At 41.7% G+C, this 248,688-nt stretch overlaps 1 protein-coding gene across 4 annotated transcripts; it reads left to right on the top strand.

Moving 5' to 3' along the window:
• The first annotated feature begins 18,940 nt into the window (after positions 1–18,940).
• adarb1b (adenosine deaminase RNA specific B1b) lies at positions 18,941–213,582 on the top strand. Of its 4 annotated transcripts, none has more exons than XM_078403583.1 (12): positions 18,941–19,053; positions 100,642–100,686; positions 141,968–141,994; positions 158,381–158,464; positions 166,211–167,151; positions 178,292–178,406; positions 184,715–184,883; positions 187,411–187,562; positions 191,065–191,233; positions 198,767–198,948; positions 203,450–203,628; positions 205,262–213,582. In XM_078403583.1, exons 1-12 carry the CDS (start codon positions 18,996–18,998, stop codon positions 205,436–205,438), a joined length of 2,298 nt encoding a protein of 765 aa, XP_078259709.1. In that variant the 5' UTR covers positions 18,941–18,995; the 3' UTR covers positions 205,439–213,582. The 4 variants fall into 4 exon arrangements, with proteins under 4 accessions (XP_078259709.1, XP_078259708.1, XP_078259710.1 ...); XM_078403582.1 differs by having other exon boundaries at positions 191,062–191,233; XM_078403585.1 differs by lacking the exon at positions 18,941–19,053 and adding an exon at positions 19,064–19,262 and having other exon boundaries at positions 191,062–191,233.
• The last annotated feature ends 35,106 nt before the right edge of the window (positions 213,583–248,688 follow it).

Below are 248,688 nucleotides of genomic sequence, written 5' to 3'. Positions count from 1 at the left end.
ATGTATATGTGATGTAAATGCCAGTGCCCCCTTGAGGCCAAGAGCAGAAGCTGGCCAATGGGCTTGTGCCTTGTGACTGAGGTCAGATGACCTTCTAGGGCCAATGGGCTTGTACCTTGTGACTGAGGTCAGGAGACCTTCTAGAAGTTTCTTGGTGAAGGATCAGTAATAAAATCTTCTTACAAGATGTCGGGCGTATATTCATTGTGCTAGCCACAACAGGGTCTTACAGAGGACATTACATGGTGTCAGAAGTAAAAGCAATTGAAGAAAAGAATGTCTGGACTCAAGCCACCGGGACCACTCTCCCTGCAAGGGAACTTGGCCAAGAATTATAAGGACTGGATAAGGGCATTCCAGCTGTACGAGACGGCGACAGAGTCAGAGACAGAGACAGAGACAGAGTCAGAGACAGAGTCCGAGTGTCGGGTCCCTGCCGGCAGGGCGACTGCGGGGATGAGTTCCAGGAAGAACCTGAGCCGTTTCTGGGAGTGGGAGAGAAAGATCGTGTGCTGGCCAATGGGCTTGTGCCTTGTGACTGAGGTCAGATGACCTAGGGCCAATGGGCTTGTGCCTTGTGACTGAGGTCAGGAGACCTAGAAGTTTCCTGGTGAAGGATCAGTAATAAAATCTTACAAGATGTCAGGCGTATATTCATTGTGCTAGCCACAACAGGGTCTTCCAGAGGACATTACATAACTATCATGGGACTTCTGAATGAGTCACGGTTCATCTCTGAGGCTAGAATATTTGTCGAGGTTAAAGTTTGATGCAAGTAAAGGACAGCGTTTTCCATTTCAACCTGTTTCAGTGCTGCACCAAACATGTTCTCTTACCCGATCACAGACATGCTCGCTGCCTTTTGTCTAAAATATTGAAATTAACGAAAATGTTGCTGTTAATTCACACTTCAGAATTAAGTTGGGGAACGGGGCGCCGGAGGGGCAAGGAAATCCAGCAAAATTTTCGGACCCACAAACTCAGTGACATCAGTCTGAGCCGCCCACCCCTTTAACACACTCTCTGACACAATGTTCACATCTGCACATTCACAACTCAAACTGTTGGCCCGATGCACAGTTCCCAGGGTAGGTTTTCCTCTTCACTCGATCTTTACTGCGGATTCTCGAGGTGGACGTGTAGTTTCCTAGCTCAGTAACTGTTAAGCTCTGAGGCCGCTGCTCCTCAAAGTCTCTGATCCCTGGATTCGGATTTGTCTCATCTTTGTTCTTACATGACCCTGTCATTTTAAACAGTCTAACACCTGACACAGAATCTAGTTGTGTAGGACGGAACTGCAGATGTCGGTTTAAACCGAAGATAAACACAACGAGCTGAAGTAACTCAGAGGTTCGGTCAGACAACATCTCTGAAGAAAAGGAATAGGTGACGTGTCGGCTCGAGACCCGTTTCCAGACTCTAGTTGTGGTATCAACAACTTACAGCGTGTCTAAAATAGAATTTATTTTTAATAAACAAGTAAATAAATTATATTTCAATGATGAAACGGAGGTGAGGAGAGAATTGGTGCAGGGACTGCAAAAGATTTTCTCCTCATTCCAAATCCTATGAATTCTTAATGGCATCACGGCCAAGGAATCCTCTTCACAGCCACCTGCTATCCTCCCTTGCCTGATCAATCAGTTCATCATGTTGAACAAGCTTGGAAAAAGCAGTGGGAGTTGTTAAGGCACAAAATGTATCTGCAATACAATGGAGCAAAATATGATTGAATGTGACCTTTAAAGACCAGTCTTCCCTGGAGGGCGAATACAACTCATTATATCTCATTCAGCTGTTAAGTAATTAGTGAAAACTTAAAGTTGTCTAATACTATCAATTTATTTCTCAATTATTTGTGTGTGAATTAGAAACGACAGCATTTATCTATTTGTAAGGAAATTGTAAACTGATATTTCACACTGGTTTCTTAAATACCCTCAGCTTTTTTTTCCAATTTGTGTGTGGCTGATGTGTTCTTTTTGGAATGGAATAATTCTTGCTCTTTGCCGTACTATGTTATTAACTGGAGGAAGTAAAATGTGGAAATATTCACTGATTCTGATATAATGAAAGCAGGATGTCACCCCACAGTTCTCTCTCCTGTGACATTGTTGTGCACCTGGTGAATTTTTCTTTTTAAAACAAGTTCAGATGTTGTCTTTTCTGAAATGTTCATCCAGTCTTATCGTGTCAGTCTTTAGAATTTACCCAATAGATTCCAATTGAGTATTTATTTTGTGTCTGTTGTACTGAGAATTATTCTTATTGTAGGATGTCTGCAAAGAGTGTTACCTATTGTTTCCTCGTGTTTGCCATGACTAGACATATCACAATGCATTCAATATTAATTAATAAAGTGCAGCTTAAATCCTATATGGCACTTGAATGATGGTTTGTCTTGGGTACTTGGGAAGGGAAAAAGACCATTAGGTTTGCAAAACATTTTGCTGAACTCAAGGTAGTTTGTAGTTTGATGTTTCATTGGTACTTGTGATGTTCAATTGCCTGATATTGATGAGATGAAGCTGTTCCTGAACCTGGAGGTCACGGTGTTCAGACATCTGTATCATCTTCCTGATGGCAAGTGTGATATCAGAACGTGGCCAGGATGGTGTGCGTCCTTGATGCTGGCTGCCTTTTTGAAGTAGAACCGCCGATAGATTCCTTCAATGGAGGGGAGGTCAGTACCCATGATGGACTTGGCAGTGTCCACTATTTTTTGTGATCTACATTCCTGGATGTTTGAGTCGCAGAACCAGACCATAATGCAACCAGTCAATATGCTCTCCCCTGTACACCTGTGGAAATTCAAGAGTATTCCACGACATACTGAATCTCCACAATCTTCTAAGGAAGGGTAGAGGCATTAATGGGCTTTAGAAACAGAAACATAGAAAATAGGTGCAGGAGTAGGCCATTCGGCCTTTCGAGCCTGCACCGCCATTCAATATGATCATGGCTGATCATCCAACTCAGTATCCTGTACCTGCCCTCTCCATACCCCCTGGTCCCTTTAGCCACAAGGGCCCCATCTAACTCCCTCTTAAATATAGCCAATGAACTGGCCTCAACTACCCTCTGGCAGAGAATTCCACAGATTCACCACTCTGTGTGAAAAAAAACGTTCTCATTTCGGTCCTAAAAGACTTCCCCCTTATCCTTAAACTGTGACCCCTTGTTCTGAACTTCCCCAACATCGGGAACAATCTTTCTGCATCTAGCCTGTCCAAACCCTTAAGAATTTTGTAAGTTTCTATAAAATCCCCCCTCAATCTTCTAAATTCCAGCGAGTACAAGCCGAGTCTATCCAGTCTTTCTTCATATGAAAGTCCTGCCATCCCAGGAATCAATCTGGTGAACCTTCTCTGTACTCCCTCGATGGCAAGAATGTCTTTCCTCAGATTAGGAGACCAAAACTATACGCAATACTCCAGGTGTGGTCTCACCAATGCCCTGTACAACTGCAGCAGAACCTCCCTGCTCCTATACTCAAATCCCCTCGCTATGAATGCCAACATACCATTCGCTTTCTTCACTGCCTGCTGCACCTGCATGCCTACTTTCAATGACTGGTGTACCACGACACCCAGGTCTCGTTGCATCTCCCCTTTTCCTAATCGGCCACCATTCAGATAATAGTCTGCTTTCCTGTTCCTGCCACCAAAGTGGATAACCTCACATTTATCCACATTATGCTGCGTCTGCCATGTATTTGCCCATTCACCTAACCTATCCAAGTCACCTTGCAGCCTCCTAGCATCCTCCTTTCTCTATGATTGCACCAGATTTGGATACAGGACAGAAATAAACACACCAAGGAACTTGTTGACATTATCCACCACCAACCTGTTGATGAAGACAGGTTTGTGGATCCTCTGGTTTTCTCTTCTAAAGTCAACAATTAGTTTCATGCTCTTATGGATGTTGAGAAAAAGGTTGTTCTGGCACCATTCAAGCATACAATCTTATCTCCTTTTTATACTCTGACATCATTATCCATGTATTGCCCAATACTAGTGGTGTCGTCAGCGAATGTATCCAGCTATAGTCGAGAATAGCCTGAGTAGAACAGGCAACTGAGCACTCAGCCTTGAGGTGCCCTTATGCTGATGGTTATTGACGAGCAAAGGTTGGTGCCAATTTGTACTGATTGTGGAGCAGAGCCAGGTAGTCAGATTTCCCAAAGTGAGGGCAACGGATGGAGCAATAGGCATCTTTAATGGGGGAATAATAATGGCCAAGCGTGTCTGATCCTCTGGTGCTGCTGGGCACGTGGTGGTGGTAGGTTGAAAGTAACTGGCCATTTTTGGAAAGGTTTGGTGGTATGCTATCTGGTGTTTCTTGATCACGGCGTGCAGCTCCTCCTGTACAAGGCGAACATCTGCCTAGTGGAATGTAGACCGTGGTCATGATGAGAGAGGTGAATTTCCTCAGGAGGTAGATGTGAAGGCACTTCACTGTTCCAGGTGCGGAGAGCAGCAGTTGGACAGGAATGCTACGTCTGAGCATCACAAAGAGTTTATCATGAGGCAGACACCTCTGCCTCTCCTTTTCCCCAATGTCTCCATTCAGTTTAAGCAATGAATGGAGAAAGCTTTCGACACATGGCATTCCTTCATCTCTTTTTGATAAATCAATAATTTTAATGAGGGAACCTTGTGCAATATGTGCGGGTTTACTGATGCTACAGTGGCAGTTAGGAAAAGGATGCAGCGATTCTACAAGACATGTTATATGAAAGAGCAAGGACATGACTGTTATAATGTGGAAAATGTGAGGTCATCCAATTTGGTAAAAAAATTAGAAAGATGGAGTATTTTTTTAAATGTGAGAGATTGAAAAGAGTTGGTGTTCTAAGTGACTCAGGTAATCTTATAAATGAAATGCAGGCCTGGCAACCAAATGAGAAGGCAAACGGTATGCAGCCCTTCATTGTAAGATGACTTAAGTGCGTGGGAAGACATCTTATCAAAATTATGTAGGTCCTGTAATAAGCACACCTGATCTCCCTTCCAAAGGAAAGCATAGACTGACAATAGAGGAAATGCACCAAAGGTTCCCCAAGGGATTGTTCATGAGGTTACAGACTTGATGTAAACTGTGAGGTAATCACATTGAAACATAATTGTTTTTAAGGCTGAACATGGTGGATGTAGGGATGTTGTTTAGCCTAGCTGGAGTGTCTGAAACCATCGGTCAAAGAACCTCAAAACAAGGAATTGTCCATTTGGGATGGAGGTAGGAAGATGCGTAAGAAGGAACTGCAGATGCTGGTTCAAGCCAAAGATAGACATAAAAAGCTGGAGTAACTCAGCGGGCCAGGCAGCATCTCTGGAGAGAAGGAATGGGTGACATTTCGGGTCGAGATCTTTCTGTTTGTTCACCCAGAGGAAAGTTGATCTTTAGAATTCATTAACCCGAGAGGGCTTTTGAAGCTCAGTCACTGAGTATACCTCAATGGACATTCATGGATTTGCAGATATTAAAGAATTTTGACAATATGCAGTTGGTGTAGGAAAGTGACATTGAGGCATAAGATCAGCCATCGTCTTAGAATGGTGGAGGAGACTCAAGGGGTTGAATGGCCTCCAATTCCAGTTTTTTTTATGTTTGCATCTCTCCAGTTCCTTAAATATGCCTCTGGTGACCAAAAGGCGCTATCTCTGTCTTTTGGACTTTAAGGCTTAAAATTGATTTTGCTTTCTTTTAATGTGTCAAATGTTAAACTGTTCATGTAAATCCAAATGCTTACATCAAACATTAATGTAAGGGAATTCCCTTTCACGGCAGATGCTGCTGAGTGTTTCCAGCATTTTCTATTTTTACCATGGACAATCCCACTACTTGTATGTTAAAAATCCCCTTAATCATTATAGAAACCTGAGCCTGGTATCCTTTAAGTTAACACATTCATTAGATTCAAACCTGAGCAAGAGGTGATGGGAAGGACAAAATTGTCTGCTGGAGAATGACTCCAATTGACCTAAGCGAGAGTTGCATTTTGCTTTGTGTCTTTTTATTATTACAGATCAACGATATTTCATGCATTCTTGATTACCATAGGATTAGTGTCTTGTCTTGGTTTCAATGTATTTGTATTTTTTTAATGAAATTCCCAGACCTTTACTGTGACTCTTTTTCATTTTCCTCAGTTTTAAGAAGATTCCTTAATCTTGTACAGTGACTTGGATTCAACTTCCAGAGGCAAGGACAACGGTTTCACACAGGTTTTAAGATGTGCTTCTACTTTAATTAAAACAGTTCACATAGTTGATTTCTTGCATAACATTCCATAAAAGTGTGATCAAAATGGTCTGTGCATTTAGAAGGTACACACAACACTTAGTCAGATTGTGATTTAATTGCAATAAAGCATTGAATTTGTTTTCTAAGAGGGATGATTTTACATAGGCAGATAAACCTGTAGCCAATATATGGAATAATGCCATTCATGAAACACTTCCTTTAAAATATATGCTTGTATTGAGTGAATTTAGAAACAAACTATTTACAAGTTTATTGACATCCTCAAAGAATGCTTATCAAAATAACCTGTAAAATGGCAAAATCAAATTCTGGTTATTAGCATTTTGTCTCCTTTGAACTAATGGAAATACACCATTAGACGTATCATCTTAGAAAATGCAATGATGTAGCATACATTAAGTAAAGGTACTACAGGCCAAGGATTGACTGGTTAACCACCTCAAAAGAATCTTTGTGATCAGCTGATCCAGGAGTTGCAGAACATGGGGCTAACACTTAAATTCAAGTGTTGGTGGTCCCAGACTTTTAATGGTTTTCACTAGACAGGTACGCAGCAGGAAATGAACAAGAAAGGACATTAAATACAGTATTGGAGGAACTCAGCGATTCAGGCAGCACCCGTGCAGGAAAATGAGCTATTGCTGTTTTGAGTTTAGACGTTTTGAACTGAGAGTCGAGGGGAGGTAGACAGTATAATGAGGTGTGTTGGGTGGAGCAAGAGCTAGCACGTGGACAGGTGGATCAAGGGGAGGAGGGGGAGATTGGTGGATGGGATCAAGTGGGTGAGAGACAGGTGGAGATAACTCGGGTAGGGATATGATAGGGAGAGATAACCAGGGGTTGTAGATGATGGAATCTTAAGGCATAGGAAGCTGAAGTATGCGACCAAATAAGAGAGGTGTGTTGGCCCGATGGAGAGATGGCTGAGAGAGTGTAGTGTGCTGAGGAAAAGGGTATGCATGGGAGGATCTGGGTGGATAGAGGGGCCAGCGGTGAGTAGGTTAAGTGAAATTAGACAATGTAATCATGCCATCGGGTTGTGGACCATCAAGGTGAAAAATGAGGTGCTGTTTCTCTTGGTGCATTTGGCCTCACCCTGACAGTAGAGGAGGCAGAGGATAGGCAGGTCAGTGTGGGAATGGGGAAAGGAATTGAAGTGGCTAGCCATTGGAATCTCCAAGTAGCCATGGTAGACCTGTGCTTTATGTGTTTATTGACCCACTTAAGTTCTTCCAGCCTTCTGTTTTGTTCCAGGTTTCATCATCCGTAGTCTTTTTTGTCTTCAAGGAAGGGCATGATGGTGTTTTCTCTTGGACCACTGAGGTAGGGTTCTTGGCTTGTCATTATTTTCATGTGAAAATGTAGAATGGGCTAAAATGTTCTGCTAATGTTGCGTTGACTGCACTTGATGTTGACCTGCTGACTCCATCCACACTTAACATTTCCAGATATCTTGAGCATCCACTTCCTCCATGTAATCAGTGCCAACCTCATTGGCAAGAGTTACTGTGATAAATGTTTTTAAAACATTAAAATTAATCAAGCTATTAAAGTTACAAAAATGGAACTTGATTTTATTTAATAATTCAACTCCAGAAAATTGAACACCAAAGAGACAACTGTTCCTGCACCAGTTTTGAACAAAGGTGAGTTCTATGGACAGATTCCCAGTGTATGTTTTGGGAAATTCAGGAACCTCACACTTCCTTACTGGACTTATTATATTATATATATATATATTTTTCCTATTTCAGATACATCGCGGAAACAGGCCTTTTCGGCCCACCAAGTCCGCGCCGCCCAGCGATCCCCGCACACTAACACTATTAACACTATCCTACACACACTAGGGACAATTTTTGCATTTACCCAGTCAATTAACCTACATACCTGTACGTCTTTGGAGTGTGGGAGGAAACCGAAGATCTCGGAGAAAACCCACGCAGGTCACAGGGAGAACGTACAAACTCCTTACAGTACAGCACCCGTAGTCAGGATAGAACCTGAGTCTCCGGCGCTGCATTCCCTGTAAAGCAGCAACTCTACCGCTGCGCTACCGTGCCGACTTATTGAAGAGTCTCGCATTGGGGTGCAGCTGAAATGACAGTGATGCATTACAGTCTTTCAGGTTGAGGACTTGTATATTCAGATACAAATGCACAGATATCTCAAATTTGCGGACAATTTATAGAGGACAATGTTGTCAGTACCATAAAAAGCTGCTACCTTTGAACAAGATAATTTGGATCACTAATAATTCTTTCCTGCTCATTCCTCCTGCCCATAATGTTGCCATTTCTTAAACTTTCAGATGAAAGGAACCACCTGTATTTTGAAGAAGTGAAATGCATCAATTCATTCAAAGGAATCAGTAAAATTAAAATGGACAAGATGTTAAAATAGGGAAGGGATTTATTCACAAAATGCTGGAGTAACTCAGCAGGTCAAACAGCATCTCAGAAAAGAAGGAATGGGCGACGTTTCGGGTCGAGACCCTTCTTCAGACTGATGTCAGGGGGGCGGGACAAAGGAAGGATATAGGTGGAGACAGGAAGATAGAGGGAGATCTGGGAAGGGGGAGGGGAAGAGAGGGACAGAGGAACTATCTAAAGTTGGAGAAGTCAATGTTCATACCACTGGGCTGCAAGCTGCCCAGGCGAAATATGAGGTGCTGTTCCTCCAATTTCCGGTGGGCCTCACTATGGCACTGGAGGAGGCCCATGACAGAAAGGTCAGACTGGGAATGGGAGGGGGAGTTGAAGTGCTCAGCCACCGGGAGATCAGATTGGTTAACGCGGACTGAGCGCAGGTGTTGAGCGAAATGATCGCCGAGCCTGCGTTTAGTTTCGCCGGTGTAAATAAGTTGACATCTGGAGCAGCGGATGCAATAGATGAGGTTGGAGGAGGTGCAGGTGAACCTCTGTCTCACCTGGAAAGACTGTTTGGGTCCTTGGATGGAGTTGAGGGGGGAGGTAAAGGGACAGGTGTTGCATCTCGTGCAGTTGCAGGGGAAAGTGCCCGGGGATGGGGTGGTTTGGGTAGGAAGGGACGAGTGGACCAGGGAGTTACGGAGGGAACGGTCTCTGCGGAATGCAGAAAGGGGAGGGGATGGGAAGATATGGCCATGGTGGGGTCCCGTTAATAGGAAAGATTCAGCTGCACTGGATGAAAGATTGAGAGCAAGTGGCAATATATGTGTAAAAGAATGTCAAAAAGAAAATACTGGTGATTGCAAAGAAAGATATGAAAGAAATGGTATAATTTTGTTTCAATCTTTCGTAGCTTCACTCAGAAGATTGGTATTGGTTTATTGTCACATGTACCAAGGTAAAGTAAAAAGCTTTTGCCATGCAATCAAATTAAATCAGATCATACTAAACACGAGTACAATCAAGCCTTGCACAAATACAACAAATAGGTCAAAGAGAAAAATACCAGAATGCAGAATATAGTTTATAGCATTGCAGCTTTATAGTTTCAAAGAAGAAGTCCAACGTCCATAAGGAGACAGGTTGTAAGATCAGGACGACACCCGAGCTAATGGGAGGACTGTTCAGTAGTCTGATAACAGGAGAAGCAGCTATTCCTAAGTCTGGTGGTACATGCTTTCAGGCTTTTGTATCTTCTGCCTGATGGGAAAGGGGAGAAGAGGTGATGACCAGTGTAAAAAATGTGATGAATTATGCTCTGTCCACAACTCTGCAATTTCTTGCAGTCTTGAACAGATCTGTTCCAAAACTAAGCTGTCTTGCAACCCGATAATATGCTTTCTATGGTGAATCTGTGGAAGTTTGTAAAAGTTGTTGGTGGCATGCTGAACCTCCTTCGTTTCCTGAGGAAGTAGAGGCATTGGTGTTCTTTTTTGACCATCGCTTCAGTGTACCTTCCAGGACAAATTGTTGTGATATTTACACCTAGCAACTTGAAGCTCTTGACCATATCCACTTTAGCACCATTGATGCTGATGGGGGGAGGGGTCATGTACTCCACCTTGCTTTCTAGTCAATGCCTAGCTCCCTTATTTTGCTGACATTGAGGGGGAGGTTGTTGTCTTGATAACATGTTACGAAGCTCTCTATCTCCTTCCTGTACTTTTTCGTCGTTGTTTGTGAAAAGGCACATTACTGTGGTGTCATCTGAAAACTTGTGGATGGAGTTAGAGCAGAATTTGGCCGCCCAGTCATGGGTTTGTAGAGAGTATAATAAGTGGCCAAGAGCACATCCATGCTGGGGCATTTGTGCTGAAATTTATGGTGGAGGATGTATTGTTCATCCTCACTTATTTTGATCCATGGGTCAGAAAGTCAAGGATCCATTCACAAAGTGGTGTGCTGACTCCTGGGCCAAGAACTTAGAGATGAATTTGGATAGGGTGTTGTAGGCAGACTATCGTCAATAAATAGAAGTCTAACGTTGATGTCCTTGTTATCTGAAGTTCCAGAGATGAGTGTAGGATCAGGGAGATGGCATCTGCTGTGGACCAGTTGCGATGGTAGACAAACTGCAGTGCTTCAAAGCTTTCTGTGAGACTCGGTTATTGTGCACATGACCAGTGTCTCAAAGCACTTCATGTTGGCAGATGTCAGAGCCACTGGAAAGTCACAAGGTGGGGGAAAGTTCAAAGGGCTTTGTTGCTGTACTTGTTCTTAATTAGTTTTAAAACAAAATATATATACAGCTTGTGCATTCATATTAATAGAGTAGTGTATGGAGAAATAATGTTTGAATTTGTGGTGCATCTTTATCCGTTATTGCCTCTGACTCTTTAGCATTGAGTAAAATCAAAAGTCTCGGAAACTAAAAGTAGACACAAAATGCTAGAGTAACTCAGCGGGCAGGCAGCATCTCTGGAGAGAAGGAATGGGTGACGTTTCGGGTCAAGACCTTTCTTCAGACTGATGTCCGGGGAGTGAGCGGGACAGAGAGCTCCTTGCTTTTATGCAACACTAGAATTTTCCAGAAAATTTCAGAATTGTAGATTAGTGACCAACTCTCATAATAGCTTCTCTGGCAATAATGTGACAAGATGATGTATAGTTGCCCCTGGATCTGGCTACCAGTTTGAAATGGGCCTCTCTGTGGAATGCACTTTTGTTAATTGTTTTGATGGTGAAACTGGATTGGATATCTTGCTAGATTACTGAAAAACACGGTCTCTCTGAGGTGTCGGCATCATTGGTGCCAAGATTAGTGGTTAGAAAGAGGAGTATTTTGTTTTCAAAAAAAAAATAAAACAAGACTATATAAAAGGAGAAAAAGTTGTTGACAGCTTCTGAAAGTTTCACAGGTCTTAGGAATGTTGATCCTGGATTTTTTTTTAGTTATCTAGACAAGTTGCTTCATCTGATACTCAACAGCTGCTAAAATAAAATAAAGTGCAGTTGCTTGGCATTGATCCTGGCATGTTATTTGGAGGAAAGTAATATAAAATTGAGTTCAGCTCTGGAATGGATTGTCTTTAGTAATTGATCATAATGATTTTTTTGAGAGAATAAGTTCTATTTGAGGTGTACCTTCCATGGCCACCACCCAGACCATGCCCTTTTCTCACTGCAACCAAGGTGCAGAGGCTGAAGTTCCACACTCTGAGGTTCAGTAACAGCTACTTAACTACAACTATCAGCTTCTTGCCTACACAAACCTAATCCTACCAAAACAACAGAATGCTATGGTCTACTTCTTGCACTACATGGACTTGTTTTTTCTCCTCCTACGTTTTTGTACTTATGTCTGGGTTTTTTTTCCTTCTTTTAGAATTTTATCTATGTTAAGCATAACTTGTTTTTGTGTCTTTGTTTGAATCTATGTGCCTGTGATGCTGCTGCAAACAGGATTTTTTATTGTACCTTTACGTCACCAGACCGTACACATGATAAACCTGAACCTATGTGGAGTGCAGCTTGCTGCAAACTTTTCGGCCTGCCCTGGTATAAAATGGAGCAGAGCAGTGAAAAAGATGAAATAATAATTGACAGCGTGGCAGAAGCATGAGCTACAAGGATAATTACAGTGAAGTATTTTGTTTATTCATTTGTGTTTTTAGTTGGTGAGTTTTTAAAAATAGTTTAAAGTTTTGGTCTTAGCTGAACCGATAAAAAATCTTAAAGCTAAACAAACAGTTTAAAATACTTGCTGGCTAACTTGAGAGAACTGCTGAGGCATGTCGCCAGCACATCCTGTGCTCCATGAGAACACTTTGTGTGTTCTGGAAATATGCAAGAACTGTCGCCAACCGATGGAGCTCTGTGTTTGAGACGTATGGTGTCACTGCGGTGCTTTTGGTGGGGGGGGTAGAGTGTTTCTTGCGTTCTGCACAATCAGGGAGCACCCAGGTTAGCTGTAAAGTCCTCAGGGAAAGAAAGAATAGGTTAATTCCAAGAGAAGCGGATAATGCACCAATTCCCTGGGATGAATGAATACCAGTTGAGTCAGAGCAATCCACAGTGTGGGAAGGGAGCAGGCTGCAGCGGGCTCCAAATAATGTGTGGAAATGCAGCCATTAATTGGTGTTGAATTCCTGAACCACTCACCTCTTTCGCACCCCGTTTCTGGAGGTGTTGCCACATGCTCTTACTCTCAACTCTACCTCATTTGGTTATTCCTTAATTGTACTTTTTTTCAAAACAATATTTAAAACACATTTGGACAAGTACATGGATAGGAAAGGCTTATGGGGCAAATGCTGGCAGGTGAGACTGGTATAGATGGGGCATCTCGGTTGGCATGGGCAAATACAACTTACTCTGTGATTTTCTGATTCTACTTAAGACTGCACTGCAATCTTGCACCATTTTGCCATTTAGCACTTGGTCATTGTATTTATCATTACTGTATGGATGTTCTTTTCGGTGAAAAGGAATTTCATTGCACCCCTGATATATATGACAAGGTAATCTGAATCTAGATCCATAGGAAATTTGGTGATTGGGATAAATTGGGGTGCTATACAGATGTATGTTTTTCCAGGTGCCAAACTGCCTTTATTGATCAGTGCAAATGCTTTCTGAGAGAGGAAAGAAAAGAGTCAGACATTTCAATCCATGTTGGAACCTATAACATGTTTTAGAAAGCATCATTTGGAAAAAGTGTCAGGAATAATGTGATGGATGGAATAAAGTAATATAATATTTGTTCCTGTGCCCTTTGGGGCAGATTTGGGAGAGGAGGAGCCAGTGTGATTCAGAGGCTATACTTGAATAGCATTGGGACCGGTATTGTTGCAAGGAGATTCGTGTTGCTGAGAGAAAGCAGAAATAAGAAAGAAAAGATGCACAGAAAAAAAGTAACACAATGACATTTTGTTTTGAGTGAACATGAAATCAAAGGCTGAAAAAAATAAAGCTGACTTAGAATTTTAATGCGTGTTTATTGATGCATGGAGTGCTCAAAATAAGATTGGCGTGGCTCAGGTGCAGGTTGCCACGTGGTTATGATAAAGTACTTATCGCAAAGAAACCTGATTTAAACTGCAGGAATGTGGCTTGGGAATTACTGACTTCAAAGCATTTTAGAGAGACTAATGAAAATCCCTCCTCTTTCTGTTTGGTATACAGAATACAATTGGCTATTTCTTCAGGCAAATATGGGATATCTTTAATTTTGTGGTATTACAGATAAAATATGTAACGATCTAAAGACCATAGTTTTTGTTCTTATATCTAAATATTGCAAGGGTGTTAATATGAAGACTATTAAATCACATATCTGCAAATTCTGATTGCTTCTGGTAAACCAGCCCAATGATCAGTAAGCTAGAAAGGGGAAAAGTGTACTGGAAAATATTTCTATAGAAAGTGGACACGCATGAGGATTCTAAGTTTGAATTAATTCAGACTAAGAAACAGAAAGGGAGCTGTGGCATTGCTAGTTGTTAAAAAATGGGGGGATCTCTACAAATTGTTGTCACCATTGCAATTAAATCTCACTGGTAAGTCATACTAATGAAGAATAGTTAGCATAGGTTTGTGGCAAATGAAATCAAATTCAATTTTTTTCATATAATCTATTACTTCATTGATTCTGTCTGCTAGATGATTTAATATATTCAAAAAGCATTCTATCAGCCATTGCATAATAAACTTTTCAGAAACAAAGTCATAATATCGAAAGAAATGTTGGTCATGTATGCAATTGACAAGTGAATTGGAGGCTGAGAGGTATTCTTTCTTTCTTTCACGTGTCAACTACAACAATCAAAAGTGGCAATTGGTGCTTCAGAGTACCGTAGTTGACGCTTTGCTGCAAATTTTGCCAGTTCTGTAGAACTACCCATGGTGGACGACGAGGACGTAAAACAGCTCCCACCCCAGAGGTATTCTGAATTGATTTTGTGTTGACAAGAAAGAATACGTTGAGATCTTTGAAGGAGCAGGTATGTGGAGTACTGCATACAATTCTGGACATAGTAGAAAGAACACAGGGCATCAAGAGGAAATAGAGATAATGTATCTGCCTTGTGAATAAACTCATATTTTTTAATTTCATTTGAGGGAAATTCATTATGTTCATGTTATTGCAATAACTACAAATTTTAAAAGTAGAATCAGGGAAATAATTTGTGCATTTACTAATGATTCTTGTATCTGCTGTTTAATCTTTTCTTTCTATAAATAATACTACTTAAAAATCCATCCAGCAGCAGTCACTGACCTATATTGCTGCAAATGATCCCTGATAAAATCACTGTGTAATGCCAGTGCCTTGTCTGCTGAACTAGTGACACCTTCAGCTGAGTAAGTGATAAATTCCAAACAATAAATTTGAAAAGCTGTTGACACCAATTGCAATATTAATTCACTGATTCTATTAATTGTCTTTACTGGCAACTGCTTTGACTCCTTTTTTCCAAACATTGTTCAAACATAAATGACAATAGAAATGCTGGAAGAACTCAGCCAGCCATGCACCATCTATGGAAAGAGAAATCAGTTAACCTGATCAGTCAGGGACTCTTCCTCTGAAATGGGTGGAAAGTGGAGGCTTTACAAGTTTCAAAACAGTGCTGGACAGTGGTGGAAGGCAAAAGATAACATGGAAATAAGTCAAAATAGGTGATAATGAGCCGAGGCAGTAGGCAAAGCATTTTAAAGAAACGGTGAAAAAAGGATGCAAAATGATAAAGGGAAACAATATGGTGTCTAAGCGGAGGTGAGTTAGATATTGGAGCATGGCCCAGAGGACCTTTGACAACATTCTGTGTTAGGATGTGACTTTGTTCATTATTGAGGTTGCTGTGCTGAAGATCATCGTCGTCTTCTGATTTATTTCTCTTCAGATGGTACTGTCACCAAATGCATTAAGATCCAAATGAAATGTGAAAGAAAGGATGGGTGGTATTGATTACCTGAAGTGAAGATCCATTCGAAGTTAGTGATAGGAATAGAGAGATTTTTAAAAAAAATAGAGATGAAGGGCTTCAAGAATTTAAGGCCAAAATATTGCCAGTTTGCAGGACACAGTTTATCTTGTAAAATCCTGCTGGAAGAAAGATTGTGCTTTATATGCAATCATAACAACAGCAAGCAATTATAAAACACCATTCATGCAGCAAAACATCCCAAGAAAACCCACTGAGCAAAATTAAGTTAGTTTGTTCTACTTGTTTGCAAATTAGCTACCATGTATTCCAGATTGCAACAATAACTTGCAGTTTAAAAGTTCTTTATTAATTTTCTTGTGACACCCTGAGGTCACTAAAGGTGGATGTATGAATGGGTTTATTTTTCTTATAACAAGGACAGTGTTCCTTAGGAAGAAGGAAGGAAAAATAATATTGGCTGATTGGTAACATGTTCTTGAGGAAAAAACTAGAGTAAAAATAGATAGTGTTAACAATCTCATTTCAAGCTCAGGTGCAAAACATTTCAGTGGAATATAATCCTTTTTTTTAGCCACTGATTCTACTTCTTGGGGAAGAAGATTATATTGCAGAGCACTTCTCCTAATTGTCTTTCATGTAGTTAAAAAAGTCCAAGTAACATCAGAGGCATTATCAAACAAAATTTAATGTTGAACTGCATAAGGAAATATTAGGACAGCGACCAGCTAAAAAGTTACATTTTAAGCAGTATTGGAGAGGAGGCACAGGGTGAAAAGGTTTTATGTAAGTAATATAAGAACACTCCTTGGTATATTTTGTTGATCCAAAGTGCAGCCAGGGAAATCAGAATAATCTAGCGATGTACTAAATGTTTATCTTATTCTGAAATTAAGCAGGTTCTTGACTTGTATCTGATCTTAATGTCATCTGTTTGTTGAAAGTGCAAAAAAAACTACACATCAGAAATATGAGCATTCAGTTCTGGTTACACTTCTGGCTTACGGAATTATTCACGATACACGAGTGAAAGAAAGCCAATTGAGTACATTTCACATCCCTTTGAGGACATCTACATCTTCAGGCATTTTTGGAGTGCAAGGACTCTTGTAACATGTCAAGTGTGGCAGCCAAATTTTGCTTGGCAAACTCCCAAAGCAGCAAAATGCCTAGACAATCCATTTTGATGCTGTTTGTTGATGGATAGATTTTGTACAAGAAATTATGTAATTTAGCCATTCCACTCTATGGTAGTTTTGTGAGTTTTAAAAAAAAGGTCCTTAAAGCACCTTTGTAATGAGTTATGTTATAGTTATCTTGCATCTATGTCCTCTCACTTCTAACCATTCGTCCGTAGGAAATAGCTTCATACATATGTCTGAAAAATAAATAAAATGATATCTCCCCCTTATTCTGCTGACAAGAGCGATCACCCCACCTTTTCTAGTCTCCTTGTAAGTGAAGATGCTGTTACCATTCTTATTATTTGCTGAGCAAACTCTTTCTGAATAAAGTGCCCTAAACTGAAACTAATGTTTAACTTGGAACACTTTTCGACAAGTCATTTGTACATATGAAGTGTTTTGTTTTCTTTTGTTTTCAGGTGTAGAATTTGCTGTACTTGTAAATGTTAGTCTGGAAAATGGAAAGACTGAGATTCTATGTTACAAATTTTCTGCCATATAATTAATCTCTGTTACCATAGCATTCCTATTGTTAATCTCACGACCAAATTTTGTAACTATAGTTCCTCCATGAAGCAGAAGATTGATATGTATCATAAAGGCAAGAGACCCAACTACTGCGTTTTATGGAATCCTACTGCAAACTACTTTTCATTAATAGAAACATGCTGAGCATTACGCTTTGCTTCCTGCCACTGGGACAATTTTGGATCCAACCTGCAACTTTGCTTTGGACCATGTGGGCTTTTATTTTTGTCGTCCATTATGGGACAATGTAAAATACTTTGCAGAAATTCACATGGTCTATATCAGATGCTCTGCCCTAACTGGCTATTATTGTCTTTGCAAAAAATTATGTTATCATTTAGACATATGGCTGCCATGATGAATGTCTGTGCCTTTCCAATTAATGATTCAAATTGTTCCACAGAATATTCCGATAACTTGCTCAAGGCTAATTTTAGGTGAACTGGCATGTGCTTAGATTGTCCTTTGCTCCCCTCTTAATTACAATAACCTGTTTTGTATTTGCCCTCCAGTTTGCAGGATGAAGTATTAAGCTACTGTAGAGATGGTTTGAAATTGTCTGAAAATTTTGAAGTTTTAAATATATATACTACGGACCCGTTGGGTCCAAACCTCTCCTGCATTGGTACAGTATCCTCTCCTCCCCCACTCCCTCCCTCCTTATCCCCCTCCCTTCCACGTCCTCTCCCCCCTCAATCCCCCTTCCCCTCAACTCCCCTTATCCCCCTCCCTCCCTCCCCCTCAGTCTCTCCTCCCTTCCCCCCTCTCTCCTTGCCCTTCCCTCCTCTCTCCTTGCCCTTCCCTCCCCCTTTCCTCCCTTTCCTCCCTTCTCCTTGCCCTCCCCCCCCCTCCCCCCCTCCTTGCCCTCCCCCTCCTTGCCCTCCCCCCCTCCCCCTCCTTGCCCTCCCCCCCTCCTTGCCCTTCCCCTTCCTCCCCCCTCTCCCTCTCCTAGCAGGCCAGGTAAATGAACGATGTTTTGGGTTGCGCCCTTTCTTCAGACTGATGAAGGGTAGAGAAAGATGGGAAAAAAAGTAGCTGGTTGGATACAGGCTGAACATTGTCTATTTAAAAAAAAAAGAATGGTGGAGAAGCGTCGAAACACTAACGTGCTTATTACTGCTCCTACGTCTTGTAACCTGAAATAATGGCTTTGTTTCATTCTCCACAATTGCTGCCTGATCGACGGGGTATTTCTAACGTTTTCTATTGTTATTACTTTTCATTTGGCTCTGTTTGTACCAATCAGTCACCTTAAACATGTGGCGGTGCCATCGCCGTTTGGAAATCCTGCCCTTTCAGTGCTTGGTGATGGGGATACAGTGGCGCATTGTTCAGCCGATGAAAGGGAACTGGTCCCTTTGCTTGCATGGGAGCACAGCTCTGAAGAAGGGTCTCGACCAGAAACGTCACCCATTCCTTCTCCCCAGAGATGATGCCCGTCCCGCTGAGTTACTCCAGCATTTTGTGTCTATGTCCAGACATGCTGTTGATTATTTCACGGACGTCCAATAAGTGTCGAGGCCGTCCCTTCTGTTGTCCAATGACAGGCGGGGCCCGACCTGTTTCGGACCAATGGAAAGCCCGCAGCGCCTTGTCCAATGAGAAGTGGATGCTGGCTGAGTCTCCTGGCCAATGAGGAGCGAGCGCCGTCCAATAGGGCGGCGTGATGTGGTTTGCGTGAGCCTCGCAGCGAGAAGATGGCGGAGCAACGCGTTGTGCGAAAGCGGAGTGGGGACAACGAGCCTGACCAACGAGGTGAGGCGAACCGGGGTTCAGCCGCGCCAACCCATCTCAGTCCCTTGTGAAAACACGAGGCGGAGGCAGCGACGGCGGCTCCGTTCCCGCCGATACCGTGCTGGAGCGCGCGCCGGAGCCGTTGCCGGCTGGAGACACGACGCGGCGCGGCTCGCCACCCCCAGGCACCTACATAAAAACTGGTGCAAAACATGATTTAAAAACGGGCGGTGAGCGGCTGTGCGGTGCAATCATGCATGCAATGCAGAATGCGGAGACCGGTGCACTCATGCATGTGTGCGCGGAGCGCAGTTCTCCGGTTTCCCCGTGCCTTTCTGTCGCCGTATGCAGGATAATAACACCGCGAAGGCGGGGGATTAAAGTTTATTTGGTGCGTATTTTCATGTTTGCAGCCCGCGTGAAAGGGAATTGGTAGTGGCTAAAGTGTCCACGATGTGCACAGATTGTGCAAGTGCCTCCTATCCGCACCTCCCCACCGCCTCACTATTATTTAAAGAGAAGGCAGTGCCGCTCATGGACAGAGTTGGTGCTGATCCAGCGCACTTGTTATTCATGATCGGCGTGGGCAAACTCGGCAGTGGGTGTTCAGTGTATTCCAATTCACTTGTGCTTCCATTTCCCTCTTTCTTTTACCAGTAAGGGACAGCTCCCACTCCCATCAATGAAGCAGGTTGTTTGCTAAATCCCTTCATTCCTTCTGACGAACCCTCGTCTTTTAACTGGGCTACTTCCCTTTACTGTGTCACATATCTTTGATACTTCTACTGTGCCGTAGCACACCCACAACGATTTATTTTCCTTTTTGGTAATATTGTTTCACATAAATAGTTGGCAAGATTACCTTTTTCCCCCCAAAAAAGGGCCTTGCGGTGTTGTCTTTTACGTCTTTTTCCCTTTAGTTTCTGGCTAAATATAAATGTGTGGTTACATTTTCATATTAAAATTAGTAGCAGCCATGGTATACCATTTGCAGTTGCTCTCTGGTTCACTAAGATTGTGGTTGATCTTTTGTTGCTGCTTTTGAACACTGACTGTATCCCTCTATTTTAATATTCAGAATCTACCAATCCCTTTCTTGAATATAATCAGCAATGAATCTCCTGACCACCTTGGACAGAGAATTCAAAAGATTCACTGTTTTTGTTGCAGAAATGTATTCTCCCTGTCTGTACTAAATGGCTGGCCCCTTATTTTGGACATGGTGACTTTTGTTTAGAGACATCCCATCAAAGGGAAACATAAGCCCTGCATCAACACAGTAAAACTCTCAATTCCAACAAGAATGGATTCAGTGAGATTACTCCTTGCTTTGCTGAATTCTGTATTGTAGCCTCAGTGGTGAATCTTGTGTCGGGGCGAGCTCACATTCCACAGATCAATCTGATTTACCTCCATTTCATGACTTCAATCAGCTGAGCGATTGGGTGATTCAGCCAGTATGGATATTCCATGAGTTGCTTCAGTGGCGTCCGAAATAATTGTACAAAATATATTTAGTCTTGTATTCAGATTGTCTGACAGTAAAGTCAACATTTTATTTTCCTTCCTAATTGTGTGTTGTATCTGCATGTTAACTCAGTAACTCATAAAAGAACATCCAGGTCCCTCTGAACATCAATGCTTTTCAATCTCTCGCCCTTTAAAATAAAAAACCCAATTTTTTCTTTGTTTTCTAACTGTGGATGACTTTCCATCGTTTCACCATATTGTATTCCGTGTGATATTTGTGGACCAGCTCGTACAGATTTGATATGCCTGACTCGGGCAGTTCGAATATATCTTTCTTTAATATTTAGATAGTGCATTTTCCATTTCCTCTATCCCTGTTCAGTGGATCTTTGTTAAAATATGGAAGTTACTAATTTACTGCTTTCTCTGGTGTTTCTTTTACCATCTTACTCAGTGGAATAATCTGCTTTAAAGCATATAATTGATTATCATCTAAAAATGTCAGTAAAGGGTTGATTTTCACCAACTTCTTTGCAGAAACATATCTGGGAAGTACAGTTTTTAAGATGCACTTAATCTGCTGAACTGGCTTTTGAAACAGTGTTCTGCGCTTGAATCTTTCGTAATACCTTAGCTGGTAGAAAATTGCTATCAATGCTTGGGGAATGTTGCTCTTTCCAAGTAGTGTTGCAGATGTAGGAGAAAATAACCTTTTGGAACAATGACAGTGACTGATAGTGAAGCCATAATAGTTGAGGAAAAACAAGAATGACAGTCAAATTGAGAGGTCTTTAACAAAATCCCCATGCAGATTTTTAATGTTTAAGCAGTTGGATGTTTTTCTCTATAGTTTTGTTGGAAATGGAGTAGTCATGGAATCAATAAATCTGTATAGGTAGCTCCTGCCTTAAGTTTCTCAATTAAATGGATAAAATATGTGTGTGACTTGCCAGAGAAACATAATTATTTAGCTGAGCTTCATGGAAGAAATAACAACAAAATTAATTTGTATGTCTTCGTGAAACACAGCGACTGCCTTTTTTAAATGTGTACAGTTAAAGTCACTGGTTAACCTTTGGTACCTTTCCCAAATTTGCATTATTATGTGGAGTTTTGACAGTGATGGTTTTGCTAATTCACCCTTATCCAACATCCACTGTTAAGTTTGAAAAGCTAGATACCAATGTAAAGCAAAAGCTCTAGTTCGGTGACACTAGGGATAAATATGCATTATTATCCATATTGCCACGGTTGAAATCTGTCATGGTCCATCTCTGCCACTGCTTCCATGTTAGTGGAAATTTGATGTATCCATGCTCAAACTATTCCAGAATAATAATACCTAAACTTGCCTTTCAAGGTGTTAAGTTCTAAGGCAGCAGGATTGACAGCTAAACATAAGCTTTCAGATGGTTTGTCAGAGGAGATGGTGATGGTGGGTGTTGTTGCACTAATGTGTGGAATATCAAAGGATTGCATAAGAATTTACTGATCATCCTTGTTCCTGTGGTTCTGTCAGCTAATTATTATTCAATAAAGCCAAACTTGCAGCCATTTGCAAGTTTCTTTTTATGATCTTGGAATATCCCAGAATACTTTTGTCCAATGGATTAATGTGGGAAATGAACTAGCCAATTTAACATTAACTTGATAATCTGTTTTGAGGCGACTGTTGAATGATAAATGTTGGCTGATATATCTTTACTGTTTCCTGCTGATTAGATGGGCAGTTCCCAGTTTCTCTTTCCTAATTTTCCCTTTCAATCTGTTTATAGTGAGATGACTTCCATACATATCTTTATCATATCATGGCAATTTATATTTCTACTTAAGAGAGCAAATGGGACCTTCTTTTGAATGTGGTACCTCCTAACAGAGCCCCGCATTCTTGGCCCTGCATCAAAGTACCAATCTAAATCTATAAACAATCCTCCCCATCTTCCCTCTTTCTTCCCCCTCCCCCCAATCTATATCCCTTTCCCTGGCTTCACAATTTGCATCTTTTCTATACTAATCTCCCACTTTGTCTTTTCATATCTGGCCTTTGTCCAACCATCTATCCAAAACCCCCTGTCTATATCTATCACTTGTCAGACTTTGTTTTGCCCCCATGTCCTTCCAGCTTTCTCCCCCCCCCCACCACCACCTGAAATGTCATCTGTCTATGTTCTTCAGAGATGCTGTCTGACATGCTGAGTTACTCCAGCACTTTGTCTTTATATTTTTTCTAATCTAGATTGTTGTGTACCTAGACTTGAACTCATAACCTGACACTACCAAAGCCAATAGAACAGAAGCCTTAAATTTTCAGCCAATTATATTTCGGAAGTTGTGTGTAAAGTCCCATTTAAGAAGAATGTTCATCTCACCTCTTAATCCAATATGTTATCTCTGTGGAAAGTCAAATCCACAACATAATGGATTGATCGTTTACATGAAAATTTGAGTAATCTAACGTGGAAAGTGACTCTTGAGGTGTTCCAACAATTCCTAGCATAAACTCAAGGAAAAGCACCTCATTTTCGTGTTTCAGCCATTCAAATTCAATATTGAATTCAATCATTTCAGATCACCACCGATAAGTCTTCAGATAAGTCTTTCTTGGCCAGTTCTAATGTAAAGTTATCAATTTTTAAGATTAAAATCGTTTTTATCTCACCATTGAAGCTACCCAAGTTGCTGCGTATTCCCACCTTCCCTTTTTCAGATTACGAGCAACTGCTGTATTGTGCATTTGACAGGACCAGCATGCTGTTGTGATTTACTCTAATTGCCCTTGTTCATCATCCTCTGTGGATAACCAACAGAGCAACGAACATAATTCCCTTCTCCTAGATGATGTCAGAATTAGTTGTCACCTGGACAACTTTATTCTTCACTTATTTTTCCAGTTCTGAAGAAAGGTCACTGACCTGAAGTATTAAGTTTTTGTTTCTCTCTTCACAGATGTTGAATAATCTGAAGCCCTTTCTAATTTCCTGTCCATTGTTGAGTGGGATTGCTCAGTTCCAGTAAATGTTTTGTTCAGGCTCTTTATAAAAGTGTTGCCCTTGGAGCCCTTAAAATACATTATTTTAAGCTGTTACTGAGAAATCAAACATCCAGAATATTTTACCTTCCACGAACCTTCTCTCTTTCCCCACCTCCTTCCCAGTTCTCCCACTAGTCTTCCTGTCTCCTACTACATCCTATCTTTGTCCCGCCCCCTCCCCTGACATCAGTCTGAAGAAGGGTCTCGACCCGAAACGTCACCCATTCCTTCTCTCCAGAGATGCTGCCTGACCTGCTGAGTTACTCCAGCATTTTGTGTCTACCATAGAGCTATTCATGATGTTGTTTGTTTTCATTTGCTTTAGAAACTTTCAGTTAAGGATGAAAATGTATCATTACATGTGGTATTGAGAAATAAATATTTCCCTTAAATAAATATTTTTACATCTACAGCAAATATCTAATCAGTTCTCAGTTTATTTAACAACTGCAGTACGTGTAAATGTTTTGCTGCATGTTTGTATTTTTTTCTTGTCGCATTGAGCATTTGAAAGAATCTGTATTTTTGGGTGTTCAACAACTTTAGACCTATTTTCAAATATTTGAAGAGTTGTACATTCGTTGTGCGTTAGGATATCCAGTGGGACAATTAAGTAGTCAGTTTGCAAGAATCAGTTTGAAGGATATTAATGTGACTTTTACAAAAACTAAAGTCATAAAATATTGGTTTGTTATTTTTTCTGTGCTGTCCTATAGATTTTATTTCTGAAATGGATCAATGGTTCTTTATTATCATATGTAGCAAGGTACAGTGGATTATTTTTTTCTGTGTACAGTTAAGTAAATTTTCACTATACATGAACACAATCCCAGAGTGTATAGAAATATTCCAGAGAGACCAGATACAAGAGTCTCCTTGTTTTAGTGTAATTTGCAAAGTCCAAATTGTTCAAAGTGCAGCTGGCCACCAAGGCCTGTTGTCCCAGTAGTGTTGCAGGGTCAGCCTAGCCAAACAAAGTTATAGGGGTCCTCCATCGCTGCAGGCCCTATCCCATCTATGCGCTCGGTCTCCTGGATCCAGACAGAAGAGGACAGGGCAGAGAAGAGGAAAGATTGCCGGTATGTAGCAATTTAGTTTAGTTTATTGTCACATGTACTGAGGTACAGTGAAAAGCTTTTTGTTGCTTGCTAACCAGTCAGCAGAAAGACTATACATGATTACAATTGAGCTGTCAACCGTGTACAGATACATGATAAAGGGAATAATATTTAGTGCAAGGTAAAGTCCAATAAAGATAGTCCGAGAGTCTCCAATGAATTAGATAGTAGCTCAGGACTGTTCTCTAGTTGTTGATAGGACTATTCAGTTGCCTGATACAGCAGTAAATCTACTTGGAATCACAAAAGCAAATACAATACAAATTTCCTTTTTAGATTGGCATACCTTGTGTGGCATGCAGTAAATCACTGTGGTGCTATGTTACTACTGGAGTGAAGATTCTAGTTAAGTACTTGAATAGGGTGGACCCGTTGAGCCCAAACCTCTCCTGCATTGGTCTAGCACCCTTAACCCCCCCTCACCCACTCCATCCCCCCATAACCCCCCTTATCATCCCCCTCCACCCCTTATCCCCCCCCTCCACTCCCCTCCTCACCCACTCCAACCCCCCTTATCCCCCCTTCTCCTCTCACCCTTCCTGCATTGGTCTAACACCCTCCCCCACCCCCTCCACTCTCAAGAGCCCTCTGGCGGCACCGCCATTCCCGCCCCGCGGTTCCTCCCTTCATTGGGGGCGGGAACACCCCCCTCCGCCTCCTTCCGGCCCCGCCTATTCCGCTCCACTCCCCCACCCCTCATTGGTCGCTGCTCCCGTCACTCATGCGGGTCATGTCCTCTCCCCCTCCTTCCGGTCCCGCCTCTTCTGCTCTCCTCACCCCCCCCCCCCCCCCCCCCTATTGGCCGCCAATCAAATGGCGATCTCAAAATTACGATCTCATATGACCCGTTGGGTTCCCATTGTGACGTCGAACACAAAGGTATCACTGCGGCTGATGGGCACGGCAAATGGAAAAGGGATTTATTAAAGTTTAAAATGTCAATAACTTTTAAAATATAACAACAATTTGAATGAAGCTTGCTACTTGCACACTGCAGGCCAATGGTGAGTAAGGTGGGCCTAAAATTGTTGCGCTGTCGTATGCTGTTTTGGCTGTATTTCACAAACAAACAAACAAATGTACATACAAGATAAGAGTTTTAATAATATATATATATATATATATATATATTACTAAAACTCTTATCTTGTATGTACATTTGTTTGTTTGTTATATATAGATAAAGCATAGTCTATACTGTTTTGTGTATTATTTTTAACTCTTTTTTATTTGTAGGAAGTGTGTGTGTCAGAAATATGTATACACAAAGAGAGGCCAGTTGGCAGCTGAGAAAGGACAACTCTGTCTATCTCAGCTGCTAGTAATTGGTCCATGGCCCTGCATATTATTCTTCCCCACGTTCTGGGGAAACATTCCGCCTTGACCACCCTTTGAAGTAATGAGTTCTGGACCTTTACCACCATTTGGATGGAAATATTTTCTTTACCTATTCTCAACACCTTCTGCTAATTATAGATAAATGCTTCTTAATTTTGACATATCTATTTATGGAAGTAAGCACTTTCTACTTATCTCAGCCTTTCATAATTTTAGATGCCTTAATTAAGTCTCCCCTCAACATCCTTTGTTCAAGGAAAACCACCATAGCTTAGCTATTCTTTGCTCATGGTTTCAATTTTCCAGTCCTGGCAACATCTTCATAAATTTCCTCTGCACTCTCCAGTGCAATCATATAATTCCTTTACTGTGTTGACCAGACCTTTATGCAGCAACCATTAAATGGATGAACTCATATTATATATAGTTCCTGCATAACCTCCAACTCTAATAAAGTTATTATAGATTGTCTTTGAGACAGCAGACCACATTCTTGTCATGCAGCCTATGTGTTGAAAGTAGTCTTGCAGTGCTGTGAGATAGATTGTTTTAGTAACAATGGAATGGCAATACATTTCCAGGATAGAGCATTGTATGACATGGAGGGCAAATTGCAGATAGTGGTTTTGTCCTTGTTCCTCTCGGTGGTGTAATTTTCAGGTTAGGAATGCCCAATTAGCATCCTCCTGGTGAGTTGCTGCAGTGAATTTTGTAGATGTACCCATTATGTGCTGTTATAACAGTATATAACAGAGCTTTATTTGTCATTCGGTACCGAGGTACCGAACGAAACTACATAGCAGTCACAAAAAAAAGAACACAAAGACACATAACCCCAACCCAAACGTCCATCACAGTGACTCCAAACACCCCCTCACTGTGATGGAGGCAACAAAACTTCCACTCTCTTCCCCACGCCCACGGACAGACAGCTCGTCCCCGACCGACCCGCACAGTCCCCGCAAGGGGATGGAAGTCCCCGCGGCCGAATCGCACCGGGCGCTGAAACGTCTCGCAGCCGAGCCGGGCGATGGAAGGCCCCGCAACCAAGCCTTGCGCAGCTAAGTCCCGTGGCCGAGCCGCACCAGCGATGAAAAGTCCCGTGGCCGAGCCGCACCAGCGATGTAAAGTCCCGCGGCCGAGCCGCACCGGGCGATGTTAGGTCCCGCAGCCGAGCTGCACCGGGCACTGTTAAATCCAGCGGCCGAGCCACACCAGCGATGTAAAGTCCCGCGGCCAGGCCGCACCGGGCGATGAAAAGTCCCGCAGCCGAGCTGCACCGGGCACTGTTAAGTCCAGCGGCCAAGCCGCACTGGGAGATGTCAAGTCCAGCGGCCGAGCCGCACCGGGCGATGTTAGGCCCCGCAGCCGAGCCGCACCCCGCGCCGTGAGGAAGAGAAAAGTTTCCCCCACCCACACCACCACCCCCCACACATACACAACCAAAAAATAAATAAAAAAATACAAAACACACAACAACAAAAAAAAAAGGAAAAAAGACGAACAGACTGCTAGCGAGCCGCAGCCGTTAGGCGCCGCCACTTCTGTGAAGTTGTGTTAAGACTAGAGAATTCATTGAAAGCATAGGCCGCTTTGGCTTGGATGGAATTTACCATCTTGAGTACTTATGGAGCTAGACCCATCCAAATGGGCGGTATGTATTTTCCATTATAATATCCTTTGTGTTTTGTCTATGTTGGAAAGACTTTGGGGACGCAGGAGATGAACCACTTATTGCAAGTTGCCTGGTTACTCACCTTTATTTCTAACCACCACTCCTCAGCTATTTTTCCTGAATTCCTTATGGTACATCATACCAATACATCACACGAGTAAGCTTTCTGTTATGGTTAAGACTATCTGCTTTTATTAGGTTAGCAAAAATTTTGATGGTGTTGAATTTGGTTTTATTAAGGCATAGATATTGATGAGGACTCCATGGAGATCTCTTCTGTTGTTTAGTTTGTGCCATGGCATCTTTTTCATTGACTTGCGAAAGTTTTGATTTCATATCCAGGAATGTGTTTTATTTGTGTCATCCTAGATTACGTACTAATTTCTCTGAATTAGCCTTAAGTGCAACCCTCTGACTCTAAATTAAAAGTCATGACTGAGCCATGCTGACTGACAAATGTCCAGTCGTCCGTAAACCTCTAAGTATTTAACAAAGTACTATTTACATGCAGGCCTCAATCTTTGCTGCTGATGTGCTCAGTGCTGGAGTAACTAAGTAACTAAGCAGGTCAGGCAGCATCTCTGGAGAACATGGATAGGTGACGTTTTGGGTAGGGACCCTTCAGATTCATTTGCTTTTGCCTGTGTAATGAACCTGATCTGATAAGGGGACTCGAGGTAAAAGAGCCATTAGGAGGCAGTGATCACAATATGATAAGTTTTACTCTACAAATTGAGAGGGAGAAGGGAAAATCGGAAGTGTCAGTATTACAGTATAGCAAAGGGGATTACAGAGGCATGAGGCAGGAGCTGGCCAAAATTGACTGGAAGGAGGCCCTAGCAGAAAGACGGTGGAACAGCAATGGCAGGTATTCCTGGGAATAATGCAGAGGTTGCAGGATCAATTTATCCCAAAGAGGAGGAAAGATTCTAAAGGGAGTAAGAGGCACTTGTGGCTGACAAGGGAAGTCAAGGACAGCATAAAAATAAAAGAGAAGTATAACATAGCAAAGAAGAGTGGGAAGCCAGAGGATTGGGACTCTTTTAAAGAGCAACAGAAGATAACTAAGAAGGCAATACGGGGAGAAAAGGTGAAGTACGAGGGTAAACTAGTCAATAATATAAAGAAGGATAGTAAAAGCTTTTTTAGGTATGTAAAGAGGAAAAAATAGTCAAGGGAAATGTGGGTCCCTTGAAGACAGAAGCAGGGGAATTTATTATGGGGACCAAGGAAATGGCAGATGAGTTGAACCGGTACTTTGGATCTGTCTTCACTAAGGAAGATACAAGCAATCTCCCAGATGCTCTAGTGGCAAGAGATCCTAGGGTGACGGAGGATCTGAAGGAAATCCACATTAGGCAGGAAATGGTGTTGGGTAGACCGATGGGACTGAAAGCTGATAAATCCCCAGGGCCTGATGGTCTGCATCCCAGGGTACTTAAGGAGGTGGCTCTAGAAATTGTGGACGCATTGGTGATCATTTTCCAATGTTCTATAGATTCGGGATCAGTTCCTGTGGATTGGAGGGTAGCTAATGTTGTCCCACTTTTTAAGAAAGGAGGGAGAGAGAAAACTGGAAATTATAGACCAGTTAGTCTGACATCAGTGGTGGGGAAGATGCTGGAGTCAATTATAAAAGACCAAATTGCGGAGCATTTGAATAGCAGTAACAGGATCGTTCCGAGTCAGCATGGATTTACAAAGGGGAAATCATGCTTGACTAATCTTCTGGAATTCTTTGAGGATGTAACTTGGAAAATTGACAGGAGAGAGCCGGTGGATGTGGTGTACCTCGACTTTCAGAAAGCCTTCGACACGGTCCCACATAGGAGATTAGTGGGCAAAATTAGAGCACATGGTATTGAGGGTAGGGTACTGACATGGATAGAAAATTGGTTGACAGACAGAAAGCAAAGAGTGGGGATAAATGGGTCCCTTTCAGAATGGCAGGCAGTGACTAGTGGGGTACCACAAGGCTCGGTGCTGGGTCCGCATCTATTTACAATATACATTAATGACTTGGATGAAGGGATTAAAAGTACCATTAGCAAATTTGCAGATGTTACAAAGCTGTGTGGTAGTGTGAACTGTGAGGAAGATGCTATGAGGTTGCAGGGTGACTTGGACAGGTTGTGTGAGTGGGCGGATGCATGGCAGATGCAGTTTAATGTGGATAAGTGTGAGGTTATCCACTTTGGTGGTAAGAATAGGAAGGCAGATTATTATCTGAATGGTGTCAAGTTAGGAAAAGGGGACGTACAACGAGATCTGGGTGTCCTAGTGCATCAGTCACTGAAAGGAAGTATGCAGGTACAGCAGGCAGTGAAGAAAGCCAATGGGATGTTGGCCTTCATAACAAGAGGAGTTGAGTATAAGAGCAAAGAGGTCCTTCTGCAGTTGTACAGGGCCCTAGTGAGAACGCACCTGGAGTACTGTGTGCAGTTTTGGTCTCCAAATTTGAGGGAGGATATTCTTGCTATTGAGGGTGTGCAGCGTAGGTTTACTAGGTTAATTCCCGGAATGGCAGGACTGCCCTATGTTGAAAGACTGGAGCGGCTAGGTTTATATACACTGGAATTTAGAAGGATGAGAGAGAATCTTATCGAAACATATAAGATTATTAAGGGGTTGGACACGATAGAGGCAGGAAACATGTTCCCAATGTTGGGGAAGTCCCGAACCAGGGGCCACAGTTTAAGAATAAGGCGTAGGCCATTTAGAACGGAGACGAGGAAAACCTTTTTCAGTCAGAGAGTTGTAAATCTGTGGGATTCTCTGCCTCGGAAGGCAGTGGAGGCCAGTTCTCTGAATGTATTCAAGAGAGAGCTAGATAGAGCTCTTAAGGATAGTGGAGTCAGGAGGTATGGGGAGAAGGCAGGAATGGGGTACTGATTGAGAATGATCAGCCATGATCACATTGAATGTTGGTGCTGGCTCGAAGGGCCGAATGGCCTACTCCTGCACCTATTGTCTATTGTTCCACCCTTTCCTTTTGTGGGAGTTAAGAAAGATATAGAAACAATCTGATCCAATGTAAAAGGCTACGTTGTGAAAATCTTTTAAAATTTCCATAATTTGTGCTGTTTCTGGCTTTGTTTAGAATAATATTCAAAGTCTAGACATCTTGTGCTTCTTTATGACTGTCCTCGGGTGAACTGGGCGGCACGGTAGCGCAGCGGTAGAGTTGCTGCTTTACAGCGAATGCAGCGCCGGAGACTCAAGTTCGATCCTGACTACGGGTGCTGTACTGTAAGGAGTTTGTACGTTCTCCCCGTGACCTGCGTGGGTTTTCTCCAAGATCTTCGGTTTTCTCCCACACTCCAAAGACGTACAGGTATGTAGGTTAATTGGCTGGGTAAATGTAAAAATTGTCCCTAGTGGGTGTAGGATAGTGTTAATGTACGGGGATCGCTGGACGGCACGGACTTGGTGGGCCGAAAAGGCCTGTTTCCAGCTGTATATATATGATATGATATGATATGATAAATCTTTAGTTGCTTTAAGTGACACTGTCACGTAATCCAGAAGTGAAGAGATCAAATCTTATTCAGCAGGCTTGAAATTCTTTGTTTTTGAACGCGGACTGTTACCAGGAAAATCCAGCAAAAGAAATTGTTCAAACCCAGTCTACATAGGATGTGATTGAATCTAAATGCTAAAAAATCATTACCATTAAGCAATAAATTCTACTATTCCTTCTGGCTAATATGATGGTTGCTTGACAAATGACTGAGTTCAATGATGAACAGCATCAGAGCTGGAATTTTGTACCAGTTGAGTAGCCATTGTATTGCATCATGAATATTCCCAAAACAATGTTTCTCCCTTTTATAATCAATGAAAAGCTCACTAGCATCGGAGTCTGTACTGTCCATCGTACATTTTCCCCCACATTAACGACCTGTAACTTCAGATTTTATTTGTACTAATCAGATTTTTTGACATACTACTGAAGCAAACTTTGCTAGAATTTCTTTCTTTTAACCATGAGCATATTTTATAAATTAGATTTTTAATTAATGCCTTAATGCTTTAAACTGGTGAATTATTTTGGAGATGCAGAGTAGAGCAAGGCATTTCTCCAATGCTGGATGCTTGTGTCCAATATGTGCAAGGGTCAAGGGTCAGACTGCCGGATGTCATTTTTTTGAAAGCAGGTTTCTATTGATGCGGTGCATAATTTATTTGCTGTAAAATTGGGACCAATTGACTATTTTGTTTGCAATGGCACCTTTTTGAATCGAGAGGAATGGAGTAAGAGTAGCTATGAGGGTGAATTGTCCTAATTACCAGAGTGTGAAGTGACCTCTTTATCTTCACAAATGAAGAGCTGTACTGTTGATGATAAAAAGACCAATCACAGAAAGGACATTGGAGAAGAGACTAAAGAAATGGCAGTAATGCTTGGAAGTACTTAATCAGAAACCATAGACAATTTGACAGAAATAATTCAACTTTAAAAATATGGTAAACATGACTTTTCAAAGACTTGAGACTTGAAAGTTGCAAGATGGAACCAGAACGTATTGACTCTTTCTTTAACTTTAGTTTGAGGATTCTGAAAAAAACGCGTGAATTGTTTTTTGAATAGGCTAACCAACACATTGTTTTAGGGGCAGTGAAAGCAGCCCTGTCCAAACCTTACATTACATTGGATACATTTGGTATATGTTGGGCAATGACTTGGAGCAGTAACTTGGAGTTTGCATGATGAATATTTGGGAAAACCTGTCAAAGCACAGTTTTGGTGACTAACCAACACTGTGGTTTCATAAGTTCCAGGAGCAGAATTAGGCCATTCAGCCCATCAAGTCTATGCGGCCATTCAATCATGGCTGATCTCCATTCTCTCCCTCTCCTCTCCATTCTCTTGCCTTCGCCCCATAACCCCTGACACCCTTACTAATCAAGAATCTCTCAATCTCCGCCTTAAAAATATATATTGAATTGGCCTCCACAGCCGTCTTGGCAATTAATTACAAATTCACCACCCTCTGACTAAAGAAATTATTCATTATCTCCTTGCTAAAGATGCATCCTTTTATTCTCAGGTCTATTTTTCTTGGACTCTCTCACTGGTGGAGCAATCCAGTCCACATTCACTGTATCCAGGCCTTTCACTATTCGGTTGGTTTCAATGTTTATGTGCACATTTCAAAGGCAAGAATTAAAATTGCAGTTTCATTATTGTAATCTCTGAGCAGCATTTCTCATTAGTCCAAGAACCTCAGCCAAAGGTTTGAGACTGGATTCAGAATGAGAAATATTCTTGTCAGAATTGTAGCATATAGCCTGTCTTACAATGATGTTGAAACTAGCCAACATTTTGCAGTTGGCGTGGCAATAAAGCTGTCAAATTGTAACATTGTGAAACTGAGGGCAACTATGACATATCCATGTGTGCATGATTTAATGTCGAAATCTTGAAGTGGTGGTTCAGTGAATCAGCTTTGACCCTTGTCCCTAATGGTTTGCAAGTGTCAGTTTTCCAATCAAGGAAAATCCTTTTGAATCGATGAAAATTTCATGTATTTATGAACACTTTGTTGTAATGATAACCAGCTTTGAACCTAATGGAAAAACATTTATTTACCAACATCAGTAATTCCAAATTAAACATTTATTGAATTAAATCTTACCATCCTGTTTGGGGAGACAAAGGAGTGCAATCTCAAATTCAAATTTGCATTTGGAAAGTTATGGCTTAAACTGCTGGGTGAGAGGCATTGTATTGTGCTAGTTTGCCTTCCACCATTTGATTATGCCAATGACATTGAAGAATTAGCTATCAAATCTAGACCAAATCTCCAGATGAGACTGAAATGTTCTGAAGCTTGTGGAGATATATGGAAACACACTTTATTGATGTTGTGTGGTTCAGTAATCATGGAACTGCTGGTTCAGAGAGCAGTGAACTCCATGCACAAACTGTATTGTGCTCTGGGCTACTTTCAAAACTACATTCTGCAATCGTGCTATTTTCAAGGTTGATTGGTATTGAAGGGTGACCTATAAAATACAGTAGGAACATTGAAACAAGTGTGGGCCATTCAGTTTCTCAAGCCTGTATAGATTTTTCACTTAGATTATGGCCCATCTCTTGAATTTTATCTTTCGGACATAACCGGCGCTTCCCTGATGATAAGTGTAATGATTCTTTTAAAATCTGAACCGTGAAAGCTCTGCACACCTGCAGGCCTTTGGAAGGGTGTGTTCTGCATTTGTTTGTCCTTTTACATAAAGTGCTTCCTGGAACCCCTTACCCTCCCCATCCTCCTTAACGACATAGCTCTTATGTTGAGAATTATGTTTGTGATATTGATTTGTTTTTGTCCTTCAGAGTAAATAGTATTTTTCTGTGGCTTCCATATCAATTCTTTTTAACATTTCAGTCAGATCATTCCGCAGTCTTTGTTGCTCAAGGGAATAGCAGGCTTGTTTATGAGATCTGTCCACATAGTTAAGCGTTTTGAGCCAGCACTGGTATCATTTTTTGAATCTGCTTTGTACTTACCTCCCACAAGGCTAATCTATCTGCACGGAGGTGCAGTGGCCAAAACTGAACATAATACTCCAGACAGGACCTGGCCAAGGGTCTTTTAAAAACCGATGAAAGTCTGTAAATGTCTCTGCGGTTTCCAGCTACCATTTGCAACACCATCACCCTTATCAATTCTGTCATCTACAAACTTCAATTTCAGCTCAGTGTTATCCATAAACATAGCAAAATTGTGAGATCATTTGTCGCACCCTGTCAATTGGAGAGCATATCCGTCACCACACTTTCTTTCTCCTGCTTCCTGTCAATTTGTGCCATTCAAAGAAAAGCATTTAATTCCACATGCTTTATTTTTGTGAATAATCTTTTGTTTGGAAAATTAAAGAATGCTTTCAGGAAACTCCCAAGGTTAAGGCTCTCATCTTTTCCTGAATTAATCATTATTAACCTGCAAAAAGTTCACCCAGATCAAACATAGCTTGCCCTGAATAATCTACACTAGCATTCTTTGATCAATGCACATTTGGTTCTGTGCTATTACTCCATCCTCAGTAACAGTACAGTAGGTTTACATAAATCAATTTAAATTTGACAGGCCTGTTTATCTCCATCATTAAAATATAGAATTAACTGGTATAAAAGTGAAATTATGCCAATAATGGAGCATAATCCGGCCATACTTCAACAATTTCCTTTTAAAATTGCCTATGAAAAGTTTAAATATCTTGGAATTTACGTGACTAGGAAATATACTTCTTTATTTAAATTAAATCTTCCTCCTTTACTCACTAAATTACACAGAAATATCCAATTTTGGAAAACACTTCCTATATCATTAGTTGGTCGTAGTAATGCTATAAAGATGATCTTTCTTCCACAGCTACTATACTTATTTCAAGCAATTCCGATCTATCTTCCAAAAAAGTTTTTAAAAAAAATTGATTCAATTGTTACTAATTTTATTTGGGACTACAAGACTCATAGAATAAATAAAAGACATCTATAAGTCTAAAATTAATGGAGGAATTGCTTTACCTAACTTTTTATTTTATTATTGGGCGGTTAATATTAAAAATATAACCTGCTGGTTGGATGATTCTGATCAACAACCGGATTGGTTAAAGATGGAGAAAGAGGATTGTTTACCATTCGATATTGGTGCGATCCTCTTAGCTCCAATAAATTTAAATAAAAAAACATATGGAGGTAATCCCATTATACACAGTGTTATCCGTACCTGGAAACAATTAAAGCTTACGTTAAAATTGAGTAAATTATCTGTTTTCCTTCCTATTGCGAATAATCCCTCTTTTAAACCGTCTGTCTTAGATAGAGGCTTTGCTCAATGGAAAAGTTATGGAATTAAAAGGGTGGGAGATCTTTATCATAAGGGAACTTTTCTTTCTTTTCAGGATTTACAGCAGAAGTACGGATTACATGTTAATAATTATTTTAGATATTTACAACTTAGAGATTATGTAAAATCACACATGCAAGAATATAAGTTTAGAGGTCCAGAAACACTTGATGTATGCCTGAATCGACATTATAATTCAAATAAATTAATATCCTTTATTTACAATACTCTCCTTGACACTGACATTTCGTCATCAGAATCTTATAGACGAGCATGGGAGGACGAATTGAATCAATTTATAATGCAAGATATATAGGATGAAAGCTTACAACATATACATCAATGTTCATTGAATACTAGACATTCCTTAATACAATTTAAAATAATACATAGATTACATTATTCGAAGACGAAATTAAATAGGATTTTTCCTAGTATCTCTCCTATTTGTGATAAATGTCAATTTCATGAAGCTAATTTAACTCATATTTTCGTAACTTGTATAAAAATGCAAAACTTCTGGTTGGAGATTTTTAAAATAGTTTCTAAAGTTATTAATAAAAAATTAGATATGGACCCAAAATTAATTATATTAGGATTATCAGAACATACTACAAATTTTACAGTAAGTCAGGTACATTTTCTTGATTACAGTCTAATAACTGCGAAAAAATTAATACTTAAATTTTGGAAAAAAACAATAACCCCCACAATTAAAATGTGGACTACGGAAATGACAGAGACCCTGCATTTGGAAAAAATAAGGTTTGCCTTAATCGACAAACCTGAGTTGTTTTAAAAAATATGGTCTCCATTTATTGAATTTTTAGAAAAGTAAATGGGTTTGGCACAGGACTAAAATAAAAAAATTAAATTAAAAGTTGAAACTTGAGTTAGGGGTTGGATATACAACTGTGGTTATTGTCTCCCGGATCTACTCCCTTTAATTTTTATTGTTAGATCCTTTTTTTTTTAACCCTCTTACTCTCTCTCCCCAAGTTTATAGTTTTTTATTTTTATTTTTACTTTCTCTCTTCAAAAATTTAAAATTGAAGCTATGTAAGAACTTTGTAACAAATGTGTTTTTTTCTTATTTCAAAAAAATAAAAATAAAAAAAAATAATGGGATATTGTCGGCAAATCTTCACTATGAAGTAAATAAAAAGAAATGCATTAATATTTAATTCCTTTCTAAATAGATTTACCCAAATGGGAATGTTGCTTTGTAGAGGACTATACTAAATTACCTAAATGTAGCAGTGTTTGTGCATTCCCCTTTGAACAGGATACAGTAGTAGCTATCTTGTGCCTGTCACTTATGTCTTGGGTGTTTCAATTTAAAAATAAGATCTGGTGTGTTATGTTGATGCAGCTGAGAGTTATGACTGTTGGGAAAAGATGTCAATACCTTTGCCAGCAACATTTCTCTCTCCTCACTTCTTGGAGATATCAATGTGTTATCAAATAGTAAATGTATTACGGGTTTGGTTTAGTATTATTTGTATTTTGCCATCTTTCAAAGATAATCAGTCATATACTGAAGAAGGATCCCGATCAGAAACGTCACCTATCCATTTTTTTCAGAGATGCTGTCTGAACCACAGTCACTTCAGCATTTTGTGTCTACCTTTGGTGTAAACTAACATCTGTTGTTCCTTTTTATTATATACTTGCTCATCCCAATCTTACTGCTTTAATATGTCCTATTGCATGTAGGTCACTCCCTGCACTTACATTGATATTGTGCGCAATGCCATTTTTAAACAGATTAAAAAATTTCGTCCACACTATCTACCAGTATTACTGCAAATATGATAGAAAAATGTGTTGCCTTTTTAATTTCAAGCTCTGCTTTTCCTTGATTGTTTCCTGAAGCTGTAGTTCATATTTTTGTACTGGGTTCACAGTCAAAAGCTACACTTTTAACGTGCATCCCTTACAAGCTGGATTGTGTCTAACCCTCTCCAATAACTGGATGGGAAAAAACCCCAGATATTAAAACTGTTCGTTCAAAAGCAGTGCAGCAACTGCTGGAATGCATGGAGCTGCAGGTTGAATCTCTTGCCAAGAGATGAATTATGCAATGTTGACCATACAGAGATTTGGCTTTTGAAATTAGTCATTTTATTGAACTAAAAGAACAATACATGTTATTTAAAAAAAATCTTTGGTTCCTTAACACAGGACCAAGTAAAGGTACAATAGTTTCATCTCAAGAGTAGATGTGGTAATTTAACTTGCGACCTAGTTTCCTAAGCTTTTCTGTTGTCGACAAATCCTGGCACTCACTTACCTTCCCTTGTACACAAACTTTCTCTGAGGAACGTAATGTGAACCTCTTTTGATGTTGATAAAATAAAAGACAACAGACGAGTGCTCTGAATGAGTCCTCTGAATTTTTCGAATGTGACTGGTCTGATGTGAAAGTGATTGTTCTGGCTGTAAATATAATCCACATCTTAAATATTTTAATTTTCTTTTTCAAATTCTGCCCATTCATGAAACCAATGCCAGCAGTCTGAACCATTGAATATTTACATCATGATTTGACTGTAAAGAATGTGAATTAGAAGTACGGAAAAGAGCATTTACGATGTACTTTAGTTCTTTCACCTTTATTTTACTGGTTACAAATGACAAGGGACATGTTTAATTCAAAGCATAAAAGGAAATGGGTGCGTAAAATGTTCTCGGTTAAAGATGTAAGAAAAGAGGTAAAGAAAACTATCCAGATTAAAGAATAGTTATGAGGATGGACATTGGTGGAAAATGAGCTGTGTGAGTGAAATATTTTTACTTGCTTTTTTCCTATATTTTAATGTGCTGCTGCAGTCTGCTTCATGAGCTCAGTTTTAAATTGCAGGACCAGGGAATTTAACTTAAGGGTTTTCATGCATATTCTTTCCCTTTTCTTTCCTCTTGTCCTTTCCTTATTCAATTGCAGAGGTTGGGCTGGCTGGGTATTTCTTGAAGCATAAGAGACTGAGGGGTATCTTGCAGAGATGTATCAAATCATAGATAGGATGAATGCAGTGTGAGAGTGTTGATAAATCAAGAAAATATGTTCAAGGTGAGAGGAAAAAATTTAAATAGGAACCTGTATTTTCATCCATATCAGCGATTTGGATGAGAATGGGCAAGGCATGATTAGTAAATTTGTAAATGACACAAAAATGAACTATTTCACTCAAAACTGTCTGACCTCTGGGTCTGTCTGGGTATGTAGAATATTTTATTTTTTATCTAAAAGTTTGTGCAGCTGTAGTATTTTACTTTAGAAAATTGTTTTCTATCACGTAGTACATAACTGTTTTCTGATCTTTCATGACCGTAACTCAGCCTTTTATTTGGAAAATTTTCAATTATTTTTGCAAATCCTGTCATCCCACATTATTGGATTTATTTGGGGTATCCATTATCAAAAAAAACCCAAAGGCTAATTAGATAAGATTTTCTCCTTAATCCATGCTAAATGCTCTATACTTAATTCCTATTCTACAGATAATCTATTCCCAATAATTAATTGTCATTGCTGTACATAAAGCTTTATGATATATTTATGTCCTATCTTTTATGTTAAATGTGTCCTGTGATGCATATTTTAACATCCAAATATATATTTGAGGCTCTACAACAGCACTGTACAAAACTGAATACTTGGTATAACATGGCACCATTATTAATAATTTGTAATCAGGTTTCTTTCTTTGTAAATAACCAGATGACTGCAAGATGTGGCGAAGATAATGATTTTGATGAGATGTAAATAATCTGTGCCCATTATTAAAATTTAAATCTATTGTCATATGTTTAAATGACTGATTTGTTTCAAGATATAAGCAGCAATATTTCTGTTCTTTTTTTCTTCACATTGAATTGTGAAATCTGGCGAGACTTTGTTTTTTTGAAGTAAGATTAAATCTACTATTGTGGATTACCATTAATTTCAAGAGTGCAACAGCAATGCCAATTTGTAATATATTATCATCTTTAGCAGTTGTCGTCCTTCTACTTCTTGGGTGGTCCCTTCAAATCTCAAATGATTTATATTTAAGAAAGTTCTGTGGGCTCCAAGTTGATAAATGTAGGATCTGCAGACCTGGGAAAGTGGTACTTCATGGAGCAGTTGTTTGGGCTGTCGTGTGCTTCTACTTTTTGGCCTTCACAAGTTCCCAACGGCAAGACTATATTTTCTAAATTGCCTTTAATGCTTCTCTGTGAATCAGTGAGGATGTTAATTTTTTTCAGAGGGGCACTAAGGATGTCTTTAAAATGTTTTCATTGTCCTCTTGATAAATACCAACTTTGACCTGAGATAAAGGTGCTTGTTTTGAAAATCTGGTTTTGGACATATAGACAATGTGGCCCACTTGTTGTGACTGGTAGAGAGTGATTAGAGCCTCTCTTTTGGGAATAATGACCTCGGGGACAATAGGTGCAGGAGTAGGACATTTGGCCCTCCGAGCCAGCACCGCCATTCACCGTGATCATGACTGATCATCCACAATCAGTACCCCGTTCCTGCCTTCTACCCATATCCCTTGACTCCGCTATCCTTAAGAGCTCTATCTAACTCTCTGTTGAAAGCATCCAGGGAATTGGCCTCCACTGCCTATCCCTTATTCTTAAACTGTGGCCCCTGGTTCAGGACTCCCCCTACATCGGGAACACGTTTCCAGCCTCTAGCATGTCCAATCCCTTAATAATCTTATATGTTTCAATAAGATCCCCGCTCATCCATCAAAATTCCAGAGTATAGAAACATAGAAAATAGGTGCAGGAGTAGGCCATTCGGCCCTTCGAGCCTGCACCGCCATTCAATATGATCATGGCTGATCATCCAACTCAGTATCCTGTACCTGCCTTCTCTCCATACCCACTGATCCCTTTAGCCACAAGGGCCACATCTAACTCCCTCTTAAATATAGCCAATGAACTGGCCTCAACTACCTTCTGTGGCAGAGAATTCCACAGATTCACCACTCTCTGTGTGAAAAAAAACTTCCTCATCTCGGTCCTAAAAGACTTCCCCCTTATCCTTAAACTGTGACCCCTTGTTCTGGACTTCCCCATCATCGGGAACAATCTTCCTGCATCTAGCCTGTCCAACCCCTTAAGAATTTTGTAAGTTTCTATAAGATCCCCCCTTAATCTTCTAAATTCCAGCGAGTACAAGCCGAGTCTATCCAGTCTTCCTTCATATGAAAGTCCTGCCATCCCAGGAATCAATCTGGTGAACCTTCTCTGTACTCCCTCTATGGCAAGAATGTCTTTCCTCAGATTAGGAGACCAAAACTGTACGCAATACTCCAGGTGTGGTCTCACCAGTGCCCTGTACAACTGCAGCAGAACCTCCCTGCTCCTATACTCAAACCCCCTCGCTATGAATGCCAACATACCATTCGCTTTCTTCACTGCCTGCTGCACCTGCATGCCTACTTTCAATGACTGGTGTACCACGACACCCAGGTCTCGTTGCATCTCCCCTTTTCCTAATCGGCCACCATTCAGATAATAGTCTGCTTTCCTGTTCTTGCCACCAAAGTGGATAACCTCACATTTATCCACATTATACTGCATCTGCCATGCATTTGCCCACTCACCTAACCTATCCAAGTCACGTTGCAGCCTCCTAGCATCCCCCTCACACCTAACACTGCCCCCCAGCTTTGTGTCATCTGCAAACTTGGAGATGTTGCATTCAATTCCCTCGTCCAAATCATTAATATATATTGTAAATAGCTGGGGTCCCAGCACTGAGCCTTGCGGTACCCCACTAGTCGCTGCCTGCCATTCTGAAAAGGACCCGTTTATTCCTACTCTTTGCTTCCTGTCTGCCAGCCAGTTCTCTATCCACATCAATACTGAACCCACAATACCGTGTGCTTTAAGTTTGCATACTAATCTCTTATGTGGGACCTTGTCGAAAGCCTTCTGGTAGTCCAGATATAACACATCCACTGGTTCTCCCTTATCCACTCTACTAGTTACATCCTCGAAAAATTTATCAGTTTCGTCGGACATGATTTACCTTTCATAAATCCATGCTGACTTTGTCCAATGATTTCACCACTTTCCAAATGTGCTGCTATCCCATCTTTAATAACTGACTCTAGCATTTTCCCCACTACCGATGTTAGACTAACTGGTCTGTAATTCCCCGTTTTCTCTCTCCCTCCCTTTTTGAAAAGTGGGGTTACATTAGCTACCCTCCAATCCTCAGGAACTACTCCAGAATCTAAAGAGTTTTGAAAAATTATCACTAATGCATCCACTATTTCTGGGATGCCCAAGCCCAGTCGCTCCAGTCTTTCAACATACAACAGTCCCGCCATTCCGGGAATTAACCTCGTGAACCTACGCTGCACTCTTCGATAGTAAGAATATCCTTCCTCAAATTTTGAGACCAAAACTGCACAAAATACTCCAGGTGTGGTCTCACTCGGGCTGCTGAAGGACCTCTTTGCTCCTATACTCAACTCCTCGTTATGAAGGCCAGCATTCCATTAGCTATCTACACTGCCTGCTGTATCTGCACGCTTACTTTCAGTGACTGATGAACTAAGACACCCAGATCTCATTGTACTTCCCCTTTTCCTAATTTGACACCATTCAGACCTGTTCTTACCAGCAAACAGGATAACCTCACATTTATCCACATTAAACTGCCTCTGCCACGCATCTTCCCACTCGCATAACAAGTCCAAGTCACCCAACAAGTCCAAGACATCCTCATAGTATCCTCCTCACACTTCACACTGCCACTCAGCTTTGTGTCATCTGCAATTTGCTAATGTTACTTTTAATCCCTTCATCTAAGTCATTAATGTATATTGTAAATAGCTGAGGTCCCAGCACCGAGCCTTGCGGTACCCCACTAGTCACTGCCTGCCATTCTGAAAGGGACCCATTTATCCCTACTCTTTGTTTCTTGTCTGCCAACCAATTTTCTACCCATGTCAGTACCCTACACCCAATACCATGTGCCCTAATTTTGTCCACTAATCTCCTATGTGGAACCTTATCGAAGCTTTCTGAAAGTCCAGGTACTCTACATCCACTGGCTCTCCCTTGCCCATTTTCCTAGTTACATCCTCAAAAAATTCCAAAAGATTTGTCAAACATGATTTCCCCTTCGTAAATCCATGCTGACTCAGAACGATCCTGTTACTGCTATCCAAATGTTCTGCAATTTCTTATTTTATAATTGACTCCAGCATCTTCCCCACCACTGATGTCAGGCTAACTGATCTATAATTTCCTGTTTTCTCTCTCCCTCCTTTCTTAAAAAGTGGGATAACATTAGCTACCCTCCAATCCACAGGAACTGATCCTGAATCTATAGAACATTGGAAAATGATCACCAATGCGTCCACGATTTCTAGAGCCACTTCCTTAAGTACCCTGGGATGCAGAACATCAGGCCACGGGGATTTATCAACCTTCAGTCCCATCAGTCTACCCAACACCATTTCTTGCCTAATGTGAATTTCCTTCAGTTCCTCCGTCACCCTAGGATCTCTGGTCACTAGAACATCTGGGAGATTGTTTGTGTCTTCTGTAGTGAAGAAAGATCCAAAGTACCTGTTCAACTCGTCTGCCATCTCCTTGTTCCCCATAATAAATTCAACTGCTTCTGTCTTCAAGGGACCCACATTTGTCTTAACTATTTTTTTCCTCTTCACGTACCTGAAGAAGCTTTTACTATCCTCCTTTATATTGGCTAACTTACCTTCGTTCCTCATCTTTTCTCCCCGTATTGCCTTTTTAGTTATCTTCTGTTGCTTTTTAAAAGAGTCCCAATCCTCTGGGTTCCCACTCATCTTTGCTATGTTATACTTCTCTTTTAGTTTTATACTGTCCTTGACTTCCCTTGTCAGCCACGGCCGCCTCTTACTCCCCTTAGAATCTTTCTTCCTCTTTGGAATGAACTGATCCTGCACCTTCTGTATTATTCCCAGAAATACTTGCCATTGTAGTTCCACCGCCTTCCCTGCTAGGGTCTCTTTCCAGTCAACTCTGGCCAGCTCCTCCATCATGCTTCCATAGTCCCCTTTGCTCAACTGTAGTGCTGACACTTCCAATTTTACCTTCTGTCTCTCAAATTGTAGATTAAAACATCACATTATGATCACTATCTCCTGATGGCTCCTTTACCTTGAGTTCTCTTATCAATCCTCCACAACGAGAGAGCAGTCCTGAACTACTATCTACCTCATTGGAGACCCTCAGACTTATCTCTGATCAGACTTTTGTGGCTTTCAGGTGCTGTCTGTTTCCTCCCACATTCCAAAACAAATGTGTTTGTACATTAATTGGCTTCTGGAAAAAGTAGTCCCCAGTGAATAGGGTAGAACTAGTGTACGGTTAATGGGTGGTTGAGCCGAAGGGACTGTTTTCATGTTGTATCTCGAAACTAAACTAAATTGAGCGATGTGTCCTGAAATACCAGGATCATGTTACTCGTCTAGAGTCATGAATGGGGCAAATTGATGAAAGACCTGTATTTCATGGCAAGACCCATCTTCTTCGATGCTACTGATGTAGCAATTGACAAGATTTGCAACTTGGCCTCTGAATGTATGCTTACTCGTCCCATCTGTAGACTGTCTAAAATTGCCCTGATCTTGATTCTGAGTGGAAGGATGAGGGAAAGGTTCAACAGTTTCAAGTTATTCCATACAGATGAACTTAACTCTTGGAAACAAGGTGAAATGCTGCATTGATGAAAATTGAGAAGAAGATCTGTACTGGAATTGGATCAATGGATATGTTGATTAGGATTGGGGCATGCATACTGTCCTGAAGATGACTGGAAATAGCAACAGATATTGGGGTGTGGCAAAACTTTACGAAGGATCCATTATTATCCATCATGAATCACAGAGTTGAAGACTTTTTTGAGACCCAAGAAGGTCTCATACAATAATTGATGCTGCTTCCTGCACTTTTGTTGGATTTATCCATTAAATGAAGATCACGTCTGTTGTGCTTCTTAATGGTCAGAATTTGCATTGCATAGTCACTGTCTGCTTTCTGGGACAAGTTGTAATATGAGTATTGCAATGATTTTCCCAGTGATGGACTCTAGGAAAATAGCTCTAAATTACTGCATTCAGTCATTTTATTTCTTGAAAAAAAAAAAAAAAAATTGGAGTTCCTGAGATCCTTTTCTCTTGCGTTTCTCTTTTGTGAACCGTCTATTTTATTTCCTTTAGAAATTCTGTTTCCACCTTTCTTGTAATTAACATGAATATAATAAATGGGAGCAAATACAGGCCATACAGTCCTTTAAGTCTGTTGTGCCATTTTGTACCTCAACATCATTTTCCAGAACTGCATTCAGGTCCCTTGACTCCCTTAATGCTCAGAAATCTACTAATTGCTGTTTTGAATGAACATAATGAATGAGCTGATACCGTCCTGGGATAGAAGATTCTAACTTTTCACTGTTCTCCGAAAAAAAAAATCTTCTCATCTCCATCCTGATAGGTAGTTTAAGAAAATAACTGCAGATGCTGGTATGTCCACTTTGAAGAAGTTCTCCTCCTTATACTACCTGTTGCTCCACTGCGATTTCTCCTCAAGGTATGTCCACTTTGAAGAAGTTCTCCTCCTTACCAGCATCCATCCTGATAGGCATACCTCTCACTTAAAATATATTCTTCCCTTCCTGGTCCTCAACTCCTGTCATAGAAAATATTTTCCTTGCATCTACCAAACCAGTCAGAATTTTCTACGTTTTGATGAGATCTCATTTTTCTCATAAGTATACGCTATCAGTCTACTTGTCATTTTGCAAACCAACCAGTCTGCTATATTTTCTGTACACTCCGGCAATAGCAAGTATATCCCTTATGGAGGTAAGGAACCAAATAGTATATTAAAACTACAGGTGCAGTTTTACCAAATGCAGTAATCTCCTTGTCATATAATCACACCCTCTGTTATTTACAAATGTGTTATTTGCTTCAGCTGCATGTTGGCCTTCTCCGACCCCTGCACAAGCACACCCAGGTCTCTTTGTACGTCAGCATTATCCAATCTCTAACCTTTTATTTGATTTACACAATACTCGTCTCTGTTGTACATAAGCTTGAATCTCTGCTCCCTTGTTTTTGTACTATCATCAAAGGGGAACTTTTTTTTTTTGTTGCCTTTGTGTAATGCAGTCAAAATTGGGGTTATGTTCTCAACATCTGCTCTCAATCACCGATGTTCCCCATTAAGCTTGCATAAATAAGAAATCAAAATTATTAGAGTATTAGATCTTGAGATTACAAATAATTGTATTCAAGTATGCAGTCATGGAATATTATATGATTACAATTAGATTGTCAGTATTAATCAACATTAAACAGTGCAACGTGCCACGCCTGGAACATCAGCTGGAACTTGTAATGCACCTTTTTGAAATCAGGTTCTGACGCAGAGTCAAAAATTGTTTGCAGAGGTAAGAAGCAATAAAAAAAAAATTAAATCAGGTATGTGTTTGGACAGATGAAAGCATGATTGGTAGTGTTCAATTGGATGAAAAATGCTCAAGTTGCAGGAACATGGGGGATAGAGGTTTATGGAGCTGACAGCAATAGGTATGCATGAGGTGATGAAATAATTGGAACATCAGGATTTTAAAATCTAAGCTGTTGAGTTACCAGGCATAGTGCAAGGTAGAACACAGTAGGTTTTTTGATGAGTTGAGATTGAGTGAAGAACAGTTGAGCAATTCTGTGAATGCGGATGATGGGACAAAGCTGGGCAATATTTAGCAAAGAGAGTTAAATTGTACCGGAAAGGATATTAAACTGGAACTTGGGGTTGCCTAGGATGCCGATATTGTCAGCACTCTAATTTAATTTGGGTCACTGTTAGGGAAGAACATGACAATACTCGAAGAGTGTCTATGGGCAAGGAAGCTTTGGTCTACCCCAGGATTTAGTGGGAAGAAATTAGCATTTTGAAGATTGGATGTTAGAGGGTCAGTCTAACAAAACTAAGATAGTTAAAAGATGTATTTTGTGAGAGAATTGGGTATTATCTGCAAAATTGGGATTACCTTCTCTAATAAATGCTTATTATTGGGAATATAAATTAAATTTGAAGATGCACAAGAGTAACTGAACATAGCCTGCTGAAAACCTTGGGTTTATTTTGGCTGTAACCAGATGAGGTGATTATATCTCATCTCATAAATGAACAAAAATTAGAACAATGTCAGGTGAACAATGTGCTATAATTTTTTTGAAGTTTGACTTTAAACATTGGCCAAAAGAATTATTTTGAGAAAGATCAATTTGAAAATCATATCTAGAAGAAATTGAATCCCCAGCTGAATATTCATTGTGTTTTAGTGTGTTGCAATGATATCAACTGATTGTTGCTTTTATATTCAACCATGCACTTATATGTGATAATTATTTTCCCTATTTCGCTCTTATGGCAGTATCAACAATGGAACCAAGAGGTAAAACTATTACTGAATTTCATTTGAAGCAGTTCCAGCAAAGGCCTTAAAAAGAATTGATCGATATTGGGAATGATTTTGTTTTGAAATAGAAAATCTGGGGCATAGCGTGAAGTCTATCATTCTTTGTGCTAAAGTTAGGGAACTGAATACTACTGATTTTTGTGTTATATTTGTTGTTGAGCTATTAATCAGATACAACTAGATTTGTACGGTAATGTCCTGGTATAATTCTTGCACGATGAGTGAAACAATTAATTTATGCACACTTTGGTATGTTGGGAGTGTCCACCATCACAACAAATGCTGAGGGACTGAACTGCATTGTAGTTCAATGGGGTTTCTTGAACATTGAAAAGAATTGGGTATTTTGATGTTGGCAGATCAGGATATTGTTTGACTTTCTAAACAGTTGACGTTTTGGGTCGGGACCCTTCAGACTGAAAATAGGGATTGTGGGCGTGAAGAGCTGGTGATAAGAAAAGGTGAGAACCAATCAGGACTGGCCACAAATGACCTCAGGCAGGGTGGTGCTCTGGTAGGACCATTGTTTGCTATGGAAGGTGTGATCTCAAGAAGGATGCAAGTGATGAACTGTGGAACTGGTTAAACTAGGGTGGAGGAAGGGAGCAAGGTGGACAGGTGTTGCTCTGCATGTTGTTGCAGAGGGAAGTACCTGGTGGAAAGGGGGTTGTTTGGGTGGGAAGGGATGAGTGAACCAAGGGGTTGCAGAAAGGTGTGGAGATGGGAAGATGTGATTCGTGATGGATCCCGCAGGAAGTGACGGAAATGTTAGAGGATAATATGTTCGTTGGAGGCTGGTGGGGTGGAAGGTGAGGACCAGGGAAACTGTCCTTTTTGCTTCGGGGGGAGGGCGGAGGGGGAGCGAGAGCAGAACTGTGTGATACAGAGGAAACACATGTAAGGGCTGCATCTGTGACAGAAGGGGGGAACCCACATTCTCTGAAGAATGAGGAAATCTCAGATGTCCTAGTATGGAACACCCCATCTTGGGAGCAGGTGCGGCAGAGATGGAGGTATTGAGAGTAGGGAATAGCATCTTTGCAAGAGGCAGGGTGGGAAGGTGTAGTCCTGATAACAGATAAATGCTATTGTTTCCTTGTCATAGCTCTCTTACTCTAAGTAAATGTTTATTTGCAGTCATGGATACAATCACAACTGATCTCTCATGATGCCATTTTCCAATTGGAGGTCCCGCATAATATTGGCAGTAAGAACTTCCCTCTAGTTCAAGACACGGGGTCAGTTTTGACACTTAATGACACTTGTGATGTACTGTCCATTGGCGTTACTTAGTTTGCCACAGACGGAATGATAAAATGCGATGGCAATAATGAGTAGTTTAGAAAATATGATTTGAAATCCCCACCCCCCCATGCTGGTGGATCTCCCCCGTTCCCCTTTTCATCTCTAGCCTTTATTCACCCATCTGTCAATCAAAAAGACCCTCACCTATATGCACATATCACGTGCCAGGCTTTGTCCTGCCCCCATATCTTCTCCAGCTTTCTCTCTCCTGCTACAATCAGTCTGAAGAAGGGTCCCAACTTGAAATGTTACCTACCCGTGATCCTCCAGATATTCTGCCTGACCCGCTGAGTTACTCCAGCATTTTGTGTACTGCACAAGATTCCAGCATCTGCAGTTCCTGGTGTCTGTGTCACATGTTTTTAGAGTATTGCAGTGGAGTCATGGAGTGATACATTGTGGATAAAGGCCCTTTGGGCCAACTTGCCCACACTGGCCAACATGTCCCAGCTACACTAGTCCCATTTGCCAGCATTTGGTCCATATCCGTCAACCTGCCCTAGCCATGTACCTGTCTAAATGCGTCTTAAATGTTTATAGTCCCTACCTCAACTACCTCCTCTGGCCGCTTGTTCCATTCATCCACCACCCTTTGTGTTGAAAAGTTACCCCTCAGATGCCTATTAAATCTTTTCCCCTTCATGTTAAACCTATGTCCTCTGGTCCTCGATTCATCTACTCTGGGCAATAGCATAATTGCAACATTGCATTGCAACAGTAGCATAATTCCAGTGCAACTTCACTGACAACTTTACAGTGAACCTGGTAAATTTCAGAGCTTTAGTTGGAAACAGTTGAATTCAAGGGAGCACGGGAATCTGGGCCCTGGTGCATGTAAGGAACGGGTAAATCAGGAAGTGGCAGGTAAATCAGGAATTGCCACTCAGTGAGCCAAGTGGTCATCAGGATTTATATATGGATCATGAATTGGAAATTATCAGGATAGATTATTTGTTCAAGTCATTGGAGAATCTAGATGATCTACTAGTGTGATCATAATGTGGCATCGTATCGATTACACAGTGGCATTCTGCAGTTTGCATAAAATTTGTCCAAATAAATATGAAATAAAGCAAGGTAAATTATTTTGATTCTTAGAATCATACAAAGTAATGAGTCCTTTGGCATACTGAGTCAATACTGATCATAATGCACCCATGTATACTATCTCATTTTATTCTTCCCACATTCCCATCAACTCCCCAAAGATTCTAACATTTACACATGAGAGGCAATTTTGAGTGTCCAACTAATCTATCAAGCCACAGATCTTTGAGAGGTGGGAGGAAACTGGACCAATTGTGCAAATTTCCACGCAGTACACCAGCGTTCGGATTGCGCCTCGGTCATTTGAATTAAGGCAGCAACTGAACTGGCTGTGCCACCTTATTAATTTATGTTGCTCTTTATCATAATTCTTCGATCACCTTCAGGGAGGACTGGTGATCCACAGATAGGGAAATGTGTGCATGGTTCAAGAATTTAGTTTAGATTGAAAGTAGTACGCATTGTGTATTCAGATGTTGAATTCAGAAGTACTGTGAAATGTAAAATAATCTGACGGAAGGAAAAAAAATTTGTAATCAAAAATCCAAAATTAAAGCGATGGCAAATGTAACATTCCTATTCAAACAAAGAGAGTGGGTTATGTAACTAAAACCAGGGCAACCTATAATTAATAATGGGCTAACTTCTCAAATACATCATCTGGGATTAAAAGGAGTAGTCATATAAAAGGCAAGGGCTAATTAAGGTTTGTGGGCACAGTGCCCAACAAATATAATGGGATTCTTTTGAAGCAACAATGGAGTATATTTTGCAAGTGGATTTACGAGAGGTCTTTCATTAAGTGATGCACTGAAAATTGTAGATTGTGTGGTATTTAGAAGAACCAGTCTCATTGTGTGTGTGTGTGCGTGTGTGCGTGCGTGTGTGCGTGCGTGCGTGCGTGCGTGCGTGCGTGCGTGCGTGCGTGCGTGCGCGTGCGCGCGCGCGTCGTGGAAACTACAGTTTATAGATTTATGATTTGAGTTTCACTTGCGGTTGTGGAAAGAATTAAGACTATAAAGATGGAAATATTGTTAATTTTGGGGATGTTATGGTAGAAACTCAGTCTGAGATCTGACAGTGTTTTGAAGCAACCAGCTGAATAATTCAGTCAATGATTAGGAAGAGGAATTTAATCAGTGATAAAAAAGATTTTTAATGAATGTGACGAGTGATGACTTTGGAGGATAGTATAGTTTATAACTTCAACGTTGGGCAAAATATTTGACAGACGTCTTGGAGAATGAGATCGGGTTAGCAACTGTATACACATGGAAACTATTACTTCAAATTATCTCGTCTCAGACCTCTGAGGAGCAGGGATATGCCAATGAAGGAATTTGAGGGTCTCATGATGCTGTCGACCTGGGGCAACAGAGATATAATATGGAAACGAGACCTTTGGCACAGAGTCCATGATCGGCCATCCATTTATGCTAATACCATTCTCCCTACCATTCTTCTGCATTCTGTAAACTCCTCCAAGATTGTACCTTTTGCCTCTACATTAGCGGTAATTTAAAGTGACAATGGTAATTAACCAACAGACCTGCCCACTTATGGAATGTGGGAGGAAGCTGGAGTACCCAGAGCAAAACCATGCGATCACAGGAAGAATATGCAAACTACGCAGACAACATCCAAGGTAAGGATCACACCCAGGTCTCAAGCGCTGTGGGGCAGCAGCTGCACTAGCTATAATTCTTGAAAATGGTTTGCTTTGACTGGTTAATTCAGAGTAGGACCAGTTGAATCCAATTGCAGAGTAGGACCAGTTAATTCAGAGTAGGACCAGTTGAATCCAATTGCAGAGTAGGACCAGTTGAATCCAATTGCAGTGGAGAAGAACATTCAGCAAATTCTATAACCCACCAAGTCGAAGACTGAAGCGATATTTGAGAGGTGAGTGAATGGTTATTGGTGTTTGAGTTGCCATTTTTTTCCTCTGGCAAGTTTGGCGTTTACATTTTCTAACTGACTTCATGCTTGTCTCCATTTTCCTTTTCTCTTACTTCTGTGTTATTCATACATCATTAGGAATTTCAAGAAATGAGGAAAACTAACTGGTTATCTTAGGTGTGTATCTTCAGGAAAAATAATTGGAATTACTTTGACTGCCAAAACAGACTACATGGCTCCAAACTGTTAATTTTTTAACATTCTACAGATTCAAAAACAGACATTCTCCACATGCCATATGCTGCTCTTTGAAGTATAAGGCACATCACATCACAGCTCTTTTGCTATTCTGGTCATGTTAGTCCCAAGAATGTACAAAATCTAAACTGATTCTGGTAATTATCTACAATCTTTTTCATGTTTCTAAAGTTGTTGCATCCCTGGAAAAGTGAAATTCTCAAAGATTTAAAAGGATTAGCTGATAACCTGCACTTTCAATCACAGGAATGGTAAAAGAGCTGAAATTGCTTTGTTTTAATTGGATTTAGAATGCAGTAATCTATGATGTAAAATTGCTGAAATGAAAAACACGAGACAATATTAAACTCCAGATCTGAAAAAAAATCTAAAATTATAATATTTATGCATTATATTTGGGGGGAAATACTTTCTTTTGTCTTTTGTCATGTGTGATATATTACTAACTACCTTAAAGATATCTTAAGGTTGTAAGAAAAACACCATAAGGTCATATTAAGGGCTGTGATTTTGGGTGGTACTTTCAAATGATATTTTGCACTCATAATTTTTGAAAGATGCTGGCAGAGTTTACAGTGTTTACTAATTTTGTCTTAATAGACAATAGGTGCAGGAGTAGGCCATTCAGCCCTTCGAGCCAGCACCGCCATTCAATGCGATCATGGCTGATCACTCTCAATCAGTACCCCGTTCCTGCTTTCTCCCCATACCCCCTCACTCCGCTATTATTAAGAGCTCTATCCAGCTCTCTCTTGAAAGCATCCAACGAACTGGCCTCCACTGCCTTCTGAGGCAGAGAATTCCACACCTTCACCACTCTCTGACTGAAAAAGTTCTTCCTCATCTCCGTTCTAAATGGCCTACCCCTTATTCTTAAACTGTGGCCCCTTGTTCTGGACTCCCCCAACATTGGGAACATGTTTCCAGCCTCTAATGTGTCCAATCCCCTAATTTTCTTATATGTTTCAATAAGATCCCCCCTCATCCTTCTAAATTCCAGTGTATACAAGCCTAATTGCTCCAGCCTTTCAACATACGACAGTCCCGCCATTCCGGGAATTAACCTAGTGAACCTACGCTGCACGCCCTCCATAGCAAGAATATCCTTCCTCAAATTTGGAGACCAAAACTGCACACAGTACTCCAGGTGCGGTCTCACCAGGGCCCGGTACAACTGTAGAAGGACCTCTTTGCTCCTATACTCAACTCCTCTTGTTATGAAGGCCAACATTCCAGTGGCTTTCCTCACTGCCTGCTGTACCTGCATGCTTCCTTTCAGTGACTGATGCACTAGGACACCCAGATCTCGTTGAACATCCCCTCTTCCTAACTTGACACCATTCAGATAATAATCTGCCTTTCTATTCTTACTTCCAAAGTGAATAACCTCACACTTATCTACATTAAACTGCATCTGCCATGTATCCGCCCACTCACACAACCTGTCCAAGTCACCCTGCAGCCTTATTGCATCTTCCTCACAATTCACACTACCCCCCAGCTTAGTATCATCTGCAAATTTGCTAATGGTACTTTTAATCCCTTCATCTAAGTCATTAATGTATATCGTAAATAGCTGGGGTCCCAGCACCGAACCTTGCGGTACCCCACTGGTCACTGCCTGCCATTCCGAAAGGGACCCATTTATCCCCACTCTTTGCTTTCGGTCTGTCAACCAATTTTCTATCCATGTCAGTACCCTACCCCCAATACCATGTGCCCTAATTTTGCCCACTAATCTCCTATGTGGGACCTTGTCGAAGGCTTTCTGAAAGTCGAGGTACACCACATCCACTGACTCTCCCCTGTCAATTTTCCTAGTTACATCCTCAAAAAATTCCAGTAGATTTGTCAAGCATGATTTCCCCTTCGTAAATCCATGCTACATCTACATCTCCTGATTCTATGTCACCCCTTGCAAGGGAATGAATATCATTCCTTACCAGCAGAGCAACCCCACCCCCTCTGCCCACCTGTCTGTCTTTTCTATACGTTGTGTACCCCTGAATATTCAATTCCCAGCCCTGAGTCTTGTGAACTCAGATTTAAATCAAACCATGTTAGGTACAGCTGAAATTCCAGTTACTAAGTGACATTAAAGGATTCAGCTGCAGTTGCTAATTAATGTATCCATATTTGAGTCTGCCACTGTTAAACTGTTGGTTTCCCATCATATTTTGAAGATGATTGAGAGGGACTGGTAATTTTAATTTTGTGGTGAATGAGTGCAGGGAAAACTGTCATTTAATTTACAGCACAGTCATTACAACATTAAGCTACAGTGTTTGCAGAAATCTAAGTTTGTTTCAAATGTAGGGTATGGATTCCCTTTCCTTTTTATAAACATATTTGTCCTTTACTCTTCAAGAGTTGACATAGTTTGATTTGTAGAACACTTTCTGAAACTTGTATTTTAAACTGCTTACTGTTGAATACTTCTGTGTGGCACTATCTTTTGTCTTGATTCATTCAGGTGTATTATATTTCCAAGTTATAGTAATCGCGTGGATATGAGCTTGTAAGTGTTCTATTAAATAAAATTATCATTTTAGATGTATCAATTTCAACCTGGAAGGAACAGGAGAACTGCTTTATAGCTACAGCACCAGTTGCAAATTCCCTCCAAACATTACAACTCCAGGAAATTTATTGGCAGTGTTGGTCGGAAAAGTTGCAGAATTATTTGTTCAGATTTGTTCTGAACCGTTGCCTAATAGCACTGTATGGCCTTTCAAACGGACTCGCATTAAGACCAATATCAGCTGGTGCCAGAGAACTAACACCTCAATGAAAAATGCCCTCTGGTCTGCTTAAAACTCATTGAGTGCGGTGTTATTTGTGACTAAATGCTGCACACTGGCATGCTCTAAGAACCAGGCTTATTGGTTGAGGGCATGCTGAAGTAAAATGCAGCTATTCTAAAAGCATTATGGAAATGGATTGCAGCCTAAGGCCCACCCCATAGTGCACTGAGCGATTGGTATCTGTGTTGAACCCCTGGATCTGTTTGTTCATAAGTTGTATATAAATTACTCGTGCTAATTTTAATTAATTAGACTGATGTGACTTTTGATGAAAATGTTATGCACATTTGAGAATTTTATGAAGCATATTTTGAAGCCAAAATAAATTGCTAGATATAAAATTTAATGTTCCAGGATACAGGTACTGCAGAACAGACAGAGGTGGGGGGTGTTGTGTTGTTGGTCGAGGAGGATGTCATGGCAGTGGTCAGAGGTGATGTTACTATAGGTTCATCCAATGAGGCTCTTAGCAAATTTGATACCAGATTCTTAAAGCAGACACACACATTCCAAGCTCCTGTCATGAAAAGAAAATGGATAGAGGAAAAGATTTAAGGATGTTCTTCATTATTTAAATATATTTGTTCTTGGTCAGCCTTCTAAACCTTTTGTGTTGAAATCTGCATACAGTCACATTTTGGCCTTTGAGGGAAGTGCCAAATGTCGATTTGAACCAGATTTGATAAGGGAACTCAAGGTAAAGGATCCATTAGGAGGTAGTGACCATAATATGATTTCATCTGCAATTTGAGAGGGAGATGGTAAAATCGGAAGTGTCAGTATTGCAGTTGAACAAAGGGGACAATGGAGGCATGAGGGAGCAACTGGCCAAAGTTGACTGGTAAGGGACCCTAGCAGGGATGACGGTGGAACAACAATGGCAGGTATTTCTGGGAATAATCCAGAAGATGCAGGAGCATTTCATTCCAAAGGGGAGTAAGAGGCGACCTTGGCTGACAAGGGAAGTCAAGGACAGTATAAAAATAAAAGAGAAGACGTATAACATAGCAAGCCAGAGGATTGGGGAACTTTTAAAGATCAACAGAAGATAATTAAAAAGGCAATATGGGGAGAAAAGATGAAGTACAAAGCTAAGCTAGCCAAGAATATAAAGGAGGATAGTAAAAGTTTATTTTGGTGTGTGAAGAGGAAAAAAAAAAGTTAAGACAAATGATGTTATCATATCATATCATATCATATACATACAGCCGGAAACAGGCCTTTTTGGCCCTCCATGTCCGTGCCGCCCAGTGATCCCCGTACATTAACACTATCCTACACCCACTAGGGACAATTTTTTTAATTTTTTTTTACATTTTACCCAGCCAATTAACCTACATACCTATACGTCTTTGGAGACCTGTTCCCTTGAAGACAGAAACAGGTGAATTTTAACATGTTGACCATAACGAAAGGAGTTGAGTATAGGAGCTAAGAGGTCCTTCTGCAGTTGTGCAGGGCCCTGGTGAGACCACACCTGGAGTATTGTGTGCAGTTTTGGTCTCCTAATTTGAGGACTGACATTCTTGCTATTGAGGGAGTGCAGCATAGGTTCACGAGGTTAATTCCAGGGATGGTGGGACTATCATATAATGAAAGAATGAGTTAACTGGGCTTGTATTCACTGGAATTTTGAAGGATTAGAGGGGATCTTATAGAAACATATTAAATTTTTAAGGGATCGGACACGCTAGATGCAGGAAACATGTTCCCGATATTGGGGGAGTCCAGAACCAGGGGCCACAGTTTAAGAATAAGGAGTAGGCCATTTGGAACTCGGATAAGGAAAAACCGTTTCATACAGAGAGTTGTGAATTTGTGGAATTCTCTGCTGTAGAAGGCGGTGGAGGCTGATTCACTGGATGCATTTAAAAGCGAGTTTGATAGGGCTAGTGGAATCAAGGGATATGGGGAGAAGGCAGGAATGGGGTACTGATTGTGGATGATCAGCCATTATCACATTGAATGATGGTGCTGGCTCGAAGGGCCGAATGGCCTACTCCTGCACCAATTGTCTATGTATCTGTAATTTATAATGTGATAGGAAAGGCTGCTTTTTTTCATAAGGGTATGCGCTTATGCGCTGTTCCTTTTGAAATTGTTCTAGGATTGTTCAAATTAGAACAATAACTTTTACATAATATTGTTCAACTAACTTTTTACATTAATATATTGAAGTGGCTGGAAAGGACAATTTTGGGTAATTTGGAGCTTAAACCTCTCAAACAAACCTTGCTGATTTTGAGGAAATGGTAAATTTCTGGATCAGCATTGTGATTCTTTGACGAGTGTTTCCCAATCAGGTTGATATTTAGTTTTTAAGATTGGAATAGGAATAATGAACCATGTGAAGGTTTCAAAATAGTTTGCAACCTGTACTTGAGGATTACAGGGGATTCTGACAGGTCTGTCCTGGAATATTAATTTCTTTTTCATTTGAAATTGATCAACATTAGTATTCCGTTGTAATTTTATATACAACGGATCATTTTCATGCCTTTTGATTTTTTAAATTGTCTAATAAAGAGCATGCATGAGGAATTTGCCGTGCTAGAACCAATCTGCTACAAAGATTTATTCTGCAATTTGTCACTGCAGTGTAAGCAGTGTAAATGAATGCTAATCCTCCAATGCCCTGAATACCATTTCTTAGAAATACCAAAACTTGTAACATTGTTTACACGAGGAATTATTGGAGCTTAAGTGAGAAAGAGCTGTAATGATATTAAGGAATAATTTTCAGGCATAAATCTAAATAATATGCCATTCAGGATTAAATCTGTTTGTACTATGTAACTTCATACACTTGATATTCAATCGTAGCAATTTGTCTAGAGCAGTGACAGCACTTAAGAAGTACTTCAGTGGCTCTATAAACAAGTTATTTTATAAATCAGGGTCTTTCTTTTGGTGTTGTTCATCATGTGGCCCTTGTACAAGCAACCTTTGGGGAAAATAAGCATTTAGGAGTTAGAATTCACATTTTTTAGGATTGCTGCGTTTCTGCACAATGGCTAAGAATTGAGAAGTGGGAGGCCTTTGGTTTTAGGAAGCTATTACTATTTAACTACATTCTGTTGATGTAAGTTTGCAAAAGAACTTCATAACATAATTTTAGTGTTTCTCATTCAAGTTATTACATGGCTTCTTTTAGGATTGGAATAGGAACAATGAACCATGTGAAGGTTTCAAAATAGTTTGTAATCTGACAGGTCTGTTCAAGCATATAAATTATTTCTGTTTTGTTTGGTATTATTTAACATTAATATTCCATTGTAATTTTTATATAAAACTGATCAGTTTCATGACTTGAAGCTGGCTTTTCTAATTCTGGAATTTGCAAAAAATGAAGTTTGGAGAGAAGTTTGCGTAAAAATCTCATCCTAGGTTAACCATAAAAGTCAGTGTTTCTTCCTGCTAAAGCAAGAGCAAAACCTTTCTATTCAAATATTAGCATAAATACTCCTGATACAAAAATAATTGTGATACACTTTTTAATTGTTTGAATGTGGTTGGTTACAGGCAGCTTTATTGATAAACTGGTCTTGTTTAAGCACTTCAGCAAAGCTAATTGAAGCATCCAAAATACAATGGGATTGTAGATAGAACAGAAATGTAGTAGCTATATTTTAAAATATTCCCTTAATGGTATTATTGCAACAGTCGGTAATCAGTCTCGTCTTTGGTGCAGGGAATTGGTCCATCCTTTCTCTCGACAGCCACGTTCCTGCAGTAGACTATTGTGTCAGACTAGCATCTTGTGCGTCGTAACCATTGTTATCTACTAAATTAATTTCGTTAATAACTTTCAAATACATTTTATCATATCATATCATATCATATATATACAGCCGGAAACAGGCCTTTTCAGCCCTCCATGTTGTACATTTTCTAATGTATAACACTGAAGTGAATCATCAATCACATTGAATATGAAGAAACTATATGTAATCGGCTTGTTATATATAGAATGTATATAGAACAATTGCTCCAATTGTTGACATTTCCATGATGGGAATTTTTTTGTTGACTGTCTACCTCTCACAATTTTATATATTTTTTCAGAGCTTCCTTCGGTCTCCAACGCTCCAAGGGACCAATCAAAGTTTGTCCGGCCTCCTTTTAGCTAATACCCTCTAATCCAGGCAGCATTCTGGCAAACCTCTTCTGTGCGCTGCCCAAAGCCTCCACATTCCTCCTGTAAAGGGGTGACCAGAATTGTACCCAGTACTCCAAATGTGGCCAAACCCAAGTCCTATAAAGCTGCAACATAACTTTCTGACTTTTATATTCAATGCCCTGACTGCTGAAAGCAAGCAGACCATGTACACTCTTTACCACTCCATCTACTTGTGTTGCCACTTTTCGAGAGTTACTAGACCAAGTGGACCCGTTGGGCCCAAACCATTCCTGCATTTGTGCAGCACCCTCTCCTACCCCCCCCACCCCGGGGTTGCCGCTCCTACATTGGTGCAGCACCCCCACTCCCCTCTCTCCTCCATCCACTCCTTCCCCTCCTCCCCCTCCCCTCCCTCCCCCACCCCCTCCCTCCTCCCTTCCTTCTCCCCCTCCCTCCCGGGAGCAACCCGCAGTTGCCGTAGCAGCCTGCCTCTCAGCCTGGACGACCGTCATTGGTGGAGCTGGGGGGGGGGGGGGGGGGGGGGGGAGGGAGGAAGGAGGAAGGAGGAAGGAGGAAGGAGGAAGGAGGAAGGAGGAAGGAGGAAGGAGGAAGGAGGAAGGAGGAAGGAGGAAGGAGGAAGGAGGAAGGAGGAAGGAGGAAGGAGGAAGGAGGAAGGAAGAGTGTCCTGTCCCGTCCCGGTGCGGGAATGTTCAGTGGTAGACGGCAGCGGCTCTACAACTGTTGCTGAGCCGCTGGATTCTGGGGAAGGCGCTGAGCCGGCCTGGGAGAGGAGAGGGGGTGGGGGAGCCGAGGGTAGGTCCACTCCCAGGCCTCGGTCTCGGCCTCCACCTCCACCAATGCCCGGCCTCACCGCCGCTGCTGCTGCCTTTCCCTTTGGCTCACCTCAGGCTTGTGGTTACCCGGTCATGTCCAGGCCCAGGCTCCGGCTGCTTCCCCCGGCACCAGGCCTGGCTCTCCCGCCCCCAGAAGTCAGGCGGCCGAGCCCTGCTCAATGGGCCCCAACTGCACAGGCGCAGACGTGTTTGTTCTGCGCACTCGTGGATACAGTGGCCATCTTATGTAAGTACCAGATCAACCGAGCCCCAACTGCGCTTGTGCGTTTTTTAAAACTTTAAAATGTGAATAACTTAAAAAATATAACGGCGATTTCAATTAAACATCTTCCATAGGACCACGGGACGACGGTGAGTAAGGTGTGCCTAAAATTGTCGCGCTATCATGTACTGTTTTGGCTGTAGTTCAGGAACAAGCGAACAAACGAGAGTTTTAGTATATAGAAGATGGTCTTGTATCCAAGATCCCACTGTTCATCAATGCTGTTAACAACAGTCTTGCCCTTTACCCGTATAGTTACGCTTACATTTGACCTCCCAGAGTACAATATCTCACACTTTCTTGGATTAAACTACATCTGCTATTTATGTGCCCATTTATCTAGCAGATTTATATCCTTCTATGTCTTTTGATAGCCTTCTACACTGTCTGCGACTCCAACTCTGCAAGTCTGCCAACTTACTAACCAACCTAGCTTCATTTAGGTCCAAGTCATTTATATGTATCACAAACAATAGAGGTCCCATCAAAAATCCAAACGGAACTCTACTGGTCACAGATCTCGAGGCCGAATAACACCCATCCACCACAACTCTCCGTCTTCTATGAGTAAGTCAGTTCTGAATCCAAACAATCAAGTAACCGTGGATCCCAGAAATCTTCATCTTCAGGATCAGCCATGAGGCATTTTATCAAATGCTTTACCAAAATCCATATATACAAGATCCACTATCTTACTCTCGTTACCTTCTCAAAAACTCAATAAACTTTGTAAGACATGATCTGCCATGGACAAAGCCGAACTGACTGTCCCTAATTAGCCCATTCTCTTCCATATTCAAGTACATCCGATCCCGAAGAATCCTTTCCAATAGCTTCCCTACCTTTGACATGAGGCTCACGGGCCTATATTTTCCAGGATCATCTTTTTTTCCCTTCGTAAGCAATGGAACAACATTGGCTCTCCATTCTCCCGGACATTGCCTATGGCTAGAGAAGATACATATATCTAAACATAGCACAAAAAGTAAGGAAATTTGTGTTTGGTAGATTATTTCTTTGTTGTAACAATGCTTCTTGGCAATAAATCTTATACCGTTGGAAAGCCTGTTTATTTCCCTTTTAAATGGTGCCACATTTGTAAGGAACATGCATTTGTGGGATGAGCAGCAGAGCTGAGTATATGGGTTGCGCCCATGAAAAATCTGCCAAATCTTCTCTGCCAATGCCAAACAGCTTATTCTGCTGTTGCTATTGACTCTTGTTTTGAGCTTCTGGTACCCCCAGGTGCTGACAATCAGGTGCCTGATTGGCACCTGATTGGCAGCATCTGTGAGCATGGGCCCTGCTACAGTGGTCAGTAGGTGTCTGCTCCAAGAATCGGCATGCCACGTTTGACTGATCTGGATAGGGCCCGTGCGATAGGGCAACTTCAAGCTGGTGTTCCGCAAAACCAAGTTGCGGCATTATTTGGAGTGGGCCCTAGTACCATCTCCAAAGTGAAGGCCAAGTTCCATATAACGGGGGATGTCAGAGACAGGCCGCGAAGTGGGCATCTCAAGAAGACGACACCCGAAGAAGACCGTTTCCTCACCCTGTCAGCACTTAGGAACCGTAGGCTGTCTTCTACAGATTTGCAGTCAAGGTTTGCAGGACGATATGGCCGACGGCTCTCTGCCCAGACAATTCGGAACAGACTGCACGCAGCCGATCTCCGGTCTCATAGGGCTGCCAGGAGGCCTGCCATGACTGCCCTTCACCGTCAGACCCGTTTGCGCTGGTGTCGGCAACACGTGCACTGGAACCTGAACATGTGGAGGAACGTTATGTTCAGCGATGAGTCCAGATTCTGCCTACGGCAGTTGGATCATAGGGTCAAAGTGTGGAGAAGACGCGGAGAACGCTATGCTGATTGCTGCACCGATAGAGTAACATCTTTTGGTGGAGGCAGTGTGATGGTGTGGGGCGGCATCTCCCTCGCTGGAAAAACGAGGCTTGTCATCATTGGAGGCAATCGCAATGCAGAGAGATATCGAGATGAAATTCTGCAACCAGTGGCAATCCCATATCTCCACAGTCTGGGACCAAACTCTATCCTCCAAGATGACAATGCTCGCCCCCACAGAGCAGGGTTTCTCAGAGACTACCTCCAGAATTTGGGAGTGGAGCGGATGGAATGGCCTGCCAGCAGTCCTGACCTCAACCCCATTGAACACTTGTGGGATCAGCTTGGGCGTGCTGTTCGTGCCAGAGTGACCAACACAACCACGTTGGCTGACTTGCGACAAATGCTGGTTGAAGAATGGGATGCCATCCCACAACAGTGTGTGACCAGGCTGGTGACCAGCATGAGGAGGAGGTGCCAGGCTGTTGTGGCTGTGTATGGTTCTTCCACACACTACTGAGGCTCCTGTTTATTAAATGAATAAATTGTTAAATTGCCAATATGTCTTGTTTCTTCAGACTTCAATCATCTAATCCACCAAACAACACTGAACAAGAGTCAATGGCAGAATAAGCTGTTTGGCATTGGCAGAGAAGATTTGGCAGATTTTTCATGGGCGCAACCCACATACTCAGCTCTGCTGCTCATCCCACAAATGCATGTTCCTTACAAATGTGGCACCATTTAAAGGGGAAATAAACAGGCTTTCCAACGGTATAAGATTTATTGTCAAGAAGCATTGTTACAACAAAGAAATAATCTACCAAACACAAATTTCCTTACTTTTTGTGCTATGTTTATGTCAAGACCCTGCAATCTCCTCTCTTGCCTATTAATAAGCTAGGATAACTTCCATCAGACCCTGGGGATTTATCCATCTTAATGATCTTCCAAAGATCTGAAACTGCCCTAGCATATTAGTATTCCCCACACCAACCTCGCTATTCTCCATGTCCTTCTCTTTGGTGAATACAGATGCAAAGTATTTGTTTAGTACCATGCCGACATCCTGTGATTCCAAGCATAAATTCCCTTTATCCTGGTGCAGACATAACTTCTCCCTGGTTAGACTCTCGTTTTTAATGTACATATAAAATTGTTGGGTTCTTCTTTAATCGACTGCGTCAAAAAGATTTCATGGCCCCTTTTGGCCCTTCCAATTCCCCATGTATGTTATGCTTTTATATAAAAAAACAAGTTTGAAAACATCATTCACAAGATTGCATCTTCAGTTATAAAGATGTATAACCTGAATTGAAATCAGTGGAAAAGATTAAATCAAAACAGGGGAGATGCAAGGATCTGCAGATGCTGGAATTGTGAGCAAAACACAAAGTACTGAAGGATCTTAGCAGGTCAGGTAGTATCTGTGGAGGGAATGTACAGGCAATGCCTCGACTTGGTCTGAAATGTACCCTGCTCTTTCCCTTCACAGATGCTGTCTAATCCGCTGAGTTCCTCTAGCACTTTGTTTTCAATCAAAATATTACTTTCTTTTCATAAAGATAGAAGTGCTGGAGTCACTTAGCAGGCCAATAGCATTCATTGAGAAACTGGCTGTTATTTCTGGTTCGTGAACTTTCACTAAAACAGAGTGTAAGTAAAAAGTGGAACAGGTGTCAAATTGTAGTGAAAAAAGGATGGTCAAGGAGAACAAAAGGGAACTGTTGTGATGGAGTGGAATTATATTTATCTCCAGTATTTATTCACAAAGTGCTGGAGTAACTCAGCAGGTCGGGCAGCATCTCGGGAGAGAAGGAATGGGTGACGTTTCGGGTCGAGACCCTTCTTCTGAAATGTACCCTTCTTCAGAAGAAGGGTCTCGACCCGAAACGTCACCCATTCCTTCTCTCCCGAGATGCTGCCCGACCTGCTGAGTTACTCCAGCACTTTGTGAATAAATACCTTTGATTTGTACCAGCATCTGCAGTTATTTTCTTATATTTATCTCCACCCTGCCACAGACCTTCTCTCTGCCCCTTTTCTCCACCCGCCACTCCCAATATTTCCCTGCAAGTTTAAGCTTCTATTTTTAATGTTTTTCAATTCTGATAAGTTATAAAACTGAAATATTGACACTGTTTCTGTGTCTTCTTAGATTTTGCCTGACTTCCCAAATCTCTCTAGAATTTTCTGTTTTTAAATCTGATTTCAAGCATCAACGTTATTTTGCTTTTGCATTACTTTCTTGTATCTCCTTGGACTCAAGGAAAGTTTACATTGCACACAACGCTGAAAACCATCATTATACAAGTGGAAGAAACATTGCAATCAAGTGTGTCTGTGATGGTGATGTTAGCTTTGGTTCTAAATTTGATCTACTGGGTAACAATGGACAAAATCAAACTCCTTGATTTCTTGGACAAATTGTGATCCCCAGCAAAAGGAGTGTTCACTGGAGCTGCAGTGATACATGGACACTCAGTCAAATATAACACTTTGACTTGGGAGCTGAATATACTCGGCAAGCATAACTTATTTCCAGAAACCGATTGTTAGAATTTTATGTGAACAACACAAGAAATACAGAAGTACAAATATTTTTGTTATTAAACTGCACAAGATTTATTGACAAACATTTTTGTAAGTTGCTTGACTGTTTTTTTTAAATAGAGTTTCTCTTTGTAGGAAGTAATAGCGTTAAAGCCCTGCCGCGGCTGTCAAGTATCCATCTGTGACGACAGCTTAGTCTGAAATTGTCTGTGCTTGCAGTGACCTATAGCAGGTGGTATCTGGATTCTAGATCGTCAATCCTCTCTATATCACCACAGACTTAGTTGTGATCAGGAGTGATTCTTGTGCTAACCAATTAGTTGTTGAAAAGATTAGAGGCCCTATCTTGTTTTAAAACAGAAACCAAGTGAAAAGTACTAGTACAGGCCATTCCTTAGTTTACAAAATATATGTAGTCCTGGAAAATAGATCATGAATCATAATTTTAATTGGAAAGGTTGGGTGACCTGAATACCACTAGTCATCATTCATTGACTTGAAAAAGACGTGCGTATTAATTGGAGTATTTTGATTTCTGTCCTTAAGAATCAGGCTGAGGAAGGGTCCTGACTTGAAACGTCGACTGTCATCACTCTGAAGAAGGCTCCTGACCTGCATTGTTGTAGCCCATTCCCTCCACATATACAAACTGACATGCTGAGTTCCTCTAACGCTTTCTATGTTTGCTCAAGATTCCTGCATCTACAGTTTCTTATGTCTCTGTATGGCCAATCCGGTTTGGTAATCTGCTGCCCCAATGCATGACCTAATTTTATGCAGCAATCTTTTGTGTAATAACTTTTCAAAAGTCTTATGGAAATCCATTTATGAAACATACACTGGCTTTCTTATCATCCCAACCAATAGCATCATCAAAATTTGATTTATCCAATATATTTTCCTTTTAACCATATAACCATATAACAATTACAGCACGGAAACAGGCCAGTTTGGCCCTTCTAGTCCATGCCGAACACTTTCTCCGACCTAGTCCCATCTACCTGCTCTCAGACCATAACCCTCCAATCCCTTCCCATTCATATACCTATCTAATTTACTCTTAAATAATAAAATCGAGCCTGCCTCCACCACTTCCACCGGAAGCTCATTCCATACAGTCACCACCTCTGAGTAAAAAAGTTACCCCTCATGTTACCCCTAAACTTTTGTCCCTTATTTCTGAAGTTATGTCCCCTTGTTTGAATCTTCCCCACTCTCAAAGGGAGTTTTCATACAACTATGTTGACACTAGTAGTATTATTTTTTAAGTATATGTTACCAAATCATTAATAATGTAGCAGAAAGCCATTATCAGCCTGGTCTATCGGAACAGCCCTCCCCACCATAAAAAATATCTACATGATGCACTGTTTCAAGAACGTAGCACCCATCATCAACGATCCCCACCATTTGGGCCCCGTCTTCTTTTTGAGCAGTCTGCATCAAGCTTGGTGCCTGATCAGGGGTTGTGATGTTAACAGGGTATTCCTTTAAATAACAATAAATGGAACAAAGTAGCATGATTTAATATTTGTTGTATTGTTAATGCTTAACAAAGGTTATTGGCTGCACACAAAAGCTCCAAATTATGTAAATAAGGGAGGAAATGTATGGTGGGCAGTTAATGAAGTCAGTAATTGTGCACTTAACATCCAAGCATTCGAATTAAGTGCAGAAGTTGGCTACTTGGTCCCTCAATCGTGTTCTATCATTTAATTAGATTATGGCGAGTCCGAAACTTGTTGGTTGTAGAAGAAGTTTATTGCAGCCGCAATATTCGAATACAGAGTTAAACAACAAGGTAAAGGACAACCATTACAAACTTACTGTCTTCCTTGAAGACTTCGCCGAACTAACTAAATCGGGCGCCAAACGCGCACATGACATCGCTGGCCAATCAGCGATGTCGCTCCCTGGACCAATCCCCATGGTCGCGTTCCCACGTGACCTCGCTGGCCAATCCGAGGGTTCGACGACCTGGACCATTCTCTATGGTCGCTACATGACCCCCCCCAGAACCCGAGGTGCGGAACCTAACAGGGAGCCGGATTTCGCGACCATAACGGGTACGGAGAGGGACAGCCTGAACCACAGGAGCCGGAGGTTCCGGACTTGGCGGAACAGCCGGGACGGGAGGTTCTGGAGGAACTACCGGAACGGGGGGTCCAGGAGGAACTGCCGGAACGGGGGGTCCTGGAGGAACTGTCGGAACGGGGGGTCCTGGACTGAGCGGAACTAACGGAGGTCGGCCTCTCCTAGGGGTTTGACCGACCAGGACTGGTTGATCCGGATCCAAATGGGCAGGTTTGAGCCGGGACACCGAGACGAGCTCACTCTTGCCGCACATGTCTAAGGTGAAGGTAGCCGTTCCCTTACGCAAAACCCGGAACGGCCCTTGATAGACCCTCTGCAACGGGGCGCGATGGGCATCTTTACGCAAAAAAACAAACTCACAGTCCTTCAGGGAAGACGGTTCATGTACCATGGGACACCCATGACGTGAAGTCGGAACTGGAGCCAGGGAGCCCACCCGTTCCCGGAGAGATGCTAACACTGATGGGACGGTAGGCAGCTGGTCTGAAGGGTCAGGAAACAGATCTCCGGGTACTCGAAGTGTCGAGCCATATACTAGCTCTGCGGACGACGCACCGAGATCTAGCTTAGGAGCAGTCCGGATGCCCAAAAGAACCCAAGGGAGTTGGTCTACCCAGTCCGGGCCTTCAAGCCTTGCACTGAGGGACGCCTTAAGTTGGCGGTGGAACCTTTCTACGAGTCCATTTGCCTGGGGGTGATAAGCAGTCGTGGGTTGTAACTTGGACCCGTACAGTTCTGCCAGCGCGGCCCAGAGGGACGAAGTGAACTGTGGCCCTCTGTCAGTGGTAATAACTGCCGGGACCCCGAAACGAGCTACCCAATGGAGGGCCAAAGCCCTAGCACAAGACGCGGACGAAATATCAAACAATGGGAAAGCCTCTGGCCACCGGGTGAACCGATCCACCACCGTGAGGAGGTGGGTGTAGCCCCGGGAGGAAGGTAAAGGCCCGACCAAATCCACGTGGATGTGGAAAAACGAACAGCCGGGACCTCGAAATCCTGTACGGGGGGCTGGACGTGGCGCTGGACTTTAGCGGTCTGGCAGGGCACGCAGGAACGTGCCCTCCCCGCTACCTGTTTCCGCAGGCCATGCCAGACAAACCTCGCTGCTACCAAGGCAGAGGTGGAGCGGATAGACGGGTGCGCCAGCCCATGAATGGCATCGAAAACCCGGCGCTGAAGGGAGGGCGGTACTACCGGCCTGGGACGGGGAAGAGAAACATCGCACCAGACTTTCGTGCCCTCCGACCCACAAGCTACCTGGGCCAACTTCAATCCCGAAGTGGTGGACCGGTAAGTCGAAACGGTATCCGCTAGGAGCTGTGCCTCCGCAAGCTCCTGGGGATCCACCTCGCAGTCCACCGCCGAAATAGGGGGAAAAGCAGGTCTAGACAGGGCGTCAGCAACGGTATTAAGCTTACCCGCGACATGACGGACATCGGTGGTAAATTCGGAGATAGCAGTCAGATGCCGCTGCTGGCGGGCCGACCATGGGTCAGACAATTTCAAAAAAGCAAATGTTAATGTCTTGTGGTCCGTAAATGCCACAAATGGGCGGCCCTCGAGGAAGTACCTGAAATGACGAACAGCTAAATAGAGAGCCAGAAGCTCTCGGTCAAATGCGCTATACTTCAGCTCGGCCGAATTTAGTTGCCGGCTGAAAAACGCTAAAGGCTGCCAACGGCCACCGACCTGCTGCTCCAGAACCCCGCCCACCGCCACGTCAGAGGCGTCAACCGTCAGGGCCGTGGGGGCGGAGGGGCTCGGATGGACCAACATGGTGGCGTCTGCCAAGGCTGCCTTAGCTGCTGTAAAAGCCGACTCAGCGGTCGGGGACCACAACAACTCTACCGGATTCCCTGCAAGGCATTGGAAGAGTGGGCGCATGACTCGCGCAGCTGCCGGAACGAACCTATGGTAGAAATTAACCATGCCTACGAACTCCTGTAGCCCTTTTACTGTGGTGGGCCTAGGAAATGCCCGGATAGCCTCCACCTTTTCGGGCAAAGGGGAGGCGCCGGCAGGGGTAATTCTGTGCCCTAGAAAATCAAGAGCAGGAAGGCCGAATTGACATTTGGAGGGTTGGATTATGAGCCCGTGGTCTTGGAGCCGCTGGAACACGGTCCGCAAATGGGCCTGGTGTTCCTGCACGGAGGGGCTGGCGACCAGGATGTCGTCTAAATAAATAAACACAAACGGTAAACCCCGGCCCACGCGGTCCATCAGCCGCTGGAAAGCCTGTGCCGCGTTCTTTAAACCGAAAGGCATACGCAACCATTCAAACAACCCGAACGGAGTAATTGTTGCAGTTTTCTGTATGTCCTCCGGTCGCACCGGAATCTGATGGTATCCTCGCACCAAATCGATTTTGGAAAACACCACCGCTCCTTCCAGCCCAGATGAAAAATCCTGTAGGTGCGGTATGGGGTAGCGATCAGCCGTGGTGACAGCATTGAGACGCCGATAATCGCCACATGGTCTCCACCCCCCAGATGCCTTGGAGACCATGTGTAACGGCGAGGCCCACGGGCTGTCAGACTGACGGACAATTCCCATTTCCTCCATTTTCCTGAACTCCGCCCTTGCCACCACCAGTTTGTCTGGCGGTAGTCTCCTGGCCCGAGCGAAAACGGGAGGGCCTTCGGTGCGGATGTGATGGACCACACCGTGCTTAGCCGAAGGCGTGTCAAAACGTTGGACGAGCAGCTCCGGAAACTCTGCCAGAATCGCAGCATACGAGTCGGGGGCCGCGACGACGGCCTGGACAGTAGGGCTGGGCGAGGAGGCGATTGTCGGAGCGACGTGCTCATCTTCGGCGGAGGGTCGGAGGTCGTTACCGCGGACATCAGGAACCAGTGAAAAAGCCCAGAGAAAATCTGCGCCCAGGATCGCTTGTTTGACGTCGGCTATGATGAATGGCCATTCGTACGTGCGGAGGCCTAACACAAGGGACATCTTCCGTGTACCGAAAGTGCGAATTGGGCTGCCATTAACCGCGATGAGGGTGGGACCTGTCTTACCCGATCTGGTTTCGAGGTCGGTCGGCGGCACTATGCTGACGATGGCTCCCGTGTCTACCAAAAATTCTGTGTCCGTGAATCGATCATGGACATAGAGGCGCCGGTTCTGGCCAATCGTAACTGCCCCCTATGTACGATCGGCCGAGGCATTTCCCGCGAAGGTACAAGGCAAACGGCAGTTGCGGGATTCGTTACCCCATCGTAGGTGATAATAGCACCAGCTGCGCTTGTGCGGATCTTTTTGGCGGGCTTTCGGAGAATTGGCGGGAGACGTGGCGCCATCTTGCCGTCGCTGTGGCGTGGTCACTGATGTCGAGACTTTGTTGATCGAACCACTTGCCTTGTTTTTTGCCGCTATGAGCGCGTCCGCTTTCGCTGCATATGCTTCGGGGTCCTTAAAAGAACAATCCGTGAGCAGCAGTCGGACATCCTCGGGAAGTTTCTCGCGGAATGCCTGTTCGAACATAGGGCAATCCGTATGCTCACCGGCTAGCATCATCATTTCGGCCATGAGGACGGAAGGCAGTTGGTCTCCAAGATCTGGTAGGTGCAGAAGTTTTGCCGCACCACCATGCTTATTAAACCCGAAGGTTCGCAGTAATACTTTCTTCATGGCCTCGTACTTGTTTTCCGCAGGTGGATCCACGATGAACCGCATCACGCGCTTGGTTGTGTCCGGCGATAGAGCGCTGACGAGGTAGTAGTACTTCGTGGATTCGTCCGACACCTTCTTTATATGAAATTGATACTCGGTGTGGATAAACCAAGCTTGCGGTGTGTGCATCCAAAACAACGGAAGATGAACGCTTCCGGCGCTTGACTCCGGTGTGCCCGGCTCGGTCATCGTCAACGAGGCGTCGGGTTCCTGCTCAGTCGGTGATCGTCCAGATCACGTCGGGGTCACCAATATGGCGAGTCCGAAACTTGTTGGTTGTAGAAGAAGTTTATTGCAGCCGCAATATTCGAATACAGAGTTAAACAACAAGGTAAAGGACAACCATTACAAACTTACTGTCTTCCTTGAAGACTTCGCCGAACTAACTAAATCGGGCGCCAAACGCGCACATGACATCGCTGGCCAATCAGCGATGTCGCTCCCTGGACCAATCCCCATGGTCGCGTTCCCACGTGACCTCGCTGGCCAATCCGAGGGTTCGACGACCTGGACCATTCTCTTTGGTCGCTACAAGATCACGGTGATCGAGTGGAGCCTCTGTCTCTGCTGCATCTGCGCCCAAGATGAGGTGTTCCATACCAGGACATCTGAGCTGTCCTCATTCATTAGGGAACGGGGTTCCCCTCTTTTATCAGGCTCTCACACTTGTCTCCTTGGTATCTCGTAGCTTCGCTCTTGCACCTCCCCCCAGTCGTAACAGCGGCAGAGCCCCCCTAGTATTTGTCCTACAACCGATCAGCTGTTACATACAGCACATAATCCTCCAACATTTTTGTCGTGAGATAAACGAGAATTCCGATTTACTTAAACTTTATTTAAGCTTTAAGTAACTCATTTCATTAATACATCTCTTCGAAACGCCTGGAAATTATCACTGATTCCACAGGCCTCGCCGCCTGGGAATCATGCGCATGCGCACATTCCCGCGCATGCGTACATTACCGCACACGCGCACATTACCGCACACGCGCACATGCGCACATTACCGCACACGCGCACATTACCGCGCACGCGCACATTACCGCACACTTCATTCTCCCCTCCTATTTATAAGTGAGACGGTCAGGAGGTTTAGTAGATCTTGATGACCGTCGCAGCACTGGAGCATCAGGAGATAATGGTGTTTCCATAGCTGGTGGTACATATGTTGCTTGGTCATCAACTTCACTCATATTGTTATTTACATTTTCAATTTTAGAATTACTTGTAGAAGTTTTCATAGGAGATGATGGGAGTGTTGAAGGAAGTTCTCGATTATCAAGGAGTGATGGAGCTGATGGAGAAGATGGACATGGTGCAAGGTCACGAAGTGAGACAGTTGACTGACGTCCATCCCGATACTTGATAGTTGCATAAGAAGGGTTGACATCAGTCAGTTCAACTTCATCAACAAGGGGCTCATTCTTATTTGATCGGACATACCGACGAAGCAGCACAGTCCCAGGGCTAGTCAACCATGATGGCAGAGAAGTACCACTAGAAGAACGCCGTTTGAAGTTAAAGAACCGCTCATGTGGAGTAGTATTGGTAGCGGTTGACAGTAGAGATCTGATGGAGTGTAATGCATCTGGTAGAACACATTCCCACTGCTGATTTGGTAAGTCATTTGACTTTAAAGCCAGTTTCACTGCTTTCCAAATGATTCCGTTATACCTCTCAACCTGACCATTTCCAATAGGATGATATGGTGTTGTTTTACTTGTTGCAATTCCTCTATTAGAAAGGTGGTCCTTTAAATCTTTCGACATGAATGAGGCGCCCCTATCAGAATGTATGTAACTTGGAAATCCACAGAATGAAAACAGTTGATCTAAACATTTGATAACCGTAGCAGCTGACATATTTCGACAAGGAAAAGCAAATGGAAACCTCGAATATTCATCAATTATGGTAAGTATATAAACATTTTGAGAGGAGGATGGTAAAGGCCCTTTGAAGTCAATAATCTTCGTTCGCTTCCGATTATCTAGCATAAAAGCTACTGAACGCTGATCTGTTATCAAAGTGAAGTGCCGGCGAGCAAGGAAATGACTCCATTTCCTCACTGCTTCAATAATTGCAGTAGCTTCCTTTTCAACGGGTGGGTAATGCAATTCACTACCTTGGAGAGTACGAGACATGAAAGCCACTGGTCGTCCTCCTTGATTTAATGTTGCTGATACTGCTAAATCAGAGGCATCACATTCAACAACAAAGGGGAGATCCTCATCGATGGCGTGTAATGTCGCAGATTCTAATTGTTTCTTTAAAGAAGTAAAGGCACCAATTGCTGTAGAGTCAAGGGGGAAAGATTTTGCTCTAATCAAAGGTTGAATTTTGTCAGAGAAATTCGGTATCCATTTTGCGTAATATGCAAACATGCCAAGAACCCTTCGTAAAGAGTTTAATGTAGCTGGAACAGGTATCTCTTGGAGTGGGCGGAGTCTCTCTGGATCAGGCTTGATCGTATCATTTCCAACCCAATAACCAAGAATATTAATTGATGGCACTGACATTATTGACTTAGCCTCATTTAATGTTAGATTTTTAGAATGTACAACTTCTAAAAACCGTTGCACATTTTTGTCATGTTCAGCTTGGTCTTGTCCTGCAATAGTTATATTGTCAAGATAAGGGAAAGTATCTCTAAGGTTTTCCAGTTCAACAAGTTTGTCCATCTCTCTCTGAAAAACTGCCACACCATTAGTTACACCAAAAGGAACTCTGCAGTAGTGGTATAATTTTCCATTTGCTTCAAACGCAGTGTATTTCTTGTCTGATTTTTTCAAAGGGATTTGGTAGTAAGCACTTTTTAGGTCAAAAGTAGAGAATACCTTATACTTTGCTAATGTATTGATAATATCATCTATACGAGGTAATGGGTATGCATCAAGCTCCGTGAACTGGTTTATAGTTTGAGAGTAATCAATGCAGAGTCTCTTTCTATGTCTCTCCAAGGGATCCTTAACCACGACAACTTGTGCCCTCCAAGGGGAAGAGCTGGGCTCTATGATACCTTCTCGTAAAAGATTAGTTACCTCTGTGTTGATGAAGTTTTTGTCATCCTTACTAAAGTGTCTTGATTTTGTAGCAATTGGCTTGCACTTAGAGGATAAATTAGCGAATAATGATGGACATTCAACAGATGCAGCAGAAAAAACACACAATACTGGTGGCTTTGACAATACAAGATCAGGCATAGTTCCTTCATACATTATTTGAAGTGATCTGTGCTGTTTCTGAAAATCCTGACCTAGAATTATATCGCTGCACAAATTTTCCAAAATACCAAGACACACAGATTTATAACTAGCTTTGTTCAGAATAAAGTCAACAATGCAAGATCCAATAATTTGAGTATTGAGAGATGTCAGAGCCATCGAGATTTCTCTATTTGAAGGTATAATAGTTAGATTTAGTCGAGACACAACTTGTTCACTTATAAAACTTTCTGAACTGCCAGAATCAAGTAGTACATTAAGTGTATGGCCATTGATAGATACCATTGTAACTGCATGAGACAAGCCCTGAGGAAATGCAGCTGTAATTGCACATAAAGAAGGCACAAACATGGCAGCCGTCACACTTTTAGGAGTTGCTTTGGACTTGCATACTCTAGAATAATGTCCCTTCTTGCCCCAACTATTACAAGTTGCCTCTCGAGCAGGACATCTCTCTCTATTATGGATATTACCCCCGCAAAAGTAACACTTCCTTTTTGGATAAGTATATGCTGCAGCAAGGGCACCTTCATCAGTAGGAAATGTTTCAGCTTGCTCCATACTAGTACTTGGGTGAGATTCTTTCGTAGTAGTTGCAGCAGAATACACATTAGATGAGCCATAAGCGTCTGAATTTCTCTGAGCCAAGTCTAATGAGTAAGCTTGATCGTAAGCTAACTGTAAATCCAAGGTTTTGTTTTCTAACAGTCTCTGTCGTATTAAAGGTGATGCCAAACCATTGATAAACGAGTCTCGAATAAGTTCCTGTTGATATTGATCAGCTGTAACTGCTTTGAAGGCACAGTCTTTACTAAGTCTTTTAAGTTCTTGTAAAAACTCATCAAGTGACTCACCAGGTTTTTGTTTACGATTCGCAAGGAGGTGTCGAGCAAATATTACATTGGGTGTCTTGACAAAGAGTCTGCTTAGTACATCAATAGCAGAATCATAAGTTGTACATTCCCCTATGTAATCATATACATCATAAGAGACAGAGCTTATTAATGTCCTGAATTTATCTGGTGCATTGTCGCCACACTCATCAAAAAGGTCATTTAGTGTACGAAGCCAGTGCCTCCATACCTTTGCTGCAGTAGGTGAGTTGGGATCCAGATCCAAGCGTTGTGGTTTCAATAGTTTCTCCATCTCGACGTCACACTGCTTAACTTCTGATATTGAGTTAATTGAGTTACTTAAATTGTCGTGAGATAAACGAGAATTCCGATTTACTTAAACTTTATTTAAGCTTTAAGTAACTCATTTCATTAATACATCTCTTCGAAACGCCTGGAAATTATCACTGATTCCACAGGCCTCGCCGCCTGGGAATCATGCGCATGCGCACATTCCCGTGCATGCGCACATTACCGCACACGCGCACATTCCCGCACACGCGCACATGCGCACATTACCGCACACGCGCACATTACCGCGCACGCGCACATTACCGCACACTTCATTTTTCACCTCGTCCAACGGGATCCCACTACTTGTTACATATCATTTCCACCCCTTTCCACTTTCCGCAGAGACCGTTCCTTCTGCAACTCCCTAGTTCATTCATCCCATCCCAACCAAATCATCTCAGCTACTTTCCCCTGCAACCGCAGCAGATAAAACACTGATCCCTAAATCTCCTCCCTAGACTCCATCCATGGATCCTGATAGTCCTTTCAGGTAAGACAAAGGTTCACTTGCAACTCCCCCCGCCTTGTCTACTGTATCTGTTGTTCTCGGTGTGGACTCCTATATATATATTGGTGAGACCAAGTGCAGACTGGGCAATCGTTTCGCTGAACACCTATGCTCAATCCACCTTGGCCTATGAGATCTCCCGGTTGCCAAACATTTTAAATCCACTTCCCATTCCTATACTGTCCTTTTTGTCCTTGCCCTGCTCCACTGTCAGAGTGAGGTGAGGCCACACGCAAATTGGCCTCGTATTTCACTTGGGCAGCTTACAGCCCAGGGGTATGTTTCTTGACTTCTCTAGTTTCAAACCCCTCTGTGCGCGCGCGTGCGCACACACGCACACACACACACACACACACACACGCACACGCACGCACACACACGCGCACACACACACACACACGCACACGCACGCACACACACGCGCACACACACACACACACACACTCTCTCTCTCCTCTCTCCTCTCTCTCTCTCCTCTCTCTCTCTCCTCTCTCTCTCTCCTCTCTCTCCTCTCTCTCTCCTCTCTCTCTCCTCTCTCTCTCCTCTCTCTCTCCTCTCTCTCCCCTCTCTCTCCCCTCTCTCTCCCCTCTCTCTCCCCTCTCTCTCCCCTCTCTCTCCCCTCTCTCTCCCCTCTCTCTCCCCTCTCTCTCCCCTCTCTCTCCCCTCTCTCTCCCCTCTCTCTCCCCTCTCTCTCCCCTCTCTCTCCCCTCTCTCTCCCCTCTCTCTCCCCTCTCTCTCCCCTCTCTCTCCCCTCTCTCTCCCCTCTCTCTCCCCTCTCTCTCCCCTCTCTCTCCCCTCTCTCTCCCCTCTCTCTCCCCTCTCTCTCCCCTCTCTCTCCCCTCTCTCTCCCCTCTCTCTCCCCTCTCTCTCCCCTCTCTCTCCCCTCTCTCTCCCCTCTCTCTCCCCTCTCTCTCCCCTCTCTCTCTCTTCCTCCCCCACACACATATCCCTTCGTTATCACCTCATCTACAGACAACAATGGACCTTTCCGTGGTCATTCGTGCCTGCTCTGATTTGCTTTGAACCTTTTCATGCCTCTAATTTCCCTCCCTCAGATAGTGGGTTCCAGATCTCTGTTGTATTTTGGATGAAAACATTTCTCCTCATCTCCCTTCTGATCATTTGACCAAGTATTTTAAATTTGTTTTTTGTCTCCTTTGGTTTTTGGCTTAGGATATTCCTTTTTTTAAATAATTTCTGATACTTTTTGATAATTAAGTCTCTCCTCTGTCTCAGCAGTTCAAAAGAAAACTCCAGCTTCTCTGATCTTCACAGCTGCAGTTTTCCAGTCCTGGAAATGTTCTTGCTCATCTCTCTGCAGAAATAAGTGCAGGATTGGCCTTTGATAAAATCGTCTAAAGCTGACATTAATCAGACCACTCCACCTTTTGAAATAGTCCTGCAAATGACGATATGTCACACACTGATGAAAAGAGGTATGGCTTAACATCTGCAGGCATCCAGCCTTTTGGATGGATTTTCTGATATTTTTCGAACACCATTACATATATTACATTATAAAGATATAACCTGCAGAAGTATTTTTTCCTCAGTAAATAACGTCAAATTGAAATGACCAAGAATGAACCCAGGAGCGGTGCTTCATTTTGTTTTATTTCATTTCGAATGACCAATGCATAAATTCTGAACTGCAATTGTTAAAAGAAATGAGAATACAGAGCTTAGTCTGTTAATTTCATTTTTAGAAAATTCTCATAACTGAAATTACAAATTGATCCAACATTCTTTAAATCAAAATCAAAAGATTAATTTCTTGTTCATGTTACTAAAAAACACTCCCCGGATATTAGTGCATGCAAATGATTTGTGTGGTAATTTTACACCAACATTACTTTAAGATTACATGATGGAAATCAAAAAAATTGAAAACTGATGATATGAAGCAAGGCTGATGTTAAATGTAAGTACAGAGTAAACTAGTTAGACCAAATAGCTTGTTTTTTGCCAGTAAAATTATTTGTCCATGTTGACAACGAACGAGTTAAATTTCCCCGGTGTGGGACGAATAAAGGAATATATTATTATTATCATCTATGCCACAATGGCATATTTAGTGTCATGAAAGCTGTAAGCTGGGTAGTTTGATTTGGCAGCTGATTATCATTGAATAAGACCCTTTGTTAGTGCTTGTTGGCTTAAAAAAAAAGTTGTCCCAGGGAAGTCCAGGAAAAACCCTTGTAGGTTTCATTAAATATCAAGATTAATCGTGCTTATTTGTCTACACTATTATGTAAATAGTCTGTAAGTGTTCGGCAGACAGAGTATGAACATGGCTGTTCGAATTAAGACAATCCTACTGTGCAGTGTGACTGTAGAATTCCATATTATCAGCAAAGTTGCCATGGATCTGGTCCAGCATTCATACTATTAATTACTTTGTCCAAACTTGCAATGGAATTTATGTGCTTACTGAGCTTTGGTCATGTTTAACAGTAAGACTAATGTATTTCGGTACTCTGCATGCAGGAAGTGTTTGTTCCTTGGAGTTTTTATAAATGTAGATGACATTGAAAAGAAATAGCAATCCACTTGATCCTCAAGTGGTTGCAGACAAAAGGAGTAGCACATTCGGTTTGATATATAGTCAAATATACCTGACACAAAATGATAGAAATATGTAAACAAAATCACATTTGTAATTGGCACATTTTTGCCATCGAATATATTTTTGATAGTTCCTGATTTAAGATTTAGAGCATCATCAGTATTTGGCTACGCCAAATTTGTTTGACTAATTTGTGCATTACAGCTCCTTAGAAATGGTCGCGTGGTGGTTAAATTGAAGAAAGATGTAGCAGCCAAATTTCTGGGCCACTGATCTATCAGACTCGTTTGAATCCTTCTGGAATTTCGCACTCCTTTGAATTCAGCTGGGAAATTGAAATTCCAGTACAGTAGACCCTTGTTTTAATGGACCCCTTTATAATGTTGGTCATGGCGAACGAACCTGCCCACACTGCCCTGGCTTCCCCAGTGCTTACAGCCCTGTCTTCCGGTGCTACCACCGGCTTGCAAGGTACATCCGTGAGCCCTTCACCCACTGCATGATCCAGTTGACGTGACTGTTGTTACGACTCACTTTGTAGACCCTGGGGACACGTCTTCAAGCCGCCGCCATTGACAGGGTGCCTTTGGTCACTGTCGAGCTCTCTCCCCTCGCTTCTTCCTGTTGGCTGTCTCTTTATCCGTTTCCTGCTCCACCGTCACCACCTCCTCCTCCCGTCGCTCTGTCCACTTGGCCGACCCTTCCCCTAACACCACTGCCTCCTCCTCCTGAGTCGTCGATTTGCTGATATACTTCACTTACCTGAAAGTGGTGGAAATAAGAGTCAGGAAGTTAGCTTCCTGTGTCGTCTCATCCATTCCATACACACTAGGGGCAATCCACTGTCTCACCCATTCCATACACACTAGGGGTAATTTACAAAGACCAATTAAGCTTCAAACATGTCTGGGATTTGGGAGGAAACTGGAACACCCGGAGGAAACCCACGTGGTAACAGGCAGAATGTGTAATCAGGGCACCCAAGGTCAGGATTGAATCTGGATTTCTGGTGCTTTGAGGTAGCGACTCTACCAGCTATGCCACTGTGACACCATCTTTGTGTCTTTACGGTCTCTGCAGAAAGTGAAAAGGGGTGGAGATGGGAAAACGTGGCTAGTGGTGGGATCCCGTTAGAGGTGGCGGAAATTTTGGAGGAGACCGTTTTCACCGCAACTACCTGGTGAGACTGTTCCCTCTGCAATTCCGTGGTTAACCCATCCCTTCCCACCTAAACCACCCCCTCCCCAGGTACCTTCCCCTGCAACCGCAGAAGATGCAACACCTGTCGCGATACCTCCTCCCTCGACTGTCCAGGGACCTCGACAGTCCTTTCAGGTCAGGCAGAGGTTCACTTGCACCTCCTCCAACCCCATCTACTGTAACCAGTGTTCAAGATGTGGATTCTTATACATTGGCGAGACCAAACACAGACTGGGCGATTGTTTCACAGAACACCTTTGCTCAGCCTGCGTGAACCAACCTGATCTCCCGGTTACTAAAACTTTAATTCTCCTTCCCATTCCTAAACAGACATTTCTGTCCTCGATCTCCTCCATTGTCAGAGTGAGGCTAAATGCAAATTTGAGGAACAGCATCTCACATTTTGCTTGGGCAGCTTACAGCCCATTTGTATGAATATTGATTTCTCTCACTTCAGGTAGCCCCAACATTCCCTCTCTCTAACCCTCTCCCACACGAGCACTAGCTTCTCATTTTCACCCCACCAAACAGCTTACAATGAACTGTTTCCTTTATCATTGTTACTTTTTTCCACATCTATCATTCATTGTTTTTTTATCTCTCCACATCACTATATCTCTTGTTTCCCTTATCCCTAACCATTCTGAAGAAGGGTCTCGACCCAAAGTGTCACCCGTTCCTTCTCTCCAGAGATGCTGCCTGTCCTGCTGATTTATTCCAGCTTTTTGGGTCTATCTTCGGTTTAAAGCAGCATCTGCAGTTCCTTCCTACACAATCCATTAAACCAATTCAGGTGTACTTTAATGTCCTTCCTGATTGAGTGCCTTGCTTCTAAAACAAAAAAAATACTTGTGTTCGTTTAAACTTGAAAATGGCACATTATTGGGATTTATTTTTGTAGAGAAAATAAAAGATGTTTATCTTGCACTTCAATTTCTTTTCAATTTGAAGATGGCGTTGCAGCCAAGTTTCTCTTGAAAACGTTGCATTTCTGCACGTGTATGTTGATCATAATGTAGGTGTAATTTGTTACTTTATGCCATGCGCTAGGTCAGTGGTAAATATTCATTGATATTCAAGTGCAATGTCCTTAGTTTTTTTAAGTAAACCTTTTAATCAAAGTTGTTAAGAGAATACCTGACTTTTTTTCCTTTCTATAGTCTGCAAATTTTTAGAAGCTGAGACCACAATGATAAACAAAAACTGAACATATATGCACAGTATGCTTGTCTCAATTCTTATTACAACCTATAGCAACCAGATGCTGCTGAACAGCTCGCTGAGGTATTTACAAAGATCTTCAATCTGTCTCTATCTCTGGCAACAGTCCCAAAATGTCTGAAGTCAGCCATCACAGTGCCGGTGCCGAAAAAAACAAACATCAGCAATCTGAACGACTATCGTCCGGTTGCCCTCACACCAACAGTAATGAAAGGTTGGTCCTCTCCCACATCAATGCCATCATCTCTGTCTCACTAGACTCACATCAGTTCGCTTACAGAGTTAACAGATCTACAGAGGACGCCATCTCTCTGGCTCTTCACATTGTCCGGACTCACCTGGAGAGACAGGGCACATATGTGAGGATGCTATTTGTAGACTACAGCTCTGCTTTCAATAATGTTATCCCCACCAAGCTCACCTTCAAACTCCACCAGCTAGGCCTAAGCTCATCACTATGCAACTGGATCCTGAATTTCTTGTCGGAGTGTCCTCAGGCGGTAAGACTGGGCCCCCCACCTATCCTCCACTACTACTCTGAGTACTGGCACACCACAGGATTGTGTACTGAGCCCCATCCTCTACTCCCTCCTCACACACAACTATTTAGTTTAGAGATATAGCGTGGAAACAGGCCCATTCTTCCCACCGGGTCAACGCTGACGAGCGATCCCCACACATTATCACTGGGACAATTTTTACCTTTACCAAACCAATTAACCTACATACCTGTGCGTCTTTGGAGTGTGGGAGGAAACCGAAGATCTTGAAGAAAACCCACGCAGGTCACGAGGAGAACGTACAAAATCCGTACAGACAGCACCTGTAGACAGGATCGAACCCGGGTCTCCGGCACTTCACTCGCTGTAAGGCAGCAACTCTACCGCTGCCGCCCACTGTGTTCCTGCATTCGACGCCAACACCATCATTAAATTTGCGGTTGACGCAACGGTGATCGGGCTGTTCTCCAGCTGCGATGAATCAGCCTACAGAGCGGAGGTGCTGCACCTGGTGAGCTGATGCTCAGAGAACAACCTGTCCCTAAATACAGCTAAGACCAAGGAGCTAATCATCAACTTTAGAAAGTCACAGGAAGATGAGTATGCTCCAGTCTTCATCAACGGGGACAGAGTGGAGAGAGTTTTCAGCTTCAGGTTTCTGGGCACACACATTTCAGAGTACCTCACATGGTCCACAAACACCACTGCACTGGTCAAGAAAGCACAACAATGGCTATTTTTCCTGAGGATGCTTAAAAAAGCTGGTGTGCCCCAACAGATGCTGGTGACTTTCTACCGCTGCACCACAGAAAGCTGCATCTCTGTGTGGTATCTCAGCTGCACAGCAGCGGATAGGAGAGCTCTTCAGCGGGTTCTCTCCAAAGCACAGAAGATGACTGGGATACAGCTCCCAGCCCTGGAGGACATCTACAACACATGCTGCCTCAGAAAAGCCACCAGCATCTGTAAGGACACACACCCATGCCACTGTCTGTTTGAACTCCTTCCACCTGGCAGATGTTATAAGGCTTTCTATGCCCACATTTCCAGACCGAAAAATAGCTTTTTCCTTTCAGCTATAACCACTGAATCAGTCTGCTAAGTGCCCCCCATAACACCTATTTGTACTTTTACCGTTTAATTTTTTTTAACCTTTTTGTTATTTTATAGTATCGATACGGAGATTGCAATCTTAATCTTCTTGTACTTGTACAATGACAATAAAGATATTTCATTTCATTTTTCATTTCAAGATGTAACATTTGTCCACAGACAGATGGATCATTTTTGATTTTGTCGGCTCCTTGCTGACTCAGTCATGATGTTAACTGCCAACGCTTATAATATCCAGCTAATAAAAGCAAATATTGTTAGTTTCTTCTGCTGTACCAGGAGTGAATGCTCACATGTTCAGGTAAAGAACAATTCAGGTGATAGAAGATCCAGCATACCTATACCAAACTGACTGGATGGTTTGTGCTTCATCTCATGTCATGGGATGCTTGGTTAGTTTGAAGCCCTGCCTACATACTGCAAACAATTTTATTTGTCTCCTTAAATTTGTTTTCTCTAAGCTGTGGAATGTCATCCTTTTAAACATACCCTCGTAGGTGACCATATTTACATTTGTTCTTCACACCATCTTTTTAACTATAAAATCAGTTTCTAGGGGAGCCCCCAACATTGTTTCTTTGATTTTAAGCTGATTATTTCATTCCTTTCCAAAATTCTGATTACCAAATCATATACAATTTGTTGGAATGTGATTGTTTAAGTTCCCCCTTTATACTGTTCTAATTTTTTTTTAAATTTCCACCATTGTAATTACTCTCAACAATCTGTCGTTTTCACACCTTACCACTCCATATCTCTAAACTCCCTTTCCCCTGACTTTCAGTTTGAAGAAGGGTCTCAACTTGGAACATCACCCATCCCTTCTCTCCAGAGTTGCTACCTGTCCCTCTGAGTTACTCCAGCATTTTGTGTCTATCTTCAGTGTAAACAAGCATCTGCAGTTCCTTCCTACACATTGTTGACTGTTCTTTTAGTTTCAAGGACCTGAGCACGGTAATTCTCTCGCTAAACCTTCGTACCTCTGCCCGAGTATCATCTTATGTGGCCAAATTTTATTTGCAGACGATCTTGCGAAGAAGCATTTCAGGATATTTTTTTCCTGTATTGAGGATGCTACAAAAATACTGCTTCACGAGACAAATACAGGGAAATAAGAAAAAACAGATAATTTTAATTTTTGTTCAATTGAAGTCCTCACTAAGCCTTTATGAAATTTTCTAGGTTGTTTCCACTGGAATGTTTAATCTTCACTTGATGATACAACTACCTAATATATTCACAATTTGTCTGTGTGATATGTATTTTTGCAGCTGTTTCTTTTATGCACTCATTGGTGTTATTCCCCTGTGCTTTCCTTGGCCTTTCTGGAAAAAGTTACGTATTTTTGTGATTTTTTAAAATTGTGCGTGGATGAACAGGTTTGGTACCTGTTATGCCAGTTTTATTTGATCCACAAAGGTGAACAATTAGCATGCAACAATCTCTGTTGCAGAGTTCATAAAGTACAGTATTTTTGCACACCTTGCTTTTGTCACTGGGCCATTAATACCCATGATATATGTTTCATCAAGGAACGTCAGTGCAGAGAACAAATATGCAGGATTATGGGGGGGAAAAAAGCTGGAAAGTGAGACTAATTTGCCAGTCATCCCATCGAGCCAGAACAAGCAGGAAGGATCGAATGACTCCTGTGTGAGCTTTCAAGTATAGGATTATGGGAGCCCGAACAGACATTTCAGCGATGGACATTTTGTTATTTATGTTCCTTATTATCTATTTTCCTTTTGAAACACTTTATTCCATTATCAGTACCATTCATTCTATGTCTGGTGCACACTCAGTTAAAAATAGTGATATTTGATTTTTGAACTTAAATGTATTTCTAGAACTATTTTTTTCTTGTGTTAATTTAACAATGACATAAGAATTGCACTGATCTTAGTGATGTTGATATTAAACAACTGAAGTATTCCTGGAAATCATCAGAGAAAATATATATTTGGCAGCTTTTTTTTCTCTTCCCATTGTATTACCAAGATGTGCACACATAAAATAAGAGGAACTCAAAATGAGGTATTTTGCCTGCTGTGGTGAAGAGGCTCTCTTCTGATAAACCAGAACAACTGCTTAAAATAAAGGAGTTGCCAGTAAAGATGGCCAAGCTTTTTCTGTGAATGGATTGTGAGTCTTTGGAAAGTTCCTCCTCAAGGAGTTGTAAAAATAGAACTTTTGAATAATTTTATGGCAGAGTTATGTAAGTGCTTGATAATTAAGGGCGTGAAAGGTTACCATAGATTTACAGGAATGTGGAGATGAATAGTGGAGAAAACTTGATATGTGAGTTGGCCTACTCCCTTCACCTAATACATCACTCAAAAATTCTACATATATCATTTTTAGAAATTTGAATATGTATGTGTTTAGGAACTTAGCATTACATCATCCAACCTGCACAATCAGCCAACCTCCTGATACATGCTTTACATAATTATTGGAAAGATCTGTCAATGGCTCTCACCAGCACAATTTCAGTGGGAGCAAGCTATTCTTCCATTTTCACATCAATGTATTATTTCCAGAGGAGGCTATTCTCTTTTCCTTTAACACCACCCTGCCTGAAGTCACCAACTGAATGGTGAAGAACCTCTCCGACCATGTATAACACGGCAAAGAGTAGCGGGAAGCCAGAGGATTGGGAAACATTCATAGGACGACAGAAGGTAACAAAACGGGCAATACGAGCTGAAAAGATGAAGTACGAGGGGAAGCTGGCCAAGAATATAAAGAAGGACAGTAAAAGTTTCTTTAGATATGTTAAGAGAAAAAGAGTAGCAAAGTCAAATGTGGGTCCCTTGAAGGCAGACAGGTGAAATTATTATGGGTAACAAGGAAATGGCAGAGGAGTTGAACAGGTACTCGGATCTATCTTCACTGAGACACAAACAATCTCCCAGATGTACTAGAGGATCGAGGATCTAGTGGGGTAGAGGAACTGAAAGATATTTTCATTAGGTGAGAAATAGTATTGGGTAGACTAATGGGACTGAAGGATGATAAATCCCCTGGGCCTGATGGTCTGCATACCAGGGTCCTCGGGTAGATGGCTCTAGAAATAGTGGACGCATTGGTGATCATTTTCCAATGTTCAATAGATTCAGGATCAGTTCCTGTGGATTGGAGGATAGCTAAAGTTAGCCCACTTTTCAAGAAAGGAGCGAGAGAGAAACTGGGGAATTACAGACCAGTTAACCTGACTTCGGTGGTGGGAAATATGCTGGAATCAATTATTAAAGAGGTAATAACAATGCATTTGGATAGCAGTAAAAGGATAAGTCCAAGTTAGCATGGATTTATGAAAGGGAAATCATGTTTGACTAATCTTCTGGAATTTTTTGAGGATGTGACAAGTAAAATGGATGAAGGGGAGCCAGTGGATGTAGTGTATCTAGAATTTCAGAAAGCGTTTGATAAGGTCCCGCACGGGAGATTGGTGACTAAAATTAGAGCACATGGTATTGGGGGTGGGGTGTTGACATGAACAGAAAATTGGTTGGCAGACAGGAAGCAAAGAGTAGGGTAAATGGGTCCTTTTCAGAATGGCAGGCAATGGCGAGTGGAGTGCTGCAAGGCTCGGTGTTGGGGATGTAACTATTTACCATATAAATGATTTGGAAGAGGGAATTAGAAGCAACACTAGCAAGTTTGCGGATGACACAAAGCTGGGTGGCAATGTAATAATAATAATAATACATTTTATTTATATAGCGCTTTTCATATACTCAAAGACGCTTTACAGAGATTTTGAGAACATAGGGAAATTAATAAATAGATAAATAAGTAAATAAATAAATGAACAGAGAAAGGAGACAGTAGGTGAGGTGACCTTCAGTGGTTGAAGGCAGTACTGAACAGGTGAGACTTCAGCGATGTTTTGAATGTGGTGAGTGTGGGGGAGTCTCTAACGGTTTGGGGTAGTGAGTTCCATAGGGTGGGAGCAGCGATGGAGAAAGCCCTGTCCCCCCAGGATCTGAGTTTAGTCCGGATGTGGGGGGATAGGAGATTGGCAGCGGCAGAGCGGAGGGTGCAGGTGGGAGTGTGCCTGTGGAGGAGGTTGGTCAGGTAGGATGGGGCCAGGTTATGGAGGGCTTTGTAGGTTATGAGGAGGATTTTGTACTGGATTCTCTGGGGGATGGGGAGCCAGTGGAGTTTATAAAGGACGGGGGTGATATGGTCACGGATCGAGGTGTGTGTGAGTAGACGGGCAGCGGAGTTTTGAATGTATTGAAGTTTATTGATGATTTTTGAGGGTGCGCCATAGAGGAGGCTGTTGCAGTAGTCCAGACGGGAGGTGATGAAGGCGTGGATGAGGGTTTCTGCAGCTGTGGAGGAGAGGGATGGACGGAGACGGGCAATGTTTTTGAGGTGGAAGAAGGCTTTCTTTGTGATGTGTTTGATGTGTTTGTCGAAGGAGAGGGTTTGATCAAGGATGATTCCAAGATTCCGGATGTGAGGTGAGGTAGATACTGGGAGACCATCAATGTTGAGGATGAAGTTTTGGGTGGATTTGGTGAGCATTTTTGGACCAATGATGATGATTTCAGATTTGTTGCAATTGAGTTTGAGGAAGTTTGATTGAAGCCAAGATTTTATTTCAGTAATGCAGTTTGTCAGTGTAGAGTGTGTGGTGGAGGAGATTGACTTGGTGGAGATGAGGAGCTGGATATCATCGGCGAAGCAGTGGAAGTTGAGACCATGACGGCGGATTAATTGACCAAGGGGGAACAGGTAGAGGATGAAGAGGAGGGGGCCAAGGACTGAGCCTTGGGGGACACCTTGGGGGAGGGGAGCGGTGGGGGATTTACAGTGTAAACTGTGAAGAGGATGTTAGGAGGTTGCAGGGTGCCCTGGACAGGTTGAGTGAGTGGGCAGATGCGTGGCAGATGCAGTATAATATAGATAAATGTGAGGTTATCCACTTTGGCTGCAAAAACAAGGAGGCAGAATATTATCAAAATGGTGTTAGGTTAGGTAAGGGGGAGGTGCAGCAAGACTTGGGTGTCCTTGAACACTAGTCACTGAAAGTCGACGTGCAGGTACAGCAGGCAATGAAGAAAGCTAATGGCATGTTGGCCTTCATAACAAGAGGATTTCGGTATAGGAGTAAAGATGTTCTGCAGTTGTATAGGGCCCTGGTAAGACCACATCTGGAGTATTGAGTACAGTTTTAGTCTTCTAATTTGAGGAAGGACATCCTTGTAATTGAGGCAGTGCAGCGTGGGTTCACGAGATTGGCCCCTGGGATGGCGGGGCTGTCATATGAGGAAAGATTGAAAAGACTAGGCTTGTATTCATTGGAGTTTAGAAGGATGAGAGGGGATCTTATAGAAACATAAAATTATAAAAGGACTGGACAAGCTAGAGGCAGGAAAATGTTCCCAATGTTGGGTGAGTCCAGAACCAGGGGCCACAGACTTCGAATAAAGGGGAGGCCATTTAAAACTGAGGTGAGGAGAAACTTTTTCACCCAGAAAGTTGTGAAGTTGTGGAATTCTCTGCCATAGAGGGCAGTGGAAGCCAAATCACTGGATGGATTTAAGAGAGAGTTAGATACTCATGGGGATAGTGGAATCAAGGGATATGGGGAGAAGGCTGGCACGGGTTATTGATTGTGGATGATCAGCCATGATCACAATGAATGGCGGTGCTGGATAGAAGGGCCGAATGGCCTCCTCCTGCACCTATTTTCTTTGTTTATGTAGCGGGCACTATCCTGAATAACATGTGACATCCTCTCACCTCCTGACTTACTGGCATTCAAGGTGGGAATGCTACACCCATCCCTCCAGTGCTTTGCAACACCTTAATCAAGCACTTTCTTGGCTGGGAGATATTCTCAAAGAGCTACAATAGGCTTTGACCCAATTTGTTTAATCTTTAATAAGAGCATAGGAAACAGAATGTGGTCAATCAAACCCTCAGCTATTTGGTAAGATGGCAGCTGATCCAGACTGCACCTTCCTATACTTATGTGCTCAGGGTATCTGTTTCAAATAAGGTTTACAGATACAGCAGAAACAGGCCCTTCGGCCCACCAGCTCCCTGCAGTCCAGCGATCCCTGTTTATTAACACTACCCTACACCCATTAGGGACAATTTTTACATTTACCAAGCCATTTAACCTACATACCTGTACGTCTTTGGAGCGTGGGAGGAAACCGAAGATCTTGGAGAAAACCCACGTAAGTCACGGGGAGAACGTACAAACTCCATACAGACAGCACTCGTAGTCGGGATTGAACCCGGGTCTCTGGTGCTGCGTTCGCTGCAAGACAGCAACTCTACTCTGCGCCACCATGACCACGTCAGACTGCACTGATTTGTGGTTTCAGCTAAAATAATAATTTGCTTTTCATTCATTGTTCCAAAGTATAGAATCTAATTTTTCCCCACATGATACTTCAATTCTTCCAACAACTTGTTCGATCCCAACCCTCTATGCATCCCTTTCCTGCCATTTGATGTTGTCCTCACAACTTGCAGGTAGGCAGATTCAACCACAGTACACAGTCCCTTTTTCTAAATCACGAATAGAGATAGTGATAGAGTCGTAGACTATTGCACAGTCTATCAACTGTGGTTCAAACAGGTCCCTGTGGTCCCTTGCATGAGTGAGATGGTAGCTGAACTGAGCATAGAAATCGAGACCACCTCTGGTGCAGTCATGAGGAATTGCTAGATTCAGTGCTCTGAAGCTGTTCGGCAGAGATGATGAACACAGGTGTGTAGCATAAGGACCTACTTCATAGTCATAGACCATAGATGTTTGCCCATACCGACCAACATACCCCATCTACATGAGTCCCACCTGCTTGTGATTGGCTCATCTCCCTCTAAACCAGTGGTTCTTAACCTTTCTCCCTACCTGCACCCCCTGCAAAGCACAATTTTCGCACCCCCGACCTACTGCCATGAAAAAATTAAAGAATATTGTTATAGGAATCAATTAAAACATGATACAAAGCTGGGTGGCAGTGTGATAAGTGTGAGGTTATCCACTTTGGTGGTAAGAATAGGAAGGCAGATTATTATCTGAATGGTGTCAAGTTAGGAAAAGGGGACGTACAACAAGATCTGGGTGTCCTAGTGCATCAGTCACTGAAAGGAAGCATGCAGGTACAGCAGGCAGTGAAGAAAGCCAATGGAATGTTGGCCTTCATAACAAGAGGAGATGAGTATAGGAGCAAAGAAGTCCTGCAATTGTACAGGGCCCTACCTAGTGAGACCGCACCTGGAGTACTGTGTGCAGTTTTGGTCTCCACATTTGAGGAAGAATATTCTTGCTATTGAGGGTGTGCAGCGTAGGTTCACTAGGTTAATTCCCGGAATGGCGGGACTGTCATATGTTGAAAGACTGGAGCGACTAGGCTTGTATACACTTGAATTTAGAAGGATGAGAGGGGATCTTATCAAAACGTATAAGATTATTAAAGGGTTGGACATGTTAGAGGCAGGAAACATGTTCCCAATGTTGGGGGAGTCCAGAACTAGGGGCCACAGTTTAAGAATTAGGGGTAGGCCATTTAGAACGGAGATGAGGAAAAACTTTTTCAGTCAGAGAGTTGTGAATCTTGAATTCTCTGCCTCAGAAGGCAGTGGAGGCCAATTCTCTGAATGCATTCAAGAGAGAGCTAGATAGAGCTCTTAAGGATAGCGGAGTCAGGGGGTATGGGGAGAAGGCTGGAACGGGGTACTGATTGAGAATGATCAGCCATGATCACATTGAATGGCGGTGCTGGCTCGAAGGGCCGAATGGCCTACTCCTGCACCTATTGTCTATTGTCTATCCATCGTGGTTTTAATCTTTATTCACCATGTTCCAATTTTATATTAGGGAACCAAATTATTGGCTTGCAAAACACATGTATTTTCAAATTAATAACAAGACTTCTATAATTTCACATGGAGTCTTGTAAGAAACCGTGTTTGAGCATCAAGTTCAATGACTTCGTTGCTGTTGCTTATTATCCATAATGAATTGAAACCTTGGTGTTCTAGAGGAAAGCGCTGCTCGCATATCGTGCTGAGCATCCAGCCGATTTCTGCTCTTGGTTTTTATATGAAGCAGGCACGAAAATCCTGCTTCGCACATATACGTTGTAGCAAAAGGTACTAGCACAGCGAGAGCCTTTTTAGCTAGGACAGGAAATGTTTCCAGGTGAGACGCTCAATAGTGCTCAATAGTGCTCAATATGCCCCTCGATGAACTCCATTTTGATTTCTTGATTGGTTCTCAAATCGATGAGATATTCTTTAACGTCATTGTCGTCATCAATATCCTCCAAATTTATACGGAAATTATTTCTGATCCAGAGATCACACGGCTGTAGCTCTTCACACGAGAAATATCGACTGAATGATGACAGCAGGATTTGTAGATGCTCAATGATAGTCAAAATAAAGTTGGGTTGCAAGGAAGCATTCTCTGTAACCGTTCCCTCAAGAGAGGGAAAATTCACCAAATTTCCATTTCTTACACGCGTAGACGGAATTTCTTTCTTTGAATGCTATTAGCTGCTCACTTGCAGTCACAATAGAGATCCCCTTTCCCTGTAAAGAGCAATTGATTTCATTAAGCGCTGTAAAAACATCAGCCAAATAAGCAAGCACCTGAACAAACTCAGGAGAGTCAAAGTAATTGGCTATTTCTTGCCCCTGCTTTCGGAGAAACTGCTGAATTTCGTCTCGCAGTTCAAACACCCGGGATAATGCACGGCCACGTGAAAGCCACCTCACTTCTGTGTGATACAATAGCATAGTATGTTCTTGACTCATTTCTTCGCAAAGTAACTGAAACAGTCGATGATTCAGAGATCTACCACGAATCATATTCACGGTTTTTACACAAACATCCAAAGTCTTCAAGTTTGGAGACAATGCTCTTGTTACGAGTGCATGTCGGTGTAAAAAACAGTGGGTGATCTTGACATCTGGAATTTCGTTTCTGATTAGTGCCGCGAATCCTGAACGATTGCCTAGCATGGCTTGTGCTCCATCAGTACATATCAAACCAATCATGTTTAGATCAAGTTGGTGTTTTGTGAAGATTTTTAAAATCATATTGAAAACATCTATAGCCTGCGGAGTTAACTTTAAGCTAACATTATTTTTCTGAACATTCCTAAGATTAACAGTCTTTGAAGGCAACATACTCGCAGCCCCAATTGATCTATTTCGCACCCCTGGTTAAGAACCACTGCTCTAAACCTATCCTATCCATGTATCTGTCTTAATGTTTCTTAAACTTTGTGATAGTCTCATCTACCTCCTCTGAGAGCTCATTGAAATCTTTCATGAACCTCTGTGGCAGACAACTTGTTATTTATTGGCAAACCAAAAGCAATCTATCCCATACTCTTTTCATGTATATTAATAATGTCCCTGTTCCAGACCCAAAACCCAAGCTATCTTGTGAATTAAATTGTTCTTGTAGCATCCTGCACCTATTTTCTATGTTTTCTATGTCTAAGTCTATCTCATCAAATGCCTTTTGGAAATCAAAATACCCTGCATTATATCATCCCTTTTGTCCACCCTGTGTATTTCTTCCTCAAAGTGCTCCAACAGATTTGTTTGACAGTATTTCCCTTGGATAAAACCATGCTGACTCTAAATGTAAAATTTTAACCTCATTAATGATTCCAGCATTTTTCCAATGACAGATGTTCGGTTAACTGGTCTTTACTTTCTGGCTTTCTGTGTTCTTTCTTTCTTGAATAGTGGTATAATGTTTGTGTTTTCCCAGACATTTCGACCACTCCAGAACTAAGGGAATTTTGGTAAATTACAACCAATACATGCAATATTTGTGCAGCCCCTTCATTCACAACCCTAGAATGCAGACTGGTGGATCCAGGGGACTTGTGGCCTTTAGCCCGAGTAGTTTATCTAATAGGTTTCTTCAGTCTAAAGAAGGGTCTCGACCCGAAACGTCACCCATTCCTTCTCTCCTGAGATGCTACCTGACCAGCTGAGTTACTCCAGCATTTTGTGAATAAATACCTTTAATAGGTTTCTTCCATTAATTCCTCCCTTCGTATGGCCCTTTGGTAGCTATTATTATGAAATATGCAAAAGACTTTCAGGCCTATCAATAGAATAACAGATTTATTTTTAAAGAAGTAAGTTTTCTCCCAGAACTTCAGATCTGTCACTCCAAAACTCAAGTATATCAATTGTTTATCACACTGGTAATTGCTGCTTGTAAATAGGGCCTCGATTCTGAATGGCGAGGACCTTTGTGACACTAGGGTCATGCGCAATTGGATGCCATTGTGCAGGTAGACCAGTGTAAGGATTGTCCAAACATTTGGTGAAAAATAAACCTCCTTTGACTACTGGCTTTTCAGGACTGCAACCATTTCCCAGTGAGGTAGTAACTGTATGAAACAGTGCCACCTGCTGTCGGGAGAGGGACATGATGTGGCAGTTCAGTTAGTGTGAGATCTGAGAACACTGGATCATTTCTGGTTGAAATCATGACTCCCACAAAATTCTACCTGGCACTTTCTGTCCTGCACTGATGCATTTAATCTCTCTTTTTGCTTAGTATGATATCAGTAGTGCATACGAAGGTATTTATTCACAAAATGCTGGAGTAACTCAGCGGGTCAGGCAGCATCTCAGGAGAGAAGGAATGGGTGACGTTTTGGGTTGAGACCCTTCTTCAGACTGATGTCAGGGGGGCGGGACAAAGGAAGGATATAGGTGGAGATAGGAAGATAGAGGGGGATCTGGGAAGGAGGAGGGGAAGAGAGGGACAGAGGAACTATCTAAAGTTGGAGAAGTCGATGTTCATACCACTGGGCTGCAAGCTGCCCAGGCGAAATATGAGATGCTGTTCCTCCAATTTCCGGTGGGCCTCACTATGCACTGGAGGAGGCCCATGACAGAAAGGTGAGACTGGGAATGGGAGGGGGAGTTGAAGTGCTCGGCCACCTGGAGATCAGTTTGGCCAACGCGGACCGAGCGCAGGTGTTGAGCGAAGCGATCGCCGAGCCTGCGCTTGGTTTCGCCGATGTAAATAAGTTGACATCTAGAGCAGCGGATGCAATAGATGAGGTTGGAGGAGGTGCAGGTGAACCTCTGTCTCACCTGGAAAGACTGTTTGGGTCTTTGGATAGAGTTGAGGGGGGAGGTAAAGGGACAGGTGTTGCATCTCGTGCGGTTGCAGGGGAAAGTGCCCAGGGATGGGGTAGTTTGGGTAGGAAGGGACGAGTGGACCAGGGAGTTATGGAGGGAACGGTCTCTACGGAGCGCAGAGAGGGGAGGGGAGGGGATGGGAAGATATGGCCAGTGGTGGGGTCCCGTTGTAGGTGACGGAAATGTTGGCGGATGATTTGTTGGACCCAACAGTTCTTAATGAGCATTGACGGAAGTGTTCAATGCAATGACTTTATTAATACACCTAACTGAGTCAAATCTAATATTATAGTGGCTTTAATTATAATCCATTTTAGCTCTTTGTGTCATTAGCTCCATACTGTCTGAGAATGTACCATTCTCAAGAAGAAAAAAAGTTTTTATAATAATTTTTCGCATTTTATGTAACAAAAAGGACCAAAAAAAGTATTTGTGACTTTTGGAAAGGTGAGCTTGTCATTGTGGACCACAAACATTTGAAGGATTTTTGTATTACCCTGTTTTTTCGCTTTTATATCATTACAGAAATTTGAGCAATGCACTAAATTCTTGAATAATACTTAGAGCATTTAAAACTTTAATTGATAACTATTTCCTGTACATAATCTTGGACACAAATTTATCCATGACAGTTCATTCAGCTGCTATTCCTACATAACTCCACAATTTGCTCTTGCCTTTGACACCTGATGCTAAAATAGATAATATTGTAGAGAGCGAAGAATTACAGTGGGATCTTGATCAGCTGGTCAAATGGGCTAAGGAATAGCTAATGGAATATAATTCAGATAAGCGTAAAGTGAAACATTTTGGGTAGTTTTACCAGGTTAGGATCTTCACAGTGAGCTCTACTTGGCGAGTGTTGTGGAGCAGAGCTGCGTTGGACTACAAGTAGAAACAAAGAGTCTGAAGAAGGGTCTTGACCCGAAATGTCACCTATCATTGTTCTTCAAAGATGTTGCCTGACCTGCTGAGTTACTTCAACACTTTGTGGTTTTTTAGGATGACGTTCACATAGTTCCCTGAAAGTGGCATGACAGGTAGATAGGGTGGTGAAGAAGGCTTTGGGGAAATTGGCTTTCATCGGTCAGGTAATCGAATGTACGAGTTGGGACACAAGGAACTGCTGGTTTACAAAACTAGACATGAACTGCTGGAGTAACTCAGCGAAGCTAGACACAAAATGCTGGAGTAACTCAGCTGGACAGGCAGCATCTCTGGAGACAAGGAATGGGTGATGTTTTGGGTGACCCTTGATAGGAGACCCTTCTTCAGCCTGATGTCACAGAAGGGGGTGGGACAAAGATAGAATATAGTTGGAGACAGTAAAACTGGTGGGAGAACTGGGAAGGGGGAGGGGATAGAGATGGAAAGCAAGGGCTATTTGAAGTTGGAGAAGTCAATGTTCATGCCGCTGGGGTGTAAGCTATCCAAGCAAAATATGAGGCGCTGTTCCTCCAATTTGCGCTGTGCCTCACTCTGACAATGGAGGAGGCCCAGGACAGAAAGGTCAGATTTGGAATGGGAGGGGAAGTTAAAGTGCTGAGCAACTGGGAGATCAGGTAGGTTAAGGCGGACCGAGTGGAGATGTTCAGCGAAACGAGCCTGCGTTTGGTCTCGCCGATGTGGAGAAGTTGACACCTGGAACAGCGGATACAGTAGATGAGATTGGAGGAAGTGCAAATGAACCTCTGCCTCACCTGGAAAGACTGTTTGGGTCCTTGGATAGAGTCGAGCGGAGTGGTATCGGGACAGGTGTTGCATTTCCTGTGGTTGCAGGGGGAAATACCTGGGGAGGGGGTGGTTTGGGTGGGATGGGACGAGTTGACCAGGGAGTTTTGGAGGGAACTGTCTCTGCGGAAAGCAGAAAGGGGTGGAGATGGTAAGATGTGGCCAGTAGTGAGATCACGTTGGAGGTGGTGATAATGGTGGAGGATTATGTGCAGTATTTGATGGCTGATGGGTTGGAAGTTGAGGACAAGGGGGATTCTGTCCTTGTTACGAATGGGGGGAGGGAGAGCAAGAGCGGAGCTGCGGGATATCGAGGAGACCCTAGTGTGAACCTCATCTATAATGGAGGAGGGAAACCCCGTTTCCTAAAGAATGAGGACCTCCAATGCCCTGGTATGGAAAACCTCATCCTGGGCGCAGATGCGGCATAGACGGAGGAATTGGGAGTAGGAGAAAGTGTACAGGAGACAGGGTGTGAAGAAGTGTTGTCTAGATAGCTGTGTGAGTCAGTAGGTTTGTTGTAGATGTTGGTCAATAGTCTGTTTCCTGTGATGGAGACGGTGAGATCTAGAAACGGTAGGGAGATGTCGGAGATGGTCCAAGTGAATTTGAGTGCAGGATGGAAATTGGTGGTGAAGTTGATGAAGTCAGGGAGTTCTGCATGGGTGCAGGAGGTAGCACCGATGCAGTCGTCGATGCAGTGGAGGTAGTGTTCAGGGATATGGCCAGTGTATGCCTGGAGCAGTGATTGTTCGACGTACCCTACAAAGAGGCAGGCACAGCTGGGGCCCATGCGAGTGCCCATAGCTATGGCTTGGATTTGGGGGAAGTGGGAGGAGACAGAGGAGAAGTTGTTGAGGGCAAGGACCAGCTCTGCTAGGCAGAGGAGAGTATTGGTAGATGGAAATTGGCTGGTTCTGCGGTCGAGGAAGAAACGGAGGGCTTTCAGACCTTCCTGGTGGGGGATGGAGGTGTAGAGTGACGACATACATGGTAAAGTGAGGGAGTGGGGGCCAGGAAAACATTGAGGAGACAAAGCTCGTGTGAGGTGTCTTGGACATAGGTAGCGAGGGATTGGACCAGGGGGGATAGGATGGAGCCGAGGTATGGAAATTAATTCGGTGGGACATGAACAAGCAGAAACAATGAGTCTACCAGGACAGTTCTGTTTGTGGATTTTGGGGAGAAGATAAAATCGGGCCATGCGGGGCTGGGGAACGATAAGGTTGGAGGCTTTAGAGGGCAAAGAGCCAGTAATGGTGTTTGAGATTAAGGCCTGCTGCTCATCTGTGGGGTCATGGTCCAAGGGATTAGGACTCAGCGAGTCAGGGGGCATCTCTGGAAGTTGGGACATTATGTTACTCAATCAGTGCCCCGTTCCTGCCTTCTCCCCATACCCCCTGACTCCGCTATCCTTAAGAGCTCTATCTAGCTCTCTCTTGAATGCATACGAGGGTATTGACAAGATACACAAGCCTAAACTAAGGAGAGGGTGGAAAAGCTAGAAATGTATTCCTTGGAGTACATGTACAGTCTTTTTCCTAGGATGGAGGAATCAAGAAGTTGAGGGCACAAGTTTAAGATGAGAGTGGAAAGATTTAAAAAGAACCTGAGGGACACCTTTTTAACGAACAGGATGTGTATATGGTACGAGCAGCCAAAGGAAATAGTTGAGGCATGTACAGTAACAGAACTTAAAATACATTGATACTTTATTGTCACATGTGCGTGGTGCAGTGAAAGTCTTTGTTTTGCATGCAATATATAAGTGGGGGAGTGGGAGGTGAGGAGAAAGGGAAGCTGGAATAGAGAAGGAGCAGGACAAAGCATGGCAGGTAGTCTGTGAACACAGGTGAGGCATGTAATAGGTGAATATTATTAAAACCTCCCTCACCTGTGTTCATCTATTACCTACCACGCTTTGCCCTGCCCCTCCTCTATTCCGTCTTTCTCCCCCCCCCCATCCCCCAGTCTGAAGAAGGGTCCTGACCCGAAATGTCACCTATCTATGTTTTCCAGGGATGCTGCCAAGTCAGCTTAAGTTTCTTCAGCACTTTGTATCTAAATTTGATCATTTTTGTGGAAATAATTTCTGTCTCTATGTATTTATTTGGTGTATTTTTAGCACATTTATAATTTGAAAAATACACTAATTCTCAGAAGATTACCTCAATGTGTTCTTTTTTGCCTGAAGGGATTTTGTTTTCATTACTTGGATAATCATGACAATGTGCATGTCTTTGGCAAGGATTTGACCTGGCCAGTTCTGGTGGTGAACTGGTCATAGGCCTAAAATATTCAATGTTCTCCTTTTGACATGTTCTTTGGCTATGTGTCCATGATTATTTTCTTTTGTGCCTTGAATTAATTGTCTGCATTAAAGTCCTTTTGCATAATGTCGCGTTGTTGTATTATCAATAACTCTCCCATTTTCTCTTTTTGTTTTGCACTATGATGTTGCTTTTCTCAGCCCATGCTTTTTTCCTCATGCACTGTTAGCTGCAGACTTGATTGCTTTAATTATGTTTTATCAGGCCTCTGGCAAGCTTCAACCGTTAGGTTATTCTGTTGTTTTTCTTCCTGCAAGACTCCAAGGCTAAATGTTCTTGTTTTCCTGTTATTCAGGAAGTTTGGTTGACGCAAAGGCAGTTCCATTTAAGCTGATATCAGATTTCCAGTCATTTCTTTTTTTTCCTAATTTGTTTCTTCCTATTCTTAGTGTGCATGCTAATGTGAGAGCTGTTTAGCATTTATTTTGTGAACATCGACTGCCGTTTCTTTGGGGCTACATGTAGAACCATCTTCTAAGACTTGTTTCCTTATAAGGAAAAGAATGATCAGAGGGCAGCATGATTGTGCATGGTGTGCTACTTGGTATATTAAAAACATATTTTCAGGCAGTTCCTCTACTTTGAGCATTACGTTTCCAAACCAGTTTTGACAGGGAGGACGTGTGGATCGCTTGGTAGCTGGTGCATCCATTCTGTTTATTCCAGGCTTCTATGTGCTCCTATCGAACTGGATTTTGTATGCTGTCTCAGTGACCTTTTACCAAGGATTTCATGAGTAGGTAGGGCTGTTCTGCTTTTTCAAGGAGATTTCAAGAAGACCCTTGACATTTTTCATTTGCCACCGGGTAGGTAATCTTTTGTTGTAATGAGGCTCAGAAAGGAAATTCTATTCTGGGAGTCTGGTGCCAGGCATCAAACTATCTGGCCTATCCATTGCAGCTGACTGAGCATAATCTTCTCCGTATTAGGGATGTTGGTCTGGGGCTGGATACAGAGTTTGCTTGCATATCTTGCCTGTGGATTTGTTAATTAATAAAGTATTTATGCTGCAATATTTAATATAAAAATCAGTGAATTTGAAGGATTTTGCAGAGACTGCATGGTTATCCCTCTCTCCATCCCTCCCCCATCCCAATTCTCCGACTAATTCTAGTCCTCCTGATTAAATATTACTGAACGCACACATTAACCTTCAATATCTCTAGACTCCCTCTTCCCAGACTCTGCCTGAAGAAGGGTCACAACCCAAAACATCACCCATTCCATATCTCCAGAGAAGCTGCATGTCCCGCTGAGTTGCTCCAGCATTTTGTGTCTATCTTTTGTGATATTTTTCCCACGTGCAGAAATGCAGGTATCACTACTGCTTTTTAGGCCATTAATTTTTTTGCGAGCTTTGAGCACTTGAATCTTCAAACACCCTTTTTCTCAAACGGCCAAAGTCTGTGCTGCTGACAGAAGTCAATGCTGAATTTTATTATCAGTGTTTGGTTTCATTGATAGATTTATGATGGTTTAAAATTTGTGTTTTAAATGAACAGGTCCACAACATATCCAATCTTAGTGCAGACCGATGTTAAACAGAAACTGCTGAAGCTGGAATCTTGAGTAAAATACAAAATGCTGGAGTAACTCAGCAGGTTTGGCAACATTTCTGGAGGGAATGGATTAGCAATGTTTTGAGTCACGACCATTCTTCAGGCTGACTGTAATAGGGGAGAGAAAGCTGGAAAAGAGACATGGAATCAGGACCAACCCAGGCAAATGATAGGTGGAACGAGATGGGAGGGGAGAAATGTTAGGCTAGAGGGGGGGGGGGGGGGGGGAGGAAATATGGGTGGAAAGGGACAAGTGTTGGGAAAAGGGCATGATAATGGGAGAATTGGGCACCAGGATGGGGTGGGGGAATGCTTGTGGGACAGAAAAGAGATGTATTTTTATTTAAGGGTAGTTTTGTTTCAAATTAGATAATTCAATGATCATGCCATTGGGTTTTGAGCTACCCAGTGGAAATATGAGATGCTGTTACTCCCACTCATGTGTGGCCTCACTCTGGCTATGGAAGAAGCCCAGCACAGAAAGGTTGCTAATGAGAGGGGGAGTGAAAATGATTAGCAACTGGGAGATCCAGTAGACCTTGGTGGACTGAGGGAAAGTCTTTGGTGAAATGGTCACCTCGTCTATGCTTGGTCCCAGCATTCATTTCCCCCCCTACCCCTGCCCTCCCCCCCCCCCCCCACCCCTTCCACCTATATCCGACCCCTCTAGCATTACATTTCACTCCTCTTTTCTTTATCTGACACCCTTTCGTCTTCTGTTCATTTCCAGCCTATTCACTTCCTCCGCTCATCTGCCAATCAAACCCCCCCCTCAAAAAGTAATCACCTATCATGTGCCAGATTTTGACCGCCCCCCCCTCCCCCTCTTTTCTCGTTTTCTTCCCCATTACAATCAGTTTAAATAAGGCCCCAAAACATCACCTACCCATTCCTTCCATGGTGCCTGACTTGCTGAGTTACTTTGTATAAAATGCAGGTGATGGCTGCATGTGAGCTAATTCGACGGCCAAGCTTAACGTTGTCAGTGAGTCATTCTCAAAAGCATATGAAGAGTCTTCACAGCTTCCCCATAAACTTTAATGTTTTGCAAATTAGCCCTTGCTTTAAATCTGTTAAAATACCCTCCACTTGCAACAAATTCTGCACACTTATTACCATGCTTTTTTTCATATTTTTGAACAGCCAAATCATCAACAGTTTTTCTTTATCATCAAACCTCTTTGCTTGAATCTCATGCTGAAGAGCAAAGCAGCAAAGGCTTTATGGAACTGCAAAAGCATAGTAGAGGAAGAAGAACGAGAAGCTGAAACCCCTGAATCTTAAATGAGATGCACAACAAAAACATTGGCTGCTTTTGAAGGATTTTTTAGGTTTGGCAGTGCTAGAAGAGCAAGATGTAGTAAGATGCATCAAGGCTTCTAGGGGTGTCAACGAGAGTATTGAATGCTTTGTTTAATTTTTACGTGTTTTATAAAAACGTTTGAATGGAAAATCGAACCAGTTACCTCCACCTCAGCAGCATCTATAGATGTAGTTCCATTTACTTCATTGCTGTGAACATATGGTTACCTTATGGAGTCATTTTATACATTCTGGCTTGGAGAGAAGTGGCTACTAATTGTCTGTGAAAATTGAACCCATTCGCAACTCAAAGGCAGTCTGCACTGAAAACATTAATGCATGGTTCCTCATGAGGCTCAGCATATTATTCCTAAAGACAGAATTAGGCTCAAAGTATCAATTGTGATAAAATGAGTAATGTTTTGTAAAGATTCAACGGAACACCGCTGTTTTTGTACACTGTGCTTTTGGGATTTAAAGATTCACAACTTCTGTAGTGGTAAACATTGCACTTCTAATTTCCTTCAGCAAGGCAGTAAAGTCTCATACTTGTTTTAGTTTTTTTTAAACGGGTCGATGAGACCTACTGCTACATTAGTGGTTTCTGACACAATGACCACATAATCCTCTTACCAGGACCTCCATAATCATTTAGTCATGTGGGAGTGCATCCAATCTTTGCTGGAGAATCACCTGCTGTGGTTTGTTTAGCTTCCATGCGAGCATTGTTATCTTTGGTGTACGCTAAGAATCTATTAACATTTTACCAATTACCAAGGCCACATAATCTGAAAACACAGCTTCACTTTTCATAGAATATGAAAGGCAGCTCTTATTCATTTCAATCTTCTTTAACTTCCGTGCAATATCTAAATTGTCTGTTTTTTTCCACTACTTGCCACTGAAAGTGCAAAAAAATGTCCTACCAACCAAATACTGCAGAGATGAAAATCTGGTCCCTGTTACAAAGACATTAATTTATTCCCCAGGTAGATCTAAAACAGGATTGTTTGCAATATTTGACCCTGAGATGAGGTTCATATAATTGCATGCTGTCAATTGTGCATTTTCAATTCTGTAAATATTGCCCCAGTCTGCCACTGCGTGAGCTCAAATATTCTTATGTGGTGCATTGGAATATTTTATTTTGTTGAAGATTATATTTACATTCATTTTTTTGGTATTGTTTAGGTTTGAGAATAAATGCAGCTGCAATATAAGTTGCTTTGCATTTATAAATTTGAGCCCAATACATCCTTAATGTTGGAAACCAGTGCTTTAAGACCACATTTTATGACCCAATTATCCTCTCTCTCTGCAGATCACTGGACCCAAGATATGTTTGGAAGGAAATGGGAGCACGCAGGTACTTAGATTAATTAAGACATTTCAGATGGTGATTTTGCACTGAAACCTCTATTAGATGCATTGGGAGAGATTGTGATGTTATAAATTTGGCTTGTTCAGCCAGCACCATTGGCCCTTTAGTACTACCCTCTTGCAGTCTTTGAATTCTCTTTAAATAGATATTTCATTACTCAATTGTGTAAAGGTGTCATGAGTATAATCTAAATTAGTTTTAAAATCTGACAAAGGGATGTATGCATTTGGTAATTCTGGATAAACATGTTGAATAAATTATTGGTAAATCCAAGGAATCTGGGACAACAGCTGTATTTCACAATTGATTAAAATTAAATGGTATCTGTAGAAACCAGGAACTGTCGATGACGGTTTACAAAAAAAGGCAGAAAGTTCTGGAGTAACTCAGCAGGTCAGGCAGCATATTTGGAAAACATTTCTTAGATGAGGTTTTGAGTTAGGACAATTTTTGCAGACATATTGATATATGACGTCCTGACATGTTACGTCACCTGTCAATGTTCTCCAAGGATGTTGCCTGACCTGCTGAGTTACTCCAGTACTTTGAATCTAGTGTCAGCGGTGGGTAACTTTGGTGAACATTGAAGATTCAGATCAGATAAACAAGTAGTTAAGACTTTGAAAATAAGGAATAATGGAAAGCACTGGCAAATTTGTCATCAGAGCCAAGTTGATCTGTAGATTTTAGTGTGGGCCCAGGGTTTGTGATACTGCGCATGCATTATGCTTTATTATTAAAAAACATTAAGGGAATCAAAGTTTCAGGAAATCATGCTGGAAAACAGTGCTGAAGTCGAAGATCAGCCAGGATAACAATGGTAGCGGGTGCTTGAACGGTCAGATAGCCTACTCTTGGTCTTATTTTTTACTAGACGGGCAGTCTAGTAACCCCCATTGGGTCCAAACATCTTCTGCGGGCTGGGCAACACCCAGTCGGGGCAGGGGGCGGGCGAGGGGGGAGAGGAAAGGGGAGAGGAAAGGGGAGAGGGAGCCTCTCACTCCGGCCCCAGGTGGCCATCGCGGCATCCAGAGGGACCCGTGGACCCATTGGGTGCAAACCTCTCCTGCAGCGGCAGCTGGACGGCAACGGCTGTTGCTTTGAGCAGGAAGAAGCCCCGGTGGACAACTAGCGCGCTTTGAGCGCACGCGCGGATCCGGCGGTCATCTTACGTAAGTATTAGATCAAAGGGCCCCAACTGCACAGGCGCAGACATGTCGGGTTCCAATTGTGACTTCGAACACGGAGGTATTACTGCGCAGGCGCGGCTGACGGGCAGGGCAAGTGGAAAAGGGATTTATTAACGTTTAGAAAGTGATTTATTATATATATATATATATATAACTAAAATCTCATCTTGTATATATATTTATTTGTACCCGAAATACAGCCAAAACGGTACACGATAGCGCAACAATTTTAGGCCCACCTTACTCACCATTGGCCTGCGGTTCAAATGGTTGTTATATTTTAAACTTTAAAATTCACTTTCTAAACTTTAATAAATCCCTTTTCCACTTGCCCTACCCATATATATATATATAGAGAGAGATATTCTTTGGTACTCGTCACTTGAAAAAATACTGATGACTCAGTTATTGGCGTGGTAAGGTTTGAGACATATATTGAATATCTCAAAGCTGATATTAAAAATCTCACAATAAAGGGTTGAAATGGTCCCTGATGAGGATGTTATCACTAACTAAAAGCAAAAATCAAAATGCTAGAGCAATGCAGTGAATCAAATGCCTTCATTCCTGACCCAAAACGTAATCTGTCCATTCCCTCAATAAATGCTACCTGATCCACTGAGTTCCTCCAGCACTTTATTTGTTTTGCTCAAGATTCCAATCTCTACAGTCTTTTGTGTCTCCATTATAACCAAACTACAATATCTAGTATCAATGACATTTAGAATGAAATCAACCTTTGTTTTGTTAGTGCATCTATATTTGTGAACCGTCGAAGGACTTGGCCAAGGTATAATGTAAAAATAGTATACAGATCCAAGACATGACAATAGAATAGATGGAGGCCGGTTGATATTGTCAAATGAAAATAAATAAAATTAACCTTTCATTGAGAAATAGGATTCATATTTTCACCAGTAATTGTCATTAATTTCCTGATTTGAATCATGAATTGCTTATACAAAATGGGATTACTACAACAGTTGAATCTCTGACTCTGACAAAAATATGCTGAAAATGCTGAGTTTGGTTAGTAGCAGAAAAATTAGTTGAGTAGTGGTATTTGTACCAGCAGGTGGTGCAATAATACCATACAACTTTCTGCCCTTGAGCATCTTGAAGCACATTGAAGCTCGAATCATATTTGAAAATAAAAGCAGGTTTGCACAGAAGTGCAAGGAGAAGCCGGTAATTTATTATAAAATTAAAATGGAGTACTAGCAATATTCAGCAGATCAAGAGTTTCAAGCCTGATTATTTGTCTCATTCACCGGATATGAACCGGAGAAATGAAATTCTTACTTGCTGCAGACCCATCAGATGCAATAAATAAATAAATAAATAGACAAATAAATAAATATGCACTAATTATCTTTAGTTATATAAAAGAGCTGTGCCTGCCCCTTTGTAGGGTACAATCACTGTTCCAGGTGTACACTGGTCCTATCCCCGAACTACTATCTTCGCTACATTGACAACTACATCGGTGCTACCTCCTGCACCCATGTAGAACTCACTGACTTCATCAACTTCACAACTCATTTCCATCCTGCACAAATTCACATGGACCATTTCCAACATTTCCCTACCGTTTCTAGATCTCCGTCTCCATCACAGGATACAGACTATCGACTGACATCTATTACAAACCCACTGACTCCCATAGCTATCTAGACTACACTTCTTCCCACCCTGCTAACTGTAAAGACTTTATCCCCTACTCCTAATTCCTCTGTCTATGCCGCATGTGCGCCCAGGATGAGGTTTCCATACCAGGTCATCAGAGATGTCCTCATTCTTTCGGGAACGTGGGTTCCCCTCTTCCGTTATAGATACGGTTCTCACTAGGGTCTCTTTGATATCCCACAGCTCCGCTCTTGCTCCCCCTCCCCCCATTCCTTACAAAGACAGAGTCCCCCATGTCCTCACCTTCCACCCCATCAGCCGTTGCATGCAGCACAAAATCATTCACATTTTTTCCACCTCCAACGGGATCCCACTTCTAACCACATCTTCCCATCGCCACCCCTTTCTGCAGAGTGTTCCCTCCACAACTCCCTGGTCAACTCGTCCCTTCCCATCCAAACCGTCCCCTCCCCAGGTACTTTCCCTGCAACCGCAGGAGATGCAACACCTGTCCCTATACCTCTCCCCTCAACTACGTCCAAGAACCCCGCCAGTCTTTTCAGGTGAGGCAGAGGTTCATTTGCACCCCCTCCATCCTCATCTATTCCACCCGCTGTTCCAGGTGGGGATTCCTGTATATCGGCGAGACCAAGGGCAGGCTCGGCGATCGTTTCGCTGAACACCTCCGCTCGGTCTGCCTAAACCTACCTGATCTCCCGGTTGCTCAATGCTTTAACTCCCCCTCCCATTCCCACACTGAACTTTCTGTCCTGGGTCTCCACCATTGTCAGAGTGAGTCCCAGCGTAAATTGGAGGAACAGCACCTCATATTTCACTTGGGTACCTTACACCCCAGCAGTATGAACATTGACTTCTCTAACTTCAAGTCACCCTTGCTTTCACTCTCTCTCCATCCCCTCCCCCTTCCCAGTTCTCCTACCAGTCTTCCTGTCTCCGACTACATTTTATCTCTGTCCCACCCACTCCCCTGACATCAGTCTGGTCTCGACCCGAAACGTCACCCGTTCCTTCTCTCCAGAGATGCTGTCTGTCCTGCTGAGTTAATCCAGCATTTTGTGTCCACCTGCACTAAATTATCAATTATTCTCAGTAAAATAACTGATCATACTGCACAAACCAAAGTACATCGTACAGCCACAGTAATGAAAAGTCCGTAGTAGTTTGGTGCTGAGGTAGGGTTGTTTAAGAACCTCATGGTTGATTGGAGGAAGTTGTTCATGATTCTGGAGGTACGGGTAAGGTGAGAAGAGGGTGTAGAGAGGGTGACATGGGATCATTGATATTAGCTATCTCCTTGAGGCAGCACTTCCTCTAGATTCCGTGGATAGCGGGGAGATTAATGCCTTTGATAGACCAGGCAATGTCCAACGCTTTTTGCAGCCAAAATAAAGACACAATGTGCTGGAGTAACTCAATGGGTCAGACAGCATCTCTGGAGAATACTGGATAGGTGACGTGTGGTTCAGGACCCTGCTTCAGACTGATTTTGGTGATGCGGGTGTGAGGGTGTAGGGGGGGGGGAGAAAACTGGAAGAGGAGGGGCATGACAAAGCTGGTATGTAATAGGTGGATAATAGGTGTAATAGGTGGATACAGGTGAGGAGGGGAGGCTTGTCATATTGTTGAACAAAGGCCAGAGAGGAAAAGATGGAAGGTGTGAGACAAAAGGATTGAAGAGTTGCAAATTGTGAAGCTGGAAGAAGGAATGCAGATGGAAGGGGAGAAATTGGTGGAAGTCCAGGTGGGGCACAGGGGAGATGGAGTCCAGGGACTCCAGGAGTCCTTCCAGGTGAGACAGATTTACATGCACCTTCTCTAATCTCATCTCCAGCATCCCGTATTCCTGATGTGGCCTCCTGTACATTGGCGAGACCAAGTGTAGACTCGGTGACCGTTTGGCGGAGCACTTGCACTCAGTCCGCAAGGCCTACTGGATTGCCCAGTGGCTAACCATTTTAACTAGTCTACCCATTCCTATGCTGACCTTTCTGTCCTGGGCCTGCTCTGTTGCGAGAAGGGGGCCATAAACAAACTTGAAGAACAGCACCTCGTAATCTGCTTGGGTAGTTTACAACCCCATGATATGAACATTGAATTCTCTGATTATAGGTAATTAACCAACACCCCTCCCCTCCACCCTATTCTCTCCATGTGCCCTAAACCAGCATTTTGTATCCATTTCAAGGCAAAGGAAATATGTACAGGTGCATCTCGTCGTGTGCAATAGGTGACTACATAAACTAACACTGTTGTAAACAATTCTGTACTCAGTATCTAGTGCAATCAAGGCAGTTTGTAATTTCCACAGCACTGTATGATCAATCAAGTTTCCATCGGAAACAAGCCGGCACTGCAGTATGTGGCCCATCGACGAGACGGAAATCAATCCGGCAATGGCAGCGGTGCTTGCCCAGAGGACTGTTTGCTGCAGAAAGTTCCCATGAATGCAGCCAGATGCCGCTGAGAGAGAGTTAATACGCCCAGTGGCTAACCATTTTAACTAGTCTACCCATTCCTATGCTGACCTTTCTGTCCTAGGCCTGCTCTGTTGCGAGAAGGGGGCCATAAACAAACTTGAAGAACAGCACCTCGTAATCTGCTTGGGTAGTTTACAACCCCATGATATGGGCAGGAGATGGTGGTTCTGACTTACGTAAACTATGACTTACATAAGGGTTCATGGAGCGTGACCTTTACATAAATCAGGGATTGCCTGCACCTAATATGGAACTAATTTTCTAATTAATCCCAGCATTGTTGTTCAATGTTTTCGACTCAATATTACATGGTGAAAACTATCACTTGATCCATAAATTAATTTTAACCCCAACCATAAAAAGTACAATTGCATCCATGTTATTCTTCAGCACTGCTAGTGGTGAGCTAGTCTTTTTTTCAATCTATTGTTTTGGAATTGTTAATATAATTTCCTTCCTATTTGGAAGTAAATAATAATATGTGACAAACACAGTAAATTGGTCTCCATGGTAAGTACTAAAGTGAATCTTTGCAATTTGTAACAAAATAAGATTGTTTTTACTAGAGTCTTTACACCTGAGCTTTTCTCAAATATTATGTGGTGTTGGAAAGGTCACAGCATTCTAGTGTTTCTTGAGTTCTAGCAAAACAATAAAGATTAAATGTAACTGGGATTGCCCCCCAAATTATATATTTATGGCTTAACATATTGACTGTAATGAACTCAAAATGTGGCAGTAGGCTGTAAGCCCCCTGATTTATGAGGGTGAGAACAGGCTACAAGTTCCTATTCTGAATCGCTGTTCAGACTTTTGCCAGAATTTCTGATCACCATGAACATAGGAGCAGATGTCTGAATTACTCTCCTCAAGAGAGTGAAAAAAACTGGACGAGTAAACCCAAGATAAAATTTCAATTTTAGGGAATTAAAAGTCATGTTGTGATGCATGGAATCGCCATAGTTTTGTTCTGTAAAATCCCATTTAAAAAAAAAATCAGGTATTGAAGAGAGAGCTTGTTCAGTTAATAATTGCCACTAATTCTTGCAGCTTCTGTTCAGTAAAAGTGAAGCAGTAAATAAATCAGTTAATAATGTTGAAATTATAAACTGACAATGATTTAAATTCAATTAGTGGTTAAGGAAGTGCAAGAATTCAGTAAGGAAATAATTTATCATTCTTCCCGTGGTTCATTTAACAACGTAAAAATGTACAGTATGTGAACAAGATTATTGCTTTGCAATAAAGATTTTGTCCTTCTGTTTAAAATCAATGAGATTTAATAGCATATTTGAAGCAAGCCACATAATTCAGTTGTATTCTCATGTGACATTTAGATTGAAATGCTGCATATTTGTACTTGCATTGGCTACTTTGTAAAATTCACTTATTTAATCAATGGCGGTTGTTGTCAACTCGATGATCCAAGGAAGTAGATCAGAAAGCTATTATACACTGCACCGTAGAAAGCATCTTGTGATGCAGCACAACTTGGTTTGGGAACAGCTCCATCCAAGACCGCAATAAATTGCAAAGAGTTGTGGATGTAGTCTAGACCATCACACAAACCAACCTGCCTTCCTTTGACTCCATCTACACTTCATGCTGCCTGGGCAAGGCCAGCAACATAATCAAAGACCAGTCTCACCCCCGATCACTTCTCCCTTCTCCCCTCTCCCATCAGGCAAAAGGTATAGAATTTTGAAAACGCATGCCTCCAGATACAGGGATAGTTTTTTCCCCAGCTGCTGTCAGGCAACTGAATGGTCCTCTGATCAGCTCGAGTGACCTCCCATCTATCTCATTGCGGACCTTTGAACTATCTTTAATCTGACTTTATTGGACTTCAATATTGTATCTTGCACTAAATGTTATACCCTGTATCCTTTATTTGTGCTTTGTGGAGGCTTGATTGTATTCATGTATCGTCTTCTTTGACTGGATAGACTGCAAAGCAAAGTTTTTCACTGTCTTGGTACATGTGACAATAATAATAAACTAAACTAAACTAAGACAGCAGCTGGAGAGTTGGGATCCAGGGCAGGATTAGAGCTGGAGGATTGAGTGGGACATGAAAGAGAGGGAGCTGAAGTGGTTGAGCTCCAACTATATAACTATCTTTCTTTGTATGACTCTTACTACTCGAGTGCTTTTCCCGTTGCGTCACCCCAGTGAAATGCTGCTTTGATATCAAGAACAGTAACTCTTTCCTGATCTCTGCAAATACAGTTTTGGACTCAGTTTGCAATAGGTCTGGACCCAGATGGTAATTGTGAAACCAAATCGAAAACTGAACTGGCATTGAAGGCAATGTCAATTGCATCTTTCATTACTCGACTGCTGATTGGGTCCATTTGGATTTAATAATGGGTTGCATTGGATTTGTTCCACTTCTGAGGATGGACATACTTCGGCAATTTCTCCCAAGGTCAGGTATATACCATCTGCAATGTGATAGTGCAGATCTTGGATATGCGTTCAATATATGAATTGTTTTTGGATCGTCAATATTACAATAAGCACACAACCTACTGAAAATTTTTATTTACAGTATTTTTCATTGAAGTGCAATACAATACTCTGACTCGCATTGACAATAGGTGCAGGAGTAGGCCATTCGGCCCTTCGAGCCAGCACCGCCATTCATTGTGATCATGGCTAATCATCCACAATCAGTACCCCATTCCTGCCTTCTCCCCATATCCCTTGATTCCACTAGCCCTATGAGCTCTATCGAACTCTCTTCTGTATGCATCCAATGAATCAGCCTCCACTGCCTTCTGAGGCAGAGAATTCCACAAATTCACAACTCTCTCAGTGAAAAAGTTTTTCCTCATCTCAGTTCTAAATGGCCTACTCATTCTTAAACTGTGGCCCCTGGTTCTGAACTCCCCCAACATTGGGAACATGTTTCCTACATCTAGCATGTTCAATCCCTTAATAATTTTGTGTTTCAGTAAGATCCCCTCTCATCCTTCTAAATTCGAATGAATACAAGCCCAGTCTCTCTATTCCTTCATCTTATGACAGTTCTGCCATCCAGGGAATTAACCTTGTGAATCTCTGCACTCTCTCAATAGCAAGACTGTCCTTCCTCAAATTAGGAGACCAAAACTGCTGATAATACTCCAGGTGTGGTTTCACCAGAGCCCTGTACAACTGCAGAAGGACCTCTTTGCTCCTATTCTCAACTTCTCTTTTTAAGAAGGCCATTACGCCATTAGCTTTCTTCACTGCCTGCTGTTCCTGCATGCTTACTTTCAGTGACTGATGTACAAGGACCCCAGGTCTCGTTGTACTTTCTCTTTTCCTAACCTGACACCATTCAGATAATAATCTGCCTTCCTGTTCTTGCCACCAAAGTGGATAACCTCACATTTATCCACCTTATACATCTGCCATACATCTGCCCACTCACCCAACCTGTCCAAGTCACCCTGCATCCTCATAGCATACTCTTCACAGTTCACACTGCCACCCAGCTTTGTGTCATCTGCAAATTTGCTAATGTTACTTTTAATTCCTTCATCTAAATTATTAATGTATATTGTAAATAGCTGCGGTCCCAGCACCGAGCCTTGCGGCACCCCACTAGTCACTGCCTACCATTTTGAAAGGGTCCCATTTATCCCTACTCTTGTTTCCTGTCTGCCAACCAATTTTCTATCCATATCAATACCCTACCTCCCAATACCATGTGCTCTACAATACAATACAATACAATACAATATATCTTTATTGTCATTGTACAGGGGTCAACGAGATTGGGAATGCGCCTCCCATACGATACAATAATTTAATTAGCTAGTCAGTATTAATTTAAACAACCCAATGAAACAAATTGTAACAGTTTTAAAACAGAATAAAGTGCAAGTAGATCTGTGCCGGATCACTGTGCGATGTGACCATCCGGCTCAGCAGGACCGGTTCATAGCAGCTATGGCCCTGGGGATGAAGCTGTTCCTGAGTCTGGAGGTGCGGGCGTAGAAGGCCTTGTATCGTCTGCCCGATGGTAGAAGTTCGAACAGACTGTTGCAGGGGTGTGAAGAGTCTTTGTGGATGCTGGTGGCTTTTCTGAGGCATCGTGTGTTGTAGATGCCCTCCAAGGCTGGTAGCTGTGTTCTGATGGTCCTCTGACCTTTATGGACTACCCGCTGAAGAGCTTTCCTCTTTGCCTCCGTGCAGCTGAGGTACCACACAGGGATGCCATGTGTTAGGATGCTCTCTATGGTGCAGCGGTAGAATGTCGTCAGCAGCTGTTGGGGTAGACCAGACTTCCTCAGTGTTCTTAGGTAGAACAGTCGTAGCTGTGCCTTCTTGACCAGCGCAGCAGTGCCTTCTTGACCAGCGCAGCAGTGTTATTGGACCATGTTAGGTCTTCCAAAATGTGAATGCCCAGAAACATGAAGCTGGACACTCTCTCCACACAGTCCCCGTTGATAAAGATTGGGGCGTATTCCCCGTTGTGTGACCTACGGAAGTTTTGCCCTGTCTGGGACCTTATCAAAGGCTTTCTGAAAGTCCAGGTACGCTACATCCACTGGCACTTCCTTGTCCATTTTACTTGTTACATCCTCAGGTGATGCCTGAATATTTTGTTTCTGAATATGTCAAGAGCATTTGCAGTTTAGTTTGATTTCACTGCAGCTGATTAGAGCATTATTTCTCAAGATGATTTTTTTGAGCAACAAATCAACCAGTGTTTTCAGACTGCATAGTTGATGACTAAAGTTGATGGATTTCGGTGCTTAAATGGCACTCTTCATTTGCACTACCAGGCTTTTCATTGAACAGCACAATGTTTATTATATCTTAAAATTTGATATTCTTTGAGTTGTCTGAGTGGTTGCTTTTAAAAGTGACCCTTTCCTTAAGAAATACTGTGTGATCAGATGCCTGCTTTGACACTCCAAGTTGCTAAGATCAAATAAATCTGCTACGATTGGTTAGAAGGACGAAGTCTTATGTTTGACATGACCTTTGGTGTTTTTGTTAAGAACACCCCTCAGCACTTTATAGCCAATTGAATACTTTTGAAATGTAGTCATAATTATAATTTATGAAACTCAGCAGCCTGAAAATGTAAAGCAAACTGCCAGAAATAACAATGACACATAATCTATTCCAGAATTTTGGAGAAGAGATAAATACAGTGCCCTCCATAATAAAAAGACCCATCGTTTATTTATTTGCCTCTGCTCCACAATTTGAGATTTGTAATAGAAAAAATAACATGTGGTTAAAGTGCATAATCCCCCGATTTCAGGGCACCATAATGTTTGGGGCACATGGCTTCACAGGCATTTGTAATTGCTCAGGTGTGTTTAATTGCCTCCTTAATGCAGGTGTAAGAGAGCTCTCAGCACCTAGTCTTTCCTCCGGTCTTTCCATCATCTTTGGAAACTTTTATTTATCAACATGAGGACCAAAGTTGTGCCAATCAAAGCCAAAAAAGCCATTATGAGACTGAGAATAAAACTGTTAGAGACATCAGCCAAACCTCAGGCGTACCAAAATCAACTGTTTGGAACTGTAAGAAGAAAGAGATCACTGGTGAGCTTACTAATCGCAAAGGGACTGGCAGGACAAGGAAGATCTCCACAGGTGATGACAGAAGAATTCTCTCTATAATAAAGAAAAATCCCTAAACACCTTTCTGACAGATCAGAAACTCTTCAGGAATCAGGTGTAGATTTGTCAATGACCACTGTCCACTGAAGACTTCATGAACAGAAATACAGAGGCTACACTGCAAGATGCAAACGACTGGTTAGCTGCAAAAATACCTGCTCATGTTCAAACAAATGCCTGAAAACTCATTGGCCGGCGGTTCATTCTACAGCAAGACAATGATCCCAAACATACTGCTAAAGCAACAAAGGAGTTTTTCAAAGCTAAAAAATGGTTCTTGAGTGGCCAAGTCAATCTTCCGATCTGAACCCAATTAAGCATGCCTTTTATATGCTGAAGAGAAAACTGAAGGGGACCAGCCCCTAAAACAAGCAGAAGCTAAAGATGGCTGCAATACAGGTCTGGCAGACCATCATGAGAGAAGACACCCAGCAACTGGTGATGTCCATGAATCACAGACTTCAAGCAGTCATTGCATGCAAAGGATGTGCGACAAAATACTAAACATGACTACTTTCATTTACCTGACATTGCTGTGTCCCAAACATTATGGTGCCCTGAAATGGGGGACGATGTATAAACACTGCTGTAATTTCTACATGGTGAAACCAAATTGGATAAAAATGGCCTTTAGTAAAATCTGACAATGTGCACTTTAACCACATGTAATTTTTTTCTCAAATTACAAATCTCAAAAAGAATTGTGGAGTACAGAAACAAATAAATATATGATGGGTCTTTGTCCCAAACATTTTGGAGGGCACTGTACTAGCCATACATTCCTGTGAAGTTTTCTAAATTTTCCTGGGATCTTTTGTATCCATTTAAATGAACCCTTGAAGCCACATGAGCAATTGACTATCCATTTAATATCTAATCTAGAAGGCCTCACCCTCGGTGCAGCACTGGGATATTAATCTGGAATTTTATTCTCAAATTAAAAGATTGAGACATAAACCTAGAACTTTCTCAGAGGCCAAAGTACTATTAGAAAACCATTGTAGTTCTCAGTGAAATTCTAAACACGCTGCTTTGGAACTGGTATATGTGTCTAGCTTCCTGTTGAATGCTGCAATTGAATCTACCTCCATTATTAACCCTGGTATTGCATTCCAGACCCTAGTCAGTTGTTGAGTAAAAGAGGGAGACAAGGAACTGCAGATGTTGGAATCTTGAAAAACACAATGTGCTGGAGCAATTCAGTGGATCAGACAGCATTTCTAAATGCTTTTATTTATATGCTGAAGAGTAAACTGAAGAGAAAATTCTTCTTCAGACTTGAGAAGGGTCCTGACTCTCCAGCATTTGTGTTTGTTTTTCTGAGTAAAAGTGTTTTTCCACGCATCGTCTTTTGTGAAAAAGTTTCTTTCTGTGGCCTGTGGTTATGGGACCTTCTGTCAATATGAAGTTTTTCTCTTTCTACTTGCATATTCCCTTTTTATTATTTAACTGCATTTCTTAGCAAATGTATTGCTAAGAAATGGACACAATTTTCAGTTGCCGCTGAACCTGTGCTCTATAAAGGTTTCTTGTACTATATTTCTCTCTGTATAAATAACAAAACCCAGAGTGTTTTACTAAGGTGTTTCTCAACCTATTCTGCCACTTTCAATAAACGATGCACACATACAGGCAGACATCTCTGTTCTTGTATTCATTCAGAATTTTGCCTCCCTGTTTATATTACTTTGTCTCATTCTTTCTGCTAAAATTTTCAAAGCATTGAATTTTCCATTTATAATGTTTGAACCATTCACCTCATTCTTTACAATGATAACTTAAATGTACATTCATTGAGTGACTGTGCATTTAATGGAATTCCTAGAAATTGGCTTCAGCCCAGTCCACTCAAGCATCAACTTTCTAATATTAAAAGCTTCTCCCTCTTTTAAAAGCCAAAACAAATCTTTACCCACAGACTTCATGGGTGCTTGAAGGAAATTACATTGTTTAGATTTGCACAAAGAGATTATAAGATTATCCCAGCTTCGAACAGAACAAATGATCGGAGCATTATCAAACCAAATGTTTTCAGTAAATATGAAATGCTAATCAAAATCCCTTTCCAGAACAAATATCTGGAATCCATACCTCAAGTTAGATGGTAGATGGTGAGTCAACAGCTTTGTCAAATTGTAATTCTATTGGAATAAAAATTTGTGGCCTTCAAATCTCATAGTGTCTTGAGGATTTTCTTTATTTACGCTGAGAGGTGCTCCAGCTGGGTAGAGACATTGTTGAAGGTTAGATTATTCTTCTTGGACCAGTTTTCACATAGTATTATTAAGATCTAAAGCACACATAAGAGCATAGTAGAAAATTGCTCTGGAAATTTAAAAATGCAGTTCGCCTGATATTTGCAAATTACTTTGTACGTTTATGATGAGACAATAAAAGCTGGTGTGAAAGTAAACGGAACAGTACTTTCAAATAGTTTGTGTATGCAAAACCTTTGTTCTGTGTTCCTACAATTCAGTGATTTTACCCCCCTCTCCCCCACTGTTATGAAGAATTTCTGGATGTTAATAATATCCAGTGAGTTACAGTTTTATTCCCATTCATCTACATTGGTTGGGCTTCAAATTAAAGGCCATTTAAGAAAATCAGGTTCGGAGGATTACAATTCAGGGAGATTATCTTATTTGAGATGGTCACCTAGTAACAGAAGATCAGATATTTTAGTTAAAATTACTTTCTCATATCAAAGTCAAGAAGAGCTTAAATCATGCTGGGATGCAACTTCTTTTTAACACTGGATCTTCTATTGTTCCACTGAGTTTTTCTTGAAAATTTCACATAATAAGGATTTTTTTTCCATGAACCTATAGCAGTGATATGGATGGGATTTGGAAAGGTGCACATGGAAAAAAATGATTCCAAAAATATTTGGATAGCTGCATCTGTTGTAAAATTGATGTTTAGATCAAGGCAAAACGATTGGAACTAATGGCGATATAAATTGCAAGTATGCTGTGCCTATGTGTGAATCAGTGATTAAAATTGATTCTTCCAACTATTAAAATAGTAGTCTGAATATTCACAATGGTAACTTATAAAATTATAACTACTGTGATGTGTTTTTTAATGTGTTTGGAATGTACAAAGCATTTTTGAATAGAGATCCAACAGACAGTGAGTAGTTTTTATGCAATAAAGTTTATTGGAAGTTGGAAAATCTGAGGCAATATGGTTTTTTTTAAACTAGGTAAATAAAAATTGGAAGCTTTTACTTAGTTGTGGTGTGAATTTGAAAATTTGCCATATTAGTTTTGGTTCTTGTCGTGGAATGTGATTAGTCCACTTTGAATTTATGTTGAAAATGTTTGTTCTAACTCATTTAAAAGTGGTCAGTATGTAAATTTATCATAAATATTTTTGAATAATTAAATTGGGAGTTAATGTTCTCCCTTTTGTAACCTTAGCAACTATGAATCAAACTGGTTGGTTAGTGGCTTGCTGGGAAGTAACTATGTACATGTGCTAGTATTTGGATATATTTTCTATACAATGTAGTTCACATCACTTATACCATCCATCTGCAAGCAGTTTGTGTTCTAAAGCATACTGGAGGAGGTGTACATGATGTCATAAGAAAGAAGCAATTATGATTGGATCCAACCATTGATTTTTATGGGTAGTTTTTACGGGCTGTATTGATGGAAGTGGGGGTGGCTTGTGGACTAACCAAACCCAGCTGCTTTTAATTGTGGTGCTATGTCTCAAGGTTACAAAATATGTAGGATCATGTTTGAAGGCAATTTCCCCTATTAATTTGTCGGCAAACTTGTTTTGGTCAGGGGGAGACTGCAGATGTTGACTGAGTATGAAGTAGCTCAGATTGTGAAAGGGCAAGCACAGAGTTAACTGTCACCGCTGCTGATGCGTGATGGCTTAAATTAATTGCTGTATTAATATACTTTGTTAAGTCAGACGGAGAGATTTAGCACATCACTGACCTGTGCAAGCTGCACAGCCAGCTCGGTGCTGTATGGCTTCACTGCTGGCTGCGACACTCAACATGGGCACTTACATTCATCTGGTCAGGCGCAAGTTCAAAAGGCGTCGGAAGAAGCGGTCAGAAAGGAAAGGTAGATTTGAATTTCTATCTTTTTATTGTATATCAGAAAAGGTGAGAGTTACTGCCTGAACAAAGACGTACCAAAGATTATTGTTCTATTTGTACATAGCTTTCCGGTCCAAGGAGGAGTTCAATTGTTTGTTTTCTTTCCCGATATTATTTACATGTTTCGAAATCAAGCTGCATTTACCTGAAGTATGTTTCTCCCCATTTATGATTACTGAATTAAACTTGCAAATTTGTTGTCAGTGCAAATGTTTGCTCCACTTTAATATGTCTGCTTAGCAACTGTTCAATGCTTATAATGTTGGAGTTGATTTTGAGTGAGCACTAAATGTTCTTGTGTATAATTACATCTAATTTTTTATGTTTAGTTGTATAGTAAAATTTCAAATTTTTGATTACTCTGATTGGGTTACAATCTTGAGATAATTAGTAATGCTACTCTTATTGTATTTTAGTGAAACCATATGTCTTAATTTATATTCATATTTGGGCATTTCTAATTAAGGAATGAATATTTAACTTTCTGAAGATTGGTAAAAGAGAATTTAAAAGTTTGAGTGAATAGGTGACTGAGCTCAAAGTCCTAAAACATTTTGCAGGATTGAGGTACAGTGGTTCGTTTCGTTAGAGAGTAATGTGGAAGGATGGTGATAAGGTGCAATTTGTGGTCACATTGTTTGAAGCATGCAGTGTACTTCTCTAAATGACGAGTAGAATGAATTATTTGAAACATGTCATTTAATTTTCTAAATAAGGAATAGAATGGATTGCATATGACTATGTATATGGTTACGTATCATGGGCGAATTACCCTTTTGGGTCAATTAAGCTGTTGAAGTTACGTTAATCTGATCATCCAGGTGAGGAGCTGCCTGTTGTGGGCACAATGAGATGATTTGTTCACCCAAGATTTAGTGCCTTCTGCTGTTTATGCAGTCTTTCGAGTTGTTCTTAGCCTTTTGGAAATTTGACATACATCAATATAATCATACCGATAATTTGCTTCCACTCTCCACATTGATAATTATTAAAGCAAATATAAATTCACAAAATGTGAATTCAGTACTCAATATTACTCAATGAGGATGTAAATAATATATTGAAGCTGTCTTTAAACTTTTGTCAAGCGACCTGAAGCTAGTCAACTCTCCTGTTTCTATAATTTCTAGTTTCATGTATTATTGAAACACAATGCATTCGTTCTTAAAATATTTTAATAGTTCATTTTGACGATTTCAATTTTGGTTTTGCTTTCTGAAATTATAATGGACTTTTACCTCTTTGCTGATTTTTGGTCCTGGCTTGAGTTTTCTTAGTTATATAGCATTTTAGTGCATTCCTCATCCAAACCATTTATGTTTATCCAATTTGTGAACATTTTGTATATTTGCAGTATTGGTTGAGGAATGATGTATTGCCTTTGAAAAAGTGAGGATATATTATGAATTTTTGTAAAGGCTTTAAATTGAGGTGGTACTGAAAGTAATCAGTTCAATTTTTTGTAAAGAAATCTTGTCAAAAAAATCTTTTTATTCAAGAAATTATACATTTTCTAAGTTGTAGATTAAGTCACAAATTTACCCCTACAGCGTTACACGATGTACATAAAAAAAAAAGATATTGGTACCTTCAGTACCAAGTCTGTGGCTCTGCTGATCACGGCTCTTCAAGTATGCATCCTGATACTGTTTAAATGTGGCCAGGGTTTCTACCTAAGAGTTTTTACTTTGAAATTTAAACTTCAAAGGGATATAATGGGTAGCTTTCAGATCATTATTTTGTATGCTTAAAGTGTGTGGAAATCAGTGAAACATATACTATATATTTCTCTCTCTCTAAATATCCATTAAGCAGATGGGTAATTCTCTACAATTCTCTAAGAAACGAGAGAGAAGAGGTGGGGTACATCTGCTTAAAACCCATTTGGACCACATATTGAATAGCCATGTGGGAGTGACAGATGCTGCCTTTTACCTATAAGCATTCATTTAAAAAATATACTGAAATGACAGAGGAATATAGGTCAGTCGCTCAAATATCTTTAAGTTTGAAAGATTCTCCTAATATTTTATAGGATATTCATTTGAAGGGTGCTCATGCCCTCAAGACCGAGTAATTATTCATACATTATGATCTGGCTGCTGCGCCACCTGAAAAATACAGGAACAAGGAGCAGCTTGGGAATATAATTGATTTGGATTTGATTTGGATTTCTAAAATATATTTGAAACTTTGAATTTTAGAAGACACTAGACCAAGTGGACCCAAACCTCTCCTGCATTGGTGCAGCACCCTCTCCCTCCCCCCCAACTCGCTCTTCCCCATCCCTTCCACCCTTCACCTCCCCCCCTCCCCTCTCCCCCCTCCACCTCCTCCCCTCACCACTCCCCCTCCCTCCCACCACCTTCCTCCACTCCCTCCATCCTCTCCCTCCACCCCCTTCCTCCACCGCCTCCCTCCACCCCCTCCCCTCTTTCCCCCCTTCCCCTCCCCTCCTTCCCCTCCCCTCCTTCCCCACCCTTCCCTTCCCCTCCCTCCCTTCCCTCCCTTCCCCCCCTTCCTTCCCCATCCCCCCTTCCCATCCCCCCTTCCCATCCCCCCTTCCCCATCCCCTCTCCCCTTCTTCCCCTCTCCCACTTTCCCTCTCCCACTTCCCCTCTCCCACTTCCCCTCTCCCACTTCCCCTCTCCCACTTCCTCTCTCCCCCTTCCCCTCTCCCCTTCCCCTCTCCCCCTCTCCTCTCCCCTTCCCCTCCCTCTCCCCTTCCCCTCCCCCTCCCTTCTCCCCTTCCCTTCTCCCCTTCCCTTCTCCCCCTCCCTTCTCCCCTTCCCTTCTCCCCTTCCCTTCTCCCCCTTCCCCTCTCCCCCTCTCCCCCTCTCCTCTCCCCTTCCCCTCCCTCTCCCCTTCCCCTCCCCCTCCCTTCTCCCCTTCCCTTCTCCCCTTCCCTTCTCCCCCTCCCTTCTCCCCTTCCCTTCTCCCCTTCCCTTCTCCCCTTCCCTTCTCCCCCTTCCCCTCTCCCCCTTCCCCTCTTCCCCTCTCCCCCTTCCCCTCTCCCCCTTCCCCTCCCCCCCTTCCCCTCTCCCCCTCTCCCCCTTCCCCTCTCCCCTTCCCCTAGGGAAAGGGGAAAGATTTAAAAAGAACCTGCAGAACATCTTTTTCACACAGAGGGAGGTATATGAAATGAGCTGCCAGATGAAATAGTTGAGGGAGGTACAATAACACCATTTAAAAGACATTTGGACATGTCCATGGAAAGGAAAGGGTTTGAGACATACGGGACGAGTTTAGATGGGGCATTGTGATTGGCGTGAATGAGTTTGGCCAAAGGTCCTGTTTCTGTGTTGTACGACTCGAACCTCACTGTGGCCCTTCCAGCTTTTTATCCGCACTCTTTGCAGCTGTAACACTATATTATTCTTTACTCTTTATTTTCTCATTTGCACTATTTGGTGTGCTCATTCATGGTATGATTTGTCTGGATCGCTTGTAAAACAAAGTTTTTTACTGTAACTTGCTACGTGTGAAAAACTAAATCAATGTTAATACCAAGCAGAAGAGAGTTAGATAAACGTTCTTGGTTACAAGGAAGATTGTCAATTCATTCTCTAATAATGTAACTCTCGAGGTTCAGAGGCCTTACACAACTCACCTGAAGGTTTAAAACCCTTAAGTTGTAAGTTGGTTCTAATTTGCTTAATTAACCTTTGGTTTTGGGGAGAAATTTCATGATAACAATTTAGGGTTTAACAAGTTCAACTCTTAGCCAATGTAACATTTGAATTCCCTTTGGGGGATATAAGCTTAATGAATGAAAATGACTTTTCTTGTATCTAAGCTTGTCAGGAGATGCAATGTTTTTAACATTGCACCATGCGAAAGTCACTGAAAAAGTCCTAATGGTAGCAGACTTGCTTCCGAGACCGAAGGAAATGGGCTCAAATTTCACTTCAGAGATTTAGGCAAATAGTCTAAATAGCACTAAAAAAGTACTTAAATGTGGTGAGGGTTCTAGCCTCTCCATTCCTTTGAAAGAATGAGTTTCAGACTCTGTATACAATCTGTTAATTGTTGGCTCATGCTCCCCAGTTCAAACCTCAGAATGTTGCATCTCTCCTTCATTGCAACGATTTTCTTGTCATGCAAATATGTATGACATAATGCTGCTGCCTCAGCTGCAACAGCCCAAGGTCAATCCTGACTTCAGGTGTTGCTGTGTGGAATATGCATGTTCGTCCTGTGATCATGTATGTTTCACACTCATACTCTAACTTCCTCCTGCATGCCTAGGGCACTGCTAGGTAGGTTAATTGGCTACTGTATATTGCCTTTATTGTTGAAGAATTGGCAAAAGTTGATGGGCATGCCAGAGAATAGATTACCAAGAAATTAATGCTGCCTGACCCGCTGAGTTACTCCAGCATTTTGTGTTTACCAAGAGATTAGTTGTGGAATGGGATTGCTTTGAGAACCACTACAGAAGGCCATTCAGCTCATCGAGTCAATGTGCTAAGAAAATATGTAAATATCCTCAACAATCTTCATCTGTCCCAATACGATCATATGTTTCCAATGATGTAACCAGAACTGTCCATAGCATTTATACTGTGAGCTAATAGGTACTAGAATAGGGTGGACCCAAACTTCTCCTGCATTGGTCTAGCACCCACCCCCCCACTCACCCACTCCATCCCCCCTCAACCCCCCTTAAAACTCCCCTGGGGCTGGGGACGGGCAAGGGGGGAGAGGAAAGTGGAGAGGGAGCCACTCACTCTGGCCCCGGGTGGCGGCCAGCAGCAGGGGTGTGGACGCAAGGCGCTGCCGCATGTTCGTCCTGCCGGTGGCCATTTTGTTTGAGCCTCTCTCGTTCTGCTGCCGCGCTGCACCCAGGGAGGAAGGTCAGGCGCAGGCCCAACTGCGCAGGTGCGGAACAGGCGGCCATCTTTGATCTTCTCCCATTGTGACGTCGAACACAGAGGTATTTGAACGAAACTTCCTCCAGTGCACCGCCGGCCAATGGTTAGTAAGGTGGACCTAGAATTGTTGTGCTGTCGTGTACCGTTTTGGTTGTATTTCGGGAACAAACAAACATACAAACAAATATACATACAAGATGAGAGTTTTAGGAATATATATATATATATATATATATATGTATATTTGTTTGTATGTTGTAGATTGTATACAACATCAAAGGTATTTATTCACAAAATGCTGGATTAACTCGGCAGGTCAGGCAGCATCTCGGGAGAGAAGGAATGGGTGAAGAAGGGTCTCGACCCGAAACGTCACCCATTCCTTCTCTCCCGAGACGCTGCCTGACCTGCTGAGTTACTCCAGCATTTTGTGAATAAATACCATCGATTTGTATCAGCATCTGCAGTTATTTTCGTATACAACATCATGTGGCTACTTTAAAGATTTCGTATTTCTAACATATAACACATTTTGATATTTGGTACGCTTGCTACGTGACTGGTCATTTGCTTCCTCTGAAGTCCTTGACGTTGTAAGACTTAATTCATTGTCCACTGCAAGTAAAATCAGTGACGCAAGAAATGAATTTTTGGAAAACGCGAGCCTGCAGATCATACATGGATCATAAATCACATCAAAAACATGTGATATTACGTGTGAATAAAGTTGGAGTAGGAAAATAACTGCAGATGCTGGTACAAATTGAAGGTATCACAAAATGCTGGAGTAACTCAGCAGGTCAGGCAGCATCTCAGGAGAGAAGGAATGGGTGACGTTGCGGGTCGAGACCTGTCTGAAGAAAGGTCTCGACCCGAAACGTCACTCATTCCTTCTCTCCTGAGATGCTGCCTGACCAGCTGAGTTACTCCAGCATTTTGTGATACCTGTGAATAAAGTTCCTCAGTTGATTTTTCTTTGTTTCTTGGGCAGTTTTCATGTTGACAGGGCATGAATTCTTGTTTCTTGCATTTCTGTGGCTACAAAGGCCCTTTGCCGATCACTCCTGTGGGCAATGTGACCTGGCGTCAACTTGCTCTAAATTCACATTATTGAAGAACCCTAGGGTTGGATTTGACATTACGCAAGTGTGCAAAAACAATTTGTGTCCAATAATTTTGTAACTGGAGAGGTGAAAACCTTGCCACGTCAAAGCTGCAAACAGAATACAAATTCAGTATTCTGAGGTAAGAAGTACATTACTTTACTCCTAAGCTCAATGTAATTCAGCCTTTACGTTGCAACATTTTCAGTTCAATGCTCGATCAAAGTTTACAGTGCAGAACAACCAGCTGGTTTCATTTTATGTACAGAAAGTAAATAAATGCAGATCGGGTCAGGTCTTTGCCAGTGATTGGAAGTTTTGTGCTGGAATACATTCAATAGATCATTGGTGTACATGACAATGATGATAGTGCTATAAATGTTTTATTGCTTGTCACCAATTTTGGAATTTATCAGGTTGTGAAGTGAGTTATAAAAATGGTCGTGTTTTTATACTTTCTTAACCTCCTCCACAATCCACACACACTCAATAAAATTGAGAATTGTGTGGTAGAACAGTGCAGACAAAAGTAATCATGTTATTTATGCACCAAAGGAGAGCATGCAGCTCAACATAACATCTTTTCAATGTTTAAAGTGTGCCAAAATGATTTTTAAAAATCATTTTGGCTGGTTTGGAGTTCCGATCAAAAAACAAAGCACTGCCAGAACTCAGCGGGTCAGGCAGCATGTATGGGGGGAGGAAGACAGATGATGTTTTAGGTTTGGACTCCTCAGACCGATTGGAGTAGGGGGAGAAAGCTCGAAAGAGAGGTGGGGCTTAGGACCAAGCCGGGCAAGTGATTAGTGTTTTCAGGTGAGGGGAGTTGATCGGCAGATGAGTACAGGAAGTGACAAAGGCTAGAGGTGAAAAAGAGATCAACTTAAGGAAAGAGAAGGAAAATGTAAAGCCAGAGATGGGGGTTATTAGTGAAAGGGGATCAGGGGATAGGAAAAAGGGGGGAATCAAAGGAAATTGCAGGATTGGGATGGGAGATGAGTGTACAAAGGAGAGGAAAGGCACAGGTGAATGGGTGGTGGAAGAAACGTGTGAGTACCAGGTTGGGGAGTGAGTGCAGGGGAAGGAGATGAGGGATATTTCGTGAAATTGGAAAATTCAGTGTTCATGCCGTTGGGTTGTAAGCTACCCGAGCATTTGATGAGTGTTGCTCCTTCAGTTTGTATGTGGCCTCACTGTGGTAATGGAGGAGGCCATGGTCAGAATGGGAAGGGGAGTTAAAGCGGTTAACAGTCTGGATCTCCAACAGGCCTGGCGCACAGAGCACTAGTATTCGATTAAATAGCTGCCTAGCCATTGCTTGGTCTCTCCAAAGCATAGGAAGCTACATTGCAAGCACCATGTGCAGTTGACGAGGTTGGAAGAGTACATTTGAGCTTCTGTCTCACCTGGATGGGCTGCTAGTGTCCCTAGATGGAAGTGAGAGAGGAGATGTGGGAACAGGTGTTGCATATCTTCAGGTGACCGGAAAATGTTGCAGAGGGAGTGGTCTCTGGAAAGCGGAAGAGGTGGGTTTGGAAATATGTGACTGGTGGTGGAGTCAATTTGAAGGTGATGGAAATGTCGGAGAATGAGGTGTTGGACAAAGTAATATTTTTAATTAATGTAAAATTATGCAATGCTAATTTTATGTTTAAATGATTTAATGCGATCCTTTTAATTTGTTTTCCTTTTCACCAGAATATTTTGTAACCCTTAGTACCTTTTTCGGTACTTTTTTACAACTGTGGAATTGTAAAAAGAGAAGTTATTTAAGCAAGTTTCTTTTGATATTTATTTGCAAATTGATGCCATATTCTACATTGAACACTGACCATGCCAGGTATGGCTTTCAAATTCTGAAATATTTGGGCACTAAGTGAATACATGACATGCGGGTAGAAAGGTAAAATGGATAGAGTTAACTCTGTACAGTGCTGGGGCAAGTTTGAGGATTTGTGTGCCTTGCTCCACCTGTATCTTTTGTTCATTGACGTACATTCCTTGTCTGTGCATCTGCAACTTTCAATTGAATGCTTTCTGAAATTTGAATCTTGACAAGTTAAACCTTAATGGGACCTTATGATATTACAGCACATCTAAACAATTCATTCCTCTCAGGAAATCGTGACAAAGAATTTTTGTTCGCAAAATTTCAAAATAATTTTACATAAATAATTTCAATTGATTGCTCACCTTCTGTAACAGATCGACTTACAAGTGATTTTTAAAAAGTAGCATGGTAAGTAGAAACAAGAACCACCTTGAAGCCTGAAAAGGTTATTGCATCTTCCATGTTTTGAGGCAGCTAATAAATAATTTGCTGATTTTTCATTCCTGTGATGAAGAATTGTAAAGTCATCAAAAAATGGTTTCCATTAATAGGGGATTTTCTCTTCCACCGTTAGCCTTTTTTCCAAGGGTCTGTGTTGATTTAATTCTGTTGTTGAGTAGCCCGGTGCTCCAAAAATATTGGCATTTACTGTTTTCTACAGGCAGTTCATTACAATTTTTCCAATTGCTATGCATACCAAACAGTTGATTCATAGATGGAAATTAGTGCAAGCAAGCAAAATAGCAAGTTTGAGAAATCTGATTTGTTTAAATAGTCTTGAATATTATCTGAGCCTTGTACATAAATTAACCAGCTGCGGTTATCACGAAATGTTCAATTGAACTCTTATGTCATTTATGTATAGCATAAATCTAACATCTAACTTCTATAAGACAGATATATGGATAGGACAGGTTTGGAGGGATCTGGATCAAAGACGGGCTGGTGGAACTAGTGTAGCTGGGACATGTTGGGCTGGTGTGGGAGCAGACTTTATCTGCTAAGGAGACTCAGGTCCTTTACAGTGCAGGGGGCACTCCTAAGGACCTTCTACAACATGGTGGTTGCATCGGCCATTTTCTATGGAGTGGTCTGCTGGAGCAGCAGCATCTCAGCGGCGGAAGGGAAGAGACTCGACAAGCTGGTCAGGAAGGCCAGCTCTGTCCTGGGTTGCCCCCTCGACTCAGTGCAGGTGATGGGAGAGAGAAGGATGATGGCAAAGTTAACATCGCTGCTGGACAACGACTCCCACCCCATGCAGGACACTGTCACTGTACTGAGTAGCTCCTTCAGTGACAGACTCCTTCACCCCGTGCGTGAAGGAGAGATATAGGAGGTCCTTCCTTCCCGCTGCTGTGAGACTGCACAACCAGCACTGCTCCCAGCAGACGAGTCAACAATAACAGCTAAGAACACACGGAAACTGATGACAATTTATGTATCTTTTATTTATAATGAATGATCTCTTGCTCTCTTGCTATCCACTTTGCTGCTGTAACACTGTAAATTTTCCCAGTGTGGGACGAATAAAGGAATATATTATTATTATTATTAAGTTGGGCCAAAGGGCCTGTTTCCACACTGTATCACTCTGACTCTTATGGTGTCTATTGTCTATTGTCTATTGTGATTGATGAATTAGGGAACGCTATCTATTACGCAAGTTCAATTGGTTATAACGCGATTTTGATTGGGAACTAGAGAACTACTCAAAAGTTGCTTTAGAAATTGACAAACTGAAAAAGAAAGCTACCTGGAGTGGGGGGCGGGAAGACAGTCACGGGAGAAATATTGTCTCTGTGTCACCTCAAGACACGAGACTGGAGATGCTGGAATCTTGGGTATAAACAAACTTGCGGAGGAACTCAGTGGGTCAGACAACATCTGTGGAGGAAAATAGGTAGACAATGTTTTGGGTCGAGAATCTTCAGTCCGCATGTTCCCCAGAAATGCTGCCTGACCTGCTGAGATACTCCAACACTTTACTTCCTTTTGAGTTCCTCCAACAGTTTTGTTTCCATATAACCTCCCTGCAATCATCAAACACCATTGTCTCTTAAGAACACAGTAGGTCAGTTTCATGCCAGGCAACCGGCAACTATCGTGTTATAGCGGAACCACTGTGCTATAAAGTGTTTTTATCTATCATGTAAAATGGATATCAGAACTGCATTCAGTTTTTATAACTCTAACCGAGGTTTGATATGTTATCTTCTATGTTTTAAGATTTGTTCACTTTAGAGATGAACTCAAATACTTTATAAAAAATGTTGGAAATACTCAGCAGGTCAAACGGCTTTTGAAGAGAGAAACAGATAATGCTCCAGGTCAAGGACCTTTGTACTTGCTCAGTCAAAACTATTTATGATTTGGAACACATGCATCAAATCTCTGATCCACCTTCTCTGCTTTATAGGGATCAAGTTCAGTTTATTCAGTCTCTGCATAACTAGTGTGTAAGAATGAACTGCAGATGCTGGTTTAAACCGAAGATAGCTCAAAAAGCTGGAGTAACTCAGCAGGACAGGCAACATCTGAGGAGAGAAGGAGTGGGTGACGTTTTGGATCGAGACCCTTCTTCAGAGTCCGGATACGAGTTGGTCACTTGTGGTTTGTTACTACTTCCTTTGCATTAACTATTACTCCAAATGTGGGTGTTAGGTCATCAGAACCTGGGCAGTTGTGGATGTTGCTGGAGAAATAAAGACAGATTTTGTTGGTCGTTGTTGGAGTATTTTGGTCGACCTCTCATGGTGCAAGTACATATTATATCATGTCTAGATTTTGGAATCAGGTGATGTCATCTCCTATGACTAACTGAACATCAGCCATATATTCTGGAAAAGACCGGAATGGTGGGACAGTGATGGCAGTCATTGATGATGTGTTCTGTTGTTTAATTTTTCGTTGCTGCAGTTGCAAGCGGGACTTAATTTGAATTTCATTTGATGTAAAATATGGCCACATTAATCTTGTCTCTTTAATGTACACTGAGATTCTAAACCAGGTGTTAGTTTTGTGAGGTAAGTGATGAGGTTTCAGTTGGGCATTATGATTTTATTCTGAATTCAATTCCACATCACCAACTTTTTAGAAGGATTCTGAAATTTTGGAAAGGTGCGTGAAAGGCATTGTACCGTGATTATATGAACAATCAGGAGGAACTTGGGTCGTGAAAGTAGAGATTTGATTTAGATGTTCAAAATCATGAATGCTATGTTATATGCCGTGGCACATGAGTTAGTAACTCGTGGACATAGATTTAAGGTGAAGCAGAGGAAGCAAAAGGAACCTTTTCCCTCCCCTACAATGGGGAGTTGTGATCCAGTATGCTACACCTGAAGGAGATGAGTTGGAGAATTTGATAGTAACATTCTAAACGACAGATAAATATAGGTCCACCACCGATTTTCCGGAACCTCCTTTTAACTGGAAAAAATTACGAGAGCACATTTGAAATCCACCCGAAAAAGTGGCACCCAGGCTGGGTGAGGCTGTGGATCTTGAACTCCTCAAGTCTTTTGTGGCTGGACTTCCGATCGGTGGGTCGAATTTGTCCCCTGCGGCTCCGGAACAGAGACGGTGGATCCGTTCCCATAGTCGACTCCCAAGGCTGACTCAGTTGGCCAGTATCTTACCCAGGCAAACTGTTCCAGGATCGTTCAACTCCACTTGGAGGCCTCAGCTCGTCAATATGCAATTGGATCCTGAATTTCCTGACGGAGCGCCCTCAGGCAGTGAAAATGTGCCTCCACTTGTCTTCCACTACCACTCTGAGTACTGGTATACCATAGGGTTGTGTATTGAGCCCCATCCTCTACTCCCTCTTCACACATGACTGTGTTCCTGCATTCGTCACCAACTCCATCGTCAAATTTGAGGATGACACAACGGTGATCGGGCTGATCTCCAATGGCGATGAATCAGCCTACAGAGCGGAGGTACAGAACCTGGCGAGCTGGTGCTAAACACAACTAGAACCTGTCCCTAAACACAACTAAGACCAAGGAGCTAATTATCAACTTTAGAAGGTTACAAAATGCGGAATACGCTCCAGTCTTCATCAACGGGACAGAGTGGTGAGAGTGTCCAGCTTCAGGTTTCTGGGCACACATATTTCTGAGGACCTCACATGGTCCACTAACACCGCTGTGCTAGTCAAAAAAGCACAGCAATGGCTGTTTTCCCAGAGAACGCTGAAAAAGGCCGGTCTGCCCCAACAGTTACTGATGACCTTCTACTGCTGCACCACAGAGAGCATACTGACATATGGCATCGATGTGTGGTATCTCAGCTGCACGGCAGCGGATAGGAGAGCTCTTCAGCGGGTCGTCTGCAGAGCGCAGAGGATCATTGGGGTACAGCTACCAGCCCTGGAGGACATCCACAATGCACGCTGCCTCAGGAAAGCCACCAGCATCTACAAGGACTCCACACTACTTCCATCTGGCAGATGTTACAAGGCCTTCTATGCCCGCACCTCCAGACTAAGAAACAGCTTTATTCCTACAGCTATAGCTGCTCGGACCTGCTGAGAGCCCCCCATGATCTGTCTCTGCCCCCATGGTCATCTGGCACAACTGACCCAGCAAGAACCTTTTTTTTGCATTTTACCTTGTTTCCTTTTTTTTTCTCCTACCTTTGTTTTTGTTTTCGCACTGATTTATTTATTTTATAGCAATCGATATGGAAGTGGCATTCTTAATCTCGTTGTACTTGTACAATGACAGTAAAGATATTGTATTGTATTGTATTGCAAAGTCTAATATAAAGTGCATTGTAGTTAATTCCGAATTTGTACTGCTGTGAAAGACAGGAGAACATATGTTCCTTCTGATACCATTTACAATTAGTTTAAAACTGGGAAGGGTTCATTATTTCACCTTCTTGATCCACAATATGAATTAAATTTCAATACTTGTTAAGTTACGTGTTCTTCATTTCACATTTCTGTGGCTATAAATTATGCATTTAATTTTCTGAACTTAAAATCATAGACTTTCCTGGTGGGTTGATGGGCGTGAGTATTTAGCATGATGATTGTTTAAAAGTAGGACAAGTACCAGTGATGTGTCTCGTTAACTGATTTCCAGCTTGTTAATTGTGGGCGAACGTTGCTGTATTGCTCCGTTTCTCCAAACCCCAGTGGGAAGAGCTTAATCTCTGCCTGTTTCCATGATACAACACAGACAGCAAAGTGGAATTGATATTATGTGTTATAGAGAGGAGAGGAGCTCGGGGACCTTGGTATAAATTAGACATGTCAAAATGATTTAACAGCAGCTGGCTCAAAAAGAAAGGCAGAACTAAATATGCCAAAATATGAATGTAAAAGCATTTAATTGTTTCATTTCTACAATTTGATTTGCTTGCATGAAATTTTTCAACAGAAGTCTCAGATAGACCAACTAAATTTTCCAGGAATTTATAGAATGTGATTCAGAAAACGTGAATACTTTTTAATGGTGTGAAATTCTCCAATTTTCTTTTAAACAGGTTTGGATCTTAGTATGTGTGTGAGTGTGCATATGTGTGAGACAACTACAAGAAAATATATAAGTAAGCAACTTTTAAATGTAGAAACAAGGAACTGCAGGTACTGGTTTAAATGTGGTCTTTTCAACATTGCCAAAACCTTTGACTTATTCAATCAGAAGGGATGTTGGAATATCTTCCTCATCCATTGCTGACCACAGAATTTCATTTCTATCCTTTGCCTGATATTATGTAAGTTGTAATATTAGCCAGTAGGTCTACAACAGAACTTTCTAAGAGAAAATTGGTCAAACAAAGAGGTATCATTGCCCCAACACTTACCTGAATCTTTCTTGCTGCATTACTGCATCTCACTAACAAACGTTGAAGAGAGTTGAGCTAATCTTCAGAACTAATCGGAAGTTTACCCTCTCATGATTGCATTTCAGAATTAATTTACCAAATCCTCAGTGGACGAGCTGCAGTATGCAGACTATTCTTGCATTTGCTCAAGCTCAGAGACTGATCTGCAAGCTGTTGTCAAAGCTTTTATTGAAGCATATTAGAAGATGGGCTTTGCACTCAATATCTAGGAAAAACAAATCTTCCACCAACCGCACCACACAGCACTTTGACTATAAAGGCCCACAGCGAGATCTTGGAAAACGGACCACTTCCTTTATCTCAGTGAAAGTAAATATTGACAGCTAAACTCATCCCTGCCTTTGGTCAATTATTGAAAAGGATACACCTGCACTTTTGTGTTTCTTAGACCAGGACCACATTCAGCAGCTACTCAGGGCATTGAAAAAATACCACTACAAAACCCTCAATTCACTGGAAGGGCAAGCAAACCTATGTCACCTGGGCCAACGTGCCCAATATTGAGGATCTAGTTATTCCCAGTCAACTACATGGGCAGGCTACTTTATTTGCTTATCCAACATCAGACTTCTAACTTGTTGCTCCATTCCAAGCTATGTCCTGGACTGACCGTAAAAGGGTGACAGAAAAAAAGATGCAAGTATTTTCTTGAAGCCTTCTTGACAAAATGCAAACTTCGCACTGACTTCTGAGAATCTCTGACCCCTGATCTAGGATAAAGAACCTCAAGGCCATGCACCTGGAGTGCACAGAAACCTGCTTAAACAGTGCACTGATTGTTCATCTGCACACTTCAACAGCCACCTCACCTCATCTGTTGAAGAGTCTGCAATTTCCACGATGGCCCCATTGTCACTACAGAACCAACAAACTCAGTGTGGAATGGAGACATCCTCAGTTGTAAGGACTTCCTCAGAAGTAGAAAATATAGGGTAATAGCTGAGTTACTTTGACAGATCTATTGTGGATTATTTCCTATTTATTGGCTCTGAACTTCTTTACAGACAATAGTGGTGCAGCTGGTAGATCTGCACAGTCACGGCGCCAGAGTCCCAGGTTTGATCCTGACCTCAGATGCTGTGTCAAGTCAAGTCAAGTCAATTTTATTTGTATAGCACATTTAAAAACAACCCACGTTGACCAAAGTGCTGTACATCTGATTAGGTTCCAATGGAGAAAAAAAAGAAACATACAGTAGCATGCAAACAGTTCACAGCGCCTCCTCAATGAGCCTCAAACGCTAGGGAGTAGAAATAGGTTTTGAGCCTGGACTTAAAGGAGTCGATGGAGGGGGCAGTTCTGATGGGGAGAGGGATGCTGTTCCACAGTCTAGGAGCTGCAACCGCAAAAGCGCAGTCACCCCTGAACTTAAGCCTAGACCGCGGGATAATGAGTAGCCCCAAGTCGGCCGACCTGAGGGACCTGGAGTTAGAGAGGGGGGTTAGAAGATTTTTGATGTGGGGGGGGGGAGTGTCCATTTAGGGCTTTATACGTGAATAGGAGGAGCTTGAAGTTGATTCTGTACCGTACAGGGAGCCAGTGGAGAGAGGCCAGAATCGGGGTGATGTGGTCCCTTTTACGGGTACCCGTCAGGAGTCTCGCTGCGGCGTTTTGGACCAGTTGCAGGCGGGACAGGGAAGATTGGCTGATCCCAGTGTATAGGGAGTTGCAGTAGTCTAGGCGGGAGGAAATGAAAGCGTGAATGATTTTTTCTGTGTCGTCAAATTGGAGGAAAGGTTGATTTTAGCTATGGTTCGAAGTTGGAAGAAGCTGGCTTTTACCACAGAGTTAACTTGCTTATCAAATTTTAATGCAGAGTCAAATATCATGCCGAGGTTTTTGACATGCGGTTTGACTAGGCAGGATAGACTTCCAAGACTGCCTGTTATCAATTTGATGGAGTCGGGGGGGCCGAATAGGATGACCTCAGACTTGCTCTCATTTAATTGGAGGAAGTTCTGTGCCATCCAACATTTTATGTCCTCAAGGCAGTGTGAGAGGCTGTTTAAATTTGACTGGTTGTTGGGTTTCAGGGGGAGGTAAAGCTGAGTGTCATCGGCATAGCAGTGGAAAGAAATGCCGTGCCTTTGAATGATTTGGCCAAGGGGGAGCATGTATAGAGAGAAGAGAATGGGGCCTAGGATGGAGCCTTGTGGAACTCCGCAGGAGAGGCTAGCTGGAGCAGAGGAATAACTGCCTATGTTGATAGCGAAACTCCCATCTTTGAGGTACGAAGCGAACCAGCTCAGGGCAGTGCCATCAATGCCAACCGCGTACCGGAGACGGTCAATAAGGATGGTGTGGTCCACTGTATCGAACGCTGCGCTGAGGTCGAGAAGGAGCAGGATTGCACAGTCGCCGGTGTCGATGGCGAGAAGCAGGTCATTGTGTACCTTCAACAAGGCAGACTCTGTGCTGTGGTGGGCTCTGAAACCTGACTGGAAACTTTCCAGGATGGTGTTTTGGTGCAGGTAGGGCACTAATTGGTTTAGAATTGCCTTTTCAAGGACTTTTGACAGGAATGGCAGTTTGGAAATGGGTCTGTAGTTGCTAGGCAAGGTGGGGTCTAGGTTAGGTTTTTTCAGTAGGGGCTGGACCACCGCGTGCTTGAAACTGGTTGGAACAGTGCCAGTGGCCAGAGAACTGTTGATAATAGAGAGGATGCTGGGACCGGCTATTGCAATGACATCCTTCAGAAGGGCAGTGGGGGCAGGATCAAGGGGGCAGGTTGCAGGTTTCATAGCGGAGACAAGCTTTGCAAGGGAGGATAGAGTGACGGGTTGGAAGCAGTCCAATTTAGATGAACAGACTAGTGAGACAGCTAGGTCACGGGTGGGAGGGGAAATGTTCATTCTAATGTTCTCAACTTTGTTGGTGAAAAATTTAGCGAATTCTTCGCACTTAGCAGGGGACCCAACTAAGCTGGTACTGGGGGCGGGACATATGACAGAGGTAATTGTTCTAAATAGGACCTTGGAGTTATGAGAGTTTTTGGAAATAAGGTCGGAGAAGTATTGTGCTCTAGCAGACTTTACTGCTTCCTGGTATTTGAGAAGATTGTTTCTCAGAATTTCGAAGGAAATTTGAAGCTTGTCACATTACCACCTCCTTTCTGATTTTCTGCACTCCCTTCTTAGGGCTTTGGTGGAGTCATTGAGCCACGGCCGACCTTTGGGCTTAGGCTTTTTCATTTTAAGGGGAGCGATAGAATCCAGGATGGAAGAGCAAGTGATATTAAATAAAGAGGCGAGATCCTCAGTGCTGAGATGGGGGGGGAGAGGCCTCAATAGTGCAGATGTTGGGGGCAGCTGTGAGAGCCTCGGAGAATTTACTGGCAGTCAATGAATTTATGTCGCGGGAGTAGCGAACAGGGAGATGAGATTTTGCGGGAGATAAAGGCAGAGATGCGTCAAAAATGATAGCGCTGTGGTCCGATAGACAGGCTTCAGTAGTTTCAATGTTGTTGATTGGGAATCCGGACGATAACACTAGGTCGAGAGTATGGCCTAACTTGTGAGTGGGTCCCGTGGTGTGAAGAGTCAGATTGAAGGACTCAACCAGGTGCATAAATTCACTCACAAGAGGCTTAGTGGGACAGCAAACATGAATATTAAAGTCACCAAGAATCATGATCCGGTCAAATTTGGGCAAAATGCTAGAAATTAGATCAGCAAATTGGGTGATGAAGTCCTTATGCATTTTTGGTGGGCGATACACAAGAACAATTAAGAGGGGATAGGCTAGGCCTACTTTAATTAGTTGCACCTCGAAACTGGAGAAATGATCAGCGTTCAGGAGGCGGCAGTTGAAATGTTTCTTAAACACAGTGGCTAAGCCCCCACCGCGTCCGGAGAGCCTAGGCGAGGTGAAGAAGTTACAGTTATCAGGACAGAGTTCCACGAGTGGAGCAAGCTCACCAGGGTTAAGCCAGGATTCTGTGAGCAGTAAGAAGTCCAATCCACGGGTGATGAAGAAGTCGTTGAGGATGAAGGTCTTGTTCTGTAGGGATCTTGCGTTGATCAGGGCCACTTTAGCAGGGACAGCAGGGACAACAGGTGAGCTTCGGTCCGGTAGCGTCTCCCACGCCAGCGGGCGGAGGTTCAGGAAGACCACGCCGCTGCGCTTCACAGATGGCCTTGCTGGGAGCCCACGGGCCGGCAGTCCAGGGACCGGGATGATCGGTCGAAGAGCGGCATACCTGAGCTCCCATACCTGTGTGGGAGGTTGCATGTTCTCCCTGAGTTTCCACAGGGTGCTCCGGTTTCCTCCCACATCCCAAAAGAAGTGTGAGTTTGTAGGTAAATTGACCCGAATGTGTAGGGATTGGTTGGGAAGTGGGACTTGGTGGGCCGAAGGGCCTGTTTCCATGCTACAACTTTCAATCAATTAATTCAATTCAATCAATAGACATTCACTTTTAAAAGTTTGAGCCTTGACAATCCAGTGTACACACATGAATTGTTAACTAAATCTGTTCTTTGCAGTGGCTTGTTGATCTGCTGCATTGTTAGTGCTTTTGATAGTTTCTATATTTCACCTGAAAGGAAAATTGCCATAGGATTAGTAGCTGCTCCTTCCCACTGGACAACGACTTTGCCCTACCAAGACCATGCGGTAGCTGGTATGCAGCAATTACCCAACATTGAAAGAAAACATGCACAGGCATCGTTCATTCAGTGGAAGAAAGTCACCCTTAAACTCAAAGTACAGCCTAAGAAGGAGATCTGAAACAAGTGGCATTCGGATGAAGTGTCATCGATCTGAAACATCAATTCTGACTCTCCAAAGGCATGGCATGACCTGCTAAGTAATTACAATGTTTTCTGTTTTTATTAAGATACTATCATATGTCTGGAATAAATATTGGCCCTGAGGTTCGTTGCATTCTTTTGTCAGACAAGTTTTAGAATTTTCAAATTGCTAGCTCTTTGTATCATATTGATTTTTAATTTTGCCTTCAAGTTTCTGCCTCTGCTTCACAACTTTGCAAATCGGTTCATCTGATTTTTTTGTCAGTCATTTTATGCCTTGCAGCCGCATCGAAGTCCAAACGTTATTAAATAATGTTCTCTAGTTTTCTTCCTTAAGGCCATGTGGAATAAATCTGATTAGTTATCTAGGTGATCAACTATCTGAGTATAATTTTTCAATTAATCTTTGCGTTACTTAATGAGGAAGCACCACAATTGGAGTATCATTTAGGATAAAGTGACGAGTGAGTTGTTTTATTGTTGGCATTTCATTATTGGTGAATCAACGACTGATGTATATCATTCTTCTATCATTTATGGGTTAGTGAGTATATGTTAATAGTTTAATGGAAAAAACTTGTGTGAGTGTGTATCTATTTTGTGTGTATTCCATAAAATATTCTATTTTGTGTTAAGCTGAGAAACCTAGTTTAATTCAACTTGTCTTTGGAAAAATAGGAGGAAACTGGACAATGAAATAGTGACATATTTAATTGTGATTAATTTAGTTTAGTTTATTATTGTCACATGTACTAAAGTACAATTAATTTTTTTTTGCGTATTCTCCAGTCAAAGAAGACACTAGGTCTATATGCAACCTTTTAAATTTTGTTCTGGTTTGCTCCCCATGCAGTTAGAATTGGATGTATTTTGAACATTTTATGAGATGTGTTCAAAAAATAAATGAAGAATAATTGTCCATGTTTAATATCTCACTAGATGACCCGTGGACCCGTTGGGTCCTGTTGTTACTAAAGGTTCTTTAGTAACTGAGCAGCAGGAGGAGCGGGCTGTGCGGCGGCCAGTTAAATTATTTCCAGACTCCCTCTCCCACTGAATCAGTCAGACCCCCCACACCCCCCTCCCCTGCAATGCACAGCAAGATCTCAGTTTATACTTAAATAAGCCTTGCATTTGAACCACAACCCCAATCGGCTCCAAACCCCTCCTGCATTGGTCTAGCAGACTCCCCGTCCCCCAGAATCGGAGAGACCCCCCACATCCCCCTCCCCTGCAATGCACAGCAAGATCCCACTGAGATTATACTCAAATAACCCTTGCATTTGAACCACAACCCCAATTGACTCAAAACCTCTGCTGCATTGGTCTGGCATCCTTCTCATCCCCCAGGGAGAAGGCGTGAGCCAGGAGCGGCGCGGGCAGCCAACAGTTGGACCAACTGCTTTAATCAAAATCCATTATAAAGAGGTCTGTTAAAACAAGGACTTACTGTGTACTTTGTTGCTATAGTATGTTTGAAAATGTGGATAAGATAGCAGTTTTAATCAGGGAATTTTGTTTGAATGGTATCAAACGTCTTGAAAGTTTTGAAACTACATTTTGAAACATATTCGACACACTTTGCAGCTGATGGAGAAGATTTGCCCATTGGAGTTGAATCACTCAATACTCAGCTTGTGATTTTTTTTAGTGGTTACAATATTTATATGGGTTTTCAATTAAGTTTCTAGTCATTGTTGCCCCCAGGATATTTGAAATTGATAATGCTGTTGAATGTCATGGGAAGGTGATAAGATTCCTTCTTGTTGGCAATGGTCATTGGCTGACAATATGTAGCGCATATGTTATTGCCATTTATCATACCATTTGCTCTCAATCATCATCAAAGTTATGGAGGGTGTCATTGACGATGTTACAAAATGCCACTTATTCTCCAATTTCCTGCTCAACATTTGCCAGGTTACATTTCACCAGAACTGTACATCTCAAGGCCACATCATAGCATTGGTCTAGTCACCAGTGTTACAGAGGTGATGGAAGAGTAACTGCCTATAGCATCAAGGCAGCAATTGATTGAATATGGCATCAGTAAGCTCTGGTAAAACTACTGTCAGTGCCCATCGATGATTGGAGTCACATCTCGCACATACGGAGATGATTGAGGTTGTTGGCGGTTAATAATTCTCATCGCTGGCCAACACTGCAGATGTTTCCTGAGAGCATTGTTCTTGGTCCAACCTTCTTCAACTGCTTTATCAATAACCCTTTTGCCATCATTAGGGAGGAAGTGGGCATGTTTCTCTGATGCTTGCATAATATTCAATTCCAGCAAATGAAGCCACCCATGCCAGCATGCAGGAAATCTTAAACGACATTCAGATATGTGTTGATAAGTGAGAAATGATTGTGCCACGTAATGTTTAGAAAATAACTATCTCCAACAAGAGAAATTCTGACAAACTCCCCATGATTATTGGCATTAGAGTTCCCACCATGAACTGATAGGAGATTACTTTGGATCGGAAACTCAACTAGACCAACTAGATAAATATTGTAGTTGCAAGAGCAGGTCACAAACTGGGTATCCTGCAGCAGTGACTTCCCAAAGCCTTTGTGCCCTCAACAGAACTTGTCAGGAACACGATGGAACACACTCCACTTAAGTGGATGAATGCAGCTCCAAAAATGTTCAATAAATTCAAGACAACCAATGCAGAGCAGCCTACTTGAATGGGACCCCATTTACTGATTTCCACCTTCAGTCATTCTCTCCACCATCAGAGTTCTGTAGCAACATGTCCCATCCACAATACCATGCACTGGATTTATTGAGGCTACTCTGGTGCCACTTCCCAAACCTATGGCTTCTTATCACAAAGCACGACAAAGGCAACGGATGCATGAAGACATTACAACCTGGAAGTTCCTTCCAAGTTGCACTCCACTCCAACTTTGATATATTCCTCATGATTTTGTACGGTGTATATTCTGGAACAATATCCGGCAGCACTGAGCGGAAGATCTTCAGACATTCATGAAGATGGCTCACAACTGCCTTCTCAAGGGCTTGTAAATATGGGCCTTGGTAGTGATGCCCACATCCCCCTAAACAAATAAAAACAGCTTGAGTGTGGTCAGTTTTTCTGCACATAGGCATAACTGCCCAATAATATGAGGAACTGCAAAAGGAACTGAAAACTTCACTGCCATCAGCAAATACCCCTGATTTTGGTCTTATGATGTACAAATCATGCAGTTTAAACTGCTTCATTAGGTGTTGCAAATGGAACTGATATCTAAACATCTGTCTGAATTCATCCCCTCCCCATCCCAACCACCGCATTTAAAGCTTTACTTAAAAGAACTTGAAATAAATGCAACTTGAAATAAATGCTGACATCGGCATTATCTTCTTGCCAATATGCGCTTCTCTCTTTCTGTCCCATAGTCAACTGGTATTCTGAAAAACTGAATTAAACCTTCATTCTTTGTGGTTTGAGGGAACATAATATTTATTTTGGAGAGCTGTTCATCTTTTTTGAGCCCTATTGACTTTCTTAAAATAGGTTTGAGAACAGGCAGTTTTTTACTGCAAAAGTCACACTTTTCTCAAGTTCCGCTGACTTTGCATTAATATAGCACCAAAGCATTTTACTGATCAGTAATGTGAAAAATAAGCATTGTGTTATTCCTAGGTTGACACAAAATGCTAGTGACCCGAAACATCACCCATTCCTTCTCTCCAGAGATGCTGCCTGAGTTACTCCAGCATTTTGTGTCTATCTTTGATTTAAACCAGCATCTGCAGTTTTTTTCCTACACATTGTGTAATTCCTGTTGCTTTTGTAAGTGAATATTGTTTATTGCACTTTAATAATTTAATTAAATCCTTTCAAAACTACTCGCAGGGTTATTTTCAATCAAGCAGCTTAACAAATTTGTTGGCTGCTTTTGTTATCAATAGACAATAGACAATAGGTGCAGGAGTAGGCCATTCAGCCCTTCGAGCCAGCACCGCCATTCAATGCGATCATGGCTGATCACTTTAAGACTGGTCCTTTAAGACTGCTGCATGCAAAAATGTCTGCTAAATAGTACAGGAATGTCAAAGATTAATAGGGGGATCTCAAACTGCATTACAAAGAGCTGCAGAGGCAAATTTTAGTCCAGAATGAACTGCCAGGACGGGTTCAAATGCAACCTTTTTCATCCTCTGATGATTACTCTAAAAAGTACCTTGCTGGTACTTAAAAATCTCTTGATAGCACTCAGAAGTCTATTGATGGTGTTTAAAAAATCACTTGATGGCGCAGTAAAATCCCTTGATGGTGCTTAAAAATTCCTTAACAGTCATTAAAAATCCCTTGACTGTCCTTAAAATGTCCCCTGATTGTACTTGATAATGTCTCAACCATTGAGAATTTTGTTGAGATTTCTAACACCAGCAAATCTGATAGTGATTTCAGATTGATGAGTGCTTTTGGACTGGTATATATTTAGCTTGTCTGAAAACTGTCTAAGATGCAACTAGATAAAGTGCCGCATGGGAGGCTGCTAAGGAAGATGAGAGGGGCAGGTACAAGCAAGGATATCAGGTTGGCTGGATGGCAGAAGGCAAAGAGTGGCAATAAAGGGGGCTGCTTCTGGTTGGCTCCCAGTGACTTGCGAAATTCCGCAGGGCTCGGTGCTGCGGCCGCTGCTCTTCACATTGTATATGTTATTTGGATAAAGGGATTGAAGGCTTTTTGGCCAAGTTTGCGGATGATATGAAAATAGCTGGAAGGGCAGGTATAGAGAAAGCAGGGATTCTGCAGAAGGACTTGGATAGGGTAGGAGAGTAGGCACAGACGTGGCAGATGGAATATAGTGTGGAGACATGCATTTTGTCTGGTTGGAGGAATAAAGGCATAGACTATTTTCTAAATGGGGAGAGAATCCAGAAATCGGAGGTGCAAAGGGACTTTATAGTGCTGGTGCAGGATTCCCAAAAAGTTAGTCTGTAAGTCAAATCGGTAGTAAAGAGAGCAAATGCAATGCTAGCATTTATTTCGAGAGGCCTTGTATGCAAAAACAGGGATGTAATGCTGAGGCATTATAAGGCGCTGGTTCAGGCCGCATTTAGAATATTGTGAGCAATTTTGGGCACGATATCTGAGGAAGGATGTGCTGGTTCTGGAGAGGGTCCTGAGGAGGTTTACAAGAATGATCCCAGGAATGAGTAGGTTAAAATATGATGAACGTTTGACGGCACTGGGCCTATACTCGCTGGAGTTTAGAAGATTGAGGGGGGACTTCATTGAAATGTAAAGAATAGTGAAAGGCTTGGAAAGTGTGGATGTGGAGAGGATGTTTCCAAAAGTGGGAGAGTCTAGGACGAGAGGTCACAGCCTCAGATTTGTAGGATCTTCTTTTAGGAAGGAGATGAGGAGGACATTCTTTAGTCAGAGGGTGGTGAATCTGTGGAATTCTTTGTCACAGAAGGCTGTGGAGGCAAAGTCAGTGGATATATTTAAGGCAGAGATAGATTCTTGATTAGTTTTTTGATTTGATTTTTGTTTTTGATTTGATTTAAAAAAAATCATTTTTGTTACTGGATATAATCATACATAATGTCAATTTCCAGGAAAGTGTTCATCAAGCAGCATAAATTAAATGGGCCAAAGCTTTACTTTGAAACACACAGCACTGGGTCAGTCCCGTCGGCCCACCATGTCTCTGCTGATCATGATGCCAATTAAAATAATTCCAACAGCCTGTACATATTCAGTATTCCTCTATTCTCTGACTGTTCATGTGTTTGTCTAAATATCGCTTAACTGTTGCTGTTGTATCTGTTTCTACCACCTCACCTGACGGCATATTCCAGGCACGTATCATTCTGCAAAAAAAACCTCTCGATGTCCGTTCCCTCTCGATGTCCATTCCCTCTCGATGTCCATTCCATGGATGTTCACCGGTGTCGGGGGGGACCTGGCTGCGCCTGCGGAAATCTACCACCATCTCCCTAGTTTTCCCCGCATTGATCCGGAGGCAGTTCTGTTGGCACCAGCCCACAAACTCCTTGATCAGTTCTCTGTACGCTCTGTCCTCGTCGCTCGTGATGAGGCCGACGATGGCAGAGTCGGCAGAGAACTTCTGTAGATAAGAGTCTGCAGAGCTGTGCCTGAAGTCCGCAGTGTACAGGGTGAACAAGAATGGAGCTAGCACTGTTCCCTGCGGAACCCCAGTGCTGCAGACCACCCTGTCCGAGACCAGGTCCTTTGTCCTTACATACTGTGGTCGGTTGGTGAGGTAGTCCAGAATCCAGGATGTAAGATGATGATCCACTCCTGTGCGCTCCAGCTTGCCCCCCAGAAGCCCCGGTTGGATGGTGTTGAATGCACTGGAGAAATCAAAGAACATGATTCTCACAGTGCTATCCGGCTTCTCCAGGTGTGAAAGAGCTCTGTTCCGTAGGTAGATGATGGCGTCCTCCACCCCGATGCGAGTCTGGTAGGCGAACTGCAGCGGATCCATTGATGGTCTCACCAGGGGACGGAGATGGGTGAGGACCAGACGCTCCGGTGTCTTCATCAGGTGTGATGTCAGTGCCACCGGCCTGTAGCTGTTGAGTTCCTTCGGGTGCAGCATCTTTGGTACTGTGTTTTCCACAGCTGTGGAACTCTCCCCAGTTTCAGGCTCAGATTGAAGACATGCTCCACTATTCCGCACAGCTGGTCTGCACAGGACTTGAGGAGCCTCGAGCTGATGCTGTCCGGACCAGCTGCCTTCCTTGCATTGATCTTCCTGAGCTCATTTCTCACCTGGTCTGTGGGGAAAGACAGATTGGAGCACAGGGGCTGGGTGCTCAAGGGTGTGAGAGGAGGAGGGGGTGTCGGGAGGGGATGGGGTGTGGGGAGGGAGGTGGGGGTGATGGGGTTGGGGCAGGAGAAGAAGAAGGTGGTGACTGTGACCCAAGTGCTGTGGGAGGGGAGGTGGGGCAGTGTACTGGGTGTGCAGACAAGGGGGGCTGCAGCAGGGGTGACTGGACCGGGGGAGGGGTAGGTGACTGATCGAACCTGTTGAAGAAAAGGTTCAGATCGTTCACCCACTTCTGGTCCCCCACAGCCCGGGAGTCCGGTTCCTTGTGCCCAGAGATGGTTTTGAGGCCTCTCCAGACTCTGCTGATGTTGTTCTTCAGCAGCTGGTCCTCCATCTTCTTCCTGTAGCTGTTCTTCCCCTCTCTGATCTTCCTCCTCAGCTGCTTTTGCACCACCTTCAGCTCCTCCTTATTTCCCGACTTTTCTCAAGTTGAGAAAATACCGGGAAGAAGGATTTAACAAATCAAAAGCTTGGTTGGTAACAAAGCTGTGATGGTCCAGATCCAGTGTCGGAATTATCCTGATCCTTGCCAGTCAGCATAATTCACACAATTACAACATTAACGGCCCAACCCAAATCAACTTCTACTTTCCCCCTCTTTAGCAGTGTCAGACAGAATAGAGGGGGCCACAACATATTACTGCTTTGACAAGCAGTAAAGTTAAAACAAAATTTCAGTGAATAATTTATTGAGCAGGGGAATTTGATTTCCAAAGAACTGAAAGGATTTGTTCAATCATTGTGAATTATTAGCACTGAATGGTCTTATCATTATAAGGAATTGTGTTATTTAATTTATCATTGGATCTGCTTAATAATTGATGCGATGTATTTTAATCCTTTTGTAAAATAATTGTTTTAATTCAATGAGTAAAGTTTAATCTAATCACTTTTTTATATACAAAATTCACATATGCCCATATTTGAAATCTAACTTCTTTCGTATCTCTTTCTTTAGGAAACCGTAACAAATCCATGGCTGAAGGTATGTTGAACATAATTTCTTTTCTCGAAATATTTTGTATGTGTTTTACAAAAATACTTTGTCATGGGAGGCACAATTGATCCTAATTTGTTTTGTGCTTATGTAATGTGGGGAGGACGTGGGAGTTAGGGATCCAGTTTTTCTCTTTCAAAGCTCTATTGGGATTTCATTATGGGGGGATTAAAATAGTTAATTTCTGAGCCCATTACTTGATACTGACACTTTCATATTGAGGGGCAGTCCACCTTTTGAGGCACCACTTTAGATTATTATCTGCATGTGGTAGTGGTTCTATTTGTGGTAGTTGGGAACGTATGACCAGAGAATACAAACGTGAACACTGATCCGTTCTGGGGAAAATTGGGGAAAAGGGAGGTCAAAAACAGTCATAGGAACATTGTTAGATATCCTTTGAAGATGAGTGAGTGTGAAGCGGTTTTGATAAAATGTGGTTTTTAAAAGCAAAATGAGCAATAATTTATTTTCACTATATCTGGAATGTTCGAGTGGAAAGTGTCAGGCAGAGCCATTGGAACAGACCTGTCAAATGAATTGGCTGGATCTTGAAGGAGACTCGTGCATGTGTTGAAGATTATGTGGGAGAAGGCTCCAGCATTGGAACCCAAATAAATTGGGGATTCTCACAGAAGAAGGCTCAACCCAAAATATCACCTATTCCTCTTCTCCTGAGATGCTGCCAGACCTGCTGAGTTACTTTAGCTTTTTGTGTCTATCTTCAGTTCAAACCAACATCTGCAGTTCTGTCCTAAACACTTTTACTTCCTCGTTGTGCAAATTTCATCAACATTCTCACAGATGAACACTTTTTCTTCCTTGTTGTGCAAATTGCATAATCACTGAGTAATGATAAAATCATCAGTGATATTGGGGGGAAAAAAACATGTAGAACGTAAGGTTAATAGTGCCATAAACCCACTGGAGAAATATATTTTAGTATTTGATTAATGTTAATTAAAAGTGGAAGAATTACTTTAAGAAAGCATTTAACTATTTAACTCTTTCTCTTTAACTATCATATTGTGCGAAGCCTATAATCAGATTTTAAATTATACTTGCATACTGAATGTATGTATAATTGAATGCACGTATGTGCTGAATGTATATATGTATTGTCACATCTTTTTAAGTGCACATTTTCTAATTTAAATATGCCTTTGTGGAAGCATTTTTTCATGGATGCCTCTGATTATTCCATATTGGCATTATGCCAGTTACAGGGTTGAAAGTTTGACACCAAACATTAGTAATTTCTAAAATGAAAACACAAAATATGTGAAAGAGAAAGAGTTAATGTTTCAGATCATATACCCTTCATCAGAACTGTTTTACTTTGTACAGAAACCACCTGATATGCTAAGTATTTCCAGCACTTAATGTTTTCATTTCAGATCCAGCATCTGGCATTAAAAAAAAATATTTCATTGGTATTTTCAGATCCTGCTGTAAAAGGAGTGGAGGAAATCCTGCAGAGAATCATATGCTAGTTTTAAAATTAAATACTTTCATTAGTTGCCACAAGAATTCACTAAAATAAAAACGTTTCAATGTAATTGTTGTGTGAAATTAAGGAGTGCGTGGAATGTAAAAGATAATGGTTTTAAAAAGACACATTGCCTAAAGTCTCATTGATCTGTAATCAGTGCCAAACTGTCCAATCTCAGAGCATTTATGGTTCAGTGTGTCCAGTTTAGTAATTTTTTTTTTTTAATTGGTCTGTGGCAAACAAACATGAGCCAGTTACCATGTTTTCATTAATTGTGTCTTCAAATATATGAAAATCCAAAAAATGAAAAGCTTGTTATTTTCTGTAATCCATATGGGAACACTTAATATCACTCAAATGTAATTTAAATATTAGAAAACTTTTGGAGACTGATATGAATTTATATTTGTACGGGTAGAGGAGGAAGGCTGAAACTTGGAGAAATTAAACAGAGAAATAAAGATTGTGTCAGAGTATGTTGAAAGTATTAGCCCATAGAATACTGATAGAAATGATCAGCGTTGTCTTTATAAAATTGTGCTATGTATTTCTACAAACCTTAAGAGTTGATTTTGAGACTATACAGCAACTCATTCAAAGTAAATCAGGAACTTGATGTTGTGAAGGCGAGCAAATATTTTACATATGGGCAAAATCAAATTCCAGAGCTGATGATCATGTTCTGATCCTTGAAAATTAATAATATCTCAGAGCCATAGATTTAAAAAGCATAATGCAAGTCCAAATTGCAGCATATCATTGAGATCCACACTTTTGAAGCAAACTGATTTAAAAAATATATATTTTGCATTCATTGACAAAATCATAAATATCTTTTCAATTGATAGGCAATAATTTTATATATTTTTTGCAAAAAACATAAAAACAGATAAGACTGGAATATCAGTAACCTGCAGAAAACAGTATTAAGTGTCAGCACATAGTGCACTACCACGTGTTGGACAGTTAGTTTTATTTGTATTGTTGTCTTAGAAAATGATAGAATAGAAAGATGCTAGGAGCAATTTATGCTTATGCCAGGGAATTGATACCACCACGTGAGCATTTGATAGTCAAGCCCCACCAGCTGTCGTTACTTTGCATGTCTTTGATGTGATACACTTCCATTAGGACATTTTCACACTAACAATTGGATGGCCAAACAAAAGCGCTAGATCATAACCTTAAAATGTGCTGTGTTACAAGCATTGGGTCACGGACATCACTCTGAATGTTGCCGTAAATTTCATTGCAAAGTTTTAGTGGTGTTCATTGCTGTCAGTAAAAAAAAAAAATTGTTGTGAGAAGATTTAAGTTTAAACAGATATTTGATGTTCATGCCAGTTGGTATTATCATTTTGAGTGGAACTGGAGTGCTGGCAAGTACAACTGGATCTGAACCAGAATGGTAGTTCGGATCATTGGCATAATTTTATTAATTCATGCTACAAACAAAATCAATTTTCAATCCAAACAAACCATTGAAATACAGGACATAATATGATAGAAATGGCCAGTCTTAAGCAAGGACAATTGCAATATTTTTTGTGGCCTTAAAAGTGCAAAAAGTAATGTGTATGGTGGAAGTAACAGTAACATTTCCATTAAATGATTTTAGTAATAATACTTACCATCATACATTTTAAATTACTTCTCAGTTCTAGTTAATTTACAAGTATTTTGATTTGATATCTGGGAATAAAAGTAACAATACTGAATAGTGTTGAGATCTGGATTAATATGAAACATTCTATCTTACCAAGATTTCTAGAAATTGCCCATGTTCACAAGTTGGCTATGAATATTTTAAGAGAAACACATTTGACTTGAGATAAGATTAAAACTTACTGTAATTTTGACCAGCAGATTGCTCTGAATAGATGAAACCTACCCTTTTAGATTCTAGATAATGGAATAAAAGAAAAGGGGTTTCTCTCAGAACCATTATTCTATGTTTTGACTTCCTATTTCCAATGGCAACTAAAAAGGAGCTTGTAAGTTTCATCATTCACCGTGTAATGAGGTTCTAGTTAACTTCTAGGATTAAATGGGACTCTTTTTGTTTAATTGCCACAATCTAAGTTTACTCAGAAAATGAAGTGGTTTGTTCCTGCATATAGCAAGATGTGGACAGCCTTCGGGAATTGGCTGGAAGCGTATGCAGAATATACGAAGCAGGAACATTTCCCGTAAAGTGGGTGTTTTTAAATGCACATAATAGACTTTTACAAAATAGAACTTGCAAATGTGTGCAGACTATTGAACTAATATCCAAACTACAAAAAATATGGTAAGGGGCGTTTGAAACTATGCCCCTGTGAACCACAACTGAAATCATTTGAATAATCTTTGTAGTTTACATTTCCCTTAACCCTCTTGTTGTCTAAATCCTTGCTGCAAATAGCACTTTGTGCTTACCTGGTCTCACTCAGGCCGATCCAGTCTAAATATTACCTGCTAAAGTATCAGTCATTTCAAAGTCATTTTTGGATGCCCATCAAATTACCCAGTCAGGAGCTGCAGGAAAATGTCAGGAACATTTCTTTGTTTCTTTTAACATGGGTTCTAACGTGGGAATTGTATAAGAACCATGCATGAATAGTTTTGAAGTTAAAAATAAATGTTCAAGAAAGAAAATACTATAAATTTGAAAACATTGAATTAAAGACCTGCAACTGTGCATTGTTGGTTTGTTGGTGTTCATGAGAAACAGCCTGTCATTAATCACATTCTGGGATAAGTGATTTATCTCTGCCAAGGACTGGTTGTGCCCTCTGCACTCAGCCATGTATTTCGAGCCTATTTCCACATGAATTGGTGGATTGCCTTGGGCACTTCATTAAAGGGCAGAAAAATATTTGATAAGGCTGTCAGCCCTTCAGAAATCAAACTTCAGAATAACCAATGGTAAAAGGAAAATATAGCAACACAAAGGAACATATGATTTTTATTCAGAGGTAATGGATGAGGTTCCAAGTAACAGGTTTCTGCAACTGAAGATGTAAAAGACGATTTACATTGATAGCTACACCAGGCAGTTAGTCCACTTGCAAGCCTTCAGGCATTGATGGTTATCATTAATAATGAGCTTTTTAGTATGATATATAAAATATTAAATAACTACTAGTCATACAGCTACTGGTTCTTGAAATGTTCTAATATTTCATTTAGAGGCGTTTTAGTAGTGTTTAAAGTGCATTACCACTGTAAATATAAATATAGTGAGGCATGTCCATGAACGAGTTCTTTTTGATGTGCTCTTTTTTTAAATAGCCTTGCCTGCAATATATTTATGGTGAGAGCAATGTGACATACTGAAATTGAAACAAATAGGCAGCTAAATGCATATTATGTGAACTTTGGTCAAGTCATTGCCTTTTATAAAATATTTGTTATGTCTATCTGAGGGAATAGTGCATATTGCATGTCTGGATGCTGATGGAATTCACATATTACAGGAAGAAATATAGAACAATTCTTTATTCCTTGATGACTTTTGCAAAAAAAAATCCTTTTTGTGAGCAACTGAAAAATGTTTTTTTCCACGAACGCTGAGTGTCTCGATAATTTTCTACAATTTTTCCAACATCTGCAGTATTTTGTAATTAGAGGCTTCAAAGTCTCAATTTCAGGAAACAGCCAAATAAAATACTTAATTCAAACATGGGTTCTAAAGACAAGTGTCTTTAGATCTTTTCCCATGCCAATATAGTTTACTCTGCAACATCTGTGTTTGCCTCGGCCTGCAGAAATTTTTCAAAATATACCATTGCCTTTTTTGTTGTCACCAGTGAGAGGGAATTTCTAAAAATTAATCTGTAGGAATGAAGATATTTATCCCAGAGATTCAAAGGGCATTCATCATTATGGAGAAGAAACTAAACATAGGAAATGCATCAACAAAATACAAACTGGTTAATTTGGTACTCGTATCTAAAAGTATGACACACAAAGAGCATGCTGCAAATAAAGATAAGTTACCTGTAAAATAAGTGAATCGATTCAGAAAAACAATTTGGGTCAATTAAGAAGATGACTTTCAAGGCAATCAAAATTACTTCAGAAGAATATCCTGTCTTAGATTGTTTGTTAATTTGTTTGGGGAAGTGCCAATTCATATCACGTACTGTGGAAAAAGGAAGGGTTTAGTATGTGAACAAGGAATGGATCATTGTGTCAAGTATGGAGTAGTTCCTTCAGCAACCTTATTTATGGTTGTTATTTATGGTGTTATTAGAAATGCTGGACTTATTTCAATTCATACTGCATTGCATATGGACACCACTGGCAAGGCAAATATTTAAATCTAATTCCTACTTCACACAAAGTGATGGTGAGATACTTCCATCAACTGCTGTTTAGTCTTGTGGTCAGTTTACTCTGATGGGATCTTCTAGTACTTGTATCCAGCAATGGATTTTTAAGTAGGATGATGTGTAGTTGGATTGAAACTTGCAGATTCTTATTTGCCCCGCCCCACGACCTGTTTAGGTGGGAGTGGTCGGAGGTTTGTGAGCTGCTGTTCAAGAAACCTTAGTAAGCTTCTGCAGTGTATTGAAGGACACTGGAGGAATTGAATATATAAGCAAGTGGTTTGTGTTTTTCTTTCATATCTTGGCAAATTTGTACAGCATCATGGATTCCAACATTTTGTCCAGGGATGCAGTTTCCTTCTGAAGCATATCTTTAGTCGTGCTTGCCAAAATCCATTTATCTAGTGTATTTTCTATTTCTTGATTTCCGTGAAGTGAATTGAATGGTTCCTGTAATGATCAGGAGAAGGCCCAGATAACCACCTACACTCAGCACTGAAAATATTTGCAAATTATTCAGTATTATCTTTAGCTCTGTGATTGGGAGCTTCGTTGAGGATGGGGATTTCATTGAGTGTCCTTCTGATTGTTCTTTAATTTTCTCTGGATAGGGCATGTCTGCAGAACTTTTGATTTGATTTATTGGCTGTGATCTCACTTAGCTCTCCTTAGCATTCTGTGTTTGTTGCTTCACGTGTGTGCAGCTGTAGTGCAGTTTTTGCCGGGTTAGCACCTTGGTTTTTTTGCAATTGATGGATGGTGATCTGTTGAAATTGAAACTGGTGGGATTGGAGGTATGGACAAGAGAAATCCAATTATTGAAATACTAGGGGAAAAACCCAATCAATGAAATGCCATCCCTTTGACTTCTTCCATCTTGCTGTTCAGGCTTCTAAACACTGTCCAGTGATTAATTCTACTTTCAATTCATTGCGATTCACAGTGAAATCTCTTCACTAGTGAATCCCTTCAGAGATTGTTGTCGTCACTCCTTTCACTTTGCAAGTTTCTGATCTTACAATGTAATTTGTTATTCCACTTAAACTTGGACATTTTTTTCAGTCCCCGACACAACTCCAAAGAAACTTGGGGAACAATATCTCATCTTTTGATAAAGCACCTTTCCAAACTCAATGATAGGAAGGTACTGCAGATGCTGGTTTACATCGAAGGATAGACACAAAATGCTAGAGTAACTCAGCAGGATTGGCGGCATCTCTGGATAGAAGGAATGAGTGATGTTTCCAGACCCTTCTTCAGACTGGGAGTCAGGGGAGAGGGAGACATAGAGATATGGAAGGGTAAGGTGTGAAAACGAGACTCAAAGGGGATGCAGTTCAAGGAAAATGTAGAATAGATCATTGTTAGCTAGGAGAAGGTGATACAGAGAGCAGACAGAGATAAAATTTAATCGGGGACAGTCAGACTGTTGGGAGAACTAGGAAGGGGGAGGGATGGAAAAAGAGGGAAAGCTAGGGTTACTTGACGTTAGAGAAGTCAATATTCATCCTGCTAGGGTGTAAGCTGCTAAAGCAAAATATGCTTTTCCTCTAATTTGCACTGGGCCTCAACTCTGACAGCGGAGGAGGCCCAGGACAGAAAGGTCAGAACAGGAAAGGGAGTTAAAGTGTTTAGCAACCGGGAGATCAGGTAGGTTTAGGCGTACTGAGTGGAGGTGTTCAACAAAACGATCACCGAGCTTGATCTCGCCGATTATATAGTTCACACCTGGAACAGTGAATGCAGTAGATGAGGTTGGAGGAGGTACAAGTGAACCTCTGCCTCACCTGAAAAGACTGTCGAGGTCCTTGGATGGAGTTGAGGGAAGACTACCTCCTAGCTAACAATGATCTTCTGGTTGAGGTTTTTATTTCTTAGTTGGCTAAAGAAAGCCAAGATATCATTTATACTTTCTGTAATCTGTATGTGAAGTCTTCGACATAGTATCACAGTGTGCATTATTTTAGCAGTTTCAAATCGGGGTTTGTGTGATATTGCTTGTTAATACAAAGATGGGATATTGTTTTATGGACCAAAACATTTTTTTTATACATTTGAAATATTTTAGTATCCTTTGCTTTGTGTGGCACATCAAAAGCATTTTACACTCAACGACATTGCATTTATTTTTGACAGTCTGATTACACTCTGAATTGTTTTTCTCTTACCCAAATGTGAGTTAATGAGCCATGTATACAATGTGGTGCACCAACAGAATTTTTGATGATAACCTTCTCTAACTGGAGTATATACCAAGAAATTCAATAGCATCTATGCTGGACTCCCAGTCAGAAGTTGAATGAACATGTTCAATTTCTAGCATTGTCACAGATAAATTGATTTTGTTAATATGGAATAATCTGACCGTTTGCTTTATACTGAGTTTAAAAGAAGTACAAAGCAATGCTCTACCTACTAACCAGTTTACTTTAATCTAATTTGTTCATATGTAAATTTCTTGTGTTTGTGCTTCTTTGGATTACTTAAATATTCCTGCAGCAGGGCATAGTCCAAACACTTTGGAGAAAAAAGATTGTTAATACATTTCAGAGAGCTTGTTCCCACTGTGTTCATGCACGTACTGACTGACCCTCTGCATTTTCACTGTTTTTCACATTTTTCAAAGACCACATTTAGTAAATGTATGACATTCTACAACTAATATCACTACTATTACAAAAATATTTAGCTGGAATCAAAATTTTAAATTATTTGTAGAAGACGTCTAATGAAGGTAGAGAATTATTATTTACAAAGTAATTTAAGGCAGCTATAATGTGCTGATTTATGAAGATTAGGTGGTGTTTCTTGCAAGAGGAGGGGAGGAAAGAATCAAAGTAGCAATTAGAAACTGTCCTTGTCAAAACTGGCGTTGCAGGTAGGAAACAAAATAATCCTTTCTCCAGATCCTTTCTCAAGTGTGACGCAGAATTATTTTAGGCTTCATGAAGAAAACAAGTAATATCTCAGCAAGACATTACACCTGTTGAGCTCTAGATTGTACAAAGTTCTTTTTACACAGTCTAGTAATTGTAACCGAAAAACCAAAGATGGACACAAAAAGCTGGAGTAACTCAGTGGGACAGGCAGCATCTCTGGAGAGAAGGAATGGGTGAAGGCATCATATGTTTCTCTTTCTCTATTTTTGTACGTCATACTTTTTCATACCCCTTCAAATTCATTGGCCTCCAGAAGGGAACAAACCTTTGATTTTTGTATGTGACTTGCCATAACTGTATCTGAAGGGAAGGATTTTAAAAAACATTTTTACATAGAAAATAGGTGCAAGAGGAGGCCCTTCGAGCCAGCACTGCCATGCATTGTGATCATGGCTGATCGTCCACAATCAATAACCCGTGCCTGCCTTCTCCCCATATCGCTTGATTCCACTAGCCCCTGGAACTCTACCTAACTCTCTCTTAAATCCATCCAGTGATTTGGCCTCCACTGCCCTCTGTGGCAGAGAATTCCACAAATTCACAACTCTCTGGGTGAAAAAGTTTCTTCTCACCTCAGTTTTAAATGGCCTCCCCTTTATAACAGTATAACAGTATAACAGAACTTTATTGTCATTCGGTATAAATACCGAACGAAATTTCAGCAGTCACAAGACACAGCAAAAAAGAAAAGAACACAGGACACACGACCCCAACACCAACATCCATCACAGTGACTCCAAACACCCCCTCACTGTGTTGGAAGGCAACAAAACTTCCACTCTCTTCCCCCCCGCGCCCACGGACAGGCAGCTCGATCCCTACCGAGGCAACCGACACGCACATCCCCCGCAAGGGGATGGAAGGCCCCGCGGCCGAGCCACACCGGGCACTGAAACGTCCCGCGGCCGAGCCGCGCCGGCGATGTTAAGTCCAGCGGCTGAGCCGCGCCGGGCGATGGAAGGCACCGCGGTCGCTGCTAAGTCCCGCGGCCGAGCCACACCGGACACTGAAACGTCCCGCGGCCAAGCCGCGCCGGCGATGTTAAGTCCAGCGGCCGAGCCGCACCGGGCACTGAAACGTCCCGCAGCCGAGCCGCGCCGGCGATGTTAAGTCCAACGGCCGAACCGCACCGGGCACTGAAACGTCCCGCAGCCAAGCCGCGCCGGCGATGTTAAGTCCAGCGGCCGAGCCGCACCGGGCACTGAAACGTCCCGCAGCCGAGCCGCGCCGGCGATGTTAAGTCCAGCGGCCGAGCCGCACCGGGCGATGGAAGGCCCCGCGGCCGAGCCGCACCAAGCACTGAACCGTCCCGCGGCCATACCGGGCGATGGAAGGCCCCGCGGCCGAGCCGCGCCGGGCACTGTTAGGTCCCGCGGCCGAGCCGCGCCGGCGATGTTAAGTCCAGCGGCCGGGCGATGGAAGGCCCCGCGGGCGATGGAAGGCCCCGCGGCCGAGCTGCGCCCCGGGGAAGAGACCCAATAAAAGAAAGGTTTCCCCCACCCCACCGCCCCCACACCCCCCACACATACACAGCCAAAAACAGAAACAAAAACCATCCCAACACCGACACACACAAAAAAAAGACAAACAGACTGCCAGAGAGCCGCAGCCGTTAGGCGCAGCCACACGTGACTGTGGCCCCTGGTTCTGGACTCGCCCAACATTGGGAACATTTTTCCTGCATCTAGCTTGTCCAGTCCTTTTATAATTTTATATGTTTCTATAAGATCCCCTCTCATCCTTCTAAACTCCAGTGAATCCAAGCCTAGTCTTTTCAATCTTTTTATTTGGATGTGTGGAATTGAAAGGCATGGATGTATTAAAAAACCAAATGAAGCAGCTGACTTAATATCAATCAGTCACAATTTTAACTTTAGGAGTGATTGGAGTTGCTGAGGAAGAGTGATCTAAGTTTATTGGTCTAGCTTGTATAAAAGAATCACTGTTTGAGATGTAGTACCGTATGTATCCCGCATGTAATAGTATATAATGAACATTCAGCTTTGCATATTAAATGAATTGTGACTATGGAAAGAATAGATTGGAGATGCAGACAGTTTGATATTTAGACAATGTGGTTTCTGCCCACCTTATGTCAGTTTTTAAAATATCCCTTTATTGAATGAGTTGCTGGTCCAATTGCACCATTACTTTCTTGTTCAGTGTTGCAGATGACATGCAAACTGACAGCTCCTTGATTAACTATATTTGAAATACTGTACAGTCTAACTTATCACAGCATCTGTTGACAGCAGTTCAACATTCTGCCAAAAGAGAGGCTCCATACAAAAATATAGACCATTGAAGATGAACAATTTTGGATGTAATTTAGTAGCTCAAACTATTATCAAGGAATTCTGCCCTTTTGAGTGATATTTTCTATTATCTTGTGGCCTTCTGTGCTTGCGACACACACATGAAAGTTGATTTTATGTATTTATGCTCAAGCGTACATCCCAGTCATGCTTAACAAAGAACTTTGTTTCAATATTTAACACTTTAATATATCCTTCAGTTCATTGTACGAGAAAAAGACTCAAATTACACTAATTCTCTGCATCTATAATCCTTGTCTTCAATTTTCTTGTTAGCTGATCAAAATAACAAATCTGTGCCTTAAGTGATCTGAGTACTGCGTTACTACTTGTGCACAGCACAAATCTAGAAGCTATAATTTTGAGCAGTGGAAAGTGGCAATTCTGGATTGTAAAACAAGACCTTGCTTCAGCGGTATATCAATTGTGTCATACTGGCATAGAACCGTTAGAGGAGTGTAACTAAAATCCATACACGAAGAAGTTCTAAGAATTGTCTTTTTATTTTGCCGAAGTATTTTTGAATTTGGTGAGCATAACAAAGGATATTTCACCCAGGTTTTCACATGATGCATAGATAGGTAGGAAAGAAAGAAGTGAAGAGCATAAAAAAGACACAAAGTGCTGGAGTAACTCAGTGGATCAGGCAGGATCTCTGGCAAACATGGAGAGGCGCAGTTGCGGCAGAGATGGAGAAATTGAGAGTAAGGGATGGCATCTTTGCAAGAGCAGTGTGGGAGGAAGTATAGTCCAGACAACTGGGAGTCAGTGGGTTTGCAGTAGATGTCAGTTGATTATCCTTCCCCTGTGAAGGAGACTGAGAGAAGGAGAGCGGAGCCAGAGAAAGTCCAATTCTTTATGAGGGCAGGGTGGATGTTAGTGATATTAATGAAACTTCTACATGGGTGAATTGAATTGAATACTTTATTGTCATATGTGACAAGTCAGTGAAATTCTTTGCTTGCATTCCCAAGGTATACAAAGTTACAAACTATCCCCGCGCCAATTCCCCCTTTGTTCTCCCCCTCCTCCCCCCACGCCGGGACCTCCATTGTTCTTCACCCTTCCTCATGGCAGTCCATGCATGCCAGGCCCTCCATTGTCCATTGTTCTTCCATTGTGTCCGTCCTCAACCGTCGGTCGGCGCCATCATTGCCCGCCACACCGGCCTCTCCACTGCCGCCACTGGGTCCTCTGCGGACGCCTCTGTGGCGCCGACCCTGGCACCATCCGCTTGCTCAGCTGACCCAGGCACCGTTGGCCACAGGCTTCATTGACTTGTAAGGCTCCACCTTCAGCCCGCGAGGGTCCGGCTTCGGCTTCTCGGCGGCACCTCCAGAAGGCGTCTGCCGCAGCAGCACCTTCAACTGTCTGCCAATCAAATCCCCTCTCACCTGTATCAATCTATCACTTACCAGACATTTCCTGCCCCCTGCTCTTCCAGCTTTCTACCCCCCCCCCCGCCCACTATGATCAGTCTGAAGAAGGATCCTGACTCGAAACTAAAGGTAACTGCAGAGGTATGAGGGAAGAGCTAGCTAAAGTTGATTGGAATGGAATCCTAGCAGGAGCTTTTGGAAGTAATTTGGAAGGTGCATGATCTTTTCATCCCAAAGAGGAAGAAACAAACTAATGGGAAAATGAGTCACTGTGGCTGACAAAAGGAAGTCAAAGATAGCATAAAAACAAAAGAGAAGGCATATAACATGGCAAAGATTAGTGGGAAGCCTGAAGATTGGGAAGATTTAAAAACCCACAGAAAACAACTAAAAAAACAATAATGGGGAGAAAAATGAAATATGAAGGTTATCTAGCCAATAATATAGAGAATAAAAGTTTTTTCAGATATATAAAGAGTAAAAGTGAGGCAAATGTGGACATTGGATTGCTGGAAAATGGGGCTGGAGAAGTAGTGATGGGCAACAAGTAAATGGCGGATGTACTGAATAAGATTTTTACACCAGTCTTCATCGTGGAAGACACCAACCATGTGCCAGAAATTCAAGAGAATTAGGGGCAGAAGTGAGTGCAGGGGGAAGTTGAAGTGTCTGGAGGTAGATAAGTCAGCTGTATCAGATGGACTACACCCCAGGGTTCTGAAAGAGGTAACTGTAGGGATTGTGAAGACATTAATTGGTGATCTTTCAAGAATCACCGGTCAGGAATCGTTCCAGAGGACTGGAACCTGTTGGCCTGGGCGTGTTTCCATGCTGTATGACTCTACAACTCTGATTTGATGTTCCCTTGTGAAAGGCTTCCCTTGTACGATAAATCTCAATTTTCTATATCTTACATTGCGCTTAGCGGCAGTGGTTTGTGTTAAAAATATTTGTGATTATAATTACTGGTGGTTTGTATTCAAGATGATACTGTGTTTTCAGTCAAGCTCGCAGTCAATCATATGGAAGACAGTGGGACTGCCCTCGACTGATTTGGCTTGTCTACCCAGTTGCAATCAAAGATTTACCAGCAATATTTTCTCTCCCTTCTATGCTTTGAGTCCTGCTGTCCCAAAAAGGATGTCCTGTTTCACAGCTACATATTGCCATTCATTGATGTAATCGTCATCATTATAACCATCATCTAAGTTTCTACGCGCATATTAACCTGTGATAACATCCTGCTCAACTGACTCCATTGTCCTTATTATCAAACTTCTCATCTAATTTTCATTCATGGCTGATTAGAAGTTTCCTTTGCAAATAAATTTTGACTGACTAGCTATTTACTTTCATCCTGGTCACAAAATACATTCTCTGGCCACTGGTTTCACCCCTCTCGCTGGCAACCATATGAAAGCAAACTGTTTGCAACTTTGATGTTATTTTTCATTCCAAATGAGTTCTGGATATTCATATCATCATTAAAACCACCAATTTTTTGCTCTACCATTTACTGACCTTAACACATCTACCCCCACTGTAGCACATCTGCTGAAATCTTTCATCAGTACCTTTATTAAACTAAATTAGATGTATTCTGTGCACATCTAGCTAGCCTCCCTTGACTCCTGTAAGGTTGAGGCCATGCAAAACTCTGCTACTCCTGACTTGCACTGTCCAATTGTCCATCCTCGTGCTTGCTGATCGACATTGGCTCTGCTTGAGCAACATCTGATTGCCAGTTCTCTATTTCTTCCTTTAAGGCACTTAATAAAACTACCACTTGAGTAAGCTTTTGGTCATCTGACGACCTTTTCTGTTCCTTGGCTCAATGTCAACTTTTAATTGAGAGCATTCCTGTGAAGTTTCAACAACTTTCATGTATGCTATACGCGGAGAATAATATGGCTATAAAGGGAAGAGTATGATTTGAAAATAAGAGAGATTAAAGGGGGAGAACTGTAACACAAAATGCCCCATAGAAACATAGAAAATAGGTACAATAGACAATAGGTGCAGGAGTAGGCCATTCGGCCCTTCGAGCCAGCACCACCATTCAATGTGATCGTGGCTGATCATTCTCAATCAGTACCCCGTTCCTGCCTTCTCCCCACCACCCCCTGACTCCGCTATCCTTAAGAGCTCTATCTAGTTCTCTCTTGAATGCATTCAGAGACTTGGCCTCCACTGCCTTCTGAGGCAGTGAATTCCACAGATTTACAACTTTCTGACTGAAAAAGTTTTTCCTTATCTCCGTTCTAAATGGCCTACCCCTTATTCTTAAACTGTGGCCCCTGGTTCTGGACTCCCCCAACATTGGGAACATGTTTCCTGCCTCTAACGTGTCCAACCCTTTAATAATCTTGTATGTTTCGATAAGATCCCCTCTCATCCTTCTAAATTCCAGCCGCTCCAGTCTTTCAACATACGACAGTCCCGCCATTCCGGGAATTAACCTAGTAAACCTACGCTGCACGCCCTCAATAGCAAGAATATCCTTCCTCAAATTTGGAGACCAAAACTGCGCTGCAGGAGGCCATTTGGCCCTTTGAGCCAGCACCGCCATTCATTGTGATCATGGAAACTATATTTTTGGAAGTTGTGTGGTTGTAATGGACTAGGCTATTATAGCGCTCAATGGCAATGAGGTGTGCAAGTTATTTGGGATTAACTAAAGTTCTGTTTCAGTTGCAGAAATTTTTACTTAAAATCAGAGGAAACTTACATAACATTCAAGGGAAGTAGCCAATTCCTCTCACTTTATGTTTGTTAATCTTCACTAAATTACTATCCTAGAAATTTATTTGTATGCCAAAGTAATTTTGTTATCTTCCAATTTTTTTTCTCATTTTCAGACACAGCTGTAAATGTGTCAAGTGAAGATACCACTATTAAAAAGAGCTTTCTTGAGCATCAAAGTTCTCCAATTTTTTCCAAGTGTGTCCTGTGCCAGCTAGATCAACACATGCTATCTGCAGATAATGTTTATCTTCCATTCTCTTTAAACAGTCATTTGGTGTGGAGAAATTTGCTTAGTTCAAGTGATTGAGTGATGGATGTTGATTGCTTCATGTGACTGACTTTCAAGTTTTTTAAAAATTTGTCTGTCATGCACAGCTGCTTTGAAGGCAACTTTTTTTCACTGTTGTAATTTTCCACTGTTGAACAACTGGAGTGTGATTTCATTTAAACTTCAATTTGACTAGACTTTTTATTTTGCTATAATTGTAATGTTTTCTCATGTCAGTGGAATAATTGTTCAAATGTTTATTTTAGCATTCCTTCAAGGATGGAACAGTACATTGGAATTACAGCCTTTATACCACAGACCTTTCCTAAATTATATTCCTGATATTGTGGCCTACAACTGTTAATGTAAATTAGACGCAGCTCTGACTATTTCCATCATTGTGTGGACTTCTCCATTTCAGTAGGGCATAGTTTCGGCAGCTAACTGTCAGTTCTGTCTCGGACCACTGCAATTTGTGCATTGCATCGACTGGACTTCCTAGCCTTCCAAGCATGGTGGAAGTGTGGAGCAAGATAGAGGTCGGGCATAGGTACATCTAGGAGCTCATGATTAGGTCCAGGGGTGTTCTCAAATATACTGAGCTGAAGTGCTGCATATACTTTATATCTGACCCCACAGCTTTATGTCAGACATAACCATTGCATTTAGTGTGATGCCTTCGCCAATCTTCACTGAAATGATGATTTGTGGGTTGTTTTTTTTTAATACATTTATTGCAATTAATATTTTTGTTTCTAATTATTTACCTCAGTTAAATATATTTGTAAATACATCTGTTGTTTAATGCACACTGTAGTATAATGTCATCCATGTTTTAAAATTCTCTTTTGTAACACCACGTAACATTTGCCTGAACTATAAGGAACCAAAAATGCTTCATGATAACTTCCATTATCTTGCAGATAGATCACTTGGCTACCAACAGTCGAAAAGGCAGCAGAAATATTTTACTTTGGATGTGGATGATGAGGATGGTGAAAACATGAGTAAGAATGCTGACCTTTTCAGTATGTGAACATAAGATCTACTGCTGACCCTTTTGTATTCCTATAAAAAACAAAAGTTTAAATTGCAAACTCATTGAAAACTTATTTACACTGGTTCTCTTTTGTGTTTTGATGAACTAATGAATTCTTCTTACCTTTCCAGATTTCATATCTACACTATCAGTAAACTGAGATGTGTCATTTTACTTATCATGCAAATTTTGATTTTCTGCGATACGAGCAGAAGAAAAGTGGAGACTACATATTTTTTGACAGGCAGTTGTTTTGGAATGCAGTTTGTAACAAAAAGTACAATGAGCCAGATGCTGACCTCTAGGTACCTCTCCCAAGTGTTGGATTGAACGCAGGTGTGCACTTGGTGTCTGAAATCTCATAAGTTCAGGCGAAACTGAATTCAACTAAATTCCAATTATAATTGTCATTGTTCAATGGCTACAGGAAATAATGTGCAATAGTGATTTGGGTTAGTGGGAATAGAAACTGAGGTAACTTTTCACATCGAAGACCTCAATCACTTAATTGGGAAAGTTTGCATATGTAATCATTAACTGAGGTTGGAGATTGCAAAGTGTCAAAGTCTTAGTTGAATTGAAGATGAGAAGATTGGCAGATTCAATCAAGGAAGTGAAAAATAAAATCCCAGCAGTGGCTAGGAGGTTTGGCAGCAGAATATCTTTTCATTTTTGGGTGCTATGTTTGAGAGGAATATCTTCTTTATTGATGGGTGACATGTGCATAAATAAATTGATGGTAAAGAGGAGAAAAGGCCAACATAAACAAGAGGTGGGTGTGGGAAAGGGAACAGGACATCAAGTGATAATAGGGTAGAAACAGATCTGCCAAATAGCAAATGAAATGAAGAAGGAAAGGTAGAGTGGATAAGTTATTGAAGTGACTGAGGGAAATTTCTGCAGTTAGTATATTTGTTAACTGTAATACAAGGGATTGAAGGTGTCCGTTTTCTCCAGTTCCTCATAATCATGTTGCTGTGCAGACACTTGCAATAAAGATAATGTAAGTCCCATGTAAAGATGGCTGAGATACGGGTAATATCATTACACTTGCTGCTCAACTACCCAAGCACCAGTAACCTTCATTGGAATTTTTAGAGAGTCTTTTTCCATGACAAAGCTGTCTCAGCAAGGGTGAATGCTGATTGCACATTTGAGACATAAGTAATATGACGTGACAGAATCAGAGCATGTCCCTGCCAATGGGAACACAGAGAAAAACTTGCTAAGCTGCACTACGAAGCTTATGAATGCTTCTAAGGATCTTACAAAATAAACTTAAATATTAAAAAATATTTCAAGATATTAAAACATTTAAATAGTTAAAACTCGTTTAATCCAGAAAATGCTAACCACCCTGTACAGGAATTATTGTCTAGGATGACTATCCTATTCCTTTCTTTCTCCTGGGAGAAGATGCATGAGTTTTAAAGCTCAGACGTCCAGATTTACAAATAACCATCCGTACTGCTATCGTACTCCTACACCAATCTCCTATTTTACACCCTATTCCTTTTGATGCTGCCACGTACTCTTAACTCTACCTCATTCAGTTATTCCATAATTGTACCATTATATTCATTTGCACTCCTTGGATTTGGCAGCAGAATCTTGCACCAATCTGCTCTTTTGCACTTGCCTTTGTATATATTGTTGTATTTATCACCACTGTTTGTATATTGTTCACTCTGTGATCCTAATGTGAACTAGAACTTTCATTGGACCCTGGAGTAAATGACAATAAACCAATGAAATCTAATCAAATCTACTTTAACCCTGGGCCTTTACAGCAGTTCTCTCCATTGAAATGCATAGAGTGACTGAATCTGCAAAGTGGATAGATTATTCATTGTAAATTCTTATCAACTGCAATTAGTTAGTAATCCCTTGCTGAAGTCATGAGGAGTCTAATGGTGAAACATAGTTAGCAAACCTGTAGTGGGTGCACCTCAGTCAGTTTGGGACTTCTATGTTTGTGGATGTTTGCACAAGCAACCTCGATGTTTACGCAGGAATTGCCACCAACTCCATGTGGAATTGCAGGCATTTCTGAGGAGAATTCAGGCAAGTAGAAATGCTGTTTTGCTTGGATTGTGATAATCCAATTGTTACTGTTATCCTATCGTCCAAAAGGAGGAAAAATGTGCATAATTTGCAACATTTAAAAATAAGCTGCAGTTCCCAAATTTAAAATTCTAAATTGTCTTGGAGCAGCTCTATTTCATCATCAAAATCAATCATTAAATCTCAACAGGTTCAGACGAGTGAGGCTGCTTAAAAAGTGTACAGGCTGTCCCATTGTCACATAAAGATTTAGTTTGAGAGAACTGTCTGCAACCCGACTTCTCAGCAAGAAACCTCTGTTTTCCTCTTACGTGTAACGAGTACGTGTCTCTGTGCATACACATGCCATGATTATTTCATTCAATAATCACCTTAACATTATCCATAATTAAACTAATGGAAAGTATATCATATCTAATCATTAATGAATACCACAAAACATTTTTCATTAGGGGCCACAGTTTAAGAATAAGGGGTAGGCCATTTAGAACGGAGATGAGGAAGAACTTTTTCAGTCAGAGAGTGGTGAAGGTGTGGAATTCTCTGCCTCAGAAGGCAGTGGAGGCCAGTTCGTTGGATGCTTTCAAGAGAGAGCTGGATAGAGCTCTTAAGGATAGCGGAGTGAGGGGGTATGGGGAGAAGGCAGGAACGGGGTACTGATTGAGAGTGATCAGCCATGATCGCATTGAATGGCGGTGCTGGCTCAAAGGGCTGAATGGCCTACTCCTGCACCTATTGTCTATTGTCTATAATTATTATTGCCAGCTTGAAAAATGCTTTAAAAATGCATGTGAGAATTTGCATAAATTCAAATTTCCATAATTCAGGTCATTCCTAATCCGGGAAGCAGGTACAATTGTATAACATGTACAATTTTAAATTGTGGTCGGTTTTTAATCTCATGTTCACAGTTAAACCTTTAATTTAACTAGTAAATCAAGAGTTTGTTTTACCATAAATGGATTATCTGCTTCTACTATTTGATATTTTTAAATATAACACATAATAAATTTCTAAATTAAAACCACTATTTGCTAATGAAACTGTGCGAACATGCAGTATGGGAGTAATTTTATACTTTGTTCAAATAGATTGCTAAATATTTGAAAATACATCAGATAAGTGACAAAATTAAAGTTCTGAATGGGTGGATTCTTGATCAACAAGAAAAATAAATGCACCATCAATGTATTTGTCATTATTATTTAAGAATAGATGTGTAACCCACTGAATATTTTCAAAATATTTTGAAAGAAGTTATATTTAAGAGAGTGCTTGCCTTTCCCCAACCTGCTGATTTGACCATACTCCATGCATCTTACTAAGATGATAGACCATCTACATCTGACTTTGTAGTTGTCAATCAGTCTGTGAGCGTGTTACCCAGAACAGAATAAATACATTATTATTCCAGCTTTATTTAACCCCACTTAAAATGATATGTAATAAAAATGCCAATATTGCTAATCTTTTTCTATTTTAATTTCCTTTGCAGATTTTAGCAACTTCCAGCTCACTCCTACTTTCCTTTTCCTTTTATTGATAGTCAGCAATCCGCTTCATAAATATCGACATGCCACACACAATCTGCTTGGATATGTAGAAGCATGTGTTTGTTTGAAATGTGCACTAGCCATCCTTGATATGAATTAGATGCCAGCTAAATTAGATGCCAGCCTGCTTCATTTCGTGAAATTTTATTGTTCATAGTTAGCAATTTTACAGATCTTTTGATGTCCAGATTTCACTATCCAATTACTTCTGAAGTGCGTTGCATGTTTCATCGCAGACCCAGGCACTCACAAGCTGGGAACTTGGCTAATCGCAACATAGGAGCTGCGTCAGGCAACTGCACTCAAAAAACTGTTCTGACAGTCCATGGATTGCAAAGTTGTCGCTGTTATTGAGGCCAGTGAATATTTGTGAACATCTTTGACATCCACAAACAGTCAATAAACAAAATAAACGTACCATTTTATTCTCTTTAAAACACCAAATTTAAAAAAAAAATTAAACTTAAAATCTTTCAGCTGTGGTTCTTCCCATTCATTTACATGGAGACTGCTGTGCTTTCAACAAGTTTGACCTGGCACGGACTCTGCACAGTGATTGTTCCGCTTAGAGCTGGAAAGTCTGCAGATGTTCGAGCTGCCCTGTTGAACTCCAAGAGGAGTGCTGGTGCAGCATATGCAGCAAAGCAGAACATGTCACCACTGTCTTAGCCCCACAACATTTCTTGCTGACATGAGATCTGGGCCAATAAGTTTAATTACCTGTATATGAATGCTTTTTTTTTCTCTGCTTCATATCTTCCATTAACATAATTTATTAAGTGCAACCAGGGCATTCATTCCTTATTCAATCAGTTCTTGAATTTTTCACTTTGTTTTATGTTAACATTTAAGTATGTTTTTAGCAAGTACAGAGCCAAAAGTAAACCTAATGTCCCAATTCACAGCCCTTTCTGAACCAGTTTCATCTGTTGATGATACCTAAGGACTTTTATAAATGTGATTAGGTCAGAGAGCAAGCCAATTTTACAATCTTTGCTTATCCACACATTCTAGTTATCATTTGCAAACAAAGCCTTTTGGGGGGAATTTAATTCCAAATGCATATATTATCTTAAACAAACACAAATAAGTTTCCAATAGTGTGTTATCTCGAGCCCAGAATCCTCCCAAAACACGAGGTGAGTTAGACCAGCAAAAAAAGCTTCACTTTTTAAACTGTTTACATCCAACAGAAAACTCAGATTCGCCACTTAAATTACGTGTGAAATTCAGCATTCTTAAAAAATTGCTCATGTTTTGATAACCCGTCACAATTATTATACGTGACAATTTGGACAAACAACATCAAATATAATGTGCTTAATAGGAAAGCACTGAGAGCGTAACAGGAACTAAACAATATGTGGTGCTGTTGCTTGGGATGACTTGCCATATCACAGAATATATTTGTCTAAATGCAGTGACCCATTTACATTGGTGATTTAGTGTAATAACTTGCCTGCAGCGCACTTTTCAAATGTCATTCATAGATCTATGTTGTATTGAGTTATATTTTTTAACAAATTTTGCTTCTTTTAGAAAGGGTTATTAATCTGATCCAGAATATTCTTCTATGTCGAGATACCTTTTCTAATAATGCTTTGCCAGAGTGGGTATTCATATTGGTGAAATTTTCTTGCAGCAGCTATTCCTTGTAGCTCTCACACATCTAACTCAGTGAGCATGAATGCATGAACATAGTGTTTTCTTTCAGCTGTTAAGGCTGAATTTAAAAAAAATTATAGCGAATTAACCAAATGTATTTAAAACTTATATTAAACCAAATAAAATATTTGAGGCCAAATAAGACAGCTGCAGAATAAGAAATAAACTTAGAATTAGTTCTCTGCCATTTCAAATGAATTTTCTAAGCAAATTAAATTACTCCTGTGCTGCAGTTGTGGTAAATGTATTGTAGCCTTCGGCATTGTTGCATTGTGATATGTTTGTTGGTTTGCCTTGAAAAGAAAAATTTGGTAAATGAGCTAAAAGAAAGGAAAGTCCACTCATTGGTTTCACTATCTACTCGCGTGAACATGCTTACTGAAGTAACTTTCATTCATTTGCTATTATTAGATAGAACATATATTTAATATGAATTGTCAATGTCATTCTATTCATTCTTTTGCAACTTTTGTCTTGTGATTTTAGTTGTTGTGATTAATCTCAAATTAAATCTTGGTATATTCTTAAATTTCAGTCTTTAGTATTATGGTCGTGAAAATTGGCTCTATCGCCTAAAAGAATATATTTATCATCAGTTGGCAAATACCTCTGCATGATGAGCTGGTGCCTATTCTAATGTCAGATCCAGATCTTCATGCAAATGCCTCATGTATTCTTGCTGCGGATGTTTTATAAATGCATTTGCTTTCTGTACCCAAACACTTATAATCAAAGTATAAAATATATGGCTTACAATTATGGCACATAATTATTATTTTTGGAAAACTATAAACTGAAATTCATAATTATTATATCCTTTCATTTGTATTGACAGTATCTTTATAACAAACAGTATAATTCATGATCAATTTGTCGTCAACAGCAAGCAGATACGTTAAGGCGTGCATGTAAACATGGGGAAATTGGAGTCATGTGTTTGTGGTGACCAAATTGCGACTGTTGAGTGAACGTGATTCAATGTTGTCTTTTATAATGTTAGTCCATCAGGTTTAGCCCTTCCTGTTCCCCTGTGGTATTAAGAATTCCCACTCTGGCATTTTTCTGAGCTCCAAATGAGTAACCTATGGACCTTTTGCTGAAGGATGTTATAAATGAAAATTTGACTGATATTCTATCAACTTTGTGAATGGAATGAGATGATGTGTATGGGGAACCCTGTGGTCTTACCAAGCTACCCCTCAACACTCTCCATCACACATGAATGGACATGCTTGGTCAATAAGTACTACCTGATATCTAATTTGAACTCAAATAGGTAATATATGCAATGATTTAACGTTCCTTATGGGTAAAGAACCAGAATTCAATCCAAAGATGCACTCAATGGTATGTGTTCCTGTTTTTCATGTGTGCTATGATAATATGACTTGCACACATGTTGTGTAAATGGATGACAGAGTTTTAGATTTCAAGAAAATAAGACATCAAAACACATAATTTAGCAGCTCACATTGGTTACATTGAAATATATATATATATATATATATATATATATATATATATATATATATATATATGATCAGATAGGGAATTTAAATAAATTAAGCTATTCTCTAAAGAATATATTTTTTTAATTCTGTAATTCCTATATTAGAAATGTACTTTGGTTAGGTTTTCTAACATAACACATCTATAATTATGTAACTATATTAAAAGAAAACATCTTCAAAAGAGTATTTTCAGGATCCCTGATGACACTGGCCATTGGTGTGGTAGAACACAGCTTGATCATTCCCCCTATGATTATACGTTTTATGTAAGACAGTGGAATAAAGCAGGTAGTGAATTCGTACAAGATATTTATTTTCATATTCTAGCAATCATTAATAGAATGATTTGGCAAAGAAACAGGAGACCTGCCAGTTCTCTGTACTCGAAAATATTAGAAGGCATCTTGGAAGAATGCACTAATGTTGAAAGGTGAAAATTCTTATAGTCAGGTGTATTTAGCAAATGGATTACTAATTATTACGTTTCAAGTATATATGGTGTTTCAAATATAAGTTGGTAACTGCTTTAGTGTTGCAGTAATTTAATCGTTTACCTTGAGGTCAAAACATAATAATTGAGTGTAGAACCCTTTATTGTGATAACATTGAATCTTAATATTCTTACTCTTCCCCACCCTCCTGCCCCCTCCAAATAAATATTATCTACTGCTTTTATGCTTGGGATTTCATTACCATTTTGGGCTACTTTAGGTTGTTAATTTTTTTTGTATTTTTTAATTTAATTGTTAAATCTATTTTCTCGCACTCTGTCATTGGTCTAAATCTAAACTCTCCGATTCTAAGATGAATATCAGACACATCACTCATTCTGTTACAAAAAAAGATGAGGAATCTTTAAATTTTACATTTACAAGATCCTACAACGAAGGTTTTGTAAGTTGCTCTTTCTGGGCACTGCAGGTTCAAGCAGCACTGACGTAAAAGAGAATCGTAATCTGGAGAACGTCTCTCTTAAGGAAAGCAATCAAACTCCTGGTGAGACGCAGCTTTCAAATGGCAGCAATTCCTCCATTAACAGAAAACGACCATTGGAAGAGGGCAATAATGGGCACCCGCATCCTAAGTTTCGTGCTAAGAAGAGGAAGAAAGCGCCAGGTCCCATTCTGCCAAAGAATGCACTTATGCAATTAAATGAAATTAAACCAGGCCTCCAGTACAAGTTGCTGAGTCAGTCTGGCCCAGTCCATGCTCCTGTTTTCATCATGGCTGTTGAGGTCAATGGACAAAACTTTGAAGGATCTGGACCTACCAAGAAAAAAGCCAAGTTACAGGTAGCTGAAAAAGCCCTGAGGTCCTTTGTCCAGTTTCCAAATGCTTCTGAGGCTCACTTGGCTATGGGTCGGATGCTGAATGTTGATACAGACTTTACTTCAGATCATTCTGACTTCCCAGATACTCTCTTTAATGGGTTTGAAACCCCAGCACAAGGAGATGATCCTTACCTCTTCGGGTCCAATGGAGATGGTTCCTTCAATTCAGGTGACTATAATTCTTTTGGTGTCTCTTGTGGTGCTGGAGGAAATACTGTAGGTCAGTCAGCAATGATTACTCCAACTTCTTTTGTCATGACCAGTGGAAAGAACCCAGTCATGATCCTGAATGAACTGCGCCCGGGACTCAAATATGAATTTGTTTCTGAGAGTGGAGAGAGTCATGCAAAAAATTTCATCATGGCTGTGACAGTAGATGGGCAGATGTTTGAAGGGTCAGGGAGAAACAAGAAGTTGGCAAAGGCTCGTGCCGCTCAAGCAACTCTTCAAACTCTGTTTAACATGCAACTGGACTCAACTCCATCACGGCAACCTATTCTTAGTGAAGGACTTCAGCTTCACCTGCCTCAGGTAGGAAAATTGCATTTAAACATTATACCTACTAACACAAATTAGTGTTTTGTTAACATTTAGGATAAAAGTCTTAGACAAAATACTGGTAATGTGCATACAAGGATGATACAAATACGTTTCATACAGCAATCAGCCTTACCATTCTCAAAATAATAGAGGACTAGAATTAATTCTTTTTAAACAGCATTTGCTGAGAATCCGAAGTAAAAACTGGAAAAACTCAACAAGTCAAGTGACATCCATGAAAATGGAAACAGAATTAATGTTTCAGGTCAAAAACCCTTCATCAGAGGAGGTAAAGAGGGAGAAAACCATATTAATTTTAGGTTGCAGAGAAGGTGAGTGAATAAGAGAATGGATGGAACAAAGAACTTCTGCGACAGGGGAAGGCCAGCACTCTGTTGGGGATAAGTTGTAGTGTTCCTCCAATCATTAATTTATGGTAATAAAAAGGTGATAATACAAAGAAACAAAAGTAAAATGTTTAACTTCAGCCCTGAAAGATCTCTTTCTCTACCATTCATAGAACCTTTGGCCATATCTCATCTATTCCCTACGTGCCTGCTCTCATCACCTTGACAGAGCAAAGAGAGATCCCCTGAGAGTTCCAAAAAGATTCCACTACCAGACACATTCTCTACCCCTTCCCTTTCAACATTTGGAAGGGACGATTCCCTTTGGGGACTGCATGGTCCGTTCTTCCATCCCCACCAACTACTTCTCTTATGAAACTTGCTCAGGTAATTGGAGATGCAACACTTATTACCTTATCCTGCCTATTAGGCTGCCCCCATTAGCACAGCAACCAGATGTCCTCCACAGTTTATCATCACTGCAAACATGCCTCACCCTATCATACATATTCCCTTTGTTCTATCCATTACCCACCACTTTTCTGAAAATCACTTGTTTTCTCGATTTCCTAGTTCTAACGATGATCTTTGACCTGAAACGTTAACTCTTGTTTCTCTTTCCATTGATGCTTTCTGACTCGCCGAGTGCAGTGTTTTCTCTTTCTTTTATAAATAGAGGGCATAGTGTTAGGATAAATATTTATCAAATGTTTTCCAGAAGTATGTCAAAATTGACAAGCAAATTGTCTTAAAAAGACAGGAAGTTCTCGAGTAATGCAGTGGGTCAGGCAATATTTTCTTCAGAAGAGTCCCGACCTGAATTGTCACCTATCCATGTTCTCTAAAGAAGCTGCCGGTCCCACTAAGTTACTCTACCACTTTGTGCCTTTTTTGGTCTCCATGCAAATTGTCTTCTTGGCTCTTCATGATTCCTATTATCATTGGCAAGGGTTTGTGCAAAAAAACTTTTTTGGCCTCTTTCTACTTGCTATCTTAATAGTTGCACCTTGAACTATGTATGAAAATGTATGAAAAAATATTTTACAATTTGTTTTTGCACTTGAAAGGTGTACAATATTAATCTTTGCTTTCACAGGTAAGATTTTGCATTTTAAATGAATAAATAATTCTAAATACTACAGATATAATAAAAACGGTTCCCTGTATGTGTAGACATATTGACAAGTGCATGGGTCATATCGTTCAGATGTTTGCTGGTGACACTTGCTTTTGAAATTCAAACAGTTACCACCTGTTTATATTACCATTTTTGTTTTGTTTTGTCCATTCCTTTTTAATTATTGTACTAATTGGAGAATCTTTCAGAGCTGACACGTTCACATATGGCTGCCTCTCATGTTGCATGATCTATGTCCCCTTGCGCTGCACCCATCAATCTTCTTTTCCTTTCCTAATTATAAAATCGTGTATCAGATCACCCCAGAATCCCTGTTCTATTTTTAAAAACTCTGCTTTTATGATACTTCATATTTATATTTCCTCATGCCAGTCAGTGAGATCGTCACACAAGATGCTTCTTTTAATTTTTGTAAACCTGACTCCCCATATCCCTCGAATAGATTTTCCGAACAGTGTGAAATGAAAAATTGAGTCGTATTTGTAACTTGATACAAAAGGGTGCCAATGAGCTTCCGTTTGTAATGCTTTGCAACAACTATGGCATAAATGTTTAACACGGGTTAAAGATGAGAAGAGAAAGATTTAATAGGCACTTTAGGAGCTACTTTTTCCACTCGGAGGACAGTGGGTATATGGAGCGAGCAACCTGACAAGGTAGTTGAGTCAGATACAATAACAATATTTAAAAGACAACTGGACAGGTACATGGATAGGAAAGGTTTAGAGGGAAAGGCAAATGGGATTAGCTTTGATGGCATATCTTGATTGGCATGGATGAGTTGGGCTGAAGGACCTGTTTCTTTACTGTAAGGTTGTATGACTCTAGAGTTCCCATAGTCTTTATCTTCCATCTCACTGCCTCCACATGCTATGTGCTATCCTTTATAATAACGCCAGCTCCATCAATATTCCACCATCATTCATAAATTCACCTTGCGTCCCTTTTCAGCATTTTGCTCCCTTTGTGACTCCCTTGTATACTCTCCCATCCCTGCTTACCACCCCCTGTACTTTAGGACTTTCATATGATCCACATGAGGTGTAGCACCTGTCCATTGAATCATCCCTTCCTACCAGGGACCCAAACGTTCTTTCCAAAGGGAGCAATTCACTTGTACTATTTCCAACCTTGTCTTCTGTATTCACTGTGTATAATATGACCTTTCTCTATATTGGAGAAACCAAATAAGATTAGATGATCACTTTGTAAAGTTCCTGTGCATTGTTTGCAAGAATGGTCCTGAGTTTCCTGTAGCCTTCCTTTTTAATTCACGATCCCGTTCTCACTCTGACCTCACTGTCTGTGACCGCCTACTCTTTTACAAAAAGCTCCACGCAAGCTCGAGAAACATCACTTCATCCTCCATCTGGACACATTGCTACCTTCTGGATTTAACATCAAACTTTGTACCGTTCGATAACATGATCTCACTTCCTGTCTATATCAGAACCATTTCCATCTGCCTTTTTTTCCCCCTTTATGTATAGCCTGAACTGCTGAACATGTCCCACTATGTCAGAACTACATGGTCACAAATTACACTACCTAGGACCTTATTCCATTTGCCACATGTTTTCCCTCCATCGGAGAAATTTCCTTGGTTTCACATATATACAGAGCCCTCCTTAATGTTTGGGACAAAGACCCATCATTTATTTATTTGCCTCTGTACTCCACAGTTTGAAATTTGTAATAGAAAAAAAATCACATGTGGTTAAAGTGCACATTGTCAGAATTTAATAAATGCCATTTTTATACATTTTGGTTTCACCAGGTAGAAATTACAGCTGTGTTTATACGTAGTCCCCCCATTTCAGGGCACCATAATGTTTGGGACACATGGCTTCATGGGTGTTTGTAATTGCTTAGGTGTATTTAATTGCCTCCTTAATGCAGGTATAAGAGAGCTCTCAGCACCTAGTCTTTCCTCCAGTCTTCCCATCACCTTTGGAAACTTTTATTGTTGTTTATCAACACGAGGACCAAAGTTGTGCCAATGAAAGTTAAAGAAGCCAAAATATTTAATGTTAGCTCTTGCATTACTTGTAAACTTTTTTTACTATTTCCGTTTGCAGGTCTTACTATTATTAAATGCATGGTTTATTTTCTTTATTTCATCCAATTTAAATAGTTACCTAGAATTTGTGTGATACTTCTGTTTGCTTTAAACACGGTAATCATGACTGTCTTGCATAAATGGAATGTTTCCACTTCTGGGATACATATTAGACTTGATGTGATGCACACACCCGTAAATACCTTAGAACTATTATGTTCATCTGACGTCTCATCCTTCCAAAGTCAGATTCCTTTGTAAAATCTTTGTTTGAATTTGATATTTCTCTTCCTGAAAGGTCACACTTTGACATTCTTTGCAGGGCATGTTCTCTCTGATTAGATTAAGTCATTAGAAAGATAATCATTACATTATGAAGACAAAGTTCAGAAATAAATAGAGAACATTGCACAGTCAACGTGGGAAATATTATTGGGTGGTTAATAAGATGGCCTGTGATCCCTTTGGTTCCTTCACATGGGAGCATCAAGTCACAGAGTTGTAGAGTAATACAGCATGGAAACAGGACCTTCGTCCCAACTCGCCCACACCAGCCAAGATGCTCCATCTAACAGTTTGGTCCATATCCTTCTGAACCTTGCTTGTCCATGTACCTGTTCAAATGAATTTTAAATGTTGTGATACTACTTGCCTTAACTACCACCTCTGGCCATATACCCACCAACCCTTTGTGTCAAAACATTGCCCCTCTGGTTCCTATTAAACCCTTCCCCTCTCACCTTAAACCTCATTTAGTTCAGTTTATTATTGTCATTTGTACCAAGATACAGTGAAAAGCTTTTTGTTGTGTGCTATCCAGCCAAAGAAAAGCATTTGCATGATTGCAATCAAACCTTCCACAGTGTTCACATAAAGGGTACAACACTTTATGCAAGGTAAAGTGTGATTTAAGATTGTTCAAAAGTCTCCAATGAGGTAGATGGGAGGTCAGGACCGCCGTCTAGTTGGTGAGAGGATGGTTCAGTTGCCTGATATCAGGTGGGAAGAAACTGTCCCTGAATCTGGAGGTATGCATTTTGAAACATCTGTACCTCCTGCCTCGTCCTTAATTATGCTGATGGCCTTGCTAATGCAGCGTGAAATGTAGATGGAGTCAATAAAAAGGAGACTGTTTTGTGTGTTGGTCTGGGCAACATCCTCAACTCTGCAATTTCTTGCAATCTTGGATGGAACTGTTCCCAAACTACGCTGTGATGCATCCGATAAGCAGCTTTCTACAGGGCACCAGTAGGGGGGTTGCTAGAAATATGCTGAACTTCCTAAGCTTTCTAAGGAGGTAGAGGCATTGGTGTGCTTTCATGGCCATAGCTTTGATGTGGCGGGTCCAGCACAATTGCTGGTGATATTTAATCTTAAGAACTTGAAGCTTTTGACCATCTTACTTCTGCACCATCAATGTATTGGTGTACAGCTTCACTTCCTGAAGTCAATCATAATCTCCTTTGTCTTGCTGACATGGAGGGAGAGGTGTTTTTCTCTTGGCACCAGGTTGTGAGGTTCTTGATCTCCTTTCTGTACCCCGTCTCGTCATGAATGAATGGATACGTTTATTGCCCAAGTATGTTCATATAATTGGGATACTATGGATAGCACTGTGAGAATCATGTTCTTTGATTTCTCCAGTGCATTCAACACCATCCAGCCGGGGCTTCTGGGGAGCAAGCTGGAGCGCGCAGGAGTGGATCACCACCCCACATCCTGGATTCTGGATTACCTCACCAACCGACCACAGCATGTGAGGACAAAGGATCTAGTCTCAGACAGGGTGGTCTGCAGCACTGGGGTTCCACAGGGAACAGTGCTAGCTCCATTCTTGTTCACTCTGTACACTGCGGACTTCAGGCACAGCTCTGCAGACTCCTACCTACAGAGGTTCTCTGACGACTCTGCCATCGTCGGCCTCATCTCGGGTGACGAGGACAGGGCGTACAGAGAACTGATCAAGGAGTTTGTGGACTGGTGCCCGCGGAACTGATTCCAGATCAACGCGGGGAAAACTAGGGAGATGGTGGTAGATTTCCGCAGGCGCAGCAGATCCCCCCGACCGGTGAATATCCAGGGAATGGACATCGAGAGGGTGGATTCTTACAAGTACCTGGGTGTCTACCTCAAGAATAAACTGGACTGGACTGAAAACACCGATGCGCTATACAGAAAGGGCCAGAGCAGACTTTATCTGCTAAGGAGACTCGGGTCCTTTGGAGTGCAGGGGGCACCCCTAAGGACCTTCTACAACACGGTAGTTGCATCGGCCATTTTCTATGGAGTGGTCTGCTGGAGCAGCAGCATCTCAGCGGCGGATGGGAAGAGACTCGACAAGCTGGTCAGGAAGGCCAGCTCTGTCCTGGGTTGCTCCCTTGATAGTGCAGGTGATGGGAGAGAAGAGGATGATGGCAAAGCTAACATCACTGCTGGACAATGACTCCCACCCCATGCAGGACACTGTCACTGCACTGAGTAGCTCCTTCATTGATAGACTCCTTCACCCCAAGTGCATGAAGGAGAGATATAGGAGGTCCTTCCTTCCCGCTGCTGTGAGACTTCACAACCAGCACTGCTCCCAGCAGACGAGTCAACAATAACAGCTAAGAACACACAGAAAACTAACGACAATTTATGTCTCTTTTATTTATAATGAATGATCTCTTGCTCTCTTGCTATCCACTTTGCTGCTGTAACACTGTAAATTTCCCTGGTGTGGGCCGAATAAAGGAATATATTATTATACAAAGAATGTGACTTGGTGCTCCGCTCACAAATGACAACACAAACATACAGTTAACAATTAAGAATAAAGCATAAACACATCAAAACAATTATCAAAGTCATTATATGATATCTGGCCCACCAGACGTTTTTTGTGGATGTGTGGCAATAGTTGAGGGTGTGCTAGTTTGTGGTGGGACAAGAGACATGCTGATAGTACTTTGATTGTACGCCCCCTGAGGTTGGCTTGATTGAAATCTCCAATTACAATGGCCAGGGCTTCGAGGTGTTGTGTCTCAAGGCTATCAATAGCGGAGTACAGTGCGAAGATGTGAGCTCTTCAATTTGATACAAAAAAATAGAATAAATGGTACGAATTTAAAAGATGTTGTGTTCAGCTGGAGCTGGACCCTTGTACTTGAATCACTGAGAAATTAATATGCATCTGATGCAAGTAATTCGGAAAGCAGAACAATATGTTAGCCTTTATGCAAATGATTTGAATACAAGAGTGGAAACATCTTGCTCCATTATTAGAGGCCTTATCCTGAGACCTCATCTTAAATGTGTAGGAATTGTCTGAAGAAGAGTCTCTACCTGAAACATCACCCATTCCTTCTCTCCCGAGATGCTGCCTGACCTGCTGAGTTACTCCAGCATCCTGAGACCTCATCTTAAATGTTGTGTGCACGTCAGGTCTCCCTAGTTATGGAAGGTTAAAGTTGCATTTGAAAAAGGACAATGAAGATTCATAAGAATAATTCCTGGGATGGTGGTTTGTCATTTGAGGCTCCAACAAAATGACGTGGATGAACTTGCAAAATGTCATCAGTAAGAAACTGAAGAACAAAACCCTTGATCATTTGTTAGCAGTAGAGTACTTGGGCTGGTACTAAATCTATTACATTCAAATGGATCTATTCAGTGTATGACGAAACATAGTAACCAAATTACAACTATGATTCTGATTTGTTGGTACTATAATGGAGTGAATATGCTGTTGTATAGATAGATTGATACTTTATTGTCACATGTACCGTGAAGGTGCAGTGAAAGTCTTTGTTTTTGCATACACAGTACACAAAAGAGTCGCCACAGATGTAGACAAAGTTACAAAGTACTCTTGAATATCGTTGGTCCCTTCTTTGACCCCCACCCACCACAACCACAGGTCCCTCTTGTTCTCAGCGGCCCCCCACGACGGGTCTCCTTTGTTCTTCGTGACCTCATCCTTGCGGCTCCGACCTCGATGTTCCACGTCCCTCCTCATTCTTCGTGGTGTCAGTCCTACGGTAGGTTCTCCATCGACTGTTCATGACAAGCAATTCCCGGACCGCAGCGCGGTGAGCAATCTGCGAAGGGGGGGTCCTCCATTGACGGTCCGCGTCGGCGACCAGCCGGGCTTACCTGCCGAGTCCTTCCCGTCACTACTCAGCCTTAGTTGCCCGTTACTATAACGGCTGCCTATTAGTATAAACAACCTAAGCCAGGTTTCTTTTCCACAGTGAAGTCGATTTAAATGATGAGTTTACACTGATAAGGTGCAAACATGAATAAAACTTACAAATTATAAAACCCTGAAGTAGAGACCCAGTTTAGCTGCAATATTGATGAATGTTGTAACGGTAGAAATGCTCATGAGTGCAAAGTATTTTGTATGGATCACCTAATTCCTTTAATCAAGGGAAACCTTTCATCACGAGAAAATGATTCAGTGTGAATAACAGCTGGTTAATTGCCTAATTAATTCTAGGTTATTAAATATTTATTTAATTTACCATGAAATGTGCGCCTGGCTCCCTTTCATTTAGTTAGGAGTCTAAAATGATTAAATTCATGGGTTGCATTTTATGCAACAGTTTTATTATATTGCTTTCAACACATTGTGCAATTAATGTACACCTGCCACATTCTCCAACAATAGTATACTAACACAAAAATACTGATTTCAAAACACCAATTAGCAGTTGCTTTTGCAGCCAGTTTTTATAATTACTTGCAGTTCATCCTGTAAAATATTTCAATGCTTGGGCAATTGGAGATTGGAATATATATCTGCACTAATATATTGGAAGCTGCATATTAGGATATTTTGTCTATGCTGTGCAACAAGATATGGAACTCCATCTCTTTTTGTGGGTTTTCAGTTCCGCTTGAGTTGAACTGGGTATTCATTAAAATATAGAAACAAAAAACTGCAGATGTTGGTTTACACCAAAGATAGACACAAAGTGACTCAGCGGGTCAGGCAACATCTCTGGAGAAAGACGTTGGGTCACGTTTCGAGTCGGGACCACCTGCAGATTCAAACTGAAGATGGTCCCGACCTAAAACGTCACCCATCCTTTTTCTCCAGGAATGCTGCCTGACCCACTGAGTTACTCCAGCACTTTGTGTCTATCATTAAATATTCTATTTTTTTCACCTGCCAGGAAGAATCTGGTGGATGGAATAATTCCACCTATCCCATAATCAGATTATGATATAATTTGCATGTTCTCACGCATTTGGTTTACAAAATATGTGCACACTTAGTCAAATGAACTTGGAGACATTCCTGAAGAATCCAAAAGTGATATTTTGTTTACCTTATTAAAGCCATTTGGGAAGCGCGAATAAAGAGGCCACTGATAATCAAGTGAAACTATGAAACTCAGGCCAGGAAATAAGGGAAACCAAAGTACACTTGAACTGGATTAAGCACTACTCAACTGAGTTATTTTGTTACTCTTGGTCCTCCAATCTGAACAATCATGGCTACGTAATTCCTTGTCCTTTAAAAAAGATATCTGCATTTGCATGGTACTGAAAACCTGTGTGAATCCTTGTTCCTTCTAATTATTACTTGCTGGGAACCTAATATAAATTTGCCCTCCAGGCTGCAGCTTGTTGTGCTGGGAACCTGCGTACAGGAACCTGGCACGAAGTGTTGCCCTTCCCTCTTGTACGCACTAGTGTACTGGGAACCTAGTATGAATATATGCCGTCTGCTGGTGTTCCTGGACTATGAATCACCACAACTTTGTATGGAGGGGCTACCTGAGAGGGTTGGACAGGTAAACAGTGCGGCTGCCCAGTACTAAGATGTGCGGCTCAGGGCTCAAGAATTGAAACAGTTTCTTCAGTTGTTGACAGACCAACAATATCCTACAATTTCTCACATCTCCCCAGCAGTAACAAGCTCAATAGTAAATATTGGTTGTTGAGCTCATTACAGTAGAGAAGTCCATGGGCTGGAGAGCAACGTGCAGCTAAACAAGAAGTCAGGGAGACAGCTCCTTCTATCATACCTAACAGCTGTGAAAAAGGGAAGTGTTAGGGTCCAGATGGTCTTATCAATAAAAGCCCCTAGCAGTCCACAGCAATAACCAGCTCTCACTGTGGCAAACAGGGTATAGCCCTGATCCCACATCTCAGCCAACAGTAATCCTTCAGGCAGCCACCCCGCAACAAGCTGTGGGGCAAGTCATTGCTGTGGGAGTGGCAGCGGCAGCAGGATTCACAGATTCCAGTGTTTAATTGAAGATGGTTGTGAGGTAAGGTTTGGGAATGCTAAGTGGCAACACAAGAAAAGAAAGGTTAGAGGTGATGTTTGTTTGTAAGCACAGTGCTGTACGTAGTTTGTAACCAACCAAAGATGAGCATGGAAAGCAGGTGTAGAGAGACAGAAGAGAAATTGGAAACGGAGATGTGTTTGGAGCCAGGGCAGGTGATATCCGTGTCAAAACTTGATTTTAAAATGAAAAAGAGATGTGGCAGATACAGTTGTGCAGATGGACTCAATTGTGGTGTCGGAGAGGTCCATAAGTTCTTTCTACATGTTGTTTGAGATGAGGAGAAGAAAACAACTGGTGACAGGAAGAAACACAAGCCCATCTTTACAATCCAGTGGGATCTGATGCGACAATTAAGGAAAAATACAGAGACACAAAACTGCAGATACTAGAATCTTGAACAAAAATCAAAGTGCTGGAAGAAAAGTTTCCAACCCGGAAGTGTGGTCGTTCCATTTCCCACCACAAATGCTGCTTGACACACTGAGTTCTCCCACACTTTGCTTTTTAAGTAAAGAGAAACTATATCTATCATACGATTACAAATACAAAAGTACTGTAATGCATGGTTAAAATTCAATTCTTCAAGGAAGATGTGAAGCAGGTATTTGGTCTTCTGTAAAATCTGCAGGCATGCTTTCCTTTTATACTCATTGGGGAGTGCTGCTAGTCCTGGGGAATAGTTCTTCCCATTTAAGTATTTAAGGTCAGTTATAGCTCAGATGCACAGTGAAGCTCTTGATATTCCACCCATATGCATATCCCTTCATAAACACCAAATATCCCCTTCTGCGCAGTTTCCATTTTCTCATACTATGCTGCGATCTATCAAAATGAGATGGCCAAGTAGTGTTGAATTGGTTTGCCTGGTGGTGTCAGACCATATCATAGTGAAATTCTATAAAGATTGCACAGATTTATTTTTCTTTGGAATCTGCAAACAACAGAATATTTTTCTCCTCGTTCTGGGCTGAGATTAAACTGTGATCTAAGTGGTGAAAGTGCTAGTTACCGCTTGCATTCAAATATAGAAGTATTATTTATAAACGGAACTGAAGAAGCAAGAAGATCAATATGAGAGTGCCAGATTATATTATACGGTAATTGCAAAACATACTTACCCATGGTCAGACGATTCTGCATTTCACATATCAATGCTATATAACTTTTAATTGCATCCTTAGTTTGATCATTCCAATCAAAATATAGTTCTGACTAATTAAACAATGCAGCAGAAAAAAGTGTGGTTGGGAGCAATGTACTGCAAATATATGACCTAAATGTCTGACCTCATTCCTCTGACTAGGTGCTGGCAGATGCTGTGGCTCGATTGGTTGTGGATAAATTCAGTGAACTGACTGACAACTTCGCCTCCCCACATGCAAGGAGGAAAGTGCTTGCTGGCATTGTCATGACAACAGGTATTTTATTTCACTTCCTTTTGTGTGCAGATTTTATTTGGAGTTAAACAGATTGTATAAACAATTATTTGTAATCTGTTTAATATTTTTAAAGTTTGATTTTGATGATAAACTGGTAAAGTTATACAGCTGTCAATCGTGTGGGATGATTGTGATCCAGAGTATAGGGGCGTTTAATATGAAGATAGTTATGTGAAAAATAAATAAATAGAGAGTTCTGCTATTAATAAGATGCAGTAGATGGATGGATTCTTATGTGGCAAATACAGTAAATTCTGACATAGACCAGCTAGTCTGAATTTACTATTTCAATACTGTACAATTCTCTTTGCTTCCTAAAAACTTGGATTACTGGAACTGTTCTGGAACCTGTAAGGTAAAGGATAAAGTTGGAAGGGGTAGGAAAGTGGTGTAAGCATTGTTGGTATAGCTTTTTAAGCATTTCTTGATACGTTTCTTGTCCAACAGAAAGGTATTGGGAATTGCTGGACTTGTTAAGAAGAAATTAGATAAGCCAAGTAGAACGAAGATCAGTGGGAGAACATAGGGAACAGTATTCATAATATTTAGAATATTGTTGGTTTGGAGTTATGACTGTGGATGGAGGAGCTTGTGACTCTGATGCAAAGGAAGTGATCATCTGAAAAGCTCTAAAAATAAGAAGCGATGATTTGGGAGTTTACAAAATTGTTTCAATAATTTGCATTCAAAACCAATTCCTTATATTTATGCAAATACGTTCTCGGAGTTATAGAATTATATAGCACAGAAACAGGCTCTTCGACCCAACTTGTCCATGCTAACCATGCACCCAACTGAGCTAGTCCCACATGCCAACACCTGCCCATATCCCTCCAAAACCTCCCTATCCATGTACCTATCTCATTGATGTCTCCGCCTTATCCTCTCTACTCTTCCCACTGCTATTGCTCTTGGATGCTTTGCTCTTGCCTCACTCCAGCTTCCCATATTCATGTCCACCACTCTTGTTCCCCCTGCACATTCAACAACATTTCTCTCTCCTTTCCCACTCTTTCCCAATGCCTACCTTCCTCTTGACTAGTGGAATAAAAGTGAAAGAAAATCATGATGAAACTTTATAAAACATGGTTTGGGCAAAACTGGAGAACTTCACCAGTTCAGGGCAGCACTTATTAAGAAAGATGTGAAGGCTTTGAAAAATCTTTGACTAGAGAAGCTAAGGTTGTTCTGCTCAGAAGAGAGGAGGATGTGAGGAGATCTGACAGGTAAATTTGTGGATGGAGCAGATTGAGGGAAACATTTCTCTTGGGTAAAGAGGGTGAGAGAGAATGAGGGTGATTACCAGAGGACCAAAAGTAACACAAGGAGAAATAGCTAGTGGTTAAGGTCATGGATATCTTGCAAAGGTAATACATGGAAGTAGATTTGCAGGTCTGTAGGGAGAGTCAAGGAGATGTGACTGGCAGAACCAGTGCTAACCTGATGGGCTGAATGGCCTCTTCCTTGCTGTAATCTTTCCAGGAATATATATTTAAACATCATTCAAGTAACTTGTACATTGTGTTATTATTGATAGCTTTCTTTACTAACCCTCTGAGCATAAAGATACATAACTTAATCTTTATTGTTGTTTTGATTTTTAATAATGCATTTATGGATGAATTCCCTCATTTCTAAAAGCTCCATTGCAAGCTATAGAGCAAGACTTTCATCCTACAAAAGAGACATTTGCATGGAAAAATGTTGTTTTTATGTCTTCGTATAAGATGAGCTTATAAGCTTATAAGATCATATAAGATGTAGTACCAAAACTTTAAGAAAATGAACGTGAAGAACTATAATATTTTATCACCCCTAAAATGGATTTATCTGCAAACCCTTAAGTGTGATTTAATCCTTAAAAATAGGAAACTGATGACATACAGATTCATGTCATGTGTGAAACACTCCTTAATTTCTCTTGTTGTGAAGGTGGGGGACTCTGAGTAAGAGTTATCAACTGAATCTGGTCACTGTACTTTTATCATAGCCCTGTAATTTTTTTCATGAATTTAACCTATTTGCTATTAGAAATTATTATTGGGCCTACTTCAAACATTCTTTCACACAGTGCATTCTCGAAAATAAAAGCTTGCCATGTGAATTTTCTTCTTTTATGTTTGATGTTCCACCAATTATTCTGAACCTTGGTTAGTAAGCTTTTAGTTACCATTTCTTATTGCCATTGGAAACAGCTCCTTACTTTACTACAGCAAAATCTTTGATATTTTTGACACTGTCAAAAATTCCTTTAATCTTCAATGAGGTAAATGTACGCTTCTCTATGCATTTGAACCCTCCCCCCGTCCCAGATACCATTTTCGTCCTTTTTAAAGACTTGATAGTCTTGCAAAAGTGCGGTGCCCAGTTATACCGTCCACACTTTGCACATAGTTAGTGTTTATATTACCATCATAAAGCAAAGATTTGTTATTACACCTGGAGAGACAGGGCACGTACGTGAGGATGCTATTTATAGATTATCGCTCTGCCTTCAACACGGTCATCCCCACCAGCTCACCACCAAACTCCACCAGCTTATGCGACTGGATCCTGAATTTCCTGACGGAGCGACCACAGGCAGTGAGATTGGGCCCGCACCTGTCCTCCACTATCACCCTGAGTACCGGCACACCACAAAACTGTGTGTTGAGCCCCATGCTCTACTCCCTCTTCACAAACAACTGTGTTCCTGCATTAGCCACCAACACCATTGTCAAGTTTGTAGACGACACAACAGTGATCGGGCTGATCACCAACAGTGATGAAACACACTACAGAGCGGAGGTACAGAACCTGGCGGACTGGTGCTCAGATAACGACCTGTCCCTAAACACCTCTAAGACCAAGGAGCTGATCATCAACTTCAGAAGGTCACATAATGGGGAATACGCTCCGATCTTTATCAACGGGGACAGTGTGGAGAGAGTGTCCAGCTTCAGGTTTCTGGGCACACACATTTCGGAGGACCTCACATGGTTCACTAACACCGCTGCGTTGGTCAAGAAGGCACAGCAATGACTGTTCTTCTTGAGAACGCTGAAAAAGACTGGTCTGCCCCAACAGCTGCTGACGACCTTCTACCGCTGCACCACAGAGAGCATCCTAACATATGGCATCTCTGTGTGGTATCTCAGCTGCACGGAGGCGGAGAGGAGAGCTCTTCAGCGTGTAGTCTACAGAGCTCAGAAGATTATCGGGGCACAGCTATCAGCCTTGGAGGACTTCTACAATACACGATGCCTCAGGAAAGCCACCAGCATTCATAAAGACTCCTCACACCCCTGCAATAGTCTGATCGAACTTCTACCATCCGGCAGACAATAGACAATAGGTGCAGGAGGAGGCCATTCGGCCCCTTGAGCCCGCACCACCATTCAATGTGAACATGGCTGATCATTCTCAATCAGTACCCCGTTCCTGCCTTCTCCCCATACCCCCTGACTCCGCTATCCTTAAGAGCTCTATCTAGCTCTCTCTTGAATGCATTCAGAGAATTGGCCTCCACTGCCTTCTGAGACAGAGAATTCCACAGATTTACAACTCTCTGACTGAAAACGTTTTTCCTCATCTCCGTTCTAAATGGCCTACCACTTACTCTTAAACTGTGGCCCCTGGTTCTGGACTCCCCAACATTGGGAACATGTTTCCGGCCTCTAACATGTCCAACCCCTTAATAATCTTATATGTTTCGATAAGATCCCCTCTCATCCTAAATTCTAGTGTATACAAGCCTAGCCGCTCCAGTCTTTCAACATAGGACAGTCCCGCCATTCCGGGAATTAACCGAGTAAACCTATGCTGCACACCCTCAACAGCAAGAATATCCTTCCTTAAATTTGGAGACCAAAACTGCACACAGTACTCCAGGTGCAGTCTCACTAGGGCCCTGTACAACTGCAGAAGGAACTCTTTGCTCCTATACTCAACTCCTCTTGTTATGAAGGCCAACATTCCATTGGCTTTCTTCACTGCCTGCTGTACCAGCATGCTTCCTTTCAGTGACTGATGCACTAGGACACCCAGATCTTATTGTACGTCCCCTTTGTCTAACTTGACACCATTCAGATAATAATCTGCCTTCCTAATCTTACCTCCAAAGTGGATAACCTCACACTTATCCACATTAAACTGCTTCTGCCATGCATCCGTCCACTCACACAACCTGTCCAAGTCACCCTACAACCTCATAGCATCTTCCTCACTGTTCACACTACCACCCAGCTTTGTATCATCTGCAAATTTGCCAATGGTACTTTTAATCCCTTCATCTAAGTCATTAATGTATATTGTAAATAGCTGCGGACCCAGAACCGAGCCTTGCGGTACCCCCCTAGTCACTGCCTGCCATTCTGAAAGGGACCCATTTATCCCCACTGCTTTCTGTCTGTCAACCATTTTTCTATTCATGTCAGCACCCTACCCCCAATACCATGTGCTGTAATTTTGCCCATTAATCTCCTATGTGGGACCTTGTTGAAGGCTTTCTGAAAGTCACGGTACACCACATCCACCGGCTCTCCCCTGTCAATTTTCCTAGTTACATCCTAAAAAAATTCCAGAAGATTAGTCAAGCATGATTTCCCCTTCGTAAGTCCATGCGGCCGGGGAAGAGAGTGAAGGAGCGGCGCAGATCTCACTGGCGCAGGGTGAGGGGAGAGACGGAGGGAGCAGCCCCCGCAAGTGACGGCGCTCCTTCACCGGACCCTCTGACACCCTCCCCCTTCTGACACCCTCCCCCTTCTAAGTCCCCTTCGTAAGTAGCTCAGGACAGCTCTCTAGTTGTTGATAGGATGGCTCAGTTGCTTGATATCAGCGGGGAAGAAACTGTCCTTGAATCTGGAGAGGTGCGGTTTCACACCTGTATCTTACCTGATGGAAGAGAAGAATAGAGGGAGTAGACAATAGACAATAGGTGCAGGAGTAGACCATTCGGCCCTTCAAGCCAGCACCGCCATTCAATGTGATCATGGCTGATCATTCTCAATCAGTACCCTGTTCCTGCCATCTCCCCATACCCCCTGACTCCGCTATCCTTAAGAGCTCTATCCAGCTCTCTCTTGAATGCATTCAGAGAATTGGCTTCCACTACCTTCTGAGGCAGAGAATTCCACAGATTCACAACTGTAATTGGGATGAGACGTCCTTGATTATGCTGGTGGCCGTGCCAAGGCAGTGTGAAGTGTAAATGGAGTCAATGGAAGGGAGATTGGTTTGTGCGATGGTCTGGGCTGCGTCCACAATTCTCTGCAATTTCTTGCAATTTTTAATGGAGCTATTCCCAAACCATGCTGTGATGCATCACGATACAATGCTTTCTGTCGCTGGGGACATGCCAAATTTCATAAGCCTTCTGAGGTGTGCTTTCTTGGTCATTGTTTTGTTGTAAGTGGCCTTGGACAAGTTGCTGGTGATATTTAAAAACTTACTGCTTCTGACCATCTCTATTTCGGTGCCATCAATGCATACGTGTACCACATTGTTTCAAGTCGATCACTATCTCCTTTGTCTTGCTGACATTGAGAGACATGTTGTTATCTTGAGACCAGTTCAAGAGATTCTCAATCTCCTTCCAGCACTCCGTCTCGTCATTATTTGATATCCGACCACAAAGGTGGTGTCGTCCGCGGATTTGTAGATTGAAAAGGATTTGTAGTTGGCTGCACATTTGTTGGTGTATAAGAAGCAGAGAAGGGGGACTGAGAACGCATCATTGCGGAGCACCAATGTTGAGGATTATCATAGAGGATGGTTTGCCCCTATGTATGGTGACATGCCAAGGACAACCAGCACTAATTTATTGAAAGCAGAGCATGTTTTTTCGAGTTGATGATTTGTTTCAATTAGGACACATGAAGTTTTCTCATTTGGCATCTTTACATTGATTTACATGTGTTCTTTGATTCGTCACTCATTACCGTTTCATTGACTTTTCTTTTTGATTCTGGAGTCTATGATGAGGGTCAATTTATCAATTGGGGCCTGATAAGAGCAGTGCAGAGTAGAAGCATCTAATAGTTTGCAAGGGACCACAGTATTTGAAGGAAAAAAATGATACATATTTAGAGCAGATAATATTGCATGACTTGGGGAGAAAATAGGACACCAACATTTATTTTGTTATGCTTAACATTAATTCAGTGCAGGTACAGTGGGACAACTGGTCTTTTATGGCATAAATTAGTTCATTCCTCATAATGTACTTTATTGACTTGTTGTTTCTTGCCTTGTGTCCTCCACTGTATTCTCCACCTCCTCCACACCCTCATCCCCACTTTTGAAATCAGGAACTGATGTCAAAGATGCCATGGTTATATGTGTTGCCACCGGAACTAAATGTATCAACGGCGAGTATATGAGTGACCGGGGCCTGGCTCTGAATGATTGTCATGCTGAAATTGTTGCACGTAGATCTCTCATCCGGTTTCTTTATTCCCAAATGGAGTGTCATTTAAGGTTGGTGGAATGAAAGGATCTCATGCTCTTCCAGGTTTTATAACAATTCTATTTCACTGCAGTTTATTATCTTATGTAGAATTCAGTTGCTATTGTGACTTATTAGTTACAGGTACCGTGCATTCAGAAAGTATTCAGACCCCTTCACTTTTTCCACATTTTGCTACGTTACAGCCTTATTTTAAAATGGATTAAATTATTTTTTTATCATCAATCTACACACAATCCCCCATAATAAAAAAGCGAAAACGGGTGTTTAGAAATATTTGCAAAGGAATTAAGAAGAAATCACTGAAATATCACATTTACATAAGTATTCAGAACCATTACTCAGTACTTTGTTGAGGCACCTTTGGCAGCGATTGCAGCCTCAAGTCTTCTTGGGTATGACGCTACAAGCTTGGCCCACCTGTATTTGGGTAATTTCTCCCATTCTTCTCTGCAGATCCTCTCAAGCTCTGTCAGGTTGGATGGGGAGCTATTTTCAAGTCCCTCCAGAGATGTTTAATCGGGTTCAGGTCCGGGCTCTGGGCCACTCAAGAACATTCACAGACTTGTCACGAAACCACTCCTGCGTTGTCTTGGCTGTGTGCTTAGGTTCTGAAAACACCACCTCACTCCTTCCTTCGCTCACCATCACCCACACTATCTGTCCCCAACTTTTCTCCACCCTCCAGAGACATCAGTTGGTCTAAAGTGCTGAAACTTTCCAATCCCAAGTCATGGTTTGTTCATCCATTAACTCTGACATTTACTTATATTATATGTCTCAGTTTCATTATTCTCGGATGTAAAATACTCATTGTTATGTTTAAAGCCCTGCATAGTCACATCCTTTTATCTGTCTTTCTGAACATTCTGGCATCTCCATTTCTATCAAGAGGACAAATACAAATGCAAACATCTCATATCCTGCTTAGGAAAAAAAACTGCAGATGCTGGTTAAAATCGAAGGTAGACACAAAATGCTGGTGTAACTCAGGCAGCATCTCGGAAGTTCTCGAAACCTCACCCATTCCTTCTCTCCTGAGATGCTGTCTGACCTACTGAGTTACTCCTGCATTTTGTGCCTACTTTCATATCCTGCTTAGGTTGCTTACAACCCCATGATATAAATATTGAATTTTCCAATTTCATGTAATCTACCCCTCCAATGTCCTTCTCCTCACATACCCACTGGCTACCTCATTTTCTTCTCCCTATGTTCACCTTTGCTATCCCCTCCTGCTCCCCACATAATTCCATCTCCTTATCATCTGGTACCACCATTCAATAGACATAGGTGTAGGCCATTCAGCCCTTCGAGCCAGCACCGCCATTCAATGTGATCATGGCTGATCATTCACAATCAATACCCCGTTCCTGCCCTCACCCCATACCCTCTGACTCCGCTATCATTAAGAGCTCTATCTAACTCTCTCTTGAAAGCATCCAGAGAATTGGCCTCCACTGCCTTCTGAGGCAGAGAATTCCACAGATTTACAACTCTCTGAGTGACAAAGTTTTTCCTCATCTCCGTTCTAAATGGTCTACCCCTTATTCTTAAACTGTGGACCCTGGTACTGGACTCCCCCAACATTTAGATTTTTTAGATTTTAGATTTTTAGATTTAGATACAGCGCAGAAACAGGCCCTTCGGCCCACCGGGTCCACGCCGCCCAGCGATCCCCGCACATTAACACTATCCTACACCCACTGGGGACAATTTTTACATTTGCCCAGCCAATTAACCTACAAACCTGTACGTCTTTGGAGTGTGGGAGGAAACCAAAGATCTCGGAGAAAACCCACACAGGTCACGGGGAGAACGTACAAACTCCGTACAGTACAGCACCCGTAGTCAGGATCGAACCTGAGTCTCCGGCGCTGCAGTCGCTGTAAGGCAGCAACTCTACCGCTGTGCCACCGTGCCAGCGGTAGATTGGGAACATGTTTCCTGCCTCTAGTGTGTCAAATCCCTTAATAATCTTATACGTTTCAATAAGATCCCCTCTCATCCTTCTAAATTCCAGTGTATACAAGCCTAGTCGCTCCAGCCTTTCAATATATGATAGTTCCGTCATTCCGAGAATTAACTGGGAATTCAGCTACCAGCCTTTATCCTACAATCCTTTGGACGGATATATCCTGGCAATTGTTTCTTATCCCTCACAGTCCTACTGCAGTGTCTCGAGTTTTGCCTCCGCAGGCAGTGCTTGACCTACTGAGTTCTCCCAGCATTCTGTTTTATACATTTTATACATATTAATTTTTAGTCCAACATTGAGCAAAAGAACAAACTGCTGGAGGAACTCAGCAGGACAGTCAACAGCTGTGCAGGAAAATGGGCATTTCAAACCATGACCCTGTCCATTAGCCTGAGTATGCCCCAACCTTAAACACTGTCTGTCCATTTTCCTTCACAAAATTGCCTGGAGTTCCTTCAGCAGTTTGGAGGTAGTCTGGCATACAAGGTTGTGCTTGGATATATCTAAAGTATATTGTAGTATTTATTGTTGTACAAACAATTCTGTGTTCTCTTTTAAAGCAACAAGATAGAAGACCACCACAGATCCGTTTTTATTAAATGCGAAGGAGGTGGCTTCAAACTTAAGGAAAATGTGCAGTTCCACCTATACATTAGTACATCACCATGTGGAGATGCCCGCATCTTCTCACCACATGAGGCAGCAGTAGAGGGTAAGGGTTTGTTATTGGTTGCTGTCACAGAGTCATTATAGGGCAGGAATCTCCAAACTATGGCCCGCGGGCCACATCCGGCCCGCCACAAGATTTTATCCGGCCCGCAGCAAGCTCTTAGGTGGCGGAGACTGGAGGCAGAAGCTGCCGGCGAAGGTTCATCGGAGAGTGGATCGCCACCGACCCAGAGCCGGGACAAGGCGAGAGATCGCAGCGCCCCCTCGCAAACAACAAACTCAAGGAAACGTCCCCCCTCGCCACCGCTGCTCACCCCGGGGAGAGGGAGAGGGGGGGAGGGGAGAAAGAGAGATGGGGGGGGAGAGTCAGGGTAGAGGGAGCAGCGGGTTAGAGTGGGAGCGCGGGGAGGGGGAGGGTGTCAGTGGGTCAGGTGAAGGAGCAATAAGAACAAAGACAAGTAAAACTTCCCTCCTCGCCGCCCCTGCTCACCCTGGGGATGCGGGGCTTCTGAACAACAACTACACTTGTGTTTGCTCTTATTTCGCTGTGTTAGAGGGAGACTGGGCCGGGGAAGAGAGTGGAGCAGCAGCGCAGATCTCGTTGGCGCTTGGAGAGAGGGAGAGGGGAAAGAGAGGGAGAGAGAGAGGGAGGGAGCATCCCTCGCAAGTGGCGGCGCTCCTTCACAGGACCCTCTGACACCCACTCCCAGCGCTCCCGCTCACCCGCTGCTCCCTCTACCCCGCCTCTTTCCCCCCTCCAATCTCCCCCTCCAATCTCCCCCTCCAATTTCCCCCCCAACTCTCTTCCCCCCCAACTCTCTCCCCCCCAACTCTCTCCCTCCCAACTCTCTCCCTCCCAACTCTCTCCCTCCCAACTCTCTCCCCCCCAACTCTCTCTCCCCCAACTCTCTCTCCCCCAACTCTCTCCCCCCCCCAACTCTCCCCCCCAACTCTCTCCCCGCCAACTCTCTCCCCCCAATTCTCTCCCCTCCAACTCTCTCTCCCCCCCAGTTCTCTCCCCCCCCCCAACTCTCTCCCCCAATTCTCTCTCCCCCCAATTCTCTCTCCCCCCACACTCTCTCCCCCCCACACTCTCTCCCCCCCCCCACACTCTCCCCCCACTCTCTCTCTCCCCCCCCCACTCTCTTCCCCCCCCCGACCCCCCTCTCTCTCTCCCCCCCAGTGGTGGTCACTGTATTTTTTCTGTTTTATAAATAATTGTATACCTACGGTATATATATATTCCAATATTTCAAGCTCTTTTTAAAAATTGAATATTATTTATTTGTTGCCATATAAACCTAATGTAAACTAACCTAATCTAATCTTACCTAGTTTAACCTTTCCTAATCTAACGTAACCTCGTCTAAACTTTTTTGAGTTCATTAAATTTATAAAAGTCACACTTCTTTACGTTTTCCTACGGCCCGCAAAAATGTGCCAAATATATAATGTGGCCCTCATGCTGAAAAGTTTGGAGGCCCCTGTTATAGGGGAAGGAACCATCGGCTGGAGCTGGGGTTGGGTTTGCAATAACAGGGATCAGGAACGTGCGGTTGGTTTGTGATTGGAGCCAGGGTTTGAAGTTCTTGGGTATTTCTATTCCCTTTATGCTCACCATGTCCACTGGAAAATTTATTATACTACATTTATAACAAATAAACCAAGTGAAATGAAAGTAAATGGATATTAGTAGGAGTAACATCCAATATTTTGAAAAACATTTGCTAGTCAGGCATCATCAAGTCCCAATGGTGCTGAATTGTCAGCATTTTATTGTAGTATGAGTAATATATAATATTTTAGGTAATAATTAATTTTATTCTTTTCAGTCACAACCAGCTTAGAGCTTTGCAATTTGCATTTCTGCTGTTTCACATCAAGAATGAGTATTCCTTGAAAATCATAACTAAATTTCAGCTCCAGTCAAGGGAGTCAAGAAACATATAGTTCACTCACACACACACACACACACACTCTCTCACTCACACACACACACACACACACACACACACAAACACACAACAAACAATAATAGTGCAATAATAACAGTAATGGTCAATGTAGTTCAGAGCTTATTTGAGTGATTAATAGCTGAATGGTTGTAGGGAAGAATCTGTTCCTGAACCTGGACATTACATTTTTCAGACTCCTGTACCTTCTTCCCGATGGCAGGGGTGAAATGAGTGTGCGGCCAGGGTGGTGTGGGTCTCTGTTTATGCTGACTGCCTTTTTGAGGCAGCGACTCCGGTAAATCCCTTTGATGGCGGGGAGGTTAGAGCCGGTGATGGACTGGGCAGTGTTCACAACTTTTTGCAGTCGTCTTCGCTCGTAGGCATTCACGTTGCCGAACCAGGCCGTGATGCAACCAGTCAATATGCTCTCTACTATATACCTGCAGAAGTTCAATAGAATCCTCTCTGACATAGCAAATCTCCATAATCTTCTCCTATAACATCAATGCAGGAATCCCTCATTGTCCTTGGCCAAACCATCTTCAGTGACCTTCCTTCCATCATTTAGTCAGAAATGGTGATGTTCAGTTATCAGTGAACATTGTTCAATTCCATTCACAGGTCTTTAGTAAAGGAAGCAGCCCAAGCCCCAATTTTGCACGACCTTCACAATAAGCAGACATGGGGCTGAATATAACATTCACATCACAAAACATCAAGCAATGCCATCTCCAACAAGAATGAGTCCAACCATTTTCTTGATAGACACAAAAAGTTGGAGTAACTCAGCGGGACAGGCAGCATCTCTGGAGAGAAGGAATGGGTGACGTTTCGGGTCGAGACCCGTCCGAAGATCCTTTTGGGTCTGAAGACCCTTTCAGGTCTGAAGAAGGGTCTCGACTCGAAACGTCACCCATTCCTTCTCTCCAGAGATGCTGCCTGTCCCGCTGAGTTACTCCAGCTTTTTGTGTCTATCTTCGGTTTAAAACAGCATCTGCAGTTCCTTCTTACACATTTTCTTGATATTCGTTACCAGTTCCAAATCCCCCATAAATAACATCCAGAATTCATCTGGACTGATTACAAAAATATTGTCTTGACTATATTATTTCTTTGTTCACAGAATGTAGACATTGCAAACAGTGATAGCATTTATTGGCCACCCCTAATTGCAGCTGATCTGAGAAGGCAGTTAAAAATCTAACACGTGCATTATGTGCAGTTTTCCTTTCCTGATGGGTTTTTATGATGGGTTAGATGTCTTTCGGGTTGTGGCGCATGTTCTGATACCCTAAAGAATTCCCGCTTCTATGAGCTACAGGCTGGTAGCAGGATGAAATACTTTCCACTTGTCTGAATGAGTGCAGCTTCAACTCTCAAAAAGCTTGAACCATTTGCTGCACATCTTTACTAATGTGACTGAAATTATTTAATTTACCTGAGATTAATTGCGAGAAATAGCAATGGTTTTTTTCCACTGGTTATTCACGTCACGTCTGAATCTACTATGTACGTTAAACCTCATAAAGTTTAATGCTGGATTTCTTTGTACATAGTTGGTGTGATATCACTTATTTTCTGAAATAGCAGATCAGGGAGACAAGCACCCAAATCGGAAGGCACGAGGTCAACTCAGGACAAAAATTGAATCTGGTGAAGGGACAATTCCAGTTCGATCCAGCAACACCATTCAGACATGGGATGGAGTATTACAAGGAGAACGTTTACTCACTATGTCATGTAGTGATAAAATAGCCAGGTGAGTAACCTAATTTGTTAATATTTTATCTGGAGTATGCATTAAGGAAATAGCAAACGTGATTGAATCAAAGAAATTGAGCTGGAAATCCTATGCTGGGAAACAAAAGTAGTTTAAACAGTTGCCAAGATTTATGTTCATCCTCTTTCCTCACCCCTTCCCCTCCACCACCACCATCAGCCTCCACCCCCCACCCCACCCCGTCACTAAAATTCAATTTGTACAGGACTCAAACATTGTGTGTGATAAAGGAAGCAATTTAAGTTGATCCTGAATTGCATGAGGAATAAGGAGAAGATGGGGTCTGGTGCTACAGGGTGATGGGGCATTGATGGATGCAGGAGGCAGACTCGTGATCAGACGATGAAGGGAGGAAGTGGTGCTAGTCAGAGAAAGGTGAATAGTCTGGATGGATGAGGGGACAGCAGTTGGACATGAAATTGTTTGATGTCAGTGAGTGGTGTCTGACTAGGCACACTATTGGAGTAATATATGAGATTGAACAAAGGCCCTAAGGGAATGGGCATTAAGGTGAAATGGTTGTTTGAAAAGGATGCAACATCAAAGAAAGAATTAGAGGACTTACCAGTAAATCGATGTGGGGCCTCTTTAAACCATGCTGTTGACGATCTCCTTTTGTTTGAATGGTTTCCCCATTTGTGGATTCAATTGCTCAATTAGATTTTGCCACTTGTGTCACCGTACCTGCTGAGTAACTTCCATTTTTGTGCTTTGTGCACAAGGTGGACCAAAGTCAAATTTCACTGTATGCTCACTAAGAACCTGATTGAAAGTAACCATTATTCTTTTCCTCTGTTTGGCAGCTTCAAATGCACCAGCAAACAAAAATTGAATTGTTTCGGTATGCTGGGGTTTTTTTTAAAGAACACGATTGGTTTACAGTGAGATTAATTTTTCACGTTTTGTGTTTAAATGTATGCACGATTTGTATAAAGTGCTTGCAACCTGTCATTAATTAGCAATCTTTTTCTAAATGATTTATAGTTTTTTCTATCTGTACTTGCAGAATATATTCTGCTGAAGTATTTCCAACCTCTCGGGTAAGCATAAAATGTGGTCTATATCACCTAGAGCATTTATAATGTAGGTTTTCGGTGGAATGTTAGAATCTTAGGATGTGGCAACTGTTAGCTAAACAACGTGGGTTACCATTTGAATCTCCTCCAAGCTCCAGGATCCAGACCTCTGTATGTCCCTTTGCAACTGGATCGTTGATTTTCTCATCAGTAGAACAGTGTCGATCGGTAAGAACATCTCCTTTTCATTGACCATCAACTCCAGTGTATCTCAAGGCTGCGTCCTTAGCTCCCTGATCTACTCTCTTTGCACAAATGACTGACAGTTCCAGTGCTATTTATAAATTTACGAACGACACTGCTCTACTTGGACAAATTACTGGTGGTGATGAGTAGGGGAAAGAGATGGAACACCTGTTTGAATGGTGCCGCAACAAAAACCTCTTGCTCAACGTCAACAAGACCAAGGATCTGATTGTTGATTTCAGAAATGGGAAGTCAGGTGACCAAGCACTGGTTTATAGTGGGTCAATGATGGAGAGTGTTGGCAATTTCAAATTCCTGGGCATTAACATCTCAGATGCCCTGTCCTATCCTGGGCCCAGCACATAGGTGCAATCATAAAGAAAGCATGCTGGCGCCTCTATTTTCTTCAAAGTTTAAAGAGATTTGGTATGTCTTTGAATATTCTTACAAACTTCTACAGATACGTTAGATTGTGGCCTTGTATGACAATTCTAAAGCACAGGAAACCAAGAGGCAGCAGAGAGTGGTGAATTCAGCCCAGACCATCATGGGCACAGCTCTCCCATCCATTAAAAGCAACTACATAGGTCACTGCCACAAGAAGATGCATTTATTATCAAGGATTCCCTCCATCTGGGCCATACCATTTTCTCACTGCTACCATCGGACAGGAGATATAAAAGTCCCACAACTACTTTCGTGCAACTATCAGGTCTTGAACCAACCTACTACCCCTAATCCTACCTCAACAATGGAGCACTGCAGTCCACCTCTTGCACTGCTGTGAACGTACTTTTTATTCCTAATTACGTCTTTGCACTCATGTCTTGTTTTTTGCACAGTCTTATTTCTTAAAGAATGTTATGTATAATTTATGTATTATTTGTTTTGTGCATTTGTGTGAGTCTACGTGCCTATAATGCTGCTTCAAGCAAGGTTTTTCATTGTGCCCGTAAACTCATATGACAATAAACTGGAATTTGAATATCTCTGCTTTCATACTATGTTTCGCTGGACAGCAAGGCAAAAAACAGAAATAATGATATCTAGCACAATTCTGCTAAGCCTGAATATAAAGGTGACTTGAGGAAGAATTTATTCTCAGAGGGTCATTAATCTTTTGAATTATCTACTTTAATGACCTGTTAGACTGAATCATTGAACGTATTCATGAATCAGATTTTTGTCCATAGGATAGTCAATGGTTATGGAGAACAGGCAGGAAAGTTGAGTTGCGGCATTTCGTTTGCCATCCAGAACAGAAATCTCATGTTAGTTGCAGTGATGTATTACGACTTACGCCAGATTGAAAGTTATCAGATATCAAGAGGCTACATTTAGCAAGGAAGTTCTGTTCTCTCTCAGGAAATCAACATCTGTGATGAGAGGGATGCAAGTGACTGGAAACTTAATTTCAAGAAGACGATTTATTAAAATGTGTCCATGACAAGTGACTGTAATACACAGGCGACCCTCACATTCCAGCAATTGACTTAACAGAAATATGCTCTTGGGTAATTCTAAAAAAAATTTGGGATACAGAATTGAAATTCCCTCTCATGAAAATATGTTAAAAAAATTAAATACAAAATGTTAATTTTCAACTTTCCTTTCTTCATGCATGTGCAGATGACATGGCTTCACATCACAGAAAATAGTGAACTGGACTGTTTTCTTAGAAAGCAACCCATAACACTGAGATTACCCGTATATAGTTTGGTGCCCACTGGTTTAGCCTGCCATTACCAGGAACATTCAGGGTCCCTGATATCTGCTGCAAGTGACTAACAGAGTAAGGGGAAGGTGGGCATAGTCTCAAATCAACACAATTCCAATTTAAATGGGGATGTGACAAGAAAATATCCATGCTTGGGTTATCAGGCTAGAATTCCTGTTAAGTAATTTTTCATTGGAAGACTGCCCAAAGGTAACTCTCTAATAACAGACTAGATTCATACCTGCTGAGATTGCTGATCTAGTATGACAAAGATGTAATATTGAATCCTTGCATTATGAAGAATGCTTGTCCTTGTGACAGTTTTCCCAATACACATTTTCAGCAAGAATTATGTGGATGTTTTGTGTGTCATTTGGGAAGTCAAGGCCAGGGGCTTGGAAGTCTCTTGGGCTTTCCCACTATATGTGATAATGCAGTTGTAGAATGATCCTCAAACTCACCTTTAAAAAGAGGTCGTTTTATTCCTGTGGGAATCCCATCAGCTTAGATCTCACTCAGGGCTACATAATTAGAAGCAGGAGTAGACTGCTCAGACCCTCAAGCTAGATCCTCTATTTAATAAGATTGCGACTGATCTGATTGTAACAATGATTCTGTGTTCCATCTAGTCCCACAGTGTTGACCATATATCTATGGCTGAACTTAATTAGTTTCCAAATGTGGCAGGAGTTTGAATTTGCTTGCCAGGAGATAAGATAGATATTATCACCTTGTGCAACTCAACCCACAAAACTGATTGTAGTGTTCACAAATTGCTAATGGGCCGGAATGCCATTAGGGGGTATGACAGAGTGGTTACTGAATTTGTGGACGTTTAATCAAAGATGTCATGTCATGTTTTCCTGATATGATCAGACTGAGAGAATTAATTGTTCAGATGGGTAACTCTTTAAAATGTTTCATTTGATCTTGATGTTGAAGGAAACTTTAATGTTTCAGAGTCTTGTTGTTTACTTATTGTGATCAAATTAAAACTATCACCATTATGTGTCTCCTTTATAGAAGGGATCTGGCAGTTAAAATAATGATGCTCTCTCTGCTGCATTTTTGCAGGTCCATAACTTGATGATCTTTCAAGGCTGTTGATCGGTCAATATAGTGCACTCATGTCAGGCTATGCTAATCTGTTTGTGTCGAGGTGTGTGGACATCGTTCATGGTTGAAATATAGACCCCTATAGCACATGACATTGATGCTGTCAGTGAGTCAATCATTGTCACCCATGGATACAAGTATCTCAAAACCATGTAGTGGTTTCTACACTACAGTGCATTCAGAAAGTATTCAGACCCCTTCACTTTTTCCACATTTTGCTACGTTACAGCCTTACTTTAAAATGGATTAAATTCATTTTTTATCATCAATCTACACACAATACCCCATAATAAAAAAGTGAAAACAGGTGTTTAGAAATTTTTGTAAAGTAATTGAAAATAAATAACTGCAATATCACATTTACATAAGTATTCAGACCCTTTGCTATGACGCTCAAAATTGAGCTTATGTTCATCCTGTTTCCGTTGATTATCCTTGAGATGTTTCTCCAACTTGATTGGAGTCCACCAATGGTAAATTAAATTGATTGGACATGATTTGGAAAGGCACACACCTGTCTATATAAGGTCCCACAGTTGACAGTGCATGTCAGAGCAGAAACCAAGCCATGAACACGAAGGAATTGTCCGTAGACCTCCGAGACAGGATTGTGTCGAGACACAGATCTGGGAAAGGGTATAAAACAATTTCTGCAGCATTGCAGGTCCCGAAGAGCACAGTGGCCTCCGTAATTCTTAAATGGAAGAACTTCGGAACCACCAGGACTCTTCATAGAGCTGGCCGCCCGGCCAAACTGAGCAATCGGAGGAGATGGGCCTTGGTCAGAGAGGTGAGCAAGAACCCAATGGTCACTCTGACAGAGCTTCAGAGTTCCTCTGTGAAGATGGGAGAACTATATCTGCACTTTATGGTAGAGTGGCCAGACGGAAGCCACTCCTCAGTAAAAGGCACATGACAGCCCGCTTGGCGTTTGCCAAAAGGCACGTAAAGGACTCTCAGACCATGAGAAACAAGATTCTCTGATCTGATGAAACCAAGATTGAACTCTTTGGCCTGAATGCCAAGCGGCACCACTCATCATCTGGCCAATACCATACCTTATGGTGGTAGCAGCATCATGCTGTGGGGATGTTTTTCAGCGGCAGAAACTGGGGGACTAGGGAAAGTATCGAGGGAAAGATGAACGGAGCAAAGTACAGAGAGATCCTTGATGAAAACTGGACCTCAGATTGGGGCGGAGGTTCACCTTCCAACAGGACAATGACCCTAAGCACACAGCCAAGACAACGCAGGAATGGCTTTGTGACAAGTCTGTGAATGTCCTTGAGTGACCCAGCCTGGACTTGAACCCGATCGAACATCTCTGGAGGGACCTGAAAATAGCTGTGCATCGATGCTCCCCATCCAACCTGACAGAGCTTGAGAGGATCTGCAGAGAAGAATGGGAGAAATTACCCAAATACAGGTGGGCCAAGCTTGTAGCGTCATACCTAAGAAGACTTGAGGCTGTAATCGCTGCCAAAGGTACCTCAACAAAGTACTGAGTAAAGGATCTGAATACTTATGTAAATGTGATATTTTGGTTATTTCTTTTTAATTACTTCTAAACACCTGTTTTCGCTTTTTTATTATGGGGTATTATGTGTAGATTGATGATTTAAAAAAAAGAATTTAATCAATTTTAAAATAAGGCTGTAACGTAGCAAAATGTGGAAAAAGTGAAGGGTCTGAATACTTTCTGAGTGCACTGTATGTAGCCTTCCTGCCTGAATACATATTCAATGGGGTTCCTCAAAATATCCTTTTGGATCACCTAAATGATTATGCGGAACCTATGTGGTTAGATTGCCAATCTGCATCATGTGTTTAGAGTGACTTTAAATCAGAAAATTAAATTAGAAATTAAAAATAAGGTCCAAAATAAATGTGTCAATTGCTAATGGATCATATGGATCAGATTCTACCATTGTGGCTAAATCTTTTGGTTTATCATTGAATTGAATAAATTTTATTAGCCAAGTCTGTACAAGGAATTTGCCTTGGTGCCTTGCTCGCAAGTAACAACATGATATACAGTAAATAATTTAGAATAAAACATAATTTAAACATGTGAAGAATGAAATAAAATACTAGAGTAAAAGGAGGCCACAGGCTTTTGGTTGTTAAGTAGAGCTACTGCTCGTGGAATAAAGCTGTTTTTATATCTGGCTGTGGCAGTTTTGACAGTCCGGAGTCGCATTCCAGAGGGAGTGCTTCAAAGAGTTTGTGGCCAGGATGAGCGGGGTCAGAGATGATCTTACCCACTCGTTTCCTGGCCCATGCAGTGTACAGTTCTTCGATGGGGGGAAGGTTGAAGCCAACAACCTTCTCGGCTGATCGAACAAAGCGCTGCAGCCTCCGGATGTCATGCTTGGTGGCTGAGCCAACCCAGACCATAATGGAGAAGGCGAGGACGGACTCTATGATGGCAGTATAAAACTGGACCATCTTTGCCTGTGGCAGATTGTGTTTTCTCAGCTACCGCAGGAAGTACATCCTCTGTTGGGCCTTTTTACAATACAATACAATATCCTTTATTGTCATTGTACAAGTACAACAAGACTTTGATTGTCGCTTCCATATCGATGACATCAAGTCATTTTTTGACTGTGGAGTCGATGGAGCCTCTCATTTAAGGTCCTTGGAGATGATGGTTCCAAGGAACTTAAATGACTCCACAGATGTGACTGTGGTGTTGTTGGTAATGAGTGGGGGGGAAGGAGAGAGGGAGCTCTCCTAAAGTCTACAATGTCTTAAGAGCATTGAGCTCCAGGTTGTTGCGAGGTCATAGGTTTTATATAGGTTAAGTTACATTATACATTTTTAATGGGTTTGTGATACAAAGGTTTAGGAAAAGAAATCCAAATGGAGAAAAGAATTTCCAGGTTAGTTTATATATAATTCAAGATTTAATAGCACTCTGGATTGCTTTTTAAGGCAGTACATGGTGTTGTTAAACTTTTAATCATGTGCTGCTTTTGCAGTTAAATTATAATTTAACATGTCAATGTCTGTTAAATTGCCTTTCCATTTTAATGCTCAATATTTCTATTAATGATGATTGCTATTTGACTTATTTGTCTAATTTCATATTCTACCCAGCTCTCAGAAGCATAGCTGTGCAGACGTAGTATACGAGTTTTGAAGTATTACTGAAACTAATAAGTATGGCATAAGAGTGTATGGAGAGTACATGAATGTGCCAGTCATACTGGCAGGGAAGATATAAATCTTTAGCTTAATGTATGCTTGTCTATATTTAAGCTCTCTGCAGTTATAAAATTTATCAGAAAATTCTAGTTCTAGTGTCATATTGCACAATATTTTAAATTAAAAAAATCAGTATATAGTACTGTTGTGACTTGATGGCAGTTCCCTGCTTATTTCATAGCAAAATAATGGTGTCTCTACTTTCAGATGGAACGTGCTTGGAGTACAAGGAGCTCTGTTAAGCCATTTTATGGAGCCTCTTTATTTTGCCAGCATTATTCTGGGTAGTTTATACCATGCTGATCACTTGTCTCGTGCCGTCTACCAGCGAATTGGTGATATCGAAGAGCTCCCAAGCATATATACTCTCAACAGGCCTTTGCTTAGTGGTGAGTTCATTCTGTCTTTTAGCATCTACAGGGCTTATCTAACCACTCTCTTATTGGATTAAAATTGACTATTGAGCACCCAAATCATATTTATAGGGAGACATGAGAAACTGCAGATGCTGGAATCTTCAGCAAAAAAGAAAAAGTGCTGGAGGAACTCAATGAGTCAGCATCATTAATGGGAGGGAATGGACAGATGACGTTTCAGGTCGGGATCCTTCTTCAGACTGAGAAAGGGTCCCAACCCAAGATACATGTGTCCTTTCCCTCCACAAATGCTGCCGACTGGTGTGATCCTCCAGCACTTTGTATTTTGCTCGTATTTATTGGAGGTTGGTTAGAAAGGTTTAAAAAGAATCTTTCACTTGGAATTCCAGAACAAAAGGTCAGCAGTTTAAGAATGGTTAAAATATAGTTTGATCAAGAAGGCTAGAACTAAAATTTAGCAGATATCTCAGTGACTCTTAAGGGTTGTAGGGGGCAGCGTACCTTGAAGAGCTAAGGCGGAATGATGCGTTGGAGCATTTGAAATCAGGAAATTTTAATTTTTGTAAGAATTGTAAAATAGAGATATTGTCAATCCAAAAATGAATGTAAGTTAATGAGAACACAAGAAACTGCAGATGTTGAAATCTTGAGTAAAACACAGAGTGCTTGTGGAACTCAGTGGGTCAGGCAGCATCTGGGGAGGGAATGGTAATGAGACATTTCGGTCGGGACCCTTCTTCAGACTTAAGTTAATTTAAGACATTAAGACTCAAGGTAAATTAATGAGCACCAGGGTAATGGATGAATTCTATTAAGCAATAGAAGAGGACCTCATGGCAATTGAGAGTAAAACGTCACAGACTAGCTCTTGTGCTTGGATCAATCGTCTAAAGGCGACAAAGCCATCGGTGAGAGTTTAGATAGTAATGGACAGAGGAAATGGTATGAAGATGCAAATACATGGAAATGTATTAAAAAAATTATTCCTTAGCAAAGAATGCTCCAAGGTTGCTGGTACTTTTCCAGAGTCCTGGAGTCTGTAACAAGGTAACGGAAATTATGGTGAGGAAGGAATATACAGAGCTGCTTCAGTTCTTCATTAGTTAAAATAAGAGCAAATAATGGATCCATTGACAAATACATTAAATGTATTGGTTCAGAATGTCATATTTAGCCACTTTTTTCCCTTTTGACTGTCAAGAAATGACACAATCTCTGTTCTGTCATAATAGAATGCCTAGGGATGCCTGGGAATAAGAGGTTCAGATGAGAAAAAAGCAGCTTTCGATAACTATGAAGAAATGAGGAGTCCTGTTAGAATTATCCTGTTTCTTAAATACTCTTTGCTGTATCCTGATGAATAAAACCAGTTAAATCTCTCTGTTACAGATTGGATTAATTAGCTGCAGCCTGGAACAAATTGGCAGGTTAAATTGCATGCCTTGTCCATTGAATTGCCAACACTTCAACTTCCATTTGCCTCTGTCCCCAGAGTCACTTGACTAATCGTTCACTTTTAAACACTAATTCATAGATCAGGAAGAATGAATGTGCTCATTATGAACCTTTTTGACCTTGCTGATTTGTAATTTGTATTTCACTTCACAAGCAGTGCTATGAACATAGCAACAAATGATATATAATTCTGTCTAAAATGTATTAAATTGTGTTGGATAATGAAACTGAAGAAATTTAGCAGAAAATTCAATAACAATTCTACAATGGAGTTTATTCTTTGGAAAGTTTTACAATAAATATTATGGACTGTGCAAAGACTATGATATTGAGAAAACAAATCTTTCATTTGACTTTGTGTAAAAGTTTATTTGCATTGCCCTATTTAAGCCTGTTTTAGCTGTGAACTTATATATAAAGCTCAATATTTTTATTCTGCTCATGACCACTGTGAAGTAATGACTCCTGAACCTTTGTGTGGCCAGAAATAAGATTAATTTAATCTGCATGGACAGCTGCTGAAAGATTGGAAAAGATTGCCATCTTTCACAGAATATAAAAGCTAGGCTTTACAGGTGGGCCAAACATCATATCTGAAAATGGTCTGATTTGTAATCTCACAAAGTGTGGTAAGAATACCAAACAAGGAGACTGACAACTTGAAAAGGAACTTGCTACATCGGATGAAAAGATTGAGTTTGAAGGCATTGAATTAAATGAACTATGTACCGATAGTGAGCTCTTTTTGATATAGCCTGGAACTATTTCAGAAATTGGTCGTGTTTTTCTTATTCTTCTTATTGTTAACATTTCTTCTCAGAAATGGAATGTGACAAACATGGGAGTTGGTCAGAAATTGAGCATTCTGGGTGGTCATTTACATGACATGCTGTCTAAGCTTTCAAATTAAAGTATGAACCATATGCAGTTAAAATTTATCGCAGAACTTTATGTTGTAGACATTAGTAGTAGAATCCTGCAAAATTCTGCAGGATTAATCAAGAATATGCAGGGGTTGGAGGGATATGGATTATGAATAGGCAGATAAGAGTTGGTCTTGGCATCATGTTCGGCACAGATGTTGTGTGCCGAAGGGCCTGTTCCTATGCTGTACTGTTCCATGTCCTGTTTCAGTGGAATGATACTTGAACTTCCACACCTAATTCAGACAAGAATAATGCCAATTAAAACAGGGCTGACATTAATATTTCCAATAGAGATTGATGCCATATATCTAAAATGTCACACAGGACAAAGATCAGAGTAGCCAAACATATTCAAATTAATTTAATTGTAGAAAATATGCTGCAGAATTTCACTGAATCAATTGAAAGTAACAGATTCCAACATGTTCATGCAAAGATATTTATAAGCTACAGCCTAAGTAAGGCAGTTCATTCATTCATACAGATTTAGAATACATGATGGTATCACAAAATGCTGGAGTAACTCAGCAGGTCAGGCACCATCTAGGAGAGAAGGAATGGGTGATGTTTTGGGTCGAGACACTTCTTCAGACTGATGTCAGGGGGGGCGGGACTAAGAATGGATCCTATGTGGAGACAAGAAGACAGTGGGAGAACTGGGAAGGGGGAGGGTAAGAGAGGGACAGAGGAACTATCTAAAGTCAGAGAAGTCAATGTTCATACCGCTGGGCTGTAAGCTGCCCAAGCGAAATATGAGGTGCTGTTCCTCCAATTTCCGATGGGCCTCACTATGACACTGGAGGAGGCCCATGACAGAAAGGTCAGACTGGGAGTGGGAGGGGGAGTTGAAGTGCTGAGCCACCAGGAGATCAGGTTGGTTAAGGCGGACTGAGCTACGGTGTTGAGCGAAACGTTCGCCGAGCCTGTGTTTGGTCTCGCCGATGTAGAGAAGTTGACATCTGGAACAGCGGATACAATAGATGAGGTTGGAGGAGGTGCAGGTGAACCTCTGTCTCACCTGGAAAGACTGTTTGGGTCCTTGGATGGAGTCGAGGGGGGGAGGTAAAGGGACAGGTGTTGCATCTCCTGTGCAGTTGCAGGGGAAAGTGCCTGGGGAGGGAGTGGTTTGGGTAGGAAGGGACGAGTGGACCAGGGCATTATGGAGGGAACGGTCTTTGCGGAACGCAGAAAGGGGAGGAGATGGGAAGATGTGGCCAGTAGTGGGATCCCGTTGGAGGTGATGGAAATGTTGGAGGATGATTTGTTGGAGACGCTGGCTGATGGGGTGGAAGGTGAGGACAAGAGGGATTCTGTCCTTGTTATGAATGGGGGGGAGGGGGAGCAAGAGCGGAGCTGCGGGATATAGAGGAGGCCCTAGTGAGGGCCTCATCTGTAATGGAAGAGGGGAAGCCCCGTTTCCTAAAGAATTAGGACATCTTTGATGCCCTAGTGTGAAACACCTCATCCTGGGCGCAGATGCGGCGTAGATGGAGGAATTGGGAGTAGGGGATAGACTTTTTGCAGGAGACAGGGTGGGAAGAAGAGTAGTCCAGATAGCTGTGGGATTCCAGGATAGTCCAATAGGTAAAACTTAGTCTTGTATTGTTCTGTTAAATATTTCCTGGTAGGTTGCACAAAAATACTACTTGCTGCACCATTGGTTAGATGCAGAGTACAATTTCATTAACACTACACTCTGCATTCAGCACGAGTAAGTGATGGTTATATTTTGTCTTTTGAAGAACATTAAAAGAGATGCCACCAGATGCTGACGGTCCAATTTAGCCAAAACACTGCCTCATCAATGAGGTTAATCAGCCCAATCAATATTCAAGCCATAATTCAAAGTGCCAAACATAGTTCCAATGAACTCGTATCACTTCTGGCATCCACATCAAGTAGAAATATATTCAGTGGACCCTAAAACTTGTTGTGGAAGTGATGCCATTTTTTCAAACATCCATTCGACAGATCTTGTCAGAAGCTGTGCTGAAGTATACATGGGCAAATACAACATTTTGATTTCATTATTCCACAGCCTTTAGGGAATGGCGTGATTACAGCACCCTGAATAATTTCACAGTTGTCAACACCTGACTATAATCTTCACTGAACTTGTTTGTCTCCTTTAGGTATAAGTAACACTGAATCACGTCAGCCAGGCAAAGCACCAAATTTCAGTGTCAATTGGGCTGTAGATGACACAGCCTTGGAAGTTATTAATGCCATGACAGGGAAAGATGATATGGGGAGACCGTCTCGACTGTGTAAACACGCTCTTTACAGTCGCTGGTTACGCTTGCATGCCAAGGTATGATGAATCAGAAATTTCCTCCTCAATCAACTTAATATTTTAAAATAGCTTTCTATTCCAGCAAAGTTTTTCCATTTTAAATTGCACCAAAGCTGGACTTCCAGGAAAGTCCTATAGGTAAAACTTAGTCTTGTATTGTTCTGTTAAATATTTCCTGGTAGGTTGCACAAAAATACTACTTGCTGCACCATTGGTTAGATGCAGAGTACAATTTCATTAACACTCCACTCTGCATTCAGCACTGTGTACATGGAATTTCACTCACAACTGCTTTGCAGTCTGACATAAGTGTTTGTGATATTGATCCACGGTCACTTAAAAAACCCTCAAGTTTAGTCAAACGTATTTTACTTAGAAACCTTAAAGCAAGCAGAGAGATTGATGCATCAGTCAAGTATATTTTGTAAATTGTGTAAAAGTACAACTGGAGTCTAAACTGCTTGATTGTCCATTATTATAGCTTGTAGATTTTTAGTGTACTCAGTACATCATTTCCTCTAAAGGTATTGGCTCCTTTTGGGGAAAAACATACTGGAAACTGCAGTTATGTGTCAGTTAACAAATTAGTGTCATCTGTTTAATGGTTTGCATGATAATTGTGGTTGCCTCTTAACTACAGTAATCAATAACTCAGAACAAATGACCCACCAGCGTAAAATGTAAAACTCAAAAATTGTTTTAATTGTGTGGAATGGAATGGAGAGGATTAATAAACATCGGACAATGCATTGTTTTGTGCAACGAATTATGATCTGGAATATATTGTATAAAATGAAAGGATGAGTTAAATGTTTCAAAAGGGAATTTGACATGTACACAAATTATTTTGTTGTGGATTGTATTCATGTGATTCTATGTTTGTGGAGTATTAATGGGAACTGTTTTGTTTCTGTTTATTTGGGAACTGGCTCGGGAAGCAGGACATGAACTGAGATAGGGATGCACATGTATCTGAATTATAGGTTGTATTTAACTCGAGTTTACTCTGGTATTGTGAACATTTTTAACATTGCACAATGCTTCAAACATTTGTTTTGTTCTGCAAGATCTATTCTTTATCTGTCCTACTTAGCATAATAGATATACATAGTGCAGGCTACCCTAAATGTGCAGATATAACATACTCTTCACAAGGATTATGCAATGGTCACTCCTACTAATTAACAGTTAAAAATGAGTTATTTCTGTTATTACTGGTACATAACCTGGCATATCAGTAGTTATTGTTGGAATCACGCATAAAACAAACTCGGTAGGGATAGCAAGTTCCCTAGACTGAATTATGTCATTTTGTGAGCCATTGAACGTCAAATTTTGCAGGTAGTGAAACCACTAAGCCACTATACCCGTGTTTATTTATTTCAGAAGAAGCGTTCATTGCCCAATGAAAGCAACATTTAATTTTTAGAACAGCACTGTATAAATTTTGAACAAATAACTAATTTGTAATCCTGATATTTGAAATTGTGTTACTTCCAGTTGCTATGAAAAACATCTCATGAGAAAATCTCTTATAAAGAGGATTTTATGCTGAGTCATTTTATTTAAATAACATATTCATTTATGTCTACCTATGTGTGTAATTTGCTTTTCTGCTCCTTTTCATATATGTATTTTCCTATTCCTACAGTTGCCATGTTTGCTTCACTCCAAGCAAGAGAAGCCTGGTTCTTACTATGAAGCAAAGCAGGCTGCTGTTGAATATCAAGCTGCCAAGGAGACCTTGATCAAAGAGTTCCAGAAGAGTGGATTAGGAATGTGGGTGAAAAAGCCCATTGAACAGGATCAGTTAGTTTTGTCTGTCTAAATCCAGAGAAATGTTGGGATTTTTAGGAATTGAAACCTGCTGGAATTCCATATGTCAGATGTATTTATTAACTTGTAACTTTAAACTTTTTTTAATTTTGTTTTTCTAAAATAAGAACATGTCCCCTTTTCTTGGCTACTGGCTAGATTTTTTTAAATAGCACAAAAATTGGTATACACAATACTTGTTTTAATTGGCTTCTAAACTGAAGGGTAATGTCAACAATTGACAGCTTCATTCAATTGTGCAGCATCTTCCCTTATTTTTAATCAGTGTTGCTCTTTCAAATGCACCTAATTTCTGGAAGGAAAGTGTTAACTGCAGTTTCTGTTAAAAGCTATGCAGGAAATAGTCATGGATTTTAACAATTTTAAATTTTGCTGAATGGGTTAGGTTTTCCAATTTAGCACTCATTGCACAGGGCATCCTATAAAGAGAGGGACCATATGTTGTGAATTCAGATGCAAAAATTGTTGGTGTACTCAATGGTGTGCACAATTTTTTGATAAATAGAAGACAAATAAAGCTGCAAATTGGAGGTGCTAACCTGGGGACTCAAATAAATTGGAACATCAAAAAAACATTTTTCCCTTAAGCATGATCTGTTGATCATTAAGATGATGGCTAATCTGTATTCCTCCACACCGTCGTAGCTTTGCTTATCAAAAATATATCAACCCTGATTTTAAATTAACAACTAACCTAATGTTAATTGCCATTTGAGACGGAGAATTCTGAATTTTACCATTGAGTATTTTCACATTTAAATGCCCTGGTTTTAATTTTGTCTTCGATTCCTAAACTCTTCATCCAGCTGAAATAATTTCCTCTGCCTCCCCCCATCAATTTCCTTTAATGTCTTGATATTTTAAATCAACACTGTTCAACCCCACCCTTAACCTTCTAAGTTTCAGGGAAAGTAATCCTAAAATGTAGCCCACAAAGTTCGAGCATAATTCTGATCCATCCAAGCTGTGCTCCAGTAGGCCACTTTGTGATTCCTAAAGTGTGATGCCTGGGATTGTTCACGATACTCTACTTATCGTAATAGAGTTCCATATAGCTGCAGCACCATCTATTTGTTTTATATGAATCTGAGCATGTTGTACTAAATGATTGCAGATCCTCTCTAGGTTATGAACGCCCGATTTATGAACACCATGTATGTACGAGCGAGCGCTTGGGAGCCCAGCAGATGGATGGGGCTGAATTTTCCAGCTGCTGTGGGCATTTTCTGCCAGCAGGAGCTGGGCATTTGTGCAAGCCTTCTCCCCCATCCCTCAGCTCCAAGCCGCAACAATCGGGCTAGGTCAAGCCAAGCAGAGCTGGGTGTGCTGGGCAGTCTGTCTCACTCACTGAGTCAATGAGGCCTGCAACTGGAACTGCTCGCTCTCCCATCACAGCTGTTTCTCTTAACCTCTCCAAACACTGCTTTTGTCAGACTTACCTACAGTTTGGGTTACAAAGAGTTCTGAGGAATGACACCCTGTCCTAACCATGGGATTCCCTGGAACCTTTCCCTATACGTGTATAATAGTTAATAGGTGAAACAACTAATTTGAAGAAATATGTGGGGATTTTGAGAAAATCAGATGGAGGAGATAACTACTGCTCCCCTTCCACGGAAAAAATGTGAAGATTCTAAAAATAAATTAGAATTATTGCATTATTAGAATCTGTTTAAATAACTGTCCTCCAAGTATTGACTGGGTTTAGGAATTTGCTCATTTGCATTAGCTGTAGCATTTGTTTGTATGCAAACTGAAGCACTATATATTTTTTTATTTAGTACATTGTTCTCGGGTCCATCTTATCCAAGGCGATGCCATTCATTCAACTGAAGTAATTCTTGTTCAGGCAAATTCAGCACAGTTATGTGATAATTCATTTTCCACTGGGAATAGGTGTTCACAAAAAGTCAAAATTTAAAAAAAAACTTTTTTAATTCAATCGATGTAATATATTTTAGCAAAATTAAATTGCAGTCTAGCCTGGCCATGAAAGGAATGCTAACAGTCTATTTGTGTGCCTGCTGCTTCTTCCTGCTCATTCTCCATGCACGACTGTTGATGTGCTTGTTTCCTTCTGTGTAAACTGGAATAGCACATATTTAAATGCAAATATTCCTTGCGTTAAACCATTGCACCTGAATGAAGTAATCATGAGTGTAAAGGGTCATATTTTACTTAATAGTACAGCAATTAGTTGTATTCCATTAAATGTTGATGTCACGTGTTGCTGAAATAAAAGGGGATGCAAGTTGGCAGTGATTGGATCACTTGAAAACTTGTTGAATTACAAGTGAAATTATTCTTAATTATATGCTTTCACTGGAACTGGCAGTTTCTTGTGCATTTAAGATCTCTGAATTGTTTTGGAAAGCTCAAAGTTTGTTGTCAGTGTTTAGAAATCCAAGTTAAATGTAAGAAATTACTATGTTTTTATTACAAGGTAGTTGCAGTCAGGAAGTTTCAGTGATAATGCACTGAGTGAAAATCTTAAGCATACATTTTTGGCCTTAATGGTATTTTTATCTGAATAAATCAAGTATGGAAGAATGGTAATTATGCCATCTGTATGTTAAGATTGTGGTCTGGCGAGAGAAATGCCCATTCTTCTGCACACCTGCAAATATATTAAATCAAGGAGAGTTTGAAACCTTATGGCAAGTTGTGCCTATCTGCTTATGACCTAACCAAATAACTAAAGTTCCATCGCTTTGAATATGACAAAAGAAGTGTTGTCAATCCACACAGTGGATTTCCCACACTTTTGCAAACTAGAATGATTTTCTAACTGAACCCATACACCTCACTCCAAGAAAAAGACTAGAAAGTAGAGTGGAAGATGCAGCTCACAAGCTTGGATTCAAGAGTCTTTTTATTGACATTATTTTGGACAAGCAGAAAACTGTAATGGACTGAAATAATTTATTAAACAGTCCACTGGCTTAGATCCTGGACCAAAAGTTTGAGATGGATCTGATATCTTAATGGAATTTGAGCTTAACGTGCTTCACTTTATCAGCAGATTTATGATGCATTCCACAAGCCAGTGCTGAACTTGATTCTTTTGGGATACGTAGAAAGGCAGTGACGATCCCAACCAGCTAGAGATCAATACAGTTAATCTGTAGAAATTGAGAACTTTTTATCACCTTTAACACCTATATGAATTACCTGAACCCATTCTGCTTTTAATTGTGGATGAATGCTGGTTGCCACATAGAATTTCTATTTAAAATTGTTCACGGGTAGACCCTCGGGTTGTCTGATTTATATTATCTGAATCAGTGGTGTTTAGATTTGGAGAAATTTATTTTTCCTTGGAAAGGAAAAACAAAGAAGTAATAGGAAGGATTTGACATATGAAATCATTTAAAGAGGTAAAGCCAATGCTCTAATGTTAGAGGTTGTTTTTTTAGATATAACAATCTGAATACTGATTTTGAAGACTAATATTTTGATCAATAAGGCAAATGGGTATCTGATGAAGAAAAGAATGACCTGCCATGACCAGTTAAATATTAGGTAGAATTTTGCTGCGCTATTAGAAATAACAAGGAGTTTCAAACCTGCAGCAATTAATTGTCCCCTCCACTCCACTGACATCCCAACTCGTGTGCCTTTGTGTGCAATACCAATTCTTGAGTTGTAAATTCAATTGACTGCTGCTTACCGCATTTGTAGGGTTCCAAACCACGAGTCACAAATCTAAGATTCTGATAAGTAAATCTGATGACAAATTTAGAAACTACCCAGAGAATTGAGAATGTGGAACTTTGTACCACAAAGTTAGCAAAAATGCATCAACCCATTCAAACAATGGCAGTTTCTGCACTGTAATTTACTGTAATTAGCTAGAATATTTATCTCCAATTGGAGAAGCAGTACTCTTGTGTTGTCTCTTTAAATAGATCTGTAATCCCGTAGCGAACCCTGTCCATGTTAAGGGTATCATCAAATATGTACTTTGTCACAGTTGCTATTCCATACTTTAAGTTCTTATTGTCATTAATGTGATGAATTCTCTTGGATTATGGGAGTGTATGTCAAGTATCTAACCGTTGCACGCCATTGGTGATGGAGGATGACGCGTCTTTTATTGCTTCACAAGGAAATGTAGTGTAGAAGTTCTTTTCTGTAAACATATATTTTGTCACCTTTTTGTTTAAAAGGAACAATCACTTAAACACAACTTTCATTGTCTTATGTGGTGACTTTGTACTTAGGCTTTGGAAGCACCTCAGAGAATTCAATGTTTAATGCGCCTTGTATTTAGTCAGTCCCATTTAGGTGTTACACTTTTCATATTAAATTAGTCAAAAATAAAAATGTTAACTAAAATTTAACAACTGAGAAAGATTGGATTTTTCCATATTTTGCAAGTGTTCAAATTGCGTACTACATACACAATGCCAAACTGGCAATTGGATGTAACAGTCATAGCAATGTTGAGTTTTGCTGGATATTTTGAACAGTTCTTTTTGGTAGGGGTGAAATCTTGTTGCTGTTCTTTTTCTTAAATTTCCATCACAGCACAAAATCTCAAACCCCAAGAGGTGTTTGATGCATTTGTTAATTCACCAGCTTTGGCTACAGTATAACTTATGCCTTGTTTCCAGATTAGTGAAGGGAAACGTGAGCATTTCTGGTTTATTGCATCTGACTGTCAGTAAGTTGTTCACTGTCAATAATGTGGGATGGGGTGGGGTACATTAGGTACATCTTACACCTGGACAAAAGCACTAGCATGAGATTAAACTACCCAGGCATCCTGGTTTCCAGCACTGGTAATAGCAGACATCTCAACCCCCCTCCCCTATGCTGTCCTTATGTGTTTCTTATGGAGTCCAACTGATCTTCTGCAGACTTCTCACCCTGAGGCAAAAGAAGTGCACCACATTCAAATGGACACAAATAAGCACTTTCTCCCAGGGGAAAGATGAATAGATATTACTTTATTGTTTATTTGAAGAATTATATTTGTTATGTGGGTGAGATTGTTAGCTTTTTATGTCATTATTTTTCTCGACTGTTTATAATTTTAATAACATCTTTAATTTGTTTTGGGTCCTGACTGTTGCTGAATGTTTGTGAATGTGAGAGACATTCACAAAACTCAAAGAACACAGTGCCAGCTTTGACATCCAGAATCTAAGTTCTTCCTCATGTCAAAGAGTTTCTGAGACACCAGTCATCTGTCTGTACTGTGCCAAGCCCCTCTGCTGTGCTGGTCCACTCTGAAGTGCTTGGAGCCAAGTTCCAAGCAGAAGATTGTCCGAAGCCGGGCTTGAACCAACATTGTAGCCTTGGGCAGGCTTTTAGCAATTTTGGTAAAGGGAAAATCAGGGTCATTAATATAATGGGATGGGAAGAAAGCAAACAGGAAACAGTATTTTCATCAATGGATAGTGTTTCAATTAATTGTGTGGAAATCATATCTGTATATACATAGTGATGGAAAGAAAAATCTAGCACTAAGCAAAATGAATTGTTGGTCTACAACACATGTGTAAGTACATTCCGTGGGAAATTAGCATCAAGAGTTAAGCTTAATGGCAAAATGCTTGTGGACGCATATGTTCCTGGCACCTTTTCCTTTGAAGATCACACCAGAAGCTGTGCCGTGAGAAATAAGGAACCTGTGGATCTGAAATCTATTAAGGTTGTTCAGGAGACTAATTACTTGCAAATAAACTCTAATGACCCATTATCAGCCAATCTTGACTTGATGTTGGTAAAAAGATATAATTGTTGTTCAAAACCTTGCGACAAAATAATTGACTCTGAAGCAGAAAATAAAGGACTCACACATGTTTACCTTAGAATTTTTCATGTTGGAGAACACGAGTTGAAAATCACTGGATTTAAGTCACCAATATTTTCTGAATCTTCAGTAATTAATGCTGTGCGTTTTTCCAAAAACACAATAAATCAATTGTGTGCATCTGCAAAGAAGTGAAAAGAGTGCAGCTGGAGTAATTCCTGCTGTATATCACCATTTTCTATACACAAATGTATTTCCTGAAATTCTGACACTTATTTAAAATGTAGTAGAAAGGCATTGGGTAATGACCAAAAGTAAATGAGATCTTGTCCTTTTCTAGATAATAGTGAGAATCGATAATTTGTTCCTATCTGCATATATCGTCTCCTTCTTGCAGCCAGGCTATGAATCATGGGGAAATGGTGAAAGATTTTAATAAGATACTTGGATTTGAGCATGGTATTTTCCGTGAACTCTGCTCTCCTTGAACTTGTGTTCCTTAAATTAACCAAGATCAGGGATTCTAGGCTTTTTAGAAATGAGTTGAATTCTACATTACTTAAAAGTGTTGGATTTTTTCACAATGAGTAGTGGGTATATGGAACGAGCTGCCAGAGGAGCTGTGGGGAAGGTACAATTACAACATTTATGAAAAAATTATTCAGACAAGTAAATGATAGGAAGAATTTAGAGGGTTATGGGCTGAACATAGGCAAATGGGACTAGCTCAGATAGACATCTGGTCGGCATGAATGAGTTGGGCGGAAGGCCCAGTTTCCATGCTATATATCTCTTTGAATCTATTGGATTTAGCAACACTTTGAGCAGTAGCAGGAACCTGGGGAGAAATCATACTTCAGTGGTTTATTTTTTAAATTTGTGTCATCACACAACTGTTTGCCAATAGTGAGCAAATTTTAGTGCCACGTTGTTGGCCCCTGCAAGATCCTTTACAGTGCATGTGGCATGTCACAGCTCAGGAGATGTTCCATAGTCTGGAGGCCCCATCCGCTCTCGCAGTCTGCCGCATCTTCAGTATGTTCGGTTTGTTCCTTCCCACTTAAGCATGTTCGATTTGCTCCTCCCATGCCTGTCCGCAGTCTGTTGAGACTGCACCAGGTTATTCACGGTTGGTCGGAACCTGGTGGGAGTTTCTCAGAGGGATCAATTGCCATGTGAATGCCTTCCGGAGATTTCTTTAGTCTCTCTTCCCAGAGTTTCAGACTTCTGGACGATGCACTACAGTCCAGGGGATGGGCAGAAGAGAGGAAACTTATGCGTGATTTCAAACGCTGAGGTAGCAAAGTTTGGTCATGTAGGGGGTGTCTTTCATCCTCTGATTGAGGCGTTCTTTTTGACAGGCTACAGCTCTTCTGATTCCAGGAGGTGCAATGCCAGAGAGTAGGTAGATGTTTTCAGTCTTGTTTCGTGCATCCACTGACGCAGCGACAGCTTGTGTTTAGCACAGGATCAATTTTCCTTGCATGAGCTGAGTGCTCCCATACTGCGCAGGCATACTTGGCAGTGGCGAAGCAGAGAGTCAGAGCTGTTCATCGAATGGTTTTAGAATTTGCTCCCCATTTTGAGGTACTCAGCTTGCTAAGAAGAGCATTTCTGGAACGGACTTTTTCCTTAAGCTTGGTGATATGTGCTCTGTAGGTCAGAGATCGATCAAGAGTCACACCGAGATAGACTGGACTGTCACAGTGCTCCAATCTGTAGATGTAGTTGTAAATTCTACAAGTGGCTAACTTGGCATGGATAATCATTTATCATCCACCTTGTGGTGTCAATACACCACTACGGCAGTGTTAACTAACATCAGACAATTTTGAAAATTTCCAGGTTGGATGGGAGCTCATTTTTACCAGCCAGTGTATGTCTGCCCACTTCCCTTCGTGATTGAGTGTCCTCGCATCCTTTTTAAAACTAAATTATTGACACCCCTTGACATTGAACAGGTTCAGCTTTTTCATTGACTAGCTTTTTGTATATTTTAAAATCAAACTGTCCTACACAGTGCAACAGCAAATAATATCCCACTATGAAACTACATAGGGAAAATTATAACTTTTATTTACTTGGGTATGTCATTCTTTCATTAATTGCTAAAATGAAGCAGTATCTTAGCAAAATATGTCTTATGGAGTTACAGGAAAAGAGAGATGGCAGAAGAAATTGTTTAGATGATCAAAACTTTCCACGTTGTGTTTAGGAGATTGTTCACCTTAGACTCACTGTGTAATGAGCAGGTTATACTGTAATCACTGCATGAATACCACCACTAATACTGCACCACTTCACATTAACAATCCAGCATGGTTCTCTGTTACATGTAGAAATGAAATAAAAATAAATTTACACCTGACTTTTAATATATGTTGTTGGTGTCATTTTTAGTGAATGTTGCACGGAAATATGTAGAGCTTGTTGCATTAAACACAGTTGTTTTATAATTATTGACATTCTGCATGCCAATAAATCTTGTGTTGGTGTATTGCATTCTGTCTGTGTATGATTGTGTTCTGTATTTTTGTTTATTGTGCAATATATAAATCTACACATTATGTGTCCTCAATGTAGACTTTATATTGAAAAAAAAACCTCTTCAGTGTACTAACCAGAATAAACAGAAGTTCAAAATTTGCTGCTCTTACACAAGCTGATGAATATTCTTTGATATCCAATTAGATGGTTTTCAGAAGCTGTGTGTCAGCAAGTTATTGAAGAACACAAAATGATATGGCTGGTTTTAAGTTCTGTACCTCCACTGCACTCAACCTAAATAACCACACAGGCTGGAACTATATTTCCATCTCCCATTTTTTTGGCCTAAATTTCCATGTTTTATACCCTGCTGCATCCCTTGATAAACTTCTTGGCTATCTACAACCCCGCAATTTTCATGTCTTCTACAAAATTACTTATCAGATCATTTTCATCCAAATCTCAACATATATAATATATTCCAGATAGCAGAAGACCCAGCACTGAACCCAGCAAAGCTCTACAAGTCACAGGCCTCAAGTCATAAAACACCCATCTACTACTATCCTCTGTTCGAGGTCCAGCCAATTTTGGATCCATTTTACCAACTCATTGTGGATCCCATTATTACCTGGAGTAATACTTATAACTACTTATTCCTTAAGTCCATGTATACAACATCCACTTCCCTACCTTGAGCATCTTCAACAATTCCTCAAAATACTTGATCAAATTTGTGATGCAGGCACACCCACACACAAAGCCACACTTGCTATCCTAATAAGTCCATGCATTTTCAAGTGCAAGTCCTGTCTCTAAGAACCTTCTCCAGTCATTTCCCTACAACTGATGTAAGGCTCACCAGCCTGTAATTTTATGATTTGTTCCCGTTGTCCTTATTAAACGAAAGAACATTGGCTATTTTTTAGTCTTCAGGCACCTCGAATGAGGAGACAAAGACCTCTGTTAATTCCATAGCAATCTCTCCGCTTACTTCCCTCAGTATCCCGCTACACATCCCTGCAGGCCCTGGGTTCTTGCCAACCTTTGTTATTCAACGCCTTTTCAATATCAGCGTACCCTAGACTAGCAACATACCATTCCCTAATATCACTATTATCCATTTCCTTCTTGGGGAATAACAATGCAAACTTCTTTAATGACCTCGCACACTTCCTCCAGTTCCATGCATAAATTTCCTCCTTTATCTTAGAGTGGACCCACCCTTTCCCTCGCTACCCTATGGCTCCTAATATGTGTATAAAATATCTTGAAATGTTTTGTAATCTACTTGCTAAGAACATTTTATAGCCCTTTATTGTCCCCTATTCCTTGTTTAAGTCTTTCCTACTTCCTCTATTTTGTTCAAGTTTCTTGTTGATTTTAGCTGACACATACATCCTTTTTAAAAATTAAACTTACAATATCCCCTTCCATGATTCCAGAGCTTTGTCATCCTTTTCTTTCATCCTGACAGGAACATGCTGGCCTTTGAAAGTCTCCCACATATCAGATGGGGATTTATCCTCAAACAGCTGCATCCAGTCAACTTTCTTCAGTTCTTGCCTAATATTGTTAGAATTAGCCTTCCTCCAATTTAGTATTTTCACCCAAGGACCATTCCTATCTTTACCTTAAAAGTTATGATAATTGTTTCCAAAATGCTTTCTCACTGAAACTCTGAACATCTGACCAGGCTCATTCCCAAGATGAGGTCTCTGGGCAGACTGCCTACCTACTGTTTCAAGAAACCTTCCTGAATGTACCTAAAAGAAAAAATTCTGACAACTGAGCAAGACAATAATGCAGCTCTCCAACTCTTTTACATCCCTCTATGTCTTGTCTGAAACATCTATACTCTGGTACATTGAACTGCTCTCCTCTAAACCAATTTATTTTATGGCAACAATATGTAGTTCCATTTGGTAATCCTGACTCTAACTTAGGCGCCTTATTGATTATATTTATTGCATTAAAATAAAACACATCAGGTCATCATTCCTGTCATATTCATTATTCTGGCCCTGCCTGTTTTTGCTATTGGACTTAAAGTGCCCTCCATAATGTTTGGGACAAAGACCCATCATTTATTTATTTGCCTCTGTACTCCCCAATTTGAGGTTTGTAATTTAAAAAAATCACACGTGGTTAAAGTGCACATTGGCAGATTTTATTAAAGGGTATTTATATACATTTTGGTTTCACCATGTAGAAATTACAGCTGTGTTTATACATCATCCCCCCATTTCAGGGCACCAGAATGTTTGGGACACATGGCTTCACAGGCGTTTATAATTGCTCAGGTGTGTTTAATTGCCTCCTTAATGCAGGTATAAGAGCTCTCAGCACCCAGTCTTTCCTCCAGTCTTTCAATCGCCTTTGGAAACTGCTGTTTATCAACATGAGGACCGACGTTGTGCCAATGAAAGTCAAATATACCATTACGAGACTGAGAAACAAGAATAAAACTCTTAGAGACATCAGCCAAACCTTAGACTTACCAAAATCAACATTAAGAAGAAAGCAAGAGCACTGGTGAGCTTACTAATCGCAATGGGACTAGCAGGCCAAGGAAGACTCCATCGCTGATGACAGAAGAATTCTCTGGATTAAAGGAAACCCCGCAATCACCTGTCAGACAGATCAGAAACACTCTTTAGGAGTCAGGTGTGGATTTATCAATGACCACTGTCCGCAGAAGACTTCATGAACAGAAATACAGAGACTACACTGCAAGATGCAAACCACTGATTAGCTGCATGAATAGGATGGCCAGGTTACAGTTTGCCAAGAAGTACTTTAAAGAGCAACTACAGTTCTGGAAAAAAGGTCTTGTGGACAGATGAGACAAAGATTAACTTATTATCAGAGTGATGGCAAGAGTAAAGTATGAAGGAGAGAAGGAACTGCCCAAGATCTAAAGCATAACACCTCATCTGTGAAACATGGTGGTGAGGGTATTATGGCCTGGGCATGTATGGCTGCTGAAGGTACTGGCTCACTTATCTTCATTGATGATACAACTGCTGATGGTAGTAGCATAATGAATTCTGAAGTGTATAGACACATCCTATCTGCTCAAGTTCAAACAAATGCCTCAAAACTCATTGGCCAACGATTCATTCTCCAGCAAGACAATGATCCCAAACATACTGCTAAAGCAACAATGGAGTTTTTCAAAGCTAAAAAATGGTCAATCCTTGAGTGGCCAAGTCAATCACCCGAGCTGAACCCAATTGAGAATGCCTTTTATATGCTGAACAGAAAATTGAAGGGACTACCCCCCAAAACAAGCATGAGCTAAAGATGGCTGCAATACAGGCCTGACAGAGCATCACCAGAGAAGACACCCAGCAACTGGTGTTGTCCATGAATTACAGACTTCAAGCAGTCATTGCATGCAAAGGATATGCAACAAAATACTAAACATGACTACTTTCATTTACATGACATTGCTGTGTCCCAAACATTATGGTGCCCTGAAATGGGGGGACTATGTATAAACACAGCTGTAATTTCTACATGGTAAAAGCAAAATATATAAAAATGGCCTTCAGTAAAATCTGACAATGTGCACTTTAACCACAGGTGATTTTTTTCTATTACAAATCTCAAATTGTGGAGTACAGAGGCAAATAAATAAATGATGGGTCTTTGTCCCAAACATTATGGAGGGCACTGTACTTGACTTAATCTTTACCTTCACCCCAATCACTCCACCTATTGACTTGCTGCTTCCAAAAAAAACCACAAAGTGTTGGAGTAATTCAGTGAGTCCGGCAGTATCTCTGGAGAACATGGATCAGTGATATTTTGGGTCAAGACCCTCCTTCAGACTGATTGTGATGGGAGGAGAAAGCTGGAAGAGAGGAGGGGAATAACAAAATCTGGCAAGTAATAGGTGGATGCAAGTGGGGGGGGGGGGGGGGATAAGCAAATGGATGGACAAAGGTGAATAGACAAAATGTGTGAGGCAATGATAGAAGAGGTGAGAATTGTGAAAATAATATAGGGGAGGAGAATCCAGGTGGATCAAAGGGAATGGAGGAGGGTGGGGAATGGGGTGGGTTGTTTGTAGTTAATTTACCTGAAGTTGGAAATTTCAATGTTTATGCCTTTAGGTTTTAAGCTACCCAAGCAGAATATGAGGTGCTGTTCCTCCAGTTTGCATGTGGCCTCATTCTGGCAATGGAGGAGGCCCAGGACAGAAAGGTCAGTATGGGAATAGGAAGGGGAATTAAAATGGTTAGCAACTGGAAGATCCAGCAGGCCTTGGCAGACCAAACGCAAGTGTTAGGTGAAACTGTCACCTAGTCTACGTATGGTCTCACTGATGTAAAGGAGGCCACATCAGGAACATTGGATGCTCTCGTTCCTTCCACTTACATTTCTTCCACCGACTACACACTTCTTACCACTCCTATCCTTATCTCACATTTTTTGTCTTTTCATCTCTGGCCTTTGTTCAACTGCCTATCAAAGGGATTGGGTTGACGTAGAATGAGCGTTTATCGGCACTCGGCCTGTACCCGCTGGAGTTCAGAAGGATGAGGCGGGACCTCATTGAAATTTACCGAATAGTGAAAGCTCTGGATAAAGTGGATGTGGAGAGGATGTTTCCACAAGTGGGAGAGTCTAAGAGTGCATAGCGCCAGAATAAAAAGAAGAACCTTTAAAAGGAGATAAGGAGGAATTTATTTCATCAGACAATGGTGAATCTGTGGAATTCTTTGCCAAAGATGACTATGGAGGCCATCATTGGGTATTTTTGAGGTGAAGATTGACAAATACTTGATTGGCAAGGGTGTTGAGGGTTTTGGGGAGAAGGCAGGCGTATGGGGTTGAGATGGAGAGATAGATCAGCCATGATTGAATGGTGTAATAGACTTGATGGGCTGAATGACCTAATTCTGCTCCTGTGACATAAACTTGTCTTATTCCTGATGCAGTAAGTTCCTTCTCCTCATTCAGTTCACCTTCACCACTATTAGCCACCTGATGCTGTTTCGTGTAAAGGCCACAAATTTTCAATTCTGACTGAGTCACGCCGCCCCTCTCTCTATCGCTCCCCCACCCAAGTCACCCTAGCTTCTCATTTTCACCCTACAAACAGCTTAAAATGGCCTGCTTTCTTCATCATCATTATTTCTTTGCATATCTTTCATTCATCTCTCCCCATCACCGTCGATATCATTTGTTTCCCTTATCCCAAACCAGTCTGAAGAAGGGTCTCGATCAGAAACGTCACCCATTCCTTCTCTCCAGAGATGCTGCCTGTCCCGCTGAGTTACTCCAGCTTTTTGTGTCTATCTTCAGTTTAAACCAGCCTCTGCAGTTCCTTCTTACACATCTCCATAGATGCTACCTGACCTGCTGAGTTACTCCAGCTTTTTGTGTCTATCTTCCCGTTATATTTGGATCCATTTAAGCTTCACGCTCCACACTATGGCAACCCCTGCTTCACTAATTAACCCTTCCCCGGGGAGGCATTGCAAAGGTGGTCGTCGGAAATGTGTGGGACAGGGAGGGGAAGAGAACAAGCAAACCTTTGATTTGCCATCTCACATTATACAGGTTGGACTTTACCCAACCAAGTCTGGATTGCTGGCCACTAGATTTGTCAGTAAGCGAAGAGTTGCTGATACCCAAACTGTGGCTTGTATTCTCTTCTTGCAAATCTGGAGCTTAAACTGAGGAAAACTGGTTCACATCTTACAGAATATAGATTTCAAGGTGATCTAATTTTAAGTGTTGAGATCAAGGAACATTAATGAGTATAGCTCAGGCACATTATTTATCTTGACAGATTTCAAATAGGCGAAGGTACAAGGTTACAATTAGGAAGTCAAGAATCAAGATTTGAGCTGAATTACTTGATTCAATGTAGATAAATTATTGAAGGACATTAAGGAAAAATGTATTCATGAACCCATTGGGCAATGACATGCCAATCTGAGAGAAGGTTTAATGCATGTGTTACACAAGGCAATAGGGTTTTATGATCTGCCAGAGCACTGTGGCCTTAAATGGTCTTTTCTCATTTTTTAATGCCATTACCTTGTAAGCTTTTAACATCCTGAGTTTAATTTTTGTCTGAGTTTAATTTTGTTTTTTATGTTTTAGATAGCCATCTGAATTTATGTTCTAAACCTTTATTAATGTTCTGCTCATATGAAATCCTAGCCAAGGGACTGAAGGATGTACTTCTAGGTAAAGAACCTAACAGGCAAGAAAAAGAAACAGGAGTGGGTCATTCAGTCCTTTATAACTGTCCGCGGTTCAATGATTGATACTTGGTCTCAGTGTCACTTTCCTGCACTAATTCATATCTCTTGATTCCCTTTTTTTTAAATCTATGGTTGTTTGATTATTTGTTGAACAAATTTATTTAGGGCAAATCATGGCAGACAAACAGGATCAAGTTATTTTCTTGCAGAGTAGAGGTTTGGTGAGGGTGGGGCAATGTGGGCTCTATGAGAGTTTAGCTTAGAGATACAGCGTGGAAACAGACTCTTTGACCCACCGAGTCCGCGTCGACCAGGGATCCCTGCACACTAACACTATCCTACACATGTTGGGAACAATTTACAACGAAACCATGCCAATTAACCTACATACCTGTACGTCAGTGGAGTTTGGGAGGAAACCGGAGATCTCGACGAAAACCCACGCAGGTCACGGGGAGAAGGTACAAACTCCAGACAGACAGCACCCGTAGTCGGGATCGAACCCGCGACTACGGCGCTGTAAGGCAGCAACTCTACCGCTGCGCCACCGTGCAGGTGTTTTATAACTCTCAGCAAAATAGGCATTATCAATCTGATAAAGGGGCAGTGTTATCCTGGGAAACAAAAAATAGAGTGTGGAGATGAGAGCTGTTCTTCATTGCCAATATAATAGGTGGATAGATGTTTGTATCTAATTAGGATTAGTTGTATTAAGAATACAACTTCAAAGGAAAATTTAAATGCAGAGAGGACAGAAAGGTGACATTACATACTTAGGTGGAAGACTGGAGAAGCAGCAATGTTGGGGTATTGATGGGCGTAAAACTCTGAAGGTGACAGGACAATTTGTTTTTTTTAAAAAAGCATAATATATTTAGAACTGTCACTAAATGCAGTCAGTGAAAAAGCGCAGAACCGATGCCAAACCTTCATCAACTGCTGGCCAGACCTCAGCTGGAATTTGGTGTCCAGATCCGAGCGTCGCAGTTTAGGAAATTTGCCAAGGCTTTGGAACAGGTGGGCAGAAGACATTCTAAAAGGTGGCACAACTGGTAGAGCTGCTGCCTCACAGTGCCAGAGACCCGAGTTCAATCCTGACCTCGGGTGTTATCTGTGTGGAGTTTGCACATTCTCCCTGTGACTGCATGTGTTTCCTCCGTGTGTTCTGGTTTCCGCCCACATTTCAAAGACTTTGAGATTTTGGAGTTAAAAGCTATGTGCGACTCGGTGTTTATTTTCTGCTTTGCTCCTTTGTAGTTATGGTTTCATTGTGGTTTCCATTAATGTTTTTTCTATTTATTTTACACTGTTAGAATGTTTTTTCTCCATCACTGATTCGAATCCTGGAAACCTCGTTGTGTCTCATTACAGTGACCGAGATGTTCGTAATTTTGTCGGTAATCAACTAACACACCCTTTAGTTTATCAGGAGGAATTGCCTCTTAGATTAGCTTAGTTAATTGTCATGTACAGCAAGATGCAATGGAATTCCTTTATCACAGGAAGCTCACAGAGTAAACGGTATGCAGTGATGATAAATATAATGACGAGTGCAAAACACCAAACTGGTACAAGATGTTACTGCAAAATTCAAGCAATGCAAAGGGATTTTGAAGTACAATAGTTATTATAGGACTCACTAATTTATTAATTTATAATAATTATTAAATAAATTCTTGCAGTTTCCCTCGTATGTTATGTCCCTTATTTCTGAAGACACTGCTTTCTGAGGAATTGTACTTTGTTTTCTGAACTCTTGGTTTCAGAGCAGCCTACCCTGCCTTCAATGCAATAATTCACTTTGCGTTGTCATTAGCTACTCTGAATTTCAAACAGACTCACCTGCTAACAAACACCCCCTTCTTTCTTGCAACAGCATTGAATTTAATGTGAACACCTGATCTGGAAAAGGACACACTTCTCACCATCCTATCAACAATTTTCTCTTCAATCCCCTAAAATCCTGAAGGAGGCACTTAATTGAGAATTAATAGAAATGTTAAAATAAGCTTAAACCTATTTGTCAAAAATACCAATTTAATATTTTATTTCAAACTGCAACTGAAAATCATTTTTTGTTCAGAATGAAACAAGGCAAAGGTTTATTTCCAGGATGTTTCTGTGGCAGATGACAAGATCCTACTTCCAGTGTAATGCTTCTTAGAGAACGTGTGCAATGTTATTCTTGGGACACATCTCATGTAGAGCAGAAAATTATGATTTCATCAGGACTACATACCAGAGCACTCCCCACTATTCTGTTCAATCGCCAGCCCGATCCTTCAACCAACCCCACCCACCCAAACCTCGGGGTTACCCTACCCCACATTGGAAGGACCAGTCTTGAATGATTTTCCCCTTCCCCCACACCCAACCGAATCCAGAACCCTATAATGTTATTGCATTACACATGCTACCCCCACCCGCTTACTAGTTCCTAGCCTAGTCTGAAGAAAGGTCTCGACCATAAACGTCACCTATTCCTTTTCTCCAGAGATGTTGCCTGGCTCGCTGAGTTACTTCAGCATTTTATATCTGTGTTTGGTGTAAAGCAGCATCTACAGTTCCTTCCAACACAACAAGTTCCCATCAGTCTCCCCCCTCCCTGGCACTGATGCCACTCCAGCAAATATATGTCTACCCTGACCCTTCTGGACTTGATGTGGGGCAGTGTCTCAGGAAATTTGTAATCCAGGAAGGGGCTAAGACCAATATTTTCTGATGTTCTCATTTCACCCATACTATCAGGAAGGTGTCTGAGGGAAATCGGAGTCTGAAAACTAATGACAAGGTAAAGCAACTGTTTCCCAACATCAGCTTAACGCTACGAACTCCAACTAAACTCTGAACTACGAACTGCCTAGGTTGCACATGGGGCTTTGTTCTGTTTTGCACTATATTGTTTTTTTAAATGTATTGAACTTTTAAAAATAACGTTATCTATTGAGTACTGTTTACAAACCCGCAGTGCTGCTGCAAGTAAGAATTTCATTGTTCTGTTTCAGTACATATGACAATAAAATACTTTTGACTCTTGACTCTCTTTACACATGACGTCCATTTGTGCTCACATTTATTCCTTAAATGATGGGTATTGATGCAGTCAGTAACTGCTCTGCTTTGTGTTTTGTACCATTGATTTCACCTGCCTTACAGATGGGAGTTTTGGGTAAAAATATTTACCAGTGGAGTGTTTAACAATAGTTGCTTTGATACAGGATTTTTGGTCTGAATGACACATCCTGCTTCACCAAATAAGATGCATGTTAAGAAATAATGAAAGGTAGGAGCACTTTTTTTAAATAATCCTGCGCTATGTCTCTGCATTCTTAACAAAAAAATTGCAAGCAGCAGACTCGTACAAGCTGAGCTCCTGGCTAATCTCCTCTGACCTTGCTGTGACTCCTGAATAACATTGGAAGCTTGAGCAGCAGATTCAGAAATGAGGTTAATACAATGTTGAGGTGGGGAAGGAAGGGAGCTCAGTCAACAGATTTATTGAACAGAGATAGGCAGCCGCAGATGAAGCCATCAGCTGCGAACACTCAGCAGACCTTTGTTGCTGATGTGTCGTTTTGCAGATGACAGTTTCTCCAGTGTCTGATAGTTGGGACTGGTGATTTGCTCTTTGATTATTGCTGCTTTTCAGACAGCCCAGGTGTTGTGAGCTGATATGATGGACTGTCATATCACAAATGCAGGCAGGAGAAAGAAACAAAGGATCGTCCAGATAATGCTTAATAGAACGCCTGGAAACACAATGTCTGATACACAAAATATACTTGCCTAATCTACACTATTTTCTCCATCGTTATTTTCCAAATTTGTTTGATAGGTTTTAGTATGAGGACATTTAACAAGGTATTAAGGAAAATGCCAGAACCCCCAAGATAAGAAATTTCTATTCAATAACATTTTGAATTTTATTTTTAAAGGGAGTCATTGCAGATTTATGAGTTTCCTTTTGATATTTAACTGTCTTCAGTCTTGTGCAGTCTTAATTGTTGCTTGGGTCATTTGGTATGTTAATATGATGCAGAAATAATTCATACAAGCTACCAATACAGTGTATATATTTGATATGCACTAATCTCAGTTCATTGTTTCAAATTGCATTTGAGTGCTTTAATTTAAAATTCTCTCTCAGAAAAGGACAAGAAGGGAAGTAATTTGTAGTTGGCCACTTGCACTGAACACAGGAAAGAGTATCTGAAATGAAAACCACAACACATTATGTAAAGGAGCATAATTGCCACATTAATAGCCACAGTATTTCACCCTCTCAGAGAAATTCCTTTTTCTATACATTCCCCTACCTCTACTGCGACTGGATTATAGAGATACAGTCATACAGCACAGAACAAGCCCTTTGGCCCAACTTGCCCATGCCGACCAAGTTGCCCTATCTACACTAGTCTCACCTGCCCATGTTTGCCCCATATCCCTCCAAACCTTTCCTAACCGTGTACCTTTCCAAATGTCTTTTTAATGTTAGTAACATTTTTACTACCTGCCCACTGGTCAGCCATCTTACGTAAGTACCAGAGCAAAGGAGCCCCAACTGCGCATGCGCGGTTTAAAAAACTTTAAAATGTGAATAACTTTAAAACTATAACACCGATTTCAATGAAACTTCTTCCATAGGACCATGGGATGACGGTGAGTAAGGTGGGTCTATAATTGTCACACTATCGTGTACCGTTTTGACTGTAGTTCAGGAACAAGCAAACAAACAAGAGTTTTATTATATAGATGGTCTGGCTATGTAGTATTGCTGATTATTAGTTATTATTGATTATTAGTTGTTTATTTGTACACTATTGTATTAATGGGCCTGTTAGGCAGCAGCAGTAAGAATTTCATTGTTCCATTGCTGGGATGTATGATAATTAAACTCTCTTGACTTCTCTTGACTCTTGATTTCTGTCTCTTTTAATGAGTGCCCTCTCCCTCCCTAATTTACTTTCTGAACACGATTTTACATTTGATTAACCAAGCTAATTTACACCTCCTGAGTTGGAAGCCAGTGCCTCAGTAAGGATTCTTCACTGGTTGAGATGTTGCGCTCTCTCTCCAGTTCCCAGATCTCTGCAAAGGACGATGTTTTACTCGCTTGCTAATCAGTAAGATGCAATGCAAAGGCCTGCTGAATTCTGCAGGTCATGGGACAAAATGGCTGTTATAAGGCACTTGCCATTTGCTTATATTTAAGGATTTTTAAAAAATGATAAAGTGATCGTTTCTGCCAACCAAGAATTTCCATTTTACAAAAGTCAGGGACATCTAACATGAATGGGAAATGAAATTCAATCTCACAGACACAGGGTTCTTATCTGTGGAGTCAAGCTTGATGAGATTACGTTAATCCTGAAACAGAGAAAAAGCAAACGGCCAAATATTTTTCAATCTGTTAATTGATAGGAGAAATGCCAACGCACTTAGGCATGTATTCATTTTAAGGCTAAACACATTGGTTATTTATGGCAGTGACTGTATTGGCAACAAAAGTTACAAGGTGTCAAGGTGCACTGATGTAACAACGTGCATTTGTATTCATACTCTAAATGCAAAAAGACTGAGGAAAGGTGTAATCAAGATAAAGCAGGCCAGAGAGAAACGGAGAGGATTGAGATAGGTTTAGGTAAGGAATGTCAGAAGATGGGGTCTGGGCCATGTGACTGGTCACATCAGAGCCTGCTAGGCAATTCCAACACACAGGAATGCAAGAGGCTGCAGGGAATGGAAGAGGCTGCTGTTCATCATGGGAACAGCCCTCTCACCATCAAGAGTATCTACACAAGGTGCTTCCTCAAGAAGGTGGCATCCATCTTCAAGGACCTGGACCATCCGGGCTATGTCCTCTTCTTACTGCTGCGATCAGCCTGGAGGCACAGAGGCCTGGAGTCCCACACCATCTGGTTCAGGAACAGCTACTTCCCTGCAACTATCAGTTTTTTGAACCAACCTTACACAACCCTAATCCTACCTTAGCTACAGTTCAGCACCAATCCTGATGCAGGCCTCAATCCAAAATGTCCAAATGTTGCCAACTGATCCATTGAGTTACTCAAGCAGTTTGTTCCTGCTCCAGATTCCAACATCTGCACTCATGTGTCTCTGAACTCTCCAGCTCTGCTGTAATGTGAATTTCTATTCACCAAAATGGAGGTGAGTGGATTGTGATTGTTTATTAGTTGAACATTGGGGCATTTAAAAAAAATCACCAAATCTTGTTGTGAGGGAGAAAGGGATAAGAATGGCAGTGTGGTATTTTCCACAACCAGCACACCTCCACTCCGACACAGACTCACAGTGCCAGAGACTCGGGTTTAACCCTAACTCTGGAGCTGTCTGTGTGGAGTTTGCACGTTCTTCCTGCATCCATGTGGGTTTCCCTCGGGTGCTCTGGTTTCTTCCCACATCACAAGGACATGTGGCATGTAGTATAATCGTCCACTGTATATTGTCCTGCGTGTGTTGGTGAGTGCTTTGGAACCTGGAGAGAGTTGATGAGAATGTGGGGGGATCTAAAAATAGAATTAGTACAACATCAATGCAGGGCAACACAGTGGTGCAGTTTGTAAAGTTGCTGCCTCACAGCGCCAGAGACCAGTTTCAATCCTGACCTCGGGCGTTGTCTATGTGAAGTTTGCACGTTCTCCCTGTGACTGCGTGAGTTTCCTGCGTGGGTGCTCCAGTTTCCTCCCACTCCAGACAGATGGGGAGTTTGTAGGTTAATTGGCCTCTGTAAAATTGTCCCCAATGTGCAGGGAGTGAATGAGAAAGTGTGATAACATAGAACGTGTGATCAATGGCCGGTATGGACATGGTGGATCAAAGGGCCTGTTTCCATGCTGTATTTCTAAACTAAACTAAATATTAGTATAAATGGGTGTTTGAAGATCAGCATGGACGGTGGGTGGAAGGGCTTGATTCTGTTTTTGTCTCTCTTTATGATCCTTCAATGATTTTAAGGTTCACAATAAATTAAATTGTACTTGGAAAGTTACTTTACACCAAAACCGTGCTCATTTTTCTTCTTGCCTGTGGACTACAATGTCATTGAGTGTATATGTAATTTAAGTAACGTTGATTGTTCAGATGTATAATGCTACTCTGAATGTTAATGACATGGATCGGTACATCCAGGTCTAGTGTCATCCTCGCCTACTGTTCGCACAACTTCTTCCAGTGAATCTTTGCTGTTTCAAGAGTAAGTAGCTGCAGCCATTTTTAAGAACAGTTCTTTGCCTTCCACAGTTATTACTATCTTATGATTTTAAGTTGATTAATGATCGGTGAGTAATAGCTAGTCATAGAATCATACAGCAGAGAAACAGGCCCTTCTGCCCAACATGTGCCTGCCAATCAAGGTGCCCTATCTAAGCTAGACCCATTTGCCCGCATTTGGCCCATATCCCTCTAATCCTTTAATATCCATGTACCTGTCCAAATAGCCTCATTAGACTTCAATAATGTTATCTCGGATTACTATTGTAACATTCTCCTTATTCAATAAAACAACTCCCCCTCCTCTTTACCCCCATCTCGGTCTCATCTGTAGCGCCTGTACCCCGGAAATATTAAGCTGCCAGTCCTATCCCTCCCTCAACCAGGTTTCTATAGAGGCTGTAATGTCCGTGTCATATGTATTTTTCCATGCCCTGAGTTCATCGGCCTTACCTCTTCTTTCATTGAAATAAATCAATTTAAATCAATAGTCCTGCCTTGCTCTTTGCTGTACTCCTGCCTATCCTGAGTACTGAACTTGCTTTCATCGCCTCCTGTACTGACTTCCGCCTTTCACCTGCCTCATACATGCTTTGGTTTCCATCCCCCTGCCAATCTCATTTAAACCCTCCTGAATACCACAGCAAACCTGCCTACCAGGATATTGGTCCCCCTCCAGTTCAGGTGCAATGTGTCACTCATGCATTGGTCACCTCTGCCCAGAAGAGATCCCAATGGTCCAAAATTCTGAAACCCCGTCCCCTGCATCAATTCCTCAGCCACGGTGTCACCTGTCCTATCTTTCTGTTCCTACCCTCACTAGCCCATGACACCTGGAGTAATTCGGAGATCACTACCCTGGAGGACTTGCTTTTTAACCTTTTGCCTGTTTTCACTCCACAGGACCTCATCTCTTTTCCTACCTATGTCATTTGTTGTAGCATTTTAAATTCTGTTGAGCATCAGTTGATGTTGCTTTTAACAGATAATCTAATATTGTCATTTATTGGACTGAACTGTGTACCTACAGATCTACCATGTTCAGTACATGGCAATCAATAAGAACTTCATCATTGCCTGTAAAGTGCGTTTAGAGGTCATGAAGGGTAGCTTTGGAAAGGCAAGCCTTCCTGTAAGTTCAACCAGATACTGTTCCAGGTTAGGTGATGAATTCTGTTACCTGGCGCATGAGTAGAACAGAGAATTTATCATATGGATTGTAGATCATATCATCAGAAGATGGCAAGTTTCAACATGGGATGGGGGTACTTTACTCTAAATACTGTGTTTTTTTGCACTATCATGTTCTTGTTTACTTAGAATAACTGGTAATTTACAGTACATTTATTTTTATTGTTGTTGCGTCTAATGTGCCTGTAAAGCTGTACCAAGTAAGAATTTAATTGTTCTGGTTCATATCCAGTGCACATGACAAGCAGGGTCATCGAGTCACACAGCACAGAAACAGACCCTTCACCCTTACTCGGCCAAGATACCCATCTAACTAGTCCCATTTGCCTGTCTTTGGCTGATATCTCTCTAAATCTTTCTTGTCCATGTATCTATCTTTTAAATGTTGTTATTGTACAGGCCTCAACTATTCCTCTGGAAGCTTATTCCATATACCACACCCTCTGTGTGGAAAAAGTTGCTCCTCGGGTTTCTATTAAATCCTTTCCCTCTCACCTTAAACCTATGCTCTTTGGTTCTTGATTCCACAGCCTTGTGAAAAACGCTGTGAGTATTCACCCTATACCCCTCATGACTTTATGCATCCCCATAAAACCACCCCTTAGTCTCTCCTATGCTCCAGGGAACAAAGTCCAAGCCTGTCCAATCTCTCTCCTTAATACCTCAAGTCCTGGCACCAACCTTGTAAGGTTTTCTGCACTCTTTCCAGCTTAATGGCACATTTTCTATAGCAGGCTGACCAAAACTGAAAACAATACTCCTATGTGACTTCACCAACAACTTGCACAACTGTAACATAATGTTCCAACTTCTATACTCTGTGCCTTGTAAACAGTTTTGTCTCTTGACTTGACGATTAAGAAATGAGTGAAGAGTGAAGAATAAGGCAAGATTAGGGAATGTAAGAGAATGGCAATAGTGACTTGATTAAAAAGCGGATATAAAATTCCCCAAGAGTGTTTTTCAGCATTTAAAAGAGTGAGACGCATCATCTGTCCCTGTGAATGAGACTGGCCATTAGTTGTCGTGGCTTCATTGGTTGGTTAATGACCATAAAATATTATGAAGAATGCGTGACAAATTAAAGGAAGCTATTTTCATTACGAGGCAATGGAGCATATTTAACAAATATTCGCTCTGGGGGAACAATAGGCATAAACAGTAATAAAGAATAAATAAAGAGTGGAAAAAAGCAACTGGGAGACTGGATTGCCCAAAGAAACAAAAGAGCTGATAGAATCAGCAAAGTTACAGAGATGGGTACAAGATGCCAGATGGACGCTGCATATTTTAAAGTGGGCAACAATAAATCTTTATTTACTAAAATCAGAAAGCAATGTGTTCAGCACATTTGACATCGAGAATCCTATGCCTTACGATACACAGTCCTGAACAAATGCGTTCAACTCAAAGGCCTGAGAATCAAGTTGAATGTGAAAATAAATTAAGGCAACCATGAGGGAAATGGCATGTAAATACTTCTGTAGAGTTAGAATGGTGGACACTGAACTAGGAAATGAGCTTTCCATCTCCTCAGGCAATCACATGGGAATGAGGGTGACTTGCTTCTGCTCTAGTCCCAACAAGTGGAACATGCATGTGTGTAAATTATTTTGAATGAGGTGGTTGTTGCAGACCAGCTGCTGAACGACCCTGACAGGGCGAGGTCTTGTCCTAGAGACTAGGGGATCCAAGATGGTTGGAGATCTGGTTTTGGTCAGCAATAGGGAAGAGCGAAGAACAATAGGGGACAGCCCAGGTTAAAACATGTGGTCTAGGAGTACAGGCAAGGGGTTGAAAGCTTGACAGGCCATATTGGAAGGATAAAGTGTTAAGTGAATATTTTAATATCCAATATCAATACAGGAGTCTTGGGAATAAAATTGGAGAGCCGAAAGATGCCTGTTCTAGTGTTGTTCCCTACAAAGTATTTACTTAACAGACCCATGCTCTATACTGAAGTTTCTTCCTATGCAGCTACTTCTTGGGGGAGTGAGAGTGAATCTGGGTCACTGGAGCTGTGAGGCAGCAGCTGTACAGTGCTGCTCCCTCTATGTATAGCTTAATATTCATGTACATTTATGTATATTCATGTATATTCATGAGCATTAAAGCAAAACTGCAGCTTCTTTCAGATCAAAATGGTTCACTTCTTATTCTGAGACTGCCTTAATTTAAATTTTCACCTAGAACATGGAGAAATAGAAACATAGAAAATAGGTGCAGGAGGAGGCCATTTGGCCCTTCGGGCCAGCACCGCCATTCATTGTGATCATGGCTGATCGTCCACAATCAATAACCCGTGACTGCCTTCTTCTCATATCCCTTGATCCACTAGCCCCCAGAGCTCTATCTAACTCTCTCTTAAATCCATCCAGTGATTTGGCCTCCACTGCCCTCTGTGGCAGAGAATTCCACAAATTCACAACTCTCTGGGTGAAAAAGTTCCTTCTCACTTCAGTTTTAAATGGCCTCCCCTTTATTCTAAGACTGTGGCCCCTGGTTCTGGACACGCCCAACATTGGGAACATTTTTCCTGCATCTTGTCAGAAATCATTAGAAATTCCTACCTCAGAAGTCTATGGAGACCCATTCAGAACATTTCTGGATATTAAAGGAATTATGCAATGTTGGGAATGGTGTAAGGAAACGGCACTGATGTCAGCCAGGTCTATGTACAGAGCAGAACAGGCTCAAAGGGCTAATGGCTTAATCCTGTTCCTAATTCCCATGACCTTTAAATAGGGATGTTCACAGTTAATCTCAATTGGAAAAGGTGTAGGATATGATTATCAAGAGCAAAATTAACTGATTGAACAAGGAGATTTAATAAACACTGGTTTGTTATGGAAAGATCATGTTTGTTGAGGTTATTGATGAGTTTGATGATCAAAAAAGAAATGATAAATTAATGTGTAACAAGCACTGTTGAGGTAATTGAAACCCATAGAATAAGATAATCTGAATCTGAGACGTCAATGTTTTGGTGAAATAGGCATATGGCATTTAATCCAGACAAATGTGAGGGGATGCATTTGTGGAGTACAAAAGTGACCAGCCCAAACACCATGAATAGCAGGATCTAAGGGAGTATTGAGGAACAAAGAGATCTCAGAGTACTAGTCGGTAGATCTTTAAAGGTGTCAACACAGGTTGATAACCTAGTGTGAAAGGCATAGTGGATACTGGCATTCATTAGTCAGGGCATTGAATGCAGAAGTATTCAGAAGAGGAGATTAACTAGTGGTGACCAGGTTTTTTTGAATGGAGGAAGATATAAATTCATGTTTCCTTGGGTTGGTGCAAGGATTGCTGCTTTGCTGGATAAATATTAAGACAGCACTCTTCACCAGATTCCATTTCAAAATGTCAGAGTTTCTCAAAGGCAGGGCATAGTCAAGAGACTGAAACATATGCACCCAGGTGGAGTGAATAGGCAGGCAGTCAGAGTCAAACTGTGTGGGAAAGGCTCTCTATTCGTCTCACAGTTGAGGGAGTGCAGTGAGCACTTACTGTTATTGTTTACTCACACTGTTTAACACGCTGTTCAAACTCGTTGTGAATCCACAGCAAGACCTCATTGCTGATCAGATCTTGTCAGACCTCAGATTCAGTAGACTTGGTGACCGCTGTTGTACATTTGCACAAATTCTGATCCTGAAGATTCTGTTCCTGAGAATTTGTAACAAGTATATTTTAGTCTAAAAAATGCAGAAAATATTTGATTCTCTTTTTTAAATTGTTCTGACAACAGAGTAATGCGAGTGTTATGCCAACAGTCTCCAAATGGAGCTTGAATGTGAAAATGCTGGAATTGGGAGAAATATTCAGAGGATATTCAGAGAGGACTTTAATTTGAAGCCAAGTTAATAACTAAAAGGCAAGTAAAAAGCCTGGATTTGAATTTCTGGACCAGAACAAATATTGCATCTTTGTGAATGTGTGTTTATATGATTAATATGCCACTTTATCCGGAAAACTGTTCAGATCCTGCTACCCCCAGCCAGCTGAGCCGTAAATATCCTGAAAGTGGAAACTAAACTGGCTGCTTTTAGTATTCAGTAAGAGAGAAAGTGTGTCAGCTAAGTAATGCTCAGTACAATGCAAACCCTAAGAGACGGCATAAAATTACCATGCAGCCATTTCCCATTAATATCCGTCCTTGTTCCAATTCGTTACATTGGAATGAATTATTCTGACCCCTTAAGAATTCACAAGTGAGGGCAATGACTTTCTGAGTCACAGAGGCACATCAATTGCATAGGGATTATCTGACGCTCAACGGCCAAGCTTTTGATGTTCAATTTATAGAACCGTGGGGGTGGGTGGATTGGGGGCATTCTGAGTTATAACCTTGAAACCTTACATGTCAACCTGAAGTGGTTGCAGTCTTTCCTCTGACATAGTTATGGAGAAACAAGGAGCTGCAGATATGCTGGAGTATCTCAGCAGTTGAAACAGCAACTCTGGAGGACATAATTAGATGATGTTTCAGATCGGGACGCTTATACTAAGTCATGGGCTCAGATCCCCTCATGACATGGCTGACGGGACCAGCTGAGGTTGATTTTGTTAATGAGTGTTAAAAGATCTTTACCTATCTAGTGGCGTTCAAATATGAACAGGAAACTTAAAGCAGCCAGGCCAATATTTCAATATTACTCCCAGGTCAACACAAGCAAAAATAGACCATTGTTTCCTTCCATCTTAATTGTTGTTGCTCTCCTAATCTGCCTTCTAAAACTGCTGTCCACAAGATAACCAAGTCTTATTCGACCCCTCATCCCCATGATGTGTGACCAATATTTGTTCCTATTTCATACAGTCATAGATTCCAACAGTGAGTAAACAGGCCCTTTGGCCCAACTTGCCCACGCCAACCAACATGTCCCATCCACAGTAGTCCCACCTGCCTGCATTTGGCCCATATTCCTCTAAACCTATCCGATCCATGTGAGAGGTATTTTATAATCATTGACTGACGAGATCCATCTTGGCATACTCTAAACAATATTCCACGTGTTGTGCATATAAATAAGTCTGACTGTTTGTTCTATCTACCATCACTTTTCCGAATGGGATGATGTGTCCCATGCACCATAATCCTTACCGTGAACTGTAGGACCTGCCCTTCCTTTGTGAATACCACACAACAATAAATGTGTCCGATTATGCGCAGGGAGGCTTACAAAAGACGGGAGGAGCAGTGTAACTTTTCCTTTATGTTGCAGAAAACATTATGCTATCAGCATCCCCATCAAGCAAAATTTGAATCCGAGAAGAGTTTGAGTTTCTTGTGGAAACCAATGATTGTGTGAGCACAAAACTGGCGCCCCATCGCAGGAAGGGTGTGAAGGTTTTGCAGAGGCTGCAGAAGAGATTTATCAGGATGCTGCCTGGATTAGAGGGTATTAGCCACAGGGAGAGGTTGGGCAAATTTGGATTGTTTTTTCTGGGATGTCGATGTTGAGAATTCGAGAGGTCGTTGGCAGCACGGTGGCGCAGCGGTAGAGTTGCTGCCTTACAGTGAATGCAGCGCCAGAGACCCGGGTTCAATCCTGACTACGGGTGCTGTCTGTACAGAGTTTGTACGTTCTCCCCGTGACCTGCATGGGTTTTCTCCGAGATCTTCGGTTTCCCCCCACACTCCAAAGGCGTACAAGTTTGCAGGTTAGACTTGGTAAATGTAAAAATTGTCCCTAGTGGGTGTAGGATAATGTTAATGTGCGTGGATCGCTGGTCGGTGCGGACCCGGTGGGCCGGAAGGGCCTGTTTCCGCACTGTATCTCTAAACTAAATTGATCTGATAGAAATATATAATATGAGAGTCATAAATAGACTAGACAGTCAGAACCTTTTTCTCAGGGTGGAAATGTCAGACTAGAGGGCACAGATTTAAAGTCAGAGGGAGAAAGATTAAGGGAGGTGTGCAAGGCAAGTTTTTTTTACAAAGGGAGTGATGGGTGCCTGGAATGAGCTGTCAGAGATGGAGGTGTAAGTAGATATGATAGACGTGTTTAAAAGGTTTTTGTCAGGCACATAGATATGCAGGGAATGGAGGGATACGGAGTTTATGCAGGCAGAAGGGATTAGCTTAATCATGTTCAGCATGGACATAATGGGTTGAAGGGCCTGTTTCTGTGCTGTACTGTTCAATGTTCTATGAGCACAGAGAGAAAACATGCTTTGCAATGGATGACACCTTGTAGTATAACACAAATTGCTGGAGTAATTCAGCGGGTCAGGCTGTTCATGGATAGAATATGCATCTGCAATGTGGTTCAGAGATGCTGCCTGACCCGCTGAGTTACTTCAGCACTTTGTGTTTTGCTTCAAGATTCCAGCATCTGCAGTTCCCTGATTCTCCCAATCTTGTCGTATTTTGGCCGTTGGAGAAAGAAAGTTTGAGTGCCTTAAACGTAGGTATTGCTTTGCAATAATTCTGGGAAATTAAGGGTTTCCCTTCCATGTTGCTGATGAACCTTTCTTTCCTGATGCTGTGCCCTTTATTTCCATATTTTTCTGGTGATGGTTGTTATCTTTGTGTGGAGAGCAGTGCCCTGTCTCATCACCTATGCAACGCGTGTCTTTGAAAAGATGCCGATCCCCATTGAACTCAGAAGGTCAAAAATCAAATTCTCTCATTATTATGTACTGGTGAACAATGAAAGATATTAATGCTCTAATTATTCCATTAGGGCTGTGCTGTACTGTCTGCCTCTGTGAACCAGATAAATGCTTTCCTTTTGATGCCTTTATGACAGTTCACATTTTTTCAGGCAAAAAACTTCAAACATTTCCTGCAATTAAATGGGTCAATTTGTTCCAGCACATAAGACATAACCAATTACCGTAAATGATATCCCAGGAATTCCTTGGTGAACTGATGTGGGTATGACTGACTGGTATTCATTGAGCAGACCCGTCATTTAAACTTTATATTCCCTTTGTTCTTGTCCACATGCAGTTTCATTTAGCAGAGGAATCCAGAGTTCCACTGAAGCGAAGTTTCTGGATGTAACATCTGCGTAAAGCATCTCCTTTTTCTTCATATCCCACATTATTTAGTCTTTATCAGATGAGGCAAACATAGATTATAAGATCTCCAAGTTTCTCTTTCTCTCTGCACTCCATGGCCTTTTAGATTATCTCCTGACATTGAAGCCGTGTCTTTGAATGTTTCAGATGCCAATGGGCATTGTTGCTTCGGCAGCGAGTCTCTTGCATTTTCCAGCATTGCCTTTGCATTGATTTTATATTTTAGAAATCTGGAAGTATTTGGTTAATGCCAAACTCTTCCTGCATTTTGTAGCACGTGACTTAAGTGCAATAGTTCAAAATATGAAGTTAAATGGAATTAATTGCGTGGAATGCAGAGAAATGAATCAGTTGTTTCTTGGTGGTATTTTATTTAATTAGTTCATCAGGCTTTGCTCGTATTACCAGTCAATCATAGAGTTGTACAGCATAGAAACAGGCCATTCAGCCCACCATGCCAATGCTGACCATCATGCCTATCTAGATCCCACTTGTTTAGTTTATTATTGTATAAGAAAATAACTGCTGATGCTGGTACAAATCGAAGGTATTTATTCACAAAGTGCTGGAGTAACTCAGCAGGTCAGGCAGCATCTCAGGAGAGAAGGAATGGGTGACGTTTCGGGGCGAGACCCTTCTTCAGACTGAAGAAGGGTCTCGACCCGAAACGTCACCCATTCCTTCTCTCCCGAGATGCTGCCTGACCTGCTGAGTTACTCCAGCACTTTGTGAATAAATACCTAGTTTATTATTGTCATGTGCACCGAGGAACAGTGAAAAGCTTTTGTTTATGTGCTATCCAGTCAAAGAAAAGACTACACATGAATATATTCACACCATCCACAGTGCACAGATAAAGGATAAAGGGTACAACCTATAAGTGCAAGATATAACATTGAAGTCCGATAAAGTCCGATTAAAGATAGTTCAATGGTCTCCAAGGAGGTAGATGGGAGATCAGGACCCCCTGGAAGGGAAGGTATTCATTAATCCAATATCCCACTGTGCACTGCCCATTCAAGTACCTATCCAGATGCCTCTTATATGTTGTTACTTCCTGCCTCTACCAAGGCCTCTGGAATCCCTAACCAGAAAAAAAATGACCTCTCTGACTCCTATTAAACCTCCTCCCTCTTACCTGAAACCTATGCCCTCTCGTCTTTCTCCACCCTAGGAAACTAATTCTGGCTATCCACCCTATCTACGCCTCTCACAGTTTTATACACCTTTATCCTACCGGCTTCCTTCTTTCCAGGGAAAACAGAGCTGGCCTATTCTATTCTTCCTGATAACTCGAACGCTCCAACATCCTTGTGAAACTTTTCTGCACCCTTTCCAGTATAATCATGTTATTCATACAATGTGCTGACCAGAACTGTGCACATTACTCCATGTGACATTTAGTATCATTGAGCAGCTTATGACTCCATTCTGTAGGGAAGTTAAAAGTCAGCTGCATTACGGAGCCTGAATTCACACAGAGACCATACAGGGATGTGATGGTACATTCTATTTTCTAAGAACACTAATATAAACTCCCCCGCTTCTATACTACTCTTCCCTCTGAGCCTCCTTCTTTCCTCCATGGTATCTCCCCTGAGTCCCATCCCCACTTCTGCCCTTCTCAGACCCTGTTGTGTCTTCACCATTCCCCCTGACCTCCCCCTCTCCAATGCTGAAAGGTCTGTCCTTAGCAGAAGCCTTACCTTCGTATCCCTGTGCCCACACCTCCACGAATTGCAAACCTGCCATAACATTGAACCCTTCTTCCATTCTACCATCCCACAAATGTAAACGGTGGTTTCATTCAAAGGAAATTTCATAATTTCAAAATGTGAAGTTATTGCATATTGCAATGCCAGATTGTCAGCCCATCACTCGGAGATTAATTGCCTTTTAATTCTGCAGCCACCATGATGAGTTTGGAAAAATTAAAAAAAACTGCAGATGCTGGAAATCCAAAATAGAACAGAAAATACTGGAAATGCTCTACATTCTTTTGTCCATGTTCTTGCACTCTAACTGCTCCATGAACCTTGTTTCCAGTTTAACCCCATGGTTACGCTATCAGCCTGTGGTCATCCTGGTTGTACCCAATCAGAGACATCTCCCTCCTCCACCTTCCTTGCAGCTTAAAGAGCTACTTTTTCCTTCCCAGTTCTGACAAACGGTCTTTGACATGAAATGTTAGCTCTGTTTCTCTTTCCATGGATGCAGAGTGACCTGTATTTCCAGCAATTTGAGCTTTATGGCAAGGAAGCATAGTGGCACAGCTGGCAGAGCTGCTGATTCACAGCGCCAGAGACCTGGGTTCCATCCTGACCTCGGGTGCTGTCTGTGTGAAGTTTGCACATTCTCCCTGCAACCGCCAGGGTTTCGTCCAGGTGCTCTGCTTTCCTCCCACATCCCAAAGACGTGCGGGTTTGTAGCTTGGCCTCTGTAAATTTTCCCGAGCATGTAAGGAATGGATGAGAAAGTGGGATAACATAACTATTATGAATGGGTGATTGATGGTTGGTGTGGACATATTGGGCAAAGCAGTCTGTTTCCATGCTGTGTCTCTAAATTGAACTCTAATTGAAGCTAATTCTACTTGGTGATCCTGACGTCCTACTGCTGCACTTCACCCTATCCGCAGATCCTTCTATTGTGTTTTCTTATTGCACTAAACCAGCTTTCCTTTAAACATGTGAAGTTTTATGTTTGAACATTTGCTCTTGTTTGTGTTTTTACTTCTATGTTCTGCATGCTCTGAACCCCTGTGGTAAGTGTTTTGAATCTTGACAGGATGCTGCTGCTCATTTAGAATTATTCTTTTTTTTTAAACTTCTTCATGGAATATCAATGTTGCTGGCAACATTAGAATTTAATGTCCATCCCTAATTGCTCCAGAACTGACGGAATAGTTAAGAATCAACCACATTGTTGTGTTCCATCACTAAAGCTACATTTCTTCTTTATATTCCAAATTTATTTTATTTGTTGCATTTAATTTCCCAGATGCAACAGTGGAGGTTGAGCTCAATTTGCCGATTCAATGGTCCTGAACTATGGCTAATTGTCCAGTCATCTAACCACTATGCACCTTCTACACCTGTTGCTATGTATTTACGTTGATTTATTATGCAGTTTCAGGCAAAGCTACGTAACCTGCTTGCAGTGTAAATAATGTCTCATGGTCTTGAGTTGGGAGGTCAGGAATTCAATGGTTCCAGGGATTTCAAATCATTTAATGTCTCTCTTCTCTACAGTGTGAGCACTGCAATGTCCCAGGTTGCTATTTATCAGATGAGTTATTTCAGGAAAGAGCAAGGGCGTTTTGGTCCCTTGACAGAAATCGGCATGAAAACATGAAATCGGCTTATCCCCACTGTCCTTTTTAAATAAGGGAAGACTGCCCTCCAGTCTTCTATGGAGAACAAAGATGGAAATATCTTTGTTAGAGCCCCAGAAACCTCCTTCCTTGTTTCCCCATGACATTCTGGGATATATCTGTCAATCTCTGGGAATTAAGCCACTAATACCTGAAACTCTTACTCCTTCCTGACACAAACATTTACCACAATATCAACATAGTTATCCCCTAACTCTCCATCCCACACATACTGCTCCATGGTGAATGCTAATGAGAAGTATTCATTTAGGATCCTGCTCATATCTCCTGGTTTCACACATAAATTTCCTTTTTGGTCCCAGAAAGGGCTTACCCTTTCCTAGCCATCCTCTTGGTTCTGATAAACGAACAAACGGTTTTGGGATTCTCCTTGATATTCTTTGCGAAGGCCAATTCATATCCTCTTTTTGCCCTCCTGACTTCTTTCTTGTTTTCGCCTACATACCCCATAAATCTCAAAGGATTCTTTTGATACCAAATGCCAATGCCTGATATACTTATTTGCGCTCAAACCTTTAATATTCGCTGTTAACCAAAGTTCCCTAATCAGACCATCTTTGCTTCTTATCTTGCCTTTAAACACCATCCACTTATCAGGTAGAAACAAGGAACTGCAGATGCTGGTTGACAAAGAAAAGGCACAAAGTGCTGGAATAACTCAGCGGGTCAAGCAGCATCCCTGGAGAACATGGATATGTGACGTTTTGGGTCGGGACGCTTCTTCAGTCTGAAGAGGTGTCTCGACCCGAAACTTATCAGGCGTTGTTTTTCACTCTTGCAGCTGATCCTTATCTCTTTCACCAGGACCTGCCAGATCTTGCTGGAATCATCCCTCTCCCAATTTAAGACGTTAACTTTAGGATCAATGTTAACTTTTTCCATGACTACCCTGAAACCTATCAAACGATGATCACTGTTTCCAAAGGGTCTCTTACTTTGGTTTTCAATCTAACTTGTTGTAATTGAATGGCAGACTAAAGCAATCAAATGAGCTCATGCTGTCCTGTACCTGTACATAGTGAGCAGAATGTGCGCATCCCTAAATATAACATAAAAACCTCTGGATGTAGCAGAGTTTTATCAAAATAATTTCTAAAGGGAGGCCATAAATTTGCTACAGTAGCCTCAGTAGCAGTTCAGTAAATTAGATGTTTAAACCTTAATTAAAAAGCTTATGAAATGCATCTTTAAACTTCTTTGTTATACCCTTGTGATAATTTTTTGATCAACTCATTTTTGTTATGTAAATTGCCTTCATACTTTTTTGGCACATTCTGATTGCTGCAGTTAATTGGATGGTCATTGTTAATTGGGTCGATGAATATATCTGAAAAGACCGTCACTGAATCCAGTTATAGGACATGTCTGTGAAGGTCAAGTGTGTGAAGATGGTTCCGAGACTTGGGGACATTATGAACTGTACACATTGAATCTGAATCATCAGTATTGCTGGCAATGAGCTGCATTATACAGTGTTGACTCTACCTGAGTAATCGTTTCCAGCAGTTAGTTAGCTGAATCTCAGAGGGACCATGCAAAAGCAAATTGAGCTCAAAATCAAATAGTGTGGGTGCTAAATATCGACAGGCCAAAACTAGAAGAGAAAAGATCATGTGGTGAGTATCAAATGGAACCTGCTGAACAATGATTAAATACTAATCCAAAGTAATCCATATGTAAAAGCTAGCCAAGGCTTATTTAAACAATTTAGTGATTGTCTTTGTGAGTAGAGTATTTGTAGGCAGGGTATAGTCATGCTGTAATATGCTCTGAGATATGACTTTAAATTCATCATTGGAGCTACGCATTGCCCTTCAGGGTCTATACTCTGTGGAGAATTAAAAGAATGAGGAAAACCTTGGTTCTAATGGTTTCTGCCATGTGCAGTTGCTCTAAGACAGCAATAGATGTTCAGACATGTTTGAAGTCCATTCTGATCAAGCTGAACTTGACCTAATAAAGAACTCTAACAGCATGAATGTAACCCCAATGGTACCAGTTAGATTTGGGAAGTTCCTGTGTGTGCCTTTCGCTAATGAGTCATGTCTCAGTTTACAATACTGGTTGCAATCTTTATATTTGTTATTATGAGTATTGAGGGCTTGCTGTGATGCTGAAGGGTGATCACACAGATGAGGTTAAATTATGACCAGTTATAAACGACCTTCAGCTTTATTTCATTGAGGATGTCTCCCCCAGTATCCTGGGTAATGTTTATCTCTCCATTTCCAAAACAAATTTAGTGCACTTTTAATGTGATTCTACATTAAAGAAATCAAATCTGAATTAGGTGACCACCTCGAATAACATCTCTGTTCAGTGTACAGGGGTGACCATCAGCTTCCAGTTACCTGTCATTTTAACTCTCCATCCTGCTCCCACTGTGAACTTTATCTTTGCTCTCCTACACCTTTCCAATGGAACAAGAGGAACAGCACTTCAGCTTCCCACTGGGTTGTTTACAGCCTTGGGGACATTGTTGATCTCAGATAGCAGCCTTTTTAAGTTGTTCAGAACTGGTCAGTTCCAATGTAAGTCATCAACCTGCAATTTTAAATCAGTTTACCTCTCTCCCCAGATGCTGCCTGACCTGCAGGGTATTAGCAACATTCTGTTTTATTTCAGGTTCCCAGTGACTGTTGTATTCTGTATCTCATGGTTCCAGCATTGTTTCCCTCTCTCCTCTGTGTTCATCTCCTCTTATTTACACATCCTACTGTTAGATGATCTGTTATTAGTGAGCCTTTCCAGCCCTTTCTCAGCTGGCTCCAACATCATCTGTATCAGCTGAAAAGAGTGCAGAGAACATTTTTGAGGGTGTTGTCAGGACATGAGTGGCTGAGCTATAGGGAGAGGCTAGGACTATATTTCTTAGAGCACAGGAAGATGAGGAGTGATCTTGTTGGGGTGTATAAGATAATGATGGAAATAGATAGGGTGAATGCACAGAGTCTTTTACCCAGAGTAGAGGAATCAAGAACCAGAGGACTAGGTTTAAGGTGAGAGGGGAAAGAATATATAAGAACCTGAGGGGCACATTTTTCACAGAGGGTGGTGGTTATATGGAATGAGCTGCAGAGGAGGTAGTTGAGGCAGATACTGTAAGGGGTTTCTGCGCCGAGCTTTCGCCCGACCTAAGGTCCCCGTGCCTTGCTCTGATCCCTTGACCAGGCCGTGCACACTGGTTCCCCGTGAGTGGTTCGACCCACTCACCCCTTACGGTTCTAGACACTGGGCTTAGGTGCAGGAGCTCTTATAGTGCAGAAAAAATTCAACCAGACCAGATTTTAAAACCAGGGTTTAAATGAAAAGGGCTTTTATTCAGCACTTGGGACTATTGTCCATGAATACTTATTATACAGTTCGATAAGACATATCTATAATACACATACCGAATACATGAATATCTTTTATTTATTAATCACAAAACGCACAGTTCACAAGACATATACCCGAATACCCTTTTTCGCTGAAAACTTAAAAGCACACAGTTCCACGAGACATATATCCGAATACCTTCTTCGCTGAATTCTTGAAACACACACAGTTACACAAAACGTATACACGAATACCCTTTTACTTATGAATTCTTAAACACAGTTCTGCAAGACACATACACGACTGTCAGATGGGGAACGCACGACGCATCGCAACCTTGACCAAACCCTATTTTTAATACACACCCAACGTTTATTCACAACCACCCTCCTCTCTACACTAAACTATGTCCAGGATATGTAGGATTTGAAGTGCATGCTCACCATGGGGTTATTACTGGGGTTACTGGCTGTTCGGTTTTGCAGTATTTCTTTTCGAGTTGCGTGCCTGTTCCTCTCTCTTGCATCCGTTCTTCTTTCCGACTTTCTTCTTGACTTCAGACTTCGAACCCGGTTTTCTCTGCGCTTCTTGCCTCCTGTCCGTCTTCTTGCCTGCTTGCGTTTCTTGCAGGTTTTCTTCTAGCTTCAGCTTCTTCTTCCAGTATTTCTTCTTGAGTTTAAAACCCAAAAGTAGTGGCCAGTTATACTGTTTCTGACCCGTCCTATCTCCCGTCAGATCTTGGAATCTCTTTGTTCAAAAAGATATGTATGAGGTTTTCTTCTGATCTGCGCTTATGTTCGGGGATACCGGGGATGGCCAGAAGGTGTAAATTGGGATTTCATTGTGAGGTGATGGGTGTTAACTGGTTTCCCATCACCTACCAGGTAGTTTTCTATGGGCTATTGTGCCCCCTCACTGAGATGAACTGTTTAGGTCGGCTTGGGGCATTGTGAGTATGCTGATGTCAGCGCCCCAGTGTCTGGACTCTGACCTGGTTTCGTAGGTTTCTGCATGGCCAATACCCATCCTTTGTTCTGGCCATGGCTTTGCAGAAAACCTAGAGACTGGGTTGTAAGGTTTTTTACTTTTGTGGCTGGTCACGAGGTCCTGCGGCCATTTTAGGACCCACGGATTGTGACATCCTTTGTTAATCTGACCGCAGCCTTTCTCCGCTATCAGCCCCAGTCTCCCGTTTAAAATGTCCAAACTGCAGCTCTTTGGTTTGGTGTTGCTTTCCAAATGAGGGAAAACGTCTCAAATCTTACAGTCCCTCCTGTTGATTTGCATAACCCCAGCTTATCGAATCAATTAAATAATGTGGTTGAGCAATGTTTTCCCGATTCTCCATATCCAGACCCCTGAGGTTTTAACTAAACTAGTGTTTCATTGCGAACGTACAGTCCCCATCTCTTAGGCTGACCTTTACTGCCCGTGTCCCGGGCAAAACTATATTACAAGTATGTACATTTTCATGTCGGACATATACACCTACACCTTGTCCCGGGCCGATGCCTCCGCCATCCCCCTACTGGTGTCAGCTGTAATGTAGGACATGAAAACAATACAACAGTAAAACGATACATTTTTTTTTTTACATTCCTTCACAATCACTCTTGATACACATTCGAATACAAAAACCTAGTTTATACAAATTTTAAAAGGGGACAATATAAAACACAGTCTACTCGGTGCGGAGGGGGGGGGGGGCACGTCCTCCTAGCAGCTTGCGGCTGGGTCCTGCTCGCCCACCCGCACGTAACGGTCTCTCCATTCTCCTTGATATACCCGGTAAGTCTTTCAGTTTCCCTGGGGCACCACTCCGGCAACCGCACCTCGGTGAGGTTTAAAATCACCGAGGCTACCGCGTAGTGCACCCCCTGGTACAATACCTGGTCAGTCAGTATTAGTACCAGGCCATTCCCGGGCCCCTTAGTGGTTTTTGGGCACTCACCCTCCTGTGCTACTGCCAGCGGAACTGTGGGAGGTGTCATGCGTGGTCTGGTGATGAGTTCAGTGGCGTTTACCGGGATCGGGGAAAGGGGGACCCCACAAGCCCGCGAGCTAACATCCCACCTCATCCCCTTACCGTCATCCTGCCACTGTCTCTGAAAAAATATGCTGTTGCCCGTGGGGCAACGATACCTTGAACCCCACATACACATATAAATCCCATCATCCGGTTCCCACCATTTGTCCCAACACACACTCAACTGTTCTTTAGTCCCAGAAATAGTTCTGTGAGTGTTGTTGTTAAGTCTCTCCCACTCAACAGTGGAGTTGGCCATTGTCCTGCTCGTTTTCCTCAGCCACCACCGCCTGCTCGTGGGGACCTTCCCCGTGCATACCAGGCAGATCCTTTTGCCAACGGTGGCGCTGATCTTTTGGGCGATGATCTTGATTCTCGGGCACAATAATGAAGAGTCCCGATAAGCAAAACCTGGGGCGCTGGAATACTCTGAAGAGTTCGATCCCAGCCACCCCGGCCACCGGCCTTCATGGAAATAAACTGCGGTCTCCTCCGCTTCTCTCCTTCCAGTCCCATCGGTCGCGATGGGAGCCGTGTCCCCGGAGCAGCCGTAGATGATGATGTCCTTGGTGTGGCCCCGATAGGTCCACCCACATCCGATCGCAGTGGCAAAGATCCACCATACGAGTGCCTCCTTCCACTCCAGAAAACAGATAAAGAAGAATGGTATAGCCAGCCTCTTGGGGAGCGCTTGGCTTTGTTAAACGCCTCTGCGGGCGGGTCTCTTGACCCCCAGCCTGCACCCCACACCCACACATCCTGGACGCATCAACTTTATTTAAACGCTAACTATCCCCACAAAACTTATCTAAAATACTTAAACTTATCTAAAATACCTATCCTTATCTATATTACCTAAAATATCCATATCTATAATAGCTTATCCTTATCTAAATTTACCTAAAATATAATACAGTGCCGCCTTCCCAGGGCGGCTCAGCTAATCCCTGTCAGGGCTGCAGCGGGTCGTCTCCTGCGGCTGCACCACGCTGTCTCCCACCTTTGATCCTCCGCAGCCTGTCGCTGCCTGGCGGGGGCTAGGTCCCCTCCGGGACGTAAGCTCCCTCCTCCCTACTTGGCTCCCTTCCCTCGGGGCGTGATCGACCTCTGGCCAAAACTTTCTAAGTTGGGGTTTCCTGCTGGATCTACGGAGGATCACCTTAGGCACTGCCCCCTGGACAGCCTGGCTGAGGACCGGTTCCTGCCGTGCCGCAGCTCGGGTACCCCCCGCAGCTGCCGACCCTGGCCCTTCCTCATCCAGCTCTGCCCCCTTGGTGCTGGGTATACCCGCGGCATCCGGCCTCACTCTACCTGTACCTACAGGTGGTGAGCCTTCGCTCGCTACCCCCGCCTTCCTGGTGCATGAGTCGGGGACGTTACTGTCGTCCCCCTCCGACTCCTCTTCCTCCGTAATGGGATCCAGCCCCTGGTCGAGCTGATCAGGCTCTTCCTCACCTGAATCCCACCCAAAACGGGAGACCCTCCATTCCTGGAGAATGTCCTCCCCCCTCACGCAGGCAACCTTGCCTGTCTGCGTGACCTGCCTCATCCTTGGCTGTGAACGCGCGCCAGCCTGTTCCTTCCCTGTGAACCCCGCCAGTGCGAAAGGGACCCCCGTGGACAGGGGAGAGTCAAAGGGTTCCTCTGTGTGGACCACGGTGCATGAAGCCCCCGTGTCCAACAGATAACTGCCCCTTTGCCTCTCCACTACCATCTCCACAAGCGGTCTCTTCCACGCATCGTAGCGGAGAGGACACAGATAGGCAGGCTGCGTGGGCTGATGTCATTGGGGAATGTCCAGTGCCCCCCTCGCACCCGGGGAGCCGGTAGCGACTGCCACCTTCCCCTGTGCGGCCATGAGGGACTGCATCACCTCGATCATCGTTTCGATGATCTCGGGCTTAACTGGGACCTCGGTGCGCTGGGTGGTGCCAACCCTATCTTCCTTGGTGTGGGCCCTGCAATCCTTCTGCCAGTGTCCCACCTTACCGCACCTGAAACACTTGGACTGTGCGGTAGGGTTACCCTCCTGTCGCCACTCCTTTTGGGCCGGTGCAGTAGCCTCCGCTACGTGCACCTTCCCTTTTACTAACCGGGTGGTCGTACTCCGGGTATTCCTATACCCAACCGTGAGACGGTCCAAAACCGCCTCCTCCGTGCTATTTGTGGGATCAAACCAGGCTTTCGCCTGTTCCCTGACGGCCGCCAGGCTGTTTGATACCAAACATCGGAGCCACTGGGCTCTCCCATTCCCGGCCAGGTCATCCCGCGCGGGGACGTACGGGCAACTACTCTGATATACTGTCCATAGTCGCGCCGCAAAAACTCTTGGGGGTTCTCCCTCCATCTGGAGGGTCTTCCCTAATCGGGCAAAAGGACCCTCATCCCCCACCCCCAAGACTTCCAGGACCTCGTCCCGCAGGAGATCGTAGGTCCTGGTCCCTCTTTTACTCTCGTCTGAGAGGCATTGGAGGATCGAGCTGTCCAGGGAGAACAGCAACATTTTTGCCCGTTCTCCCTCGTCGCAACCGTTGATTGCGGCGGTTTGCTCGATCTCCCTGAAATGTATTGAGGGGTCCCCTGATCCGGACAATTTTGTTACATGCCCGATCATAGCTCTTAAATGCTGGGAGTTGTGGGGCACCATGATCTCGCTCTGAATGGGTCCTGTGTCCCCATTCTCCATGGGGGGTCCCCGTCTGGTTTCCAGGACCGGGCACATGGGTGCCGGTGCCGAGTATTCTACCGGGAGCTCCTCTCTCTCTCTTTCCCCTACACTACCCCTTTCCCAGGATGCCTCGTAGCTAGGGGGATCGCGGAGTTTGGGGGCTGAAGCTACCATGGTCTTTCTAGGGATCGGAACCGGGACCTTCACACCCGCTAGTGACTGGCCCGCTGGGGGGTTCATTAAACAAACCAGCCCACTTGCTTTATTTAAAGCACTCCGCAGACCCTCTATCTCCTGCAGGCATGCCCCGTGGTCGGCCCCTTCCGACCTGTCCTCCAAAACCATTTTATAGGCTGCCCTAACTCCCTTAAGTTTCTCTTCCTGGGTCTCCAGCTGGCGGCTCAGGGAAGCGCACTGCTCCCTGAGCTTGCCCTTACTGCGCATAGCCTCAGTGATCTGGCACTCCATCAGCTCTACCCTGGCTTCGTGGCGGTTGGTCACGACCCGGCGCTCCTTGTTTAAAGAGTCCAGAGCCTCAATCAACTGGTTCCCACCCGCAGCCTTCTCCTCTACCTCCTCCTGAAGGTCCCTGATCTGGGCTGCCTGTGCCACAACCACACGGTCCAAAAGCTGGACCTGCTTTTTATAGCAGGTCAGCCAGACCGCCTTCTCTACAGATTTCTTATGGGCTGTACTGGCCGTCCACCGGATTGCTGCATCCAGTGGGCGCTTGTCATCTAGTAACGCACACATCCATTGTTTGGTGATATTCACCTTACTAAACACATAGTCCGCAATGCGCTCGTCCATTATGTCCCTAGTTTTAAAATCCTTTTCTGGTACACTATCATCCTGCTGCCAGTGTCCCTTCGTGGTCGCCATTATCTGTAAGGGGTTTCTGCGCCGAGCTTTCGCCCGACCTAAGGTCCCCGTGCCTTGCTCTGATCCCTTGACCAGGCCGTGCACACTGGTTCCCCGTGAGTGGTTCGACCCACTCACCCCTTACGGTTCTAGACACTGGGCTTAGGTGCAGGAGCTCTTATAGTGCAGAAAAAATTCAACCAGACCAGATTTTAAAACCAGGGTTTAAATGAAAAGGGCTTTTATTCAGCACTTGGGACTATTGTCCATGAATACTTATTATACAGTTCGATAAGACATATCTATAATACACATACCGAATACATGAATATCTTTTATTTATTAATCACAAAACGCACAGTTCACAAGACATATACCCGAATACCCTTTTTCGCTGAAAACTTAAAAGCACACAGTTCCACGAGACATATATCCGAATACCTTCTTCGCTGAATTCTTGAAACACACACAGTTACACAAAACGTATACACGAATACCCTTTTACTTATGAATTCTTAAACACAGTTCTGCAAGACACATACACGACTGTCAGATGGGGAACGCACGACGCATCGCAACCTTGACCAAACCCTATTTTTAATACACACCCAACGTTTATTCACAACCACCCTCCTCTCTACACTAAACTATGTCCAGGATATGTAGGATTTGAAGTGCATGCTCACCATGGGGTTATTACTGGGGTTACTGGCTGTTCGGTTTTGCAGTATTTCTTTTCGAGTTGCGTGCCTGTTCCTCTCTCTTGCATCCGTTCTTCTTTCCGACTTTCTTCTTGACTTCAGACTTCGAACCCGGTTTTCTCTGCGCTTCTTGCCTCCTGTCCGTCTTCTTGCCTGCTTGCGTTTCTTGCAGGTTTTCTTCTAGCTTCAGCTTCTTCTTCCAGTATTTCTTCTTGAGTTTAAAACCCAAAAGTAGTGGCCAGTTATACTGTTTCTGACCCGTCCTATCTCCCGCCAGATCTTGGAATCTCTTTGTTCAAAAAGATATGTATGAGGTTTTCTTCTGATCTGCGCTTATGTT

The sequence above is a fragment of the Rhinoraja longicauda genome, chromosome 8 (assembly GCF_053455715.1).
Source record: "Rhinoraja longicauda isolate Sanriku21f chromosome 8, sRhiLon1.1, whole genome shotgun sequence".
In the NCBI taxonomy this organism is placed as follows: domain Eukaryota; kingdom Metazoa; phylum Chordata; class Chondrichthyes; order Rajiformes; family Arhynchobatidae; genus Rhinoraja; species Rhinoraja longicauda.
This window is presented reverse-complemented; position numbering and strand designations above follow the sequence as displayed.

Bases quoted from the DNA above. Each gene is read 5' to 3' on its own strand.
- adarb1b (XM_078403582.1), top strand. From the start codon at position 18,996: ATGGCGGAGCAACGCGTTGTGCGAAAGCGGAGTGGGGACAACGAGCCT. The intron at 19,054-100,641 runs GTGAGGCGAACC...CTCTCTCTGCAG, and splicing joins CAACGAGCCTGACCAACGAG to ATCACTGGACCCAAGATATG. The intron at 203,629-205,261 runs GTATGATGAATC...CTATTCCTACAG, and splicing joins GGTTACGCTTGCATGCCAAG to TTGCCATGTTTGCTTCACTC.